Below are 281398 nucleotides of genomic sequence, written 5' to 3' on the forward strand. Positions count from 1 at the left end.
ATGTTTGCAAAAATAATATAATTTATTGATCACAGATACACATATGCTAAGAAAGAAGTGGGAATGTTAGATTCAAAGACACACAAAACAGGGACAGGTGTTTTGCAGCAAGGGTTAAGACGCTCTTTGGGACAACTGCATCCCATATCAGAGGCTGGTTCAAGTTCTGGTTCCTCGGCTTTCAGCCCAGCTTCCTGCTAATGCATCCTGGAAGGCAGCAGACGATGGCTCAGGAGCCTGGGCCCCTGCCACCCAGTGGGAGACCCAGATGGAGTTCCAGGCTGTGAGCTTCGTCTGGTTCAGCCCTTGCTGTTGCAGCCATTCAGGGGGGGAGGGGGGGAGTCAGTAGATGAAAGATCTCTCTCTCTCCCTCTCTCTCTCTCTCTGCTTTTCAAGTACCTGAAAGTAAGTAAATAAACATTTTTTAAAAGACACACAATTGAATGAGTAGATGCTTTTGGCAAGGAGAATAAATTGGTGATGGCAAAAAAATAAATAAATAAATAGAAAGGAAGGAATCGGCCAATTATTTAGTTTGCCACAAACTAAGGCAATCAATTATATAGCAGCTCAACTTTGTGAAGGCAAAAAATATTTTAAATTTAATTCAAATAAATTGTGGGTGAGCATTTGACACAGGGGTTAACTTGCCACTTGGGATGCCTGTATCTACTATTGCAGTACATCTCCACTTCTGATTAAGCTTCCTGTTAATGTGCACCTGGGAGGTCCTTGCCACCCATGTCAAAGACTGAGATTTTCGGCCGGCACCGCGGCTCACTAGGCTAATCCTCTGCCTAGCGGCGCCAGCACACCGGGTTCTAGTCCCGGTCGGGGCGCCGGATTCTGTCCCGGTTGCCCCTCTTCCAGTCCAGCCCTCTGCTGTGGCCAGGGAGTGCAGTGGAGGATGGCCCAGGTGCTTGGGCCCTGCACCCCATGGGAGACCAGGAAAAGCACCTGGCTCCTGCCATCAGATCAGCGCGGTGCGCCGGCCGCAGCGTGCAGGCCGCGGCGGCCATTGGAAGGTGAACCAATGGCAAAAGGAAGACCTTTCTCTCTGTCTCTCTCTCTCACTGTCCACTCTGCCTGTCGAAAAAAAAAAAAAAAGACTGAGATTTTCTTCCAACCTCCTGGCTTCAACGTAGCCCAACCCCAGCTATTGTGGAAATTTGGGGAGTGAACCAGCAAATAAAAAAAAATCTCTCTTTGTCTCTTTTTTTTTTTTTTTTTTTTTTGACAGGCAGAGTGGACAGTGAGAGAGAGAGACAGAGAGAAGGGTCTTCCTTTTGCTGTTGGTTCACCCTCCAATGGCCGCTGCGGCTGGTGCACCGCGCTGATCCGAAGGCAGGAGCCAGGTGCTTTTCCTGGTCTCCCATGGGGTGCAGGGCCCAAGCACTTGGGCCATCCTCCACTGCACTCCCGGGCCACAGCAGAGAGCTGGCCTGGAAGAGGGGCAACCGGGACAGAATCCGGCGCCCCGACCAGGACTAGAACCCGGTGTGCCGGTGCCGCTAGGTGGAGGATTAGCCTACTGAGCCACGGCGCCGGCCCTCTTTGTCTCTTTCTATGTGTATGTGGGTCTCCGCCTTCCAAATAAAGTGAAAATAAATATAAATTCAAAAAATAAATATATCTGAACTAAATTGACATTTTGAGATTTGATTATTGTTTACAGCTCTTCTCTCTACTGTTGAGGAACAGTGGTTTTTTTTCCTTTCTTACTGTTTGTTGAATTGTTTACTTAGTGGAAGGTTAAGCTTATTATTATAAAATAAATTGAAAGAATGTCATTGTAAAAATTATAAGAAAGGAAAGAGGAGGGAGGGTGGGGTAAGAAGTATCACTGTGCTCCTAAACCTGAAATACATGAAATTTATTCAGCTTATATAAATAAAAATTATTTTAAAAATAAATAAATCATATTTTTAAAACAAGAAAATTGCATACAGTTAAGTGGGGACATTGTGATGCAGAGGGTTAAACTGCTCCTTGCAATCTTGCAATGCCAGCATCCTGTATGGAAGTTTCAGTCTCAGCTGCTCCACTTCCAAGCCAACTTCCTGCAAATGTCTGGGAAAGCAGCGGATGCCTCTGCCTGGCACATGGGAGACCAAATTGGAGTTTCAGACTCCTGGCTTTGGCCAGGCCCAGACCTTGCTGTTGTGGCCATTTGGGGAGTGAATCAGCAGATGGAAGCACTCCCTTTCTCTTTCTCCCTGGTGTCTCTCTCTCTCTCTCTCTTGCTCTCGCTCTCTTCTCTCTGTTGCTCTGCCTTCCAAATAAATAAATATATCTTTCTTAAAAAAACTGAGCAATGGCCTATGGAAAAGGCCAAGGATACAAACAGCAATTCACGGATGAAATATGAACATCTAATAAGTATGAGAGTACTTCAGGAAGTTTGTGGGAAAGTGGAATTAAAAGATAAGTTTATTTTGGTGCAAAAAATGTAAAATACATACACAGTTTTTTCATAATATGCATGTCCCTGATCTTTTTTTTTTAAATATATACTTACTGGGGCTGGCACTTTGGTGTAGTGGGTAAAGCCGCTGCCTGCAGTGCTGGCGTTCCATATGGGCACCGGTTCAAAACCAGGCTGCTCCACTTCTGATCCAGCTCTCTGCTATTGCCTGGAAAAGCAGTAGAAGATGGCCCAAATCCTTCGTTCCCTGTACCCATGTGGGGGACCGGGAAGAAGCTCCTGTCTCCTGAGTTTCAAATAAATAAATAAATCTTTAAAATATTTTTTTAAAAAAGATTTATTTACTTATTTGAAAGTAGGAGTTGCACAGAGAGAGAAAGAGAGGCAGGGGGTGAGGGGAGAGAGAGGTCTTCCATCCGCTGGTTCACTCTCCAATTGGCCACAATGGCCGGAGCTGAGCTGATTCGAAGCCAGGAGCCAGGAGCTTCTTCTGGGTCTTCCACATGGATTCAGGGGCCCAAGGACTTGCTCTATCTTCTACTGCTTTCCCAGGCCATAGCAGAGAGCTGTATCGGGTGGAGAAGCTAGGACACGAACCGGCGCCCATATGGGATGCCGGCACTGCAGGCGGCGGCTTTACCTGCTATGCCACAAGCACGAGCCCCACCCATGATCTTTTTAAAGATCCCTTGCCTGTGGGGTTAATATCCATTATTCCATGATTAGGAGAAATGCAGATAATAGTGTGTATTAGTGTCCATAATAGTGTATATTAATAAGGTCTTTTTGGAGGGCAATTGGATCTATCAGAAGTCTAAATGTAGCTTCTCCTTAATCCAGCTATTACACTTCTAGGACTCTACCTTCAGAGAAGCTTCAAAGTTAGTGCTTGCAGAGGTGCACAACTACATACATGGAGTACAGCGTTGTCAATAATATGACTGACACCAACCCAAACATCCACCAGCAGAATGATGGCTTAATGAATTTTATTTTTTTAAAGACTTATTTATTTATTTGAAAGTCAGAGTTACACAGAGAGAGGAGAGGCAGAGAGAGAGAGAGAAAGAGGTCTTCCATCCGCTGGTTCACTACTCAATTGGCCATAATGGCTGGAGCTGCGCCGATCTGAATCCAGGAGCCAGGAGCTTCTTCTGGGTCTCCCATGCAGGTGCAGGGACCCAAGGACTTGGGCCATCTTCTACTGCTTTCCCAGGCCACAGCAGAGAGCTGGATGGGAAGTGGAGCAGCAGGGTCTCGAACTGGTGCCCCTGTGGGATGCTGGTGCTGCAGGCCAGGACATTATCCTGCTGTGCCACAGCGCCAGCCTGAAGGTTTAATGAATTTTAAACATGGGAGACCCAGAAGAAGCTCCTGGCTCCTGGCTTCAGATCGGCTCAGCGCTGGCCATTTTAGCCATTTGGGGAGTGAACCAACAATGGAAGACCTCTCTTCCTCTTTCCCTGTCTCTGTCTGTAATTACCTCTCAAATAAATAAATAAATCTTTAGAAGAAGGAGAAGAAGAAGAGGAAAGGAGGAAATAACATAAAAACTCATAGGAAATGTCAAATCCATCTTTTCGGGGTGAACATTACCAGACAAAAGTAGGGATGACTCAGCAACTTGAAGTAGGAAATGATGAAGCATTAGATGCAGACGGCATTGTGGCACAGCCTGCAAGGCCAGGATGAGTGCCAGTTTGAGTCCCAGCTGCTCCACTTTTGATCCAACTCCCTAACTCCCTGCTAGTGTGCCTGTGCAAGTAGTGGAGGATGGATCAAGCTGTTGGGCCCCTGCCAACCACATGAGAGACCTGGAAGGGATTCCTGGCTCCTGGCTTTGCCCTGGCCCATCCTGGCTGTCGTGGCTATTTGGGAAGTGAACCAGCAGATGGAAGATCTCTCTCTCTCTCTCTCTCTCTCTCTCTCTCTCTCTCTCTCTCCATCTCTCCCTCCTTTTCCATAACTCTTCATATCAAGTTAGTAAATAAATCTTTTAAAAAATAAATAAAAGCATTGAGTATCTTAATATAGGCACAATTTATTGGACTTTGATATGCACTGAGTTAAGGGCTTATCTGATAATGAGACAGATGCTCAGAGATTTTAAGTAACTCCTTGGGTTATGCTGCACCCTAGAAGTGGTGAGTAAACTTCAGTGTGATGACAGCAGTTATAGAGACACACAGAAAGACAAAGGAGCACACGAGGCCATGTTGTGGTGCAGTGGGGATGCATCGGAAGATGGCCCAAGTCCTTGGGCCCCTGCACCCATGTGGGAGACCTGGAAGAAGCTCCTGGCTCCTGGCTTCAGCCTGGCCCAGTCCCAGCCATTGCAGCCATTTGTGGCTCTCTCTCTCTCTCTCTCTCTCTCTCTCTCCATTTCAAATAAAAAAATAAATCTTTAAAAAGGGGGGGGTGGGTGGGAATTGTCTTTGATGTGACATTGTTAACCTGAACCTCCTGATGGCCTCTATGGAAAATCTATTCTTTTGACGAAGTTCCCATTTACTAGTTCACACCCCAGAAATATGCTTGCCACAGCTAACACTGGGCCAGAAAGGAGGCTAGGAATTCCATTCAGGTCTCCCACATGGATGGCAGGAGCCCCATCACCGGAGCCATCACTGCTGCCTCCCAGGATGTACACCAGCGGGAAACTGAGTCAGGAGCAGAGTGGGGAATCAAACCCAGACACTTCCATTTGAGACATGAGGATCTTAACTGTTAGGCCTAACAGCCCCCGGACTCTGAGAAGCTGGGATGATCGCCCCTGGCCTGGGACATGGTAGCCTGTACCCTCCAGTCATTGCACACAGACTACCCTGTGGGAGGGGGTTTTCTTCCTCCAGAGGCAATTCCTGGAGAGGAACTCAATTGCAAGTCAGCACCCACAGCTGGGGAAGTGGGTGCCTCTGGCCGGCGAAGGAGCGAGTCATGACGGCAGTGTCCACCTGTTACCTGCACGCACCTATTACCCTTCAAATGACAGCACAGATTTTACCAGTTCCCTCCCTAACCAGCACCCGCTCAAGGTTCATCACTCCCTCTCTTGCACTGCTTCTTTTTTAAAAAACAAAAAATATTTATTTATTTATTTGCAAGGCAGAGTTACCGGGTGGGGAGGAGGTCTTCCATCCGCTGGTTCACTCCCCAAATGGCCGCAATGGCCAGAACTGGGCCAATCCAAAGCCAGGACCCAGGAGCTTCTTCTGGGTTTCCCATGTAGGTGCAGGAGCCCGAGCACTTGGGCCATCTTCCACTGCTTTTTCCAGGTGCATTAGCAGGGAGCTGGATCGGAAGTGGAGCAGCCAGGACTCGAACCTTTGCCCATATGGGATGCCGGCACTGCAGCTGGCCCCTTGCACTGCTTCTGTTTGTAGGATGTGCTTGTCACCATCAGGAAATTGCTGTTTCTGTGTCTGTCTCCCCACATCCCCTCCTCAGTAGATGGTGGGGAGAGCCGGAGCCTCTATGCCAGAACTTGGAAGAGTGTCCAGTACACACTGGCTATTCAATCAATGTACACTGCCCTGAATAAAAGGGGACCCGTCCATGAAGGAGGCTGCTAGATGGCTACAGGAGGAGAAGGCTGGACTCTAATACCAGGAATGATAAAGAAGGAGGTGGTGGCATAGAGGATCTGATCTCAGGGTGCCCCCACCCCTCACTTCTAGTGAGGAGCCAGCTAGAGACCCTGCTTGGGGTCCTTGAGTCCCAGCTTAGAACAGAACAAGGCTCTGAGCTTGGAATGTCCAGGGTGGGGCAGCAGCCAGTAGAAGAACGTAATCTGAGATAGTCATGGGGAGGGGGGAGTGGAGTACGGGAGCTGGAGGAAACAGAGGGCTTCTATTTGAGAAGAAATGTAGCAGCTTCCAGCCCTCGCTGTCTCAGCTGCCGGCAGAAAGAAGGGCGCCCCCACTAAATGCCCACATGAAGAAAGCACTCCCAAAGAAGCAAGCAGGTGCAAAAGCACGGGAGCAGGTAAGACTCGCCAGACACAGAGCATGCCCATGCACAGACACGCAAGAAATGAGAGGCACACACAGGAAAAAATGGAGCTATCATAAACCACTAGCACATGTAAGTGAAGTACCTACGAGTTCCAGTCTCTGCTTATCCCTAGTTGGAGACAACCCTCCCTCACCTTCCAGAAACCTCTAACCAGAACAGAAGTCAGGATTGCAGGTCCCACCACATTTCCCTCCCGCTTTGTCCCTAGCCAGGAGGTTTCTGTTCCAGTTTCTCTGCAGCTCTGAACCAGAGAACGGTGAAAACCTCTTTGCCACCGGCCGGCAGGGGGCAGTGTTCAACAAGCAATAATCAGATCCAGCTCCCAGCTGCTTGCTCAATGTCAGATCACACCCCACGGCCCCACCCACCCACACACACTGACCCTCCCTCTTTTTCTGCTTCTCCCACTCCCTGCTTCTCCTCAGCTGCAGTTACTGCATCCTCCGTGTAGTTGATTTCATAGCGTGCCTGTTCCCAATGGGCCAGAGAAGACAGCTCCGAAATTTCTCCTCTCAGGTCTCCCAGGCTTCCACTTGCACTCCTGAGCAGCACTCGGGAAACCCCATGAGGGACTAGATCCCGGGGACACTGCTCCTGCTTAGTATGCATCCTCACTGGTGCCCAGCGGCTCTGGTGGAAGGGGCGCTGCAGGTCCAGCCCCTCCTTTGCCCTGACCTGGTGTCTCGTGCAGTGCACAAACTGTACCGTGGCTCGGGCTGACCCTGCTACTTGAGGTCTCCTTTGATGAGTGCTAAGCACCTTCACAATGATCTTGTTTAATCCTCAGGGCAGCCTGGAGAACTCTCATCATCTTACTGATTTTACAGATGAGGAAGCTGACACCCAGGGAGGAGGTGTGGCTCTCACTGAGGCTCAGGGTGAAGGTGAATATGGGGTGGGGACCCAAGTCCTCTGGCTGCCAGACATAGGCTTTCATTCTCTCCTCCCAGCACAACATAGCTGCCGCCGCCACCACCACCACCACCTCCCTCCCTGCTGCCCCTTAGTAACTGCTTGCTTCCTTCTCTACCTGCACAGCTCTGGGACTGTGACCCCACTCAGCTTCTTCCTTCTTTCTCAGTCCTCACCCTGTCAGGTTGCAAGAGCTCAGGAAAAAAACATACAAGCAAGAAGCAGAGAGATCCAGGCAGGCATGGTATAAGGAGCTTCCTAGATCGAAGAGGTGAAGAAGGCAGGCTTCGGGGCTGGAGGAGGAAGAGGGGTGGCTGAGACGAGGGAGAGAGGTGCCCCCACACTGTACCTACACTCAGAAAGGGGCACAGACCAGGCTTCCATTGTGTAGGCACAAAGGGACCATATGCCTGGCAGCCCACGGTGTACGTGTGTGTGTGTGTGTGTGTGTGTGTGTGTGTGCGTGTGCATGTGTAGGCGGGATGAGGGGGCGTGTCTTACAGCCCCTGCCCCAAACCCCTGGAGCCCTGCCTTCTGCTCTGTCACTGGGGGTGGGATTTGCCGAGACAGAGGGCAGAGGGAGCAGTTATGACAGGCTGGCTGGGTGGGGCCGGTGGTACACAGGGATGGAGGCAGGCAGGGGTTGGTGGAAGGGGCCATGGGATACTTGGAAGAGGGCAAGAGGAGTAAGGGCTGGCACGGAAGATTCCTCCTGCCTGGAGCCCCACATTGCCCTCCCCGCTCCCCTGGCCATGAGCTGGGCTTCAGCCAACTGGCCTCTTCCCACAACGCCTCTCCTCCTTCCCCCCTGCCCTGTGGCCCTGCAGCCCTCACTGCCTTCAGCCCGGAGACTTCCATCTCTAGCTCCCTTCCCCCTCCGGTTCCGCACCTCCGGGTCCTGCCCAGCAGAGCAGCGGCAGCCGAGGCCAATTGATTATCTGAAGAAATTCAGAGCTAGCAGTAGAACAGCTGCAGCTGCCCCCTCGCACCACCCCCAGGCCCAGAGGGATCCCTGCCGGGAGGGCTCCCCACACACACCTCCTGCTCTGAGCTGGGGAGAGCACTGTGGTTGCTGGGCACTGAGAGGCACAAAGCACTCAGGATGGCCCCGAGTGGAAGAGGGGGGTTCTAGTCCCAGTCCTGCATCATGGGGCGCTCACAGCATGTCTCCGGACAGGAGGTCCCCTGCCTTTGGGAATGGAGGATTTCGGTGGTTTCCCTCCCCTTTGCCAGGCTCTGGACGGGGCACTTTGCATTTAACTCATAGAGAGCGAGGTCCTTCCTAAGTCTAACTCAAATCCTTCTTGCTGCAGATGTTGCTGTTCGCTCACCAAAGACGAAAACCTCTCAGTGCTGGCAGATGCCTGCACACCTCTCACCCACTTTCGCCTTCAGAGGCCCCAGCCCATGCTGCTGCCCTGCTGCTGAGGTGGGAGTGCCCCCCCCAGGGTCTCCAGTCTGCTTGGGTCCCACCTCCTGAGGCAGGTGCACTGTGGCTGGACAGCGCCAGGTGTGTGAATCACAACTTCCCCTGGCCACTGGGAGTGCCTGCTTTTTTTCTCTCTTTGGGATTGGAAGATGGACAGCAGGCTACTCTAAGGCTGCTCTTACCAAGACGGAGCCTCAGTGGGCCCTAGGAGTGCTCTCCAGGCTGCTGGCCCTCTTGGCCACACAGCTCTGAAGCGTCCCCAGCTTAGCGGTGTTCCTGGTAGAAGGGAGAGTCGGAGAGCACCACCTGTCAACTGACTCACTTCAGGAAGGCAGAGGGAGTCGTAAAGGGCAGGAAGAGCCAGGGGGCTGAGCTTTAGCTGTGCCCCCAACTAGCTGTGTGACCTTGTGCCACGCCCTCCCCTCTGCGAGCAAGGAAGCGAGCGTCAGTTTCATCTATGAATCAAACCCCTTCCAGGGTTCCTCTGATATCCCTTCAGGTCCTTTTTTAAAAATCCCCTTCCCCACTCTCCTATCAGTCCCAGGTCCTCCACTGTGTTGCCCGCAGTACCCTACGGCTGGGGAACACAACACGGGCCCAGCCCTGACACTGCAAGGCCTGCTGACCCAGCGCAGAGACCATAACGGTGAAGCCAGTGTTGTAAGCTTAAGTCGCGGCTTTTGCCAGCAGCATGAAGCCACAGACACGTGTTTAACTTGGGTTCCGCTGGGACACTCCGCTCCGTCTCAGGCTGAAGCACACCACCAGAGAATTCAGAAATTGCCACTGCATGGTGTCAGGCTGGGACATAAGGGACTCCGGGTGGGGCTTGTGTGTTCCACTTGCCCCTGCACCTGCACCATGCGGCCTTTCTTTGCTCAGTCTTCATTTATCCAGCATCTTGAGCCTGCAGACCCCTTCCGGGGAGCCGTCAGAGCCTAGGACCCTGAGTGCCCACCCTTCCACAACCTACAGGCAGCTTCCCCACCCAATCAAAGGAACCACAGCCATATCTGGTGCTAGAACGAGGTCACTTTAATGTCTCTTTTTGTATGAAATTGGAAATGCCACAGGAGGGAATTACACACAGGACTTGGGGCCTGCTTTTGGGATATGAGGAAGAGGGAGGGCTAGAAAGAGAAAAGAGGCCAGAGTGGGATTGTCTGGGGATGTGCAGAGGGGCGCTAACTCAGAGGACTGGGGCGTCAGGACAGGCAGAGCGGAGGAAGGGACTGGGGTGTGGTGAGCCTAGGAGGTCCACACACAACTGGAGTTGGAGAAGGAGCAGCAAAAGGAGAAGAACTAGGGAGGTAGCAAGAGAGGCCCTGCCGAACCTGCCAGGAGCCTCCTCGCTCTACCCCAAAGTGCACAGCTCGGCAATAAATAGTAACATTTATAAATAAATAAATAAGTAAATAAATAGATGAATAAATAAATAAATAAATACATAAATAAATATCCTCGTAGCTACGAGTTTGGTGTGAGGGAGGAAAGAGCATAGAAATGGGTGAGTCATGCCTTCTGCACAGGTCCTGAAGCCTTTCTTCAGTTTTAGGCTGACCTGGGCTGGGGTGAGCAGGTGGGGCTCCATGACTTGTGGGAGGGGCACAGAAAGCCCCCAGGCCAAGAGGGGGTGTCCTTTCCTCTGCCAAAGGCTGCTTAAGGAAGAACACACACACACACATCATCAGCTGACCCTAGGGCCTGGAGGTGAGCATTCCCAGGGGATGATGCATAGGGCCCCACCCCCTGCATCTGGGTGGGGTGGAACCAGGATAGGTTTTGCACCTTCTCAGGGTGGGCTGAGATGCAGGAAGCAGGGGTGAGGTCCCGCCCGCTCATTGCCTGGCCCCCTTGCAGATAGTGTGGGTCTGTCGGATGCAAGTCAGCCCTTAGCCATGAGCTGGATTTTCCTTTCTCTAAGTGGCTCACAGGGAGGGAGGAAGCTGGAAGGAGAAGGGTGGGAGGGGCAGAGGGTGGCTGGATAGCTGAGAGAAGGCAAGGCACTCACTACCATACCGGCTCTGAGGTCTGCACCTGCTAAGCCCCACGAACAGGATGGACAAAAGAGAAACAGAATTTTCCACAATTCCCGACTGCTCAGAGTCCCCACCCACCCACGAGTCTTCCCACTCCCCGCCCCGCCCCGCTTCCCCGCCCAGCTGGCCAGACTTCGATGTGGGAGGAGGAAGCCCACAGCCCGATGCTGCCCCAGCCTTTCCCTTTTCCAGTGCAGAAGCCCTTGCCCCACCCTGGGCACAGGAAGATGGTGGACGTGAGACAGAGCTGGGGTCTGGGGTCACAGAAAATTGGGAACTGGGGGTAGAAGAGGCAGCAGCCCCTTGGAGAACTAGAGGGGGACTGAGTGTGCCTTGGCCCAGCAAGGGCTCCACGCTGACGGCTCTGGAGAGCCATTCTGCCCTGCTAGGCTCCCACAAGCCCCGCCGGGAGAACAGCCCCCGGGGTGCCCGGCTCAGTGAAACAAAGTCGCGATCACGTCGAGGCTGGGCGCGCCGCCTCTGGGCCTCGGTTCCAGGGTACAGGGGCTGGGGGGGAGGCGGCCGTTCCGAGCGAGCGGTGCGCGCAGTGCGCGGTGAGAAGGGACAGGGCCCGGCAGGAGGCGCGACTCCGGGGAGCGTTCAAACGTCCAGCACGTGGTTCAGGTAGGAGATGTAGCAGATAGCCAGGCGCAGGATTTCGATCTTGGAGAGCTTCTTGTCGGGCGGCAGCGTGGGCAGCAGCTTGCGCAGCTCGGCGAAGGCCAGGTTGAAGGCTTCCACGCGGATGCGCTCCCGCGTGGCGTGCGCCGTGCGGTACTTGGCTGTGGCGCGGCGCCGTCGCCGGCGCTCTTCCCGGCTCAGGTGCTGCAGGTCTTTCCGGCCAGGCTCCCCGGGCTCCGGGCCCCGGGCCTGGCCCCCTCCGGGACCCCCGGGCCCAGCACCCTCAGGGCCCGTCGCGCCCCCACAGTCGCTGAAGCACGACTCGGTCTCCGAGTGCGTGGGAGGCAGGTCCAGCTCCATGGTGTCTGAGTTGAGCATCATGATGGAAGACTCTGGGCTGGTGCGATCGGGATCCCCTCCCCACCCCTCCCTCCGGGGGCTTGAAAGCTGGTTGTGGGAGGGGCAGGAAGGGCCCGGGGTGGTGGGGTCTGCCACTGAGCCACTTCAGGGTTGCATGATCAGGGTTCCAGTCCCGAGCCTGGAAAAGAGACGGGAGAATTTATGGACAGCTCCGCGAGGTGCTTTGGAGGAAGGGGGCTTGAGGTGGGCTGGGAGGGGTATGGAACTGTGAGTGTAAGGAAGGACAGCAGAATTGTGGCACAGGGCTCAGGGCTGGGGAGACGAGCAGGTGGACAGCAGTGGGAAGGTAGCTGTTGAGAAGAGAAGAGATCCAGAAAGTAACAGGCAGAAGTGATAAGGACACACCAGGCCAGATAAAACCCAGTGCCAGGGTTGAAGGTTAGAACCAGAAAACATAGGGGAAAGCTTCATGACATTGGACTTGTCAATGATCTTATTGGCTATGACACCCCAAAGACAGTCAACAAAAGGGAAAATAAAGTGGGACAGCATGGGACTTGACTTTGGTACATAAAAGGATACAATCAATAAATAGGGTTAAAAAGAGAAAATATGTGTAAGTCATATATTTGATAAGGAGCTAATATCCAGAATATATAAAGAAGTCTTATAACTCAATAGCAAAAAAAAAAAAAAAATCAAGTAACCTGATTAAAAAGTGGGCGAAGGATTTGAATGGTGATTACTTCAGAGATGATCCGCAAATGGCCAACAAGTCTATGAAAAGACACTTGCATCACGAATCATTAGAAAGGCAAATCAAAACCACAACAAACTATCACTTCATACCCATCACGACGACTACTAAAATAAAATGAAAAATAAGCGACAGCAAGGATGTCGAGAAACGGGGATCCCCGGGCCCTGGCAGGGAGGTTGTAAAATGATGCAACCCCTATGGGAAACAGTTTGCATGCTCCTCACAATTAAAATCAGAACTACCTGTGATCCAGCAATCCCGCCTCTGGGTACATAACCAAGTAGAGAGACATTTGTCCACCCACGTTCATACATAGTCGCACTATTCACAAGAACCAAACAGTAGGAGCAGCCCAAGTGGCCATTAATGGGGGAACAGATGAACAAATGTGATATACACATACAATGGAATATTATTCAGCCTTAGAAAGGAAGGAAGTCTTGTCACAGGCTACCACGTGGATGGAAGCTTTAGGAGATAATGCTGGAGGTACACTAATCACAAAAGAACAAACACTCTATGATTCCCGTTATGTGAGAGCTAATTTATAGAAATAGAAAATAGAATCGAGGTTGCCGAGAGCTAGAGGGAGGAGCTGGACAAGGGAAGCTGCCCAAATGATACAGAATGACACACAGGCAAGATGAAAAAGTTCTGAAGAGCTGTTTCATAACCGTGGGAATACACTTAACACTATTGAGCAGCACAGTTAAAAACGGCCAAAACAGTAAGCCTTGTGTTATGTGTCTTTTGAATAAATAAACAAGTAGGAGGAAAAAGCTGAACAAGACTAGAGCCACAGTGCTGAGAAAGGTTGCCTGTGACTCTGGACCATTCCTAGTCGGCAGAGGGAGGGCAGGGGCAGGGCATGGCGGTGGGGGTGGGGGGGGAGGCAGAGCTGCAGGCTTGGATCTGCCTCCCTCCCCTTTCCGCCCCCCCCACCCTTGCTGCTTGAGGGTGGAGGGTGGGTAAACACGCAGATTGCCCATTGTAGAGTGGACTGGGACATATGGAGCTCAGCACAGCTGCCCCCTAGACCTCCCCAAGACTGGCCACTCAAACAGGGGGAGAGCTCTCTCACCACAAACCCCAGCCCAGGGCCAGCCCTTCCTCAGCTCTGTCCTCAACACCACCAGAACTTGCCATTCCCTGGCCCTTTTGGAAACTCTTCAAGGAAACGAGGGAAAGGGGATCATGATCAGCTTTCTGCCCCAACACTCACATTCTGACATAGCCGGTGGAGGGGGACACAGACAGCTCCTTGGGACCACCTTTACAGGGCTTGGGTAAGGTTCACTTGTCCTGAGAGGACGAAGCAAATCTTTGGCTTGCCCCCCGCCCCCTGGGGGTGGGGTATGGCAGGAACTTGACCTGGGAAAGGTCTTTGCATGGGAGGGCTTGTTGAGGGAAACAGTGGGACCCTCACCATGCACTCAGGCTGACTTAATGGTCAAAAACAGAAGCACTGAGCCTTCTTCATAGTCACCATCTCTCCTTCCTCCCCAGCGCTAGCTCTCCTGCCTGGAAGATGCCCCCACTCCCCCAAGCCTTTCTCCATCCTACCACATAGAAGACAAGTTCACGCCAAGTCCAGTCCATAGTTACTAAGCTGGGATGCAAGGTCATAGACAGCAGATGGTGGGGCAGACAAGTACATACACAGCTGTCACACAAAAGAGAAGGTGATCAGTGCTGAAATATGGAACACACTTCGTTTTCTGGGGTCCAGAGGAGCAAGAGGAGATGGCAATGGTATGGGAAGCCCCAAAGTCAGCATCTCCCAGTGTTTCGTGTCCCCAACACTCTGCCCCCAGGTTTGGTTTGGGACCAGGGGTTCAGGTGTGGGATTCTCAGAACACATCTATCTCAGCCCGATTGTCCCTCTGCCTGGTCTCCATGTCCCTTCACCCCTGATCACTTGGCCATGCCCTCCCTTCCCTCTCTCTGTTCCCTCTGTCCGGCCTCAGCCCATCTCCACCTGTTCCACTGACCTCCTCCACTTCCATGCCGGCAGCACAGTTTCTATTTACCTATCAAGTCCTCACTCCCAAATCCACTTCTGATAGCAAAGTTCCAGGCTCCAAGGATCAGGCAGCAGCAACTCCAAGCATCCAGAAAATGACTTCCCACCCCCACTTCTCACAGCCCCAACCCGGCTGAGGACAGATAGGCACAGGATCAAAGGAGCGATGTGGAACAGGAGAATCAGAGATGGAGTGAGACACAGCACACAAGAGAGAAACACCGGAGAGAGGTCTCTGGGAGGGGGTTTGAGCCAGAGAAAGGGAGGGTCACCGCCACCCCTCCCCTGCCCACGCAACCCTGTTTACCTAGGAGGACCCTGTCGGGGGGTCCAAGCTGGCAGGACAGGGGGCAGCGCTGACAGCCCCGGTCTCCTCTGGCTTCTCAGGGCTCATCCGTCTGCAAAGTTAGTGACCAGCTTTCTAGAGCTCTCGGGGGCAGCGTTTCATGGCTGTATAGGCTCCAGGGCAGAGGGGAGGGGTACACATGGTGGAGATGTGGGGCCCGGGTGGGAGGAGTGGGCCTGACGAGGCAATGGGACCACTCACCCTCACACACACTCTCACGCACTCATGCACACTCACAGACACATAACACACACCTGAGCTGGCCCAGCCCTGTGTATATATATGGGGATACACACACACACACCCCCAGCTCTTCATTGGCTGGCCAGGCACCCCCCCCCTCATCAATATTAAACAGCCAGGCCAGGCAGCCATTGGCAGAGGGATCTGGGAACCCCCCGGGAGCTGGGGGCGGGGGCTGGCCCTGGGGGGGCGGGGAGTGGGGGAGCAGGGACATCTGTTCTCCATGCATATTTCATAAGCAAGAAATGGAGAGCTGGGGAAGGGGTGGGGCTGGGGCGAGAGCCAGGGCAAGACCACAGATGAACCCCTGTCTCCCATACCAGAGGCAGCAGGGTGGAGGCCCCCAGGAAGCCAGGTTTAAGTGCCATTCTGAGTCCCAGCGTAACTTTGCCAGCCCCTTGCCCATGTCTCCTTTTCCCTGGGAAGAAGGCTCTCCAAGGTCCTTGCAAGGAAACCGGGAAAAGAGTGAGTGGACAGCAGCAAAACCCAGATAAGGATGTGAGAGTCCTGGCCCTTGCCCTCATCACCCCACCCTCTTATCCCAGCCCCACTCTCCCACCTGCCCAGTCACCAGGAGGGGACCGTGGTCAGGTTCTGGACACAGGCCCCACAAAGAGTTTTCCTAAGCTGCCCAGGCCAACCGGACTCACTGGGAATTAGGGGCTCTTAGGAAGGAAGAGATGTGGGCTGAAAAGAGGAGTGGAGGGAGTGCTGAGAGGCAGAAGCAAGATTGGAAGGATGCTGGGGAAGGCGCGAAGGGCAGTCAGGCAGGCTTGGAGTGCGCCACAGCATCAAACCAGCAATAAGAAAAGTAGATACAAGGTTATAATGCAAATGAGCATGGATGAAATCCCCACTAATAGCTCTGCCACCTCCAGCATGCATGCGCGCCGTGGGCATGTGTTCATGCATGTGTGTGTGTGTGCACATGTGTGTGTGCTGCAGGGTGGCGGCAGCAGCAGCAAAGGGGGTCACGGGTAGTACAGAGAGGCAGTGGTCTGGATTTCAGGACCTGAGTTTCCTCCCCTACTCAGTGGTGACTGTCATTGTTGAACCCTGATGACTATCTAACATGAACCGCGATGGCCGAGGACCCCAGAGGCAGTGTGCTACGGTGAAAGGGGCTCTGCCAGCTGTGTGAGCTTGGACAAGCAGCAACCTCCTGAGCCTCAACATATCTCTCTGTAAAATGGGATTCCCGAAGGTTGCCCCCTGCTTCTTAGGTTGCCGTGGAAATGAGGGAGATAATGCACCTAACGGCCTAGAACCTTAGCAGGAGCGCAGCTTGCCTTCAGGTTGTTGGAAGCATTTGCCATTTCCCTGTTGCCGATCAACCATTTTTGGGCTTTCTCCAGAGGCATTCCCTAAGGAGTCCCATAATTCCTCCCCAAGCTCCCCCACCTCTTTCCACCCCCAGGTCTGGGAGGTGCCAACTCCCACCTGGGCAGGCCCAGACAGGTGCCCAGGCGCCAGCAGATGGGCTGAGCTGGAGGGGAAAGGAGGCTTGAGGAGGGGGGTTGGGGGGGGGACAGGGGATCAGGTGGCATCTCAGTTCTTGCATCATCATTGCCATGGCGCTGATTAAAAACCAATCTCTACCTAATGAGCCCCCAGCAACAACAGTCCTACCTCCCCCATCCTTCTGCCCTCCACCCCATCCAAGAAATTGGGAGACAGAGGGACTCGGGAGAGAGTGCCATGAGAGAGAGGAGAAATGCAGAAAGAATAGGAGAGAGACAGGGGAAGCAGAAGGAAGAGCAGAGAGGCAGGGGGAGAGACAGACCCAGAGAAAGAGAAAGAACCTGGGAAACCCGAGTCATTGGGTCACAGACACAGGGGAGCCAGGGAGGAATGGGAAGACGCAGTCACGAAAGACAGAGACGCAGGGAGAGAGAGAAAACAACAACAAGAAGCAGAGGGTGGGAGCAGAACTGCTGCATTTTGCCAAAGCTTTGTGGAAGACTCAGAGATGCAAGATACGGGCAAGACAGAGCTGTGGGGAGAGACTTAAAGAGAAGAGGAGGACTGTTGGGGAGACACAGACCTGGGCGGATACCGACATGGAGAAAATACAGCTACCCAGGGATGGAGTAGTCCCAAGGGAGGCCCCAAGACAGGCGAAGACTAGAGACGGTGGGGGGGGGGGGTAGGCAGACAGCACATGGCAGTGAGGAAACAGAAAGTGCCAGAGACAAAGAGACAAGGTGGGGAGACTTAGTGGACAGAACGAGGAGGTGAAGGACTCCTACTGAGATGGGTTGGGGGACAGATCCCAAAGGGCAAGCATTGAGGAACACAGAAGCAGACCCCGGAAAGACCCTCAAAGCAGAAAGGAACCATGGGGCGGGGTGGGAGCACAGAGGTAGATGGGAGCCAAGCCCACCTCCCTCACTGTGGGCTTTTAATCAGACGCTCTAGCCCCACAACTTGCAGCCCTAAAGCAGCCAGGCTGAGCTGTCCCCAACGCAAGCTGAGGTTTGATGGGAGAGGAGAGTGAGCGTGCTCCGGGCACTACTTCCTCCTCCTTTGCACCTGTCAACCCCAGATCCAAGACTTGAAGGGGCCCACTCCAAGCCTTCACTTGGGGATTTGGTTTTGCTGTTTTGAGGAACAACAAGAAAGGATATGTGTTTGGCAAGTACTACTGCATCTACTGAACCTGGGGTTAGTTAGGCCTGGGTCCCAGCATAGGTGACCCTGGACAAGTCACTTAGACTGTCTTATTTCATCATCTGTGAAGTGGGGATGATGCTGTCTTCTTCACCAGGCTTTGGGATCCCTGGTGAAAGGTGGCTTGTGGCCATACTGGGTAAACCCAAGTGCCCTTCCAAACCTCCCACCAGTGCCATGACGAAGGTGGGAAGAAGCTTCCCGCACACCTGTATCTGAGGCACTATGGTTGAGGGCGGCTGGGGGAGCTCCAAGGCCAGCTCAGGTTGCTGCCGGCTCAGGAGCCCCAGGCTCCTGATAGGGAGGGAGGAACACCCAGGGAGGTGTGCATGGAGGTCTTTGCTGTACTGAGGAAGGGGGAGCAGGGTCTGGGGACAGGGCAGGCAAGTGTGGCTTTACAATTGATGGTGACATTTTATAGATGTTCACTTTTTCCAACTGTGATTCACAAATGTCTCTCCAGCTCCAGACAGTCCTCGAGGTAGGCTGGTGGGGGAGGGAGGTTGGTGGGCAGGGAAGACACAGGGGCTTGGGCCTAGTCCTTGAGAGGGGGGGAGGGCCTGGAGAAGCCGGGGAAGCAGTGGGTTTGGCATGAGAGGGGGTGACATATGTGGGGAGCCCTGGGGACCCAACCAGGCAAGCGGCTGGCAGGGAGAGCAGACGGAGTTAACCCTTGCTGTGCCGCACTGCTTGACCCTGGCTGGGAGTGGCCCGGGGTTGGAGGCTGATTTTGTCTGGCCAGCCGGCCCTGCCTGGGGTCCCAGGAGCCAGGCAGCAGGAGGAAGCTGGGCAGAGGCTGTGGCGTTTGTGGGCAGTGGCTGAGCGTCTTACAGCCTCTGCTTCCATGGGTCTCTCCCCTTGTCTGTCAGTCCGTCTTTTCTCTGCTTCCACCTCTCTGTGCCTCAAGAAGGTGACAGCGGGTCTCCACTCTGGCTAACGACACAATCTGTCACTCTCTCTGCTGCCAGCCCGGCGGGAAGCCCCCTTCTCCGCACCAGCCCCCGAGCCCTCTGGCCCTGGCCCCCTAGGCCTGATCGCCTTTGTCTCCTCGCCCCTTTCTTCTTCCCTCTCCACTCACCTCTCCTCAGCTCGGAGCCCATCTCCAATCTCATTAGGCCTCCAACCACTGCACCGCCCCCGCCCCCAGCCTCTTCTCCTCCCTCCCCCATCCATCTGTCTTCCCCGAAGCTCTCCTCTTTGTGTCCACCCATCTGTCACTACCAGCTCTGGGCCTACTCCCCTCCTGGCCACGCCCGCCTGGCCTTTCTCCCCTCGGGCTCAGCCTTCCCCTCCCTTCCCTCCTTCAGCCCTGCTAGGAATCCCTCCTTCCTGGTGTCCTCTCACTACCTTCTCTTCCCTGCATCCCCCAGTTTCTCTGACTTCTCAGTTGTGAGCTGGGGGAGTTGGGGACCCTGGGGTCCGAGCCCACAGGCCCCCGGGGCTGGCAATACTAGCTCACATTTGCATCATCTCAGACCAATGGCTGCTCCTCATGCCTCCTGAGAGGACCCCTGCGCCGGCTCCAATTTCCCTCCCTGTCGGGGACGGGGGCCATAGCTGCCATCCTCCACAACAGGAGCGTGGGAGTTCCTCTGCCTTCCCGGTTCAGGAAGGAGGAAAAATCCACCCTGAGGTCCGATCAGACCCCAACTTTCCAAGGGTCTCGTCTCTGCTGGCCCAAACTTCAGTAACTCCTGCCAGAGTGCGTTCAAGGCCAAGATGCTGAAGGTGGGACAGGATCTTCCGCAGGATGCTACACCACAATTTCCCCAAATCCTGCTGCCCCTGGGTTAGAGGGCAATGGCCCCTCTCAGGCCTCTCTTCCTAGAACTGATTCTTGGTCTACCTCTGAGTTCATGAATCCACCAGTCCTTTTCAAATCACGCCTGCCCTGAAGGGTCTCAGACGAGAGCGAGAAGAGGGAGGAGGCTACAACTCCAGCTCTCTACCTTCAGAGGCGAATTGACAGACAGCAGTGCCTGTCTGAGCCTCAAGGCCAGTGTTACAGATCAGGACCCTGGGGCTCAGAGAGAAAGCAAGCCCTTTCCAAGGTCACCCAGCATTAGTGAACTCCCCCTTACTGTCCCCACCTGCCCAAAGCAAACCCTCCCCCTGGTGACATTTGGGCAGAACCCACTTCAGGCGCCGATTTTGCATGGTGCACACTCGGCCTCACCAGGTCATTGATCTCGTGTCATGTCGCATCCTGCCATCTAGACCCTGGACCCCGAGTCTCTAAGGGAAGGCATCTATTGCTTATTCTTCCATGACGCTGGGACAGAAAGCTTGCTCAGGGCCTTACTCAACAACCGTTCGCTACTGCCGTGGCTGCCTATGCAGATGTCAGGCAGGTTCTAGCCCCAGCCCAGTCTCTTTTACTTACCTTAGGTAAGCCACATCAGTCCTCTAGGTTTCCGTGTCTCCCATCTATCAGATGAGTTAGATTTACACATAGGATTTCTAAGGTCTTCATGTTCCCTCGAAGAAAAGAGGTCCTACTGAATAAGATGGGATCCTGGCACAGAATGGCAGATGCCAGATGAAAAGCATCTCCAGGGAGTGCCTTTGTGAGCAGTGACCCAGAGGTGGGAAAGAGAAAAGAGCAAACCCCTTTACTCCAATAAGCTAAGGGACAGACAGACTCCAGCCTGTAGGAAAGGCTTCAGCGTTGAGTCTTAAGGGACGAAGCGCCACAGTAGGCGGAGACAGGCTGGGTCCTGGGAACAGGGGTGGTCAGTTACCCAACTCTCTGCATGGGTTGGAAGAGAGGGTGCAGTGTCCTCTAGCAGCTTGAAGCAGGGAAAGAAGGAAGCTCTCAGAAGGCACAGAAGTGAGCAGTCTCGATAAGAGGGGGAGGGGGAGGGGAGGGGATCCAGGAGTCTGTGGCTCTGAGATGCTGCCAGCCCACTCAACACACGGTCTTCAGGGCACAGGAGATACCTGGTGAGGAGCCAGAGCATGGTCCCCTGGGGTGGGGGAGCTGCTTGGGAGTCCCAATGGGGTCCCCTGGGGGGCTGTGCTCCTTCCACAAAGCAGGCTTTTCCAAGGGCCACGGAAGCAGCCCAGTTTCTCTGGGGAGGGGGAGAAGGAATGGGGGCATGGGAGGGCAGACAGTCTTCTTGTGTGTAAGAGTCCTCCCAAGGCATAGGAGGCTGCAGTATCCAAGTAAGTCCTAACTCCTGCGCTTCTCTTTCTTCCACAGCCCCTGATCCCTCGATTGTGCTCAAGCCTCTGCTCCCCAGTTCAGCCCCCTCACTGGGCGCCAGCCACTTCCCTGCTTCCCGAAGCTGCCAGCAGGATGAGGGAGTTTACTGCTCTGTCCGCTGGGAGACCTGTTGGCCGAGGGAGGCGCGGAGCCGGCCCAGGCGATGGTGGCAGCTGTGCTCAGCTCCCCGCCAGCACAGTGCAGCTTCTCGGGCTCCAACTGGGAGGGCGGGCTGGGGGGAGCAGCCGGGTGTTATTTCCCCATCTCAGAACCCCAAACACGTACCCTTGAGGGGATCTGCAGAGAAAAATCTCCCCTCAGCAGGGCTAGGTCAGGTCAGTTGCCCAGGTAGAGCTAAGAGGAAGGCAGGGGCCTGTGGGGACGGCCAGTCCTTCGTGGGGCTGAGGTTTGCAGGCCCGCGGCAGCGCCAGCCACTTGGCCGGCAACGCGGGGAAGGCTGGCTTCAGGCTTCCACTGCTGCTGCTGCTTCCCCCTCAGCTGACTCAGCCGCTGCCCACGATCTTTCAGCAGCTCCCCCCCAGTGCAGAGTTCTGCCTCCAAGAGGACCCCGGGAACCAGAGCTTCTCCACGGAGCCAAGTTCTTTCTGAAACAGTCCCAGACCACTCTTGATGTGGTCTACCAGAAGCCCACCACCAACATAAAGCCCACACTCCTGAGCAGGCCACCCAGGAGCCTCTGTGGCCTGGCTCCAGCCTCGCCGCCTGGCTGCTCGTGGCTCGGCCACACCAGGTAACTTGCCTTTTCAAATCACACAGCACTTGTACCTTGTCTTCATTCTGTGCTTCCACACTTGGTGAATGTCTTAAATCTCAACTCCAACACCACCCCCACTGTCTTAGATCCCTCTGTGCTACCAGAGTGCCCCGGATGAGCCACAGTGACTCCATCTATTGCACTGGACTGCACCCGGCTTGAGTGTATCTGGCCCTTCTCTCGCCCTGACGTGAGCTGCTCAGGGTGAAGTGGTGTCTTGGTGGCATTGAAACGCCATCCTTTCCAAGAGAAGGCATGTGCCAACGCTGGTCTTACAAGAGGGAGCCAGGGCTCTGCCAGGAGCTCTCCTTTCAGGACTGTGTCCGGCCCAGCCTTCCTCTTGGGTCCTCTGGAGACCAAGAAGCTGTCCGGGCTCACTGAATGAGGTTGTCTGGGCAGAGGGATGAGTCACAGCACAAGTCAGATGGGATAACCTATTTTAATGAAACCCCCTATTTATATATTTACAAAAAAAAAAAAAAAGAAAAAGAAAAAGAAAACAACAAAAATAGAAATTACAGCTTAATAAAAAGTACAACTGAGCAGTGTGTGCTGGAGGCGGGAATCTTCCCAGCAGCACACCCACCCTGAAGTGCCAGGTGAGGACCTGCAGAGGGGGGGACGGGAAGGAGCACGCTCAGTCCGGACGCCCCCGCCCCCAGTGTTCCTTCTCAGGGCTTCGAGGGGAGGGGTGGGGAGCAGAGGGAGGTCCGAGGCAGGGTGGAAAGAGAAGAGGGATCCTGAAGGGTGGCAAATGAGGGTGGGAGACCAGGAGTTCAACAGCAGCAAGAAGCTCCTGTTTGTAATTCCAGAATCTGGCAGGCGTAGGAGAGGAGGAAAGGACGGGGAAGGGGTTGGGGAAATGGTAGGGAATAGAGGCGACTTGTTCCTCTCTGTCTCTTTTGGACAGTTCCACTCCCTTCTGTTAATCCCAGTCTGAGGCAGACTCAGAGAGCTTCCAGTGACAAACTAGTGGTTTGTGTCCCAGTGGGACTGATGATCTTGGAAGTGCAGAGCTGGCGGGACACGCTGGGGTCCTCCTTAGTAAGACACAGATCCTGGCTCGCGGGGAGCAATGAAGAGGATGTCGGCCTTGGCATTGACGCAGTAGGTGACGATGAGCGAGAAGGCGAGGATGCCGAAGCCTACCATCAGGGTGAGGAACTGCAGGGTACGGGGGAGGAGAGGAGGATTCTTGGGGACGTGGCCGCAGTGGGCCACTGTTTGGGGCTGGCAGATATGGGGATCTGGGCTTCAAGCACCAAGTAGGGGAAAGTCACAGGCAACTTAAATCTCCCCATTGGAAAATGCCATGTCTCTGTCCTCGCATCTACCTTGTATTAGATTTTTTTTTTTTTTTTTTTTTTTTTTTTGACAGGCAGAGTGGACAGTGAGAGAGAGAGACAGAGAGAGAAAGGTCTTCCTTTTGCCGTTGGTTCACCCTCCAATGGCCGCTGCTGCAGCCGGGCGCACCGCGCTGATCCGATGGCAGGAGCCAGGATCCAGGATCCAGGTGCTTTTCCTGGTCTCCCATGGGGTGCAGGGCCCAAGCACCTGGGCCATCCTCCACTGCACTCCCTGGCCATAGCAGAGAGCTGGCCTGGAAGAGGGGCAACCGGGACAGAATCCGGCGCCCCGACCGGGACTAGAACCCGGTGTGCCGGCGCCGCAAGGTGGAGGATTAGCCTATTGAGCCACGGCGCCGGCCACCTTGTATTAGATTTTAAGCATCTTGAAAGTAGGACCCATGGCTTTGACCCTCTCCTGGCACTTACAGCACTGACTGACTTATGGCAGGGGCACAGTCATACTGGACTGGCTCATCCCAGCTGGGCCAGACGGGAATGGAGCTGTGGAAGAACTTCCCGGATCCACAGGGGCTCTCCAGAATGAACACAGACTCCAGCCGTCGGTGAGAAAGCCTTCCCCTGGGACACACTGGCTGACCAGGGACAGATTTGCCGCAGGTTTTTAACGCAAATCTGAGGCGAATGGACGTGGGCAGGAGCTAAGAGACGTAAAAAGGAGTGACAGAGATTTCTGCCACCTGCCTCCCCCAACCCCTCTCACCTCAAGCTCTTTGCTGGCGATGAGAAATATCCGGGCACGGATGTCCTTCCAGCGGCTCTCAGTCCATGTGGAGTATTCGGTGGAGCTCCACTGACTCAGTTCGAAGGCAGGGGACAAGGCCCTGGACAGCCGTGCCGTGGAACGCACACAGCGGGGCAGCCGGTCCGTCTTGTTGGAATTCAAGGGGCCCTGAACCCATGAGTACTCATAGAGCTGCAGAGGAGGAGAGGCCACACTGTGGGCTGAGGTGATCCTCTCACTCGGCCTCTCACCTCAGACCCACACCATGCTCCAACCAACCACGCCCACTGGCTGTCATCGTCCCACCCTTTAGACTCTGTTTCCACCCAGGCTACTACCTCTTCAACGCTCATGTTCCAAAGGCTGCATCCCCGACCTGTCCAGCCCACTCCCCAGGCCCACCTAGGCCCAGCAGATATGCCAGCCGTCCGCAGGGAAAGGGACCTGGGGCATCTCCGACACCCACCACCACTCACATCCTTGTTTTCACTCGGGACTTTACTTGGGTCTTGGCACTGCTCTCGGGTGAGGTTCATCACCGTGCCGGTCAAATTTGCCAAGGCATACTGCACCACGTAGGTGGTGTTGGTGGGGCTGGAGACGGCGATGTAATGCTGAAGAGGGCTGTCGCCTGATTGCAGACCCAGGGAAGGGGACGATGGTTGGTGGGAGGTGGGGCAAGGGCAGGCAGAAACAAGGAAAGTCCAAAATTGGCAGGAGCCAGAAGAGGGAAGGTTAAGTGAAAACAACCCAACAAACACAGGGAGAAAGAAAAGTAAAATGGGGAAGGGGGAACAGGGGCAAAAAAAAAAAAACACAAAAAACAAAAAAACAAAAAAACAAAACAACCAGTAAAGGTTAAACAGAGGTGATGACCTTTCCTCAGCTAAGGGTCCCGTCTGCACACCACACGCTTACCCAAGTAGGACCGGAGGTCGTGCCTGAGGATAGACTGGAACCAGGAGTTGTTGGCTCTGATCAGAAACCCATAGAGCAGGCGGGTGACCTAGGATTGGAACAGCGACAAGAGAAAACCCTGGGACTTGGAGCGGGCCTAGGGAAGGAATTCCAAGCGGAGATCCAGTCATGGGGCAGGAAGCGGGCTGGCCAGGAGGACTGGAGCTGGGGGATGGAGATGAGCCGTGAGGGTGTACACGGCTCCCATCCACGAGCTCTCTGGGGCACCAGGTGCACCAAGCGTTAAGGTTTGGGAAACGAGACAAGGGCCCTAAAGGACGGGGGCAATCTGTGCAAACTGAGGCGGAGAAGGGGCTGGGGCCCATGTGCTCCTACCGTTTGGGGATCAGCCTGGACTGTGTGTGTGAAGTTGGTTCCTCCTGCAAGCTCGTACAGTGCGCGTCCCAGCACCGTGGCCACATTCGCCAGGGCCTGCGGTAGGTGAGGAGTGGGGCTGAGTGACCGTCTCTTCCATCCTCAAGCACTGACCTCCTCGGCACCTTCACCGCGTTCCCTGTGCTCCCACCCAGCCGGGGTCAGTGCTACCTTGGCAGTGTCTGTCACTAAGTTCAGGTCCTCTTCAGGGCTCAGCCACTCTGGATAGACCACATTAATGTTCTCAGCGGTGTCATAAATGCTCTCGTAGTATCTGCCAGGAAAGTCGGCATGAGCCTTGGCTACACTGAGCCAACGCTCCGCCCCTTTGCTACTCAAATGGCTCTGATGCAGGAACGTAGCACCTTACTTTTCATCATCCAGAGGACAGGGGAAGAGAGAAAATCAGGACCCCACATTAAAGGAAATACAGAGAATAGCAGCAGTAAGGGTTGGGGGTCACTAGGGAAGCACACAGACTTTCCTAGCAGACAAGGTCAAGAAGGTAAATGGGCCGAGGTCTTTCAACACAGGATGATCTGGGCTGGCGATGCACGAGATCGGTCAACCTGATTTTCAGAGAACTCTGACATGCATCAGGACTACCGTACGACTGTGTGCTTCAACGTTTATATTGAGGGTAGCTGACAGTGGGGGAAGGGAGTGGGGTCAGGCAGGTGGTAGGATCAGGTCTGCTCACAGATATATAAGAATATACCAAGGCCAGTGCTATGGCGTAGCAGGTAAAGCCATCGCCTGCAGTGCTGACATCCCATATGGATGCCAGTTCGAGCCCCAGCTGCTCCACTTCCTATCCAGCTCTCTGCTATGGCCTGGAAAAACAACTAGATAGCCCAAGTCCTTGGGCCCCTGCACTTGCTTGGGAGACCCAGAAGAAGCTCCTGGCTCCTGGCTTCAGATTGGCACAGCTCTGGCCACTGTGGCCAATTGTGGAATGAACTAGCAGATGGAAGACCTCTCTCTCTGCCTCTCCTTTCTATCTATGTAACTCTTTCAAATAAATAACTAAATCTTAAAAAAAAAAAAAAAGGAACAAACCAGGAACCAACGCTGTGGCATAGTGGGATAAGCCATTGTCTACAGCGCCAGCATCCCACATGGGTGCTGGCTTGAGTCCCAGCTGCTCTACTTCTGATCCAGCTCCCTGCTAATGCACCTGGGAAAGCAGTGGAAGATGGCCCAAGTGCTTGGGTCCTTGCACCCGTGTAGGAGATTTGGAAGAAGCTCCTGGCTCCTGGCTTTGGTCTGGCCCAGCCTCAGCTGTTGTAGCCATTTGGGGAATGAGCCAGTGGATGAAGACCTCTCTTTATCTCTCTCTGTCTTTCCCTCTCTCAACTCTATCAAAATAAATAAAGTTTTTAAAAAAATTTTAAAAAAGGAATATACCAGATGGAGTCACCATCACAATCCTTGGGGGGCCCCAAGGAGGTAGGTCTTAAAAGAGGAGCTAAAAGAAAAGAACTCCCAGCCTCGACTGTCAGAGGACCCCTGTCCCTCAGTCAGCTCAGCCATAGGATCAAGTCCAAAGTGTGTTCAAACAAAATTATCCCTCATCCCAAAGTGGTGCAGAAGACACCTGACCCTAACTGCTGCAACCCTCACTCCCCTGAATGAATGAAAATGTGTTATTTCGCTGGGGTTGGAGAACTGAAGCTTAAGCATTTTTGCTTAGACACTCATTTGGCCCCAAGGAGGCTGAGGAACTCAGCAATCCAGCCTGAGTAGGAAGTGCCCTCCTGTCCCAGGACTCAAGGGTACCATGGAGCAGGAAAGCGAGGACTAACAGGGCCTCACTTCTTGTCTCTGGAGCACCCCCCCCTTAGGGTGCATTTCCATCCTTGTGCACCTACCACACGGCAAGAACAGGTGCATTAACAGTGTCTGTGGCACCCTAGGCAGGGCCACGGACAGGGACTGCTCTCTTTCCTCCAGCCAAAGGAACCCCAGCTTGCTTCCCCGGGCTCTTGTTTGAGATGATGCCCTCTGCTGGCAGCCCTGGGGAACTCAAGTCCCAGGAGAGCTTGAGAGAAGCAGAGCCAAGGCTGAGGATGGTGTTCTGAATCTAAGGAGGTGGCCAGGTCTGGCGTGAACAGGCCCCAGAGCCAAGAACACAGACTTACTAGAGGGTTTGGAGGGGGTTGATGTGGGGAGAGGAGAGAGTGTGAGCTTTCTCATAGTCTGCACAATACACTCTCTCTCAGAGAATGAGGGTGCAGAGCCTGACTCTTACTTGTTGTGGAAGGAACCAGAGTGGTCGGCCAGAACAACACCAGAGATGTTTCGAGCTCGAAGAAATCGCTGCAGAGAAGATGGTGGGAGGGCCTGGGACTCACTCAGCCTCCTGAGGACAACATCGGGGACATCAGCACCACTCCTCTCCAGTGTGGCCAGGAGTTCCTCCACCTGGGGAGACAGGGCAGATTAATGCATGGGAGGCTGGGGACAGGAGGCCAGCTTGGGGAGCTACCCTATGCTCTCCCAGATCTATATTCCCCAAGCCTTTTGGGAACAGAGCTCTCTGAAGTTCCTGTAGCTCTCACCATTCTTTTCAGAGCTACAAAATCAGGGCACAAAGTGGAGGCCTGTGTTTTTTTCACATTTATAGGTAAATCCCACTGTCCTCGGGCCACTGCCTTCCTCTCAGTGGCTGCTTCACTGATCACCTGCTGTACAGAACCGCAGGGAGCAAATAGTAAGGCAAAACTGTAAGCTGGATGCCAAACGGGTAACTGATTTTCTGAGTACTACAGGAGTCCAGAGCAGGGGCGACATGGAAGGCAAGAGTGGCAGGAAGAGGACTTCATGGTAGAAAGCAGGCTTAGAGCTGGACCTGGAGGGGAGGAAGGGTCTTGAACAAGCACTGAGGAAGTAGAAGACGACTGGGGTAGGGCATCTGACAGAGCCAGGACTGCACTTCTGGCAGGGCAGCCTTGACAACTGGATCTATGAGGCAGCAAGGAGAGAAAGGACACTGGTCACCACCTGTCCTTCCTGGGCAGTGGCAGTCTGCTATGCACCAAGTGATCAGAGAACTACCCATCCAGAAAGCCAACAGGAAGTCGCTCGGCTCAGGATTCTTCCCAGCAAGAAACAATGGCTGTGGTGTTCCTCCTTCACCCAACACCTAACCTGATCCCGTCTCACAGGCCCTGGGGGTTGGTGAGGACAGGGCAGGGGTTGGGGATGGGGCCCGTATACCGAGCTGCTGAAGCAGGAAATGAAGAGATGCTCTGGTTACCTCGGTCCTTACGGACTCATTTTTCTGAGACATGGGATCCGTGTGCATCCAAAGCTCTAGCGAGGTTCTCAAGGCCACCTTGGGGAGAAGATGAAGAAGCAGCAATCAGTCTCCTGTTCTGGCCCTTGTCTGGGGGAAGGCAGTCAAGGGAGAGGCGGTGGTACCAGAAGTGAGCACAACAGGACCACAGAGGGGCAAGCTGTGAGTAGGAAGGGGAGGGGAGAAAGACACGTGCTGCACACCTGTCCCAGCTCCACGAACGAGGCGATGTTCTCCAACGGCACAGGAAACTTGCCTTTCTCCATGTCGTACACCATTCTCGAGCTGCCAATGTAGTCAAAAGTTTCCTGAGGCGTGGGCATGGGTGAGAAAGGAAACAGACATTCCAGATGGTCAGAGCAGCCCCAAGAAAGGCCAGGGCATCAAAGCAGCAGGCAGGAAGGCTACTGTCTCGGGTCCTCTCAACTGTTAAGTCAGCTTCCAGGCACATGACTTCCCCTCCACCCACCACCCCCTGGCCTGTGACCACTCCTCACATGTATGCATCACAGGACTTCTTGTGCCCAGAAATGGGGAAAATGTACTTCGTAAATGCCCAAGGCAACCCACAGCTGCTTTGTGCCTGCTTCTCAACTCTCGCCCTCCTCCACCCACTCAGCCATGGCTGCTATGACCTTATTCTGAGGCCAGGCTGTGTGCCAGTGGGTTCCTGGGTGGAGGGAGCAGGAAAGGGATCCAGAGAATGAAAGTGAAAGGATGCCTCAAATAGATCTTTTCTCAGTAGGGAATCTAGGAGGGGGTTACATTAACTCAGGGCGTAGCAGGTTTAAAAAAAAAAAAAAAAAACAGGAACGCAAAGAGGACACACATGAGGGTGTATACAAAAGACAAAAGCTCTGTGCTGATCCACAACTTAGGTCCAGCGCTGAGGTCCTCCCCACACCCTCTCCTTCCCTGCCACCCCACCTCAAACAGCCCTACCCCTTGGAAGAAGGCAAACATGACGTTGCGGGGCAGGGTGTTCACATCCGGTGCCTTCTGCAAAGCTTCAGCTGCAGCCAGCTGGGTGACGAAGGAGGCAACAGCACTTTCCGCGCCCGGGGCCACGTTCCAGAAAAAGGAGCGACTGTCCAGCTGGGTACAACAGAAGAAAGGCAGAGGGAGTGCCCTTTAAAACCAGAAATTAGGTCCAGGCCTAAACGTTCCCCACAGTTTCAGCAGAGAGGACACATGTATCCTGGGGTGATGAGCACAGCCTAGGAGTCCCACAGCCTAGATCCTTCTCCATTTGAGACCCCCCCTGATGCCTGATGCAGCAACTCTGAAATCCGATATTCCCAAGAGCCAGGCCAGGTCTTTCTGTGCTAATCCTGCCCATCCCGATCAGGGGCCAACACTCACCCGGGTGGCAGCAATTACAACCCTGTCATCAGGCTCCAATGTTCCCGATGTATTTATAGGCTTCAGCATGCTCCATACGTTGTAGTCAGACAGGGGGTCACAGACGATTTCTGCATGGACACAGTGGGCCATCAACAGGACTAGGGGAAAGGGTAGCTGTACAGAAAGCCTCTGAGCCTCCTCTGACCGTGGCCCCTGACTCTGCATCACTTTCTCTACCTCCAGCTCTTCCAGGTTGGTTTCGCTGCCACCACCCACTTCAGCTACACGCTGTTGAAGCTGTCCAGAAGTGTTTCTACTTCTACCCAGCACTCTCTGCCTGCGCCCTCTCCTTCCCTACCAAGACCTCCTTTGGCCAGCTTCTCCTCCCCTACCCCGGTACACCCAGCACGGCCGGGATCTGCCCTACCTGGGTTGATGCTGAAGGAGCTCTGGATGGAGCTGCGCCGCATGCAGGTGGCAGTGCTGACGACAGCATGCATGTGTGAGAAGAGCTGCATGGCACACAGCGGGAAGGTGGGTGCTGAGCCGTTCTGACTCAGGTTGTGATCGTGGTAGCACTGGAAGGGGGAGATGGACCCCACTGAGACAGCTAGCTGTGGAGCCCTCCCTTACTTCCCAGAAAGAGGAGGGCCCAGCTCCATCCTTAAGCCACTCCCATTTGGGAGACATCAGTCCCTGAGCTATAGTTGTCCTAGTACAACCACAGGATCTACAAGGTCAAAGAGAAAAACTCATCAACAGGTGCAAGAGGACACAGACGCAATGGCTTGGCTTGGGCAGATGAAATTAACCCACCCCAAATGCCTGGTCTAATGTGGATCATCAGCCACTGCTCTTAATGTGACTTGATAAAAGAAACATTGAACTAGAGGTCAAAACTAAGATCCAAGATCGCTTAGACATCAACTCACCATGAAACTTTGAACATATCTCTTAACTGCTCTTTGTGTCAAGAATGAAGACACTAGACTAGAACTGGTCCATATCAGAGCTAAAAAGAACCTGAGAAATTCCCAAATTGAATGTCTCAATTCCTAGTCCAATGATCTTTTTACCTTATTCTTAACCAGTGCCGAATACCTTGCTTCAGATTATTCTTTCCTTTATTATTTTCTTCCAGTCTAAAAACCTTTAATGCTATGGTATCAGGCAGGAGAGAAACAGGAGAGGGGAAAACGAGAAAAAAATACTTCTTGGTTCTTTTTGTAGTGCATCTTTCATAGGTTGCATTAGAATGAGCAGTAGGATAGCCTATAAATGACGCTCTTTCTAGCCAGAACTGGCAAGAGCTGGCAAAATCCTTACCTGTTTGATGACCTTGGTTTCATTTTCATCTTCAAGAAGAAATATAGGGAAACTGAAGTCTTCATAAGCCAAGCCATTGCCCTCAGGGTTCCATGGCACACCTCTGCAGTGAGCAAACTCTGACCCGTAAGAGCTGGAATAAACACCTGATGGGGGGGGACGGGGGGGACAGGGTGAGGGACAAATGGGTCATTGATGCACCAAGCTCTTAGGGACCCAGTGAAGGATAAAGATGAGAATTTCACGGAGTTGGAACTGAGAGTTCAAAAGGAGGCAGTGGTGCAAAGGAGGCCTGACTCTACCATCACCCCTACTGAAATAGAGAGCTACTGGTATCAGGGAACCCGAGGTTGGCAAATTAGGGGTCTGAGCATGTGACAAGAAGGAATGATGGAAGGTCAGTGGAAGAGGGGAAGCAAGAGACAGAAGGGATGAGTGGCACAAAGAAACACTTCTGTCTGGGAGTCAGCTGCTCACAATCCACACAGACAGGCACACACACACACCCCCTTCACAAAGACATGACACTGAAGCAACAATGAGCCTTGTGTAACAATAGGTTTTGCTAGTTGGTTGAGGTTCTTACCAAACCCATCATTTGGGCACTGCACACTGGGAGAGAAGCCTGAGGTGGAATTGGGCTTGGCTATGGTCACTGCAAGTCCAGCAATGCGGCTGGTTCTCCCCTTCAGCTTCTCCATTGTCTCCCTGGAATAGGGAGGAATACCATGAAAGGACAGGAAAGCGTCAGACAGGTCATTGCCTACCCTCCAGATGGCAACAAATGGAGAATTAAGGGATGCAGAACTGTCGACTCATTTCTTCCTTTTGCCAGTCTCTAACTTCTGATTCCAGACTAAGGTCCAAGCTGAACTCAGGGCTCATCTCTCCTGCCCCTGAGTGACCCTGGTACTCCTGTCTTCCCTAGAATCTTTACTCACTACAGCTCTATTCTGATTTTTAAATTATTCTTTTTTTTTTTTTTTTTTTTTTTTTTGACAGGCAGAGTGGACAGTGAGAGAGAGACAGAGAGAGAAAGGTCTTCCTTTGCCGTTGGTTCACCCTCCAATGGCCGCCGCTGCAGCCGGCGCACCGCGCTGATCCTGGCAGGAGCCAGGAGCCAGGTGCTTTTTCCTGGTCTCCCATGGGGTGCAGGGCCCAAGCACCTGGGCCATCCTCCACTGCACTCCCTGGCCATAGCAGAGAGCTGGCCTGGAAGAGGGGCAACCGGGACAGAATCCGGCGCCCCAACCGGGACTAGAACCCGGTGTGCCGGCGCCGCAAGGTGGAGGATTAGCCTATTGAGCCACGGCGCCGGCTTTAAATTATTCTTTTTAAAAATTTTTTTGAAAGGCAGAGAAACAGAGATCTCCCATCTGCTGGCTCAATCCCCAAATGCCCACGACACCTGGGGCTGGGTCAGGCTGAAGCCAGGAGTTGGGAACTCAATCTGGGTTCCCCTTATAGGTGGCAGGGACCCAACCATCCCATTGTCTCCCAGGGTGCACATTAGTAGAAGCTGGAACAGGAAGCAAAGCTGGGACTTGAACCCATGCATTTCAATACAGGACGTGGGCATCTTGAGTGATGTCTTAACTGCTGTGCCCAACGCCCACCCCCAGCTCTTTTTTTAGGTCACGGAGATGACTGCCTCTGATGGTGCTCATTCCTTCCGAGAGCCACTCCTGCACCTCCCCCTGACCAGACCAGGGCAGCCAAGGGAAGCTTTTACTCACACTGGTGTCACTCAATGTTTCCCTCTGTAAAGGTATTTTCCTAGCAGGCACATCCAGGTCTTACCTGGTAAAGAGGTTGCCCTCCAGCAGAACCATGTAAGGAGGGTTGGGGCCATCGGTCAACACCCACTGCAGGTCCTCCATCTTCTCCACAACGTGGATAACTCCTGTGTCCCCACTAATTGAAGCTGCAGGGACAGAAAAGGTCCAATTAAAGCTCCTACGGTTGACATTTCTGACTTTGCCTTCACAGATTCTAACCCTAAAGATGAAACAACATTATCTGGATGAATACAGTCATCTTTGGACTTCAGCGCAAAGCTGAATTGTCCCAGCTCCATCAGGTTAATGGGAGGGAGTGGAGGACAAATAGGCCCCAGAGAACACATTACAACCCTTGTTCACGAAATACCACAGAGGCTCTGTGATCTTCATTTTCTTTCCCTTTTCTCTCAACCACATCAGTCACATACACAACATTGAGGAAATCGACACCAGGGCTGGCACCGTAGCACAGCAGGTTAAGCCACCGTCTACAGCGTCCAGTTCAAGTCGTGGCTGCTCCATTTCTGATCCAGCTCCCTGCTAATGTACCTGAGAAAGCAGCAGAGACGGCCCAAAGCCTTGGACCCCTGCACCCACGTGGAAGACCTGGAAGAAGCTCCAGCATCCTAGCTTCAGCCTGACCCGGCCCTGACCATTGTGGTCATTTGGGGAATGAACCAGCAGATGGAAGATCTCTCTGTCTCTCCTCTTCTCTAACTCTGCCTTTCAAATAAATAAAAAAAAACATAAAAATCTTAAAAAAAACTGACACCAAAGTTTTCCAACCTGTATTTCCCACTGGAGATGTGAGGCTGTATGTCTCTAGCTTGCAGTGCTAGTTTTGAATCTTCCTTTGTGAAAACCAATCCTTCATTTTAAACAGCCAGCCACGAGAACCGTGCTTCTAGACCACAGCACTGAAATACCTGCCATTGGGAATCTGCACACGGGAGAGCAAGGCCCCAACATTTAACTGTGGTCTAAACGCAGAGATACTTAAATTTACGTGGACGGTTCTAACAATAAAATTTTGAGGACTATCAGAGTCTGAAACAACTGTAGATAATATCCAGATACCACTGGATGTTCTGGGTAAAACAAAAAACATCAGTCCTTGTCATGGCATTTAAAACATGGGATATGGAAAAACTGGTATGCAAATAAAAAAATACCTAATTTCAGCTCCAGGAAGGAAGGAAGAATTTACAATATTAGACTGAAAAACCTGGGTTCCAGGTGGCGACTACGCAGTCTTCAGTTGTGCGTGCCTTCGCTGGGCCTTTCATGAGGCGCAGCTTTTCCGCCTCTACTCACATGGCACAGTGGGGAAGGAAGCAGGGAGCAAGGGAGTGGGGAAAAAGAAACACATACAGCTCCCTCTGAGCACTTTAAAGAGTCTGAAAGAAGCAGGTCATTACAACCAGAAAATCCAATCTGGGTCTCACTTTTTCTCCTTCGTTTTATCATGCTGTCAGGGTATAGTTTGCTCAGAACAGACAGATTTGACCAAATAAGACTTAGAAATAAAACATAAACAGGTTGGAAAGGAAACAAGAGCTTCATGAGGAAACGGCTAGAGTCCAGCCCCTCCCCTCTTGTCTCTCTGTATTGGTTCCTGGCTTTAGTCTCTAGAGGCTATTGCTTCACTTCCCACGGGGCTGTTCAAAGAACATGCAGCAGGATGACTCACTTCAACAGGGCCCTGCATGGAGTCCAGCTCCAAGAGCACGGGGCCTGGCCTTTGACGCGGATAGTGAGGTTCTAGCAAGACCAGCAATCTGACAGCACGCATTGGACGTGGATGACTTGGGTCTCCACCACCCTCAAACCCAGAGTAGAAACCTGGTCAAGTGCTTCCTATAGCAGGAAGATGGGACAATTAACATATTCATAACACAAACTACTCTCTACTGTTCATGAAAGAACAAAATATGACAACAGCAAGTTAAGCAACAGAAAAACTGGGATTTGGTCTTCAGATCATAACTTTTTCCTCACTGTGATTCTGATAGTTGTTTTAGAATCACAGTGTCATGGCAATCTATTTTGGAACACATTTACAAAGCACAAGATAAACTTGAATACTTCATTTTCAATGCTTATTCTTCAAATAGTTCATTGCTTTTTTTTTTTTTTATCGAATTCCTGATACCTGCCAACCATTCCAGACATTTTCTTTTCTTTTTTTTTTTTTTTTTTTTTTTTTTTTAAAGATATACTTATTTACCTGAAAGGCAGAGAGAGATGGATCTTCCTTCCACTGGTTCACTCCCCCAAATGCCTGCAACAGCCAGGGCTAGACCAGGACAAAGCCAGGAGCCAGGAACTCCATCCTGGTCTCCCACATGGGTGGCTGGGACTCCCAGTACTTTAGCCATCACCTGCTGCCTTCTTAGGCACAGTAACAGGGAGCTGGATTGGAAGTAGAGCAGCTTGGAACCAGCACTCAAATGTGGGATGCTGGAATTGCAAGCCGCAGCATAACATGCTGTGCCACAATGCCGGCCCCTAGTTTACTATTTCTAAGAAGCCCATTTTGGGGGCCGGCACTGTGGCGCAGGTTAATCCTCTGCCTGTGGCGCTGGCATTCCATAGTGTGCCGGTTCTAGTCCCAGCTGCTCCTCTTTCCCATCCAGCTCCCTGCTATGACCAAGGAAAGCAGTGGAGGATGGCCCAAGTCCATTGGCCCCTGGACCCCCGTGGGAGACCTGGAAGAAGCTCCTGGCTTCAGATTGGTGTAGCTCCGACGATTTATGGCCATTTGAGGGGTGAACCAGTGGAGAGAGGACCTTTCTGTCTCTTACTGTCTGTAACTCTACCTCTCAAATAATTAAATAAAATCTTTAAAAAAAGGGCTGCTTAAAAAAAAAGCCCATTTTGGTCCCAGAAAGATGTCAGAGTGCAGCTGATGACTAGACTTCATGGAATATAAGACTTCTTTCTCCTTGGAAAATAGTATAGTAGGGTAGTTAAAGAGTCTTGGCTTAGAACTTGGGATGCCAGGGTTCAAATCCTGATTTTACTCCAGAATAACCTTGGAACAATTACTGAACTTCTTTAAGTCTGGGTTTCAGAATTTGCAAAATGGTGCTCAGGTTCTCATGGTGGGTTGGTTGAAGTACATATCTAAAATGTTTGGTATACAGAATTTTCTTAAAACTTACTGTTTGTTAATTATCTTGCCTGGTTTGACGGATATTTCTTTATTATTATCTTCTACTCACATCTAATTTGAGTGCTTAGACTCCTAAGCAGGGCACAGACTGAAACACCAATGGCCACAAACACAAACCCCAACTCAACTCACACTGGCAGCCAATCTGATGAGTGGCATTGAGCAGACGGACACAGGGAGCTGTTTTATTTAAGGGGATGTAGATCTTCCTCTCCACTGAGTTTCCCCCACACAAACCTGATGAGAAGACAAAGTGTTAAAAGAAATTGAGAGACACTGGTACTAGCTTCTACCATGTCATATTCTTGATGTATGTATGAAATGGGTAAATCATTCAATGTCGTACTTTGAAACACAAAACTAGCATCCACTCTCACTTCTTGGGCACCCTGTTGGAGCACATAAATGCTCTACCAAGCATCCGGCTAACTGCTTCAGAAGATTACAACATATTCCGTGTAGAGGAAGTACTGGTGAAGCTAAAAGAGAGAAAACTTGATTTGTCAAAGGACGGGTATTTACCCTGTGATGTGCCAGCTTCTGGTTGTATGTGTGGGCACCCTTCCACTTTTCTATCCTGTATGCATATTACATGGGTGCTGGTCTAAGAGTACAGATTACAATAATGAAAAAAAATGAGATTTTTTTTTTCCCAGGAGTCAGAACAGAATTAGGAGACATCTATGTCACACACCTGTCAGTTAATCTAACATCAGTAGGTCATTTGCATGTGCCCACAGTGTAGGCTGCTGTAGCTTCTCCTTTAGGGATCTTAAAACACATGTGAATGCTGGGGAAGGCACAGTCCTGATTATATACAGCCATGTTTTCATTTTAGGGCTCAACCAACAAATAAGCCATATATCGGAAAGTAAGCACATTTACCCACACTATAAAGGCTTAAAGTTCCTCGAGTCAATACTTCGGACTCTCAACAGTTAAGAGTTCCCACACCCTACCCTAGCCTCCCTTCACTAATGAAAGAAACTGAGACAGGGGTTTATGGCGTAATCAACAGAGAAGAAATGATCTACCTTTTAAGCGTGCACAGCACCCACAGAACGAGGCTGTTTTCATCTTTAGAATAAAGTCTAAACGCAGGGAAGGAAGCTAAACTTTCACACCTGCACATTTTGGTTATGAGTGGGGTGGCTGGGCTGTAGGGAATTGAGGCACCGGACAAAGCGGGCTGGAAGTCCAGGAAGAGCCTGGAGCAGGTAATGAAGCGACACGACGTGCCGCAGTGGAGAAGGGACCTACAGGTTCAGGCAAAGGGGGAACTTCTGTCGTGGGAACGAAAGAGAAAGAGGATTTACAGGGTGGGGGGACAGAGGGGCAGAAGGGACCAAAAGGGAGACGCCGGCGCTCGCGTTTGGACAGGTCCGAAGGGTTCCCCTCACACGGCGGAGCTCAAGGGCGAGGGGGCCTCACCTGCCAGTAGGACGCAGAAAGACAACAGGAAAAGAAGACCCGTACTGCCCGGGCCAGGTCCAGAGCCGCCCCTATCCGTGGCCATCTTGCTTCTCCGCTGAGCGGAAGCCTCGGTTCCCCTCCTCTCGGGTAGTGGCCTCTCTAGGCTACCGGTGGCGCCGTCTCGGTGCCCCGGAGCTCCAGAAACCGGAAGTTCGTGTCTTGAGGAGCTTCCGGGAGCTGCTGCCTAGGGTCGCTGACGTGGAGGCGTCCTAAGGGCAGCGGGGAGTGGCAGGGCTCAGGGATCGGGCGCTGGAGCTGGAGGCCTGAAGGATGCTAACCAAATTCGAGACCAAGAGCGCGCGGGTCAAAGGTAGGGAAGAAGAAAAGGGGAGACGTGGAGGCTGGGTGTCAGAGGCGGCGCTGTTATAGGGGAAGAGAGAATGGGTGGACATGCCGGCTGCGTGGGGCCCACTGGACGAACCAGGGAAGACGGAGGGAGGGAGATTCGGCCTAGCGGGCAGTTCTCCAGACCTGCCTTCCTTGTGTCTCATCGGGCATTGATTTACCTGTAAAGCGTTTCCTGCACCGCGGAGGATCCATTTGTCCAGCTCCCTGGTCTTTCCCTTACCCTTTCCGCTTCCCGGTGGCTCCGCGCCCTATTAGTTTTCTTCTGCTCCAAGGCCCTGTGACCTGTTATTCGGAATGGCTCTGGGGATGCAGGCTGTCACTGGCTCCAAGTCAGTAACTTTTTCGGAGGGGAGTACTGGCCCCCTGACTTATGGAGGCTTTGCTTGCACCATCTTAACATCCAATGCCTGTATTGGGCTTTATTTCCTACCTGGAAATAGGGATTTGAGGTCTGTAGCCCCGGGAAAACCTGAGCTTGGTAAGGTTGCCAGATGAAATACAGGATGCCCAGTTACATTTGAATGTCACAGAGCAAATAATTTTTTAGTATTGTGGTTTATCTGAAATTCAAATGTAACTGAGCTTCTTGCATTTTTGTTAATTTGGCAACTCTAGAGCTTGAGTTGTGCTCACGGTGGTGGAAGACACCCCCATGATGATGTTGCACTAGCAGTCTCTCAGAGTGTTAAACTGGGAAAGGCAGGGACGGGAGGTCTACCGAGACCTGGAGAAAATGTGTCTGGAATAGATAGATGCAGCATAGCAAAGTAGTTAGGAACTTGGTGTTTGAAGTCAATTGGGCTTGCTTTGGAATCCTGAGACACTCAGCAAAAAGCTGTATGACCGTGGGTGACTTACTTAATGTCTTCAAATTTATTTCCTCATTTGTGAAATGTGAGTAATTAATGCTCGTTGTCAGTGTGAGACTGTATTCTGAGCAGGTTCTAAGTTTTATGGGAATGGTGAATTTCTGGGACGTGGGTGATTGGAATGGATTGTCACAATCCTTAAGTTTTCTCCTCTCCTAATTTCTTTTTGGGCAGTAGATGAGGGGGAAAAGGTGCCAGAATATTTGAAGGTTACTGTCCACTGAGTGTCACTACAATTGTTAAGGGGAGGAAACAAGCAACTTAAGGGGAAAATAGACAATTTAGAAGAATAAGTGTTCCACAAATAATGAAAATTGTTCTACCTCCACATAATGAAAGAAATGCAAAAAAAAGTATCTTTTTTGGTTTTGCATTAGTAAAACAAAAAACCAGCATAACATCTTGTGTTAACCAATGTGTACAAAATATGGATACCTTCCTAAACTTGATGAGACTGTATATTGGTAGTTTTTTCCAGTTAAACGATATCTACCAGAATGTTAGATGCATGTACTCTACTCCTGAGCCATCCCACTTTAATGTCTTCAGCCTAACTCAATAATACAGTAAATAGACAAGATTATGTGTAGAAGTATCTTCAATAAGTGCTTCTAATAGCCAGGAATTGGGGGAAAGAATTTAAAAGCCTATTACTAGGCTTACTTAAAACTGTGAGGCCCTTATTCCTTGCAGCTATAAAAAGAATGAGGTTATGTTTATATGTAGCTAAATGTGGTGATATCCATACCATAAGTAAGAAAAGAAGTTTGCAGAACATTATAATGTGACACTCATTCTCATAATATAATAAGGCTTGTGCTTATACAGAACTTTATTAAAGTGCAGAACAATATCCTCCAACCCATTAACAGTTGTTACCTCTGGGGACTTCTATTTCTAGTCATGATAAGAACCATGTTTTACCTTAAGTAACGACAAAACTGAACAAAATGTAGAAAGTGAAAAATTTCAGATGTTGGACATTAAGCAGTGCAGGAAAATGATTCTTGAGAGAAGGGAAGTAAACAAGGTGAGTCCTATAACTGTTTTAGTTTAGTGCTTAGACAGAGTTCCCAGGCTGCAGTGAAGGTAGGAGGAAGACTTCTGTGAGAAGTCTTCTTCCTGAGAAGACAGAGTGTAGAGTTCCTGGAAACAAGCATGGTTGGACTTTGCTGGGCAGAATACCAGAGAAGAGGAGGCGGCCCTGGAGCTCTGCAGGAGCTCCCCTCTGGCCTCTGAGTGCTGACCTGTACATGTATGTTAGAAAATTATCCAAAACTTAAGAAAAAAAAAAAAAACAATTGGTAGGGAGTAAGGCAGAATAATCCATGGCGCTCATGCAGGACTGGAAATAGTTTGTGTTCCTACTAACTGGGATAGAAAGATTAGCTGATGTTTCAGTGTAACATACAGAGCCCAAAGGATTAGTATTATCTTTGGAATGATTTCAAATTAGTCCCAGTCTAAAGGCTGTTGTGGACCCCTGTAACAAAACTTAAAAAAATGAGCCTCAAAAAGATCATCTGATTCCAGGTAACTTAACTGCATCGTAGAATAAAACTCAACAGTATTTGAAGGAATATTAACAAAAACCCAACATCTAACATTATAATTTTCACAGTGTTTAACATCTAATAAAAAGCACTGGCATATTAAATGAATGTATGGACCTGTGATTAGCTTAGCATTTCCTTTTTCTTATCAGAATTGACAGAAGGTGACATCATAGGGGTTATTAGCTTATTTTATTGTTTTCTGTTTTATTCCAGGGCTCAGTTTTCACCCCAAAAGACCCTGGATCCTGACAAGTTTACACAATGGGGTCATCCAATTATGGGACTACCGAATGTGCACCCTCATTGACAAGTTTGATGAACATGATGGTAAGATAATTTCTTTCTTTCTCTCTCCCTTCCTTCCTTCCTTCCTTCTTCCCTCCCTCCCTCCCTCTCTCTCTTCCTTCCTTCCTTCCTTTTTTTGGATTTATAGATTTATTTGAAAGGTGGAGTTACAGAGAGGGAGGGAGAGACAGAGAGAGAAAGAAATTTTCTATCCATTGGCTAACTCCCCAAATGGCCACAACAGCACATTAGCAGGGAACTAAATTGGAAGTGGAGCAGCAGGGACATGAATCATCACCCATATAGGATGCCGGCATCATAGGCAGCAGCTTAGCCCACTGTGCCACAACACCAGCCCTGATAATAAGATAGGAGAGAGTTAAGAGATACAAGAGAGTGGGCATTTGGTGCAGGGGCTGGTGCCGCAGCTCAATAGGCTAATCCTCCGCCTACGGCGCTGGCACCCCGGGTTCTAGTCCTGGTCAGGGCACCAGATTCTGTCCCGGTTGCTCCTCTTCCAGTCCAGCTCTCTGCTGTGGCCCAGGAGTACAGTGGAGGATGGCCCAAGTCCTTGGGCCCTGCACCCACATGGGAAACCAGGAGAAGCACCTGGCTCCTGGCTTCGGATCAGCGCGGTGCGCCGGCCGCAGCGACCATAGAGGGGTGAACCAATGGAAAAGGAAGACCTTTCTCTCTGTCTCTCTCTCTCTCTCACTGTCCACTCTGCCTGTCAAAAAAAAAAAAAAAAAAAAAAGAAAGAAAGAAAGAAAAAAGAAAAGAAAAAAAAAAAAGATGCTGCTTGAGACACCTGCAGCCCAAATCAGAATGTCTGGGTTTGAGTCCTGGCTATGCTTCCACTGCAGCTTCTGCGAATGCTTGCCCTGGGAGGCAGCAGGTGATGGCTCAAGTACTTGGATCCCTGCCACCCATATAGTAAACCAACAGATGAAAGATCTCTCTTTCTGTTTGTCTCCATCTCTGCCTGTCTGCCTTTCAAATAAATACAATTTTAAAAACGGGAGATTGAGTATTTATTGTCTCCTGTGGTTGTTTAATCCTTGTTTGATATGGGAATCCTTTGAGACTAAAGAATATGAAAGGAACAGAACAGAAAAATCCTGAACAGGAATTTGTTAGATGTTAGAAGGAATCTCTCTCTAACGTACACTGTTTGCCTTCTTCCCCAGGTCCCGTGCGAGGCATTGACTTCCACAAACAACAGCCCCTGTTCGTCTCTGGAGGAGATGATTATAAGATCAAGGTAAAGAGGGTCTCTGTAAGAAGAATGTGGGGAGATTTGAGAATTATGCAAGCAACTAGAAGACAAGGACAGCTGATTGATCCAGAGCTCAGACTTTATTATCCGGAGCACTTAACCCAGCAAACATGTGTTGAATGCTTATTGTGTACCAGATACTTTACTTTTCTGGGGAATTCAAAAATAAAGAAGAAATGGCTTCTATTCTCTTATCCTAATAGAGGAGATAAATATATGTCAAATAATAGCATGTACAGTTCGGGGAGTGATAATAGAGATATTTCAAGTGAAATAAGGAAGAACAGTCTAGATGCAAAGACAAAAGGTATGATATAACTGGATACATTTGAGATACTTTAATTAGTTTTGCAGGGATAAAACTTGTGAGAAAAAATGAGAGAAGAGGCGGAAGATGAGAGGAACAGATTATGGAGTACCTATTTGCAGTACTCAGGAGTTTGGATGTTATCATATACATAGCAAGGAGCCATTAGAGATAGGTGTTATGTGCAGTGAGTTAAGCAACTATGTAGGATGCCCACATCCCATATGAGAGTGCCTAGGATTGAGTCCTGCCTCCACTTATTTTTTTTTTAAAGATTTATTTATTTGAAAGTCAGAGTTACACAGAGAGAGAAGGAGAGGCAGAGAGAGAGAGAGGTCTTCCATTATTCCCCAATTGGCCGCAATGACCAGAGTTGTGCCCATGTGAAGCCAGGAGCCAGGAGCATCCTCAAGGTTTCCCACATGGGTACAGGGGCTCAAGGACTTGGGCCGTCTTCTTCTGCTTTCCCAGGCCATAGCAGAGAGCAGGATTTGAAGTAGAGCAGCTGGGACTCGAACCGGCGCCCATATGGGATACCAGCTGTGCAGGCAGTGGCTTTACCCGCTATGCCATAGCACTGGCCCCCTGCCTCCACTTCTAATCCAGCATTTCTGTTAAAGTGCACTCTGGGAGGCAGCAGATGACGACTCAAGTATGTGGGTTCCTGCCACCCATGTCGGACACCCAGATGGAGTTCCTGTCTCCTGGCTTTGGCCTGACTCAGCCTTGACCTTTAATGGGCATTTGGGGAGTAAACTGGTAGATAGGAGATATATCTCTGTCTCTCTGTCTCTCTTTTCATGTTGCTTTGCATTTCAAATAAAAATAAATAAATAAAGGGGTTTAAATATAAGAGTAACATCAGATTTACATGTCTTTTTAAAAATAGTACTCAGAGGGGGCTGGCACTATGGCACAGAGGGTTAAAGCCCTGGCCTGCAGTGTCAGCATCCTGTGTGGGCACCAGTGCGAGACCCCAGCTGCTCCACTTCCAATCCGGCTCCCTGTTAATGTACCTGGGAAAACAGCGGATAATGGCCCAGGTCCTTGGGCCTCTGCACCCATGTAAGAGACCCAAAAGATGCTCCTGGCTCCTGGCTTCAGATCGGCTCAGTTCCTGCTGTTGTGGCTTTTTGGGGAGTGAACCAGCAGATGGAAGATTTCTCTCTCTGTCTCTACCTCTTTCTGTAACTCTTTCAAATAAATAAAATAAATCTTTTTTTTTTTTTAAAGTAGTGCTCAGATGGTAGCATAAGATTAGACAGGATACCAGTTAAGGCAAACTGTTGTGTAAGACCTTATAAGATGAACAGAGCCTGAACTTAGGCAGTAATGGTTGAAATGGAGAGAAAGAGATGAATGTGAGAACTTAACGAATTGCTAAATATTGGGTGGATGTTGGAAGACTGATAAGGGAAATAAATGAGATGACCTTCAGGTCATCTTAGGTCACTGGCGGAAGAGGTGTCATTAGGGAAGGAAAATCAAGGAGGAGGTGCAGTTTCTGGAGCAGGGGAGAGGAAATGGGTAATGATTCCATCTTGACTCTGATGACTTTGAAGCACTTAAGGGATAGTTTAGTTGGAGCTGTATCTGCACTGAAGATATATTTAGGAGTTGTCATTAGGAAGGAAGGAACCAAAGCAGTAGTCATAGAAAGTAATGCTCAGAGGGGCCGGTGCTGTGGCACACTGGGTTAAAGCCCCAAGGCTGCCGTGCTGGCATCCCATATGGACGCCGGTTCGATTCTTGGCTGCTCCACTTCTAATCCAGCTCCCTGCTAATACACCTGGGAAAGCAGTGGAAGATCGCACAAGTGCTTGGGTCTCTATACCCATGTGGGAGACCTGGAAGAAGCTCCTAGCTCCCGGCTTTGGATCAGCTCAGCTCTGGCCGTTGTGGCTATCTGGGGAGTGAACCAGCTGATGGAAGACCTCTGTGTCTTGTTTCACTCTTCTCTGTCTCTCTGTCTTTCAAATAAATAAAGTAAATCTTTTTTATATAGATATAAAAAAAGATAACGCTGGGGCCGGTGCTTTGGCACAGCGGGTTAAGCTGCCGCCTGCAGTGCCGGCATCCCATATAGGCGCTGGTTTGAGACCTGGCTGCTCCGCTTCCGATCCAGCTCTCTGCTATGGCCTGGGAAAGCAGTAGATGATGGCCCAAGTCCTTGAGCCCCTGTACCCACATGGGAGACCCATAAGAAGCTCCTGGCTCCGGATCGGCGCGGCTCCAGCTGTTGCGGCTAATTGGGGAGTGAACCAGTGGATGGAAGACCTCTCTCTCTCTCCCCCTCTCTCTCTTTCTGCTTCTCCTCTCTCTGTGTAACTCTGACTTTCAAATAAATAAATCTTTTTTTTAAAAAAAGGATAATGCTCAGAGAGTAGGTTGAAAAAGGTCAAACCATTTAAGAAGGAGTTGGCATAGGAAAGAGTGATTTGAAAGATTAGAGATGAAACAAAAAGGAGAAACAGATGCCTCTTAGATGCAATGGAAGGACTGAATTTTGGGAAGAGGAGAAAGTGGTCAGAATAAGATAAGACTGAGAACTAACCTTTGGATCGCTTAAATAGGAGGGTATTAATGTGAAGTAAGGAAGCAGGTAGAATATATAGTTCTTTGAAGAAGATTGTGATAAAAGCAAAAGTTAGAGGGGCCAGCGCTGTGGCATAGTAGGTTAATCCTCCGCCAGCAGCAGTGCCGGCATCCCATATAGGCGCTGGTTCTAGTCCCGGCTGCTCCACTTCCAGTCCAGCTTTCTGCTATGGCCTGGGAAAGCAGTAAAGGATGGCCCAAGTCCTTGGGCCCCTGTACCCACGTGGGAGACCTGGAGGAAACTACTGGCTCCTGGCTTCGTATCGGCGCAGCTCTGGCCGTTGCAGCCATTTGGGGAGTGAACAAGCAGATGGAAGACCTTTCTCTCTGTCTCCCCCTCTCACTGTCTGTAAATCTACCTCTCAAATAAAATAAATAAAATCTTAACAACAACAACAAAAAAAAGCAAAAGTTAGTGCCAGCAATCTTGAATCTATAAAAATAAATCAAAATTTGCTCTGTGTACCTCTATAAATTGTTTTCTTCAATCAAACCAGTGAAATTTACTTAATAAAAAAAAGTCTTTTTTCATAAATTCCTTCAGGAAGTCACATATTGTAGATTATACAGCAGTACTTAGGTGGCAGGAGAGTGAAAAATGACACCTGCTTGTGGAGAAAAGAGAATGAAAGGAAGGATAGTTCCTTCTGTTATCTGGTTTTTAGATCCTGCATCCTGGGGCCAGTTAGTAAAAGTTCAATCCAACTTAAATCTTTTGAATCTCTTAAGGACATCACCTCATTGTTATATTTCTAGAAAGGTACTTAGCAAATACTTTATAATGATGAACATTTGAGTATCAAGAATGGTTAATTTTGGAGTATGCATTTGGCACAGCACTTAAGTCACTGCTTGGGGTGCCAAGTTTGAGTCCTGGCTGTGTTCCTGATTCCAGCTTCCTGCTGTTATGTACCCCTGGAAGGCAGCTCACTATATACAGATAGGTGTAGCATCAGTGGACTAATTGTCACTTCTAGAGAGTGAGACTGGAAGACCAACAAATGGCAAGACTGTTAGTCTAAAATCCTGTAGTTCTTCAAGGAGTCATAGTTCTGGAACTTGATAGAGGACATGAAAGGAGTCAAAACAGAAAAGACAGAAGATAGAAATGTGAAAGTTTAAAACACTGAACTCTATAAGGAAGAAAAAATGTCATAATATTTCTGTTATGATCTAATTTGTGTAGGAAGCTGTGCTATATAAGACAGTTCAGAATTTTCATGGAAAATTGAATTAAAACAGAGACCAGCATTGTGGCACAGTAGGTTAAGCTATAGCCCACAGTACCTCCCACATGGGCATCAGTTTGAGTCCCTGCTGCTCCACTTTCAAAAATCCAGCTCCTGTTAATGTGCCTGGGAAAGCAGTGCTTGGGCCCTGACACCCATGTGGGAAACCCAGATGAAACTCCTGGTTCCTAGCTGCAGCCTGGCTTAACCCTGGCCATTTGGGGAATGGCCATATGGAAAATCTTTTCTTTCTCTCCCTGTAACTGACATTCAAGTAAATAAAAAAAATTTTTTAAATCATATTGATACAAAAAGTTCATGGAGGGGCTGGTGCTATGGCATAGCTGGCAAATGCAATTATGAGAAAACTGCATTGATTTCAATTTCCTTTGCAACAATAAGTTATCTTTAAATTTAATTTCTCTCTTTTAGATTTATTTATTTATTTATTTATTTATTTGAAAGTCAGAGTTATAGAGAGGCAGAGACAGAGAAAGAGAAGTCTTCTATCCGCTGGTTCACTCCCCAAATGGCTGCAGTGGCTGGAGCTGAGCCTATCTGAAGCCAGGAGCCAGGAGCTGCTTTGTCTCCCACGTAGATCCAGGGGCCTAAGGTCTTAGGCCATCTTCTACTGCTTTCCCAGGCCATAGCAGAGAGCTGGATTGGAAGTGGAGCAGCCAGGACTCAAGCGGGCACCCATACGGGATGCCCATGCTGAAAATGGCAGCTTAACCTGCTGCACCACCAACCCCTTTTAATATAATTTCTTCAGGAGCAGAAGCCAGGAATAGAACACAGGTACTCCCATATGAAGTGCAGGTGTCTTGACCATTAGGCTAAACACTTGCTTCCTTTTTGTTTTGTTTTGTTTTGAATTGATTTAGGTGTGGAATAACTGTAATTATTAAAAAAGAATTGATGTTTATAAAATGTAAAATGTTAGCAATTTTTACATTGTCAAGTAAGTCAAAAGCTTTCAGAAAGATAACAGTAGAAATTATTTGAAAAAATAGCTTTTTTCTTTATTTGATACAGAATTGCAAGAATAATTTAAAGAATAATTAAACCAAGAAACCATGTTAAAGAATTTGTTGATCAAATATAATCTGATACTAATACCAGTTGAGAGAATAATAAAAATAGCAAGTGAAAAAAAATTATATAATTTCTATGAACTTTTTAGAGTATCCCCATACATGTGTATTTTTATATACATGACTGAAGAGATGATGGTAAAAATATTAGAATACTTTGACTTTGCATGCTGTATATCTTTCCTCATTCCTGTGCATTCTTACTGAGCACCTGCCAAGTGTCAACCACTGTGTTAGGTGCTAAGGGTATAGTGTGGAGCATAATGGACAAGGACCCTGCTTTTAAGGAGCTTGCATTCTTGTTTGGAAGATCATACTCAGCCTTTAGAACTGTCTGAATTTGTTAGAGGAAATGATACTACTTTTTGTGATTTACAGGAGAAAAATTTTTTAAATTATAAAGATTATAATAACAAACTGGCCCAGATAGATTATAAACAGATATTAAATGACATTGAAAAATGAAATTAAAAGAAAAAATCTGACCTCATTTTTAGTTTTAGGGAGTTTTCTGGATGAGGAGGATGAGTTATCTTATATATGATCCTACTTTTAATGCTTTGTTTGGAAAGATTTGTTTATTTATTTGAAAGGCAGAGTTACAGAGAGGCAGAGGCGGAGAGAGAGAGAAGGAGAGAGAGAGAGAGAGGTCTTCCATCCTCTGGACTACTCCCCAAATGGCCTCAGTAGCTATACTGGGCCAATCAGGAATCAGGAGCTTTTTCTGGGTCTTCCATGCAGGTGCAGGGGCCCAAGGACTTGGGCCATCTTCTACTGCTTTCCCAGGCCATAGCAGAGAGCTGGATTGGAAGTAGCACAGCTGTATCTCGAACTGGTGCCCATATGGGATGCTGGCACTGCAGGTGGCAGCTTTACCTGCTATGTCACAGCACTGGCCCCTTAATGCCTTCTTTAGTTGTATCCATTGATGCCAAGTTCTTTGGTACTTGATACAACTTTATTATTTGAATATGAATATGATATTGTTTCTCTGCTTAGCTCAGCCTAACTGAGCAATGTAGTATTTTCCATAGTAGTGACTTAACATCTGTTTACATGATAAATGACTACAGATAAATGACTACAGATGTCCGGGCACTGGGGCTGGCACTGTGGCACAGCAGGTTAAGCCATCTGTATCATTGGCATCCCATATGGGCTTCAGTTTGTGTACCTGCTGCTCCGCTTCTGATCCAGCTCTCTGCTAATGTACTTGGGAAAGCAGCAGAGGATGGACGAAGTGCTTGGGCCCCTGTACCCACGTGGAAGACCTGGAAGAAACTCCTGGCTCCTGACTTTGGCCTGGGCCAGCCCCAGCCATTTGGGGAGTGAACCAGTAGGTGGAAGATGGATCTCTCTGTCTCTCCCCTTCTCTCTGTAATTTTGACTTATAAATAAATAAAGAAATCTTAAAAAAAAATGTTTGAACATCTTTGGGAATCTAAGAAAATGATGCTATATGTTATTGTTCTCTTTGGAGTCATGGTATCTGTCCTACTTTTTAATGTGATAGCTGAACCATTAAAGGGTCTGTATTCAGAGCCAGTGCCGTGGTATAGTGGGTAAAGCTGCTACCTGCGGTGCCTGATCATATATGGGTGCCGGTTCGAGTCCTGGTTGCTGCACTTCCCATCCAGCTCTCTGCCATGGCCTAGGAAAGCAGTAGAATATGGCCCAAGTGCTTGGGCCCCTGCACCAGTGTGGGAAACCTAGAGGAAGCTCCTGGCTCCTGGCTTTGGATTGGCGCAGCTCCAACCATTTGGCCAACTACTGGGGAGTGAAACAGCAGATGGAAGACCTTCCTCTGTCTCTCTCTCTGTCTCTCCCTCTCTCTGTGTGTAACTCTGATTATCAAATAACTAAATAAATCTTAAAAAAAAAAAAGGGGGGGCGGCAGCGCTATGGCTCAGTAGGTTAATCCTCTGCCTGCGGTGCCGGCATCCCATATGGGCACCGGTTCTAGTCCTGGCTGCTCCTCTTCCAATCCAGCTCTCTGCTGCGGCCTGGGAAAGCGGTAGAAGATGACCCAAGTCCTTGGGCCCCTGCACCCAAGTGGGAGACCCGGAGGAAACACCTGGCTCCTGGGTTCGGATCAGCGCAGCTCTGACTGTTGCGGCCACTGGGGCGTGAACCAATGGACAGAAGACTATCTCTCTGTTTTTCCCTCTCACTGTCTGTAACTCTACCTCTCAAATAAATAAAATCTTTTAAAAAAAAAGGAAAAATTAAAAAAAAAGAAAAAGCATTTGTATTCAAGCCGAGAATACAGTTATTCAATCAAAAGGCAAGTTTCAAATTAAGCCCTGGATACAAGTCTTGTCTCTTCTTGTTAAAGAACGGTGATTTCTTCCCAAAGGGGGAATATAAAACCTTTCCATGATTTGATCTAAAAGCTTTCTCCCAGCCTTGTTTCCCACCGTTGTTGGTTTGCCTTGTGTTTCCATCTTTGATCTTTTCCCCTTGGATCTTAAGCAAGACTCCCTACCAGAGTTCCTATTTAGAAATGCTAAAGCATAAATCCATAATTGTTCATTGAAAAACCTGAGCATTTCAGAAACCAAAGTCCATTTGATCCTGATCCTTAGTTTGATTTCTGTCTTTGCAGGTTTGGAACTACAAGCTTCGGCGCTGTCTTTTTACATTGCTTGGACACTTAGATTATATCCGCACCACATTTTTTCATCATGTAAGTAACCACGGTGACTCTGGTTTTGGTGCACTCTTCAGCTTTCCTCTAGAAATCGCCTGCTTTTCCCTCCAGAACCCATGCTAGGATAACAGAATCACTAATGTGACTCTTCCAGGATCTGTGTGATATTAACCCTTCTCCTTTGTTTCCATCTCTACAAGGAAGCTCTTGATGGTATATTGAATTTAATTAGACTCAGTGGGAAGAGTAACTGTATCTGGAAGAAGGTCCAGCTAAGATGCTATTTGATAGGTTAATGAAGCATTTACAATTACATCCATCTCTCCTAGGAATAATGGGTTTTGGTGGAGCCCTGTCATTAGCCAGGCTGTTCACCTTCTTTGATCTGTCAAGTATCATAGTAGATTTAAATACTGAGTTACAGATTAGAAATTTACAAAATCTTAATGCAATCCCAACCTGTCTGAATCTCACGATAATTTTTTGTTATTTATTCTCAATAAGCTAAGTCTCTTGAATTGTTAGAACTTAATGACATAATAAGACTTGATTGAGAATATTTTATTTCCTTTTTTTTTAAATTTGGAAGTTTTAGAAGAGACTGAGAAAGTTACAACTGAAACATGTGAGAATGATAATTACTCAATAAGATGATCTATTAGATAGGAGCTGTTTGTCATTGCTATGAAGAACTTGCAGGAGATCCTTACCTAGAACAAGTTGCTATTTACCTAGAAAGTTACTGAACACCTTTCCCCACCCCGAGTTCAGTAAATGTATTTTTGCCTTGTACTTAAAATGCTCTCTGTTAAACACCAGATATACAATGTGAATAAGAAATATTTCATTTTCTCCGGTCTTACAACTTCAAAATGGTTTAGACATCTTCACATATTACTTTCTCCTTTGGTTACTGAGACTTGAGAAGTTTTGAAATTGGATGGTCTGACAGAGATAAATCAGAATATAAAACAAGGGCGAGCATTTAGCCTAGAAGTTAAGACACTGGTTGAGATGTCTGTGTCCCATATTGGAGTACTTAGGTTTGATACCTGGGTCTGGCTCCTGACTCTAGATTCCTGATAATGCATAACCTTGTGAGACAGCAGTGATAGCTCAAGTAATTAGGTTTCTGCTACCCATGTGAGAGATACTTGGATTGAGTCCCTAGCTCCTGGATTTTGCCTGGCATAGTTGCTATTTGGGAAGTAAACCAGTAACTGGGAGCTCTCTTTCTGTGTGTTGCTCTGCATCTCAAATAAATAAACAAAAGTTTAAATATACATATATTAAAAAAAACCATAAAATTTCCATACAATAGGTAAAGGAAGAAGAGCCTTTTATAGGATCTTAATTTACAAGATTAACTATATATAAATACAAATCATGTAAATATATGTAGAAGTAAATGTAAATATATTTGATACCTCTGGGAACCTATTAAGCCTTTGTCAGGCCTCTATTTTTTTTAATTCGTTATTAATTTCTCACATTTTATTACAAAATGTTTGTTACAAATAAATAATCTATTTGTGTTTTTTCTTTGTTTTGTTTTTTATTTGTTTTTACACCCTTGGCTTCAAGAATTCAGGATCTCCTTATCTTTCATCAAGTATTGGGAAACATTGATTATCGGAGTTGATAGGTTATAATTATCATTTTGCTATTTATTTTCTTCTCTCAAGCTCTGAACAAAATGTCCTTTATGTAAATTAACCAATAAACAATTTTGTAGATTCTATATCATTACCGTCAACAAAATTATAATAATGTATCTAAAATGTGTAGCCACAAAATATCAGGTATGTGTTTCAAAAAGAAAAAAAAATGACATTCTAGTCTTCTTAAAAAGATATGGTCCCATATTTTTATTAGCAGGTTAGCAAAATGAAATCCAATGGATTACAATATTTGCATTGCATTTGAAAAATAAAGTAATAAAAGCATGTCATAATTTTTTTTTCTTTTTCTTTCCTTTTTTCTTCTTTGTTTTTATTTATTTATTTATTTATTTTTGGATAACCATTTTAAACACCCAACCCAGGTATGGAACTTTTTAAGACATTTGAAATGAGGCCAGGACACAAAATGAATTCTGTCTAAATAATTCACACTTTTCCCATTTTACAGTTTCCACATCATGGCCTTCATCTCTTTAAAAATTAAAGCAAACATCCTACAAATAAAAATTATTAACAGCAAGAAAATAAAAGAGCATGCTTTTCAAGTAAGCACTTACTTCACAAATGCACTAAGGCTTCTCTTGTTAATACTTACAGGTGAAGTGCCAAAGTTGGGAAGATCTAGTGGAGTGATGGGAGAAAAGACAGCTAGTCTGATATCAGAAAGAGCAGCTAAGTGATAGGAAAATGGATACAGAAGTTTGACAGAACTAGTTTGCTTAAAGCCTTTGTCTGGACTATCTTTCAGGAATATCCTTGGATTCTGAGTGCCTCTGACGATCAGACCATCCGAGTGTGGAACTGGCAGTCGAGAACCTGTGTCTGGTAAAGCAGGGGCAGAGGCTGCAGAGAGCCTTTAATTCTCCATAGATTTTTATAATCAACTTCTCTTTAGAACAGTTGTTCTCCCTTTCCAAATGAGCCATGTCTGCTGATGAATTATTTATCATATTTGTAAAAATTATTGATTGCATTTGTGAAATCAAAAATGCTCCAAAACTAAAACTTCTTTTTTTCTTTTAAAGATTTATTTAGTTATTTACTTATTTATTTGCAAAGCAGAGTTACAGAGAGGCAGAGGCACAGACAGAGAGTCTTCCTTCCACTGGTTCACTCTCCAGATGGCTGCAATGGCCAGAGCTGTGCTGATCCAAAGCCAGAAGCCAGGGGCTTCTTCCCAGGTTCCTACACAAGCACAGGGACCCAAGCACTTGGGCCATTTTCTGCTGCTTTCCCAGGCTATAGCAGTGAGATGGATTGGAAGTGGAGCAGCCAAGTCTCAAACTGGTACCCATTTGGGATGCTGGCACTCCAAGTGGTGGCTTTACCCACTATGCCACAAATCCAGCCCCTAAAACTTCTTGAGTGTTGATATGACACTCAAAGTTTTGGATTTTAGAGCTATGATATTATAATATGTTTTCTTTTAATTAATTTATTTAAAAGGCAGAGTTAACAGAGAGGCAGAGAGAGAAAGGGAGAGAGAGAGAAAGTCTTCCATCTGCTGTTTCACTCCCCAGATGACCACAATGGCCAGAGATGTGCCAATCTTAAGCCAGAAGCCAGGGGCTTCTTCCAGGTCTCCCATGTGGGTACAGGGGCCCAAGGACTTGGGCCATCTTCTACTGCTTTCCCAGGCCATAGCAGAGAGCTGGATTGGAAGCGAAGCGGCCGGGACTTGAATCGGCACCCATATGGGATGGGATGCTGGCTCTGCGGGCGGCAGCTTTTACCTGCACTATGCCATAGTGCCAGCCCCCGATATATTGCTTTTCATCTATGGTTCCTGGCTCATAACTCCCTCCCCAAAGCAAGCCTTAGAAACTCAGGTTACTCAAGAGGATCCTGCCCCAAAACTTTGAGGAAGTAATGCTGAAGAATCTGGACAGACCTTGCTGGGTTTCCCTATGTAGCCTCTTAGCAATCATGCCTATGCAACAAAGTCTCCATAAAAACCCAAAAGGACAGGGTTAGAGAGCTTCTAGATGGCTGAACACATGGAGGTTTTCTGGAGGGTGACAGCCCAGAGAAGGCATGGAAGCTTTGTATCCCTCTCCCATTCCTCACCCTATCTGTTTCTATATCTGTATCCTTTATAATAGCCTTTCTAAAATCCTATAAACAAAAGTGTGTGTTTCCCTGAGTCCTGTGAGCCACACAAGCAAATTAAATCAAGCCCAAGGAAAGGATTGTGGGATGAGGGAATCCCCATTTACAGATGGTCATCAGAAACATGGAAAAAACAACCTGGGCAGGAGAGGTGGATATTTGGTGCTTGGGGCACCTACATCCCATATCAGTGTGCCTGGGGTCAAGTCCTAGCTCGGCTTCCATTCCTAGCTCTTTGTTAATGTACACCCTAAGAAGCAGCAGGTGATCACTGAAGTAACTGGGTCCCTGCCACCCTTGTATTGAATTATAGGCTTCTGGCTTCTGCATGGCCCAGCTTTGGCTGTTGCAGGCATTTAGGGAGTAAACCAGAGGAAGATCTCTCTGTCTGTCTCTCTGCCTTCCAAATTTTTAAAAAAAAGATTGATAATTCAGTGTTTTTAAAATATTATACATTGGGGCCAGCATTGTGGCATAGTGGTTTAAGCCATTGCTTGCAGTGCTGGCATCCTGTCTAGGCATTGGTTCAAGTCTTGACTGCTCCACTTCCCAACTAGCTCCCTGCTAATGCACCTGAGAAAGCAGCGAAACATAGCTCAAGTATTTGGGCTGCTGCCACCTGTGTGGGAGACCTGGATGGGCTCCTGGCTTTGGCCTAGTTCAGCCCTGGCCATGTGGCGATTTGGGGAGTGAACCAGCAGATGGAAGCTCAGTCTCTCTCTCTGTTTCCTTCTGTCTGTAACTCTGCCTTTCAAATAAGTAAATACATTTTTTTAAAATTATGTATTAAAAACACTGGGACATGGGGTCGGTGCTGTGGCATAGCAGGTAAAGCTGCCTCCTGCAGTGCTTGCCTTCCCTATGGGTGCCAGTTCAAGTCCTGGCTGCTGCATTTCCAATCTAGCTCTCTGCTGTGGCCTAGGAAAGCAGTACAAGGTGGCCCAAGTCTTTGGGCCCCAGCACTTGCATGGGAGACCCAGAAGAAGCTATAGGCTCCTGGCTTCAGGTCAGCCCAGCTCCAGCCATTGTGGCCATTTAGGGAGTGAATCAATGGATAGAAGACGTCTCTCTCTCTGTCTCTGCTTCTGCCTCTCTATAACTCTGCCTTTCAAATAAATAAATGAATCTTTAAAAAACAAACAAACAAACAAAAACCATGGAGCTTGCAGCTGGCATCTAAAGTGGAGGGGAACCACATTTGGAGAATGAGCCCCAACTTGTGAGTTCTGATGCCATCTCTAGGTAGTGTCCTACAGAATTGGAGGAGAGATCCAGCTGGTATCCATTGCTATAGAATTTGCTTACTTTCTGCTGGGAAGATTTCACCTCTGAGGTCACAGAAGTCTTCTGGGTTGATTGTGATGTGAGAGCAGAGAAGAAACTTTTTCTAATACCCAGGAACATTTCAGGTTTCAGATGTTTACACTTGGGAAGTTCAGCCTGTGATACATGAAAGTGGTATTCCTGCTAATTTCTTACCAGAGAAAAGAGGTCATATAGCTATGTTTTAGAACAAGAACTTTTAGCTGTTAATTCTTTTCTTATAAAACCTGAGTCAAGGTCTAGATCTCTCTTCCTCTTTGTGTTTGGGGCTGGTACTCTACACAGAACTTTATGTGAAGAGGTAAAGGCTATTTAAAATTTTATTCTTAAAGAAGAACAGCCTAGCCGGCGCCGCGGCTCACTAGGCTAATCCTCCGCCTAGCGGCGCCGGCACACCGGGTTCTAGTCCCGGTCAGGGCGCCGGATTCTGTCCCGGTTGCCCCTCTTCCAGGCCAGCCCTCTGCTGTGGCCCGGGAGTGCAGTGGAGGATGGCCCAGGTGCTTGGGCCCTGCACCCCATGGGAGACCAGGAAAAGCACCTGGCTCCTGGCTCCTGCCATCGGATCAGCGTGGTGCGCCGGCCGCAGCGCGCCGGCCACGGCGGCCATTGGAGGGTGAACCAACGGCAAAGGAAGACCTTTCTCTCTGTCTCTCTCACTGTCCACTCTGCCTGTCAAAAAAAAAAAAAAAAAAAGAACAGCCTACTAAAATCTAACATAATTTCCAGTGTGAATTACTAACATTCTGTTTATGTTGATATTTGAATCAGAAGAGCCAAGCAATCTCAATTATCCTGAAATTGTAATATTTACATACCAAAGCGTTAGAGACAGGAAGAGAGCAATTGTTAACACAGCTGTATTTACCATTGTTAGTTTGGAATTGTTAGGATGACCTACCTTTGCCTGTATAGAAGAATGACTGGAGAAGCATCTATTGAATATGGAAAAGGTATTTAACTTAGGAAGCTCTTGATTCCCACTTCTAATTTGGTATTTTTTTTTCCTTGCAGTGTGTTAACAGGGCACAACCATTATGTAATGTGTGCTCAGTTCCACCCCTCAGAAGACTTGGTTGTATCAGCCAGCCTGGACCAGACTGTGCGCGTTTGGGATATTTCTGGTGAGCTGCCTAAGTTCAGGGGACAACCTAGTCACGTCTGACGTAAAACTGCAATTGCTTAACATAGTGAGGGTAGTTGGCTTGAAATGGGAAATTTTAGGATAGTTCATTCTCATACAGTGGGGATTCAAAAAGCTCATGGGAAATTTGCATCATCTTTCAATGCCATTTTTCCATTAACTTTTGAAACCTCCCCTTGTATAATAGCATCTTTGTTTCTCAGAGTGTTGAATCTGCTTTGATGGTTCTTCATGTTACAGGGATTCTTCAAGAAAAATGGTTACTCTGTAAAGTTCATTTTATTTGAAGAAATTTTAGTTTTGTAGGCCAGTTTTTAGTAAAGTCTATATATACTATTGGGATTTTTGTTTAGGAAGCTTTCAACTCAAGTAAGAAAAATATATCTTTTACAGAAATTTTGAGAATAGGTTAATGCAGGGAAGCAGAACTCTTGGATCCTGTTGGCTTATTTAGAGAGAGGAAAAACTCTTAGATTTCTTCTGGTATAAGGAGCTTGGTGGGGAATGTTTATGTTAGTGATTTTTATGTACAGAATGCCTTTAAATGGGCAGACTTTTAATAAGTAGTCTTTGAGGGCTGTAAATTAAGCAATTTATAGATTGTGGATACTTGGGATAAGTCCTTTCAAAGTTTATATGTCGTGATTTTGACATAAGAATTTAAATGTTTAGTGTTATGTGGAGGAGCTCTAAAAAGTTGCTAACCATAGAGTTTAAATGCAGAGAAAGGACTGTAGCTGTATGACAGACGAAGTGCTGCGTGTTGGAATCAGAAATGAGACTGAGTGCCGTGGTCCTCTGTTTAGTCATGTTTCGTTAATGTTTGCTGAATTATCTCTTTCTATTTGTTGCCTTAGAAATTCTTGAGATATTGAGTTCTCTGAGAGAATAGTGGCTAGACTATTCTATAAGAGGAAGACCCTCTCATCCGGTCCTTATCTGGTTCTTTGTGGTGATAGAGGAATTATCTTTCTACATTGGGTAACTGAGGTGATACTCTGTCATGGTATGATGGGCTAGGGTAATATGGTACTGCTGTTCTTAAAAGCTAGCAGTGACTAGCAAGGGGAAAACTTAGGTCCCTAAACACACCACCTGGAATATTACAGTTGCAGTTGTTTAAGATTCTTGCAGTGCAGAAACAAGCCAAGGAGAGAGGGAGAGACAAGTGGGGAGTAGAACTTCTAGATCATGGTATCTTTGCAATTTTTAGAAGCTTAGAATTAAAGGAGACTGCTATAAACAAGACTGTATTGGAGGTGGGGCAGCTGTGCACTCTCCTTCTAGGGCTTTGCCATTGCGGTTTTTCGTCAGACTAACTAGGCTTTTTGAAGTACACCCAGATGTGACCAGCCATGCCGACAGGAGGAGTGCAGCACAGGCACTGCAAGCCTGTGCCCTCTCCTTACTGCCAGGGAGCTTAGCGTCCACTCTTGGAGCCTAGCTGTGGCTTCCTGTGGTCTTTCACCGTGCACACATTCAGAGCATCCTCTCTGTCTCAGAATATGGGAGCCCGCTAGGGTTGGATCCCAGCTCACGATGTTCAGTTTGATCAGAGGTAATTATTTAGTATAGCCTTTCCCAACCTGGATTCTCTGAGAAAATTAAGTGCTACAGAAATTACTTTGATGATTTTCTCATTTCTTCCACGAATGGTAGATTGCTAATGCCATTCTAGATCATGGAGCAGTTATTTATTACATCCTAAACTAATGCTTTCTGTTCTTTCCCGGAACACTGGATTGAGAAAGGCCTTACATGGCTCTACTCTAAGAGCGCTGTTTGGACCACCTGATGCTAGGACAGCCTATTGCCTGTGGTCTAGTCAAAGCAATTGCAGGCAGTCAGGTGGTGGATTCTCATTGGTGGCCATAAAATGCCCAAGGCAAGAAATACTAATCTTCACTTTTTGCAGGCAGAGGACATGTTTGCATCAAAATTAAGGTTCCTAGATTTGAGAAGAGAGAGAAAATATGGCTCCAATGGGGTTTAATACTTGCTCTTGAATGTGTGAAGTGCATGGATTAATATGTAATAACATTAAAATTGCGATAGTTGGCATATATGGCAGAAAGAGTTTTGTGCTGTTTTGCTGTACTAATGTTGATACTCTTTTTACCATTTCTAAGTGTTTTTCTCTACCTACAGCTCTCTTGACTTTCAGTAACCCCTTAACCAGAGTGGAAGGAGATGAGATGCTTTGGTATTTAACTGGGTGGAAGGAGGTTTGGGATTAGATTTTTGCACTAACTCATTTTTAGTTGGGTTCTTTTTGCTTGGGTTCAAATAAGTCAGAAAGTAGGAAGAGCAGTTAGCTTTCAAATCTATTAGGGACAGGGGCTAGTATTTCTAAGAGGGATAAATGTATTTAATGTAAGAGAAAAAATACTCCCTAATTTAGAGGACTGATAAAAATTCTAATTTTTTCCACTATCTCTCTTTGAAAGGGACGCTTTCAGAGCTAGGGAAACAGTAAGAAAATACAGAGATCTTTAAAGGAAAACCTGGCTCTTGATACCTCTTCCATGAGGATTGAGCCACATGGGGCTTAACCTGAATCTTTTGTATTAACCTGGTAAAACTCTTGCTTTGTACTGTATTTACAATCTAGATATAGGTAGATTACTTTTTTAGCTTGAGCTTCCAAGTAAACTGACAGTTAAATTATTTTAATATGCTTACACCTTTGCATGTCAAGCCCGTGTAATTCAGGCTCAGTATTTGAAATAACTACTAAAAAACTATTAATTTGCTGCCAAATCCTGTCCTCATCCCCTTCTCTTTACTGCTTCGCCTGGTCCCCACTGGGAGGAGTGCATCATACTGGTCTATTCTGAGAGTGTCCTCTTCTCCCTCTGGATTTGGGTAGCTGCTGTAGAAATTTTCCATCTGTCGTTCAGTCCTAGTGAGTGGCTTGTCAAAGGCTCAAGTATTTCTTCTCTAAGTATCTTTTCCCTGCCTGTCACTATTCATCAGTCTGTGTTTGCCCTTCCCCTTCTCCTAGATCATTACATGCAAGTGCAACAAAGGCTTTCATTCTGTCCTACAGCTTTTCTTTTAATGTGTTTGTTGAAGCTTATTGGATGTGAAGTTCCTCACAGCTGTCTGTCTTTGTATCTCCCTTTGAATCTGTTTCATACACTAGACTCATTAGAAAAAGTTGACAGATCCTATTAAAGGGACAAGCGAAATAAGTGAAAGGAGGCATCCCTGTGATAATGTATTTATGAAGCTCTGGAAGAGTGTATTTTTTTTTTGAAAGCGTTAGCTTTATATCTCTAGCTATTGGCTAAACGCTCATCTTAGGGGACAAGATTATTAAAACTTCCGTGGCCTTTTAAGCTCATGCTTCTTTAATGCTGATGTTTAGATGACACTGTAATAGAAGAGGTAATTGTAGTAGTTTTAAACCATAAGTATCAATATGTTCATTAAAGTTAAATTTTCATATTTTCCTTTGTTTACAGAATTTAGGCTTAAAACTACTTAGGTTTTATTCTCAATGTTAGGTTTTATTCCCTCTACTATAGATAATTATCTTTTGTTTTCTATTTTACAAGTGATAAATAATTTCATATTTACTTTACTCACAAAATACTTCAAAAGATACTATTTTAGACCCAGTTCTTTTTTCTCACCTGTAAACCAGAGTACTCACACCTGCTTGTCTATCTCAAAGGGTTATTATTAGAATGGAGCCATGGAATATGTAAGGGTGCTTTGAAAACCACAAAGTCCTTTCCAAATATAAGGTAGTAATATTGTTACCATAATTTCGGTTCTGACGTTAACACAGATAATTAGTTTTTAAAGATGAGTGTAGTTGAGCCATAAAACAAAATACTTTTTGTTTTTCCTATTGCTTTCAAGGTATCAGCTAATTCCTCCGAGGGAGACTAGCCTCCAAAGGTTTTAATGGCAAATATTTAGATTCAGATCTATAATCATGTTTTTTAAGCAAGAATTTAAAAGAACCTGCTAGTTTTAACGATTCTGTTCCTGTCCAAGGGTTAAGTAGAAAGTATGAATAAGCTTTTTGCATAGTTTATGATTTTATAGCATCTTTCACCAAATAGCTATTTTATTCTTAATAGGTCTCATTTTTATTTCCTGTTTGGAGCCTCCTCATGAGTGACCTCAGTTTAACAAATGCTGTGCTGGTACTTCCTAAAAGGCATTTATTTTAAAATTTTTTGAGATAATAGATAAAAAGTTGATGTAGATCGCAGGAAGTTGAAAGTATTGAATGTTTACCATTTGAGGCCACATTTCAAGAACAGTGAAAATGGAAAGTGGACGTACTCTGAAGTAGACAGTTCTTGAGGTGAGATTTGTTGAGGAAGAGGTTAGACATGTCAGAATTTGGGTTGACCTCTGGAAAGAAATCCAAGTTGTGGGTGAAGTATTGAGGTAGCAGAAGAGATAACAATGAATATACTTCAGTGTTTTGAACAATTTTAAGAAATAGGATCTTTGTGTCGTTTTTCTTTTTATTAGTCTAAATTTTTTTCCCTTTTCATTGGTTTTAGTCTATCACTGTACTGTACCTTTCTATTGTCCTTGATACTGTGTTCTTTTGATAACATTATGTTTATATCCTGTTCTTTACCCCATCAAAGGTCTAAGGAAAAAAAACTTGTCCCCTGGTGCAGTGGAGTCGGATGTGAGAGGAATAACTGGGGTTGATCTGTTTGGAACAACGGATGCAGTGGTGAAGCATGTACTAGAGGTACTTATGTCTACAGCCAGTGGCTTGATATGGGCTGTCTTTTCGGAAAAGTCATGTCGTGCCATCCATTTACACATCCTTTCAACATATATTTATGTGTTTATTAAGTGCCAGACCCTGAGGCCCTTGAAATAGTATTGTGAGTGACCCAACAGAGAAATAAAACTTACGTGCTGCCTGAGAATCTCTGTACTGGGGAGAAAGGAAGCAACTGGGCATGGGCTACATCACCAACCTAAAACAGAACCCATTCTCAAGCCTCCTGTAAGGGAGTGGCAGAAAGAAACTGAGTCAAAGTTACTGAGAACTAGCCGTGTGTAAATAAATTTTATACAGGGGAAGAAATAGAAGCATGAGAGAGACTAATTTTTCTTTAAAAAAAATAGATGTAAAAGTTGCTCATCATAGCCATCCACTGAAGGAAGTTTTATTGGCTTTTCTATGTAGATAAAAACATTGAAACTTAGAAAAATTGGGGCCAGCATTGTGTCACAGCAGGTTAAGCCAATGCCTTGCAATGCCAGCATCCCATAGAGGCACTGGTTCAAATACCGGCTGCTCCACTTCCTATGCAGCTTCCAGCTAATGTGCGTGGAAGGGCAGTGAAGGATGCCCCAAGTACTTGGACCCCTGCACCCATGTAGGAGACCCAGATGAAGCTCCTGGCTCCTAGCTTTGGCCGGCCTCAGCCTTGGCTGTTGCGGCCATTTGATGAGTGAGCCACTGGATGGAAGATCTCTCTCTGTCTCTATAACTGCCATTCAAATAAATAAATAAATACATTTTTTTAAAGAGGAAGAAAAAGAGAGATTAAGCAGTTAGCCAAAAATCCACATGTATCTGATGAGTGGAAGAACCAGAGTTTAACTTGGATCTAACTCCTAAGCCTAGCTTTTCACCACACACCGTGATACCTTAAAAAAAAAAAAAATTGCTAATTCAGAACTACTTTGTAATTTTTTTTCCTTTTAAAGATTTATTTATTTATTTGAATGGTAGAGTGACAGAGAGTGAGGGATAGACAGAGAAAGATACTTCTATCCATTGGTTCATAACCCAGATACCAACAACAGCTGGGGCTGGGCCAGTCCTAATCCAGGAACCTGGAATTCAATCCAGATCTCCCCATGTGGGTGGCAAAAATTCAAGTATTTGACTTACCTGTGATTGCATCACAATATAGAGTATATCAATTATATAGACAGGATATGGCATATCTTAAAGAAGTAGTTTTTTTGTTTGTTTGTTTTTTTAAGATTTATTTATTTGAAAGGCAGAGTTACAGAGAGGCAGGGGCAGAGAGAGAGAGAGAGAGAGAGGTCTTGCATTGCTGGTTCACTCCCCAGATGGCTATAATGGCCGGAGCTGTTCCAATCCGAAGCCAGGAGCCAGGAGCTTCCTCTGGGTCTCCCACGCAGGTGCAAGGGCCCAAGGACTTGGGTGATCTTCCATTGCTTTCCCAGGCTGTAGCAGAGAGCTGGATTGGAAGTAGAGCAGCTAGGATTTGAACGGCGCCTATATTTGATGCCAGCACTGCAGGTAGTGGCTTTACCCACCATGCCACAGTGCCAGCCCTAAGAAGTAGTTCTTAAACTCATTCATCTGAGCATCTCTCCTTTTTCCTTTTTTCTTTTTTTAAGATTTATTTATTTATTTGAAGAAGTTGCGTGCACGTGCACGCGCGCACACACAAACACACACACACACACAGATATTCCAGCTATTGGTTTACTTCCCAGATGGTTCAACTGCCAAGGCTGGGCCAGGGTGAAGCCAGGAGCCAGGAGTTTGTCCTAGGTCTCCCATGTGGGTGCAGGGGCCCAAAGACTTGGGCCATCTTCTACTGCTTTTCTCAAGCCATTAGGCAGGGATGCTGACAGTGCAGGCAGCAGCTTTACCTGTTATGCCACAGTGCCAGCCCCTGAGGATCGCTTTTTAAAAATTTTTACTTATTTTCATTTTATTTGAAAGGCAGAGAAACACACATACAGAGAGAAAAAGAGACAGAGATCTTCCGCCTGCTAGTTCACTCTCAAGATGCCCACAACAGCCAGAGCTGTGCCAGATTGAAGCCAGGAGCCAGAACACCATTCAGTATGTGGCAGAGAACCAATTATTTGAACCATCTATCATCGGCTTCCCAGGGTGCACATTAACAGGAAGTTGAATCAGAAAGCAGAGTAGCTGGCTCTTCAATCAGGCACTTTTGATATGGGATGTTGATGTCCCAACAGGCAACCTAGCCCCTGCACCAAATGACTGCCCCTGACGATCCCTTAATACTCTTAAATTTTATTGAGGGCCCTGAAGTGTTTTTAAATGGGTTATATCTGTTGATTTTACTGTTTTTGACATTAAAACTGAAAGCTAATTTTAAAACATGAAATATGTCAGCACATATTCCATTGGCTTTCTGAACAATGACATCATCATGCTTTTTTCTTAATATTTATTTATTCGAAAGTCAGTTACACAGAGAGAGAGGAGAGGCAGAGAGAGAGAGAGGTTTTCCATTCATCCATTGGTTCATTCCCTGATTGGCCGCAACGGCCGGAGCTGAGCTGATCTGAAGCCAGGAGCTTCTTCCGGGTCTCCTACGCGGGTGCAGGGGCCCAAGGACTTGGGTCATCTTCTGCTGCTTTCCCAGGCCATAGCAGAGAGCTGAATGGGAAGTGGAGCAGCCAGGTCTTGAACCAGCACCCATATGGGATGCCAGCACTTCAGGCCAGGGCGTTACCCACTGCACCACAGCACTGGCCCCGACATCATCATACTTAATGTAGCCTCTGGAAAATTGTGTTTATAATTTTTTTGAGAAACAAAATATAAGTAGACAAGTTAAAAACATGGCAATATCTATTTGAAATTTTTTATTTATTTGCAGAGAGACAGATCTTCTATCCACTGATTCACTCCCCAAATGCCTGTGACAGTCGGGGCTGAGCCAGTCTGAAGCCAGGAACCTGGATCTCCATCTAGGTCTCTCATATGAGTGTCAGAGACCCAAGTACTTGGGCTATCACTGCTAGAATTGGAGGCAGTGCTGATCCTTGAACCCACTTATTTGGGATGTGATGTCCTAAACAGCATCTTAAATCCCCTGCCAAATGCTTGCCCCAAGGCAATGTATCTTAAATGTAAATGAAGCTGATTTTAGGGGTAGGAATATTGGGAAATTCTCATGAAAATTTGAGGTAATATTGGATATAGTGACATGGTAATTCTGATGTTCTGATGTTCAAAATCTTTGATGCAGTGGTTAAGATGTCATTTAGGATGCCCACATCCCGTATCTGAGTACCTGGTTCAAGCCTCAGCTCAGCTTCCAATTCTAGCTTCCTGCTAATACCACCCTAGGAAGCAGCAGATGATGCTCAGGTACTTAGGTCCCTGCCACCCTCGTGGGAGACCCAAATTGAGTTCCTGGCTTCAACCCAGTCCTGGCTATTGTGGGCATTTAGAAAGTGAACTAGCAGATGGATGAGCTCTATATGTCTCTTTGTCTTATGAAACAATAAAAACAAATTTAAAAAATATTAGAGTCGGGGATGGCCATTTGGCTTAGTGGTCAGACATCAATTAGAATGCACGTATCTCATATGTAGCGTTCTTCTAATGTAGACCTAGAAGGCAGCAGTGATGATGGCTGAAGTAATTGGACTCCTCCCATTTAAATGGGAGACCTGGATTGAATTCTTGGCTCTTGACTTTGGACCTAGCCCAGTTGCAACATTTGGGATGTGAACCAGCAGATGGGAACTCTCTCTGCCTCTCAAATAAGTAAATAAATGAATAAATCTTAAAGTGGCATGTCTCCTGTGTCTTTTTAGACAAAGAGTAAATCAGAGACATCTTTTACAACCACCAGCATGGCTCACTGACTTGAATAGCAGTTTTAAAGCTGTTTTAGAAGAACCATTGCTTCTTTTCTACAGGGTCACGATCGTGGAGTAAACTGGGCTGCTTTCCACCCGACCATGCCCCTTATTGTTTCTGGGGCAGATGACCGCCAAGTGAAGATCTGGCGCATGAACGGTGAGTGAGTCAGTATCACCATATCTAAGAAACCGACTGATGACCAGAAAGGTGAAATTGCCAGGTCTCCGAGCTTTGACCTATTTTCCTATCTTAGGTTATTATCTTATGCTAATCCTGGGAGCATAGAAATTGCCGTGTTCCCTTTTTTTCTTTGGTAATATCCTGATTTGGGGGACTATGAACATAGTTAAGAGCAAGAATTCTTTTTTTTTTTTTTCCTAAGGTTTATTTCATTTATTTGAAAGGCAGAGTTACAGAGAGAGAGAAAGAGAAAGAGGGAGAGAGAGAGATCCTCCATCCACTGGTTCACACTTAAATAGCCAGGGCTGGGCCATGCCAAAGCCAGGAGCCAGGAGCCAGGAGCTTCATCTAGGACTCCCACATGGGAGCAGGGGCCCAAGGACTTGGGCAGTCTTCTACTGTTTTCCCAGGTATATTAGCAGGAAGCTGGATTAGAAGTGGAGCAGCCAGGACTCAACTAGGACCCATATGGGATTCTGGCAGTGTTGCTGGTGATAGCTTAATCTGTACACCACAATGCCAGCTCCAAGAATTCATTCATTTACAAATATTTATTGAGTGTCTATTATGAACTATATATTGTTCACAGCTCTGGAGATACAATGGTGACTAAAACAAATATAGCCCCTGTCTGGGGTGGGTGTTTGGAGTGGTGGTTAAGATGCTGTGTGGGGGACACTTGCATCCCAAATCAGAGTGCATTTTGTAGTAGTACCTATGCTAACACTTGTTTAGAAGGTTGTCTTACCTCCAATTCCCAAAGTTACAGTAGTAGAGAACTATGATGAGCTAATTCCTTTTGTCCTTTAGAATCAAAGGCATGGGAGGTTGATACCTGCCGGGGCCATTACAACAACGTATCTTGTGCCGTCTTCCATCCTCGCCAAGAGTTGATCCTCAGCAATTCTGAGGATAAGAGTATTCGAGTGTGGGATATGTCCAAGCGGTAAGGAAGTTCTTTGTGTTGGGTGACCCAACCCAGGGGAAGGCTTCTTGCTTCTTTCTCTCCCTTACTTGCTGTTTTTTTTTTTTTTTTTAATTAGAAATACTTCTTTTTCTCTCATCTTATGCATGTAGAAAAATTAAATCATGTATTATGAAAATGTGACAAGATCAGCCAATATCTGTTAATTTCAATCAAATAGAAATCACTAGGTATATTATTTTTCTCCTCTAAATTTAAACACTGGGGCCAGTGCAGTAGTACAGCGGGCTAAGCCTCTGCCTACAGTGCCAGCATCCTATATGGGCACCAGTTTGTGTCCTGGCTGCTCCTCTTCTGATCCAGCTCTCTGCCATGGCCTGGGAAAGCTGTAGAAGATGGCTGAAGAGCGTGGGCCCCCTCCCGCATGGGAGACCCAGAAGAAGCTCCTGGCTCCTGGCTTCAAATCGGCCCAGCTCTGCCCACCCATTGCAGCCATTTAGGGAGTGAACTAGCAAATGAAAGATCTTTCTGTCTCTCCCTCTCTTTATCTATAACTCTACCTCTCAAATAAATAAATAAATAAACCTTTAAAAAATTTAAACATTGGGGACAGTGCTGTGGCACAGTGGCTTAAGCTGCATCTGCAGTGCCATCATCCCATATGGATGCCAGTTTATGTCCCAGCTGCTCTACTTCTGATTCAGCTGCCTGATAATGTACCTGGGAAAGCAGTAGAAGATGGCCTAAGTGCTTGGCCCCTGTACCCATGTGGGAGACCCAGAAAAGGCTCCTGGCTTCAACCTAGCCCATCCCCGGCTGTTGTGGCCATTTGGGTAGTGAACCAGTGATTGGAAGACCTCTTTTTGTCTCTCTGTCTCTCCTTGCTCTGTAACTCTGACTTTCAAATAAATAAATAAATCTTTTAAAAAATATTTACACATCATCTTCTACCTCCACTTTCTACCAGTTTTGTGATAGAAAGGTGAAAAATACAAAATAAAAGCAGTGCAGTAGAAAGCTATGATAAATAGGAGGAAATATCAAAATAATTGAGTCAATCTGAAGCCTTTTTGTTCTTGATAACATTTATCATGACTTTACTCAGGATATGGAATTTACTGTCACTGATTTAGTATTTTTGGTTTGTTTTTGTTTTTAAAGATTTTTTTTATTTGTCTGAAAGAGTTATACAGAGAAAAAAGGAGAGGCAGAGTGAGCGAAGGGTCTTTAGATTGCTGATTCACTCCCCAGTAGACCACAAAAGCTGGAGCTGCGCTGATCCCAAGCCAGATGCCAGGAGCTTCCTCACGGTCTCCTACGTGGGTGCAGGAGCCCAAGGACTTGGGCCATCTTCTACTGCTTTCCCAGGCCATAGCAGAAAACTGGATCAGAAGTGGAGTAGCCAGGACTCGGACCCATGCCCGTATGGGATGCCGGCACTGCAGGTGGCAACTTTACCTGCTATGCTGCAACGCTGACCCCATGACTTAGTTTTTTGACCAGCTTGCTAACTTACCATTCAATATGCTTATATGTGATGGGCTGAAGAGTCCCAGACAATTGATAATGCTTTTCTTTGTGTACCTTTTGATTTCCTAGGACTGGAGTTCAGACCTTCCGCAGGGACCACGATCGTTTCTGGGTCCTAGCTGCTCACCCCAACCTTAACCTCTTTGCCGCAGGTAGGGGCCATTTCCTCACTTTTGTCCTCTTCACTTTTCAGAGTTTTTAAGACATGAAAGTGATTCTTCATTAGCTTTGTCTCCAGTAACTGCTTAATTATATGACAAGGAGAAGAATATTTCTCAGAACCATTTATTGAAGCTTTTTTACTGTGCCTTCTTGGAGGAGTACTCTATTAGTGCTCTCTCTACCAAGGTCCGTTTAACTGGAAAGCCCTTTCTCTTTCATTGGCTCCAGGAGCTCATAAGGCTAATACCAACACTTGGAGTTCGCAGTCTGAGAAGCTAGAAAACAGGTTTTATTTATTCATTTAGCAAATACATATTGGTGCCTGACTGCATTCTTGGTGCTGACATTTTATAGCAGTGCATAAAACAAATTCCCTACCTTTATAGATTTTTTATTTATAATGAAAGAAGGTAAACCATAAAATTAATGATTACATAAAATGGTGTATGGTGAAAAATGCTTTGAAGAAAAATCAAGCAAAAATAAAGGGGATAGAGAGAGATGATGGTGGGGACTACTACTTTATATTGGAGGAGAGCCAGGCAGTGGAACATCAGATGCAAAGACTGATTCAAGAAGTGCTTTGCATGTTCGAGGAGCATCAAGGACTCCTGGAGCACAGTGAGTAAGGCACTAAGTCATAGAAGGTGAGACCAGGCCAGACTGGGCTTTGTAGGCCATGTTTGGAACTTGAGAGTTTATTCTGAATGAGTAGAAAGCCACTTGGAAGTTTTGGGAAGGAAAATGACATGATCTGGTGTGTTTATGTGTGAAAACAGTAAGAGGACAAGAGTGGAAGGATTCTCTAAGGGAATGAGCAAAACATTTTCTTTTTTTTTTTTTTTTTAAGATTTATTTTATTAATTGGAAAGGCAGAGTTACAGAGAGAGAGGGATGGAGAGACACAAAGAGATCTTTTATCCACTGATTTACTCTCTAAATGACTGCAGCAGCCAGGGCTGGGCTAGGCTGAATACAGGAGCCAGGAGCTTTTTCAGTCTCCCATATGGATGCAGGAGCCTGAGCACTTGGACCAGCTTCCACTGCTTTCCCAGTGCGTTAGCAGGGAGCTGGATTGGAAGTGGAGCAGCCATGACTGGAACTGGCACCCATATGGAATGCAGGCACTGTAGGTGAGAGCTTAACTGGCTATGCCACAGTGCTGGCCCCCAGAACTTTCTTAAAATAGAACTCTTTGGGTGGGCTTTGGCCCAGTAGTTAAGATACCACTTGGGCAGCTGCATCCCTTATTGAAGTGCATAGGTTTGAGTCCCAGCTCTGCTTGGGATGCCAGTTTCCTGCTAATGCACATTCTTAGACACAAGTAGTTGGCCCCTGCCATCCACCTGGGAGACCCAAGTTGAGTTTTAGGGTCCTGGCTTCGCCTTGGCCCAGCCCCAGCTGTTGCAGGCGTTTGAGAGTGACCCAGTTTCCATTTGGGATGGAAGATTTGCTCTTTCTGTCTCTCTGCCTTTCAAATGAAATAAAAATGAAAATAGAATCATAAAGACTTTTTCAACTAGCATTTTTTTCAGCAAATTTTTTTTGTTCTAGGGACTGGAGAAAGATGGGACCTATTGTAATTTCTGCCTTCAGGGAACTCATGGTTTAGTGAGGGTGCTGGGCCTAAATAATTTCAGTGCAGGGTAATAAATACGATCATGGACAGAGTATTAGGGGAACCCAGAGAAAGGCATGTCTGAATGTGTCAGTAACGTAGAATGAGGGAAGGAGTCACAGAGATTTGCTTGAATAAAGATTGCAAGTATTGGGAGGATTAAGGTACATTTAGGAGTCTTGCCTTTGTGTGTGTGTGTGTATGTATATATTCCTCTTTCTTAAGTAGTTTCTTTTTCTTTTTTACCTATTGCTAATTCTTTCCTCTTTCTCCATCCCCCAGGCCATGATGGTGGCATGATTGTGTTTAAGTTGGAACGAGAACGGCCAGCTTATGCTGTCCATGGCAATATGCTGCATTATGTTAAGGACCGATTCTTACGACAGTTAGATTTCAACAGTTCCAAAGATGTAGCTGTGATGCAGTTGCGGAGGTAAAGTCTGACTTGTTTCTTCCCTCTAAATGCTCTTTATTTGTCACCATGATCCAGTGCCCACAAACAGAACTTGTTTCTTTTAAACAACATTTGGCTCTCATCTCCTGTCACAGATGGAATCCCCGTTGTATGAGCCTGCTCATACAGGTTAAGCCCTAGGAGTACGGTAGGCAAGGATGCGGCAGTGAATAGAACATTGTTTCCCTGTTGAGAATGCTAGTGACCCTGTGGTGAGGAAATGATGCTGCGACAGTTGCCAGGTCTCCTGCAACTTTTCCTTTCCTTTCCAACAAACTGCATACAACTCCATACCAGAATATATGTCTCCGGAAACTCTTAACTCTGAAGATTTGATAACCTCTGGGTTGCCTGGCAAAAAGAACTGTTCTTTGGAAAGCCAGCTGCATCAGCATGCTGAAACATTCATGGTGGCAAATTTGGGCATAATGGTTTTGATAACCACCCTCTAGCATCACTATAATAAAAAGATGGGTTTATGTGAACACTACAAGGGACTGGGAAAACCAGCCAGAGACAGAGCACATTATGCTACTCTGTGGTGTCCACTGCAGTTATGTGTAGGAATTTCTTTCCAAGTAGAACAAATTCCACTCAGTTGCAAAGCATGCTAACTGTACCTTGTGTTGAATGACTTGACTTGTACTAGGATTTGGTTTTTGGAATTGTTTGTTCAAAACTGAAATGGAAGTTCTTAAGCCTTAAAGGAAAGAAGAGAATGAACACAGTATTTATTTATTTTTATTTTTGATTTAAACAGTGATAAGTTTATATGTAAATATCTCAGATGAGAAGTATATAGTTAATTCCTTTCTCCTTTCTATTTTAATGCCTCCTTGTTTTCTGTTTTTTTTTTTTTTTTCTATATGTATCTCTAGTGGTTCAAAGTTCCCAGTATTCAATATGTCATACAATCCAGCAGAAAATGCCGTCCTACTGTGCACAGTAAGTAATGCAGTCCTAGTGTGTACCATAAGTAACCTAGAATGTCCTCCTAGGTTCTCCCTACATCTCTTTCTCATGCCTTTAGGGAACATCTAATTGCTTCTTAGAAGCCATGTACTGGTCATTTTGCAAAATCAAACAGTAAAATTCAATCTCAACTCAAGCAGGTTTCAGTTGTCATAAACATATTGAGGGTGTATGAACTTAGAAAGGGCAAACTTAATGGAACATCAAGGTGAATGCCCCAGGCCATTAAAATGTTTTGAGAGTGTCGATGAGTATACCCTGTGCCAAGGAGATGCTTATCTGGTTGCTGCCTTTCGGTGAAAATAGAAGAACTGTGATTTTGAGAGGGGGTTCTTTTCAGTGGAGTTGCCTTCAAAGTCATCAAGTAGCCCTCATTTCTTGCCACAAAATTTGCCCCAAAAAGAGGGCGGAAATGACATTCTAATTTAGTCCTAGTGGCCAAATTAAAGAGAATGAAAGCTTTTCTTTCCCCATGTAACTTCCAGTTTCTAATCTCAGTCCTTTAATATCTAGCAGCCCCATATTGTCCCGAAAATTTTGTTTAATGTCTTTTCTTTGGTATCTTTTTTTTTCTTTCAAGCAGAATGTTGATACATATACTCAGATAGGGGCACCTAGCACATTGGGGTCTTAGCTGTTAATTTGTGAGGTATAGAGCAGTCCTTGCTTTCATTCAAATAATATCTGCATCTTTGGAACATAAAGGAAATAAAATTACGTCAATGCTGATTTGTTTGGCAGAGGGCCCTGTAATTCTTAAATGTGGAAACATGCAAATGTCCTGTGGATGAAGGATGAGAAAAACACTGTTTCAGATGATTGTCTGTGTTATGAAACTGTTTTCACTGTCAGAATAAACTGGTATCTTGGTTGCTTCTCACTAACATTTTAATTTCCCCTTTTCCTCTACAGAGAGCCAGCAATTTAGAGAATAGTACCTATGACCTGTACACCATCCCCAAGGATGCTGATTCCCAAAATCCTGATGGTAGGCATTCTTTGTCCATTCCACTCTGCTTCCAGCTCTCTTCACCTACATCATCACTCCTATTAAAGTTATTCACATTCCGTCCCCAGGCCATGGCCACATCACTCATGACTGTTGGCAGGTGCTGCTGACAATTGCATCAGAGGCGACCATGATGTGAAATATTCATGTTCCTCCTCCATTTTATTACCCCAGCTAGATATATATATTTTATAATTTGGTTATTAGAAACTCTCCATTTTCCCTTTCAGCACAGCATGTTATTCTAGTTTATTGTCAGCTGATATGACTTTCACTCTGGTAGTTTCATTTATTTAAAAATGTGGTTCCAATCTTGCAATGTCTCATCCTGGGACTAGGGATTTATACTCTCCCATCCACATCCAGATCCGATTTGCTTCTTTTTGCATGTCAAAAGAGATGAGGCTGTTAACAGCCCCACACCCCACCTGGGATCTCAGGATCCAGCTGAGACCCCTGCCTACCTCTTCCATCACTACCATCCCTTGTTGATGTCCTTAGAATTAGAACTTGCTGACAATGGATTTGACTCTTTTCTGTTCCTTTAAGTGCACTTCCTCCCATGAGTTTATAGACATTACTAGGTCAAACGTGCATTCCACAGGTGCCCACTCACACTAGCATGCTTTCATGATATTTTAGACCCAATCAGTCAACTCACAAAAAATATTTTGTTAGCTCTGTCTCTTTTGGTGATGTCACCAGGTCATTATTGGTGCTTATAATTATATGATTCATTCTCTTAAATGTGATTATGATAAGAGAAAGAGAAAACCTGTAGTATTAAGTATCTATAAATCTTTCTCCCTTAGGAATTAGTCAATTAAGCCATTTCTAAATGAATCTTGTGGTCTGGTCTCTCCCAGTCCACCCCTTTGCTTTTTGCCTCAGATCTGTTTACAATTAATAGAGTTTAAAATGTCTTCATTTTGTTTTATTACCATTTTTATTTTTTCTTCTCCATCCTTTGAGGGAGATTATAATTAGTAAAAGTACAGCCTAATGACAGGCAATGGAGAGGAAGACGAGAACCAGCAAAAGCTTGAAGTGTGGTTGCCGGCCCGTGGAGAATGGGAGTGTTGGTTGTGATAATAATTAGCTTTGTAAATTGCCTGCTCTCTGGGTGCCAGAGAAGTATATGGCAGAGCCGACCAGCATGTTCTGTCCAGTTTTCTGCTGATCTGATAGATAACAGTATCTCATAATTTCCTTCTGTTTATCCTCCTACAAGTTTCCCAGAAAGTAGAGTGTACATTTCAAAATTCTAATCAGCCATAGAACTGAGGAACATTTTGTAATTCTTTGAGGTAATAAGAATGGTCAGTTGGCATTTACAGAGCAACAGCTTGGTGCTAAATACTGCCCGGCCCAGAGCTGGCCTGTCAAGATTTAGTGGGGAGTACTCTGTCCCACCCTGCCCTACTAGGAGATCTGTATTTGCATGTTAAAAGCAGCAGAGCAGCTGTGTCCTGGGGAGGGGCCTCTGTCTCTGCTCCAGCTTGTACAGAGAGGAGTTCTTACAATACTGACAGCATGCTTGCTGTGCCGCAGCTTGGCCAGGGAGGCCCTGCTCGTTAGCTTGATGGAGTGTGCTGTCTCCCAAGATGGGCGGCCCTTCTGCCAGTACATGGTGTTGGCTGAAACGCAGCCGCTTGGCCTAGAGAAAAGAAGCTTGGCAGGGATGGGGCTTGGAGTTTGGAGGGGAGACTGGTGGGGAAAAGTCACTTGACAATAGCCTCAGGTTATGGCTGAATTAGTTAGGAAGCAGCTGAACTGGCACAGCCAAGATGGCAACCAGCAAGATTGGAAGCTCCGTGGCACCTGACTCTGTCACCTGCCAGTGGCTCACCACACGCTCTCGCCCTTTGGTTTTGTTCTCAGCCCCTGAAGGGAAACGGTCCTCAGGCCTGACAGCCGTTTGGGTTGCCCGTAATCGGTTTGCTGTCCTAGATCGGATGCACTCGGTGAGTTGAGACTAGAAGCGGAAACCAATTTGGGGAGTTTGGTGGCAGGGTTCTGTGTATTGCAAAGTAAAGAGCATTGTTTTTCCTTATTCTCCCCTGGGCAGCTGTGAGCCTCACAAATTGACTCTCCCTCTATCCCTAGCCCTATACTGATCCTTATAGGGAAGAAAAGCTTTAAAATTCATTTGATTGGATTGATGATTACTGTGACTTTGGGCTTAAGAAACCAGCTAAAGTTGCCCTTGACTACAGGAGCCAGTAAAAGCATCAAGGTTGAAGTGGGTGGGCTAGATGAGTAGATCATCTCCTTCCTTGTCTTGTTGCCTCCATTAGTACCTGAAGTAGCTACAGCACAAGATAGGCAAAGTTCACTAAGAAAATATTTAACAAAAATGTAAGCCACAGAAGTGCTGTTTTCTGTCCAGTTGATTGAAGCACTCAGACTTTAGTTGAACTTCTCAGTGTGTTTCCAAAACAAACAAAAAAATGAGGCTGGAGTTTTAGTGCAATGCCGATATCCCAACATCCCATATAGGAGTGCTGGTTTGAGTCCCGGCTGCTCTGCTTCCAATCCAGTTTCCTGCTCATGCACCTGGAAAAGTGGTGGAAGATGGCCCAAGTACTTGGGCCCCTGATGCTCATATGAGAGATTGGGATGGAGTTCCTGGCCCCTGTTTTTGGCCTAGCCCAACCCTAGCTGTTGCTGCCATTTAGGGAATACACCAGTGGGTGGGAGATCTCTTTCTGTCTTTTCCCCCCTCTCTCTTTCACTCTGTCTTTTGAATAAATCTTTTAAAAAGCAAACAGACAAAAAAGAAGTATTAATGTCCTTGGAGAGAATATTGATTGGAGTAGTGGCTGACTTGGACAGAGAAGCGTACACCTAATTTATTGAGGATGAGGAATGGTTGCTGAGAAACATCGTCAGCTGTCACCTTACGTGCACACTTCTTCTCTTGACCCCACCTTTGATACTCGTTTCAGCTTCTGATCAAGAATCTGAAGAACGAGATCACCAAAAAGGTGCAAGTGCCCAACTGTGATGAGATCTTCTATGCTGGTACAGGCAACCTCCTACTTCGGGATGCAGACTCCATCACACTCTTTGATGTCCAGCAAAAACGGTAACTTGTCAGATACCATTGAGTAGTGAGGGAGAGTGTATATCGTTAGTATGAGCTTTTTTTCCCCCCAACTGGGTTTACCCATATGCTTGACCATTTCTTGGGCTCTGATTCCAAGATTCTTTATAGACACTTTTCCCCTTTCCTGATCCCTCTGTGTGCACATACACATTAATGTTATAGCAAGGAGCTTTTTTATTTAATTTTGCAGTACTTACCTGAATAAAGAATGAGCGGAAACACAGTGTTGAATTACACAGTTTCTGTACTAAAAGGAGCTTACGGGGCTGGAGGTTAAGGAAAAGGGAAGTATACGATGTGGGCCAAAGCAATAAAGAACCTAAGCTACCATGCAGATAATTTGTTATTTCACTGAGAAACTGGGATTTACATGAATTTGAGGATGAAGGGATGTAGGTCATAGTCTGAGATTAGGAAACCAGGTCCATTCATGTTTGCCCTTCGCTCTGTGCCTCAGGACTCTGGCATCTGTGAAGATTTCCAAGGTGAAATACGTTATTTGGTCAGCAGACATGTCCCATGTAGCACTACTGGCTAAACATGGTAAGTCTTCATTATATCCATCCTGATTTAGAGACCCGTTCCTCCCTCCCCCAATCTACTGCACTCACCCTATCCGACAGAGCACTCATGCCCTCTGCCTCTTACAGCCATTGTGATCTGTAACCGCAAACTGGATGCTCTGTGTAACATTCATGAGAACATTCGTGTCAAGAGTGGGGCCTGGGATGAGAGTGGGGTATTTATCTATACCACAAGCAACCACATCAAGTATGCTGTCACCACCGGGTAAGTTAATTATCTGCGATATGGAATGGGAAAGGCGGCTTCTTGAAATTATGAACCTGTGTCAGGTGCAACTGATGTCCTCCATGAGCTTTCTTCATGGAAAAGCCTTGTCTGCCATAGATGTGCCAGAGCATCAAGCATTAATTTCCCAACTCTTTTAAAATTGTGAAATACAACATAAATGTAGAGAATTACATAAGAGGTGTCTTTAAAAAGTTCATGGAAAAATGGAATTAAAAATAAATTTATTTTGGTGCAAAAATATTTTGAAATCCATACATATCGGGGAGATCTTCAAAAATTTCATGTAAAACATGTATTCTGAAAAAACTATGCGTGGATTTCAAAAAAATTTTCTGCACTGGGTGGGCATCGTGGTACAGTGCCGCTACTTGGGATGCCTACATCCTATTCAGAGTGCCAGATAAGTCCCCACTATTCCACTTCCAATCCGACTCCCTGTTAATGTGCTTGAGGGGCACAGATGATGGCTCAAGTACATGAGTCCCTGCCTCCCCTGTGGGAGACCAAGATGGAGTTCCTGGCTCCTGGCTTCAGCCTGGTCCAGCCTTGGCTTTTGTGGCCGTTTGGAAACCGAACCAGCAGATTGAGGATCGATTCTCTCTCTGTCTTTCTGTGTGTGTGTGTGTGTGTGTGTGTCTCTTCCTCTGTGTGTGTCTTCCTCTGTCTCTGTCACTCTGCCTTTTTTTTTTTTTTTTTTTTTTTTTCTTTTTGACAGGCAGTGTGGATAGTGAGAGAGACAGAGAGAAAGCTCTTCCTTTTGCCGTTGGTTCACCCTCCAATGGCCGCCATGGCCGGCACGCTGTGGCCAGTGCACCGCACTGATCCAATGGCAGGAGCCTGGTCTCCCATGGGGTGCAGGGCCCAAGCACTTGGGCCATCCTCCACTGCCTTCCCGGGCCACAGCAGAGAGCTGGCCTGGAAGAGGGGCAACCGGGAAAGAATCCGGCGCCCTGACCGGGACTAGAACCCGGTGTGCCGGCGCCGCTAGGTGGAAGATTAGCCTATTGAGCCGCGGCGCCGGCCACTCTGCCTTTCAAATAAATCTTTCTATTTTTTAAGATTTTATTTATTGGCCAGTGCCGTGGCTCACTAGGCTAATCCTCCACCTGCAGCGCCAGCACACTGGGTTCTAGTCCAGGTTGAGGCGCCGGATTCTTTCCCGGTTGCCCCTCTTCCAGGCCAGCTCTCTGCTGTGGCCTGGGAGTGCAGTGGAGGATGGCCCAAGTGCTTGGACCCTGCTCCCACATGAGAGACCAGGAGGAAGCACCTGGCTCCTGGCTTTGGATTAGCGCAGTGCGCCGGCTGCACACGCACTGGCTGTAGCGGCCACTTGGGGGGTGAACCAACAGAGAAAGGAAGACCTTTCTCTCTGTCTCTCTCTCACTGTCTAACTCTGCCTGTTTAAAAAAAAAAAAAAAAAAAAGATTTTATTTATTTATTTGAGAGGTAGAGTTACGGAGAGAGAGAGACGGAGAGAAAAGTCTTCCTTCCGTTAGTTCACTCCCCAAATGGCCGAAACTACCAGAGCTGCACTGATCCGAAGCCAAGAGCTAGGTGCTTCTTCCTGGTCTCCCATATGAGTGCAGGGGCCCAGGGGCCATATTCTACTGCTTTTCCAGGCCATAGCAGAGAGCCAGATTGGAAGAGGAGCAGCCAGGACTAGAACCGGAGCCCATATGGGATGCTGGCAACACAGGTGGAAGATTAACCTACTGCGCCATGACGCCCACCCCTCAAATAAATCTTTTTTTAAAAAAAAAATTTTGAGTCAAAATATTCCATTTTTCCATGAATTTTTGAAGTCCCCTCATAAATTATAAACAGAATAATGAATAAGTTACAGTGAACATCTGTGTAACTGCCCTCCAAGTCAAGAAATAGAACAGTTCTGACACCGTAGAAGCCCTTTGCCATGTGGTCTTTGTTGGTCACCCTTCTGTTCCCACCCTAAAGTAGCATTATCTTGATTTTTATGGTAATGTTTTCCTTACTTTTCTTGATAATTTTACCACCCAGTGTGTGTACTGTTATGATTTAGTTTTTTGAGTTTCATATAAATGAAATCGTACTAAATATATTTTAATTTTGTATTTGCTCAGGATTTTGTAAGATTCATCCATGTTGTAGCTCACATTTATTTTTATTGCTGTATAATATTACATTATGTGATTATACCAGAGTTTGTCGCTTAGTCTACTCTTGAGGACTATTGAGTGAATGCTGGTTTTGTAGTACTTTGAACAATGCTCTTTTGAACATTCTTTTGCATTTTTCTGGTACATATGTACATTTATTTCTCTGTAATGTGTACCCTGTGTAGAACCGTTATGCCACAGAGTATGCATCTTATCACTTACCGGGTGATAGGAAACTGTTCTCCATAGTGGCCGTACTAATTTACATGCCCACCGGCATCGTGTTAAAGTTTCTTTCCTTGTCTTCCTGACCAGCAGCACTTGGCTCTGTGAGACTTCTATTTGTGTCCATCTGGTTGCATGTGTAGTGGTGTCTCACTATAATTTTATTTATTTCTTTGCTGCTCTCTTTTCCCTAACAAAAGAAATGTACCTTTTATTTTAGCCATCTATAAGTATTTTTTTCTATGAAATTCTGTTCAGGTCTTTATTATGTTTTCTTTTTCTTGTTAATTTGGGTGAATTCTTTATATCTGTGGATATCAGTCCTTTGTCAGGGCTATGTGTTGTAAATATGTACTATCTTTTCTTCTATAACATGTCTTGGGATTCTCTTAATGACATTCTTTAATGAAAAGAAGCTCTTAATTTTAATATAACTGACCTTACAAATCTTATGTTTTACAGATATTGGATTTTGGGTCCTATTTTAAAAAGTTACTGACTCCCAAAATCATAAAGGCATTCTTCTATATTCTCTTAAAAAAACTTACAGTTTTGCCTTTTCCATCTAGGTCTATAATCTACCTGAAGTTAATTTTTGTGTGTGATATGTGTGGTGAGGGATCAAGTCTATATTTTCCCATAAGGACACTCAGAGATCTAGTACTAAACTTTTACTGAGAAGACACCATTTCCCCATTGTTGTGCAGTGCCATCTTTGTTTTACATAAAGCATACTTTTTTAAAAATCCAAGAATTTTTTTTGTAGTTTTTTCTATCTCTGCTTTAACTCCACACCATCCTAAATAGTTTAGTTTTATAATAAACCTTCATATTTGTTGAAGCAGATCCTCTAGTATTTTCTGTTTTATTTATTGTTCAAATGCTGTTAAACTCTTTTAAAATAAGCTTTGGCTCTTCACATAAACTTTTTAGTAAGCTTGTGAAAATTCACACAAGATAAAACAAGCCAACAAAAAACTTGTGATTTTGATACAGATTGCATTGACTCTTTAGATCAATTTAGGGATAACTGTCATTATTTGCAATGGTAAATTTCCTACTCTGTGAATGTGGTATTGCAGCTGTTCATTTATTGAGATATTCGGAAAGGTCTTTCAATAAAGTTTTATAGTTTTATCTATAAAAATCTTGCATGATGGGGGGCTAAATCTGTTGGGCATTTGATAGTTATTAATGCTATTTGTAAGTGGATAGCATCCATCACAATTTTTGGTTTTCTAATTTTTGCTAGTAGTTAGAAATGTAATTAAATTTTAATTGGTTTTTATTTGAGAAGTCTTGCTAGAATGATTTTACTTTACAAATAATTTTAGCATCTGTGGGTAGAAATTTTGTTTTCTCTTTTAAATAATTACACAATTATATATATTTTTTTCTTGCCTTTCTTCACTGATCTGGATCTCCAATACAATGCTGAATAAATGTGAAGATAGCAAACATTTTTGTCTTCTTCACAATTTAAAGAGTGTACATTCAGTGGTATTGGGATTATGTAAATTTACCATAGGTTTTTTGTTTGTTTGTTTTTTGCCAGGCAGAGTTAGCAGAGAGAAAGACAGAGAGAGAGTTATAGACAGTGAGAGAGAGAGACAGAGAGAAAGGTCTTCCTTCCGTTGGTTCACTCCCCTAATGGCCACTACAGCTGGCACTGTGCCAATCCGAAGCCAGGAGCTGGGTACTTCCTCCCAGTCTCCCATGCAGGTACAAGGGACCCAAGCACTTGGGCCATCCTCCGCTGCCCTCCCAGGCCACAGCAGAGAGCTGGACTGGAAGAGGAGCAACTAGGACTAGTACCTGGTGCCCCAACCAGGACTAGAACCCGGGGTGCCCATGGCACTAGCCATAGACTTTTTTTTTTAAGATGTATGTATTTATTTGAAAGACAGAGTTACAGAGAGGCAGAGAGAGAGAGAGAGATCTTCCATTCACTGGTTCACTCCTCAAATGGCTGCAACAGCCGGAGCTGGGCTGATCTGAAGCCAGGAGCCAGGAGCTTCTTCCAGGTCTCCCACGTGGGTGCAGGGGCCCAAGGACTTGAACCATCTTTGGCTGCTTTCCCAAGCACATTAGCAGGGAGCTGGATCAGAAAAGGAGCAGCCGGGACTTGAACCACCACCCACATGGGGGTACTGGCACTGCAGGTGGCAGCTTTATCTGCTATATCACAATGCCGACTCCTACGATAGTTTTTTTATGGGTATATTTTATATATTAAGGAATTTTCTTCCTTTTTTTTTTTGCTAAGAGTTTTTGTCTCAATATTCAAGTTTGTTAGATTCTTTTTCTGCATATATTGAGGTAGTCTTAAAATTTTTCTCCTTTCATCAATTAATACAGTGAATTTGATTGTCAAATTGTTTGAGAGATTTGAGAGATGCATATTTATTTTGTTAGATGCATATTAATTTGTAGCCTGTCCTAATATATACATATAGAGCATATTAATTTTCAGAATTTCTTCTAATACAGTATATGCATTTAAGGCTATTAATTATTGGTCAAGTATTGCATTGACTATACCAACAAGTTTTAATTTATAATGTTTTTATTATTCCATTAAAAATATTTCTTGCTTTCTGAGTCAGAACCCTTCAAATCTACTACTCTCTACTTTCACTCTCAGTTAACATTGTACGCTCTTCCCCCCTTATTCTCAGGGACCATGGGATCATCCGAACTCTGGATTTACCCATCTATGTCACGCGGGTGAAAGGCAACAATGTGTATTGCTTAGACAGGGAATGTCGTCCTCGGGTACTCACCATTGATCCCACTGAGTTCAAATTCAAGCTGGCCCTGATCAACAGAAAATATGATGAGGTATGAAGTGAGGAAGTGTACAAGGGGTATAAGGGGGGACAACAGTTATTATTTCCTGTAAGTGATCTTTGCTTCCTTCCCTACCCTGCCCCAAATGCACAGGTACTACACATGGTGAGGAATGCCAAACTGGTAGGCCAGTCTATCATTGCTTATCTCCAGAAGAAGGGCTATCCTGAAGTTGCACTTCATTTCGTCAAGGATGAGAAAACTCGCTTCAGTCTGGCATTGGAGTGTGGAAATATTGAGGTGAGAGAAATATATGGTCATTGGCCCCATAATGTTTTAGAAAAGGTGAGGGCTAGGGAAGCATTCGGAAAGCATTTTTCTTAATCTGCTTCTTCAGCTAGAATAATAAAATTTAGGACTTTTTAAAAATTATTTTTTTAAAAAAAGATTTGTTTTTATAGTTGAAAGGTAGAGATCCAGAGAGATCCATTGGTTCACTTCCCAAATGACCGCAATGGCTGTGGCTGGGCTAGGCCAAAGCCAGGAGCCAGGAGCTTCATCTGGGTCCCCCATGTGGGTGGCAGGGGCCCAAGGACTTGGGCCATCTTCACAGGGATATTAGCAGGGAGCTAGATGGGAAGCAGAGCAGCTGGGACTCGAACTGGCACCCATACGGGATGCCGGCACTGCAGATGGTGGCTTAACCTTCTATGCCACAGCAACAACCCCCAAAAAATTTATTTGAAAGGCAGAAAGAGAGAGAGAGAGAGCATGCACAACCTTCAATCCACTAGTTCATTCCCCAAATGCTTGCAGTAGCCAGTGCTGGGCCAGAAACTCAGTCCAGATCTCCTGTAGGGGTGGCAGGGACCCAAGTTCTTGAGGCATCACTGGCCTCCTTCCAGGGTGCACATTAGCAGGAAACTAGAATTGGAAATGGAGCTGAGATTCAAATTCAGGCACTCCTCCCATATAGGATACAGATGGCCCAAGTGACATCTTCCTGCTGTACAAAACCCTGGACTGGGATGTTTTTCACTGTTACATGGAGCCACCTTCCTGTTGCTATTTGCCCATCTCTACTTATTCCTGTGACTGCTTCTGCCACAACATTCCTACTGTTATTGCTGTTCTCATTGAAGTCTGAATTCAGTAATGTTAGGACAAAAGCAAGGTAGCTTGAAATTTGAAAACTCTAATTATATCCTCGATACTTCATCTTGCTTAGATGAAGGGATGGAGTTCTTATTAAATGTTGGGGCCCTGAGTATACAGGTATTGTTTTCAAAGGGAGAAAGGGCTAGGACAGTTTTCTGAACATCTTTTGTTATTTCCTCTGACTTTGCTCAAGCCCTTTTGGCTCTGCAAACTTGGAAGGTAGCTAAGCAAGAATTGGTGCTATGGAATCAACAATTGGTAGGTGATTCTTTGATAAAAGTAAAGTTCTGAAGAGGAGGAAAATTTAATGGGATTCTTCTCTCCATGGATCTGAAAGAATTCTGTTTGTTAATAGTATTTTTAGTAGAATTAGACTGAATGCTAGAATTAGGACTGATGGAAAGTATTGAGGGTTCCTTGGGAAATCTATTAAGAGGCATATGTTTGACTGCAGTCTGGAATTTTGAGTCACAGTATCCTTTAACCTGTTCGCACTGACCCTGGGGATTCTTTAGATTGCTCTGGAAGCAGCCAAAGCACTGGATGACAAGAACTGCTGGGAAAAGCTGGGAGAAGTGGCCCTGCTGCAGGGGAACCACCAGATTGTGGAAATGTGCTATCAGCGCACCAAAAACTTTGACAAACTTTCCTTCCTGTACCTTATAACTGGCAACTTGGAGAAACTTCGCAAGATGATGAAGATTGGTGAGGGCCCTAAGACTTGGCGGGCGGGGGGGGGGGGGGTGTTCTTGAGAAGGGGGAAGGCAAATGGTAGTGAGAGGGACTTTGGACTTTGAGAAGACCTAACCATCTCTTATTGACTTGGTACAGCTGAGATCCGAAAGGACATGAGTGGCCATTATCAGAACGCCCTATACCTGGGTGATGTGTCAGAGCGAGTGAGGATCCTAAAGAACTGTGGGCAGAGTAAGTATCTTTCCAGGACTCACTGCTGCTATGAGGTTTTTGGAAGTAATTTCTTACTGACTTACTCATGTACAGTGATGAAGGGTTTCCCTTTATTGTGCATTTTTTCAGATTACATGATCCTACCATGCTTAGGAAAATTTATTTAAAGCCAAATAGAAGAGCAGCTAGAATATTCCTTAAGAAAATAGTTAATTATAAGGAAAATAAAAGGTTTGTTTTTGTTTTAGTTTTAAGAGAGCTCTTCTATCTGCTGGTTGACTCACCAGATGGCTGCAGCAACTGGGACCAAGAGCTTTATCCAGGTCTTCCACATGGGTGACGGGGCCCAAGCAATTGGATCATCCTCCTCTGCTTTTCCCAGGCCATTTGGAGGGAACTGGGTTAGAAGTGGAGCAGCCAAGACACAAACTGGTGCCCATATGGGATACCAGCATCACAGGCAGCAGCTTAACCAACTGCGCCACAATGCTGGCCCCCAATAAGAGGTTTTAAAAGTTCTGAAGAAGGGGTTGGCATTGTGGCACAGCAGGTTTAGCCACCGCCTAAAATGCTGGCATTCCATGTGTGTGCCGTTCGAATCGTGGCTGCTCCTATTCCCATCCAGCTCCTAGCTAATGCACTGAGAACAGCAGAGAATGGCCCAAGTTCTTGGGCCCTGCCACCCACTTGGGAGTCCCAGATGAAGTTCTAGGCTCTAGGCTTTGGCTGAGCTCAACCCTGGCTGTTCAGCCATTTGGGTAGTGAACCAGGATGAAAAATTTCCATCTCTCCCTCTCTCTCTCTCTCTCTCTCTGCCTTTCAAATAAATAAATCTTCAAACAAACAAACAAAAATTCCTGGAGCAGTTAACCTAGTAGGTGCAGTTGGTTGGTTCACTCATTATTTGTTCATGTATATATTCAAGAGATGTTTTGTGAAAACTATATCCCAAACATATACTAGCATTTAGAATAGAGCAAGGAACAAGAAAAGTGAAAGATGTGATTGGAGTAAGGTGCTAGTTAGTAATGGATGCATGAGCAATGACTAAACCAAATGACTAGACGTGAGATATGATATGAAGGAGCTAGATGATTACAAAGTTCTCATTAACACTAATGATAGCCGGCGCCACGGCTCAATAGGCTAATCCTCCACCTGCGGCGCTGACACACCGGGTTCTAGTCCCGGTCGGGGCGCTGGATTCTGTCCCAGTTGCCCCTCTTCCAGGCCAGCTCTCTGCTGTGGCCTGGGTGTACAGTGGAGGATGGCCCAAGTCCTTGAGCCCTGCACCCACATGGGAGACCAGGATAAGTACCTGGCTTCTGGCTTCAGATCAGCACGGTGTGCCAGCCGCAGTGCGGCGGCCGTTGGAGGGTGAACCAACGGCAAAAGGAAGACCTTTCTCTATGTCTCTCTCTCTCACTGTCCACTCTGCCTGTCCAAAAAAAAAAAAAAAAAAAAAAAAAAAAAATTTAACACTAATGATAGATCTTAGAGGTAATCAGCTGCATTAGTTATCAATTTCTGTGTAACAAATTACTCCCAAATTCCGTACAGATCAAGCATCCTTAATTTGAAAATCCAACATCTGATATGCTTCAAAACCCACAAGTTAAAAAAATTAAAATTTATTTGTTTTCTTTATTTGAAAGGCAGACAGAATGAGATCTTTTATCTGCTGGTTCACTCTCCAAATGCCTGCAACAGCCAGGACATAGCCATGCTGGAGCTGGGATCCCCAAACCCAATCTTGGTCTCCAGTGTGGGTGGCAGGAACCCAAATACTTAAGCTATAACCTGCTGCCCCTGAGGGTATATGTTAGTAGGAAACGGAATCATACACAGAGCCAGAACTCAAACCTGGGCACTCTGATCCGAGATGCAAGTGGCCCAAGCAGCATCTTAACTACTGTTCCAAAAGCCTACCCTCTCCAGATTTTCTATATGCTATCAACACTTAACCAGTAGTCTATGCAAATATTCCAAAGTCCACAAAATTCTGAAATGTAAAAGACTTCTGGTCCCAACCATTCCAGGTAAAGGGTACTCAGCCTGTAATTTACAGCAGTGAACACTTGTCATCTCACAATTTGAGTATAGCTTGGTTCAGAGTCTCTCATGAGGCTTCAGTCAGAGTGTTGACCAGGGTTGAAGACTGGCATGGCTGTTGGAAGTCCTCAGGTCTTTGCATCCTGTGGTCTGGAAGATGACAATTTCTTGCCATAATGACTTCTTCATAGAACATTTCACAACATGACAGCTAGTTTCTCTCAGAGCATGTGAGCAAAAGCGAGCACCCAAGATAGAAGCTGCAATCTTCATAAGTAATCTTAGAAGTGACATCTCACTTGTTGTTATATTCTATCCATTAGTTAATGTGTCCAGCTCAGACTTAAGAATTGTGTGCTTTGCAAATGCTTGACTAACAGGAGGATAGATCACTGGAGGTCATCTCAGAGGCCGTCTGCCACATAACATCCACTTGGAACTGGACTTGTACTACAAAGCCTGTTCTCTCTACAGAGTCCCTGGCCTATCTCACAGCTGCTACCCATGGCTTAGATGAAGAAGCTGAGAGCCTAAAGGAGACATTTGACCCAGAGAAGGAAACAGTGAGTCTGTATTTCATGAGTGTCTCTTACTGCAGGGTCAGCATTAGATCTTGAGACAATGTAGAACTGTAAATGTCAGTCTTCCACTTGGTTACAGGGAGAATCTAAGAAGCAAATGAGAACAGAGGTGACTCCACAACCTTCCCTACATGATTTGTAAGAGCTGTTTCTGTTTATCTCTTTTCTTCTACTTTTTAGATCCCAGACATTGACCCTAATGCCAAGCTGCTTCAACCACCTGCACCTATCATGCCACTGGATACCAACTGGCCATTATTGACCGTGTCAAAAGGATTCTTTGAAGGCACCATTGCCAGCAAGGGTGAGCGCTCACTTCTCCCGCAGCATTTTTTGTTGCTTGTTTTGTGAAGAGCTGTTCTGGAGATTACCATTAGCATTTAATTTCCTTTGTCCTTTTATCTGTGTGCAGCTTCACAGAGCACTGAAATGACAGAGTTACGGTGCAGGCTTAAAAACTGAGTAAAAGCATTCTGAAATCTTTAAAGGAAAAAAGGAAGGATAAAAAAAGGAAAATACTCTACTACTACTCTCATAACTTCTGTTAGATTTCTCATGTGTTTCCTTAGGTTTTGCCATATATTTAGTCACGTTCTATTTTATCGTTCATGATCTAACAATATTAAGGTGCAAGTTCAGCTACCTCTAAGTCTGTCACATGGTTATATGCAGATGTGAGCTACTTCCCTCTACCACTCCCACTCTTACCTTTCTTTTGTTTTCTTGGATATGTCTACAAGTTCACTTCTCCTGAGTTAGACCCAAAACAGACCTTTGGGCAGTTTGTGATCAGCTCTGCTCTTTCTTCCATTTCTTCCACCTTCCTTACGTCCTTATGCCTTGCACACTCAGTTGTGGTGTTAACTTAGCAAAGATCTCAAGAAAAAATTCCAAGAGTTGGTAGCCAAAGGCTTATAAGTTAAAAAAAAAAAAAGATTTGGGGGGCTGACAGCTCGTGGGAGTCCACAGGCAGCCGGAGACTTGTCAAGGTTCTTGAGGAACCCCTGTGAGGAAGAAGCCTCCTTGAGAGCATGTGGGTTGTAGTTGCTTCTCTTCTCACATGTGCTGGTTGTCCCCTGGCTGGTCTATACACCTTGTGGGTTTAAGTTGAAAGCAGTTCTCACAGAGGCGCTTCCTTCTGGTTCTTTCTAGAATACTAGGCGACAGCTTTAACCCTTCGTGACGCTCAAAGGGCTGCTCTCGAAAGATTGAGTCTGTGCTGGTCCTTTCGAAGCTTCTGGCTGAGGTTCCCCTTCTCACATTTTAGTGCTTGGTCATAGTAAACCTATCTTTTTAAAGATTTATTAGATTTATTTATTTATTGGAGAGGCAGAGCGAGATCTTCCATTGGCTGGTTTACTCCCCAAATGGCTGAGCCCATGGGAAGCCAAGAGCTTCTTCCAGGTCTCCCACATGGGTGCAGGGGCCCAAGCACTTGGGCCATCTTCTACTGCTTTCCCAGGCCATAGCAGAGAGCTGGATCAGAAGTGGAGCGGCTGGGACTCCAACCTGTGCCCATATGGGATGCCAGCACTGCAGGTGGAGGTTTACCCTACTATGCCACAGCATTGGTCCCATGTAAATACATCTGTACAACCTTACAAATAAAGTATTTAAAAAAAAAAAAAGATTTAAAAAGTCAGTTTTTGAAACAGGAAGGCCGGTTGCTTCCATCTTTTCTTCTGTTCCCTCTCTGTGTGAAACCTACTGCAAATTGGCCTAACATATATACTATAAAAATAAATGACACCTAAAAAAGGTAGGGCAGAACCTTAGGCCCATCTTTGAAAAGCTCTGCTTGTCTGAAGAGAAGGCCCTATCTCAGCCTTGCTGGGCTCTCACCAGCTCCTTGTGTCCCTTCTCTGTAGGGAAAGGAGGAGCTCTGGCTGCCGACATTGATATTGACACTGTGGGCACTGAAGGCTGGGGAGAGGATGCAGAGCTGCAGCTGGATGAAGGTAAGAGTGCTGTTTTAGGGCTGTGCCACGGAGATGGAATGCAAATGGATGCTAGGGTCCTCTTGGGTGAGGACTAGGATGTGGAGCAAATAAGTTCCCAGTATTTAGCTTTTCTTTGGCTAAGGTTGTATCGTCACCAAAATCTCTTTTGGGCCTGGATTTTCCTTACAGATGGGTTTGTGGAGGCCACAGAAGGTTTGGGAGATGATGCTCTTGGCAAGGGACAGGAAGAAGGAGGTGGCTGGGATGTAGAAGAAGACCTGGAGCTCCCTCCTGAGCTGGTATGTGGAAGTCTTAACCTTGTGAGGTTCACTTCTTTTCTCCCTTGGGAGCTAGTAGCCTATAATTGCCATCCCTACCCCACTCCTATTCTGAGGTGTCCAGATGGAAGGACACCTAGACCATCTTTCTAATCTGATGCTTATCTCCCATTTGAGAGAAAGAAGGAGAGTCAGAGTTAGTGGCCATATCACTTCCATCTGCCCTGATGTACCCAAAGAGGAGGGGATGTAGGACTCTCCCTAAGCTTATGCTTATTGCCCACTTGAAACAAAGAAGAATGAAGTAATCAGGGTTGTGCCAGCAGTGTGAAAAGCAGCACACTTTTCCAGATGTAAATTGGAGCTTTGGATACGTTCTTTTGTTCCTGGTGAGGTGGCCCCTTCTTGGGGAGGTCTTCTCCCACAACCACCAGCCTTCTTCCCCAATAGGGGTAGAGAACAAGGTAAAGTATTGTGTTTTAGATTCATCAGAATGAAGTACATTGCTTGAATAACATTTTTTAAAGATTTATTTATTTATTTGAAAGGCAGAGGGAGAGACTGACAGAGATCTTCCATTTGCTGGTTTACTCCCTATGTGGCCGCAATGACCAGGGCTGCCAAAGCTGAAGCCAGGAGCCAGGAATTCCATCTGGGTCTCCTACTTGGGTGGCAAGGGCCCAAGCACTTGGAGCGTCATCCACTGCTTTCCAGGAGCATTAGCAGGGAGCTGGCTCAGAAATGGAGCAGCGGGGACTTGAACATGCACTCATCAGGGATGCTGGTGTCATGCAGGTGGTGGCTTAACCCACTGCACCACAACACCAGCCCCTTGAATGACTTCTTTAAAATATATATAGTTTATTTATAGTATATATAGTTTATTATATATATTATTATATATTATATAGTTTATTATTTATATAGTTTGTTTGAAAGAGGTACAGAGAGGGAGATAAATCTTCCATCTTCTCTTTCACTCCCCAGATGGCAGCAACAGCCAGGGCTGGACTGGGCTAAATCCAGGAGCCAGGAACTTCACCCGGTCTCCCACAGGGGTGGCAGAGGCCGAAACACTTGAGCCATCTTCCACTGCTTTTTCCCAGGCCCTTAGCGGGAAGCTGGATCGGGAGTGGAACTTCCGGGACATGAACTGGTGCCCATAAGGGATGCCTGTGTCACAGGCAGTAGCTTTATCAACTGCATCATAACACTTCCCCCTTGAATGACTTTTAAAATGACTCAGTTTTTGTTTTTCTTCTAGGATGTACCCCCTGGGGCAGCTGGTGGGGCTGAAGATGGATTCTTTGTGCCCCCGACAAAGGGAACAAGTCCTACTCAGGTAAGCAGGAAAACACAGCCCTGTGGCAGGCATACTTTCTGAGTGTGTAAATGTTATGTATTTTTCTACTGTAGATATGGGGGAGGACAGTTTGGGAAGAGAGCGGAGGAAATTTCACTTGGCTTAGGTGTTTTGTTTCTTCTTAGATCTGGTGCAATAACTCTCAGCTTCCAGTTGATCACATCCTGGCAGGTTCTTTTGAAACAGCCATGCGGGTGAGTCTTCTTAAAGTAACCTTGACATTTGCTCTGGACTGTTGGGGAATGGGTGATTCTTCTTAACTGCATGGAATTATCCCACCACAAGGGCAGAGGTGTGTGTGTTTATCATGGTCTCACTCGAGGATACTTGCCCTGGAGTCCTTCCTCTTACCTGCTGTCCAATGGCCACATAATTTCTTAAGGCAGATTCGTCAAGTCATCTCCCCTTTTATGGCCTGCTCTCTGGCCCTCATTATGAGACTGGCACTGAACAGGTACATATTTTGAACAGTAAGCCACATGCTATAGTAATGACAACTACAATCACTGTTAGCATTTATTCAGTGTCCGCTATACGCCAGGTGCTATCCTATATGCTGTATAGATATTATTAGATGAGGTAGGGCCTATAATTTAGTGTATTCACTGATGAGGAAGCAAGTACCAGAAGTTAAGTACCATACCCAAAGTTAACTTGTTTATAAGGGACAGGACCAAAACCCTTACACTTCTTTCTTCCTATGTTCTAGCTTCTTCACGACCAGGTAGGGGTAATCCAGTTTGGCCCCTACAAGCAACTGTTCCTACAGACATTTGCCCGAGGCCGTACCACGTATCAGGCTCTGCCCTGCCTGCCCTCCATGTATGGCTACCCTAATCGCAATTGGTAAGGCCCCTGCTGCTTGCTTCATCCATTTCAAATTGTGCTAGATACTACAGAGGACAGTCTGGGTGACACAGAATTGTCCCAGAGCTAGAGGGTTTTGTCTCAGGGAAAGTTCTTTGGCTTGTTGCTCTATGGGATGTGGTTTACACCTGCTGCCATCCTGTTCCCCGGCTACTTGCACGTTGGGATGACTGAATGTGCTTGCCAGAAAATGCAGTTCCTTCTGGTTGGCTGCTGACACCCTGTCTTCTTTCTACTTGTGCCTTTCTAGGAAGGATGCAGGGTTGAAAAATGGTGTACCAGCAGTGGGCCTGAAGCTTAATGACCTCATTCAGCGGTTGCAACTGTGCTACCAGCTCACCACGGTTGGGAAGTTTGAGGAAGCTGTGGAAAAATTCCGTTCTATCCTGCTCAGTGTGCCACTTCTTGTTGTGGACAATAAACAGGAGATTGCAGAGGTAGGAAAGGTCTGGCCACTTCTCCCTGTCCCAGGCCCTCTCATGTTCCTGTCTGTACCATGACCTTCCTCTGTCTCTTTTCCAGGCCCAGCAGCTCATTACCATTTGCCGTGAGTACATTGTGGGTTTGTCCATGGAGATAGAAAGAAAGAAGCTGCCCAAAGAGACCCTAGAACAGCAGAAGCGCATCTGTGAGGTAGGATTTCTTAGGACTTAGCACTGCAGAAGCATCCTCTCTTGCCCTCCCTTAGGTCTGAATTCTTTAGTTCCAGGTCCATTTCTGTGAGGAGGGGTTACGTTTCTCCACCCTTCTTCTTCATCTATCTGTCCTTCATACGTGGGCGCTGGAGTGCTGTCTGCCAGTCCTGCTTTTTGGTTTTAACACATGCGTAGCCGCTTATAGATGACTATCCTAGCAGTCATCCTGACACGTATTCCTCTTTCTCTCCACCAGATGGCAGCCTACTTCACCCACTCAAACCTGCAGCCTGTGCACATGATTTTGGTCCTGCGTACGGCTCTCAACCTCTTCTTCAAGCTCAAGAACTTCAAAACAGCTGCCACCTTTGCTCGGCGCCTGCTGGAACTTGGGCCCAAGCCTGAAGTGGCTCAGCAGGTAGATGAGAATTCCTTCAGAGACCATAAGGGAACCAGATTTGCATGGAGAGTGGCAGACCAAGGTTCTTGTCTCTGAAACAATGCCGTATATAAAAACAGTCAACAAAGAAGAGCCACTAGATTGCCACCCTCTGTTTACTTATGACCTGGCTGCTTTTTTTTAGTTCCTGGAACTGAAATTGATAGTTTATTCAGACATGGCACCAGTGTGAGAATAACTGATAACCTAAAATAGCTCCACTGCACCTGCAAATACCCTGTCCTGTCCTCAGAGTCTGGAAACCCTATCGCAACACCATCACCAGTCTTCACATACACATCCCATTGCTGTTAACATACAAAAGCACTTTCTTGGCCGGCGCCGCGGCTCACTAGGCTAATCCTCCGCCTTGCGGCGCCGGCACACCGGGTTCTAGTCCCGGTTGGGGCGCCGGATTCTGTCCCGGTTGCCCCTCTTCCAGGCCAGCCCTCTGCTGTGGCCAGGGAGTGCAGTGGAGGATGGCCCAGGTGCTTGGGCCCTGCACCCCATGGGAGACCAGGAAAAGCACCTGGCTCCTGGCTCCTGCCATCGGATCAGCGCGGTGCGCCGGCCGCAGCGCGCCGGCCGCGGCGGCCATTGGAGGGTGAACCAACGGCAAAAGGAAGACCTTTCTCTCTCTGTCTCTCTCTCTCTCACTGTCCACTCTGCCTGTCAAAAAAAAAAAAAAAAAAAAAAAAAAAAAAAAAAGAAAAAAAAAAAGAAAAAAAGCACTTTCTTAAGTGAAGAAAGCCTGTTTTAACCCTTCCAGGGCCTTGCCCTGATAGTCTCAGACTTGGTATAGGAGTATGGGTTTAAGTCCACTTTGGCACTGAGAAGAGGAAATCTCGATACAGCAGGAATGGCAGTTGTTAACCCTTCACGTACATTCTGTACAGAGAGGATGGGACCTGTTTACATGCAGTACGGTTGCATCATGTACCAAGCCCTCGTGATGGAATCACTTGAGTTATTGTGTGCCGCCTTCTGTCCTCTTAAATGAAATACTCCTTCCCTCCCCTAGACCCGAAAAATCCTGTCTGCCTGCGAGAAGAATCCCACAGACGCTTACCAGCTCAATTACGACATGCACAACCCCTTTGACATCTGTGCCGCATCTTACCGGCCCATCTACCGAGGAAAGCCAGTGGAGAAGTGTCCTCTCAGTGGGGCCTGCTATTCCCCAGAGTTCAAAAGTCAGATCTGCAGGGTCACTACAGTGAGTATTGTTCAGGAATGCATCTCGGATATTGAGGGAAGAGGAAAGAGAGAGAAGCGTGTGGTCCTTTTCTTCTTTTGTGTTTGTTCCTAGCTCATTGAGGCAGTGTTACTGAGAAAGCTAGAGCTTCTCCCCACTGCGCCATACCAACCAGTAACAAACCCCTGTCTACTGTGCTCATTGAGGGGTATGGGCAGAAAGTCTTCTAGGGTTCTCAGCCCCACAGGTCTTTAACTTATGCCTGTCTTTCCTCTTCCGCAGGTGACAGAGATTGGCAAAGATGTGATTGGTCTAAGAATCAGTCCTCTGCAGTTTCGCTAAGGCCGCCTTTGTATGGGTGGGTTAATCACCATATTTTGCCCCCAAAATTAGTCTGTATATCCTTCTAATAGTTCCCTCCCCACATACTGCTACCCTTCTGATTATTGATACTGGCTCTCCCTGTCCTGAAACTGAGTGTCCTGTTCCTCTTTGGCAAATCAGAATATCTGAACTTGACTCTCTTGCTTACAAGGCCCTTTTATCTTCTCAAGGTAATTACAATTGTGGCCACAGTTGTCTCTGTCTTTCTAGCATGGATCTTTCAAGGAAAAAAAAAACGAAAGCTCTGTATTGGACATTTATTTAGTAAATTCTTTTGATATCTGTGTCTCCGTTCTTCACCACCTTTCTTTCTTTTCTGCTAGAAAGGAGAGGGATATAATAAATAAGATGCCATCTTTTTAAACTCCATCACCCCCCCCCCCCATTTTCCTTGGAGGTTTACTCTAGTTACTCAGTTACCCAGTTACTCTCTGTACTCAGAAGTCTGATTTTTCAGAATGCATATTTGATTTGTCCCTTATTACCATTGTTCTCATATTTTGTTTCTCACACTAAATAAAGTAAATTTCTACAAGAGCTTCTTGGCTTGCCATTTATTTCCTGGACACCTTTGTTCCTGCTCACCCCCATGCAGCTGCCCCACCAAAGCAGATGTATTTCCTTTAATTTTTTGTAATGACAAAAGTAGTAAATACTCACTATTGAAGAAGAAAATTTTATGTTTTCAGTAGGCTGTATTTGAGGCATAGACCTAAACTGCTGTGAGGATGGTAGAAAACAAGTAGTTTCTCTATTCCAGTTTCAAATGCAGCCCTCCATCTACTATAATTACAGCCAGTATTTATGGGGCACCTATTATGTGCCTGTCACTGCTCTAGATATTTTACATGTAATATTTGTAAGATTAATTAGTGCATAGTACATATAGTGCTGGGATTACATTGGCAATACGGTATTTTGCTTATCATGTGCTAAGACTAATTGAATACAATGACTTGTTATACTTTTGGACTAAAATGTGTACTTTTCTTGCATTTAAAAATTATATTTTCAATTAACAGTGTAGTTATATAGTTCAAAAATCTGTAAACGTAAAAAATTATCCTGTGACAAGACTCCCCTTCCACCCCTTTCCTCAGCCACCTGGTTCCGAATACATTCCCCCAAACAGGTGACCACTGATACTAGCTTCCTTATTTTCTTCCAGAAAATTTTATATGTATATATAAGTAGCTATAAATACACTCTCCCCCACTCCTCCTCTTATCCATAAATGGAAGCATACTATTTGACATTTATGTATTGTTCTCACTTAACATATTTTAGAGCCTTCTGTATCAATGTACTTGTATCAGAGAATTCCATCCCCCACTCATTTTTTCTCTGCATAGTGTACAGTGAGTGGTTTGCTGTAACTTAGGAAGTTACCTCTTATTGATGGATATTTGGGTTAGTTCAGATCTTTTTCAATTATAAACAATGCTGCCGTGAGTAACTTGAACATACAGTACATGGATGGGGCAAGTATGTCTGGAAGACAAATTCCTATAACTGGAATTCCTTCAAAGAGCACAGGCCATGTATCTTTTTAGCTTTATTTTACTTTAAGAGTCACTTCCAAGGTTGGTGTGGCATAGGAGGTTCAGCCACTGCCTGTGACACTGGCATCCCATATGGGTACCTGTTTGTGTCCCTGATGCTGCACTTCCAATCCAGCTCCCTGCTAATGTGCCTGGGAAGGCAGCAGGCAATGGCCCAAGTACTTGTACCCACCCCTGCCACCCACATGGAAGACCAGGATGGAGTTCCTGGCTCCTGACTTTGGCCTGGTGAAAATTGTGATCATTTGGGGAGTGAAGTAGCAGATGGAAAAATCTCTCTCTGTCTCTGCCTTTCAAATAAACAAAGAAATCTTAAAAAAAAAAAGAAAAAGAAAAAAGCCGGGGCCAGCGCCGTGATGCACTAGGTTAATCCTCTGCCTGCAGCGCCGGCATCCAATATGGGCGCCAGGTTCTAGTCCTGGTTGCTCCTCTTCCAGTCCAGCTCTCTGCCGTGGCCTGGGATAGCAGCAGAGGATGGCCAAAGTGCTTGGGCCCTTGCACCTGCATGGGAGACCAGGAGGGAACTCCTGGCTCCTGGCCTCGGATCAGCGCAGCTCCAGCCATTGTGGCCATTTGGAGAGTGAACCAATGGAAAGAAGCCCTTTCTGTCTCTCTCACTGTCTGTAACTCTACCTGTCAAAGAAAGAAAGAAAGAAAAGCACAAAGAAGTTTAAAATGTAATACAAAGAATCAAACTATGCTCTTTTTTACTCCATCTTAATATTCTTAATTACTATCCAGTATTTTTCTTATTAGCATTCTTGTATTACTACATTAATGTAAAACCAGTAGAACTACCAATAAATAGACGTTTTATAATTTTAATGTGTTTAATATAACCATAGACACATTAGATATATGTGAGCAGTTTGGGATTGAGTGAGAAAATCAGGAATAATTATGTTTTAGGTGTGGGAGAGAAAGAAGTTAATCAGGGAAAGATTCCATTACAGAAGATTAGAAATGAAAAGAACCTTGGAACTGGTGTTGTGCAGCAGATTAAGTCACAGCCTGCATTGCTAACATCCCATATGAGCGCTGGTTGGAGGCCTGGTGGCTCTACTTCCACTCTAGCTCCCTGCTGCTACGCCTGGGAAAGCAGTGGACGATCCAAGTATATGGGCTCCTGCCACACATGTAGGAGACCAGGATGGAGTTCTAGGCTCCTGGATTGAGCCTGGCTTAGCCCTGGCCATTGCAGTTAATTGGGGAGTGAGCCAGCCGATGGAGGGTATCTGTCCCTTTCCCTGTAACTTTGCCTTTCAAATAAATTAATCTTTAAAAAAAAAAAAAAAAAAAAAAAAGAATGTGATTTAGGGACAGAGATGGGACTAGAACTTAGGTTTTAGGATTCTCATTTCAGCAATTTCCTACCAAAATGCACCATTTGTGCTTGGACAAAAACAGTTTTACATGGGTATGATTTTATAATTCTGCGCCCTATCCATGAAGTAAAGCATACCTGATCTGGTGCTTGAACACAATATTTATTTAAATTTTTTTTTTTTAAAGATTTATTTGAAAGAGTTACAGAGAAAGAATCTTGCATCCACTGACTCCCAAAAGATTCCAAGGGCCTGGGACTAGGCCAGGCTGAAGCTAAGAGCCAGGAGCTTCATCCAGGTCTTCCATGTGGGTGCAGAGGCCCAAGCACTTGGGCCATCTTCTGTTGCTTTCCCTGGTGTGTTAGAGAGCTGGATCAGAAGTGGAGTAGCCACAACTCAAACCATCCCCATAAGGGATGCTGGTGTCATAGACTTAACCTGCTGGGTCACAATGCTGCCCCCCCAACAGTATGTATGTATGTGTGTATATGTTTATGCTTAAAAACTGATTTATTTGACAGGCAGAGTTAGGGAGAGACAGAGATCCTCCATCCACTACTGACATCCCCCACCACCACCCCCAGATGACTGCAAAAGCCAGGGCTGTGCCAAGCCAAAGCCAGGAGCCAGGAGCCTCCTCCAGGTCTCCTGTGTGGGTCGCAGGGGCCTAAGCATTCAGGCCATCATTTGCTGCTTTCCCAGGTATACCAGCAGTGAGCTGTATTGGAAGTGGAGCAGTCAAGATTCATGGAATCCCCATGGGATGCCAGCACCACAGAACACAGCGATCCAACTCCCTAATGCCACAATGCTGGTCCTCCGACATAGTAATTAAATGTATGTTTAAGAAGCTCAGTATGAGGGTGATGAAGCAACTTGGAAGATATTTTCATTTAGATCTGATTTCTCTTATCTAACCTTTATAACACTTTTCTTCACCTCTTTTAGGACATACTTAATGGGGCCAGTGCTGTGACATAGTAAGCTAAGCCTTATTCTGTGTTGCTGGCATCCCATTTGGGTGCTGATTTGAGTCCCAGATGCTCCACTTCCAGTCCAGCTTCCTACTAGTGGCCTAGGAAAGCAGTGGAAGATGGCCCCTTCACCTACATGGGAGACTGGGAAGAAACTGTTGGCTTCTGCCTCCTAGCTTCAGATCTGCCCAGCTCTGGTGTTGTGGCCATTAGGGTAGTGAACCAGCGGAGAGAATACTTTGTCTCTCCCGCCCTGTGTCTGTAACTCTTCCTCTCAAATAAATATTTTTTTAAAAAAAGAGAGACATACTTAACTGTTTATATCTATTTGTACCTCCAGCAGACTGCCAGTCAACTACCTTACAACAGGGGCTGGTCTTGATTTCTGTATTCTCCGCTGTGTTCAGCACAAGACTTTAATGAAAGATGCACTCTTTAAGTGCCAAAGCAGATTTAAACAGTTGCTATATTCTGACATCTGAGTAGAGCAATTCAAAAAGAGGAAAGTGGCGTCTAGAATGTTCTCAATCTGAGCCTCTCCTACCTTCATTCCCTCAGAGACTGGGTTCTGTGTAAAGAGAGTAAGTCAGTCAGGGAAGGCAGGCTCATCACTACTACATTTGGATTTCCCTCTTGCTCACCCTAAGGTCCCAGAGTTGTTTTCTCTAACTTGGGTTAGAAGTTCCTGACCCTGCGTCCTTTAATTTGACAAGGTTTTGTATTAAAAATTTATCTGTTTGGGGCAGGCGTTGTGGTGCAGTGGGTTAAACCACTGCCTCCTCTGCTAGCATTCCATATGGGAGCTGGTTTGAGTCCCAGTTGCTTCACTCCTGATCCAACTCTCTGCTAATTGCCTGGGCAAGCAACAGAAGATGGCCCAAGTGGTTGGGCCCCTGCCACCCACAATAGAGACTTGGAAGAAGTTCCTGGTTCCCTTGTGGCCATCTGAGGAGTGAACCATCAGATGGAAGATCTCTCTCCTCACTCTGTAACTCTGCCTTTCAAATAAATCTTATTTTTTAAAAATTATTTATTTGAAGGGCAGAGAGACAGAATGATGAGGATCTTCCATCTGCTGGTTCACTCCTGAAATGCCCACAACAGCTCAGAGCTGGGTGTGGCCAAAGCTGGGAATTCAGTCCGGGTCTGCCACGTGGTTGGCAGGGACTCAAGTACCTGAGCCATCACCTGCTCCCTCCCAAAGTGTGTATTAGTAGGAATCTGGAGCATAGCTGGCCTTGAACCCTGGCACGCCAATCGGTGTAGAATGTGGGCATCCCAACTGACATGTTAACCGCTATGCTCAACACCTGACCCGTAGAACTACAGTTTTCTAATAGGGCCTGAGAGATACCCACTAGATTCAGCAGAGAACTGTGCTTGACTAGGATCTGGAAGAACAAAAAGTGACCAATGAGTGCTGACCAAATTGTAAGCCCTGGGGCAGGAGCTGGGGATATAACAGTGAAGACAATAGAAGAAAACCTTTGTCTTTATTCTGCTTATACTCTACAGGATTGGGGATTAATAATAATAATAATAATAAACCAGAATAAATAAGGAAAATACATAGTATATCAGATAGTGTTTGATGTCAGAAAAGAGAGGGGAATTAGAAATTTGGGGGGTGCAATTTTATTTGGTGAAAAGCATTGCAGAGATGACATTTGAATGAAATACTAGAGGAAGTGAGGGGGAAAATATTACGTTATGCGCTGTAAGAGTCTTTTTTTTTTTTTTTTTGGTCATATATGCAGATTCTGGTTATTCCTAAGCAGTTTGTCCCAAACTGGCCTACCCACAGCTCTGGAAGAAATAATGAAAGACTCATTTAGGTAAAGTGGGAACCTGAAGGCAGAGCACAACACTAAGCTCCCATTCTCCATGGTTCAACGGTCCTAGGCAAGAGAGAAAACAACAAAAACAATTCCAAACCTTCCTGTCCCTTTAAAGAGGGCGGTTCTGCACTGGCCAATAATACCCGCGGCTGCCGGGAAGGGGCGGGGCGAGGGCGGGGCTCGCGGCGCCGGTGTCCTCCTCCTACGGCAAGCCGGAGGTAGCAAGATGGCGGCCGCAGAGGAAGGTTGTGGTGCCGCGGCCGAAGCGGACCGGGAATTGGAGGAGCTTCTGGAAAGTAAGAGCCCGTAATGGGAATGGCTCGAAGGGGGCGAGAATGAGGGACCCATTCAGAGGGTAAAGTGAACCTGAGATATTTGGGGCTGAGCGGGAGAGACTCTGCCAAGGTTGGGCGGGGGCGGAGTTCTGACTGCGACCCCTGATTCGATCTCTGGGTCACCGGGCCGCTCCCGGGTGGCGGCAGCAGGGGAGCTCGCCTAGTGGTAACCGGCCTTGTCAGGGCTGTGCTTCCTGATCCTCCTCTAACCTGCCTTTGCTTTTGATTAGTACCAAGTTCTTGAAGTCGAACTTGTTCCCTGCCCCCAGCAGTTTTGGCCCTTGGTGGGCGGGCGGCTGAGTGAACCTTCACGGATTGCCTGCGTTAACTCTTATTGTGTCCTTCTGTTATCTGTAACACAAAAATTTTGTCTCCTCCCAAACCTTTCTCCTTTCCCGGCCCCTGCTGCAGTTCTTTGGTCATGTTAGTTCAAGCAAACCCCTTTCCTATTTGAGAAACAGGATGCAGTAGTCCCCCGGGGGAAGAGAGTGCACTCTTCTGAAAGAGCACGGAGATTCTTTTCTCCCTTAGCCTTGTCCTTCGCTTCTCTGTCGCTTTCCTGCCCTGAGTGGGGCTTGGCCCTTTCCTAGGCTTGGCAGGCAGAGTGGTGGTGACAACACAGGCTCTTCAGGGCAGAGGTGATTTTACTGCTATCTCTTACCCAATCACGGAGATGTGGGCAGGCAGAAGAATGAACAGAACAGTGAGGTGTGCCAAGTGCCAAGTAAATGGGCAGATGGTTATCTGCAGAGGGAGAAACCAAAGGGAGAACTCAGTTGGAGAGTAAGAAAGTTGAATTCCCCGCCATAGAGCACAGAGGGAGATCCTCAGTCTGTGCTAGCACCAAGTCCAACAGGACGCAGGTGGGACATCTGGTGCTTTCCTGCCAGAGATTATCCCCTTTAGCGTTCCAGAGTGCATTCAGGGGAGTAAGGACACCTAGGTCTCTGCTCTTGTGGGAAATTTGTATGGAATTTCTCAGGAATCAGAGTATGTGCGTGCAGATGGCTGTGCAGAACTGTAACCCTGTAATCCTCGCAGCTCTGAGGGGATGCTTTTCCCACCTTAAGGAATTTCTTCCTGTTTGAGCTCAGTAAATTAGGTAATCTAAGTGGGATGCTTATTGATGGGTTGGCTGGGTGGGGGAGACAAAACTGAGGAAAGTTGGCAATATGAACGATCGTTTTCCTAATGCTTTGCCCAGAAACCAGCCAGCCTTACAGCCTCATCTGTCCCCAACACACACACCGTGTCTCTTGTCTCTGAAGGTGCTCTTGATGATTTCGATAAAGCCAAACCTTCCCCAGCACCCCTTCCTACCACCACGGCCCCCGATGCATCGGGGCCCCAGAAGAAATCGCCAGGAGACACTGCCAAAGTACACATTCTAGTCCCTTAAGGGAGGGGGCGGGGATGGGCATGCAGCTCTGAGCAGAGGTGGGGCAGGCCCCTGTGGGCCAGAGGGGAGGCGGGGAAGGGTGCCTTGGCCTCAGATCGCTGAGTGCTGTTGCAGGCCTCAGCCCTTGTGAAACAGGGACTTGAGGCTGAGTGGAAGAATCTCAAGAAACCTCCTTGGGAAAAAAGTAGGTTTAAATGGTTGGATTGGTATGCTCCCCTGTACCCCTCCCTCACTGGCCAGATGCCTTACTGGGATAGGTGGTTAGAATGTCCTGTGGAGGTGGGTAGGAGGGAGGCGCTGCATTTCCAAGAGCTACTACCTGTGGCTTCTGTGAGAGGCCAGGCCAAAGTGCAGTGCTGTAAAAGGTACTGTGGTTGCCCCTCCTCTGCAGGATGCCCTTTTCGCCTCCCAAGAGAAGTTTTTCCAGGAGCTGTTTGACAGTGAGCTGGCTTCCCAAGCCACTGCAGAGTTTGAGAAAGCAATGAAGGAGTTGGCTGAGGAAGAGCCCCACCTGGTGGAGCAGTTCCAGAAGCTCTCAGAAGCTGCCGGGAGAGTGGGTAAGGAGAGTGGGTAAAGACCCCAGAAAATGGGACTGTCTAAGCAGACCTCTTAAGTCTGTTGCTCGAAGACACCAGAATTCTTAGCAAAATTGATAGCTATCATGATGTCATAGCCGTGAGGTGGTGGGGTGAGCCATGGGTGAAGGGATGAGAATCCTGCTTAATGGAAGAGATGAGATAGGTTGGGAAGTAATAGAAAAGATTTTTCAAAACTGTTTCCATTACAGAGACTAAAGTGATAAGGAGTCATGTAAAACTGTGAACTGATCGTGAAAATAACTGTAGAGTATTCAAAGATTTCACTAGTTGGTGCTTCATGTCCTTGGTATCCAAGCTGGAAACCAGGTCAGTCCAGGCAAGGGAATGGTTAAAATCCTAAGTGGTCTTGGCCCTTTTGATCTTTCTTAGGCAGTGATGCAACCTCCCAACAAGAATTTACTTCTTGCCTGAAGGAGACACTCAGTGGACTGGCCAAAAACGCCACTGACCTTCAGGTGAGGGCTTGTGGTCCACACACTTCACCAGCTGCGTCAGCAGAATGCTGGCTCCTGTGTGTATCATCCTCAGTCTGGCCCTTCCTCACTGTTTTGTAATCGACAATTTTAGATGGTTCTTTACCACCTGAGACGGTGGCGAGGATCCCGAGAAGACAGTATACCTACTCATCTCTCTCTTGTCCTATCTAGAACTCAGGCATGTCAGAAGAGGAGCTGACCAAGGCCATGGAAGGGCTGGGCATGGATGAAGGGGATGGAGAAGGGAACATTCTCCCCATCATGCAGAGTATTATGCAGAACCTGTTATCCAAGGATGTACTATATCCATCACTGAAGGAGATCACAGAAAAGGTTTGTGAACTTCCAAACTCTGCTTTTTCCCCTTGCTCTGTATCATAGCAACTCATATGGGCTACTTTGTCTACTAGAGCCTGTGGGGAAAGAGTAAATCAAGTGCACAAGTCCCTCTGTTTTTTTCTCCTTTATTTATTTGGCGTGGGAAGGATTGGAGAGTGGGGAAGTTGTGTCTGTGTGAGAGCACAAATACCACACTGAGAATGGCTGGGGAAGATGGGGAAATCCTAGGGCCACTGTTGTGAACAGTGGGTTAAACTGCTGCTTGTGATCCGGGCATCCCATATCAGAAAGCTAGTTCAAGTCCCAAATACTCCACTTCCTATCCAGCAATCTGCTAATTCTCCTGGGAAGTACTTGGGTCCTGGGGTTCTGGGCTCCTGGCTTTGGGCTGGCCAAGCCCTAGATGTTGTGGCCATTTGGGGAGTAAATCAGTGGATGGAAGATCTCTGTTTCTCCTCCCTCTGTCACTCTGCCTTTCAAATAAATAAATCTTTTATTTTTAAGAAGGCTGTAGGGTATGGCGGGAATCCTTTTAGTTCGAGTTTTCTGTAAACTGGTTCAAGACTCTGGGATTGTCTGATCAATCTCTTTTTTTAAATTAAAAAAATATATTTATTTGAAAGGTAGAATGACAGAGAAGGAGAGACGGAGAGCTCCTCCATTTGACTCCCTAGATAGCCAAGGTGACTAGTGCCAGACAGTCTGAACACAAGGAGCCAGGAACTCTATCCTGGTCTCCTGTGTGGGTGTTAGGAGTCCAAGTATTTGAACCATAACCTGCTGTCTTCCCAGGCATGTTAGCAGAGAACTGCATCAGAAGTGGAGCAGCCAGGACTTGAACTGGCATCCTAATGTACAATGCCAGCATCACAAGCTTTTCCTGCTGTACCACAGGGCTGGCCTCCTTTTTTTTTTTTTTTTTTTTTTAAGAATTATTTATTTATTTTAAAGAGTTAAACAGAAGGAGAGAGAGAGAGAGAAAGGTTTTCCATCCGCTGGTTAACTCCCCAATTGGCTACAAAGGCCGGAGCTGTGCTGATCCCAAGCCAGGAGCCTGGAGCTTCTTCCGGGTCTCCCACGTGGGTGCAGGGGCCTAAGGCCTTGGGCCATCTTCTACTGCTTTCCCAGGCCAAAGCAGAGAGCTGGATCAGAAGTGGAGCAGCCAGGTCTTGAACTGGTGTCCATATGGGATGCCGGCACTACAGGCGGCAGCTTTACCCGCTACACCACAGCACCGGCCCCTGGCCACCTTCTTATACTTCTGTCTTCATTGGTTTCTCCAACAATGATTCACTGAAGATTCTTTGGCTTTATATCATGAATAATTTAAGAGTAATTTAAATGACAGTCCCATCAAAGAGCTGACAGTTTTACTGAAGCAGTAAAATGTAGAAGTGACACAAAGCAGTTGTGATTAAGCTCCTCATGGCTGTGAATCCGGGAGGAATGTATGTTGAGATATTTGCTATCTGTCCCTGCACAGAAATATTTTGCCAGTCTCTGGTGACCATAAATGCTAATATAGGCAAATGATCTGGCTGGAGTCCATCCTACTTCTTGTGATGCATTGCTTATTTCTGTGTCTCCCCTCCTTTTTACAAATATAAAATTTGTAAATGTAAAATTGAAAATTTACAAATGTAAAATGTAAAATGCATATTGTTCTTGTTATCTTTTCCTGTCAGTTGTTCACTTAATTTTTTCCCCACATGTTCTGTCTTTCATTAGTATCCAGAATGGTTACAGAGTCACCGGGAATCTCTACCCCCAGAGCAGTATGAAAAATACCAGGAGCAGCACAGTGTCATGGGCAAAATATGTGAACAGTTTGAGGCAGAGACACCTACAGACAATGAGGCCACCCAGAAGGCTCGTTTTGAGATGGTGCTGGATCTTATGCAGCAGGTAGGGCCCCCTCTTGCCATCTGCCCGTCAGTGCTGACCACATGAGTGTCCACTGGAGGAGGTATCTGGGAATGATGCTGTGCTACTAAGCCCAGCTGGAAGAAGGAGCACCAGCAAGGCCTTGTGACCAGAGACCACGTGATCAGAGAGAGCGCTAATCAGATTCCTGTCCTTTCTGAGATTTTCCTCTGGTTCATGTTCCTCTTTCCTCATTTTCCAGCTACAGGATTTGGGCCATCCTCCAAAAGAACTGGCTGGGGAGATGGTGAGTATGTTTTCTCCTAAGCACTAATCTCAGCCCAGTTTCCAAAATTCTGTAACCTCTGGTGATTCTACCTAAGATGATGATTGTGGCTACTGGGGATGGACCTGCAGAAGTTCTGACCTGAAATATGAGTTATCTGAATCCCTTCATCTCTTCTCCAGCCTCCTGGCCTCAACTTTGACCTGGATGCCCTCAATCTGTCGGGCCCACCAGGTGCCAGTGGTGAACAGTGTCTGATCATGTGAAACACAACACGTGTTCCTCCCTGAGTCCCAGCCATGGGGAACATCTGGAGTCAGCAGAACCATTGGGAACTGAGGCAGTAATGTCATCTGCTGGAGCAGTCTGCCCACTGGCCTCTCATCCCATCCAAGACTGTGCCATACCACCTGAGGCTTTTCCTATTCCTAGGAATAGGATCTGCTCTGCAGGCCATTTCTGTGAGCCCTACTCCCTTGTGGTTTTTGCTGCTAACAAAGGCCCAGCTGCCAGGTGAAGGAAGGCATCTCTTTGAGGACATGTGTCTTCCTCTCACTCCAAAATGTTGTATGTGGCCACACTGATGCCCAGGGTCTTTGTGCCTTGTCTCTACTCCCTCTTCTATCTAGGGAGTAGGGGCAGAGTCCTGAGATTCTGTATTTCTACAGTTTTCTCAGGCAGAATGAAAATGGGGAGAGACTTAGCCTGGGCTGGGGCTGTAAGTCTGTCACTATGTCCTCTAACTTTTAGACAGACTATTGTGAATTCCCTGAAGAGAAAGGGCTTTTGCGTGTAATCAGAATGGAGTTAGAAGAGAAGCCTGGGATTCTCCTCTCTCTAGGTGCTGAGCCCTCAACTCCCTATTCCAACCCGAGAACTGAAGTTATTACCCTGGTCTTTCCTACTATGCTGTTTGGTCTGGGTGAGCCCAGCCTTGACTGCCTTCTTTTGCCTGTCCTCTTACCACCCACTGTAAGATACTTGTTTATTCCAACCCTGCTGAGTCCAAGCTATTACAAAGAAGGGCCCATCCTTTTTTCTCATTATCTAGTTCATCCACCTCTCACTGACTCCCTCTGTCCCTGGAAAACTTGATGGTAGTATCAGATTGGAGAAATGAAAAGACCATTCTTCCCAAATACATTCTGACTTATTTAATACACCCAATCCCCTTAGAATCCTTGGTTCAGGAAGGGAAAGGGGGAGGGATGTAGCCTGGGTCCCTTTTCCTGCAGGCCCCGTGGGGCAGTGTCTAATAAATATTGTGAGTGAGAGTGTGGCCTATTTTTCATCTAGGTCTTTTTCTGATCTTCCTCAGCTCTGTAAGATGCACAGTGAGAAATGTTAGGAGACTAGTTTTCTGTAACATTTGGCTCCAGGATCCACTACCACCTGCCTGCAGAGCTCAGTCTGCCCCTGAGTTGGCAAAGGAGACTGGACAGCCATATTTCAGTCTGGAAAGCCCTTCACTTGGCATTGTATTTCAACATTTCACACTAGTGTTAGCAATATATTTTGACTTGTATTGTAAATTATTTCTCTTTGAGCTGATCTTGCCCTTTCTGAGGCTCCCAGTGGATCTACGGACCTTGGTTGCCATATGTTGGGTGAGGCTCTGTTCTGCTCAATGTATGAATGACCAGTTATTGTTATTCAAAAAATGACTCTTGTCAGAGCAGCTTGGTATTCTGACATGCCCCTTTCCTGTGGGTTCAGACCTCCCACCCCACCCCTGCCCCCTGCAGTGATCCCACACCTTCTGTGATATTGGCAAAGAAGGAAATGATCTTGAGGCCCCAGGTTGTTTGAGAAGGTCCACTTTCTGTAAGTTACCAAAGCATGGGAGAGCCCAGGTCTGAATGTGAACTCCTGTACTCTGTGAGAGATTGGAAAAATACAGACTTGTGATGCTGGCCATGGGGTCTAAATTCCAAAATTCTCTCCTTAAAGCTACAGCCAAAAACTAGACAAGGATAGAGAGGAGGAAGGAAGAACAAATGGATCCTGTTCCTTGTGCTCATTGTCCTAGTTAAAATTCTCACTTTTGCTGACCTGGCCGGAGCTTACTCCAGGAATCTAAGTAGATGCCCTGATCCATGTTAGCTGTGTTCTCAGTGCATTTATTTTCATTGTTACTTTGATTGAACAAGAGCAAATTGACCTCAAGATGGCTCTGTTCCAGAATAACTATTTGAATGATTCTAGGACTTGTAGTGGAATGGAGCTTGGTACTGTAGAGCAATCCTTTTCAAACAGTGTGGTAGAGGACTAGGTTTTTTGTTTCTGAAACAGCTAATCCTTCGTATCAATATGCATTTCCATTGCCCATGATATACAGTTTACATGTGGTATACAATTTACACTCTGTGCTTTCCTACTGTCTAAGTTTGGCAACACCTAAGACTATCCAGACTCTTTTCAGCAGGGTAAGTCCACTGGTCATGTAGTTGGATACATACAACGTCAAATGCTAAAAAGTTTCTTGATTTCTAAATCCTCATGTCACAGACTGGTAAAAAACTGTTTCAGACCAACAAAAGTCTACAAACCATCAATGTATGAATAGCACTGCTCTAGGGCCCTTCTTAGAGTATCTCCATAGATCGTAATCAAAGGGATAACATTTCTGTACTTCTGTACAAGAGTTGTTTTGAGAGAACTTGTTCTTCAGCAAGAATGTATCACTGTAAGGACATCTCTGGCATTCTTACAGCCTTCTTTGCTGCTTAAAAATAACCGTTAGAGGCCGGCGCCGCGGCTCACTAGGCTAATCCTCCGCCTAGCGGCGCCGGCACACCGGGTTCTAGTCCCGGTCGGGGCGCCGGATTCTGTCCCGGTTGCCCCTCTTCCAGGCCAGCCCTCTGCTGTGGCCAGGGAGTGCAGTGGAGGATGGCCCAGGTGCTTGGGCCCTGCACCCCATGGGAGACCAGGAAAAGCACCTGGCTCCTGGCTCCTGCCATTGGATCAGCGCGGTGCGCCGGCCGCAGCGTGCCAGCTGCGGCGGCCATTGGAGGGTGAACCAACGGCAAAAGGAAGACCTTTCTCTCTGTCTCTCTCTCTCACTGTCCACTCTGCCTGTCAAAAAAAAAAAAAAAAAAAAATAACCGTTACAAAGCTTAGAATTTAAGTTGCATATGAAATATTTTTGCTGCTTTCAAAGGAAGTGTTCATTTGCTAAAAAATTGTGTATGTTAGGTAGAAAACATATGGTTGTTTGGATGTCTTAATGAATTAACACTTGAATTCATGCAGAAATTGTGATAGTGGGGACATTTTTCTGTGATTCTGAAGCATGTTGTAAAAGCCCCACAAGGCAGTTTTATACTGTTGGCTTTGGGGAGCCTGGGAAAAATGGTGGCCCACGTTAAAGAAAGTGGAGATGGCAGAACATACAGAAAAGGAAAAGAAGGCTTTGAGGAAATGGGCAGGTAAGACCGAATGTTATGTAACACTGGAAAAGCTATCAGTTGACCAGATTCTTCAGAAGGGCCTGAGGAATTTTTTTAAAATAAAGGCACTAGGAAAGACACTGATGAAGGAGTATTAGCATCCTTGAAAGTTTAGAAGTGGCCATTTTTGTAGATTGAAGCTAATGGAGATGTTCAAGAACTGATTGCCCTGAAAGCAATGGACCTAAAAAGATCATGCCTGACAGCAAAGGCCAGAGTGGCAAGACTTAACCCCTGGGAGCAAGGTAGGTGAATTTCTCTAAGGGTAAAAGGTCAAAATGGAGATGACTAGTAGAATGTGGGGGTCCTAGAAGCCAGATAGGCAGCCAAGGAGAGAAGGTTTGAGATAATAATTTCAGTGAAAAAAAATCACAATTTCTTGCCCAGTTGCTAAGCATGAGACTGTTCTTAGATTCACAAGCTAAAATTTTTTTTCTTTTTTTAGATACATTTATTTGAAAGGTAGAGTTACAGAGAGAAGCGGAGAGACAGGGAGGGAAAGACAAATCTTCCATCCTCTGGTTCATTCCTCAAATGGTTGCAACGGCCAGGGCTGAGCCAGGCTGAAGCCCAGAATCTGGAACTCCATCCAGGGCTCTTCCCACCTGGATGACAGGGGCCCAAGTACTTGGGCCATCTTCTGCTCTTTTCTCAGGCATATTAGTAGGGAGCTGCGTTGGAAGTGGAATAGCTGGGACTCAAACCAGTGCTCATATTGGTATGCTCATGTTGCAGGTCGTGGCTTAACCTGCTGTATCACCATGCCAGCCTCACAAACTATCAATTTAAAGAGAACCATTTACTCTGTTAATCCTACAGTGGGGAAAGAAGAATACCCAGATTTTGAGTTAGGAAACAGAGATATAGGATCTGAGTTGCCACTGATGCTCAGGGACCCAAAACACCACCTCAGTGCCTATACTCAACAATACTCCCAGCCCTGCTCTCATTAAGAAATATGGGGCCAGATAATCAGTACTGACCCAAGTATGTCTCAGTGGATCCTGAAGCTCACTTTCGGGTCATTTTCCAGTTTCCAGATGTGTAATCAAAATGAACATATTTAGCAGTTGGCAAAAAGACCTAGAAGCAGCTCCTGAAACATTGCCACATCTGCCAAGGTAATAAATATTAAAAATGGTACTGTGTGAGAAGTGGCAGAGATTGCTTCTACCCTTAAAGATCTAAAGGATCATACACTTCATTTGTTTCACCTGTTGGGCCTTTGCAACAACTACATGGCTTATGGTGGATGACAATGGACTATTGGCAAACAGCCAGAAGTAATCTTAATTTCAGTGTTCTTCAACATGGTTTCTTTACTGGACTGAGTAACACAGCCTCTGGTATAGGTATGTGGCTGTTAGCACATGGATCAGCAAACTATATCCCACAAGTCAAATCTGGTCCACTGCCTATTTTTGTAAATAAAATTTTATTGACACAGTCATTTACATGTTGTCTGTGGATGTTTTTGTGCTACAATAGCAAAATGGAGTAGTTATGACAGACCACATAGCCTGTAAAACCTGAACTATTTACTATCTGATTTAAGGGTGCCAGCGTCTTTGAGAAGTTTGGAATTAGCTATTTCTGTAGATTGAGCCAAGTGGAAGATGTTAAAGAACTTAGTTCCCTAGTAGTGATGAGGTGATAGGATCCTGACATAGCAAAGGTCTAATGGGAATGCTTAACTCTCGAAAGCAAGGTATGTGAAACCCTAATCTAGTGAATATTATTACTGATCTGAACACTATCAGAAAGGAGTATCAGAAGCATTCTGGTATTTGCAAGGATGTACAGCAATATGAGAAACCTTCAAAAAAGTTCATGGTAAAAATAGAATTGAAAGATAATGTAGGGGCAGGCATTGTGGCACAGCAGGTTTAAGCTACTGCTTAGAATGCCACAGTAACAGAGTGCTGGATCAATCCTGGCTACTCTGCTTCCAATCTAGCTTCCTGCTAATGTATCCTGAGAGGTAACAGGTGATGATTCAAGTGCTTGGGCCTCTGCCATCCTTGGGGAGACCAGGATAGAGTTCCAGACTCTTGGGCTTCAGCCTGGCTCAGCCCTGGCCGTTGCAACCATTTGAGGAATGAACCAGAGGATGGAAGAATTGTCTTTCCCTCCCTGTCTCTCCCCTAGCATGGCTGTTGTGGGCATTTAAGGAGTGATCTGACTCAGTGTTGTTCTGCCTTTCAAATGGTAGATGAAAACGAGTAGATATTTTTTTAAAACAATGTGAATTTTCCAAGACTTTCGGAAGTACCTATGCAAGGGGACTTCGGAAAATTCAGGATAAATAGAAATCTAAGCAGTTTTTTCCTAATACACATTTTTCATGAAGTTTGAAGACATGGAAATGCATGGATTTCAAAAATTTTTGCACCAAAATGAACTTACCTTTCAACCCCATTTCCATGAAGTTTTTGGAGTACCATTGTATTTTCACAGTCTTGACCTAGAGCTATGTTAATACTCCCCTTGTCATAGTATAGGATAAAGGGACCTGGGCATTCCACAGAATATCACATTTGGTGTATTAAGGTTTTGGGGTTTTTAAAAATTTAAGATATTTGTTTTTGTTTTGCTCTAATGTTTAGGAGCTATTTCATCTTTTTTAATTTTTCAATTAAGTTTTTAAAAAAATTTGTTTGAAAGGTAGACAGATCTCTTCCATTTGCTGATTCACTCCCCTAATCCCACAACAGCTGGGGGCTGGGCCAGGCCAAAACCAGGAGGCCCAAATTCAGTTCAGGTCTCTCAGTTGAGGGGCAAGGACCTGAGTACTTGAATCATTGTCTACTGCCTCCCAGAATGTGTATTAGCAGGAAGCTGGAATCAGAAGTGGATCCAGCAGTCAAACCAGGCACCCCAGTGTGGGATGCCAGCCTCTTAACTAGTGCAACAAACACCCACCTCAGTGGTTATGTTAATCAGGTATGAAGGATATGTTAATCAATCCTATCCTGACGACCAAGAAGTGTTAATGGTTGCCTCTGTTAGCACCATGTGCATGCTGACTGCTAACCAGTTGCACGATTGGAGTTTCAGCAGTGTCAGAACTCTGGAATCCTTGGTGGGAAATGTGTTCTCAAGACAGTGGGAGATAAAACTATAGAAATGGCAGGGACCTGCCCCGTTGGTGAAATTTGAGTCCAGTGGTGTTGGAGCATTCTGGCATATGCCATCTGAAGTAAAGGACGGGTTATTGCAGGCCTGTTAGTTTTTGGAGGCATATATTCTGCACTTGGGATGCAAGAAAAGATTCTGCAGTAGGTCCAGGAAGCCATATAACTTGAAAAATTCCATGGTACTAGAGGTCTCTGTTGCAGGAAGAGATGCAGTGTGGTTTCCCTGGCAATCTCCAGTTGGAGTTCCAGCCCAGACCTTCAGGATTCTGAAGTAAATGATGGTGTCTTCAGCAAAGAAAATTTTACCATTTGAAAAGTATCTCCTGGCATGCTGTCAGGCCCTGATAGTTGCCTATATAATTAGTTATCATCAGCTCAGCCAAATGATAAAGTTGTGTGGACAACAGTAGCTGTCCATCTTAAAAATGGAAATGGTACATTCAAGAAGCAGCCCAAGCAAATTTGGTGGCAGAGGTAACAAGGAACCTCAGGATTAGCTCTGTTACCACCTTTCTGTCAGCTCATATCTAATGGCCACATGAACTATCTGATAGAAGAGGAGGGGAAAAAATCATGTTTAGTTGATGAATAGGTTCGTTGGTTTAATATGCTGGGGCAAGCCGGATACCGACAGCTTTTCACTGTAGCCCCACTCAAGAGTGGCCCTGAAAGACAATAAGAGAAGAAATCTTTTCAGTGTATGGGGCTTCAGGCAGTATACTTGAGTATCTACTTTGGAGGAAAAGGTGGCTGGAGATAAGGCTATATATGAACCCACACTGCTGGTGAGTTGGTTGGTCAAGGTTCTCAAAGGTCAACAAAGTTTAATGAAGAGCATTTGGATGGATCAGTGACTGGCACCTATTCAAGTATTCACCAGCCAAGCAAGTGGTTAGGATGATTTGGTCAGGAGTACCTCAGCTATCTGGTGCTTGCACAGAAAGCTCATATATTTGTAGTCACCATAGTGACAGATGGAGACTCATTGGCTTATTAACATGGACTCTTCTGTTAACAGAGGCTGATTTAGCTGCTGCCAAAGCTAAACATCCAAAACTGTGCGCCCCCAATTCAGTAATACTCAAGGAGAATAATCAGCTACTTAGTGGTGAGTTGATTACACTGAGACTTTCTTGTTTGAAAGAGGCAAACATTTACCCTCACCAGGATTGAAACATTTTGTTTGCCTATCCTGTCTACAGTACCTTAATCAGTGTTACCATCCAAGGACTTAATATAAATATCTGATCTACTGCTATGAGGTCCAACATAATGCCATGGAATAAGGCAAAGCAGGCATGCAGTGGGCACATTACTATAGTCAAGTGGGTTGTAGGGTCCACTGATCCTACCAGATTCATTCAGGATGTACTGGCCTGGTGGAGCAGTGGGATGACATTTTGAAGGGGCAGTTGTGTAAGCAAGGCATGTCTTTCACAATACAGAATAAACTTTCTTTATAGGGTGCTTTATCACCAGTAGGCTCTGGAACCAAGGAGTGGAAATAAGAGTGATCCTGTTTGGCACTATTCCTAGCAGTCTGCTTGAGGAATTTGTGGTTCCTGTCCATGCAACTTGAAGCTCTGTAGGTCTAGAGGTACTAGTTCCCAAAATGGATAGGCTTCCATAAGGTACTACAGAAGAATCTCAGTAAACTTAAAGATGTGGTTGCCATCTGATCACTCTGGGTTCAGCAAACTTAGCAGGCAAAGAAAAGAACCATACCGCCACAGTATAATTGACTTGTAATTTCTAAGGAGATAATACTGCTGCTATAAAATGGGAAAAGAAGAAAGTATGATGCAAAGTGTTCCCTATGATATCTCTTGGTTCTCCCATACCTAGTTTTAAGTGTAAGTGGGGGGGCCAGCGCCATGGCTCACTTGGTTAATCCACCTGTGGCGCTGCCATCCCATATAGGCTCCAAGCTCTAGTCCCGACTGCTTCTCTTCCAGTCCAGCTCTCTGCTGTGGCCCGGGAGGGCAGTGGAGGATGGCCCAAGTGCTTGGGAGACCAGGAGGAAGCACCTGGCTCCTGTCTTCGGATCAGCACAGCGCCGGCCATAGCAGCCATTTGGGGAGTGAACCAACGGAAGGAAGACCTTTCTCTTTCTCTCTCACTAACTCTAGCTGTCAAAAAAAAAAAAAAAAAAAAAAAAAAAAGTAAATGGGCATGGTCACCAGGGCTGAGAATCTTCAGGGATCAGGATCTGAGTCACTCTACCAGGTCAGCCACCTAGGTCAGCATAAAACTTAGTCTAGAGGGAGCTGAAACTAGAATGGGTGGTCAAGAAGGAGGATGATGAATATCATTTATAGCTTCAGAACCAAGTGCAGCAACTCCTCTTTTAAGTGTTCACAGAAATTGTGACTAACTGGAATGCAGGAGAAAGTGCCTGACTAGATGGGGTGAACTTAATGTATAAGCAAATGGATATGAGCAGTGCCACATGTAGAGTATACCAGGGCATAGTTGGTATCCTGCCCAGATCCCCTTAAGCCTGCAAGTGAGGGCTGCTGGATCCTTAAGAACTACTCTGTGTCAACAGAAGCCACTTCTGGACATTCTTGGAAAGTGTGTCAATTTCCACAAAGAAGTCAGGATTCTGGTAGGTATTGCTTTGACAGTAATGACAGACAATCAGAAATTGCTCTATCAGCAAATGATACTGAGGTACAAGATCTGCCCCCCCCCCCTTTCTTCAGAGTGGGGCAAATGTGCCATTTATGTTCTAGAGTTCACGCCTTAGCACCTTAACCTATATATTTGCCTAACTTTCTCTTCTTTCCTATCTTGCTTCCCTCATTTAATTATAGTTTTTACTTGAGAGCACTACTTCTATAAACCATTTGCACAGAATCCTTGCTTAGACTCTGCCTCTAGGAAATCCAACCTAAAACTGGTAAATACTGGTACCAACTAAGAGATAACAAGAATGGGAGCACTTTGGGTTTGTCAGCAGATAAAGATGAGTTTAGTTTTAAAATTCTGAAGTACCATTGACAGAATCGAAAGCAACCTCAACTTGATAGAATGCAACTATGAAAAACTTAGAGTTGAAATATTTATTGGTGGAAGACTAGATGCTTTTCCCCTAAGATCAAGAACAAGACAAGATATCCAGTATCATTACTTTTAGTCAACATTATACCGAAAGTTCTAATCTGGGCAATTAGGCAAGAAAAATAAGTAAAAGGCATCCAGATTGGAAAGGAAAAAATAAAACTGTATTCACAGATAGCATTATCTTATATATAGAAAAACCTAAGGAATCTACTAAACTTATTAGGACTAAAGGGTTCAGCAAGATTGCAAGATACCAAATCGGTATACAAAAAACAGTTGTGCTCTGTTTGCAATGAGCATACAAAAAGAAAGTCAAGAAAATAGTCCCATTCACAATAGCATTGAAAAAGCTCAGGTTTTAACAAGAAACACAAAACTTAATACTGTGAAAACTATAAAACATAGTTGTAAGAAAAAGTTCTAGAATGGGAAAACATCCACGTTCATGGATCAGAAGACTTAACATTGTTAAGATGGCAACACTGCCCAAACAATATCCACATTTAATGCAGTCTTTATCGGAATCCCTAAATGACTTCTTTGTAGAAACTGGCAAGTTGATTCTAAAATTCACAAGAAATTGGAATGGACTTGAAATAAATCGATCTTGAAAATAAGATAGGACAATTCACCACTCAATTTCAGAAATTACTACAAGTAATGATATGTGGTATTGGCACAAAACAGGCATAGAAATCAATGGAATTGAATTAAGAGTGCAGAAAAAAAGCATCTGTGATCAACTGACTTTTCAAAAGAGTGCCAAGACCATCCAGTGTGGAAAAATAGTCTTTCCAAAAGTGGTACTGGGTTAACCAGGTAGCCATATCCAAAAGAATGGTGTTTGATCCTTATACCATTTATGAAAATTAAAAGAAAAAAAAGAGAGAGAAGGATCAGAGGCCCATAAGAACTAAAACTAAAGCCCTTAGAAGAAAATACAGGAGTAAACCTTCATGACTTTGGATTCTGCAAAGAATCCTTAGATATAACGCCAAAAGTATGAGTAGCAACAACAAAAAATAAATAAATTGGATTTCATCAAAATGTAAACATTTTGTGATTTCAAAAGATAACCATCAAGAAAGTGAAAAGACAACCCAACAGAAGGAGAAAATATCACAAATCTGATAAGGGACTTGTACCTAAAATATATGCTCAATAATAAAAATAACCCTGCTTAAAAATGGGCAAAGGATCCGAATAGACCAGAGAATATATAAAAGTGATCAATAAGCACATGAAAAGATGCTGGATATCATTAATCTTTAGAGAACTACAAATCAGAAACCACAGAAAAATATCACTTCATATCAACTACAGTGACTGGAATAAGAAAAGTATTGGCAAGAATGAGGAACAATCGGAATCTTCGTATGTTGCTGCTGTGGATGTAAAGTGGTGTAACTGCTTGAGAAAACATCCTGGCAGTTCATCAGATGGTTAAATATAGAATTAACCATATGACTCAGCAATTCCATTCTTTGGTATGTATCCAAGAAAATGAAAACAGGTCTGTCTGCACAGAAGCTTGTATAGAAATGTTTATAGAAATGATTATTCATAATAAAAGGTGGAAACAATCCAAGTGTCCATCAACCGGTGAATACATAAAGCACTTTGTCTATAGAATGGAATATTTGGCCATAAGAAGAAATGTACTAACAAGTGCTACCATATTCATGGACTTTGACAACATTGTGCTAAGGCAAAGAACCCAGTCATAAAAGACCACATATTTTATCATTCTATACATAGCAAAGTCCAGAGTATGGAAGTCCATAAGACAAAAAATAGATTAATGGTTTCTTAGTGCTGGGTGGAAAGATAGGAAGATGGGGAGATGATAACTAAAGGGTGTTGGGTTCCTTTTTTAAAGTTTATTTTTATTTGAAAGAGCAATACAGAAAGAACTTCTATCTGCTTGTTCACTTCCCAAATGGTCATAGTAACCAGAGCTAGGACAGACGGAAGCCATGGGCCAGAAACTCCATCTGGGTTTCCCACATAGGTGGCAGGGACCCAAGTACTTGAGCCATCATCTGCTGCCTTCCAGCATGTACAATAGGCTGGATCTGAAGCAGAGGAGGGACTGAATCTTAGGCACTCTGAACTGGTATGTGGGCAGCCCAAGAAGCTCTTAACCTGCTGTGCCACAACTCCTGCCCTTGGGTTTCTTTTTTAAGCTGATGAAAATGTTTTAATATTGACTGGTGGTAGTTGTATATGTCTGAATAAATTTAATGCCATTGAATTGTACACTATGAATTGTATGTGAATTATATCTGAATGAATCTGTTTTAAAAAGTTAAAAAAAAAAAACAAAAAACAAAAAACAAAAAACAAGTGCTACTGACCACCAGGTGTGTGAGTGCAAAGTTTGAAAAGAAAACCTGGGTTAAAAATAAAGACATGGGAGCCATCATTATGTGGATGTAGTTTAAACTGTGAGAATGGATATGACCACTTTGAAAGAACATGTGGAATGAAGAGGAAGGAGTGGCCATTTGGCCTAGTGGTTATGATGACCACATCCCATTTCAGAGTGCTGGCTTTGGTATCTAACTCCAGCTTCCTGCTAACACAGACCCTGAGAGGCAGCAGTGACGACTAAGTGATGAGTTTGTGCCACCTGTGTGGGAAATCTGAGTTGAATTCCTGACTCTAGGCTTCAGGGCCATCATGAGCATTTGGAGAGTGAACTAGTGGATGTGAGCTCTGTGTCTCAAATGGAGAAAAAGGGAGGAAAGAAAGAAGAGGAGTGGGAGCGGAAGAAGAGACACTAATGAAGTAGATGGCCAGAGACACATAAATAGATCCATGGAATACAATGTCACAGAAATCAGTGGGACTGGATATCTTGAAGGGATAATGATCATACAACCTCAAATTGAATAGGGAAGCTCAAATAAGAAAGGGAAAATTTCATGCTAATTGCAGTTGATTTTTTTGGTAACAGAAATGTGTCCACAAACCTTGGGTACAAACACCAGAACATGGATGGGGAGGGAAGTGCTTTTATCCCTATAGCTCTGTTAAAATTGCTAATGTCAAAGTCTTAACCTCCATGTTTTCAAATCCATTGGTCAGTTTTCAGTCAGCTTAACCTCAGTTTCTTGAGCAGGAATGACAGTGTATAGTATCTTTGTTCAGACTTTTTTTTTTTTAATTTGCAATATAAGACTTAACTCTTGCTTTCTATTGTTGACTGCTCTTTTTACATTTGGCTGGATATTCCTCCTCTCTAACCTCTACTAATTGCAATGCCTCAGGACCAGAGGTGTCAGTCTTTAGATTGCATGCCTTCCACAGTAACTGAGCTCTCTACACCCCATGGCTATCTATATTATTTACATGGCTATCTATATTATTTACAACTTATTGACTCAATTTGTTTAATCATTTATTTTGAAGGCAGAGTTACAGAGAAAGAAGGAGAGACAGAAAAAGATCTTCCATCTGCTAGTTCACTCTCCAAATGGCTACAAAGGCTGGGGCTGATCCAGGCCAAAGTCAGGAGCCTGGGTCTCCCACATAGATGGCAGGGGTCCAAGTACTTGGGCCATCTTTTGCTGCTTTCCCAGGTACACTAGTAGGGAGCTGGATCAGAAGTGGAACAGGTGGAACTCAGATCAGTGCCCAGGCAGGTGTTGCAGGAGGTAGCTTACCCTGCTCTGCCACAATGCTGACCCTTGATTCTCCAGGTTATACCACCATTGCCCCCTTTGGTGAGCTCCAGACTCACATTTCCAATTATCACTCAGTAGTTCTGAAAATCTAATAGACCTCTCCAGTCTAACATGTCTAAAATAGAGCTGGGGATGGGAATTTGGCCTAACATTAAGCTTCTGGTCAGGATGCCCACGTGCCATGTCAGTGGATTGATTGAAGTCTCAGCTCATGCACAGCTGGGAGACAGCAGGTGCTAGCACAGGTGGTTGGTTCCCTGCCACCAGATGGGAGACCTGCATTGAGTTCCTGGCTGCAAGCACTTGGGGAATGAACCAGCAGATGGAAGTGCTCGCTTGCACTCTCTCTCTGATAAACAGACAAATTAGAGCTGGGTGTTTCCCCCTAAAGCCCTGCTCCTGTCCCCAATATGTGTTGCTATCTCAGAAAGTGGCATTACTAATTATCTAGTACAAGTCAAAAAACTTGATTCTTCTTTATCTTACACCTCACATTCAATCTATAGCAAGTCACCTCTATGCTATTTTCAAAGTACATCCTGAGTCTACCCACTTCCTGCCATTTCTGTGCAATAGTACTAGTTTTGCAGATCTTTTGTCATAGCTTCCTAGCTGCTCTTTTGGCTTTATTTTGCCTTCCTGCAGGCAGTTCTTAAAGAATCAACCAGAGTGAGCCTCTTCAATTATAAATCAAATCATGTCACTCTTGCTCAGAGCCCTCCCTCCATAGCTTGCCTGCACCCTTATGATAAAATCCTGAGTCTGTGAGTGATCTGGCTCCCATGTTTCTCCAAACCAATTTCCTACCTGCTCTTTTTCCATGCTGGCTTCCTTGCCATGCACATTCAAACTTCAGGGTCATTACTTTGCTATTCCCTCTGCCTAGATTGTTCTTTACCAGTTGTGTATGGCTCACTGTCTTCATGTTGTATCTTTATTCAAACATCATCTCAATCAAGGAGCCTTTCCCAAACTTCCTTTGTAAAAGAGCATACCCACCATGGTCACCCACTTTTACCCCACTATATTTTCCTTTACAGTACTTTTTTGTTACTTTATATTATTGTCTGTGTCCGTGGGTCTCTCCTCCCCCTAACTTCCAACCCCTGCACTAATGGAGTTTCATTCACTGCTTTCTGCTTTACTTTCTTCTACAGTACTTTTTATAACTTAATGTGATTGTCTTACTACAATCCTAGCCCCTATGTTAATAAATTCCATGAATGCAAGAATCAATCTTGGTTTGTTTTATTCACTGCTGCAGCCCCAGCACCCACAACAGGGCTGTCATGTAATGGGAATTCGATGCGGAGTTGTTGACAGAGTAAAGAAAAGAATGTATAAGATGACAGGGCATTAAATAACAACTGGTGCTCTAGTCCTTTTCTAAAGGTATTGAGATTACAAAGATAAAAAAGACCAAGTCCTTGCCCTTAACACCTCATAGCTAGATTACAAACAAAATCATGGGTTAAATATTATAGGTAAAACATGGTATGAAAAAAATGAGAATAAGACAACAGAGAATGATGGTGTGTGTTTCCAGTTTCCATTTTAGTTGGAATAGTCAAGAGCTGCCTCCCTCAGGAAGTAGCATTCCAACAGAGACCTGATTAAGTGGAGAGATCGTCTAATAAAAATGTAACAGGTGGACATTTAAAAAAAAAAAAAGCGGGGGGGGGTTTGAAGCATACTTTGGTCGGAGTGACAGTGAGACTAGAGCAAAAAGTTAGAGAGATGAAATCAGAGATGGTGTCAGATTTAGGTAGAGCCTTCAAAGGAAGCCACTATGAGAATTTTTTAAAAATTGTGATGGGAAGCAATTAGAGGTTTTGAGCAGGGGAATAATATTACGTTACATTTTAGAAAGGCACTCTGGCTGCCCCTATACACTGTACCAGAGTAGGTGTCTGTGGGATAGGACGGTAGCGGTAGAGGCGGTGAAAGGGACACCGGGGCCTCTGGTAATCAAATCCGCTAGCCTGGCACCAGGAATAAGCCTGGGCACCCTTTCTTTAGGTGTCAGAACCACGCAGAGTGCATAACGTCACCCTACACCACCTTGGGAACCCTCGCCACCCCACCGATTTAGGAAAGAGCCTCCTGCATAGCTTAGCTGCACTTCAAGCTTCCGAGCTCCCCTTTAAATATGGATAAATGGAGGTTTTAAGGGAGAGGCGGGTCTCATTAGTATAGAAACCATATAAGGAAGTACAGTCTTAAATCTGGCGTGCACTGCTCGTTTCCAGGGCTTAAAAACGGCGAGACTGGAAGGCACCCAGGAAGTACCCTGCCAATCCCTTGGAAGTGAAGCTTACGTCCACTACACTTCTGGGAAGCCCCTAACCCGCATTTGTTTTGGCTATCACGCTAGGAAAACAACTTTGGTTCCACGGTAATGCGCACGCGCCCCTTGCTGTGTTTTCCGTTGGCCGTAAGCCCCGCCCCTTCTGCGTCCTTCGAGGAGGGTTGGGAGCCGTGAGCTCGCGCGACCACTCTTCCCTCAGTCTTCTTGAGCACATCGTCGCAAACGAGGCCGGAAAGCGTGGCAGCGCAGGCGCAAGCGCAGAGAACGGAGGCGGTGGTGGTGGCGGCCGCTGGCCAGCGTAAGATGGCGGCGGCGTTGGTGGCGGCAGTGGACGGGGCGGCAGGGCCTGGAACGGTCGGAGCAGCCGCTGGCAGAAGGATGACCCAAGACGGGAAGCAGGCTGCTGAGCCTCGCCGGCTCCCGTGCTTGTAACTGCCCCAGCCGGATACCCCCTCCCCCCTTGACCTACCCGGTCTGTGTCTCGTTCCGGCTCGGCCTGCCCCCCTCTCCGTGGCCGATTTCCCCTTAGGATGGGTCTGATTCCTTTCCCAAGCTCCTAGGCTCAGGTGTTCTCCTTCCCTTGGCCTGAATGACTGCCGGGAGAACTGGTTGCCCTTTGCTCAGGTCAGCCTTGGGATTGTCCCCAAGAGCCAGCCCCACAGTTCACAGGGACGTCTTGCTTCGTCGGGTGACCCATTTGTGCGTTCCCATTTCCCCCCCTTAGATTGGGGGACGCGGCTCACCTGCGTCTCGCTGTCACTTCAGGGCCCCCGCGCACTGCGTCCCCCTCCCCCAGCCTAAGTTCTCTGGCCCAGCACCTTGTACGGAAGGCCGAGGTCCAAGAATCTGAGAGTCAGTTGTTGCCGTCTGGTCTTTAGCGTATAATTCTGTTAGATTACCCCCTCTCACCTCCAAATCTTTTGGGACACCTTCGGACGGCCCCGTTTGGTTCCTGTTAGTTGGAAAGCATCTGGTGGCTTGAATTTCTGACTCATATGATTGTTGCTGGAGTCTGTAAACAAACCGGCACTAGCGCTATCACATTCTCTGCGGGATTTACCCCCCTGCTCTGTGGCTTCTTGCTGAGAGGTTGTTTGGTTATGGTTTAGCGTTGCAAAGATTCACGTTTTCCTTTTAAGTGACTTTTAGTTTTAATGGAGCTGGGAGATAAATTGCCTGGCTTCTAATTCTCGGGTTGGTTCATTTTATTTCCGTGGGGGGGTGGGGGGTGGGGGGTGGTGATTTGTTCACTAGTCGGATTAGATAAATTATTCTGGTTTTAGATAGTTCTTAGGCGGTCTAAAAAATACTAAAATGTGATCGTAAATATTTTTATTATGTTTAGTAGAAGAGACACCTTTTCCATGTAAACTTAACTGTTCTCAGCCCTTCAGTGAATCTCCAGACCTATTTTCTCAGGAGCTCAGCCTGGCCTTACTTCCGCGATAAAAGGAGGAAAGGTGAGTGGGAGTTGAAGGCATTTAAATTCCTAAGTTCTAGACAGACCCTGCCCTGATGCTCAAGTGCTGACCACTGAAGTTGTAAAATTCCTTCTACAGTTTTCCAAAGAGATTGGGTATTGTTCTTGACTGTGTTCCAGTTCTGGTTAAATTACTTTTACAAGCTTAATTGACTGTGGGCATCTTGACTTTGTGTGCTAAACTATTGCTGTCTGTCTTCAAATGACTTGAGTTAGACCTAGAAGTGAATGAGTATCCCTACCCCATTGCCTTTGTGTGGATCATACTTCTCAAAGTGTTCAGACCTGAGAGTGAGTTTGCCTGAGTTCTGGTCAGCCTTTTGTAAAATCAGGTCTCTTCCCATTTGAGGCTTTGCTGCTTGTCACTTAGCTGAAGGGTTATGAGTGATGCTGCCCTTAGTTGGTGCCTGAGGCCAATCTAGCACAGAGTTCCAACTTTTCAGGACATAATGGGAAATTTTTGGTAAGAAAATGATGGATACTAGCTGGGCTGAGGAATTGATGGGTAGCAGAAGAATCATGCTGTGCATTCAGCATGGGCTACTTTCGAAATGAGAACATACTTAGAGATGTAATTTTTTAAATTTCTGATTATTTTCTTCTTCCTTCTTTTTTTTTTTTTTTTTTTTTTTTAATTTGTTTATTTGAAAGGTAAAGTGACACAGAGAGAGGTCAGTCTTCCATCTGCTGGTTCACTCCAAAAATACATGTAACAGCCAGGGCTGGGCCAGGTCAAAGCCAGGCGCCTGTAACTCCATCTGGGTCTCCTGGTAGGAACACCTAGGCTGTCATCTGCTGCCTCCCAGGTTCATTGGCAGATCCAAAGCAGAGTAGTCAAGATTAGAACCAGGCACTGTAATGTGGGATATGGGTGTCCTGAGCTATGGCTTAATGTCTGCCCCTAAGTGTAGGTTTTTGTTTTTTTTTTTTTAAAGTCTGTTTAGGTTACTGGTAACAGAATATGGTGCTGTGGACAGAACAGCTGAATGTCTCTGGAAGAGCAAACCTGACTGATTGTTAATATCTTTATGATTTACAGTAGAAAAAGTTTGAGAGTGACATTGGTATGAATTTTAATTCTATGTGGTAACCTGGAGTTATGCTCATTATGGACTGGAATACAGTTAGTGATTGTGTGCATGTGTGTGCATGTGTGTGTATGTATGTAGTATGTCAGAGATCAAAGAAAAAGTACAATTTTTTAGAGATTGACAGACTACAGTTTAAATAACTGCTAAGATTTATTAGCCTTGTGACTTTGAATAAATTATCTAAACTTTTTTGATTCTGACATCTTTTTAAAAAGATTTATTTATTTATTTGTTTGTTTGAAAGGCAGAGTAACAGAGAGGGAGAGACATTAAGAGTGAGTAAACTTTTCTGCTTGCTGGTTTACTTCTCAAATGGCTGCAACTGCCAGGGCTGGGCCTGGCCAAAGGCAGGAGCCAGGAGCTGAAACCTTCATCCTGGTGTCCCACAGGGGAGGCAGGAGCCCAAGTACTTGGGCCATCTTCCATTGCCTTCCCAAGCGCATTAGTAGGGAGTTGGGTCAGAAGCAGAGCAGTTGGGACTCAAACCAGCACATCAGTGTGGGATATAGATGTCTCAAGCAATGGCCTAACCCACAGCACCACAGCACTGTCCCCTCACATCTTTAAAAGTGGGATAATACCATTTCCTCACATGCTTATTGTTAGTATTACATGAGGTAACCCAGGTAAAGCTCTTAGATTATGCTTCATGCATGGAAGACACGTAAACACTTTCTGTTCTCTTTACACATCATATAACTTAGAATGAGTGATATATTAATTTACACTTCTTTGCATTTTGCTTTGGAACACATTTTTCTGGTTAGTTTTTCAAATTCACTTTTTATTGGTGAGTTTGTGTGTGTGTGTGTGTGTGTGTATAAGATTTATTTATTTGAAAGAGTTACAGAGAGAGGTAGAGCTAGAGAGAGAGGTCTTCCATTCCTCTGGTTCCGCAGTGGTCAGAGCTGAGCTGATCTGAAGTCAGGAGCCAGGAGCTTCTTTCGGGTCTTCTATGTGGATGCAGGGGCCCAAGCACTTGGGCCATCTTCTACTGCTTTCCCAGGCCAGAGCAGAGAGCTGGATTGGAAATGGAGCAGACGGGACATATGAATTGCCGGCGCTGCAGGCTGGAGCTTTAGCCTGCTATTCCACAGCACCAGCCCCTCAATGTGTGTTTTATGAGTGCTCACCAAGGGTTGTCTTCTGAACATGGCTCAAAGCAGTGTGGTTCATGATCAGAGGTCACAGAGAATGTTAAATGTGTGTATATATGTATTTCTAAGTGTATTCTTTTTATTTTTTTTTATTTTTTGACAGAGTGGACAGTGAGAGAGAGAAACAGAAAGGTCTTCCTTTGCCGTTGGTTCACCCTCCAATGGCCGCTGCGGCCGGTGTGCTGCGGCTGGCGCACTGCGCTGCCGATGGCAGGAGCCAGGTACTTATCCTGGTCTCCCATGGGGTGTAGGGCCCAAGTACTTGGGCCATCCTCCACTGCACTCCCTGGCCACAGCAGAGGGCTGGCCTGGAAGAGGGGCAACTGGGACAGAATCCAGTGCCCCGACCGGGATTAGAACCCGGTGTGCCGGCGCCGCAAGGTGGAGGATTAGCTTAGTGAGCCATGGCGCCGGCCCTAAGTGTATTCTTAAACTGACCATCAGTAAGTTCCTTTATTTATTGCTTCCTTCATTTTAGTCTCTGTGTTACCACACCTGAGCGGTATGCTACAACATTTTTCACCTTTAACCTTTCTCTATTTTTAAGTTTTATCTGTTATTTGGAAGGTAGAGTGACAGGGAGAGATACACACACACACACACACATAACACAGAGAGATCCTCCATCTACTGATATATTCCACAAATGACTGCTACAGCCAGGTCTTAGCCAGGCTGATGTCAGGAACCTTGAACTCTATCTGAATCTCACATGGGTGGCAGGGACCAAAATTCTTAGGGGCCCTTACCTGCTGCCATCTCAGGTGTGTTATCAGGAAGCTGAATCAGAAGTAGAGTAGCCAGGACTGGACCCAGCATCCCAATATGGTATGTGGGCATCCCAGTCAGCAGCTTATTAAACTACTGGGCCATGTCAACCACCTCTTATAACTTTCCTTTAAAAAAAAAAAAAAGATTCATTTATTATTTATTTTATTTGAAGGAGTTAGAGGGAGAGACATACAGAGATCAACCATGTGCTGGAACACTCTCCAAATGGCCACAGTGTCCAGAGTTGTTCTGGTCCGAAGCTAGGAGCATCTTCTGGGTCTCCCATGTGGATGTAGGGGCCCAAGCACTTGGGCCATCCTCTGCTGCTTTCCTAGGTACATTAGCAGGGAGCTGGAGTGGAAGTGGAGCAGCCCTGGGGCTGGTGCTGTGGTGCAGTGGGTTCACGCCCTGGCCTGAAACGCCGGCATCCCATATGGGCATCAGTTCTAAGTGCAGTTGCTCCACTTCCAATCCAGCTCTCTGCTATGGCCTGGGAAAGCAGTAGAAGATGGTCCAAGTCCTTGGGCCCCTGCACCCACGTGGGAGACCCAGAAGAAGCTCCTGGCTCCTGGCTCCTGGCTTCGGATCAGTACAGCTCTGACTGTTGCGGCCAATTGGGGAGTGAACCAGCGGATGGAAGACCTCGCTTTCTCTCTCTCTCTCTGCCTCTCCTCTCTCTTTGACTTTCAAATAAAATAAATAAATCTTTAAAAAAAAAGGGGGGGGGGGAGTAGAGGACTTGAACTGGTATGCATATGGGATGCTGGTGCCCCAGGCAGCAATTTTAGCACTTTTTCCAAGATGCCGATCTCCACAGTGATCAAAAAAAATTATGAAAATGTCTCATTTTTTTATTTAATAAATTTTTTTTTTCTTTTAAAAGAGTTACAGGGAAAAGAGGGAGAGAGAGCTTCCATCTGCAGATTCATTCCCAAGATGGTCACAACGGCCAGGCCAAAGCCAGGAGCCAAGATTTTCTTCCAGGTCTCTCACACGAATAGCTGGGGCCCAAACACTTGGGCCATCTTCCACTGTTTTCCCAGGAGCATTAGCAGGGAACCAAATAAGAAGTGCGGCAGCCGGGACACAAACTGACACCTATATGGGATGCCAGCGTTGGAGGTGGCAGCTTAACCTGCTGCATTACAGTGCAGCCACTAATTTCTTTCTACATTGAATCAGGACTAGGAAGTTAGGAATGTAGAGTTTTTTTTTTTTTTTTTTTTTGATTTCTGTACCTAGTCCCTCATAATAGTATGACAGCACAGATACAGAAATTTAAAGCTTCTTTTGATAACTTTTCTTCACATCTTTTTAGGAGAGGCAGGGACGCATGAAAAATATTAATATCACTACAATTAATGCAACTTTATCCATTTAGACTAGAGATCATTTTAGGGTCTAAACTTCCATTACCACTATCCAGTTTCTAAGTTCTCTTTTGTAAGATAAAGATTCTTGGAGATGGTTGTGAAATGGGCTGATTCCATTTGTATCATTTGTGTTTTTATGAGATCTGGAAATCTTGTTGGGTGGGGAGGAAGATAGCAGAAAAGGAACTAAATTAAAGAATAACTTTGGTTCTTATTGTCTTATGTGCTGGGTAAGAATCCCCCACACCATCACATGCCACTTCCCACACAAACTTTGGAAGGATTTCATATTTTATGTTCCAGGTGTTATCTATTTATACAGTGGATTCTTAGTCTGTGGATTGCAACTGTAAAATTCTTTCTAAAGATAGCATTTTGTGTATTTTGTGGCAATTCATATTACCTAACAATTATATTTAGAAGAATTTTCTAGGATGGCTGGGGTGAGAAGTGAGGTGTGCTGGTGACTTCTTAGTTACTACCACCAATCTGGCATGGCATTTTATAACATAGTCTGTTAAATGTGTAAGACTCAGTCTCCGTGCCATCCATAGCCCTTAGTGTTGACTAAGACCAACTGAGCAGTTTGTTTACAGAGCTAAAAAAAAAAAAAAACATGCTAAGTCCTGTATTCTATCAGGTGAGTTTCAGGCTTTTAGAAGCATGGAAGTGGCTAGTTAAATTCTGCTTTCAGTGGATAGATTAATTATTGAATAGTTTTCGCTATAGAAAAGTTGCTCTAAACAGGTTTAGGAAATGTCCGAAGTATAAAAGAGAAACAGAGGTATCCAAACAAAGCTTTTGACTTTATAACATTGCTGTTACACCTAGTTTATGTCTCTGAGATTGGATTAGCTTTTTTTAAGCAGATTAGCAGTGAGCCAAAATAATCTACTGTTTACCCTAACCTATTTGGAACCTTAGAAGCTGAATTAATTGAATTTGCATAAGGCACAGAGGTAGTGACTATACCTTAGCACTCCTTTGTCTGTGGTTTTGCTTTCCACAGTTTGATCCCTGTGGTCAACTGTGATCTGAAAATATTAAATGGAAAATGCCATAAATAAAGCAATTCATATATTCTGCTTAACTTATTTTTAAATTTATTTATTTAGGGGGTTGGCACTGTGGCACAGTGGGTTAAAGTCCTGGCTTGAAGCGCCGGCATCCCATATGGGCTCTGGTTCTAGTCCTAGCTGCTCCTCTTTCAGTCCTGCTCTCTGCTATGGCCTGGGAAAGCAGTGGAGAATGGCCCAGGTCCTTAGGCCCCTACACTCATGTGGGAGACCCAGAGGAGGCTCCTGGCTCCTGGCTTCAGATCGGCAGCTCTGGCTGTTGCAGTCATCTGGGTAGTGAGCCAGTGGATGGAAGACCTCTCTCTCTGTCTCTCTCTGTAACTCTGTCTTTCAAATAAATAAATCTTAAAAAAAAAAAAAACTTTAATTAAAAAAAATAATTTATTTAGTTGAGAGGCAGAGACAGAGCTTCCATCTGCTGATTCGCTCTCCAAATGCCAGCAATGGCCTGGGCCAAAGCTGGGAGCTGGGAACTCAGTCCTGGTCACCATGTGAATAGTGGAAACTCAGTTACTTGAGCTGTCACACTGTCTCCCAGGATCTGCATTAGCAGGATGCTGAAATTGGGAGCCAGAGCCAGAAATTGTGTGCCTGTATTCAGATGTGAGGCTGCTGGTGTGTTAACTGCTAGTCTAGATACCTGCTCTCATAAATTTTAAATTGTAAGTAGTACTGAGTAGCATGATGAACTCTGTCTCCTGTTCCATCTCGCTTAGGAAGAGATCTCTTTGTCCAACATACATATGTATATGCTACCTGTCTGGTAGTCACTTAGTAACTGTCTTAGTTATCAAATTGAATGTGGTATTACTGCAGTGCTCATGTTCAATTAATTTTACTTACTAATTTTTTTTTAAATTTTTTGCCAGGCAGAGTTAGTGAGATAGAGAGAGAGAGAGAGAGACAGAGAGAGAGTTATAGACAGTGAGAGAGAGACAGAGAGAAAGGTCTTCCTTCCATTGGTTCACTCCACTAATGACCGCTACGGCTGGTGCTGCGCCAATCTGAAGCCAGGAGCTGGGTACTTCCTCCTGGTCTCCCAATCAGGTGCAGAGACCCGAGCACCTGGGCCATCCGCTGCCCTCCCAGGCCACATCAGAGAGCTGGACTAGAAGAGGACAACCGGGACTAGTACCCACCACCCCAACCAGGGCTAGAACCCGGGGTGCTGGCGCCACAGGCGGAGAATTAGCTAAGTGAGCCACAGTGCTGGCTTATTAATGATTTAAAAGTACACGAGTAGTATTGCTCAGTGTTTGAATATACCAAAGAGAGACTGTAAAGTGCTCGTCTAAGTGAAAAGGTGAAAGTTCTTTACTTATTAAGGGTGAAAAAAAGTCTTACACAGAGGTTGCTGACATCTCTAGTAAAGTGGGATATTTTGAGAGAAATCACATTCGCTTAAGTTTTTTTTTTTTTATAAAGATTTATTTATTTATTTGAAAGTCAGAGTTACACAGAGAGGAGAGGCAGAGAGAGGTCTTCCATCCGCTGGTTCACTCCTCATATGGCCGCAACAGCCGGAGCTGCGCTGATCTGAAGCCAGGAGCCAGGAGCTTCTTCCAGATCTCCCATGTGGGTGCAGGCACCCATATGGGATGCTGGCGCTTCAGGCCAGGGCGTTAACCCTCTGAGCCACAGCGCCAGCCCCAATACTTAATTTTTATGGCAATATATTAATATAACTTAATAATCTCCTACTATGCCTGGCTTATAAATTAAACATAATATGTTGTCTGAGAAAAAATAGAGTTGGTACTATGCATGGCTTCAGGCACGCTTTGGGGAGCTTAAAGTATGTCTCCCATCACTATATTCCTAAAGTTGTACTTATGAAATGCATAAAGTTTGTATTCCTTAAATAAAAATTTCTTTGGGAAAAAAATTTAAATAAAGAATATCATATAAAAGAAATATGAGTAAGGAGGTACTACTGAAGCTTCATTTCAGAGCCACAAGCCAGTAAGTTTTAGATTAACTTTACAATAGTAATGAAAACTTTTGCTTTCTTGAATGTGCCCAAGAAACTTCATTGCTGTTAAAACTGATCAGAAAAACAGGTAACCTATTCTTGCTTACTAATGCAGATATTCCTTTGGAATGAGAATAAAGTTCTGGAAAGATCTTTAAAAATTAGTGTGGGTTGTTTTATGAATTGCTCACTTCTCTGTGGCAGCCTCTGTATCTACATGATGTCATTTCTGGGCCAGAAGCCCAACTTTACCCAAGTAATATGTTAATGATATAAATAAATGAATCAACTGTGCCTGTCCAGAGTTTGCCAGTAGGGCATTGGGAACTGATTAATATGATAAAGATGTCACTTTATAAATGAAATGCGGTATGTCTAATGGACTGGGTCATTGCAAAAATTTTCATAATTTTACCTGAGAAGTTAGATACTTGATTTTATCTCCTAAGGATGCTGTTTAAGGAAGTTTGGCTGAGTTCGAATGTGAAGCATTACGCTTGCCTCACATATCATCTTTTTGTTCTTCCTGATTTTTCTTAGCCATCTGGAAAACTACTCAAGTTTACCTCTGGTGGTAGCCAAGAGACTGTATTCTTCTGGTGCATTGTAATCAATGCCACATATTATCAGGTAGGTTTTATTGACTTGACTTAGGATCCAGCATTAGACTCTGCCCTGTAACTTAATGTGAGTAGGAGGGCGCTCCTTGATGTTCTAAGCCTTTCTCAATTTATTGTTACTTGTACCTTTGGAATATCATCCTTTTGTCTCCATTGTACTTTCTGGCAATTTAAGAAAAATTTTGAGATGTGAATGGCAAAAACTGATAATGAGGACCAAATTCTATGTAAAGGTAAATCATGGTAGAAACACAATGAAAAATAGATTTCCCATAGAATCATTTAAATTGAGGTAAATGGGCTTAAAGATTAGTTAAAAAAAATCCTTAGCTCTCTGCTAGAGGTCAGTACTTAGGGTTAGAGTGCACTCCTGACATGCTCTGAAATATGTGGTTAAAATTAATAACTATAAACACCAACAGGTTGTATAGGTATTAATCCAAAGAAGGCACAAGATTTCTTATCAGAGTTTGGTGGCAGACTTCCTTATCTTCCTTATCATTATTGTAATGCAGTTGTCCATTGTGAAATATACTCTCAATCTTCAAATGGAAGAAAAAAGAGACAGGAGGAAGCTCTTATTATGGGTTCCTGGTTTGATTACTTTACTCCCAGTTCTTAAAATATGGATGTACTTAAAAAAAAATTAACAGTGCTCTCTGAATTCTTTAAAAGACCATTGGTGAGCAGATTTCATAGACTTGAAGCTTTGTGCTAAGTTGTATACAATGTTTGGATGATCATTGCTGAGTGGCAAAACCCAATCTTCTCCCGGGAAATACAGTTAGGTATGAGACAGGAAGGTCCGCTATGCATAGACTCATTCTTTATGTGTTGCTTTAATGTTCTAACCCAGCTTTTTCACAGTCAGTTTCTACATTCTACAAAAGTGGATGGTAGCAGTAGAACTCAAACCCTGGACTCTGACACCAGCCCTTTTGTTTCTGTTATACCATATGTTGCCTTTGAGGGACGTTATGGGGGGGAAGCCATTGTAATCAATATTCTGTACTTTGGAAATTTATATTCATTAAATAAAAGTTAAAAAAAAAAAACAGGTCTGTTTAGTTCCAAGAGATGAAGCAAATGAGCTGAGGGGTGGCATCTTCTAAAATATTGAAATGACTACAGAAATAAAAAGTTTTAAAATTGGTTAGGTGTGAGTCTCAGGTTATGGGAAGTTGGTCGGCTAATGAGTTTTTTAAGGAAATAATTTTTATAGACTTAAGAGGTAGTTAAATCCTAGTGTTTTGACAGTCCATTTGGCATTCCACTCAATCCCTGAGGAGATTTCATGGGAAAAGCTGTTCTGATTCTTACAGCCTTTTCTCAGTATACATCTTTTATACATCTTTTTGTACCTCTCTGTAGCATTGGAAACATGAACCGTGTTAAAACTTTTATCCTTTTTTAACCAAGATAACCAAGATAAAACTTTTATCCTTGTTTTCCAAGGTATTTAATTCTTTGATTATTCTTTCTACTTCCCTGCTTCTGTGTGTCTACTCGTTTCCTTAAAGATAGGTATTCTCTAAGATTCTTTCCTTGGATTTCTTCATTCAGAACTTTGTTAGGTACTTAATTTGTGTGTGTGTGTGTGTGTGTGTGTGGTTAGGAAGGTATAATTTATAAGACATTTGGTTTTGGGGTCAGCACTGCGGCTCAGCAGATTAAAGCCGCAGCCTGCAGTGCCGGCATCCCATATGGGCGCCAGTTTGAATCCTGGCTGCTCCACTTCTGATCCTGCTCCCTGCTAATGCACTTGAGAAAGCGGCAGAGGGTGGCCCAAATCCTTGGGCCCCTACACCCACATGGGAGACCCAGAAGAAGCTCCTGGTTCCTGGCTTTACCTTGCCCAGCCCTGGTTTTTGCAGCCATTTGGGGGAGTGAACCAGCAGATGGAATATCGCTCTTTAAAAAAATTTTTTGGTTCTAAAGTTGCTCTGTAGTTTGTTCACAAGTCTGTCCTTCTGACCCTAATTTAAGTTCCAGACATACATTGGTTTCTCACTACCTTTCTTTCAACTTTTTAATATTTTTAATTTTTGTTTTCATTTTTTATTTGAGAGACAGGGGTCAGAGAGGCCATCTGTGTGTTGGTTCACTTCCCAAATGCCCACAGCATCCAGGGGCAGGCCAGCCTACGATGAAACCAGGAGCCAGGAAGTCAGTCTGGACTCCTAGATGAGTGATAAGGGTCCAGCTACTTGAGCCTGCTGCCTCCCAGGTGTACATTAGCAAGAAGCTGGAATGGGAATTGGAAGCAGAGCAAGGACTCCAACGCAGGCACTCTGATTTGGGATGTGGGCATCCCAAGTGGTGTCTTAGTGATGCACCAAATACTCACCTCTCAACTTGGATTTTAAACATACTCAAAATCAAATAATGTGCTAGCTTCTCATTTGTGACATTGGATTTCCTCTGGATACCCAGATTCAACACTTGTCTTTTTTACTCTTTAGCTCCATAACTGCTTTTTGAGCCAAATATTGTCTATTTTTATAGTGTTTCTTGTATCACTTACTTCAGTCCAAGACAGGCCTCTTGTGCTGGTAGTTAAATTATTTTTAAACTTGTTTCTCCTTCCTTTCCTGTCTACTTTAGTCCATCTTATCATCTCACAAAATAATCTTCCTGATACCTAACACACATGGGCATGTGCACTCATATACCCCAGCATATACTTAGCTTATTAGCTAGAGTTACCACTCAACCAAACCAAACTACTCATCTATTTTCTTGAGCATGTCAGGTTTTTTAACTTTCATATCTTTCTCATTCTGGACCTATAGAATGAATGTCTTTATTTCTGTACTCTGAAATCGTATTCTTCCTTCAGAGCTTGTCTCAGAAGCTAATTTTCCAGGGAAGCTTTCCCTTTTTCTTGAAACTTTAGTCTTTCTTCTGTTCAACTGAAACAACATCCTATTTATCTTTGTTGTGATACTGATATTTGTATCATAGTATACTAATTTTCCTAATTGACTAATTGGCTACAAAAGGGATTGTGACTACTTTGTTTTTATTTGTAGTTCCTATATTGCCTGGTACATTGTTGCATACCAGCATATTTGTGTACAGCTAGCCACTGGGTGGTGCCAGTGGCCTATGATTGGGGTAAAACTGTGTAACCTAAAGCCTCTGTATGGTTGGATTGTCTCCTACTAGCAAATCTGCACAGTAGGAAGACATTCATTTCCCTGGACCAGAAACATTCAGGATTTCTTTCTGCTCCTCTATCCAGCCAACCAAAGGGTACAATGTCATAGATACAGCACCTCCAAATACTTAACAGAAAGTAGCTCCGAACTGGAGTCCTATTCCACATAAGTATAGATAATATGAGTTTCAAGCTTTTGGAGGGTTGTCCTTTGAATTTTAATACCTGAGGTTCTCTGTCTGATTAATAAACACTGTAAGAGGTGGGTGGCAGCAGGAGTCAGGAAAGTAGGCTTGGAGGAATATTCTTGTAAAGTAGAAAAATTTAAAATGAATCATTTTAGACTACATTATGGCATAGCAGATTAAGCCACTGCTTGTAATGCTGGCATCCCACATGGCCACCAGGTCAAGTCCTAGCTGCTCCACTTCCAATTCTGGTCCCTGCTAATGCACTTGGGGAAGCAGTGGACGATGGCCCAAGTCCTTGGGCACCTGCACCCATGTGGGAGTCCCAGATGAAATGCGGGGCTCTGGCTTTGGCCTGTCCCAGTCCCAGCCCCAGCCATTGCAGCCATTTGGGGAGTGTCCCAGTGGATGGAAGATCTCTCTCACTCTCTAACTTTGCCTTTCAAATGAATCTTAAAAAAAAAAAAAAAAATGGCATTTCAACTTGGAAACAAAAACTGGAGTTGGAGAAGGTAGAGCCATTTTATACCAGATGGACTGTGGGACCTAGAAAAGCAAATTTGTACTTTGGATGGAGATCAGCGCTAAACAGCTGTTCAGTTATATGCGGTATGAGACTTCTGTCCTCCTGAGTGGAACTAGGGACTACATGGCTCATAAATACCTATATGACTAATAATTGAAATACTTTTCTACCATCACCTTTCAGCTTCAGAGTAAATCTAAGACCTTGTCTCATTTAAATGTGGGTGTTTATGTAGGAGAGTTGGGCACTTGAGCAGCAGAGTGAGGCAAGGGCTGGCGTAAGAGAATGTAGAGATTATGTAAGTCGTGAGAACTGACTGAGACTGAGTTAGTACAGTTCTCTTGAGATGTTGATATTTCCCTCAGGCCCAAGGTAGAGTAGAGTTTTCTCAGACCCTAGACACTGAAGAGTTTCAAATGAACTTGAGACATTTTAAAAAATACAAAACATAAGCATGCAAATTAACAGTACAGTTGGCAAGAACTACTTTGAGCTACTTTAAGCTGCTGCAAGTTACCATCAAGACAGTAGAATTGGAGATTTTTTATGTATTTAGGATTCATTCAGTGTTTTTATTTGTTGGATATTATCTGTCAATTTAACAGTTTGTGTGGTTTCTTTTTGTCCCCAACATTCTCCTCCCAGTTTCTCATTTTTTAGGCCACACTTACTGCGATGTAATTTGCAACAGTAAAATTTTATCAGGTTTTTTGTTGTTGTTGTTGTTGTTGTTTTTTGCAACCCATTCTTAGAATTCTGATAATCATGTGCCTCAGTAGGATTTTATTTTCCGACCTTCAGCATCTGGCAACCACTGATCTGCTTTTCATCTACCTCTAATTTTATCTTTTCAAGAAAGTATTACTTGGCTGTTCGAGTCTGAACTTAGCATAACTCATATGAGATCTATCCATGTTACTGCTCCTATCAATAGTTCATTCCTTTTTATTGTTCAGTAATAGTCATTGTGTGGAAGGACCACAATATGCTTATCCATGAGGAACATTTGATTGTTTACATTTTTTGATGAGTCTAAATAAAACTAGTATTTACCTATAGATTTTTAAAAAATTTAGTGGGTGTATTATTTCATTTTTCTTGAGTTTCCTACATTGTATGCTAAATATATGGTTAACTTAATAAGAAATAGCTATTTTCCAAATTGATCATACTGTTTTATAGTACATGAAAGTTCTAGTTGCTCTACTACTTGTTAGTACTTGATAAAGTAAGTTTTTGTTATTAGAACAATTAAGATTTTGTTTTAATAGATGTATAATATATTCTCATTGTGATTTTAATTTATATTTCTATAATTATTTAATAATGCTGAGTATCTTTTCACGTGATTATTATTTAGTTACAAAAATTTTAAATACGTTCTAGAAGCAGGTGTTTGGCCTAACCATTAAGATGGCCCATATCCATGTGGAATGTCTGAATTCAATACCTAGCACTGACTCCAGCTTCCTGCTAATGCAGACCTTGAGAGGCAGGGGTGATGGCTCAGGTGAGTGAGTATCTGCCACCATGTGGGAGACCTGGATTGAGTTTCTGGCTCCCTACCTCAGCTTCAGTCCAACGCTGGCCATTGTGGACACTGGAGCAGTGAACCAGTGGATAGGAACTCTCTCTGCCTCTCAAATAAGTAAAAATTAAAACATGTATTTTTCTGGTTATAGTCCTTTTCATACATGTATTTTGCAGATATTTTCTCCCAGTCCATAGCTTCTCTTTTGTTGACAGTGTCTCCTGAAGTGATTTTTTAAAGTTTTTATTTATTTATTTATTTATTTGAAAGGCAGAGTTACAGAGAGGCAGAGAGAGAGAGAGAGAGAGAGAGAGAGAGAGAGAGATCTTCCACCCACTGGTTCACTTCCCAGATGGCTGCGATAGCCAGAGCTGCACTGATCTGGAGCCAGGAGCTTCTTCCAGGTCTTCCACGTGGATGCAGGGGCCCAAAGACTTGGGCCATCTTCCACTGCTTTTCCAGGCCATAGCAGAGAGCTAGATTGGAAGTGGAGAAGCCGGGACTTGAACCAGCACCCACATGGGATGCCAGCATAGTAGACATTGGCTTTTACCTGCTGTGCCACAGTGTCGGCCCCTTGAAGCGATTTTAATTTTGATGAATCTAGTTTCTTTTTTTAATGACTTGCACGTTTTGTGTCTGATTCTAATAAATAGTTGCCTAACTCAGGATCACAATGATTATCTCCTTTGTTTTCTTCTGGAAGTTGTATTGTTTTAATACGTTTAAGTCTATGGTATGTTTTGGGTAAGTTTTTGTTTTGTTTTTTGTTGGTGGCTTTTTTTGTTCTAGTTGGATGTCCAATTTTTCTAGTATGCATGGTCTCTTAGATCTTTCCTCGTATTAGGGAGGAAAAAATAGCACCAATTTTTTTTTTAAGATTCAATTTTATTTATTTGAAAGGCAGATTTACAGAGAGAAGGAGAAAGAAAGAACTTTCATCTGCTGGTTTACTTCACAAGTTGCTGCAATGGCCTAGCTGGGCCAGACTGAAGCCAGGAGCTTCTTCCTGGTCTCCCACACAGGTGCAGGGATCTAAGGAGTTTGCCATATTCAGCTGCTTTCCCAGGCACATTATCAGGGAGCTGGATTGGAAATGGAGCAGCCAGGACTTGAACGGCACCTGTGTGGGATGCCAGCATCACAGGTGGTGGCTTTACCTACTACACCATAATGCTGGCACCAGCCTCCGTGATTTTAGAGAAGAGACAGTTGGTACTTCTTCTACAAAGTGCCCTTATCCAGTATACTAACTCCTCTGCATGATTTTTAGTTAATAAGTGGTTGGTTAAAAATTTAGGGCTTTATTCTTACTAAGAAGAGAGATCTAGATTGCTTAGCATTTCTTAATGAAATTAAAATGATACTTGGGTGTTACTCCCGCTTCCATCCATGCCCCTCCTCCAGTAGTTTTAGTCTTTAACCCTCAATTTGGTGGGGTTAGCTTATTTTTAGAATATAGGCAGCTCTGTTAATCTAATCAAATTCTTCCAGCTACCTTGGATGGTGAGCTCATCAGCTTTCCAAGCTCAACATGAGCTCCTATTATAAAATAAGGTTTTATTTTTTTATTTATAGTTTATTTTAATAGATTATTATTATGTATGTATTCACTTTTTTTTTTTTTTTTTTTTTTTTTTTTGACAGGCAGAGTTAGAGAGAAAGAGAGAGAGACAGAGAGAAAGGTCTTCCTTTTTCCGTTGGTTCACTCCCCGAGTGGCTGCTATGGCCGGCATGTTGCCACCGGTGCGTTGCGCCAATCCGAAGCCAGGAGCCAGGTACTTCTCCTGGTCTCCCATGCAGGCACAGGGCCCAAGGACCTGAGCCATCCTCCACTACACTCCCAGGCCACAGCAGAGAGCTGGAGTGGAAAAGGAACAACCGGGACATGTATTCACTTATTTTTAAAGAAGCTATTATAGAGATAAACAACTTCTGAAAAAATCAGCACTGTTGAACACGGTTTGCATAACATGAAGTCTTCTCTGTATGTAAATTTAGGCAAATATCAACTCCATGAGGAAATTTTTTTCTGACACTTCCCTTCCTCTGTACCTCCTTTTCAGTGATGATTTGTATTTGTGATTTGCTAAAAGGTTGAGGTGACTTTATGACAAATTGCAAACATGACCACCATGACCAAACATTGATGGAATCAAGGAGTTATTGAGTTGGATGGGATCTCATATATCATAGCCTGTCCCATTGATTTGGACGCTGCCCTAGTCAGCTCTGGCTGCTATAACAAAACACCATGGGCTGGGTCCCTTAAACAACAGTTTCTCATAGTTCTAGAGGCTGACAAGTCTTGGGCTTGTAGACGGCTGTTGTCTTGCTTTGTCCTTACAAGGTGGAAAGGGTGTGTACAGAGGGGGAAAAGGAGATAGAGTTCTCTGGTCTATTCTCTAGGCTCTAATCCTACTATGAGGTTTCCACTTTTTTTTTTTTTTTTTTTTTTTTTTTTTTTAAGATTCATTTTATTTATTTGAAAGGCAGCATTACACAGAGGGAGAGACAGAGAGAATCTTCTATCCATTGGTTCACTCCCCAAATGGGTTGGGCCAGACTGAAGCTGGAGCCAGGGGCTTCTTACAGTTTCCCCACATGGGTGCAGGGGCCCAACCATTTGGGCCATCCTCCACTGCTTTTCCCAGGCACATTAGCAGGAAGCTGGATTGGAAGTGGAACAGCTGGGACTCAAACCAGTGCCTGTATGGGATGGGAGCACTGCAGGCAGCAGCTTATCCCACTGTACCACAGTGGTAACCCAAGGCTTACATTCTTAAGACCTTATCTAAACCCAGTTATCTCTCAAAGGCACAGTCTCAAAATATCACATTGGGATCTATGCCTTCATCCTATGAATTTGGTAGGGGGAACAGTTCAGTCTGCAGCAGGCAGTAAGACTTAATTTCTGCCCTGGAGTTGGATTGGTTGTAAATTTCTTCATTTTGCTTGAAATTTAAATTATAAGAATGACAACTCATCCCCAAACTTCTTGTATCTCACTGTCATCATTTCTTGGCTTTCTAGAGAAGTTGTCTCCTACAATGGGAATGTATGCACTCAAAGAGATATACAAGATGAACAAGAGGTACATAGAAAAAAGATGTTGAAATATCTGGGTTTTTTGTTTAGTTCTTGTTTTTTATTTATTTGAAAGGCAGAGTTAGAGCAGGAAGAGACAGAGAGGGGGAGAGAGAGAGAGAGAGAGATCTTCAGTCCGCTGGTTCACTCCCCATATGGCTGCAGTGGCACGGATTGGGCCAGCAGGAACTGAGAGCCTGGAGTTTTTTTCTGTGTGGAGCTTTCCTGTGTGGGTACAGGGGCTCAAGTACTTGGACCATCTTCGGCTGTTTTCCTAGACACATTATCAAGGAGCTGAATCGAAAGTGGAGCAGCCAAGACTCAAACCAGCATGCATATAGACTGCTGGTGTCACAGGTGGAGGCTTAGCCTACAACACCACAACGCCAGCCCCCACAAATTTTTTTTTTCCAAGAAAAATGAAGCTTGCTTACTTTTTTTTTTTTTTTTTTTTTTTGACAGAGTGGACAGAGAGAGAGAAAGACAGAGAGAAAGGTCTTCCTTTTGCCGTTGGTTCACCCTGCAATGGCCGCCGTGGCTGGTGTGCTGTGGCCAGCGCACTGCGCTGATCCGAAGCCAGGAGCCAGGTGCTTATCCTGGTCTCCCATGGGGTGCAGGGCCCAAGCATTTGGGCTATCCTCCACTGCGTTCCTGGGCCACAGCAGAGAGCTGGCCTGGAAGAGGGGCAACCGGGACAGAATCCGGCGCCCTGATCAGGACTAGAACCCGGGGTGCCGGCGCCGCAGGCAGAGGATTAGCCTATTGAGCTACGGCAGCACCGGCCTGCTTAGTTACTATGAATTGAGTGTGCACGTGTGTGTGTATACATTAAGGCTTCATGCTGAACTTTTTTTTTTTTTTTAAGATTTATTTATTTGAAAGGCAGAGTTATACAGAGAGAGAAGGAGAGGCAGAGAGAGATCTTCCATCTGCTGGTTCACTCCCCAGTTGGCCACAATGGTTGGAGCTGCGTGATCCGGAGCCAGGAGCCAGGAACTTCTTCCGGGTCTCCCATGTGGGTGCAGGGGCCCAAGGACTTGCCATCTTCCTGCTGCTTTCCCAGGCCATAGCAAACAGCTGGATCAGAAGTGGAGCAGCCAGAACTCGAACCGGCACCCTTATGGGATGCCGGCACTGCAGGCAGCTGCTTTACCTGCTCTGCCGCAGTGCCAGCCCGTGAACATAGAGGATCATAGTTTTGAGACCATTGTTCTAGAGCACCTTTTGCAGAAATTTTATCATATAATTCTACTCATTTGTATCATCTCTGGAATGACTACTGGTTGTGTATCCCTTGACACATTCTGGTCCCTTGCTTGGGACCAGAAGCATTTCAGATTTCAGACTTCAGAATATTTGAATTGATTTTAGCAGTTGAGCATCCCTAATCAAAAAAATAAGAAATCTAGGGGCCAGCACTGTGGCAGAGTAGGCTGAACCTCCACCATATGGGTGCCAGTTGCTCTTCCAATCTAGCTCTCTGCTATGGCCCTGGGAAAGCGGTAGAAGATGGCACAAGTGCTTGGGCTCCTGCACCCACACAGCAGACAGTGACCTAAATTGGGTTGAAATAAAACATTCAGAGTTTGATTTTGTTAATAAATTTAGCCATAAATTCTGTCAACTCTTCTTCCCCCAACTCTTCTGGGGGATGGCACTGTGGCGCAGCAGTTTAAAGGCCTGGCCTGAAGCACTGGCATCCTATATGGGCGCCGGTTCTAGTCCCGGCTGCTCCTCTAACGATTCAGCTCTCTGCTGTGGCCTGGGAAAGCAGTGGAGGATGGCCCAAGTCCTTGGGCCCCTGCACCCGTGTGAAAGACGTGGAAGAAGTGTCTGGCTCCTGGCCTCGGATCAGCACAGCTCTGGTTGTTGCGACCATTTGGGGAGTGAACCAGTGGATGGAAGACCTCGCTCTCTGTCTCTGCCTCTCTCTGTAACTCTGTATTTCAAATAAATAAATTAAATCTTCTATAAAAAAATCACTTCTTGGAAGACCCTTAATCTGAACTACTCTGCAAACTCAGGTTTTTTGGTTTTTTGTTTCAAAGATTTATTTATTTGAAAGAGTTACAGAGAGAGAAGAGAAGGCATGGCCGGCACTGTGGCCCACTAGGCTAATCCTCTGCCTGCGGCACTGGCACCCCGGGTTCTAGTCCCAGTTGGGGCGTCAGATTTTGTCCCGGTTGCTCCTCTTGCAGGCCAGCTCTCTGCTGTGACCCGGGAGTGCAGTGGAGGATGGCTCAGGTCCTTGGGCCCTGCACCCGCATGGGAGACCAGGAGAAGCACCTGGCTCCTGGCTTCAGATCAGCGCAGCACGTTGGCCGCAACGCAACTGCCATTGCGGCCACTTTGGGGGTGAACCAATGGAAAAAGGAAGACCTTTCTCTCTCCCTCTCTCTCTCACTGTCTAACTCTGCCTGTCAAAAAAAAAAAAAAAAAAAAAAAAAAAAAAAAAAAAAAAGGGAAGAAGAAGAAGAGGCAGAGAAAGAGAGAGGTCTTCCATCCATTGGTCCTCTCCCCAATTGGCCATTGTGGCTGGAGCTGCGCCAATCAGAAGCCAGTTGCTTCTTCCAGGTCTCCCACATGGGTACAGAGGCCCAAGGACTTGGGCCATCTTCTATTGCTTTCCCAGGCTACAGCAGAGAGCTGGATCGGAAGTAGAGCAGCCAGGACTCAAACCAATGCCCATATTGGATACTGGCACTGCAGGGGGCAATTTTACCTGCTATACCACAGCGCTGGCCCCTAAACTCAGGTTTTGAAATGATTCTTGTGGCTTCTTTTTTCCCCACTTTGCAATGCTGGATGGAAGTTTAGACTTTGATTCCTCCTGGTTGTTGAGGCTGGGAAAGCAAATGTATTGGCTAGAGCAGTTATAAGTCTATGAGACAGAAAGAGGTCTTCCATGCACTGATTCATTCTCCCAAATGCTGCAATGGCCAGAGCTGAGCCAAACCAAAGCCAAGAGCCTGGAACTCCATCTAGGTATCCCACGTGGGTGGCAGGGGCCTGTATTTGGGCCATCTTCTGCTGCTTTCCCAGGCTCTTTACGAGAGATCCTGATCTGAACTAGAGCAGCTGGGACTCACGTCATCACTCCAGTGTAGGATGCCAGTGTCACAGGCATAACCCACTGTGAAACAGTGGCAGCCCCTTGACCTTGGTTTTTAATCTTAAAAAAAGTGGTGCAGTCATTTTCTGTCACTTCATAGGAGTTTTGCAATTAATGGAGTCAATTTTAAATCCTAGAAAAAGATATTGCCAAGATGCTAAAGAAGATAAACAGAAACTATTGGAAAGGAGAAGTGGGGCTGGCACTGTGACATAGTAGGTTAAGCCTCCCCCTGTGACACCAACATCCCATATGGGTGTCAATTTGTGTTCTGACTGCTCTTCTTCCGAGCCTCTGGTAATGGCCTGGGAAAGCAGTGGAAGATGGCCCAAGTCCTTAGGACCCTGCACCCACGTGAGAGACCCAGAAGTTCCTGGCTCCTAGCTTTGCATAGGCCCAGCTCCTGCTGTTGCGGGCATTTGTGGGGTGGACCAGCAAATGGAAGACTCCTCTCTCTGTCTCTCCCTCTCTCTCTAACTCTGCCTCTCAAATAAATAAATCTTCAACAACAACAACAACAACAACAAAAGAAAGAAATGGAGAAGCAAGTGCTTTGTGAGTAATGCTCTGTGTGTGTGTTTGTGTGTGTGTACGTATGTAACAAAATAAGAGGGAAAAACAGCCTGCTCTTCAATAACTCCTCATTGTTTTTCTTTATGTAGTTTCACAAATCTCTGTTGTGTTTGTATTGTTTTTCATCATCACCCCACTACATGTCCTTTCTTCAAATTCAGCCTCAGTCTTGCTCTTGAGTATTTCTACTCCCCCATCTTGATCTACTGTGAGCAATTTTTGAACAGCTGTCTCTTGGCAGAGGAGACACCTTATATGAATCAGCTTGGGTTTTTGTAGGGGAGAGTAAGGGATAAGGAAAAAGATGGGGCTGCTTTGAGATTATTGTTAGGGAATGAAAGAGCTGTTGAAAGATTAGAGGCCTGCGTGCTTGGGTAAGGACTGGGGTCATATCATACTTTGTCTTTTACCAGTGTCTTTTGTCCAAGGCACTGAAAGGGCTTACAAAATTCTGGTCTGAATAATAATGTTTTTGCTTTTTGGAATTGCTGGAGGTGGCAAGTGAAGCCCAGGGGGAAGGGGAGAGTGAATGTGTTACCATCCCATGGGCTTTGCCAAAAAGATTGTTCTAATGAAAGTTGATGGGATTAGGTGAAATAATGTTTGCCACTGTATGAAATGGTTTAATGGAAATGTGCTTTCCCTTCTCACCTTTACACTTGATGGTTGGCTGCTAGTTCTAAGAGGGAGGAAGAAAATAAACAACCAGTGCATACCCCCATGACTTGAATGTTCTTTCTTAGGAGTAGCGTGCTCCTGTATTCTAATTATTGATCTGCTTTTTAATCCTTAGTGTCTGTACCTGTAAGTTAGAAGCTAGGTGTCTCAGTGAACTTAAAGTCCAAGCTCATACCTCAGAAGCTTGATTTCTTCTATCTCTGTTGATTTTTAAGTAAAGTGATACTCTGTGATATACCTCTTTATGTTATTAAAACAAAACTAAACAGAGTTTATGGGTACATATGACTGTTGTTTAAAATAGAAGGTTCTTGCATAGAAGGCAGTACTGAAGTGAGGCCTTTATACTGAGTTGAGGCTCTTTGCTTGGTAGTACCTTGATAATTGGTATGTGCCTACTGTTTCAGATTTTATTTCAGTTCTCTCTTTCCTATCTGAAAAAAAACACTACCAGCTACTCAGTGAATAAGGTAAAGAGATGGCAGTGACCTCCCCAAAATATGCCCCTTTATGGAATTTAGAAATGGAGGGGGGAAATCTGGTGGTTTGCTTTTCAGTAGCTGAGAAACCTTGTTAAGTATAAATAAAAAATCATTTTTGTAAAAGTGATAAAGCCTGTTAAATCTTCTTGACCCATTTCATGTCTTTCCCAAGTTAATTGTTTCCTAATTGTTTCCTTTTCTTCCTCTCCCAAATCTAGGCTGGCTACAGCAAACATCATTCAAGATGTCCAGCAAAGGGAGCAGCACAGATGGGAAAACAGACTTAGCTAATGGTAAGAAGGCAAATTGAAGGCAAAGCTATTTGTTACTATCAATTGAGGTTCTGCTTTTGTACCAAGACAAATTGGAACCTATATTTTAATAGAGGGAAGGAAACCACAGAGGAAACATCTTGAACTATCTGGCACTTTTGTTCCTTCAAATGTCATGATTGTTTTGAGAAGACTGATAACATAGCTGTACTTCTAAGATGTCAAGTGATTGGAATTCTGAAAGACTATAAGGATGCACAGAACCTGGGATATGCTGTTAATAGAGGAGAAAAATAAGATACAGTTGGCAGTGGGACGAGGGAGTTTTGTGGAAGATGAAGTTCTCAGGTTATATTGAGAAATCCCTTTTCTTGATAGAATATAGTTTTATAGAGATAATAGGTGAGACATGAAGGTGTGACCTAAATCACCTAGAACTGGGCCCATGTGCTCCCATCACTCTCCCTCTTTTCTTCCCTTTCCCTCATTCTCTTCTCTCCCCTAATGTCTTCTATACTTCTCCTTCTCTTCCTTCCCTCCCTTTCCTTTCCACTGGATTTAATTGAAAGGCTTGGGATTCTGGAGGGATTAGATGTATACTATTTATTATATATATTATATATATTTATTATATATATTATAACAGATTGGCTGTTAGCTAAATCAGGAATCAGCAAACTATAGCCTACAGACCAAATCTAGCCTGCCATTTATTTTGAAAAGTTTTATTGGAATAGTCATGTCCATTCATTTATGTAGTGTTTTGGGATTGCTTGTATGCTAGTGGAGTTGAGTAGATATGACATGCGGAGCTCTAGAAAGCCTAAATTTTACTCTCTGACTCTTAACAGAAAAAAACAAATTGCCAATTCTTGAGTTTTATCATTGACTATTGAGACCCTCTTGATGAGATTGTGATATATTATATTGATGTGACCCTTATATTAACATGGTAGGACCCTCAGAGTCTAAATTTGTTCATCCTAATTTTTATAAATTCTAGGAGTTTTGATATTTTCTTTTTTCTCCATAGACTTGTACAGTGTGGTAATTTTATACTTTCTCACTACTCCCAAGCTCAAGCCCAGTTGCATTTCAGAAAATCACAACTTTCTCAGAATATGTGTCTCAGCAGTATGGCTTCTAGATTCAGATTTCTGTGCTTTTTCTCTTCCTCTGCCAGCTCTTAGCCCAGTTGTGTTCACACCAGGCCCTTAATCATGCTTTTTGACGAGTTGTTCCAACTGTCTGAACCAAAGCACTTGTATTTTCTATAGTGGATTTTGCCTAACAGTTCATTGATAAAGGGTTCCATTGTTTCAAAGATGTTCACAAATAACTGCTCTAATGCAGATGACTAGACAGTAAGGTGCTCGAACTTTGAATCCTTAAACATCAGAGTGGTGGTGGAGTTGAATAGTTTACACTGGAATCACAAACAGGTCTGTGTTTCCTTATAGCTTTTACTTGTGGCAGATTAAAATTTGTAGTCATCTGAGAAAAGGGGACCATGAACAGTGTTCCAAACCCTCATTCTCTCCTTCCTTTTGTCACACCTTGACTTAAGGTTGGAAGTTGTGATTATATTGGCTATAGGACATAGCCCATGTACTCACTGATCTGGCTATTGTTAGATATGGGGATGTAGTATCTAGTTGTAGGTGGTTAGATTGCTCAAAGTCACCTATTTATTTACCAGAATAGGAGACCTAGAAAACTGTTTTTTTCCCCCCTCAGGCACCTGTATTGTGATATCTATCAGGTTTTTTGCTTTTGTTTTTTTTGTTTTTTTGTTTTGTTTTGTTTTTTAGTGAGAGAGACAGAGAAGGGTCTTCCTTCCGTTGGTTCATCCTCCAAATGGCCACTACGGCCGGCACGCTGTGCCGATCCAAAGCCAGGAGCCAGGTGCTTCCTCCTGGTTTCCCATGTGGGTGCAGGACCCAAGCACTTGGGCCATCCTGCACTGCCTTCCCGGGCCACAGCAGAGAGCTGGACTGGAAGAGGATCAACCGGGACTAGAACCCAGAGTGCTGGCACTGCAAGCAGTAGCTTTACCCGCTGTGCCACAGCGCTAACCCCAAGAGAACTTAAATATAATCTTAAATTATCTTGAGGTTCTTCTTTTTTGTTGAAATAGTTTTATTTGGCTGTGACTTTGTTAACCTTTTCAGTTTTTTTGTCTTTACAAAATTTTCTATCAGAAGGTAATCTTTTTTTTTTCTTTAAAGATTTTATTTATTTATTTGAGAGGTAGAGTTACAGAGAGAGAGAGAGAGAAAGTCTTCCATCTGCTGGTTCACTCCCCAGAGGGCCTCAACGGCTGGAGCTGAGCCAATCCAAAGCCAGGATCCAGGAGCTTCTTTTGGGTCTCCCACATGGGTGCAGGGGCCCAAGCACTTAGGCCATCTTTCACTGCTTCCCCGGGCCATAGCAGGGAGCTGGATTGGAAGAGGAGCAGCTGGGTCTAGAACCGGCACCCATAAGGGATTCTGGTGCCTCAGGTAGAGGCTTAGCCCACGACGCCACAGCTCTGACCCAGAGATAATTTTTATAAGCATTTGTAATGGATACACTTTAAAATTTGTTTCTTGGTCTTTTGATATGATAATTTCTTAGATTAAAGTGGGAGAGCCTCCTGATCACTCTCCTGTTTCTTTACTTTTCTCTCACCTGCCCATTTCTTGGTTACATACAGGAAGCCTATCCAGCAGTCCAGAGGAGATGTCTGGAGCTGAAGAGGGGAGGGAGACATCCTCAGGCATTGAAGTGGAGGCCTCAGACCTAAGTTTGAGCTTGACTGGGGATGATGGTGGCCCTAATCGCACCAGCACAGAAAGTCGAGGTACAGACACAGAGAGCTCAGGTGAAGACAAGGACTCTGACAGCATGGAGGACACTGGGCATTACTCCATCAATGATGAGAACCGAGTACATGACCGCTCAGAGGAAGAAGATGAGGAAGAGCAACCTCGGCGCCGTGTACAGCGCAAACGGGCCAACCGTGACCAGGACTCATCAGATGATGAGCGGGCCCTGGAAGACTGGGTGTCTTCAGAGACAACAGCCCTTCCCAGACCTCGCTGGCAAGCTCTTCCTGCTCTTCGGGAGCGGGAGCTGGGTTCCAGTGCCCGCTTTGTATATGAGGCCTGTGGGGCAAGAGTGTTTGTGCAGCGTTTCCGCCTGCAGCATGGGCTTGAGGGCCATACTGGTTGTGTAAATACCCTGCACTTTAATCAACGTGGCACCTGGCTGGCGAGTGGCAGTGATGACCTGAAGGTGGTGGTATGGGATTGGGTACGGCGACAGCCGGTTCTGGACTTTGAGAGTGGCCACAAAAGTAATGTCTTCCAGGTGAGACAAGGGACCCTACCTAATAGCAACTAAGAGAATCACATGAGTGAGACAAATCTGAGCTGCTGCCTGAAGTGGGAGCTGGCAGTGAGCTGTGGTGGGCATTAGACAGCTGTGATTCCCATAATTACTTAGGGCAGTTTTTTGTTTCTTTGAGCATCAGTACTGTTTGAATCCTCATTTTTAGGTAGTGGGGCTTGGACTCAAAAAGAACGTATTAAAGGGGGTGGGTAGGAGACAATATAATGTTAAAAGCACAAGCTCCTTAACCAAATTCCGTGGGTTCAAATCCTGGCTATTGGACTTACCAACTATGTGAGTTTAGACAAGTTATTTAACCTTTGTCCTCAGTTAATTTATCTGTAAAATGGAGCTAACAACAAAAAGGGTTGTGAGGATTAAGTAACAGTGGAAGTTCAGCATTTATCACTGTGGCTGGTACTTAATAAACATGTGGTAAATATTAGCTAGTATTGTTGATAGTCCATGGAGATTTTTCTCAGCCCCATATACCATATTGGTACTAACCATTTATCTAAGCATGTTCTCTTTCATCCCCCCCCCCCCCAAGTTCCTTTTTATTTATGGCAGATTTATGTTTGCTTCCTAAGTCAAGGTAGATTTTTCTTCTTTATGCCTTATTTTTCTCCCTGACTAAATACAGTCCTAGTTCACCTGGACACATAATTATGCACCATTTTAATCTTCCAGAGATGACAGAAATGCTGTCTTACATCAGAGGAGGTTTTTTCTCTCCCTTTCCTTTAACTCCTGGAAGAAATTGAGCTTGCCAACTAAACAAGAGTAGGAAGACTAAGTTTCCAACTGTCACACAAGAAAAGGGAGTGAATTGAGATCATTGTCACATTTTTCCTTGTCAAATTCACTTCTTCAAGTTCTTCTGTGTGTTCCTTTTTTAATTCTTAACACCACAGGCCAAGTTCCTGCCCAACAGTGGTGATTCCACCCTGGCCATGTGTGCCCGTGATGGGCAGGTTCGGGTAGCAGAACTGTCTGCCACACAATGCTGCAAGAATACAAAGCGTGTAGCCCAGCACAAGGGAGCATCCCACAAGGTAAGTAAACACTTGCCCCCATTCTGTCGTTTGAGGGTCCCCTATGAATCTCAGCCACCACTCTCCCTTTTGTCTGTCCATTGTATCCCCCTTGTTGTGATTACCCACTCCTACCTCTTTGGAGTTCTACAATTTGTGATTAAGGGATCAAAAGCAGCCACTCTAAACTTCCTGGATGAATATTCTGAGAGTTCTTTAGGTCATACACTTGTGGCATTCAGTTGATCATCTCACCCTTAAGCTGAGTCATGGTTGGTTTGGAGATCCTTGAGGATCTTTTATGCCTACCAAACCTCTGGAGATTACTGATTTTAGAACATTTTAACAGTTTCAAGGTGCCAGTAGTTAGTTCCTCATATGTGAGAGCTCCAACTTTCCTGCTCACAACTTTCAGCTCGCAGATAGTACTATTTCTGGAAGGCCTATTTAGAGCTGAGAATATAGGCCAGATAGTCATGGTAGCAGCCAGTGAGGACCTAAGAGCTGCCTGGACTGAGGGTAGGCATAGTGTTCTTCCATGCCATGGTAAGAGGATGGTACCGTTTTCTTTAAAAACCCTAAGCAAATACATAGGTGAATCTGGAATATCCTTTTGTAGCTCAGTCTTCAACCCACTAGATCACTAATTTGTAGAAATGAGATGTAAGGAATAAAACTTGGACATCATTTCTCTGTACATCTGAGGGTATGGAATTGTTTTATATCACAATGAACTCCTAACAGCTGATAGTTTCTTTTGGCATCTCTGTTCAGATCCCTTGGTGTGTGAGTTGGAATAGCAAATCTCCTATCCTTTTGACTTACCTCCCTTCCTGGAGCTTTACAGCAAGATAGATATTTCTCTTGCTGAGACATTTTAAATGCAGCCCGTCTTAGAATGAACTAGATTATCTCTAATTGTAATCTCTAGAAACATCCTTTTCCCTTTTATATCCCTTAGTTGGCCCTGGAACCAGACTCTCCCTGTACGTTCCTGTCTGCAGGTGAAGATGCAGTTGTCTTCACCATTGACCTGAGACAAGACCGGCCAGCTTCGTAAGTATAGCAGTATTATCTTCAGGGAACTGGATCCTTTGGTCTTAAAAATATTTCCTGTATCCTAGTAATGCTCAACTCTCTGGTCCATCAGAATAGTACCTTTGTGCCTCTGATATGAGGTAGTTTAAGGTTTATAGGAATTCTTTACTTCCTCTTTCTCCTTGTCAGCAGTGAAAGACCTTCAATTCTCAAACAAGGTTCAGTTATCTTACTATATGTGGGTTTTAATAACTTGATGATCTTCTGCTCTCCATTCACATAGATGCCATCCAATTTACCCACAAGAAGCACGTTACTCTACAAACTAGCTTAGAGATATGATCCTGTAAGTTTTCAATTCAATTCCATATGGAGACATGCAAACAATTGATAAATCTTGAACAAAAATATTGGTAGCCATAGTAGAGTTCTGTCATGTCACAGCTCATTTGAATTTGAGACTCATGAATAGATTATACCCATTTTAAGCTGTGTGACATAGAAAGAACATAGGATCTTATTTGGGTCCAGGCAGACCTAGCTAGGTCAAATCTCAACTCACATAATTGTGACTTGTATAGCCTTCAGAACCTTGGTTTCTTCAGCCTTACTGTGGGTATAAAATCTTCCTTTTCCTGTCTTTTATCCTTCTATCTCTAGGGATTTCTGTTGTTTCTTGTTTTGTTTCTATTTGTTTGAAAGAGGGGAGAGAGAGAGAGAACTTCTATCTGCTGTTCACTCCCCGCATGTCTACAACAGCTGCTGCTGATGGACCAGGCCGAAGCCAGGAGCCTGCAATTCATTCAGAGTCTCTCACACAGGTGGTGGAGCCCCAAGCACTTGAGTCATCACCTGCTGTTTCCCAAGGTTTACATTAGCAGGAAGCTGGATCAGAAGCTGAGGAGTTGGGCCTTGAACCAGGTTCTCCAATGCGGGATACAAGGTTCTAATTGCTATGTCAAATGCCCTCTCCTGTAGGGCTGGCGCTGCCGCTCAATAGGCTAATCCTCTGCCTGCGGTGCTGGCACCCCGGGTTCTAGTCCCGGTCAGGGTGCCGGATTCTGTCCCAGTTGCTCCTTTTCCAGTCCACAGCTCTCTGCTGTGGCCTGAGATTGCAGTGGAGGATGGCCCAAGTCATTGGGCCCTGCACCTGCATGGGAGACCAGGAGAAGCACCTGGCTCCTGGCTTCGGATCAGCGTGGTGCACCAGCTGCAGCGGCCATTGGGGTGTGAACCAACAGAAAAGGAAGACCTTTCTCTCTCTCTCTCTCACTGTCTACTCTGCCTGTCCAAAAAAAAAAAAAAAAAAAAAAAAAAAAGCCCTCCCCTGTATTATTAGCATTTTTTTTAAGATTTATTTATTTCTATTTGAAAGGCAGAGTTTCAGAAGGGCTGAGGCAGAGAGAGAGAGAAAGAGGCCTCCCATCCACTGGTTTACTCCCCAGATGGCCACAATGACCAGAGCTGCACCAATCTGAAGCCAGGAGCCAAGAGCTTCTTCCTGGTCTCCCATGTGGTCCAGGGGCCTAAGGAATTGGGCCATCTTCCACTGCTTTCCCAGACCATAGCAGAGAGCTGAATCAGAAGTGGAGCATCCGGGACACAAACTGGCACCCATATAGGCATGCCAGTACTGTAGGCCACAGCTTTACCTGCTATGTCACAGCCCCAGCCCCTCCCCTGTATTACTGATGTATTTTATTTGATGCCCCAACATAGACTCTAGCACCATGGCTGGAATTAAGATGTAGCTAATTTATAATTATTTTCTTTTCTATTTTTCGTTTCTATTGTTCTTACAAAAACAAATACATCTTAAAGTGTTCCAATAAAGTACATGGACAAAATGTAAATGCTCTGTGATGGCCCCACCTGTCTATTTTTCCAGCTATTAATTACCATTGTTAGTAATTTTGCACACCTTTCCATTCCCTTTTGTATGCATTTATGTACCTATACATATATTTTTCACCATAAATAGGATAATTTATGTATATTGAAATATATGTATGTATGTTTCTGCAGTTCACTTTTTTGTGTTATATTGTATATTCCAAGATCTTTCTACTTTAGACCATAAACTCTACTCAGTTCTTTTTCTAAAAACATTTATTGATTTGAAAGAGTTACAGAGAGAGAAAGAGGTCTTAAATCTCCAGATATCAGCACCTTCTGGGGCTGGGCCAGGCCAAATCCAGGAGCATCTTCCAGGTCCCCCATGTGGGTAGCAGGGGCCCAAGCACCTGGGCTATCCTCCACTGCTTTTCCAGGCCATTACCAGGGAGCTGGATTAGAAGTGGAGCAGCCGGGACACAAACTAGCTCCCATATAGGATGTCAGCACTGCAGGCAGCAGCTTTACCAGCTATGCCACAATACCAGCCCAACCCTACCCATTTTTAAACATGATACATATGTCAAAACATTGCTGTACCATAGTTTATTTACCTGCTGCTTTGTTAATGGATATCTAGATTATTTATTGTCCCATTAGTCTTAAAAATTATTGAAACATCTTGTAGGTCAGTATTGAATAAGGGATGTCAATCATTTATATAGCATGCAGATAGAAGTAAATTATTTTCAGGAATATAATGTGAATGCCAGTTATTATTAGACTTTTATTTTTAGAAAGTTAAGTCTAGAAAAAGTATACTAGAAAGTAGAGAAACTTCAACAACTCTTTTATTTTTTAAAATTTTATTTATTTATTTGAGAGGTAGAATTACAGACAGTGGGAGGGAGAGACAGAGAGAAAGGATCTTCCATCTGCTGGTTTACTGTCCAAATGGCTGTAAAGGCCAGAGCTGGGCCGATCCAAGCCAGGAACCAGGAGCTTCTTCTGGGTCTCCCACATAGGTACAAGGGCCCAAGCTCATGGGCCTTAATCTACTGCTTTCCCAGGCCATAGCAAGAGCTGGCTCAAGTGGAGCAGCGGGATGTGAACTGATGCCTATTTGGGATGCCAGTGCCACACATGGAGGCTTAGCTGACAACGCCACAGTGCCAGCCCTTCAACAACTCATAAATGATGGAAATGTGTTAAGCCTGGAGAAAGTAAATACTGGTTATTTATATAATCATCAAGAGGAGAAAGTTTGGGAAATGATGGGTTTATACTGGAAAGGGAACAAGCCTAAATGACAAGGTCACTGCCTTCTGGTACAGATGGTCTCCTACTTATAATGGTTCAGCTTGAGATTTTTCAAATTTACAATGATGTGAAAATCATATATATTCATTTAGTAGGAACCATATTTCAGGTATTACATTTGGAATTTTCCTTCTGCTAGTGATATGTGGTATGGTACTTTATCCTGATGTGGGCAGCAGCAACAAGCTGCAGCTCCCAGGCTGCCATACAGTCACGAAGGTAAACAACTGATACTCAGTAGTGTTCTGTGTTGCCAGGCTATGATGTTCATTTTTGACTTAGAATATTTTCAGCTTCCTGTGGGTTTTAAGTCAGGGAGCATCTGTACTAGCTCTGCAGTTATCTAGCTTTGAGAAAATCACTTAATCTCTTCTTTTTTTAAAAAAAATTTATTTGAAAGGCAGAGTTACAGAGAGGGAGGGAAGGAAGGAGGGAGAGAGAGAAAGGTCTTAGAGAGAGAGAGGTCCTCCATCCACAGGTTCACTCTTCAAACGGCCACAATGGCCAGAGCTGAGCCCATCCGAAGCCAGGAGCCTGGAGCTTCTGGTTCTCCTACATGGGTACAGGGGCCCAAGGATTTGGGCCATATTCTGCTGCTTTCCCAGGCCATAGCAGAGAGCTGGATTGGAAGTGGAGCAGCTGGGACTCAAACTGGTGCCCATATGGGATGCCAGTACTGCAGGCAGTGGCTTTATCTGCTAAGCCACAGCGCTGGGCCCCTCACTTAATCTCTAGAACTGGTTTCCAGTTATAAGGTTTTGTGATTCAGGGATTATAATAGAATATTAGTAGGTTTTTAATAGGGAAAGAGAAAGTCAAGGGTACAAGAAATGGTAGTGAATTTGTTTGATCTGCTGAGTCAGAGAGTTGTGAACCAGAATGAGATCTTATCCTGTGAATTGGATTCTGAGGGAAACTGCCGGTTAGCCACAATGAGCTGGGAGGCTGATTCAGGTAATAGGTGGAGCAAGTGACTTTGGCAGACTTATCAGGTTTGGAATGAAATGATACAGGTGAAAATTTGGCTGAGATTCGATCATAGATCTAGACACAAGAATGATAGGTGGGATAGAAACCAAAGGAATGAACACTGAGTAGAAAGAATCCCAAGTTCTAGATGTGAGGAAAAAGAGACAGTGAGTCTTTTAGAAGGCTAAAATTTGTTTTAAAAACAATTTTTATTACTATAAAGAGAACAGATTTTATACATTCCATAGGTACTCTTCCAAGAAGACAACTGCACTTCCCCTACTTCCCTGCTCCCCCCATCCCTTTTCCTCTCTCTGCTCTCTTTATCAGTTCTTGCAAAGACATATAATTTTAATATACGCTATATTAACAGGCTTAATTGTCCACCAATCAATTTTCCACAAGTAAAAAGTAGGAAGACGATAGTTTCACAGGAGTACAAACAAGGGCCAAAAACAGCAATCATATCCCAAAATAATAATAATAATTATTATTATTATTATTAGGATTTGTTTATTTATTTAAAAGGAAGAGTTAGGGCCAATGCTGTGGCGTAGCGGGTAAAGCCGCCACCTGTAATGCCGGCATACCATATGGGCACCAATTCGAGAACTGGCTGCTCCACTTCCAATCCAGCTCTGCTGTGGCCTGGGAAAGCAGTACAAGATAGCCCAAGTCCTTGGGCCCTTGCTCCTGCATGGGAGGCCTGGAAGAAGCTCCTGGCTCCTGGCTTCGGATTGATGCAGCTCCAGCCGCTGCAGTCAAATGGGGAGTGAACCAGCAGATGGAAGACCTCTCTCTCTCTCTGTCTCTCCTTCTCTCTCTGTGTAACTCTGACTTCCTTATAAATAAATAAATCTTTGAAAAAGAAAAGAAGAGTTACAGTGAGGCAGGGAGAGAGAGATCTTCCATTTGCTAGTTCACTCCCAAGATGGCCACGACAGCCAGGGCTGGACCTGGCAGAAGCTGGGAGCCAGGAGCTTCTTGCAGATCTCCCACATAGGTATCAGGGGCCCAGGCACTTGGGCCATCTTCCAGTGCTTTCTTCAGGCCATTAGCGGGGAGCTGTATTGGAAGTGGATATTTACATATATAGTATCTGAGTCTCTGGGAACTAGTGAAATTGGTTAACATGTTAGGAAAATAGTTTGATTTGTAACTGCGCCAAGATATTCTCTCAGCTAGTGGAAGCCAGTTTGAGAGAGTCTTCAAAGGAATCCTTTGGTCTACCTAATCTGTAATTATTTTTCCCTTTTTGCTGGGATATAATTTGTCATTAATTTTAAAGCAAAATTTAATGAATTTGTTTCATATGGTTTCACTTGCTACCTTCCTCTAATGTTAAAATGTTTTTCCCCCATTAACACGACTGACCAGCATCTCTGTATGTTTCCCAGAGAGCTCAAGGCACTCTGTATTTATCCATTGTGAGAGAGAATTATTTGTTTTAGGGGAAATGATTTGGACACAGAAAGATTGAGTTCTTTTTTAGAATCATGTAACAGTGGAGCCAATACTTTATTATATATCTATTATATATCAGTTTGTTAATTTTGCTTTGATGTGCTTTTATATTTGACCTTGAAAATTTTAATTACTTAGGAAATGAGATGGTCCGAGAAAAAGGAGCAGCATCAGTTCCTACTCCCTTTCCCCTGTCTAAAACCCACATTAGAGATGCGTCCTCTTAGGTAGTGTTCCTGAAACTATTACTCTTTTGACATGTCTTCTGCCTTGTTTCTGAGTTGTGTGTTTGTTGGGGGCAGGGGAGACACAGTTTCCCCAATGACACTTTCAGTGACCTCTGTGCTCTCTTTTCTTAATGGAAAACTCCAAAGATTTTAAAATCAAAATACCTTCTATTTTGCCTAGAATAATTCTTGCCTCTATTGACTTTGACTTGCAGAGGCAATGTTAAAATTGTTTATTTTTTGCTTTTTTTTGGTTTTTGTTGTTGTAGTTTTTTTTTTTTTTTTTTTTTTTTGACAGGCAGAGTGGACAGTGAGAGAGAGAGACAGAGAGAAAGGTCTTCCTTTGCCATTGGTTCACTCTCCAATGGCCGCCGCGGCCGGCCGGCGCACCGCGCTGATCTGAAAGCAGGAGCCAGGTGCTTCTCCTGGTCTCCCATGGGGTGCAGGGCCCAAGCACTTGGGCCATCCTCCACTGCACTCCCTGGCCACAGGCAAGAGAGCTGGCCTGGAAGAGGGGCAACCGGGACAGAATCCGGCGCCCCGACCGGGACTAGAACCCGGTGTGCCGGTGCCGCAAGGCGGAGGATTAGCCTAGTGAGCCGTGGTGCAGGCCTAAAATTGTTTATTTACCAAGAAGCCCACTGCCATGGGAATGTGGTTTTCTGTTTCCATAGCATCAAAAATGAATAAAATGTTAGAATTAAAAGCTAAAGCCAAGCCTCTTTTTATATAGTTCCTTGTTTCTTTTCTTTCCTATAAATTTATTAATTTTCTTGATGTAAAATTTGACTAGTCAGACACTAAAATCTGGGGAGAGTATTCATGGTGCCATCCTTAAGCTGGGCTTTTTTTTTTTTTTTAAAGATTTATTTATTTATTTGAAAGTCAGAGTTACACAGAGAGAGGAGAGGCAGAGAGAGAGAGAATGAGAGGTCTTCCATCCACTGGTTCACTCTCCAGTTGGTCACAATGGCTGGAGCTGCGTTGATCTGAAGCCAGGAGCCAGCATGTTCCTCCGGGTCTCCCACATGGGTGCAGGGTCCCAAGGATTTGGGCTATCTTATACCACAGCAGAGAGCTGGATTGGGAGTGGAGCAGCCAGGGCTTGAACCGGCGCCCATATGGAGTGCTGGCACTATGCCACAGCGCCAGCCCCTGGGCTAACTTCTGAAGTTTCTTCAGAGTTCCCTACCCTTCTAAGAGTCATCTCTCGTGTTATAAGAATAAATTAGAAATGCTTCTTCAGCCTTCTAAAGAGCATTATTCCTAAGAATCCTCTCTTCTGATTTGCTTTAGATCAGGGAATCACAGTGCTGTTTTCTTTTATGCTAGCAAACTATGGCTTGTTGTTCTAAGTGAAGTTTTTTTTTTTTTTTAATCATCCATTTATTTGAAAGAATTAAAGAGTGAGAGAGAGAGAGAGAGTGTGTGTGTGTGTGTGTGAGAGAGAGAGAGAAAGAGAGAGAGATCTTCCATCTGCTTGTTCACTCCTAGATGGCCACAACGGCCGGAGCTGGGCCAGTCTGAAGGCAGGAGCCAGGAGTTTCCTCTGGGTCTTCCACATGGGTGCAGGGGCCCAAGCACTGGGGCCATCTTCCGCTGCTTTCCCAGACACATTAGCAGGGAGCTAGATCATAAGTGGAACAGCCAGGACTTAAACCAGCATGCATATGGGTTGCCATCAGTGCAGGTGTCATGTTTACCCAGTGTGCCAGTGTGCCAGAGCGCCAGCCCCCAAAGTTAATTTGTGAGTGACATTTTTCTGGTATCTAGGAAATGGACTCCAACTTTAAGGTCTTTTTTAGCCCACTGTTTATATGATTGTTCTTCCACCCCACTCCTTGTTCCCAGGTTAATTGGGAAGATGTACAGTAATTTAAAAGGATGGGTCAACGTGAGTAGTATTTTCCATTTAATGATGATTGTTACTGTGCTGGACTGCAACTAAATTAAGGCTTCCTGAAGAGCATACATTCCTTACCTTAGTTTATACTTCTTTAAGAATGCTAGAGGGGGTCGCTGGCGGTGTGACGAAGTAGGTTAATCTTCCGCCTGCAGCGCCAGCATGCCATATGGGCGCCGGTTCTAGTATCAGCTGCTCCACTTCCAATCCAGCTCTCTGCTATGGCCTGGGAAAGCAGTTGGCCCAGGTCCTTGGGCCTCTGCACCTGTGTGGGAGGCAGGGAAGAAATACCTGGCTCCTGGCTTTGGATTGGTACAGCTCCGACCATTGCAGCCATTGGGGAGTGAACCAATGGACAGAAGACCTTTCTCTCTGTCTCTCCCTCTCACTGTCTTTAACTCTACCTCTCAAATAAATAAATGAAATCTGGAAGAAAAAAAAAGAAAGCTAGAGGGGCTGGCACTGTGGTGAAGCTGGTAAAGCTGCCACCTGCAGTGCCAGCATCTCATATGGACGCTGGTTCTAGTCCTGGCTGCTCCACTTCCAGTCCAGCTCTCTGCTATAGCCTGGGAAAGCATTTGAAGATGACCCAAATCCTTGGGCCACTGAACCTGCATGGGAGATCTGGCTTCAGATCGGCACAGCTCCAGCCGTTGCGGCCAATTGGGGAATGAACCAGCAGATGGAAGAACTAACTAACTAACTAACTCTCTCTCTCTCTCTCTCTCTCTCTCCCTCCCCTCCTCCTCCTCTCATTCTCTCTGTGTAACTCTTTCAAATAAATAAATAAATCTTTAAAAAAATGCTAGAAAATTACTTCACTACATGTTTTTTTTTCCCAATTGCCTAATGTAGGTTATAGTAAGTATGTGATTTTTTTTTTTTTTTTTTTGACAGGCTGAGTGGACAGTGAGAGAGAGACAGAGAGAAAGGTCTTCCTTTTTTTTCTGTTGGTTCACCCCCCCAATGGCCTCTATGGCCAGAGTACCGCGCTGATCCAAAGCCAGGAGCCAGGTGCTTCTCCTGGTCTCCTATGCGGGTGCAGGGCCCAAGGACTTGGGCCATCCTCCACTGCACTACCAGGCCATAACAGAGAGCTAGACAGGAAGAGGAGCGACTGAGACAGAATCTGGCGCCCCAACCGGGACTAGAACCCAGTGTGCTGGCGCCGCAGGCAGAGGATTAGCCTATTGAGCCGCGGCGCCAGCCAGTATGTGATTTTCTTATTCCATTGATCAAAATAGACAAAAACCACTTTTTTTCTTTCTTTCCAAATGTGAATGTTTGATTTTTCATTAGCCCACATCTGTACTACTCTCCTGGCTGTCACTTGCCATGCCTATCTGAATTTTTTGGAGAATATAACTTTGTATCCTTTTCTACTCTTAAAGGAAACTGGTGGTGACAAAGGAAAAAGAGAAGAAAGTGGGGCTCTATACAATCTATGTGAATCCTGCCAATACCCACCAGTTTGCAGTGGGTGGACGAGATCAGTTTGTAAGGTGAGTCTGTGGCTCCTTTGTGTCTGAGATTTTGAGATATCTTTGAAATAGCTTAAGTGCCTTCTGAAGCTAATGTAGCTATCTCTGAGGGGGAAGGCTTTGTATATTACAGAGATTGTGTTTTTAAAAAGTTTGAAGTATTGTCCATGTTTCTCACATAGCAACTAAAGGCATAAAACAAGTGCTGTGTTGTAAGTATCTTCCACTGTTTTCATTTATAAATTAACATTGTATTAGAAAATTTGTTTTAAAGATTTATTTTATTTATTTGAAAGGCAGAGTGACAGAGAGGAAGAGACAGACAGAGGTCTTCTATCTGCTGGTTAGCCCTCCAAATAGCCACAGTGGTCAGGGCTGAGCCAGGAGCTTCTGAGTCTCCCATGTGGGTGCAGGGGCCCAAGTACTTGGGCCACCCTCTGCCATTTTCCCAGCTGCATTATCAGGGAGCTGAATGAGAAATGGAGCATCTGGGACTCACTCTAGCTCCTGCTTGGGATTCCAGCATCTCAGGCAGCGGAGTTAACTGCTATGCCATAATACCAACCCCTGAATTAGAAATTTTGAATACTGGTTTTGGATTATAAAATAATTTCACCTGGGAACACTCAGTGTGAACTGAGAATTTTTGACTTCCACTCTCCTGAGCCATTTTTCTTTATCCATTGTGATTCTTTGTTACTGTGAACATCTATTGTAACACTCATTATTGAGGCATGTCCTAAAGAAAATAGGCATGATAGATTACATCCCCATATGTACCAGTTAATTTCCTTCTGACCCATAGCCATAAATGGTCTCTATCTAGTTGGTCTTTTCTAAGTGTATTTCTTTGGAATCAGTAGTTTGAAGGAGAGGAAGGGCAGAATCACTAGAAAGGTAAATTACTTTCGTGGGTTAAAAAATCATTTTCTTTTTTTTTCTTGAAGATTTATTTATTTATTTGAAAGGCAGAGTTAGAGAGAGAGAGGGAGAGACAGTCTGTCCATTGGTTCACTCCCCAAATGGGTGCAACAGCCAGGGCTGGCCTGATCTGAGCTGGGAGCACCTCCTCCAGATCCCCAACGTGGGTGCAGGGGCCATCTTCCACTGCTTTCCTAGGTGCAATAGCAGGGAGCTGGACTGAAAGTAGAGCAGCGGAGACTTGTACTATCTCTTAATGGGATGCCAGCACTATAGGTGGTGGCGTTACCTGCTGCACCTCAGTGCTGTCCCCATCATCTTCATTTTCCTCCTGGTCTCCCATGCGGGTGCAGGGCCCAAGCACCTGGGCCATCCTCCACTGCCTTCCCGGGCCACAGCAGAGAGCTGGACTGGAAGAGGGGCAACCGAGACTAGAACCCGGTGCCCGTACAGCATGCTGGCACCACAGGTGGAGGATTAACCAAGTGAGCCACGGCGCCAGCCCCCATCATCTTCATTTTCAAATAAACATTTTTATAACCATATTTGGAAATTAATTTTATTACTAAGAATCATGGGATAGGATAAGTTTTTTAAAAAGCACATGAGAGGTGACTCTACCTTGTTAAAGAATCCTGGATGACCTTGTTACTCTGTTCTTCCTGATTCTCTTGCCTTCACACTCCCTTCTGGTCACCAGTTCTTAGATATCCTATCTGTTATTAGCCTCAGTATTAGCATCTCCTTTTGTACATCCCAAATTCTCAACACATAACAAACTATTTAGTTGGTAGAGGCAAATGCACATTTTCAAACACATTGATCCAGTGTTAACAAATAACCTCTTTTTTTTTTTTTTGTAAGATTTATTTATTTTAAAGGAAGAGTTATATATAGAGAAAGAGAGCTCTTCCATCTACTATTTGACTCCCCAAATGGCCGCAGTGTCTGAGGCTGGTCCAGGCTGAAACCAACAGCTCTAGCCAGGCCCAAGTACCTGGGCCCTTCTCCACTGCTATCCCAAGCATGGGTAGCAGGGAGCTGGATAGCAGCTGAGACACTAACTTGTGCTTTGATATGAGATAGCAGCTTTGTAGTAGCAGTTTAGCGTACTGTGCTGCAGTGCCAGACCCCATACCATTAGCTTTTAATTCTAATCTAAAGGAATTCTTTCAAAGGAATACAGAGAAACAGCTTTCCTATTCCCCAAGGCTTTTATATTCATTCTGCAGATCAGTTTAAGGTTATGAAAGAGCATTTAAAAGGAAGCCTTTTGGACCTCTGACCAAAACAACAGGAACAACAACAATGGACAAGTAGAGGAGATTAATTAAGTCTCTACTACTGACTCCTGCTTATGTTAGTATAAATACTTACATTAGTGAAAAAATTAAGAAGGTAGCACATTAATCCTGTGGTGGTAGATTTGGCAATGTGGCTGGTTGACATGAAAAATCTATTGCTAAATAAATAGCACTGGTTCAGAAAGCATCATTCTTAATTTGATTTAAAATTTCAGGGGCCTATTGAACACTGAGAAAATGGGGACAAATTTGTATTTTTTTCTCTCACAGAGGAAGCTCTAGTACAGGAGTTGGCAAATTGAACTGCCTGATTTTGTAGTTTTACTGAATAGATGTGTGGCCATTTGTTTACATGTTGTCCATGGCTACTTTCATGTTGCAATGTCAGAGCTCAGTAATTGCAACGAAGACTAGGTGGTCTGCCAACTTGAAGTATTTATTATCTTTCCCTTTAAGAAAAAGTTTACCAATCTCTGGTATAGTTAGCATTTTATGTAGAATGTAGTATGTACCTACTTCTCATGGGAGAAAGGGGAAGGAAGGTAAGAATGTCTTTATGAAGTAGAAGGGCAAAAAGCATTAGGTTCTGAGGAACATAGAATGGTACATATACTGAAAAACTTCCTGTGGATCTTGAGTACTTAAATATATTTTCCTAATTTCCTGACTTGTTAGTGTTTATGATGGCATAGTGATATTTGAGATTTGTGATTTTAGACTTAGTTGAGAAAAAATGTGATCATCAGCTGATAAATTTGCTGAAGCTTAGTGATTGGTAGTATAGTGATCACCTTTTTCTTTTTTCTTTTGTTGGTTCATTTAGACCCCTCATGTATGAATTTCAAAAATTTTACACTGAAATAAACTTACCTTTTAATTTCATTTTTCATAAACTTTTTTAAATATATAGGTATAAAGAGTAAAGATGTTAAATAACTTACCCAGTATTACTGAATGACTGTGCTGCAGAGTTAGTATTTGAAGTTAGATTAGATTGCTTAAATGCAGTAGGGGCCATTTCAGTATGCTGTTTTTTCTTACAGAGGAAAGAAAATGGGAAATTAGTGCCATGGGCTCTTCAGAAGGTTCTTGGAGAATGTATATTATGAAGAACTGCAAGATTTCAGAGTTTTCTTGCTGCAAAATGTGTCTTTTAATTCTGTTTTTCAATGAGTTTTTTGAAGTACTCTCATGTTTCAAATAGAAGGAGTAAAATTTGTAGAGGAAGGGTATTAAGTGGTGCAGTATGTTCAAGGAAATGTAGTAGGTTTTGTTTTTTTTTTTGGTATTATGTATAGAATCTTGGAGAAGTAGTGATAGGCAGCCATAAAGGAGTTTGAACTTTATAGTAAGAATCACTGAAGAGATTTAAGCAAGGAATTTACATAAAATCTTGCATTTTAGATTTAATTCTGGTTATCAGGGAAATCAGAAAGCTACAACAGGTATAATTAAAAAATACACAAGTGAGTAGACAAGGAAGAATTGGTTATACAGAAGAGAAAGGACCTGATTTATGGTTTGGCCACTGGAATTTGTCACACTGCCATTAACAGAAATTCAGGGGGAAGAGTTAGGTTTTAAATGAGCTTACTTTTGGATATCCCATCGTATCTTTTTTTTTTTTTTTTTTTTTTTTTTTAAGATCTGCTTATTTATTTGAAAGGCAGAGTTACAGAGAGAGAAAGAGAAAGAGAATGCAGGCAAGACCTTCCATCCACCAGTTTAATCCCCAAAAGGCCACAATAGTCAGGCCAAAGCCAGGAACCAGAAACTCCCAGGGACTTGGATAATTTTCCACTGTTATCTCAGGCCGATAGCAGGGAGTTGGATGAGAAGTGGAGGATCCAGGACTTGAACTGGTGCCCGTATGAGATGCCAACATTGCAAGTGGTAGATTTCACACTATGTCACCACACTGCCCCTCAAATCCCATACGCATATGCACACGCACGTGCACACACACTTACACACACATTATATCTTATATCAAGAAACTATAAGTCTACGGGTGGGCGCTATGGTGTAGTGGGTAAAGCCACTGCCTGCAGTGCCGGTATCCCATATGGTCACTGGTTTGAGTCCCAGTCCCAGCTGCTCCACTTTTTTTTTTTTTTTTTTTTTTTTTTACAGGCAGAGTGGACAGTGAGAGAGAGAGACAGAGAGAAAGGTCTTCCTTTGCTGTTGGTTCACCCTCCAATGGCCGCTGCAGCCGGCGCGCTGCGGCCGGCGCACTGTGGCCAGCGCACCGCACTGATCCGATGGCAGGAGCCAGGTGCTTCTCCTGGTCTCCCATGGAGTGCAGGGCCCAAGCACTTGGGCCATCCTCCACTGTACTCCTGGTCCACAGCAGAGAGCTGGCCTGGAAGAGGGGCAACCGGGACAGAATCCGGCGCCCCGACCGGGACTAGAACCCGGTGTGCCGGCGCCGCAAGGTGGAGGATTAGCCTAGTGAGCCGCGGTGCCGGCCTCCACTTTTGATCCAGCTCTCTGCTATGGCCTGAGAAAGCAATAGTAGATGGCCCAAGTCCTTGGGCCCCTGCACCCACATGGGAGACCTGGAAGAAGCTCCTGACTCCTGGCTTCATATCAGCGCAGCTCTGGCCTTTGCGGCCAATTGGGGAGTGAACCAGCAGATGGAAGACCTCTCTCTCTCTCTCTCTCTCTCACTCTCACTCTCACTCTCACTCTCTGCCTCTCCTCTCTCTGTGTAACTCTGACTTTCAAGTAAGTAAATATATCTTTAAAGAAAAAAAAAAGAAACTATAAGTCTAGAGCTCAGGATAAGTATGGCCTGAAGACATAGATTTATGCCATATATCCACATACAGGTAATATATTTAAAGCATTGATAATGGAGTTGGATCACCAAAGGAAATACAGTAGTCCTCCCCATCCATGGGGATACATTCCGAGACCCACAATAGGTGCCTAAAACTGCAGGTAATCCCGAACCTTATGTATGCTAAATTTTCCTATACATACATACATACTATGACAGAGTTTAAATTAGCTGCAGTAAGAAATTAACAATAACTAATAATAAGACAGTTACAAAAATATGCTATGATGAATGTAATTTAAAACTTGTGAATTTTTTGTTTCTGTACTTTTAATATTTTTGAACTGCAGTTTATAGCTGAAACCATGGAAAGCAAAAATAGGGAAAAGATGGGGGACTGTATAGGTCAGGAATTTTCCTCCTTTTGAGTCTGACATCAATTGAAAATATGAAAACAGTGATCCCTTCTCTCCAGGAAAAATACCCATAAGCACAGTGTCTGGAGGTGCACATAGGTGAGAGGTTGAGAGTAACCCCTGCAGAATATCAGCACTTAAGGATGGACAAAGAGAGCCAAGCCCATCATCAGTATTGTGGAGTGATTAGCTTTCAGGGAAGAAGTAATGAACAGTGTGAGAGGAAGACTGGAAAATATCTTGGTTTTGGCAGTGAGGTTACTGATGACCTCAGCCCAAGAAGTTGGAGTGGTAAGTTGTGAGCCAAAGCCACATTGGGATGGATTGAGAAGTGAACAGGAAGTAAGGAAATGAAAATAGTAAGTGCAGACTGTTCTTTACAGTAATTTGACTATAAGGGGAAGGTGACAAAAGAAAACAATAATAGGAAAGGACAGTCAGTAGAAGAATTTCTAGAAAATGGGCCAACAGTAATGAGAAAGAGGTTGAGGGATAGACTTATCAGTGAAGTTCCCTGGAAGGATGAGATTAAGGAGAGCTGTGGAGAGACAGACTGAGACTGGAGAAGACTAATGGGTGAGGATAGGGACCAGGTCTGTCTTGTTCTTATTCCTCACTGTATTTCCAGGACCTGGCATTCTACTTGACAGATAATGTATGTGTCACAAATACTTGAATTTATTAAAGCTTAGATTGGAGTAGGGAAGTTGAAGGTAGTTTGCTTGATGACAATGAAGAAAAGAGAAGGGAGTCCAAAATGTGTGGTGGTTTTATAATCATTGTAAGGTGTGAGAGAGAACTGGCCAAAAAGGCTTTCGAGGGTTTGAAGGAAGACCCACTAACTTACATGAAGTTTGGTCTCTGCACTTTGGGTAGATAACATACACATAAAGAGCTCTATAATAATAGCATTTTCAGTAAAAATAAAGAGTAAGTGATACAAAAGTTGAGAGGAAAGGTAAGCCACTTCAAACAGATAAAATTGAAAATTGTCACTTAAAATAGGAAGACCTAAATGAAAGAGTTAGGATTGTTAGGATTTGGAAGCAAATTGAAGGAGGGAGGACCTTTTAGGAAGAACACTGGGAAATCAAGCATTCAGCTGGCTGTTTCCTTTCACTACATTGAATTGCAACAGCTTAAGGTCTCAGTTTATTTTTTTTTATTTTTATTTTAAGTTTTTTTTTTTTATTTGACAGAGTTACAGTGAGAGGGAGAGACACAGAGAAAGGTCTTCCATCTGTTGGTTCACTCCCCAAATGGCTTTAGTGGCCGGAGCTGAGTCAATCTGAAGCCCGGAGCTTCTTCCGGGTCTCCCATGTGGGTACAGGGGCCCAAGGATTTGAGCCATCTTCTACTGCTCTCCCAGGTCATAGCAGAGAGCTGGATTGGAAGAGGAGCAGCCAGGACTAGCCCATATGGGATGCTGGCACTGCAGGCAGAGGATTAACTTACTGTGCCACAGCGCTGGCCCCAGATTGGTTTGTTTTGTTTTTAATATTTTCATTGCTTCTTTCACTATAGGATTTATGACCAGAGGAAAATTGATGAGAATGAGAACAATGGAGTACTCAAGAAATTCTGTCCTCATCACCTGGTAAGATTCATTAAGGGCAAGCGACTCCTGGCTTCCCTGACACAACCCTAGAGCTGCCCCCAAACTTGCTGGTATGGTGGGAAAAGATTGGTCTTCGGAATCATACACCTGGATGTGAATCATGATTTTAGCAGTTACCAGCTTTGTGAGGTTGGGCACTTCACCTCTGTTAGTCTCAATTTTCTTTTATATAAAATAGAAAACAGTAATTTCATGTACCATCATAGGGAGGCCCAATGAGACAGTGTATATAAAATGGCTAGCATACAGAAGATAACCAAGAGAAGGCCCCAAGTCTCTTCCCCCCCTCAGGTGGACACGTTTCATCAGTTATATTCCTGTCTCTGTGTGTCTTTCTCTCTCAATCTCTGGGAGAAGATTTAGGGGAGTTTTGAAAGAAAACCTGTTTCCTGAAGGTGGTATAATAAATGGGGGGGTGGGGCATCAGTCAGTATCTGCTCCTTATTGCAGGTGAACAGTGAGTCCAAAGCAAACATCACCTGTCTTGTGTACAGCCACGACGGCACAGGTACGTGAGCAGGGCCCAGCTCCTAGGCTGGCATGCCCCCTCTGTCTAGGGAGCTGCTGAGCCAGTGAGGCATGTGCCCTCCAGTGCTCACCTCTGTGCTACAGCTCCAAGTGGAGCAGCTGGGGAGTAGTTGCTGATGGTGAGCACGTAGCGGGAGGATGCTGGAGATGCCAGGCACCATTTGCAGAATGCTGCAGGTGATTATTGGCTGGGCCTGTCCTAAAGCCGAGGCTACTTGCCTGAGCAGGTTCTTATGCCTTTGACTCATTCCTGAATTAATGAGTATGATCTTCCAGAGCATTCTGCTACCCCTGGGTTGGCAGTATGTTCCTAGTCTACCCTATACAATCTGACTTGCCTGCTGTTCCAACTAAGTAAGATGGGTGCTGTACCTGGGTATTAGGAGGGGGCACTACTGGCAAGAAGCCCCATCCCAACCCCTAACTCCTGTTCCCTGCTTTTTTCAGCCTTTGCCTTCACTGGTATGTTCTTGTTCTTGGCAGAACTCCTGGCCAGTTACAATGATGAAGACATTTACCTCTTCAACTCCTCTCACAGTGATGGGGCTCAGTATATTAAGAGATATAAGGGCCACAGAAATAATGCCACAGGTGAGATATCTTTCTAGGTTCTGATGACCCAAGTCCGTTAGCTTGGAGAAGCACACTATCTTATTTAGTTTGTGTAAATGGAAACTCTAGTCCTAGAGAGTGGCTGGGCTGCCTGTGACACCGGGAGAAGTTTTCCCCAATTAGGCCAGATTTACCTTGTTTTCTCCATTATAGTAGAGAACAGAGGGCTCAAAAGTATCTCTCACCCCTGCAGTGATGTTGCTTCTAATTGCTTTAGATATAAGGAAACTAGTCTGACTTTGGGGTTTTTTTTTGTTTGTTTGTATTTATTTATTCAACTTTTGTGTGTGTGTATGTGATGATTTCAGGTAACTTTGCAGTAGTCATAAAGGGCTTGTTAGGTAAACAGGAAAATTCCTCTTTAGTCAGTGGTACTGAATTGTCTAAAATGGGGAGTGTACTTGTACCACATGGGAAAGAGGAAGAAGTGATCTTTTTGAGAAGGAGGAAGAGGAATCATGGGTAGTACCTAGCCAGAGCTTGCAATGAAGACTGACCTTTTTTGTTCACTGTCTGTGCTCAAACTTTGGGACCCACTGGAGTCATTTCACAATCTTTTAAAAATCCTGATGTCTAGTTCTCACCCTCATACATTCTGATTTAATTGTTAAGAGTTTCAACTTGAGCATTGGGATATCTTTAAAGCTCCCCATGTGTTCTAATGTACTGAAGTTGGGGAATCAAAACTCTTTGTTGTTGCCACTCCTAACATACCTGTCAAAATTTTGACTTAGAGACAGCAGTTTTCCATTTCCTCAGCTGGTAAGAAGGGAAGGGAAAATCTGTACTTGGATCTCAGTATACAGGTAGACAAAAGGAAGGATGCTGGTCTCATGGCCAATGTAGACATGCTGACTTTTACTAATTCCAGAGAGTGGAGCTCTATTATTCAGAGTCCTGGGAGCAAGCTCAGTTCAGATGTTACTTAAAGACAATTGTGGCATGTACTTTCATCAATCTCAGGTTAACCAGTGACCCAAGCAGTATTGACAAGGTACTGATGAAGTACACATACCAAGGACAATCCTAGGACATAGGACAGTGCTGCCTAGGCATGGGCAGAGCTGAGGCAATTTATGTTGGGACAGGTAAAGACTTACTAGGTCTGCTGCTGCCTAATAAGGTACAGACTGAGACAGGCTGTTGCTGGGGGCTGCAGCCTCCTCTGCCTCTGCCTCTGCCTATGGAGCTCTTAGGGAGACTATAAATAGTCTCTAGGACTGTTGTGATTCTTGTAACTATCTATTATCCATGCATAATATCTTGATTTGTTTTGCGAAAATGAAAGGAATTCTTTGCCTCTTGGCTGATTTAGAGTTTGTGAATAACTAAATTTCCTGTGAGGTAAATATGTATAGGCCTGATGCCAACCCTCATGTGGTTTATTCCCTCATTTATCATTTCAGTAAAAGGTGTCAATTTCTATGGCCCCAAGAGTGAGTTTGTGGTGAGCGGTAGTGACTGCGGGCACATCTTCCTCTGGGAGAAATCATCCTGCCAGATCGTTCAGTTCATGGAGGGGGACAAGGGAGGCGTGGTGAGTATGGTGTGGTGGGCTGGCTGCCTCCATAATATCTCCAGTCATTAAGGTAGGTTTTAGCAAGGCTACTGACTTGTCTCTGTAACCAGCAGCTGGGTAAATTGGTAGTATAGCCTGGAGGGTGTTGAGGTTTGATGGAATATTTCCTTTGTTTTCCTGCCTCCTGCCTTTTTAAGTCATGGTTTACTGAGAAGAGAAAGGGATCTTGGGCAACAGCCTCTGGCCTGAGTGAGATAACTTATCTCTAGACATATACCTTTTCCAAAACAAAAAGCATTACAAAGTTCAGGGCAAACCCTCCACACAGTGTTAAATAAAGTGTCTCTGTCTCATTCCTTAAACAGTGATCTTGGCTAGTCCCAGATCTGCAGAGAAGAACTTTTTTTAGATTGTTGGGAAAATCATTATGTGATTTATAAATGAGATAATGTGTTATTCGGTATTGAAGCTTTGATGTGAAAATATTCTGTTTATTTAGGAGAACAGAATATTTTTCTACTTAGGAGAGACATGTTGAAGTATTTAGGGGTAAAGCATCATACTTACATCCAAACGGATCCATACATACCTAGCACGTGTGTGTGTGTGTGTGTGTGTGTGTGTATGTATATGTATGTATATATGGGGAATGTAAATGTGGCAAAGTTTATTTTTTCCAGTGGCTGAGCAGCCTGCTATAGAACCCATGATTGTATCACAGTCTGCCTGTCTTTTGAGTTCTGCAGACACCGCTATAGAGAAGATAGGGCGCAAAAAGGAAGAGGACTGAGTTAGAGAATGAAGAGTGATCAGCCGCTAAGATGTATCTGAGTTAACCATTGGTTATTGTTTTTATTTTTGAGATTCAGAGTTAAACAGTTCCATAGCTTTCTATTGTAAGGTTTTTAGACTGCAGAAAATATGGAAGAAACAGTTTGGATAACTAGATGGTACTGATTACTCAAGACAATCTGGTAACCCTAGGCCTCTAAAGAATGACCGAGAAGGCTTGGTTTCTCTTCCTTTTTATTCCTTCTAAGTTGTGGGGAACTTCACGGAGCCCAGCCATCTCTTGATGGGGTTTACCAGAGAGTGGTTTTAGAATTTACAGTGGTTCCTTGCTATCAGGATCCCATTCCTTCTTGTGTTTTTCTTGCCCTGGTATGAGGGTATTTCACATTTTCTTCTGGTTTCCTCTAAATTTGTGGGACCTGAGACCTGTGTAGATTCAGAGCTTCTGTGGCCTGAATACAGAATGAAAGGAATCTAGAAATTCAACGTGTGTGTCACTCTTTGCTTCATTTCCTACTCTTCTATAGGAAGAGTCCATCTGCAGTGAACAGACCCAAAACACTGGAGTCTTAATGAGAATTCTGCAATAGGCAGGTAATCAGAAGGAAGTCAAAAGGGGCCAGTGAATCCTTTCTTGATCATAAACTATTGTCTTGCATTCTGTTCCAGAGAGATGCAGGGCTGAATGCCCTCTCCCAGGCCAGCACTTGTCCGTTCTTCAAAAGCACTCTGCAGGCCAGTTTGCTTTCAGCTCAGCCAATACCAGGGTTTGATGATTAATCCAGGTGCTCAGGGTGGGGAGGGCATCTACTTGGGATGGGTGGGTCCCAGGCCTGAGTTTTAGTGGTCCTATGAATGAGAGACTAGAACAAGAGATAAGTGATTTTTCTTACTTGTTCTTGCCGCTGTGTGAGCTGAAAGATCCATGTGGTGCTCATCTGGCTCCCTGTTGTTTTTGTCCTAATCTTCCAGCGCTGGAGGTCCCCAGGCACCAGCTTCAGTGTAGCCTATGCAGCGGTTCTATATCATAGAGTGTTAGAACCAGAAGGAATCTCAGCAGTTATGTCCACCTTGCCCAGGTCTCCTGACTCTTACTGTGGGGTCTGTCCTTTGTTCCCATTCAGCTTCACAGGGACAAGGGTGGGGGATGACGTCAAAGGACAACTCCTTATTCTCCCAAGAGCACTTTGATACGTCGTCCCATTCCCTATATTCCTCCAGCCCCAGTCATCTAAGGCCAGAGCTCTTTTCTCTGCTCAGGCATATTGACAGGATAAGTCCTGGCATTCAGACAGGTCTGGTGAAGTGACCAGGTACCCTGGCCCGGAAGTTCTCTGTCGGCTTCCCCTGCAGGCTCCAACTCAGGTACTGTATGTAATTTATTCTCTTGCTCCTCTTGCCATTGGCTTTGTCCTTAGTCTTAAATCCTAAGGAATTGTTCCCCTGTACTTTATTTTGCTAACTTGTTCACACAGAGCTAGCTCAGAGTACAGGTCTATAGCAAGGGCTTATCAGGAGATGGATTAGTATGTTCAGGGTTTTTTGTGTATGTTTTCATGTATCTTTTGATAATATTTTCAGGCAATGGAGTTTCTTTCTACTGCCTAATCACGCTCCAAAAGCACTGCCTAAAAAGCCCAAATGCAATGAGCTTTGCAATGAGCTGAAATAGGAATTGGGGGAAGAAGTAAAAGAATGGGATTTCAACTTTATTCTTGGGCTCAGACTTAGATTCAGTCTTTGCTGACCTTTGTTTGTTCATTTGTAAAATAAAAATTAAAGAAGTTTACAGGTCTGTAGGTCAGCTTTATTTTTCATGCCTGCCCCCTTGCAGAGGAGGTTGGTTCAGAGAGAACCAAAGGAAGCTTCTTGTCAGGGGCTGTTTTCTTGAACTGCAGGGCAGCTGTAAGGCAGAGTGCCTTTCCTATCTTCCTCATCTGGCTAAAAGCCGAAAATACTTTAGCAGCTAGGCTGGGACTAGATCTTCCCGTGGGATAGGAATTGCCCTGCCCTATTGGAGAAGCTCATGTTTCCAAGTCAGACAGCAGGGGGCATATGTGCTTTCAGACGTGAGGAAGTTGCTTAAGCCAGAAGGCCTGCCTGCGATAGTTCTTTCTCCTATTGAGGGAATGTAATCAGAAGATAGCTGAAACTGATGCTGTGAGGGTGCCCAGGAAGCCCCCTTGGTATATTGTGCTGCCCTATAGCTGAGATATATATTGTGCTTTGAGAGCAGGTCGCAAAATGCTGTCCTCTGGGACATGCAGGTTTTTCAAGCAAACATGAGCCTTCATCAATGCCTTAACCCACAAGCTCAGCCTCCTCTTACCAACCTGTGCCTTCCTGCAGTTCTAGTAAACAGTGCCAAGTGAATGTAATTGTTGTCTGACTGTTCTGGGGGCTCAGTGGCAACTGCTGCTTTCTTCATTTTTAAAAATGTATTTGCCACTCAGTGAAAGCCACTGAGATGGGTTTTTTTTTCCAGCGTTGGGCTAGTTGGAGCTTTGGAATCTGGAGATAGTGAGGTCATCTGAACTTCATTGCCTTCTTGTGAAGCTAGCAGTAAGCTTTGGCCAGTCACTCACCTATATCTAGGCCTGTGTCTGGGGATAAAGCCATCCTAACCTATACATAGGAAATGATAGAAGGGCCTAATCTATTCAGTCTGTGTGCAGTATTTCCTCTGTCCACAGGGCCATTTGGCCCAGGCTTAGGACAAGCGGGCCTGCCTTTACAGCAGCTGCCTCAGCCCTGATCAAGGGCAATTGTTTGACTCAAGGTGAGTAGTGATTGTAAAGCTCTATTCCCCTACCCCTGACCCTTTTTTTTTTTCTTTTCTTTTCTTTTCTTTTCTTCTGACTAGGTAAACTGTCTTGAGCCCCACCCTCACCTTCCTGTGCTGGCTACCAGTGGCCTAGATCATGATGTGAAGATCTGGGCACCCACCGCTGAAGCCTCCACTGAGCTGACAGGGTTAAAGGATGTAAGTGGTGGATTACAAATGCTCTTTTCTTCCTGCTTACCCACATACGGTTACTCTTCATGGTCATGGGAAGGAATAGCTCGGCTCCCAGTTGTTTAAAGGCATTGCTCTAACATCCTCCCCTACATTCCTGTCATTGCATCTGTAAGAATGCTCCTGCTCCAGGGGGCAGCTCTGCAGTGCCTCTGGTTGGCAGTAGGAATGGGGGTAGGGAACCTCTTCTGGAAGAATTACTCAATTTTAAGGCTTTACCTCAGTAGCTGAACTGAGGGCATCCTTTCCTAATCTAATCTAGCTCAAGCTCAGCTTAATGACACCTCAGGGAAACTTTTAAAGGAATAGACCATCAGCTTCCTTAATCAAGTCCAGGGTTCCTGTTCATTGTTGGTTCCTTCCCCTAACCCATTTGGGTCTAGGTGATTAAGAAGAACAAGCGAGAGCGGGATGAAGATAGCTTGCACCACACTGACTTGTTCGATAGCCACATGCTCTGGTTCCTCATGCATCACCTGAGACAGAGACGTCATCACCGGGTAAGCCGGGGTTGGAAGTGAGCTCCTAAGGCAGTTGCCTTCTCAAGAGACCTAAAAAGTGCCAGTACACACCTCCTCACCACTTAAAGGAGGAATCAGGTGGTCTTAGTTAGGTTCCCTATCCATTGTCCCTATCCCCATCAGATCCCTAATAGAGCCTTCAAGGAGCCACAGCGGAAAGGGGTGGAGTCTGCTCATATTCTTCATTGCCATACATGCATAGTGCTGTATGCATAAAGGCAAAGTCAGGAGGGTGGGAGGGGAGTTGAGAAGAAATAAATTTCAGAGTGACCCTTCTTTTTTTCATACCATGCCAGAAGAGGCCTTGGGCAGTGGTCAACATGTTGGTGGTTGGCCTGCTGGTTTTGTAAATAAAATTTTATTGGAATGTAGCCACACTCATTGTATGTATACCTGTGGCTGCTTTCACAGCACAGTGGCAGAGTTGAATAGTTGAAACAGAGAATATATGTCCTAGAAATCTAAAATATTTATTTTCTTGCCCTTTAAGAAAAATTCTGCTGAGCCCTGGCCTAGGTAAGATCTGATAGGCTTGTGCTTATTCCATCCAGAGGTGTTACTAACAAGCCTTTCCCATCCCACAGCGCTGGCGAGAACCTGGGGTTGGGGCCACAGACGCGGACTCTGATGAGTCTCCCAGCTCCTCAGACACATCGGACGAGGAGGAGGGCCCCGACCGGGTGCAGTGTATGCCATCCTGAGGCCTCATTCCTAGGAGGGGTGGGCTGGGACTGCCAACCCAAACCTGCCTGGACAACCCTTTCCTGTCCCAGGCCCCTACCTTCAGCAGAAGCGCACTTTGGACTTTTTGCTTTAGAAAAAAGAAAGACATCCCAGGAAAAGGTCAAACCAGAGGGGAATGAACCAACAGAGAACTTAGAAATGGGAGTTGAGCCCTGGAATGGAGTTTCATGGAAAGGTGCATAGGACTCAGCAGAAATGGCCTCTACCCAGAGCCTTTTTTGAGGGGTGGGGGGGTTGGGGGTCCTATTTTGTTAACTGGTTTAGGATAGGGAAATGGGACTTTGTCTTTAATCTCCCTTGTTTCTTGGGCAGGGGGTGGGGGGAAACAACTGGCTATTCAGTCCCAAGGGGTCAGAGTGGGCGGCAGGAGCACCACTCTCTCTTTGGGTTAGGTTTTTGACCTTTTTTCCTTTGTTTTTAAAACGTCTGTAACAGTTTGTTTCTTTCCCCCTGGGCAATCCCATCCCAGGTTCCTGTTTTTCAAGGAAGTCCTAGAGCCCCTAACCATCCCACTCTTCACTTTCCACACTTCATTCATTTTCTGTACTTACCACAGTGTTTTGCACTTGATTATGTATCCTTCACTCTCTTCTCTTCATCCCATCACCCCCTAAATAGATCTAGTGAGGGAGGTTGGGGAGAGGTGGGAGGACGGGCCAGTGGTGGAGGACAACTAGGAAGGATGTTACCTCTTCTGTTATTTTGTTTTTTTAAGTTGTTTGGTGGCAGCAGTCTCCCTGTCCCTATCACTGTTAGAGGCCTACTTTTCTATCTATAAATATATTAAAAAGCAAGTCAAACTTGGATGTATCAAGTTAACATTATTGTCAAAGTTTAAATACCTATATATTCTTTATGAATGCAATAAAGGGACTTAAAGGAAGAGTGAGCGAGAGTAATGATGTGGAGGTGACACATGGGGTCAGCTTACCCTAATATATGGCCATTAGAGCTTGGGGCTTGCCCCTTATGTTTTAGGAGGCTCAAAGATGGAAGGATCCTCAGTTCTGCCCTTCCCTGCTTACCTGCCTTGTGGTAAGGGTTGGGAAAAAAACAGTAAATTCCTCCCAACTCTTTGCCTCAGATCTCCTACCTCTCTAAGTCTCTTGGGGGTTCCCAGGATGGCTCTTCTAACCAGAGGCTGGCCTGTCTTTAAAACTTGACTGAACTATGACTTCAGGAAGGGCACCGCCACTGCAGACTCTGTCCTGAGACCACATATCTCTCACACACACACACACACACACACACACACACACACACTTTCCTATAGCTGCTTGATTCTTTAAGCCATTCAATTAGAACCGGCTCCCCTCCTAATGGAACAGTGAAGGGAAAGATTTCCTGGGTTTGACTTTATACCTTGTCCACCTCTTGATATCTTGGGAATGAGGGGAAAGTCAGTTAATCTAAGGATTGATAGTGGTGGCTAGGGCTTAGACACTTGTGTTATCACTGGTCACTGAGTATGAAAGTCCCAGTAGAATTCTTGGCCCTTTAAATGCTTTTGCTGCTATTTCTTTGCCCCCAGTTTCCACAAGATTCCATGAGGAACTCTACATCCTAGCAGATTCTATTGAACCAGGTCAAGAAGGTGAGGGGATTGAGAGGATCATATTCCCAGAGACTCCTTCCTTCTGCCCCCTTTCCTAGCAGCTCTCAAACTAGATACTAGCTGCTACACTTCCTCCCTGAGACAGGAAATGTGTGGTGACCGAGTGGTCTGTGTTCCTACTGCTAGCAGGGTGGTGGGGTGGGCTGAAAACCATGCACTCTGGAATTTGTTGTATTTTCTCTCAGTAAAGCTTTTTTTTTTCCTGACTGTTTCTCTGTGTGATATGTCCATGAATTCATGGTGGGACTGTTTTTGTTCTTCCCAATGTAGGAACCTGGCCCTGCCTTCTCAGTCTGTCTCCAATTTTATGAAGTCTAATCTGGGGTAACCATGTTTCCAGTGATGGGCACCAACTGGGGCCTTGTTCCATTGATACTTAGGACATGGGGAACAGGGGCAAATATTTGTGAGTATTTCCAGGCCCTTCCCAGTCATTCAAAGACTCCAAAATCCTGACACTCACAGAAATTCTAGAATCAATCAGGTACAGTACAGTCACCTTTATTCCAGGGTTAGAACAAGGCCGTGCACACTGCAGACAGAGGAGCACAGGATAGGGTCAATCTCACAGCAGTACAAAGGGTTGGAGGGCAGGTTAGTCTTTTTAGATTATTTTGCCTTATGGAGAAACTATTAGACTCTGCTAAAAATAACCCTGTCTCCCTTCTCTTGTTTCTTTCATAAGGTAGTCTCCTCTCTCTTTCTCTCTTTCTCTCTTTCTCTCTCACTTTCACTCTCACATAGCATATCCAGAATGAAAGGATAGTTCATGTTCACTTTCCCCCTCTTCAGTTCTACAACTGTCTCTCTCTTCTTAAAGGAGAAGCCAGACAGGGCTGGGGAGACTTCAAAAGAAACTTTAAGGCAAAACCGTGGAGTCCTCAAGGTGTGTGTTAAGGCAGGTGTCCATAGCAGTGGCCAGAGGGGATGGGCAGACTGGGCTGGGCTGGGCTAGTAGTTGAGGATGCTCTGTAACTAGTCTGGCTTCTTCCCTTTTCAACAACCAGCCCAACCCCCACCCAACTGAAGTTTTTCTCCCACATCCTAAAAGCTCTTAACTTCAACTTTCTCCAAATAGCCTCTGAGACTGCTTGTAAGTTTAATGTTTTTTAAAGCAAAAAAGCTTTCTTTTTTGTTTGGACTGTGTAGCCGTTTGACTCTGCCACTCCCTTCACTGTGGCATTCCCCTCCCACCCTTGCTCTGGCCTAGACAATAAGTTAATGCTAGACACCACAAAATAGGGCAGACATGGCAGTGCGGGTTTAATATACATATATGTAGAATATATATGTACACACAGTTAGCACGGTCAGGGTGAGGAAGAGCATCTTGGAACAGGCAGGAGGCTGGGGTCACTCACTGTACTCTAGTGATTCGGCTACAAGGCATCCACAGGCCCAAGGGGCCAGGATATCGAGTGAGAATGGTGATTACCAAGTTCCCTCCTGGATTGAATTGGGTGGGGATCAGTGCAAAGGAAAACACTGTTAACTTTTTTTTCTGGCTTCGGGTGTTCTAGACCAAGTAGAGCAAGGAAAGGTTGCCTGTAATTGTTTGAACCCTGGAAGTGGGGGCAGGATTGGAGTTAAAACCTAAGGATCTCATTCTCCACAACCTCTTCCCTAAGCTCAGGGTCAGTATATCCAACCATCTGAGTAGAAATAAAGGAGTGGACAAGTGGTTCCCTCTCTGCCCCCAGTCCCATCTTAGGCTCAGTGGTGCATGTTCCCAGCAGAGCCTCTCCAGAGCAAAAGTGGGCAGGTGTATCTAACGCCAGCTGCTCGTGGGGTTTGATCCTTGGGACCAGGAAAGGATCTGGTGGTCTTCTCTCATTAGATTCCTGGCTCAGACCCATCTAGGCCCATGGGAAGGATGCCAAAAAAGGACCTGCTGGCACCTAGGCCTGTAGTCTGAGGAACAGCAGAAAGCCAAACTCTTCAGTCTAGCATGGGGATTACAAACACTGAACTCCAGCTTTGCTTTGCCCCTTCCAGAAGGGGGTTGGTGGCCTCTTCACCTTCCTTCCCCACTGCTTTTCCTTAGCTCCACCCACCTCTCATCTCACCCCCACCTCAGCTCCTCAACATAGGAAAATGCAGGTAACTTTCTGCTTCCACAGTTTAAAGATGGGGGGGGGGGGGGGGTGTGAAAGGTAAGGAGGAGGAATGTGCCAATTTCTATTTGCATAGAAATAGCCCCCCTCTCCCTAGAGTGGGGAAACCAAGCCCCACCCCACCCCCCCGCAAGCCCCTGACCCCCATCCCCTCACAAGGAGGAGGAACTAGATGAGCTAGACATAAAGACAGACAGCCAGAGCGTGCGCACACGCACACACACGCGCACGGTAAGGGGGTTAAGGACCAGGTTAGTAAGTGGGTAGATGGGGGGGGTTGTCCTTGCCCCCTCCCATGGAGGATGGGGGAAGGGACTGGTCCGATGAAGGTCCAACCTCTTCTTCTTCCTCCCCCTTGCTCAGGCCTTCTTCGGTGGGGGAGCCAATTTGATGATCTCTTCTTCAGAGGGCTGCCGGATAATGTCTGGGGGTGGAAAAAGGATGTGTCCAGGAAGGAAGTTGTAGGAGATTCCAAGCAGGCCCAATGAGCATCAGCCTGCACTCCCAAAATTCACATATTCCAAGGATAACCAATGGAAGGGGGCAGAAGCTCAACTATAAATGGCCTCTTACCTTTGTATTTCTTGGCACTGGGGATACGGGTTAGCTTGGTGTCCAGCTCATCTTCCTCAGAGATCTTCAACACACGGGTTCTGTAGTCAACCACCATAGTGAGTAAGTCAGGACGGCGAGAGATCTCAAAGATGTGCTCAATGTAGGAGAGGTTGTCTGGAGAAAAGCAGAGAATGTGGGTCAGAACAGAGCTACAGAGGTCAGTTTCCCCTTCTCTTCAGAGCAGTGTTCCCGATCCAATGCTCAGTTGCTCAAATTGGTTATCAGAGGGGCAACACTAACAGGAGAGGAACTACTAAGTCAGGGAAAGAAAGGTAAGGTACCCAAATGACAATACAGGGATTTGTTCTAGGCAGGGCAGATAACTGGTCAGTGAAGTTTCCAGATTATGGATTTAGAATGAGGTATTTAGATATCAAGTACCTTACCGGGGAGAGGGGTCGACAGAAAAATTAACATGTGTTCCAATAGCTCACACCCACCCTGTCCTTTTTCTACTTTCCTTCCAAGTAAGTAAGCATCAGGAAGAACTTTGCAACAGCATCTGTGGCCTAGAGGAATAGTGTCCATAGACAACCCAGAGGGATTCTGGGTCTAGTGAGAAAGGTTACTCCAAATGAGAGAAGGCAGATTACTAAAGATGCTCATGTGCCTTCACCCCTCCCTCTGATAACTGCAACAGTCCAGCTGTCATGGGTCCTTGCCTTCCTGCCGGCTATCCACACTACAGGCAGACTAGTATATCTGAAGGGCCCTGAGGTCACTCTCCTATCAACTACCCTGTCATTCAAGGCCCTCCACAATAGTCTTGACTTACCTGTCCAGCCACTTCTAAATATGCTTTTCCAAATGCACCAAAAGCTCTCCCACGTCTGCAACTGTGCTCCTCTGCCTAGCATGTCCTCTTTAGGATCCTGCCTTAGAAATCCCACTTGGCCTTTCACCAATTCCTCTCCAGAGTCCCTCACTGTGTAGGAGTCTAATCCACAGACCTCCCCCTACAGTAGTAGTCTCTAAAAGTGCGTAAGAAAATGTTAGTAATGTGGTTTTCTTTTAGATTTTACTACTTTTCACTTTTATGTTCCATGATATATATGTGATAATAGCCACAGAGTATCTGAATAACATTTTTTCTTACTGACAAGAGGCATAATGAAAAATGTCTAAAGACCACTGCTCTAGAGCCCCTTTTACTGTCTTTGAGCATCTGTTATTCTGCCTTGTCATGAAGTGGTATGCCTTGTGTCGATAACTTTGAGTTCTTCTCTGTATGCTGAATGAATGGAGCCTGACTTGCTGATGACTGGCCCTGTGTGCCCCCCTCCCCCACCTTTGTCCAGCTTGTTGTGACTCTCCAGGAAGCTAAACCAGGCACTGCCAGTAGTGATCTCCTCACTCTTCTCACTGGGGATGTCCTCCTTGCAGGCTGATTTGAGCTGTTCCAGATCTTCAAGGGTGATGTTGTTGGTCAGGTCCTGGAGGAGCGTCCCGTACTCGGCCATGACTGGGGTTGGGAGACAAGAAAGGGAACAGAGGAGGCTGAGCTTAAGGTACAGGGTTTGGTTCACTCCCTTGTACTCCCCACTTTCCAGTAGAGACCAGGCATGTGCCTAGAACAGGAGGTAGAGGGGGAATGGGGCTGGAGGGGAGGTGGTGGGAGTAGCAGGAAGAAACTTAGAAGCTAGGAGCCAGGCTGAAATCTAGAGTGACAAGTCATACCTCTTTTCCTCCACCATCTTTTTCTTCTATTTCCCCCTCTAACAGTAACCCTGGCAACTGCTCCCCTGACTGAGGAGGCGGTTACCATGGCAGCCTGCTCCCGACTTTCTCGCTGCTGTCTCCAAGCCCCCCCCCCAGAATCGCCCCACCCACTTGCAACCCCTCCCCCTCATCAGAAAAGAAAGCCAAAACATTCAAAAACAAGGACTAGTGAGAAGCTTGCTGTGGCAGTGAGGGGCTGGAAGGGAGCTGGAAGGTTTGGTTGAAGCTCATGTGTTCTCATTCTTTCCCAGAAGCAAAGGGGTCCCTCACTTCAACTCCCCACCACCCCACTAATGACTCATTTTGGATGGATGCCTCATTGCCTGGTCTGACAGTTCTTGGACCCTCCCATGCTTAGCCTTGTATTCAGTCATTAGGGCCAGGGCAGCGGAGAGAAGCAAAGGGCCACCCCCACCTTTATGCAGTTCATTTTCTGCCTTGACGGTTACTGAGTCCCCCCACTCAGCGCTCTCTCCTAGTCTTTGTGCTGTGCCTGCAGCCCCCGCGCCCAAGAATACCAAGCGGCTGGCTCTGGCCCCCTGCCCAGTTCCCAGGATGGCTGGTGGCAGGGGGAGGGGAGTTTAGATGTGGCTTTGGGAGTCTGGCAGGAAGGGGTTGCTACCCCTTCTTGCAACAACATCCTCCTGGCACTACCTTCAGCATGACCTCCCAGAGGGGGGCTAGACAAGGCCAGAGCTCATCTAGGCCTTTACTCTATCCCTCTTTCTTGATCCTAGGTGAGAAAGTACAGAACATTCAACCTTCCTTTTAGGAACTGTAGCTAAAACAGGAAGAAGGGTGGACCCCAGAGTGAACTTTCTGGATTTGATAAAATATAAAACTAGTAGCAAACTCAAAAAGGGCCTTAATGTCTCCAGTTAGTATATATTTCTTTTATAATTAGAAAATAAAGCATTAAAAAAATCAGACCATGCCACAAACAGTCCGTGGCTAGACCAAGGGGTAGGTACAAGGTAAATGACCTTACCACACTGAAGCTGCCCACAAATCATCCCAGCATTGGGCTGGGAAGGTGGCAGATCAAAGTGGGCTGGTTGATAGCCCCCCAACCCCCCTCATTTTCATCATTCTAGCCTCTACTTGCAGGAGAACAGAGGCAGAGAGGCATGGCTATCACACAATAAGAGGTGTGGACCCAGAAGTCCCCATTCCCAGCCCCCTGCCTGGACCAGAATAAACAAACCTCCCTTGGTGGCAGGCACCGTAACACAAACAGACAATAAGCTAGACAGCAGGGCTGGCAAAACCCTCACAAGAAACAGGCAGTCATAGGCACGCTCACTTGCACACCCAGGTGCAGCCAGACAGAAGGGCCCAGCGGTGGCCCTGCCCTGCCAGGCCGGGCCAGGAACAATGCTCTCTGACTGTCAGCACCAGGAACCATCTCCGCCTTGAAATCTAGGTCACAGCGGCAGGCGCTGGAGCCCAACCCCCCTCCTGATAATCCGAGAGCAGAAAAAGGGGTTGTAAGGGAGGGGGGTAGGGAAAGGGGTCTAGCAATGCCTATCAGGCTGGGGGATAGAGAGAGCTGAAAGAGAAAGGGTGGCATGGGAAGGCAACAAGAAGACCCTGCCCTGGTGGAGGAGACGCAGGGACTAAGCTGTCTAGAAAGAAAGGGCAGAATTTAGGGTCACACTGCTCTCTTCTCACATGGAAGAGGAGTTTGTAAATATGAGAGATCCTGTGGGAGGAGAGAGTGAGAGAGAGTGTGTGTGTGTGTGTGTATGTGAGAATCTCTTGGGAGGAGTTAAAATGTAGGGCTCTGAATCTAAAAGATCTACAAGGGAGGTGGGCGGGAAGGGATCAGTGTGTGTAACACACCTACCCACAAAGGCTGGGGGCAGTAGGTAAGAGCTTTCTAAGAGTGAGGCAGGTACAAGGAGGTCCCCAAGAGAGGTGGGGAGTGGAAATGTTAAAAGTGGCAGGGGAGAACTGTGTGCCAGGATCCCATGTATGGGTGCTGATCCCCGGGTGTGGGTCCAGGAGCAGGGAGGAGGCTGTGGGTGTGTTTGGATGTTCTGGTTAAGGGAGGCGTATGTGTCGGCACTGCATGTGTGGCTGTGAGTGTACGTGGGATGTGTTTGTGTGTGAACCAGAGGAGAGTATGTGTAAGAAGGTATATAACCATAGGCTTACATCCAGAGGGATGCGGGCAGAGCCTACAGAATGGAGGAAGGGAGCTGGGGTTGAGAGAGGTAGAGACTGAGGCTGCAAATACTTGGGGGGGGGGGGTTGGGGGGCAGAGCGAGGGGATGAAGAGAGGGAGCACACAGAGTCCGCAGCAAGAAGGCTGCAGCCTCAGCTCAGCTGTTACTATAGCAACGTCAGTTCTGGATGCCCCCCCCCCCCCCCCCCGCAGTCATCAGGACAATAACACCACTGGATGGGAGGGGTATGGGGAGTGGTGAGTAAGAAGGGACAGAAAGGATAGAAATAGGGCCCCCTGAGGGAGCAAGGAAAAGCATTCTGGTTACTTCCTTCTCTGGAGAGATTCCATTTGTCCAGGCCTGGGTGTGGTAGCAGGGATAAGAGCAGAAGAGTTTAGGGGGAATTTTGGGGATATGGACAGGTGGAATATCCTTCCCTGGCTCTCAAGTCTCACGGATCAACTACTGTCCCTGGACTGGGCTGGCCATGGTGGGACTTGGCAGAACTTGGCTCCCCCAGCCTCCATGTCACGCTCCTCACCAGAGATTCAGAAGACTTCAGGGCCTGTGAGGAAGCCTTCTGCCTCCCCAGCTCTGAAAAGCCACCCTGATCTCTGAAGCAGCACAGAGGGCTGCCCAGAAAACACCAGGCAGACTGGGCGGAGGCCATTCTCAGGACAGGATACCAGGGCAGGGACCGGGAACCGGAGCTAGAGCTGCAGGAAGTCAGTCCCCTTCCCTCCCAGCTCATTCTGTGCTCTGCTCACTGCTTCCTCACACCTTCCTTCCCCCATTTCCTTCCTCCCCTTCCTTCCAAGCTGACTCCAGGAGGAGCCCTGACAAAGGTGGAGCAGACTGATGATGCTGGGGAAAGGGGGCAGGGAGTGTTGGGAGGACGACAGGTGGGTGCTCTTTGAGCCCCGGAGCAGGAACAGGCAGGCCCTAGGGGTGCTTTGAGAAGCTGGGCAAAACTAGGAAAACTACCTGTGGAGGAGGTGTCAGCACCAAAGGAATTTCTGTGCATTTTGACATTAATTCATGGTAGATGATCATCTCTTCCTAGCATTTAGTTCCAAATCCTCAGTAAATTTAACAAGTGCGAAGGAAGCCTGAGGATTAGGAGGTGCTGCATCCCCTTCCTGCACATCTGCTGCAGCTGCCTAAGGCTGAGGGGCGGGGCCATACCACACAGCTGCGAGGACCTGGAGGTCCCTATAATGGGCAGGAAGGGACTCCCCAGCATTCAAGTCTGTCCGTCTTGTTGCCTGAAGTTGGGAGAAGTAATGAAGGAGAGGCAGAGGCATGGGGAAGGGAGGGAGAGTAGGGTTCCAGCTAAGTGACGTCTGGACCACAAATTCAAGCAATTCCATAGTTTATTTCCTTTAATATACTCGACTGACTTTGTCCCTAAGCTTCTATCTAGCGTGGAGCTTAGGGGAAGGATCATCTTTATTCCTGTAAGGAATGAAGAAGAGGGCTCTGAAGCTTCAGGGTCAGTCAGAGTGGGGGAAGGCAGGACATCTGGGCCCCAAAATGTTCACGAAGCAAAATGGGTTACCCCTGGGCATGCGGACAAGAGCTTTCGGGGGCACCAGGAGACAGCTGATGATGGATCAGGCAGGGAGAGGGGGCTGCCTGAGGAGGAGGAGGCGGGTAGGGCCTGCGACTGCCTCGTCCATCTATCTACACTCCCTGCTCCTATTTCTGTCTCCTCTCTCTGGCTCTTCTTTCTCATCTATTTCTTCCCCTTATGCTTTCAACCTCTCTTTTCCTAGTTTCCCTTCAATGGGCTTTCATCCCCTCAAGCTTTTCTTACCCATCCCACTTGATGGTGGCCATGAATCCTTAGGACTCCTGGCTTCTGTTACTCGGGGTCCCCATGGGACTACTTAGAGCCACTGTTAGGAAGGGGTTTGAGTCCCTGCTGTGTGTGGTAGAAGGGGCCTGCAGATGCAGTGGTGGACTGCCTACTGGCTGGTGGAAGTGCTCACCGTGACATGCGTGAGAGAGAGGCACTGTGCGATTCTGTGTGACCCACTTCTTCATGCATGACAGTACATGCACACGTGTTGGGCACAGGTGCCGCCAAAGTGAGAAAGCAGACAACCAGGGAAGCCAGCAGCCTAAGGCATTGCTGGCAATCTCTTCAACAGAGTGTTTAACCACAAAGGGAAGAGCAATTAAAGCAAATCGCTCTGACAGCCTGGGGGCCAGACACACACCAAACAAGACATACATATTCAGCATGTTCCTCCTAACCCTCTGTTTCCTCCTCCCCAGTTTCTGAGCCTCTTTACCCCACTCTCCAACACTCTTTGCACACCTCTGACCATCTCTCTTTCCCTGGTTCCATGCCTGTATCTCTGTCCCTTTCTCCATATTTGTCTCCTCATAGACATTCCTCTCATTCTCTCTCTCCATCCTTGGCTGACTCATTCTTTTTTTCCTCTCCCTTTCTCCCACTCCCTCCCCCATCTCTTGGCCACTATGAAACCTAGAAACTAGCCACTTCCAGCCCCCTGAGCTCTAACTGTACCCAGCAAGAGGGACAGCCAGACGCCCCTACCCTCCCTCCCACCCAGCCAAGAGCACTGGACCATTAGCCTTCAAGATCCTGTCTCCTTGTCCTAGAGGTGAGAGACCAGGGTTTTCCCTCATCTCTTCTGTTTAAAGAGTAGTAGTCTAAAATCCAGGGCTGGGTTGGGGCCAGTGGCCCCCTCCATCCACTACTCAGCTGTCCTGTCATACTGGCATCTTGGGGCCCACAGTCCAGAAGGCTCCACATGGGAGCGAGTGGGGTTGTGGATGTGTGTGATTTGGCGTGTGTGAGGCGATGTGTGTAAGAGTCACATGGGTGTGTGTCACTGTGTGTGCTGGCTGTCTCTTGTAGGTGTGCGTGTGCCCCTGTCAGTTTCGACACGAACTGTAGGGAATTAATTAGGGGTTTTACGTTAGAGACATCACTCCTCTACACCCCCAGCTCCTTCCTCCTTCCCTCGGGACAACCTTTGCCAATCCCACCTCTTCCCCAGGTGCGGAGAGCCGGCGGTGAGGGCACACGCGGCCGGCGGCCGGCTGCCCGCGGAACTGAGGCGGGGCCGGGCCAGGAGGCGGCCGGCCGGCGGGGGCGAGTCCGGCCGGGGCCGCGAGGGAGGGGCGGGAGCTGGCCCGGCCGAGCCGGCTGGGCGGGAAGCAGGCTGCATCCTAGTTCCCAGGCCCGGGTCCGACTCCAGACTGCCGCTCAGTGGGGAAAGGGTGGCCCAAGCCACGCTGCCCGCAGCACACGCTCGGCGCTCGGGACGCACCGATTGAGAGGACCCGTCCGGGGTCCCCACGCTCCCCTGCCTGTCCGCCAGCGTCCCAGATGGTCATCCCTTCAAACCCAGACCCAAATCTGCTCCCTCCCCGCGACACGTCTCCTCTCCGCCCCTCTCACCGCCTCCAGAGCTGAGCGCTCAGGGAGCGGGCGCTCCGGGGTCCCCGGTTCCTGAGCAGCGTCCGGAGCCTCCTCCTCGGCTGCTGCCGCTGCTGCCGCTGCCGCCGCCGCCGCCGCCTCTTCCGCCCGCGGAGCCGGAGCCCGAGCCCAGCGCCGCCTCACCCCACCCGGCTGGCCGGTGATGTCAGAGCCGGGGAGGGGCGGGGGGCGGGAGCGGCGGAGGAGGGGGCGGGGAGGGGAGGCCGGAGGGGCGGGGGACCGAGGGGCCGGGGTTCTGGAAGGCTCCTAGGACTGGGGACGGCATTGGGCGGAGGGCCGGAGTAGGGACAGCTCCTGTTCTGCCTAAACAATTCTCAGGCTTCATTCTTTCACAGTGGGATCCCCCTCCTCCCCTTGTGACCGTTAGGTGACCACCTTGGCTGGGACCCTGGGAGGTTTAGGAATTTGGAAGGCCTTTGACCTCTGCTTGCTTTGGTATTTGAAAAAAGGTCTTTCCCCAAGCCTGGCGGTGAGGCACTGGTAGTAAACGATCAGATTTACTCGCATTGGGTGTGGGGGATGGGTGAACGGTAGCATGGGGCCCTCCTTGACTTGACCTGGAAGCCCCAGGCCATTGACGGCAGCGGCCCCCTTGTTTTCCTCTCACCTTTCCCCAATATGCACCCCCCTCCTGCCATCCCCCACCATGATGTAATTTTATTTTCTGGGGAGAAAAAGAACAGCAGTGAGCTCAGCATGCAAATATAGACAACTTACAAAGCCGCACTTAGCTTGCCTCCTCGCTCTGTCCCTCTACCCAGGCCTAGCCTGGTAGCTCTCACTTCCCTTTCATCTCAGGGACTTTCCTCCCCCAAATTCTCAGCCATACTGAAAGAGGGAAGGGAGAATTGGGGAAGCAGCTGTTTTCACCCCCAAGGCCAACTCTGATATGGTCTAGTTCTTGGAGGAGGCCCAAGCACCCCCAGTGTTGGTACCACCTCTGGGGACACCCCCATCTTGCCTCATTTCCAGCCTGGCAGAGACCCTTAGGTCTCCACCCCCCTGGGAGAGGCTCAGGCTCCTGCTGCCTTGAGTTTCCCAGCTCTTTGCTCTTCCTCTCTCCCAGGTTGCCCAGTCAGGGACCCTTTGATAGTAAGGCACCCTCCTAAATGTGTCTGTCAATGTTGATCTCCCTTGCTGTCTGTCGTAGGGCCATGCTGTTTCGTTGACCCATCTTTGGAGGCTCAGATACTAGATGACTTCCCCATAGACACGTAGTGTGCAAGTGCAGGGCTCAGTTCTCCTGAGGGCAACAACGGGCATGAGGGCTCCGTGCTGGCTGCACTCCTTCTTTGGACAAGTTATGCCCCAAGCCTCCAGGTCTTTACCAGTATGGTGGGGATGCCAGTGCCTTCTAAGAGTTAATGCTGAGAGCGAGACAGAAATACCCCATCCTGCACTTCATACCCCAGGTGCCCACCGTAGCTGAGGCTGGGCTAGACTGAAGCCAGGAATTCAACCCAGGTCTCCCACGTGGGTTGCAGGAACTCAGTCACCTGCTGCCTCCCAGAGTGAGCATTGGCAGGAAACAAATTGGGGGCAGAGCTAGGACTTGAACCCAGACACTTCAGTATGGGATGTGGGTGTTGCAAGCAGCGTCTTAAACACTGTGACAAATACCTGTCCCACCACCAAGCCTATCTTACAGGGTTCTTCTGAGATTCAGAAATAGTAAGTCTCTAGGGGCTGACACAGATGACTGCTTAAAAAACAGGAGTTGGGCCCGCGCTGGGGCGTAGATGGTAAAGCCACCACCTGCAGTGCTGGCATCCCATATGGACACTGGTTCAAATCCCAACTGCTCCATTTCTGATCCAGCTCTCTGCTCTGGCCTGGGAAAGCAGTAGAAGATGGTCCAAGTCCTTGGGCCCCTGCACCCAAGCTCCTAGCTCCTGGCTTCAGATGGGTGCAGCTCCAGCTGTTGCAGTCATCTGGGGAGTGAACTAGCAGATGGGAAAGATCTCTCTGTTTCTACCCCCCCTCTAGGTTACTCTGCCTTTCAAGTAAAATAACTAAATCTTTAAAAATAACAATAAATGGGTACCACCAGTTGGATGAGTGCATTGTTTCTATTCTGTCCACTCCTGCCACCTCCTCTAGGAGCACTTCCTGGATTTGTCTGTGGTGAGTGAAAACTTTTCTAACCTCAGGCTCTGTTTTTTCCATGCTTACAAATCCTCTAAGTTCCCCAGCAACACCTCTACTCCTGATCCATGAAAAATGTAGTGTCCATTATTTATGAATTTGTTCAGCTGCTTGGTTCTCCCTCCCCCTTTGCAAGAGAGACTGGCTCGTTCCTGCAGGCCCAGGTCTGGGGGTACCACTGTGCAAAACTCACTCTGTGTCCGTTCCTGTCACCATGGTGACAGGTTCTCATGACTTAAGTCTGATTATTGTAACAGTCTCTGAGTATGAGTTGGACCCCTTGCCTCTGGCATCTCCATCATCTCCCCTCATATCCATCCTTGCCATCGCTACCACATTCAATGTTTCCTGTCCTTCCCAACTTGCAAGATTAAATTCAGATACCACTACAATATTCAAATACCACCACAAATACCAACCCCATTATGCCACCACAAATACCAACCTCATGGCCACAACTTCCATTTCTCTTCTTGTCTCTGATCTCTGCGCCCCCAATCTGACAAGGACATCCTGCCCATGCTTTTGATGTTTCCACTGACTGACATGTTCCCTCCTCAGCTCTTTTTGCCTCCAACCAAATCCCACTCTTGAACATAAGGCCTAGAAGGTGCTCACTTCCTTCGTGAAGCCTTCAGGCCTGCTCTGATCTCTCTCTTCTAAGTCTATCCTGTTCTCTCACTTATTCCTCCTTCTTTTTCTCCTTTAATTTACTTATTTGAAAGTCAGAGTTATAGAAAGAGGGAGGGAGAGACAGAGAGATCCATCTGCTGCTTAACCCCCCAAATGGCCACAACAGCCAGGGCTGGGCCAGGCCGAAGCCAGGAGCCTGGAGCTTCTCCTGGTTTCCCACATGGGTGGCAGTAGCCTAAGCACCTGGGCCACCACCATTGCTTTTCCCAGGCCATCAGCAGGGAGCTGGGCTGGAAGTGAAGCAGCTGGGACTCGAACAAGCACCCATATGGAATGCGGGCAATGCAAGTGGTAGCTTTAATCCCTAGACCACCACACTAGCCCCCCCCCCTTTATTTTAACATTTATTACAGGTGAATTGTTGAGTGGTTGGCCCTATGGACACAAAAAAGACCTGGGTTTCTGCCTTCCAGAGGCTCACGGCTTCCTGGGGAAGACAGGTGTGTACATGAAGGCCGACCACAGGATGTTTTCAGTGCTGGAGCGGTGGTGTACGTGGAAAGGGCAGTAGGGACTCCGAGCAGGGACCCTCAGGGAGGGCCACATCGGGAAAGGCCTCACCGAGGAGGAACAATTGGGACTCAGTCTTCATGTTCAAATCAAAGTTACAGGGAGGATGCTATCGAGCAGCACGTAATCACTTAATTACATACTGCTTTGTATTTTTCTGCAGTTGTTTAGTTTGCTTGTCTTGACTTCTCAGTGAGACTAATCAGCTCAAGAGCAGGGACAGGCCCAGCACTCCCCGTTCTCCCAGAGCCTAACAGCAGCCTTGGACGTGGACAAGGACCATGTGTGCAGAAGAGGCTTGTTGACTCAAAGCAGATACATAATCCAGGCTTTCCTGGGATAACTCCCTGCAGGGAGCCCTACCCCCCTAACTCATTCCTACAAGGCACCTGTACCTCAAGCCCCTGTCCTCGGGCCACTTTCCTCCTGCCAAAGGGGTGAGACTTTATTAACAGACACTTGCTCATGCTGCCCCAGATCTTTTTATTAAGGCCTTGCATTTGACCCAAATACATTAACGAGAGATTACTGTGCTACAGCCCCAAACACAGTGCCCTCCCTTCCTCCTGGCCAGGGTCAGGGCACTGAGAGGATATAGGATTGGAGAGAGGAGGAGAAGGCTGTGCATTGATGAAGGGGAAAGAAGGGGGGAAGGGCCCATAGCTATGCTAAGAGGAGCATCATGAGGGAGAGTGTGGGGAGCAATGGAAGACACAGATAATAGCGACAGGTAAGTTATGGAATAAGAATCAAGGGTGAGAGCTCGGCTGGGATCTAGGGAAAAGTCGCTCCTTTCCTCATCAGCTGAGGGGGATCAAGGTCTCAGCACCCAGCCTAAGGACCCCAGTTGGCCCAATGGCAGAGAATGACCAAGTGTCCCTCGAGGAGCTCAGGGAAGGACAGGAAGGTAGGAAGGAGTTGAGGATAACAGGTGGGGCTGGAAGGCAGCTGCCACAGCAACTAGTCATCGTCATCGTCGTCATCGTCTTCGTCGTCGTCGTCCTCTGTGTTGATCTCACCCTCCAGCACGTCCTCCAGCCAGTCCTCCAGCTCCTCCGCGGAAGGCAGGTCCTCCTCATCGTCCATCTCCATCCACACACTATCCGCCTGGAGGTGGCAGCGTGGGGGACAGAAGCTAAGCCGACCCAGGGCTTTGGGGCTGCCCTTCCACTCCCTGTGCTCTGTACCTCCTTCCTTACATCCTCTGTCCCTTCCTTTCATCTGTCAGTGGCCAAGAAAACTGTCCCAGGGGAGGTCTAGGTTAGCGAAGTGACAGGTGGGAACAGAAAGAAAAGCTGGATCAGCCAATGGGCCTTCTCCCTTCCTTCTGTCTCCCCTGCTCCTGCGATACCCAGCTTCCTAAAACAGAACTCTCCATCATGCCCTTGGTGCACAACCATTCATGGCTCTTCATAGGCAAAAGAAGAAAGTCAGCAATTTGTCAGCATGCAAGGCTTTTTATAACTGCCTCTGCCACCTTCAATGATCTCTAGACTCCCAAGCCATAAAAAGCTACTTTCCTTTTCCTGAACCTGATACTCATTTTCCTACTTTTGGCCTTTTGATCTTGCTTTTTCCTCAGCTTGAAATGACTTCCCCTAATCACCACTTGTTGAAATCCTGCACACTGTATAATCTGCATCTCAAATGCCACTTTCTCAAACTCTTCTCTGATTATCTCAAGCATAAATCACTTCGATTTCTGTGCCTTCTTGGAATTTTTCAAAAAAATTTATCAGATTCAGTCCTGTTAATAGAATACCCTCTCCCATCATTGGAATATAATGAAAGCAAAGATTGTAGCCTATTCAGTTAAACTCAGAGGACAGTTTTGAAACACCTACTGAGTGGGCTTGAGAAGATTTCTGACCTCAAGGAACTCAAAGTCTACTGAGAGAGATAGGATACATAAAGAGTCACATAAAAGTCATGTTCTCAATGCCAAATGAGCTTTGGGAGTGTCATGGAGGGAATGGTTTCAAATGGCAGATCTGAAAGACTTCACAGAGGAAAAGGATTGAACTGGGCCTCAGAGGATGGGCAACCGATTCCAAGAGGTGTGGCCGGCCACGTTCAGATTCAAAATCTTCCCCTCCACCCCCACCGGCCATTAGACGGGGCATTGCTGGTTAGCAGAGGGGAGGGGAGTGGATAAGGTGGGAAGCGGAGTTGGGAGTCCAGCAGGGATGAGGGAGGGAAACTCACATCAGTAACATTGACGACTCCTATTTGTGGAGCTGACAGATCGATGTCAAATGTCTTCTCCCAATATGGGACCAGCTGCAGAGAGACCCAAATACGGCAATTTAATGGAGTCTGGGTGCGCGTGAGTCCAGGAGGGTGTGTGTGAGGGCCAGCCTCAGGACAAGGAAGGGGGATAACCTGGATTGGCAGTGGCTGGGGACGGGTCAGCTGTAGGGCTTTTAGGCAAAGAGTAGAGGCCAGCAGTGAAAGCAGAAATCCCCAAGGGAAAGCATCAGGAGGGGCCAAGTGGGCGCACTTGCTGAGAACAGGCAGGAGAGCCCTGTGCTGACCCTGGGCCTGTTGCTGACTGGCCTTGTGATCTGGGGCAAGGCACCTCTCCCTGGCGCTCAGCTCTTCCATCCCTAGGTTGAAGTAGTTTTCCCTGGTAATCACCAGTGCTCCTCACAGTTCTGTTCTTTCATTTACTCACTGGACAGCGAGTGCGAGAGGTTGGGGATGCTGCTGAGAATAAACTGTCCCCTGACACATGGAATCTTTCTGCTGTGATAACCTGAGCACAGGGTTATTGTGCCCAGCTCCTCACTAGAACTCTGGTGAGTCCTGGCACATGAGCTACCTGCCAAGCCTGTGCTCCGGGAGTTGTGTTATGTCAAATGCAACTCACTTTTCATCCTATTTTCTATCGCTCAGGAAGTCCTCTATGCCCTGGAGGGTGCAACAGGCATGGCCCCGCAAGGTCCCCAAACTGGGACATGGGGATAGGGCTTCTGAAAGAAAGCTCCCTGCTCAGAAGGTCCCTCTGGCTAAGCCCCGGCTTTGGGATGGCGATGCCTGAGCCACGCCTCTTACCAGAGGGAAGTCATCAGGGTCAATCCAGATGATGCTCAGGTCGGGGTTGTCAGTGTTATCTTGGGCCACAGACTTGAGAATCTCTAAGAATTCGTAGCCATCTTGGAGGGAGCACAAGAGGTGTGTGGTGAGGCAGAGGGGAAGGAGACAGAGGAAATGGGAGCCCAGATCTACTTCCCTGCCTCCCACAACTCCACAGGTCCAGCACAAGACTGTTTGCAAACTCCGGGGAAAGCCAGGCAATCGAGGCCCATGCTCCAACAAACACACCTGCCTCCCCGCTGCCCTCCCCCCAGCCCCATCCGGCACTGCTCTCTCACCAGGATCAGCTTCCTCTGCAAAGGCCACAATGTGGATTCCGTCCATATCGTCCTCCTGATGGGGGTAGGAGGGAGAACTGGGTGGGGGAGGAGACCTTACCACAGCCCTGGAAGTTAGGAGAGCTCAGACAGAGCCTAGGTGTCCCTGGAACCTGGGCTGTGAGGAGACCCAGCTTTCTGGGCCAGGTTTATTCTTGTGGAGGTGACCCTTTTCCAAGTGACCCTGTCCCTGTCAGTTCCAGAGCCCCACACCTCCTCTGGCGGCCCCTTTAATCCCCGAGCTTGGGGCTCCTCCCTCGTCATCTTCATCCACTTAGGTCAGTCTCCCAGTTCCCGACACAGTCCTCAGAACAGAAAACCTCCTGCTTTGGCTGGTGCACTGTTTGTTCTACAAGTGGGCCTGGATGTTTCTAGGGCTTGAGTCTTCAGCAACCCGTTCCCCTGAGGGCCTGGCCCTGGCCAGGGGCACTCACCCAAGTCTCATACATACTCTCAGGCTTCAGCTTCCTCAGGGTAGACCTAGAAGAGACAGAGGGTCATTACCTGGCCTATGAGAAGGACACCCGCTCCAGAGGGTCCCCATAGCGCAGGCTGCCTCTGGGTCAGGCCCAGGGCACAGACAGCTTGTAGCCCAGAACAAAGCCATCTGACAAAGTCTAAGCTCTGGGCACTAGGCCCAGATCAGTGCACGGTTGCAGCAGTGGGAGAGGGGAGGGTGGGCAACGGGACTGGAAGAGAGACCGGGTGGGTGTGTGTGGGGGAGAAATGGGCATCTGGAAATTCATTCATTTATTCGTTCACTCATTCCATAAAATTGAATTGGATGTTCTAGCACTGTGCTAAGGTGCTGGCTAGAGTTGAACCAGGCAAACGTGTCCCTGCCTTGCAGAAGGGGGCCATAATCTAGTGGGAGACAGTAAGTAGTATTTACACTGATGAATGGGTATTTTCAGTTGTGGAGTATGGTGAAGGAAAGAGAATTATAAGAGCTTAGGGCAGAGTTTTCTCTACCTCAGCGTTTTTGACATTTGGGGCCAGATAATTCTTTGTTGTGTGTGTGGGATGTGGGGGTGGGGCACTGCCCTGTGCACTGTCAGATATTTGGCAGGGTCTCTGGCCTCTGGCCCCTGGATATCAGTAGCACTCTCCATAACCAGCAATATCTCTTGACTTTGCCAAGTGTCCCCTGGAGGGCAAAATCCTTCCTACACCTCACCACCTCCTCCACCACCTTGGTGAGAACCACTGGTGAGTGGTGATAGGTTAGAAAGAACATGGGGCAGACCAGGTCCAAAAGTCCCAGTTCCGACACCACCTGTGGAGCCTCTCCAGCTGAGGCTGTTAGAAGGATGAACTATAATAAGGCAGCAAGCACCTTGCAGTTCCTGGCCGGCCACAGGCACTCACTTGTTGACAGATTGCTTTACAGTTCCGTCAATATCACAATCAAGTGTACACAGTTTTTGGAGGCTCTTCTCTGTCAGACCCAGAGTGTGCAAAGTTGCCAGTGTATCAGTGAGCACCTGGGCCCAGAAGCATCTTCACTCCCAGGTGAGCACGGCTCCCTGGCTGGCCAAGCTTCCCTGGCCCATCTCACGGGCCAGGTGTTCTAGCCTAGCCCACTTGGAGGGGCGTATCCAGTCCCTACCTCCTGTGCTCCTCCACGAAGTTGACAATCTCCTCCTCGCTGTTGGGCTTGTCTGGGATGGTCACAGGCTCTTCCATGAAGGCCTCGTAGAAATCGATCTCGTTCAGCTTCAGGGTCAGCTTCTTCGCCACCTTTGGAGCAGGGAGGAGGAGGGAGGAGGATCAGGGGTATCATGGGGGGAACAAATATTGGGAAAGGAGTCATTTAACCTGGATCCCCATCACTGCCGGGCGTCTTAACTTCTCTGGGCTTGGCTTAACAAGAGAGGGGTGGGTTAGATCGTCTAAAGCCCCTCTTTAGCTCTCAAATCTGTAGGGGCAGGAGGAGCTGGGGTAAGGCGGGGAGCGTGGGGACCAGATGCCCCATGGGTTTTGGGGACACGGAGCTGGAGGGCAGCTTAGGGGCAGGAGGGAAACCCATTCCAGCCACGAGGAGACGAACCTTGCTGTCGAAGGTGGCGAAGAAGGGGATGTAGGGGTGAAACTCCTCAGCCGCTTCCTCGTAAGCTTTGTAATCTGAGGGGGGAATGTGGAGTCAGTCTCTGGAAATCCAGGGTCCCCTGGTTGTCACTCCCTCTGCCTCTCTTCTGTTCACTCTGAGACCAGCCCCCCGCAAGTCCTCCGAGAGCGGGTGAAATCCAGCAGGGCTGTACCAGGGGCAGGGGGAGTGCTCTGGGGCGCAGGGAGGTTAGGGCAGGTGATGGAGCGGACCACAGCGGGGGCGGGGGGGGAGGTGCAGGGAGTTTGGTACAGTGCAGGTGAAGCAGGGAGGCAGAAAGACGGGTGAGGTGGGACCCTGGGAGGTCAAAGGCGGAGTCGGAGGGTTACCCACGCTCTGAGTCTTTGTTCTTGAAGTAGCCAATGAGTTTGATCTCATCCTCAATGTTCTCAAATGCCTGCAGCTCCCGTTCACCCTCAATCAGTTCCACGGGGTCCTCTAGGACCTGGAAGGGCAGAGGACTTGATTTGAGCTTCTGAACTGGGACAGGGGGCAGCGGGGATCAAGGAGGAGGCGGCTGGGGAACTGGACGAAAGACTAGATGTTGACTCTGTGTGTGTGTGTGTGTGTGTGTGTGATGTATGCTGTAAGGCTGGGATTGGCGGGGACCAGTGGACAGTGGGATTCTGAGGCAAGGTAGTTAGGTCCCGGGAATCTCACATCAAGGAGAAACTCCACCAAGGTGTCAGCAGAAAACTCGCCATCGTACTCAATGACTTCATCTTCTTTGAACACATAAATGCTGTCTTCTTCGGTTAGTCCTAGGGAGCAAGCAGGAGCTGAGCCAGGATCCTAACCTTCCCATCTGAAAATCCCACTGGACCCCACATCTCCTGTCTCTCCTGCCCCTGCCCCACCCATGGCCACTGCCCCTTAGTCCTGCTCCCTGGTATCCATGTCTGGGTTTAGCCCAGGCGGCTAGTCAGGGCCTCTCTAGGGAGAAGCTAAGGGTCTATATCAGGGGAGGAAATCAGAAGACAAACTTTTAGCAGTATTTCTTCTACTCTGCCTGTCGTGACTAGAGACGAACATTCAAGCTGTCTCCTCTGAGGACTGCAGTAGCTGATTCTCAGACCAGCCCTTTAACTCTGCTATTACTGACCAGATGACTTCATTATTACTAAGCACACCTCCCCCATCCATATCCGGAGTCCTGGCCCACAGCCGTGCTGCCCCCTGGTGGCTGGGTGCTGTAACACCTGGCCACCGTTGTAGGGTGGGGGTGGAGGCGTTGGAAGAGGCGTTTGCCTTTAACACTGCCTCTGTGCCTGATTCTCCCTTCCCTACTACACCATCCGTGGTTCTTTAGGTAAGAGTAAAGAAGGCTGCCCCACCTCTTTCTAGCTCGGGTCTCTTAAAAGGAATAAAGGAGAGGCCGGGCCCCCAGCAGTAACCCTTTCAGTCCCAGTACAGATTGGAAAGACACTTGGGGGGAGAGTTCCAGAGCCCCTCAGATGGCACGGCCTGTGTGGCCAAGTCCTCCCACGTGCCACTGTCCCCTTCCTGCTCCTCCCTCCCTTCTCTTACCTAGTTTCTTGGCCACAGCTGCATCCTTCTCAGAGTCCACAAGCCCAAAGCCGACACCCTTGTCTTCCAGGACTTGGGCTGCTAACTGGAGGGAGGAGGAAGGGTTAAAATGAACCCTTGGAATCCTCATTAACCCCTATTCCCCATCTCATGCTCTCAACTCAGGCTAATGGGGGTGGAGGAAATAGAAGTTGACCTTGATCCTTTGCTAAGACCGGGGTTATTCCAAAACTTACAACCCTTGAGATCACCTTACAACAACCATTTATGGTTCAACATTTATTTAGTTCATGAATATTTATTGCACATTTGCAATGTTCTCCTTATGTTGAACTTTAAGGCACTACACTGACACCTCCCAGGTCTTGGGGGGTGCTGGGGAGTCTGGCTTAAGAGTGATTGAGGGTGTCTCCCCTCCCCTTCCATCCTGAACCAAGGCCAAGTCAGGGTGGGGTGAGGGTAGAAGTCTGTGGGATTCTTCTGAGTGACTCCCAACGGCAAGAATCCTGGAGGGCGAGGGGCAGGGACTCTGGTTGTTAGGCTGAGGAGTGGGTACGGCCACAGAGCTGAGACTAAAGGATGCCACTCATCACCTTCACAGGGAGAGACACTGACAGGACTGAGAGGCCCTCGCCTCACCCACTTGCCCCCCAGGCCTCCCAGCTGTGTGCTCCACCCTGGTTCACTGCCCAGCTTTCCCTACCCGGCACAGACTCAGGCGCCATCATTCTCAGGGGGATGGGCAAGGGAGGGAGGCACTTGGCAGGTGGATGGCTGGGGATACTAAGCACTCTGGATAAAAATACCCAGCTCATTAATCAGATGGCAGGTTCCAGCGCCCGGCAGGGGCACACAAAAATGAGAGCCCTAAAATGTTCCAAGCTCTGGGCAAGCTGGGGCCTAACTGCACCACCAAGCCAGGGAGGGGCTGCAGAAACTTAAACAAGGAAAGTCAAATACATGCTGGCTCCTGGAGGGGAGTGTGCGACCGCATCTCCCAGTCCTCCAGGCTTCATCCTTCCTCTCCCTCTCTCTCTCCCCAAAACCCCTCCTCCTCTCCTTTGTGTCTGAAGTCAGACTCAGGGAGCGGAGATGCTTCCCACTAGAAGAAGGGGAAGAATTCCAGAGCCTTCCTCGTCTGTAAGAATTTTCCCATCAAGGTGTCCAGCGTAATGGGACAGAGACAGACAAGGAATTGCAGAGGGGGGAGGGAAAGAGAGGGCACTGGGGCCGGCGGGAGGCAGGATTGTCTCCAGGAGATATTTAAACATTTAGCCATTAAATAAATGACACTCAAATAAGATAGCAGTGGTATTTAATTTGGATATCTGTGGGGAGCAGCCTCTGAAGTGTGTGGAGAAGGGGTGTGTGCTGACTTGGAGAGTACACAGGGTGTGCAGGGGCTGTGATACCCTACAGGGCAGTTTTCCTCTTGCCCCCAACTGCCTCCCTTTTCCTTGTTTGCCCCCTGTCCTAGTCAAACCTGGTCCTACCAGCCTCCCATGGCATGGGGGGCAGGTGCCCTGCAGCCTCCCCTCTGCAATGACCTGACCATGCTGGGTCTTTTGTGTTCCTGAGTCCATGTCACAGTTGGTTAAGGCCACACACAGACCACCTGTGTCCCGTTTCTCAAGACAGGGGTCCTGCCGCATGGCCCCCGGGCCCTCAGATGCCACCCTCGACTGGACACAGGGTTTCAGGAGAGGGGCTGGCCTCCGCAGGCCTGCAGACCCCCACTCACCTCCAGGATCAGCTCCTCCATCTCAAACTGTCTCTGCGAGGCCTTGTCGTCCTCGGGGGGCTCGTGGTAGAGGAGCGCCAGCACCTCATACTTCTTGAACACGTTCTTGTAGTTCTTTGCGTTGACATTGATCACACGGTCCACGCCATCGTACTCGGGGAAGTCCAGCCCTTCCTCCCCATGCACCCCTGACTGGGGCGAGCCTAGCACCAGCAGTAGCAGCAGCGCCGCCCTGGCCCCCATCCTGTCTGCGGCGTTCATGGAGGTAGTGGGATCTGGGTCGGCGCTCCTGGTCCAGAGGAGGTTAACTGGGGGTACAGAGAGGCCCCTGGATCCCAAATCCTGAGTTCGGGGCTCAGGGTGGGGGTGGGGTGGGGAGTGGCCCAGAGCAGGGGACAGAGGACACTGCTGGGTCTTAGAGAAAGTGCCGACAGAGCCAAGAGAAGAAGGGTCAGGAGGAGGGACAGGAGCAGGGGGCGGGGAGGGAACCGGAGCTGCCCCCTGAAATTGGCACCCCTCGGGCCCCACCTGGTCCTGTCTAAATATGTCTCCGTGGTTGGCAGGAGAGACAGATAACCTTCTGAGGCCAGGACGGCTCCACGAGGGCCGAGGGCCGGAATCCTCCCACCTCCTGCACCTCTCCCCCAGGCCCCCACGGCTCCTTCCCTCCCCCTCCCCCAGTGTCCAGGGCTCCTCAGCCCCTGTCCCCACACAGAGCTCATCACCATATTAAGAAAGGAAAGGGAGAGACGCCCGCCGCCGCTAAAAATAAGATCAGATGAGTCGGAGGTAAATGAAGCTGGCGCAGGGGGTTGGGGTGCAGAGGTGATCAGCGGAGCCAGGGCAGGGCAAGGGTAATTAGAGAGAGGCACGGGCAGGTGGAGAGGTGGTGTTGGCGGGTCGGGGCGACAAAAGTGACACCGATTCTGCGTCCTAAAGCCCGGAGGTCTTCTAGAAGGGAGTCTGTTTCTTTGGTCCTATGGGGAGAGGGAGCTGCAGTCCGGGCTGCAGGAAAGAGACCCCCTGCGCCTCACGTTAAAGAACCAGGACCAAGGATGAGGTCATTCTCTGAATAAAAGACCGAGCCCCGTCCAAGACTGGCGACCTGGCCCGCCTCCAGCCAGTTTCCTTTGCTTCACTCAACACTCCTAACTCGGGAATGCAGGGTAGGGCTGGGTTGGCTGGGATCCCACCCAGTAGGGATGCAGATTTGGGGTTTCTCTGCAACGGCCCACCGCTGCACCCCCCCCCACCCCCCCCCACCCCCCGCCCCGTGAGAAGGAGAATGCCATTTGTCTGCCTCCTCCTGTATGCACTCTCTGCCCTGATCCCGCGGGACTCGGTTTTCTAGGACAGTGGGGAGGGAGATTCCCCAGGCTGCGGGATTCCAAGGAGAGCGAATAGCTACTACTTACTCTGGTGTACCTGACATTGAGACAAAAAGAATCATGTATAAGTATTGTGGGGGAATTAATACCAAGACAGCAGGAAGAGGTGGGCCCTGCGCCCTGAACCAAGAATGTCGATTAATTCTGTGCACCTGAGACCACAGCCGAGTCGGAGGTAGGGGCTGTAATTCCTGGACCCCAGCCTGGAGGGGAGGGCAGCATGGTTGAGTTCAGCTTTGGGCACCTGGGAAGGAAGGATCCTCTCCAAGGCCCTTCAGAGCTGTCACCATACAGAAGTAAACTGAGGCACAAAGGAAACCAGACCAAAGCCAGACATTCAACCCCTGCCCTCCGGAAGTATCTCTGATGCTGGGGCCCGATGGGGGCAGTATCTATTTTGCATATCAAGGCAGAGCTGTGGAAAACGTTAGCAGAATAGCTTTTCCACACTCTGTTGGAGCAGACCTTACGCAGTTCAGCAAGGACAGCCCCACAGATCTCAAGAACATGGCAGGAGTGAGTCCAAGAGGGACAGCTGTCGCTGTAGCAAGAGAGGCCAAAGCTGGCTCAAGCCCAGCCCTTTAGAGCTAGAGACCTCAGGATCCCGTGTCCTGGCCTCCAGACCCCCAACCAGGATAGATTCGGCTGGGAGAGGCAGGCAGGCCTGCCCAGAAGTAGGTGACCTACATGACAGCCAGCTCCAGTTTCTCACTTGGGTGGCATTCTGGGGAGGAGGAAACATCTGGACAGAAACTCTGGAACATCAGACTTGTCCCGTGGTCGGTTTGAGCTCTTGCATTGCCAAGCTTGGGAGACGGGGCTGCAAGGTGACGCTGGCCTGCTCTGTCCCTCACCCTCTCACCGGTTGGGCCAGCTTGCTCCCTCGTCTCCCTGCCCCCTCTGGCCCAGTGCCATCTGCACCCCCTCCTCTCTCTGATGCCTTCCTGTCTGTATTCCACTCCGGCCCCTTCCCTCTAGGCCCCTGTCTTCAGGCCTTTGGATTTAACATGCCTCAGCCATTGGGATCAAATGACCCTGAGTTGGGGCCTCTGTATTTTTAACCCAAAGCTCCAGCTACTGAAACCTGAGGCGCTGGCCCCTTGGCGCTCCCCCTCCCCACCTCACTCACTGGCACCCCTGCCCCTCCATCTTCCGGGGTCTGGTTCAGCTGCGGAAAGACCCCAGACTGGGATAGCCCTGACCCTGGGAGACCTTGTGTTGAAGGGGGAGGGGGACCTCTGAGGAGGGCCTGAGGTAGTCGCCTCCATTGGTGCAGCCAGCTGTGCCTCTGCTCCAGGCAGCAGCCTGCCTTCCACCAGCCTGGAGCCTGAACTCCAGACCCAGCCACGGCCCTTCCTGGTCCCAGCGCCAAGCGTAGGAGGCAGTCACAATGCGCTTCTGTGTGTTTTGTTTTTGGTGACAGCTGACAATTTTTTTTCCCTCAGCTTCCTTTTTTTGTTTGTTTGTTCTTTTTTTAAGATTTATTTATTTATTAAAAAGCCTGAGTAACAGAGAGGCTAGGAGCCTCTTTCTGGGTCTCCCATGTGGGTGCAGAGGCCCAAGCACCTGGGCCATCATCTGCTGTTTTTCCCAGGCCATTAGCAGGGAGCTGGATCAGAAGTGGAGCAGCTGGGACTTGAACTGGGGCCCATATGGGATGCCGGCACTGCAGGCAGCGGCTTTATCCACTGTGCCACAGCTCCAGCCTCCTCCCCCAGCACTTCTCTCACTCTGAGCCTATGGGTACTTAAAAAATTTATGGAGAATGGAATGAAGTGTATTTTAAAGCAAAATGTTTTGTAATCTCTGCGTAGCCTTTTCTATGAATTTTTCAAAAATCTTTTGCACTTTTGGACAGAGCCAGTCCTCTCACTCGGAAAGGGGCCTGAGAATGAGCTGGCCTCCTAGGCAGAAAGGGTACTCCCATAGCCAGAGGACGCCGGAAGAGGCAAGGGAGAGGGGCTCCCCGGGACTCCTGGCAGAGGTGGTCCCAGATGCAGCGGTGCACCTGCCCCTGAGCCTCAAAGGAAAGCTCTGGGGATTCAGGAGTGCTGTGACAGCCTCTCATTCAAGGCTCCGCCCAGGAAAGCAGGCTGGGGGGGTGGGATGAGGTCACCCCCTACCCACCTGGCTCCTGCACAGAGGGTCACTGCTCCCCAGGCTGACCTCTCGGGCCTGCAGGTTCTTTGCTGATGAAAGGTCTCTTCTAGCACTGTGACTCTGCTCTGTAAGCTGGTCCAAGGGCCTCCAAGGAGCACGAGTGACCCTGCCAGCCCCCAGGTGGGTGAGGCCACTGCTCCTCTCTCACCTATCTCCTGTCCCTGACCCCAGCTGGACCTTGTGGGCAGTCCTTCATCGAGTCCTTTCCCACCAAGGGATTGGAGGTGACGTCAAAGTGGGGCAAGGATGTTTGATTCTGATTCCCTCCCAGCATCCACAGAGGCTCCTGGGAGACTCCCCACGCCCCCTACCCCCACCTCTGATCACCACGAAGCCCTCGGGGAGCCTCGCAGGAATTCCCCAAATCAGATAGGGCACATCCAGCCAGGTGAGAGCTGCTCCAAGTGTTTACTCTCTAGACTGGCCACTGGATGCCACAAGACCCTGCCCCTCCCCACCCCATGTCCCACCCATGGTGCCCTCAACCCAGCCCCAGGATCGCCTGTTTCTCTCATCCAAGGAAATTCACCCTAGTATCTCTTGGCCCCCAACCCATATGTTATCTCTGATGCTGTGGCAAACATGTCGTCCTGGCTCCTACGATGCCCAGAGCCGTGTGGAGCTCTCCTCTGCCGAGTTTAGTAGTAAGTCTCCCTCTCCAGCCAGCCTGCAGAAGAAAAGACATCAGCATAGAAGGGGCGAGGGCAGAGGGAGGGGAGCAAGGGGAGCGAGGTGGGAGGGAAACACCAAAGACTGGAAGGAGGCCTGGGGTCTGGAATCCAGCAGTGGACCTGGCACAGAGGAGTGGAAGGAGCAAGGTACTGGCGCTGAGGACTCCAGGCCTGGGATCAGGCAAGGAGGTGGGAAGAGAGGCGGTGGGTCTGGAGGAACCAAGCAAGAGGGGAGGGCCCATTAGGAGTCTGGAGACCAGTCAGTCAGAGCAGGGCCCAGGAGACTCACCGCCAGGCCGCTGACGGATGATGAGTTTTCTGATTTCATCGTAGATGAAGATAAGAATGCTGTAGGGAACAGCACAGAACCACCAGGCTATCCTGCAGAGAACAAGAGTCAGTCGGTATGGCTGGAGACCTCAGGGGCCGGAGAAAAGCAGGCGCACTAAACAGTGCACAGGAGTTGGGTGTGTCCACCACTGTGCCCACTCTGTGCCTGAGATAGAGCTGGGGGCTGGAGACAGTGAGGTAAGTAAGACACTGTCCAGCTCTAGCTTAAGGAGGTCAGAGCCTGGGGGGGGGGGAGTGGGGGTAGAGAGGAGAGGAGGGGCTCAAGACAGAAAGAAGCACACAAAGGTGATGATAATATCATACGGTGGAGGTGGAGATTACTGACTGCCTTTTGTGCAGTTGCCGAGGGAGACCTCTGTTTTCTACACACTCCAGGCCTTGCACCTGCAAAGGATGAGTCTATCCGAGACACTCCCCAGACAGCTAGGGTGGAGATATTCTGCCAGGAAATATATATGTAAATGTACACTTTTCCATATTGCAAAAAAAAAAAAAGGGGGACTTTTTTTTTCTTCCTGAACCTCTTCTATAATTAGTGACCAGGATGACGAGCACTGAAGTGGGCTTGAATGACAGACAGAGGCCTAAACCAATAGCCCTGTCCAACACATGTGAAATCTAAAGTTTTCTACTAGCCACACTAGGATGTGTAAAAAGAAGCAAATGAAATTAATTTTAATAATTTTATATAACCCAATATATCCAAAATAACCATTTTTCAACATGTGCTCAATATAGACCTTGCTAACAATTTAGTTTCCATCCTAAGTCTTAGAAATCTTGATGGCATCATCTCAACTCACATACTAAACCCTCAATGGTTAAAATGAGATAGTCCAACCAAAACAAGAGTTGTGTTTAATGGAAATACGTTTTACACTGCTCTAGTTTTAAATTTTAAATAAATTTAAATGAAATTCAATTCCTCAGTCTCTCTAGACATATTTCAAGAGCTCAACAGTCACATACAGACAGTGGCTACTCTATTGGGCAGTACAGGGCCTAAGCCATGCTTCCTTCTGCACACAGGCACACAGCAACTATAAATGTTTATGTACAGATAGTCACTCATTCATTCAGCAGTAATCATATGTCTACCCTGTGTCTGTGTTCTGTATTCGGGAAACAAAAATGTAACCATGTTATCATATAACCATTTTGATCTTTGACATCAAGGAATTCGGGGGCTGGAGAAAAAAAGGTTGAACACAAAATAGGGAATCACAATATTAGGTGCCAGATTCTATGATCTTGATATATACAGAGTATTTGGAAGCACAGGTAACACTCAAATGCATTTGATAATAGCGACGAGAACAAAGCTGCTGTTAAGAAAGCATCTACCATGGCCCGAGTGTGCTCTGTGTTCTATACCTATTTCTATACGTAGGATCCTCACAACTCTCTGAGCTTGTGCAGGTGAAGCTGAGGCACAGAATGGTGCTATACTTGTCCAAGGTCATAGAATAATACATAGTGGAGTTGAGTTTCAAAGCTGGGATTGTTAGTGTCTGATGCCAGCACCAGGGTGTATTAAACATTCATTGCATTGTGTTAAGCATTAAGTAAAACACTTCAGGGGATGGAAAAGTGAAGGAAGTATGCAAATGCATGGCAAACGCATTGGAAGGATACACACTGAGTCATTAACAGAGACTACCCATGCAAGGCTGTGTAGTGGAGATGGAAGTGAAATGGGACTTCTGCTTTTTTCTCCGTAAATTTTTAAGTGCAATTTTTTTTTTCACAAAAGCATAACTAATGTTAAAACAAACCGAAGACCAGGCAGTTGAACAAGGCAAAGTATCAGACAGTAAGCATTCCAGTATGCCCACTCACATATATAGATGCATTAAAACATCTCTGCATAACTACAACAGAACTAGCTAAGCATAAATTAGTCTATTTTTATGGCTACTTCAGCTCCAAGCAGTATGTATTGCACAGCTATACCACACATCTCACAAAAACGCTTTCGTTCTCTGAAAACACCAGTAAGTCTGCTGCATTCGCGTGGCTAGTGGGTTGTGCTCGCTTGCAGAATGCCTAATCCCTTCCTAAGTAAGACCTGATTGTCAGCGCCGTGACAACGTTCTCCCAGAGTCACTGAGTGCAGCCCCACTTATCCAGGCAGGCCCCCTAGCTCACACGCTCTTCCGTGCCCAGAGACTCCCCGACTCGCATCCCCCTTGCCTTACTCACCTGAGTGGGTACATTCGCAGGGCTAGGTCCATGCCTGGAGTGTAGGACAGAAGGGCAGCCAGAAATGTCTCCTCCAGTATCCCAAATATTAGGACCTTGTTTCTGGGAAGAAGCATTTGTGGTTGTGTTGGAGATGAGGAGGAAAGGGCCGGGGGAATGGCTCGTCTCTGTATGTGGGACTGGGAGAATATTGGGGCCACTTGGTGGGTGCTCACTTCATGCCCTGCTGGAAGACCGAGTTGCGCCGGGTCTTGCAGATGATGAGGTCAGCCCACTGCACAACCACGATGCTGATGAAGAAGGCCGTGTGGCAGGTGAACTCTACCACCTTCCGCTGCTCGTAGGTCTGGGGGAGGGCGGGTGGAGAGGAGGCAACGTTGTCAGAAGAGATGTAGACACCTGACCCCCAGGCTGAGTGGGCTCCTCTGCCCACTCCCGCAGCACTTCACACATGTCTGCCTTAGCATCTTCCTGCTGTGTTATGATTTGTGTGTGTCTCCCTTTCCTGAGTGAGAGCCTTCCAGGACAAGGACTTTGTCTTACTCGTCCTAGTGCTCTCCTCCCCATGCTTAGTTCAGTGAATGGCATGAAGCACACGGCTCAGTGGATGCCCAGTCTGTAAGAAGGACAGCGTAGGAGAAGGAAGACAGAGTGGAAGGCGTAGTAAGAATGAGAGGCAGGGCCAGAGGGCCTTGTGAACGCAGAGGGGAAAGGAATGCTGAAAGAGGTGATAGGTGGGAGACATCCATCCATCCATTCATTCATTCACACTTTCCTTATAAGCAACTTAGAGTCTGAGGGGAAGATAAATATGCCAGCAATATCAGAATAATAGGTTACGAAATAGAGATCACATAAGGCCAAGGGATACCAAAGAAGTCCATCTAAATTAGACTCGGAGGGAAAAGCTTATGTTTTAAAAAATGAAGCAGGATGTTTATAAATAACTCATAGAGCAAATGCAAAGTTTGAAAATATGCAGAACTGCATAATAATGAGATAGATATCCAACCTCAGGGGATGTGGTCAAAGTTGGACTTGGAGAGAGCTATGGAGCCTTACGGGATTAGAAAACAAAGGCTGAAAATCAATGAGCCAAGCGTGGAACATGGACCAAGACCAGTCAGCATCTTTATGTGCATCAGATCACACCACTATCTTGCCTTGCAGTCAGCTGCCCTCACCTGCACCTCTCCCTAGCATCCCTATTACTCTTCTCCTGCTCCTGTCCTCATTTTTATCCCCTCTACTACTTGTGATTTCTCTGCAATCTTAATTTCAAGTACCCCTTCCTCTCTTTCTTTCTCTTTAACCACCATCTTCATCTTTGTATCACACTCAAATATCTCAATTGGAACATTTCTTGAATTCCCTGGAACTTAAACTCCATTGCCCCAGTATGTTATATTTCTGCTTATCATCAGTCTCCCCTCCTCTTGTCCACCCCGTAATAGAAATAAGCTCCATGAGAGCAGTGACATAGTCATGACTGTTTGCTACCATACGCCCAGGGCCTAGAACTGTACTTGGTATGTAGGAGATGCTCAACAAGTATTTGCCGAATGAATGAATAAAAGGGTCATCCGTGGAATTGCTAATGAGAGATTTAGAAGGGAAGGTACAATCATGCTTCCAGCAGTGTTGGGTGTACTCCTCGGGTGGGCAGCCCACACTAGGTGATCTGAAAACTACAATAGTGGAAGAGACAGGGACTCACTCTGCTTTTATTGAGTTCATTCCTCAAAGCAACTGTTCTCATGCATTTTTGTAACACCTCATGATCTCTTCAGTGTGCAAGGAGAATTCTTGTTACCTCAAATTACTTTGAAATTATGTTTAGTTTATTATAAATACATACATGTCTCAGTGTGTCTGGCAGCAGGGAGGAGGTGTCATGCCATAAAATGAACAAGGGCCAGGGGCCTGCACTGTGGTACAGTGGGTTAAGCTGCTGCCTTGGACAATGTTATCCTATATCAGAATGCTGGTTCAAGTCTCAGCTACTCTGCTTAGCCACTAGGAAGGCAACAAAAGGTGGCCCATTTTCTTGGGCCCCTGCCACCCATGTGTAAGACTTGCATAGAGTTCCTGGCTCCTGGCTGTACTGTTGCAGCCTTTTGGAGTAAATCAGTAGGTAGAAGATTATCTCTGTCTCTCTTGCCCTGCCTTTGGGTCTCCCATGTGGATGCAGGGGCCCAAGCACTTAGGCCATCCTCTGCTGCTTTCCCAGGTGCATCAGCAGGAAGCTGGATCAGAAATGGAGAAGCTGCAGATGGTGGCTTAGCCCATTATGCCACAGCACCATCCCAGCCCTGACTTTCAAGTAAATAAACAAATCTTAAAAACAAACAAAAACTAAAAGGCTACAGTTGAGGATTGAAGATACATTGGCAGGGTGCACAGCAATGGGGACTTTGGGCATCTTCAGAGCCTGGAACAGCTGGAAATATCGACTTCTGATGGCCTCATGAGACAGGTCACAGAAGTCAAGTGTGCATATGGGCATGCTCCCAAAACCTCAGAAGACATGTTTCAGAAACCTGCAATTAGCTTGGTGTGGAGGCATCTGGTGAAGCAGAGAAGACCTGGGCACGGAATCACAAGTTTAGACTTCCAGTCCAGCTCTTCTACGGATGCGCTGTGGTACTCTCAGTGAGTCACTAAATGTTCGAGATGTAGTCTCCTCAGTTACAGAAGGTTGGGTTCTATGGCAATAGACCAAGTGTCCGCTATAGTTCAAGTATGACTTGGTGTCACATCTCCCAGTGTCTTAGATGGGGATGTGAGTGCTCACAGACACACAGAAAGCACACTCACTAAAGTTCTTGAACACACATGGTTGGGGAGAAGGTTCAGTTTGAGCCTTGCTCATCTTGGATGTCAACAAAGACTGCTACAGAGGCATCCTCTAGATTTACAAGGCTTAGAGTGATGAGATCAAGAGTAAACAAAAGTTTCAGATTTTAAATCCTATTGTTTGAATAGGAAGGGAAGGAGATGTAAAAGAGGACCCAGCATTCATTTCTGGGACAACCATGGTTCAAACCTGAAAAACAGAAATCAGCCTGGAGAAGTTGATGTGACAAAGAACACCTCCATGTCCAAGGAAGTTGATGGATCTAGCAGGATAAAGACATTTGACCAATGGTAGAAGCAAATAAAAATGAGGGTATTGGAAGCAGGAGACTATTTGCAGATATGATTGGAGATTGAGGGCAAACATTAGAATGCTCATATAGGACTGAAGATGAGGTATCAACTCTTATGTCTCCACCCTCAACTCTTCCAAAATTTGCCAACCCCACTCATTCATCACCATCTATTCCCCTGCCCTGTCTACTCACCCACTGCTGCCCATAGCTGTCTTCCAAGTCATTTAAGAATCGATCATCCCAGTCTAAGCGGATACCCAGTAGGTCGAAAGGCTTAAAACCATTTTCAGCCAGGATCACAAAGTAGGTGAAGAATCCAGCCAGAGCCTGGATCATCCCTGTGAGTGAGAGTTGCAGGACAGTGGAACCTAGTTCAGACAAGGGCCCCAAAGGCAGATCACAGAGGCTGCTAACTGGCTAGGTGTGCATCTGAGCTGTGGGCATGTGTCTGGTTGAAGGGTTTTTCCATCAACAAACAGTCTGATCTTCCTCTTTCTGTTTCCAAGCCCTGACAGTTTCCTCTAAATTCTAACACAGAGTCATCTTTGAATTATGTAATCTTAAAAACCCATGCCCTTTCCAAATTGAGTGACAGCTGGGCTCTGCATTTTCCATTTTCTCTGCCATTTGGACACTTAGTTGGTGCTGTCCTCTCCTCATGTCTTCTGTCTGCCTCTTACCTCTCCCTTGGTCAAACCTCTGTCCCCCATGCCTGGACCAGAGCAATAGCTGATGTGAGGGTTTGGCTACCAACTACAGGGCTATGCACTGTACAGATGCTGTGTGGACATAGATATTCACAACAGCTCCAAACTATTATTTATATTCTAACTGAAACATAAAAAGATTTAGTCATTGTCCACAGTGTATGGGTAATAAGTGGTAATAATGACGAGTCCAACCCCTAAATCTGTACTTTTTCTAGGTGTCCCCTTCCCCTAAATATTAGGATGCTCTCTCTCTCTCTCTCTCTCTCTCTTTTAAATTTATTTATTTACTTATTTGAAAGAGTTACACGGAGAAAGAAGGAGAGGCAGAGAGAGAGAAAGAGAGGGCTTCCATCTGCTGGTTCACTCCCTAATTGGCTGCAATGTCCAGAGCTGCACCAGGAGCCAGGAGCTTCTTCTGGGTCTCCCACGTGGGTGCAGGGGCCCAAGGACTTGAGCCATCTTCTACTGCTTTCCCAGGCCATAGCAGAGAGCTGGATCGGAAGTGGAACAGCCGGGGCTCAAATCAAGGATCCTGTCTCTTGTGCCTCATCTTTTCCCAGTCCGTCCCTCACCCTACTCCCTGGAACACTTCTCTGTACTTGGCAGCTCAAGTACAAAAACCTCTACTGGCTCTCAAATATCTTTCGAGGCTGGCCGCGATATGGACTATGCCTAAATGTACAGCCTTATTCCACTACTCTTTTGATCAAGACTAGGGGCATCACAAGACTGGTTTCTTCCCTCTTCTCTAATCAGGCCATGAGAATCTCCTCTCTCCACTGGTCTCGCACACCTGACCACACACAAAAATTTAAGTCCTATTTTCACCATAAAGCCTCTCTCATCTCATTCCCCTAATTGTGTTGTGCTCCTGGTATGTTAGGAGTCTAAACTTATTATTGAGGACTTGGAAAGATATTGTTACATATATTGCTTCTTTTTTTATATTGGACTGTAAAATCAAGAACGGATCAGAGATCATGGGGTTCTTTGTGTTCCTAGGGCCTAACACAGCCTATAGAGAAAGTGTCTCCCTGACTTCCAAGCTGAGATGGCTCCAAGGACAGGCAGGGGCCACCATGCCCCTCTCCCTCACCCCCTCACGCCTCTGGCCGCACCGATCTGTCCGTAGGCCATGCCGATGAGTCGGTTGTTCACGAGATTTTCAGTCTTTGGGTTCCGTGGAAGCCTCTTCATGATGTCACTCTCGGCTGATTCATAAGCCAGGGAGATAGCAGGGACCTGAAGGGTGGAGGGAGGGAACGACAGGGCCACAAACTCAGAAGGACACTCACAAACAACCCCAGTTCTGCCCTCTCCTTTGACGCTGATTTTTCCTTGTCCTCCGTCCATCCCAGGAGTTCTGAGAGCCAGGTCCCAGGTTGGGCCTCACCATGTCGGTGCCCAGGTCGATGCAGAGGATGGTCACGGTGCCCAGGGGCAGGGGGATGCTGAGGACGACAAACATCAGGAAGGGCGTGATCTCGGGGATGTTGCTGGTCAGGGTGTAGGCGATGGATTTCTTCAGGTTGTCAAAGATCAGGCGACCTGGGGGCGGGGGACCAGCCTTCCATGAGAAGCATGGAGAGGACACTCCTCCCAAAACTCAGCTCCTGGACAGAGAGACCACTAGGGAGAAGTGTCACAGTTCACCGGAGGGTCTGGGGATCCTAGACCCTGGAGGTCCCAGTTTTCTTTCTAGATTGTGTGACTATAAACGAGAGTGATAATTCAGTAGCAGGCCCTGTCTGTGTACTCTTTGTTTTTGGAGTCAACAAGGCTATGGTTATCTGAGCTCTGAAAATTAAGCAGGGCTGGGCCTGGATAATCCGGAGATGTCCGAGAATGCCAGCATAAAAGCCTTTGTAAAATGAAGGCTGAGGTGGAAAGAGCTGGATCTTGGGACAGGCTTGGGTTCAAATCCCATCTTCTACCATAACTAGCATGTGACCTTGGGCTCTGCTTATCTCCCTGACTTTCACTCCTGCCTTGCAAAATTGCTGAGTCCTTCTCTGATGGCCCTATAGGTGACGTGCTCCTCCCCTGCACGCCCAGCCTTTATTTTTTCCTACAGGACTTCCCTCCATCTAATTTACTATGCAATTTACTTATGTTATTGTACCCCCACCCCCAAAGTTCAAGTTCTAAGAGAGCAAGGATTTGTATCCTTTTTATGCCTACTGTTATATCCATAGCATCCAGAATAGTGCCCAGGACATAATCTGAGCTCAAAAGCTCAGATTATGAATTGAATTGATTGGACATAAAATATTGAGCAAATTGGCAGGATCATAGCAAGTTTCAACAAAGTGGTAACCATTATTATTATGTGGATGTGATATGTTTTAGTAGGATAGCTATAGGCACAAGGCAGGGAGCCTGGGCTACAAATCTCCTGTTTGCCTATGGGCATGCTGTTCAGAGGTCTCTGGGAAAGAGGCTGCTTAGTGGGGCTCCTGCAATCAGTTCATAGATCAGGCTCTGGCTGATCTGGAGGGGTTATCATCCTTCAGGTAGCACGTTCCTTGAGTGTATCCTGAAGACTGCAGATCGCAGAGGTGTGGTTACATGGCTACATCTTGGAATTTGCCATTAGACCCACATGAATCCCAGTGGAAGATGACGCTATACTGTACCAGAGCCCCAGTCTCCCTGGCAAAACTGGACTTCTCATGATCTCAAAAGAAAGGACACCAGATAGTGATGTTCTTAGGACTAGCTGAATTTACTTTGCAAAACTGTGTCTTACAGTGATATTTGTCTATATAGGGTCATGGAGATTGGATTGACAGGCAAATATACACTACACACAAGATATGATAGGAAAATGTACAGCAACTCCCACGTGAGTCCAGAGGTCAAGTCCCAACCCTGGGTACCCTGCTTCCTCACCCTCCTCCACGCCCGTGACGATGGAGGCAAAGTTGTCATCTAGCAGGATCATGTCCGCTGCCTGCTTCGAGACATCAGAGCCAGTGATGCCCATGGCAATGCCGATGTCCGCCTTCTTCAGCGCGGGGGAGTCGTTCACCCCATCACCCGTCACCGCCACAATGGCTCCCTGGGGGAAATCCAGGCCACAGGCGTGAAATAATTAGTGTGTCAGATTCAAGACCTGTTTCAAAGATCAGCTGGATTTCAGCTTCCCTTACTTGTTGATGCAAACCTGCTTGATCTTGGAAGGACCCTGGCCATTCCCTAGAGCCTCAGAGAGCTGCCAAGATGAAGGCCACCACGCACGTTCCAGGTGGGATGCTCTCTGGAATCTCTTCCAGCCCAGCCCCCACGTTCCCCTGCCTGAAATGGGGCTGGTGCTGCCAGGTTCCCCGGGCCCCTTTGCCTCCCTTACCAGCCTCTGACATCCCTCTACGATGATGAGCTTCTGCTGCGGGGAGGTCCGAGCAAACACAATCTCGGTGTGGTTTTTAAGGATGTGGTCAAGCTGCTGTGAGTTCATGTCCTTTAGTTCTGAGCCGTGCACCACGATGGCTTTGACAGCCCTGAGGGAAGAGAATTTCGAAAGCCTGGTTGTGAGAGTTGAGAATTCACCAGGGACTGCAGGGCCCTCCAACTGGCTTCTGCAACTTCCTGTTTTCTTCTTTCAACCCAGCGTCCCCCGATGTCCCCAGGCATCCACTGTGCCCACACAGACACATTCCATTCTCTCTCCTCTTTGGCCAAATGCTCCTCCCTGGCAGATTGAGGTGGTTATCTCCCTGGTATGTTTTACTTTGTAGCGTATAAACCCCACACATCCTACCTACTGAAGAAGACTCAAGAACTTCAGTGCATGGGGTCTGGGTGGAGAGAGGGAAAAGTGGCAAATCTGTGTTCTCTTGGGGTCTCACCTGGTATCCACTTGTGTGACAGGAATCCTGAGCCGGGCAGCAATGTCCTCTGCTGTCTCAGAGCCTTCAGAGATGATGCCCACACCCTTGGCAATGGCCTTGGCTGTAATGGGATGGTCACCTGTCACCATGATCACCTGGAGTGGCAAGGGGAGAAGAGGAGCAGAATCATTTTCTGAGAAGCCTTGGTTGCTTCATCTTTCTCCTCTAAGAACGAATAGATTAATGCTTTCATTCAACCAAGTTTTGGTAGCTCATTCCCAAGAACTTGTGGTATAGACCAAAAACCTTGGTACTGTGGCTTCAACACTGAGAGAGGGTCAGGACCATCAGACCACAAAATATAGGATGGTTTCAGTTCCTGGAAATAAGTCAGAGATTTGGCGGATGGGGGGTTACTGTATTCACAATTTCATTTCATTGTTTCCAAGACTATTCTGCTTCCTGAAGCACAAAGACAGAAACATCTACAGATAAAACATCTACAGATAGAACGTCTGGGACACCGATCTACTTGCAAAGTTCATTCAGATCCTCACTCTACCTCTGTTTTCTTCGTGGTCTCACTCTGCCTCTCAGTTCCAACTCATTTTCAGACACCTGATACCTGGTCTTGTCCCATTCCCACACAAAGACCAAGTGCCCAAGTTCTGTGCTTGCAGAGGATCCTGCTCTTTGGACGTCAGCATCCATCGTTTTCTGTTTGGTGATTGCTTGCTTGTCCTTCCCCACTGAACTGGAGAGCTCTGCAAGGGTGGGGTCTTTGTCAAGTTTCCTGCCCGCAACATCACATCCAGCACACAGGAAGCCATCAAGAGATAACTGTCAAATGGAGGAACAGATGCTAACAGGATCCACGCCCCTGGTTCCCAAGTGCTCTGCAGGCACATCACTTTTCCAGCTCTGATTGGAGGGAAAAGGAAACCAACTGTGGCCAAATTATCTGCCTGCCTTCAGAACACAAGTCCTGGAAAGGTCAGTCTGTTTGCTTAGCATAAAGCATAAAATTCAGCCTTGAAAAAGTCTCTCCCGAAGTATCAACTAAGGAGTTTCATGAACCCTGGTCATTCTACACTGACTAACCTGACAGTAGAAGGAGATAGTGAAGGGCTAACGAAACCGTGGTTACGAGAGACATAGTAAAATGGCACTGAGCTGTTTCAACCACTGCTTTTGAGTGTTCTGGCTGGGTAGGGCACTGGATCCTCACAAGCATAGCGGGGGGTGCCCAGTAAGTGGCGAGGATTCAGCAGGGACCTGCCTAGAAGGTTGCCTTCCAGGTACAGTTCCCATTGGGCCCTTAGCGATGCTGCTCAGGCTTCCAGGGCCCTGACAACTTCTCAGCGGCTCATCAGTGGTGACCTAGGACCTGTTAGACAAGGCACGGTGGCATCCTCACTGACCATTCAAAATGGACTGGACCACATTCATTCTGACCACTCAAAATGGACTGTTCTAGGGTAGCTTTCAGCAGCATCACCTCCATGCCAAGCCAGCCAAATCAAAACATGAAGTCCATCACCCCCAGGAGCGAGTTCCGAGGGCACAGTTTCCCCAGGCACTGAGATGCACCCATACAATAGAAGCGCACTTACACAGAGAATGCGTCCTTTGAGATAAAGGGCATCTAGCAGTTTCTCGCATTCATCCAGCACTAAAGGAATTTCACTTGCAGCTTCTCGGTGCTGACTGCACCTCTGCCACTCCCACGCAGCCTTGGAAACTGCCCTCTTGTTCCCTGCTACCCTCTTCCCCCAGATTGGACTCATCTGAAAGAAACTGCAGTGTTGATAAAGAAACCACAGGCTCTCCCGACAGCACTCAAAGCCTGGCTGCAGTTCTTAGAGGGAAGCCAGATTCAGAGCAAGAGCCAAATACCTTCCTGCTACCGAGAGTCTCAGTGACAACGATAATGGGGTCATTAAAAATTTTTTTAAATCACATTTGCTCCAAAGTACTGAGCACACGGCTGCCTGGGAACTCCCAGTCCCCCAGTGACTTCTTTGGGAAACTTTGGCTGCCAGGGACCTGTTATGCAACCTCTTTCACTCAGCAGCCTTGTAGCATGTGTCAGCTCTGTGCCAATGCCGTTGCAGAGACGGCCCTGGGAGGGCCCACCCCACCCCACCCTACGGGAAAGCTCCTGTGAGTCTGTTCTAGACTGTCCTCTTGCAAGGATGGTGCCGTGTGTGCGTCTTCCACTTCCCAGTTCCCCACCAAGTGCAGCAAGCTCCTGTCCTTTAAGTGTGCAGAGGGTAAACTTGTGCAAACTTGTGCTGGGAGCAGGGATGGACCAGAAGGCACTGAGGCCTCCCACTGCAGCTCCTGGCCTGTGGCCTCCTCAGAGTCCTCTTCAGACCATCACGAGCCGGCTCTGCCTCAGCCTGTGGTACCCTCTTGCCCTATAGTTACCCTGAATGAAACCAACCCCTCGGGTATGGTGCTGTGACACAGTGGGTTAAAGCCCTGGCCTGCAGCGCTGGCATCCTGTATGGGCACTGATTTCAGTTCTGGCTGCTCCACTTCTGATCCAGCTCCCTGCTAATGCACTGGGAAAGCAGCAGAAGATGGTCCAAGCGCTTGGGCCCCTGCACCCAGTGGGACACCCGGAAGAAGCTCCTGGTTCCTGGCTTTGGATCGGCTCAGCTCTGACCATTGCGGCCATTTGGGGAGTGAACCAGTGGATGGAAGGTCTCTCTCTCTTTCTCTCTCTCTCCCTTTCTCACTCTCTTGCTCTCCCCCTCTCTCTGTAACTCTTTCAAATAAGTGAAAATAAAATATATATAAAAAAAACTGCAAAATACCCACAAAAAACCCAACCCTTCTCACTGCTGTTAGGGCCTCCCCCACTGTCCCTACAGTCGTGACCCTCTTGCCCAGCTCCCAGCTGTGATCCATGTAAACCCCTCCCTCGAGTTTTTCCTCATTCCACCTGCTTACTCAGAGCTCAGAACACTGATGTGAGCCCCTTCTCACAGCACAGCATGGTAGTTTATGAACTGTGGGGGACCAGGAAGATAACTTGGCTTCCCCGAGCTGATGAGGTATGGTTCTGCTGTCTCTGAGAAGAGCTGGGCTATGGCGTGAATATGAAACTCACTCGTCACAATCTCCTACATCCAGGCCCTGGTTCCCTCTCGGTGGTCCGTCCTTGAACCTGGACGGATCCCGTGACAAACTGCCAGCGCCACAAGTCTACTCGAAAGCTGGCTACAACAGGGAACCATCCATTGGTTCACTTTCCAAATGCCTATGTCAGACAGGGCTCCATCAGGCCGAAGCCAGGAGCCAGGAATGCCATCTGGGTCTCCACATGGGTGTTAGGAACCCAAGGACTTGGGCCATCATCTGCTGTCTCCCAGGTGCATCAGCAGCAAGCTGGCTCAGGAGCAGACAGGACTCCAGAGTGAAGGCTTTCCAAGCAGTGGCTTAGCCTGATGCACTGCAATGGCCACACCTCCAGCAAAGCTTTAAAATACAGAGGCCTGGCGCCAGTGCTGTGGCGAGTGGGTAAAGCCTCCACCTGCAGTGCTGGCATCCCATGTGGGTGCCGGTTCAAGTCCTGGATGCTCCATTTCTGATCCAGCTCTCTGCTATGGCCTGGGAAAGCAGTAGAATATGGCTCAAGTCCTTGGGCCCCTGCGTTCAAATGGGAGACCCAGAAGAAGCTCCTGGCTCCTGGCTTTGGATTGGCACAGCTCCCACCATTGCGGCCATTTGGGGAGTGAACCAGCAGATGGAAGATTTCTCTCTCTCTCGCTCTCTCTCTCTCTCTGCCTCTGCCTCTTGGCAACTCTCTGCCTTTCAAATAAGTAAACAGGCCTGGGACCTATACAAAGAGTTTCTAATTTAATAAGTCTCAGTTGTGGCCTGGATACCAAATTTGCAAAACTTCCCTGCTGGCTCTAATGTTCAGTGCAGGATAGGATTCTAACCACTGAAGGAAGTTAATATTAGATGTCTCTTAAGACTAACAATCATGGGCTCAAGGAGGCAGAAGTCATTTCAGCTAAATCAAGATTTTTAAGCACCTACTCCTCCCTTCAAGTCTTTCTGTTTGCTGCTCCACCTCGTGACAGGCGATGGCTTCTGGGGTGGGCAGGTGTTTACCTTAATCCCCGCACTGCGACACTTGCTCACAGCATCAGGCACTGCAGCTCGGGGAGGGTCAATCATGGATATGAGGCCCACGAAACACAGGTGATCCATGGAAAAATTAATTTCATCTGTATTGAAGGGGAATCCCTTTGCGTACATGCTGGGCAGATTCAAGAAGCAGAACCCTGGAGAGACAGAGGGACAGTAGTCACACGGCTCTCCCGGGCTCCTCACCCCACCGATGGCAACCATCGCCATGTCATTCTCTCCAGGCTCCTCACCTAGCACGCGCTCCCCCAGGCCCCCCAGTTCTAAGTAGGCGTTTTGGAAGGCAGCCGCCATTTCCTCATCCATTGGGTACTCCTGCCCATTCAGAAGGAAGGTAGAGCAGAACTCCAAGATCCTCTCGGGAGCGCCCTTCATCATCAGGACGTGGGTCTGCGAGCTGTCCTCCCGAAGGTGGATGGACACCTAGGGAGGAGAGGGAGCAACGATGGGACAGGAGGAGAGCACCGGGTCACGGGCACAAGGCAAGGGCAGGCAGGCAGCCAGCTTCCTACCACCCATTTCCTTCGTCTTCCCCTGCCCCAGTCAAATCCGACATTGAGCCCAGCCCTTCCTTCTGTCTTTCCAGGAAACCCCAGCCTGGTAGTGTTTGCAGGGGGAATCTCTACTATCTTTGCAGCCAGACTGAGGGCAGAACCAAGCAGTCCTGCTCTCTTCCTGCAGCCTTGCTGCCTGGCGGGCTGGAAAGCAGTAGTGTGGCGGAGCAGCCGGCAGAGCAGGCAGGTCTGTGTCCCAGGGCCAGGAGAATGCTTCATTAGCTTTGTGACCTCAGGCCAATCCCATTAACCTTGCAAGACTTTAGTTCCTTTAATAAAATGTCAAAGGTTCTGCCTTGCCTACTTCATTGGGTTTTTATGAGAGAGCTGTAAAAAAAAACTTTGAAAGCTGTGAAGCACCATCCAAAAATAAGTCAGCCGTTCCAGGGCCCTAAAAGCGAGGGAAGGCCCGAGACGAGCTGGCTGGTCCGCTTGCAGGGGTCAGGGTAGGTGTGGGGTGGGGAGGGGTGCATTCATCAAGTGAACCTGAAGAGACCACAAGCAACAAGGAAAGCAATACGACTGGTTGAGGTTTTGTGTTTTCTCTTGATCTCTGATCTCTGAAAAGGCCCTCTCTCTGGGATTCCTCCTGGGACTGATAGGAAACGCAGGACGGCAACCAATTTCCATGGAGAGGACGTGGGAGGGCTGGGGAGGCCAGACCTCACTGTCCGAAGGGTCGGCAGAGTGGGAATTTGGTGCATCAGCCGTGGATACAAGTGTTTCACCAGAAACTATGCAGTTTCGTCCAGAGTATGCGTAAGCGGTTAAGAGGCTAACCTGAGCTCCTTTATGCAGAAAGCTGTAAAAAGCTTAAACAGTTCAGCTTTCTGAGTGCTCAATAAATATTTGCTGAATGAGTGGAAGACCTGGAAGTGATGGCAAGACCTATTTAAGCTGGTAACTTGGTCCCAGAAACATCACATCGCGATGGAAAATTACGTTAAAAAAAAAAAAAAGGTGAAAGTACACATCTGGAAATGCCAGAACAAAGAATCTTCTTTGCCCCATTTTGATTTGAGAGAAGGAATGAGACAGCTTTGCAAACGACCAGCAGCTAAGATGTCCCTAGCGAAGCCTGGAGTCCCTACCCTGGAGCAATGCCTGCCAGAGCCAGGGGCCGTGGGCTGGCCTGTCACCCTTGGTGTACCACAGGGGACAATTCTGCCATTTGAGCTCGGTATTCAATAGCTCCGAACAAGCACTAACATAGTCATTTTGGGGAATGTTGCTATTTGTTGGTCGTCTCCGCAGATGCTGCGATTATGTTTTGCTTTTATTTTGAACCATGTGGAGGGAGAGGTACCTAGCTCTTTCCAAAGGTTTACTAGAGCCCTGCCAAGCCACAAAATTCCTGTCTGGTTAGAGAGGCCACTAAATGTCAGAAAAAATGGAAATAAATTTACAGTTTGGGCTTTGGAGGTTTACTTTATTACACTGGCTAAAAACCAGTCGAGACAGAAAAGTATGAACTGATTTGACTGTTACTCAGCGTTTAATATGAAAATATAGATAACTGAGGTTTCAAGAAATCTATGTAGAATGTGTTTTTTCTTAAGAGCTCTTCAGACAGAAAAGCAAAACTCAGCGACTTGGGAGCCTCCTCTGCTCGCAGTAGCGCACAGAGCCGCAGGATCCACTCCCAGAGTGAGCCACGAGTGCCCACAAGGACTCAGACCTTACCTGATAGGGCTCCAGCCACCCCAAAGCTGCTGTTCCCTCCTTTCTACCATAGTCCTCACCTCAGAGTCTGCCAGGAGTCCCACTCGGGAGGGAAGTACCGTCTTTGCTGTCTCTCTGTGCATGTTATTGTTAGCGCCACCACTGTCCCTTACCCAGCATTCCCCATTCTCTGGCCTACTCCCCACCTGGATAATGGGTCAAAATGTCCCTGAGAAAGAAAACATTCCACAGACATGCTGGAGACCCCTGATCGCCACCTGCTGAACAGCTGCTGGAATTGCAGGCATGGAACCGCAGGACGTAATTGTGATTGAAATAAGATGTCTTGCAAATGGAACCTTACTCAAATCTCACTGTAGAGATGGCGGTGCCTCCTAATAGCTTACATCACTCTGCCACGGCCTGCACCAACCAGCCTTAGACATCCCCGTACGACTTGCCATCTCCATGAGCGTGCGGGCTCAGAGCTCTGCTTAGGACTGAACGCCTCTCCCTTCTTCACCTCTTCGCTCTCCCTTGGGGTGAGCCTTCCTCCTAATTGGGCCCCTAGTTCACTGTGCTGTTTTACTGCTCAGAGATGCAGTTGGAGGCGTCTTTGTGGGGTTTGTACCTGGTACTTATTGGTAGAATTAAAGGGAATCTCCGCCACCTTGGGGCTTTTCTCTCTCATCTCCGTCACAGAGCTGTACGTCTGCTCGATGAACTTGAGCAGGGCCGACTCAGAAGCATCACCTGTCGTTGACCGCTGCCCAGGTGGGGTTTGCATAGTAAGTCCCGGGGCACATTACCTGGGCCTGGAGTTTACCTGTGTTGACAAGGGTGGGGCAGAATGGGGAGGGGAGGCCCCTGGGGGGAAATTGCTGAGCATAAACAAAGAGATTTTTGGGGGAGAGGGAGGGTTACACCCTGGACACTGAGGTCCCCTCGCCTCCCTTTAGTCCCAACACCTTAGCTATGGGCAGGTGCTCCTGGTTGGTTTTAAAGTCAGCCCGGTTGCAGAGGCCAGCAATTCGGGCCAGGACAGACCAGGTATCAGAGCCCTTGGCAAAAGTTTTCCCTAGGGAGAAAGAGCAGAAGAATTATGAGCAGCGGCTGGGGGTTATCCTTGTCCTGTTTTGTGTGGAGGTGACATTTTCTTCCCTCCATACCTCCCCTCTCTCCACTCCACTTTTCAGTTCTTGTCTCTTTGTGGGGACTCACTATCCTATCAGCTCAGTCATCACAGCCCCAAATCCTTCCACTCTGGCCCAAGACCAAGACCAAGACCAAGACCACTAATCACCGATCTGTTCTTCGCTGGTATCTGCTTCATACACGGTCTTATCAAACCACAAGTGGGCGACGGTCATGCGGTTCTGGGTAAGGGTGCCCGTCTTGTCCGAGCAGATGGTGGAGGTGGAGCCCAGCGTCTCCACAGCCTCCAGGTTCTTCACCAAGCAGTTCTTCCGCGCCATGCGCTTGGCTGTCAGGGTCAGGCACACCTAAACCCATGAAGGAGACAGATACGAAGGAGATGCACTACTCAGGCCATTGGGCATTTTGGAAATTTTTTTTTTTTTTTTGACAGGCAGAGTGGACAGTGAGAGAGAGAGAGACAGAGAGAAAGGTCTCCCTTTTGCCGTTGGTTCACCCTCCAATGGCCGCCACGGCTGGCGCTCTGCGGCCGGCACATTGCGCTGATCTGAAGCCAGGAGCCAGGTGCTTCTCCTGGTCTCCCATGTGGGTGCAGGGCCCAAGGACTTGGGCCATCCTCCACTGCACTCCCTGGCCACAGCAGAGAGCTGGCCTGGAAGAGGGCAACCAGGACAGAATCTGGCGCCCTGACCAGGACTAGAACCCGGTGTGCCGGCACCGCAAGGTGGAGGATTAGTCTAGTCAGCCGCGGCGCCGGCCAGGAAATGTGGTTTTTTATTGCCATTTAATATTTTTTGTACTTATTTCCCTTATGTCCACATCTATGCTTTAGAACCCATGGCTGTGGTAAAGGAAAATAGGGAAGAGATGTTGCTTTGTGCTTTATAGCAAGAGTTTTTGTTTTATTTTTAGTGTATCCCCCTCCCGGGGTGTCACAGACCCTCCTTATCCTCCTGGAATATTCCTCTCCCTGGGATTGTCTGCTATCCAGCAGCCTCTGTTTCAGTGAAGGTCAGGCCCTGCCTTGTTCTAAAGTCCAGTGTTTCTGGGGACCATGTAGGCAGCTCTTTGTTGGCTGTGGTTGACAATGCGAGAGATACAGGACGGGCTGTACCAAGAGCTTTTTAAAAATGGGGAGAATGATGACACTGGGAAGGATTATCAAGACATTGGAGATGACTCAAGAAATCATTAAAATCAAATTCATAAATTCAGTGTAAGGGATAAGATTGTTTTCAAAACTAAGAAATTTTAAGGTTATGCCTTATGCATGTACAGAATTCTAATCATAGGATTATAACATTCTTACAAAATATCATTAGGCCTGAATTTTTTAGGCCATTGGTTCACCCTCCAATGTCCTCCGCGGCCGGCGCGCTGCGGCCGGTGCATCGCGCTGATCTGAAGCCAAGAGCCAGGTGCTTCTCCTGGTCTCCCATGGGGTGCAGGGCCCAAGCACTTGGGCCATCCTCCACTGCACTCCCGGGCCAAAGCAGAGAGCTGGCCTGGAAGAGGGGCAACTGGGACAGAATCCGGCGCCCCAACTGGGTCTAGAACCCGGTGTGCCGGCGCCACAGGAGAAGCCTATTGAGCCGCGGTGCCAGGAGGCCTGATTTTTTATACTAGTCCAAAGCCATCCTGAGTAGTATTTTCATTTCCACCTTTTTTTTTTTTTTTAAGATTTATTTTGGGGCCGGTGTTGTGGCATAGTGGGTAAAGCCACCACCTGTGATGCTGACATCCCATATGGGCAGCCAGTTCGAGTCCCGGCTGCTCTACTTCCAATCCAGCTCCCTGCTAATGTGCCTGGGAAAGCAGCAGAAGATGGCCCAAGTTCTTGGGCTCCTGTACCCATGTGGGAGACCTGGAAGTAGCTCTTGGCTCCTGGCTCCTGGCTTTGGATTTAAAAATAAAAAAAATATTTATTTATTTGAAAAGCAGAGTAGCAGAGAGAGAACTCGTCCATCCACTGGTTTACTCCCCAGATGGTTGCAATGGTCAGGGCTTGTGGCACAGTGGGTTACTCCGTGACCTGCAACATTGGCATCCCATATCCCAGTCCCCGTTCAAGTCCTGGCTGTTCTGCTTCCAACCTAGCTCCCTGCTAATACTCTTGGGAAAGAGCAGAAGATGGCCCAGGTACTTGGAAACTTGCACCATGTGGGAGATCTGGATGGAGATCCAATTTCCTAACTTCAGGCTGACCCAGCCCTGGCTGTTAGAGTCATTAGGGGACTGAACCAGTGGATGAAAGATCCCTCTTTCTGTTTCTCTGTGCCATCCTGCCTTTCAAATAAATAAATAAATCTCAACTAGAGCAATCAAACAATGAAATGAGCCAAGACTAATTATTTTCCATGGCTTTTATAGAAGATACTCAGCTTGAATTGAAAGGTTGAATTTATATGGTCTTTGAAGTCTTTTCCAATAAGATTCTGCAATTCTAAATTAATCTCCCTCTATAAACGGCTGAATAAATTGAGACCTGGAAATGGTAAGTGATTTGGCCAGGTTTACCAGTCGGTACCCTCAGGGCCCGAACTCCGTCCTAATGACTTAGAGCCCAGTGCTTTCTCCACTCTGAGTTGATTCCTCTCCTGCTGAGGAAGAAGAAAAGGCACTAGAAAAAAATGGGTGGAAGGAGCCAGGGTGCTATTTGGAGCCACGTTATTTCTGACTCCAATCCACATGTCAGGAATACTCTGGGCTTTAGGAGGTTCAACAACAAAAGAAAACCAGTGACTTCATTTCCCTGAAGCCACCCTCCACCCTTTCTACTCACTGTGACAGTGGCCAATAGCCCCTCAGGCACATTGGCCACAATGATGCCAATAAGGAAAATGACAGCCTCCAGCCAGCCATAACCCAGGATGAGTGAGAGCCCGAAAAAAGTGACACCAAAGAAGAGGGCCATCATGGTGATCAGACGGATGAAGTGTTCAATCTCGGCAGCTATGGGGGTCTGGCCAACTGCCAGGCCTGATGTCAGTGAGGCGATCCTGCCCATCACCGTGGAGTCTCCTGTAGCAATCACAATGCCCCGGGCTGTCCCTGGGGAAGAACGGGGAAAGGGCAGATGTGATATAGTGAGAAATACATACACTAATCTCTGGCCTCAGTTCCTAGCACGGAGCTCCTAAGATCTTTGTGATTCCTGAGCGATGGCGGTATCTGACCCAGGGCTCCTAAATCCCTGGAATTTCCTGTGGCATAGGAGGATCTTTGGTCTAATGAGGTGACACTGGGTGGGCTCCTGGATAGCTGCGTGGTGGGGGCTGGTTGCCAGGGAAACCAACCATGTGATTAGAGGGTTGGAACTTTCAGCTCCCCATCAACCTCTGGGGAGGTGCAAAGGGCTGAAGGTTGAGCTGATTACCAAATGGCCAGTAATTTAATCAATCAAGCTTGCATAATAAACCTTCCATTAAAAATCCAAAAGGACTGGGTTGGTTCGAGAGCTTCAGGATTGCTGACCCATGGGTCAGAAGCTCCATACCCCTCCCCACCCACCTTGCCCTGGGCGTCTCGCCTTCTGGCTCTTCGTCTGTGCCCTTTGAAATATCTTTTAAAATAAATGAATTAATGTAAATAAAACAGGTCCCCAGTTCTGTGAGCTATGCTAGCAAACTAATCAAACCTAAAGAAGGAGTCGTGAGAACCTTGATGTATAGCCCATCAGTCAGAAGTAGAGGTGACAACCTAGTGGTTGCAATTGGTGTCTGAAGTGGAGGCAGTCACTTGTGGCTCTGATGGTGTTGGACCTGGGACACACTCAGTTGCTGTCCTGGAGAGTTGGTGGGTGGGGAAGAAAATCCCCTCACATGTTGGATACAGAAGTGTTCTGTGTTCAACAAAAAACTAAGTGTTTTGGTTTGTTGTCAGATGTGGTCACTCAAGACATGCCAAGCCTGAATCGGGAAAGCTGTTGGGCTTGGTTTCCATAAACAGAATGCCGAAGATGGTCAGAGATGAGGTGGAATGAAAGGCCCTCTGAGAGGCCACGAGGTCCCATTCACCTCATATCTAATTCATGCACATAAAAAGCTCTGAAGGGATCTCACAGTTCTCCAGAGGTACCCAATTTTATTGCCTTCACTGTCAAGGTCTTCATTACACTTGATCTAAATATCGTGCATTCCCTATGTATTGCTTGTTTGGCCCTCAGTAGCAGAATCATTTCTGGATTCTCAGGAGTAGTGGTTACCCTTCTGCTGAGTCCTGGGTTCCAACAACCCCTTAGCCTGTAACCTGTTGTTCTCAGCTGGGGGCATGTGGTACTATCTGGAGACAGTTTTGGTTATCTCAGGTAGGGTGGGAGGGGCTGCTGCAGGCATCTAGTGGGTAGAGACCAGAGGCAGTGCTAAATGCCCATAGTGCACAGAGCAGCCCTCCTCTCCCCCTACCACAACAAAGAATGATCCCGCCCCCAGTGTCAGTTGAGAAACCCTGATCCAAGCTGAGCCCCTCCCTGCTGTGCCAGCTGGAGCCAGTCTGACCTCTGCTGGGTAGCACGGGCCATGACAGCTGGGCTTCCGTGCGTACATGTCCTTTGCTCTCCACCAGCATGGCCCTGAATCAGAAGGACAGCCTGGACATCATTTTTGGCTTTACACACACATGATGCTGGTCACTCACCCACAAGGCTCAAAATGACGGGCATGACAAGGTCCTTGGCTTGTTATCATTCTTCCTGTTTTACCATAACCACCGAATTGCCTACCATTGAAGTCAGAGTCTGAGTTACTCAGACAAGCGACGTATTATAGCAACAGCACTTCTTTTAGAAGCAGAGAGACTCCACACTGGAAGTACAACTTTCCCAGTTACAAACTCTTTTCCCTAGGGCATGTTACTCAACCTCTCTTGAGACTGAGGCTTCCTCGTCTTTAAGAGGGGAAGCGAATTCTTACAAATTGTGAGAATTAAGCACTTTTTAAGACTATAACAATGTTGGGCACATCGTAGGCTTAACTCAAACATTTGCTCCTTTTTTTCCCTCTTCATTTAGATGAATTTAGGTCCCCATAAGACTGATAGAAAATTATGCATGTGAAGTAGTAGGGGTATCTCTCATCTAGCAGCTTCCACAAACATTGTAGCATAGAGAGCCATGGTCCTCATTTCTAAGGTGACCTTCAGCTCTATGGGCTGACAGGAGGATGCTACTCATACAGCAGATGGGTCAGGCCAGTGCTCATGCAAGCAAGGAATTCTGGATTGGTTAACATTAGGAAGCACTCTGTAGATGAGCTTCAAACTGGTTGACAGGTAATCACGGAGAAAGAAGATACTAAAATACATGAGAAGTGCTGAAATGGTTTCTTCTTTTTGATGAAGTGGAGGATGGAATATGCTATATCTATTTTGTGCCAAAGTTCAGTCTGATTCTTGTTTTTTATTCTTTCTGCTATTGTTTCCCCATGCTTGGGAATACAAGATTTAATAACTAATCCTATGGGAACTGGCACTATGGCATAGTGGGTAAAGCCCCCGCCTGCAGTGCTGGCATCCCATATGGGCACTGGTTCAAGTCTCGGCTGCTCCACTTTTGATCTAGCTCTCTGCTATGGCCTGGGAAAACAGTAGAAGATGACCCAAGTCCTTGGGCCCCTACATTCATGGGAGACTCAAAGGAAGCTCCTGGCTTCAGATCTGCATGGCTCCAGCCATTGCGGCCAATTGGGGAGTGAACCAGTGGATGGAAGACCTCTCTCTCTTTCTCTTTCTCTCTGCCTCTCCTTCTCTCTCTCCATAACTCTGACTTTCAAATAAATAAATAAATAAATCTTAAAAAAAAGAAAATAATTCATCCTGGTGTGTCTTGGGACAGGGTGAGTTGACATCAACATCGGGCCAATCTTCCTTCATTTACCTTCTGTATATTATCAGAGAGTTAGCTTAGGTGCTCTAGAATATGCATGAGACCCTAGAGCCATGTTTGTCCCACCGCCACATCCAAGGCCTAGTCATGGGGACCCCAGTGACGGCATTGGTGTCCGTAAAGGAAGAGGAGAACAGGGCCTCCTCTCCGCGCTGTGCAGGGACGCAGGGAGAAGGCAGCTGTCTGCCAGCCAGGAAGTGAGCTCTCACCAGGAACTGAATCACCAGCATCTTAATCTTGGACTTCCCAATCTCCAGAATGGTGACAAACAAATTCCTTTCAAAAACAAAATAAATCCATAGCGATGGGGTTTGGATGGCAAAGACAAACGTTAAAATTGTACTACTAGTTTGCAAATCCATCTCTGGTAAAGGTTAATGTGCAAGCTGGTTAAGGCTAAATGCTATGGGATTCCACAATGTAATGAGCCCCTTCACTGTAGCTCTGCCCTCTGGGCCACGTCTCACGTGTACCAGTCTCCTCCAGGCAGACCCTGGTTTCCCAGATGGGCCTGCACCACATCCACCTTCCCCATCCTTCTTCTCTGCAGTACAGGCTTAGCTGATGAGAAACCTACTTTAGGAAGGACACAGCTGAGCAAATGTCTTCCTAAAATCCAATAAGAATCTAGTGGCTTTAGGGAAATCTTGCTAACTTACATTTTTCTGTCTGATCGATATTTTTAAAATTTAATTTTTTCTTATATGTATGTTTTTAAAGATTTATTTATTCATTTGAAAGACTGAGTTCTAGAATGACAGGGGCAGAGAGAGTCACAGAGAGATTTCATCCGCTGGTTCACTCTCCAGATGGCTGCAATGGCCGGAGATGCACCAATCCATAGCCAGGAGCCAGGAGCTTCCTCCAGGTCTCCCATGTGGATGCAGGGGCCCAAGGACTTGGGCCATCTTTTACTGCTTTCCCAGGCCACAGCAGAGAGCTGGATCAGAAGTGAAGCAGCTGGGACTCAAACTGGCGCCCATAAGGGATGCTGGCGCTGCAGGCGGTGGTTTTACCCGCTATGCCACAGCGTCGGCCCCTAATTTTATTTTCTAGTGGAGTCTTCCTCAGGCTCTATTTAGTCATTACATTACCCTTTTTTTTTTTTTAAAGATTTACACAGAGAGAGGAGAGGCAGAGAGGTCTTCCATCGATGGTTCACTCCCCAGTTGGCCTCAATGGCCGGAGCTGTGCCCATCTGAAGCCAGGAGCCAGGAGCTTCTTCCAGGTCTCCCATGTGGGTGCAGGGGCCCAAGGGCTTGGGCCATCTTCTTACTGCTTTCCAGGCCATAGCAGAGAGCTAGATTGGAAGTGGAGCAGCTGGGTCTCGAACCGACACCCATGTCGGATGCTGGCGCTTCAGGCCAGGGCGTTAACCTACTACACCACAGCACCGGCCCATCTTTACATTACTCTTACCCTGCAAGGTCTTTTAAAATTAAATAATTTGGGACCAATGCTTTGGCTCAGTAGGTAAAGCCGCCACCTGCGGTGCTGGCATCCCATATGGGCACCAGTTCTAGTTTTGCCTGCTCTACTTCTGATCAAACTCTGTGCTAAGGCCTGGGAAAACAGTTGAAGATGGGCCAACTGTTTGGGCCTCTGCACCCATGTGGGAGACCTGGAAGAAGCTCCTGACTCCTGGCTTCGATCTGGCCCAGCTCTGGCCATTGTGGCCATTTGGGGAATGAATCAGCAGATGGAAGATCTCTCTTTCTCTCTCTTTGTCTCTCTCTTGTCTCTCTGTAACTCTACCTTTCAAGTAAATAAATAAATCTTTTAAAAATTAAATAATCCGGTTAGTGGTAAGAATACGAGTGGTTGTTGAGTGCAGAGCAGGGTCTGTGGAAAGGACGTGGGCTTTGGAGCCAGAGCTCCACTGGAGTCCCAGGTCTTCCTCTTTGCTGATGGGTTGTGCTCTTGGACAGCGTGCTTCATTTCTTTGAAGCTTGGTCTTTTATGTGTGAAATGGGGATAATGCCTGTTTCATTGCATGGAATCAGAAGTGATATCTACAGTACTGGATACGTGCCAAAGGCTGAAGGGAAGGTTAATGCAATCACATGGAGTCCCTTGTTACCACTTTGGCCAGAAGCAGATCAAGGATGTCCTAGACTTTAGGAGCAAAGTGAAAATCAGAGTGGCAAGGTCTGGGTGGCCTCTCTGGTAACTCACGTTTTCAATGCCAATATCTCTCCGCTCTTAGAGAGGGGAATAGTGAGGAGACAGTAGTGCTTACCTTAGTAAAATAATGGCCCAGAAAAATGAATGAATTCCCTCCCTTTGGTGCCATTTTCAGCACATAGAACAGTCTATTCACTAGCTAGAGGGAGAGCTAATAATTATGGGATACTTACAATGTACAGGCCTGTGCTAAGCATTTTATATTGCTCATCTCATTTAATCTACACAAAAATCTATGGGGTAATAACTTTGGGTACTACTATTGTGCGGCTTTGACCTTTCACTAAAGATCGCGTAGCCTGCGGGTGATGGAAAACTAGGCTGTTAACTAGTTTCCCGACACCAACATCCTTAGAGGAGAGAGCTCTTGATGTCTTTCTGTTTGGGTTTGTGCTTTGGAATCTGTGCCACTGGGATGTGATATTCACCTTCTACACAATTGGTGGAGAAGAAGCAGATGTTGCGGGTCTCCAGGGGATTCTCGTGGGTGAAGTCAGGAGAGCGGGACTGGGGCTCCGACTCCCCGGTCAGGGACGAGTTGTCCACCTGGGATGGGGGGAGGATAGGTCATAAGGGCAGAGGTCCAGAGCATGGGACAAAAGGCAAATTCACTGATAAAGACAACTTTATCTGTGGCTAACAGCATCACCACTGACAAGGAGTCCAGAGACCAGTGCCTCATGGTCTCTAACTCGAATTGCACTTGTACCTCCTCAAGGTTCTGAATAATAAGATCACACTTCCTCTAACTGAGCCCACGTCCCTACTGGCTCTGAAGACCTGCGTGGCCCCTGTCCCAAGGCTTTCCACAACCCCTCACCTTACATCCTTGTGAAGAGATGAGCCGCAGGTCGGCAGGGATTCGGTCTCCCCCTTTCACCTCTACCAGATCTCCCAACACCACATCCTTTACAAGAATCTGCATCTTCTCCCCACCTCGGATGACCAGAGCTCGCTATGGAAAGATAATGCAGGGTGGTTTTCACAGCCTTCTGCTGGGGCTGGCATTGTGGTGCAGTGGGTTAAACCACCACTTATGGTGCCGGATCCTATATGGACGCCGGTTCGAGTCCCGGATGCTCCACTTCCAATCCAGCTCTCTGCTAATGGCCTTGGAAAAAGCAGTAGAGGATGGCCCAAGTGTTTGGACACTTTGAGGGTGACCCAAATGAAACTCCTGGCTTTGGCCTGGCCAAGCCCAAGCTATTGGCAGTTGTTTGGGAAGTGAACAAGTGGATGGAGGATCTCTCTCTCTCTCTGTCTCTCTCCCTCCTTCTCTGTAACTCAGACTTTCAAATAAATAAAATATTTTTAAAAATCTTTCTGCTTCCCCTACTCTGCCCCTTATCCTACAACTTCCCATTCCTGGTCTCCTTCCTTCTGATTCCCCTCCTTTCTTACTGTGCCACCAGTGATAATACCATTTTTTTTTTTTTTGACAGGCAGAATGGACATTGAGAGAGAGAGACAGAGAGAAAGGTCTTCCTTTGCCATTGGTTCACCCTCCAATGGCCGCCACGGCCGGTGCACTGCGGCTGGTGCACTGCGCTGATCCAATGGCAGGAGCCAGGTACTTATCCTGGTCTCCCATGGGGTGCAGGGCCCAAGTACTTGGGCCATCCTCCACTGCACTCCCGGGCCACAGCAGAGAGCTGGCCTGGAAGAGGGGCAACCGGGACAGAATCCGGTGCCCCGATCCGGACTAGAACCCAGTGTGCCGGCGCAGCAAGGTGGAGGATTAGCCTAGTGAGCCATGGCGCCGGCCAATATCATTTTTTTTTAAATTAGTTTTTAATTTATTTGAAAAGTTACAGAGAGAGGAGGAATCACACACACACACACACACACAGAGAGAGAGAGAGAGAGAGAGAGAGAGAGAGAGACAGAGAGACAGAAACAGAGAGAGAGAGATCTTCCATCTGCTGGTTCACTCCCCAAATGGCCCCTTCAGCTGGAGCTGGGCCAGGCTGAAGTTGGGAGCCTAGAGCTTCTTTCAGGTCTCCCACATGGGTGCAGGGGCCCAAGCACTTGGGCCATCCTCCACTGCTTTTTTAGGCACAAAAGCAGGGAGCTGGATTGGAAGTAGAGCAGCCGGGACTTGAACCAACACCCATGTGGGATGCTGGTATCACAGGCAGAAGCTTAACCCACTGTGCCACAGCGCCAGCCCCCATAATATCATTCTTAAAGATTTTCTGATAGATTGTAATTTCCACCATTGCTGTCTCCATGGCGTTTTGCAAAGTGACTTTGATGCTCCTCCCACTACAAGATGGCACCCATCTCTCCACCCCTAAACCTAGGCTTGACCCACAGCATGTTAGCAACTGTGAGACAAGCAGAGGTTTAAAAAGAGTGTCATGTTGGAGCTTGTCCTATGTTACAGAGAGCCCCTCATGCTCAAGCATGAGCTGGCCTCCCAGCAGATGGGGCATCGTGAGAAGAAAGGCCCAGTTGTCCCAGTCATCCCAGCTGAGGCCCTACACATGTGAATGAGGTCATCGTAGACCATCCAGCACCAGCGGAGGTCAGCTCAGACCGGAACGTCCAGCCATGATAGCTGAGACATCGCATGCTTGGTGTTTTTGTCCCCTCAGTGTCGGGATGATTTATTGGGTAGCAAATGCTAACTGCTCATCTCTGAGGTCCTAGTTCAACACTACCACTACCATAACACTTTTCCTAGAACCTATGCTTGGAAGAACTAAGGTATGCTGATACAAAATTGAGAGGAAGATTTTGAGCTCCAATGCTAGAACAGGATCTGGTTGTTGGGAAATTTTTGAGTGAATTTCTTTACAAGTTTCCAGCCCTGGGCTGAGGCCTCCCAGTCTGCTATCATATTATTTCCAGGTGTCTTTAAAAAACGTTTTGTTTGAAAATAATCTAAAAAGTTCAGAAAAGTTGCAGGAAGGAAAATATTTAGATAGCCTATCCAGATTCACCCATCCACATTTCACCACATTTGTTTTGTTGTTTGTTCTCTATCTCAATGTGTGTGTGTGTGTTTAATTTTCCCCTTTAGCTATATTAGGGCAAGTTATATATATCATGATCTTTTATCCTAAATACTTCAGGATACTTGCATTTCCCAAGAATTAGGATATTCTCTAATATAATAAATTTATTATAACAAAATTATAGATTTCGGTTAAGTCTCACATTGATATATTTTATGTATTTATTTGAGAGGTAGAGATACAGACAGAGAGAGGGAGAGGCAGAGAGAGAGGTCTTCCACCCGATGGTTCTCTCTTCAAATGGCTGTAATGGCCGGAGCTGCGCTGATCCAAAGCCAGGAGGCAAGAGCTTCCTCTGAGTCTCCCATGTGGGTGCAGGGGCCCAAGGACTTGGGCCATCTTCCACTGCTTTCCCAGGCCATAGCAGAGAGCTGGATCAAAAGAGGAGCAGCTGGAACTAGAACCGGCGCCCATATGGGATGCTGGTGCCGCAGGCAGAGGCTTAACCTACTGTGCCGTAGCACTGGTCCAGAAACAATACTTTATTGCTTGTATTCCCATTTTGTCAATTGACTAAAAATATCTTTTAAAGCATTATTTTTCTCTCTGGCAGGGAGTCAGGTGTGGAGGGTGAGCACTGCATTTAGTTGCTGTGTCTCATTTCCACAGCTGCTGCCTTTAATATCATCGACATTGGAAATTCAGGCTCCCGACCAGCCCCTGCCTTGTTTCTTTTTTTAAAAATATATATATAGGGGTCGGCACTGTGGCATAGGGGTAAAGCCACCACCTGCCGTTCCGGCATCCTATATGGGCGGCAGTTCGAGTCCCTGCTGCTCCACTCCTGATCCAGCTCCCTGCTAATGCACCTGGGAAAAACAGCAGAAGGTGACCTAGGTGCTTGGGCCCCTGCACCTATGTGGGAGACTGGGAAGAAGTTCTTGGCTCCTGACTTTGGACTGGCTCAGCTCCAGCCATTGGGCCATTTGGGGATTGAACCAGCAGATGGAAGATATCTCTCGCTTGCTCGCTCTAACTCTGCCTCTCAAATAAATAAATAAATAAATATATCTTTTTAAAAAATCAGAATGTTGCCGGCGCCGCGGCTCACTAGGCTAATCCTCCGCCTTGCGGCGCCGGCACACCGGGTTCTAGTCCCGGTCGGGGCACCGGCTTCTGTCCCGGTTGCCCCTCTTCCAGGCCAGCTCTCTGCTGTGGCCAGGGAGTGCAGTGGAGGATGGCCCAAGTACTTGGGCCCTGCATCCCATGGGAGACCAGGATAAGTACCTGGCTCCTGCCATCGGATTAGCACGGTGCGCCAGCCGCGGCAGCCATTGGAGGGTGAACCAATGGCAAAGGAAGACCTTTCTCTCTGTCTCTCTCTCTCACTGTCCACTCTGCCTGTCAAAATAAAAATAAAAAAATAAATAAATAAATAAAAATAAAAAAAATAAAAACCAGAATGTTGTCATCTGGGGTTTATATGGTGCTTTATAGACTGGACTGCTGCATAGATGGTACTTCCTCAGGTCTTCAGTTTTCCAGGTACTCTGGGGCCTGATACAGTATCCTGGCCCTCTCATCACCAGCTCCACTCAGCTCACTTGTCATAGGATATAATTCTCCAAGGGACTTAATAATTGTGTGTCTGGCCACCTTCTACATCTCTTCTCTCTAGATCCTCACACATCAGGCCTACCTGCGGCACCATGTTCTTAAAAGACTCCATGATCTTGGAACTCTTGGCCTCCTGATAGTAGGAGAAGCAACCAGTGATGATGACCACGGCGGCCAGCACAATGCCCAGGTACAGCTGGGTGTGAAGAGACAAGGCATTGCTCAGTGGGTGCCTCTCCTCTGCTGCAGGCTCAGACATCAGCTTGCAAGGGTGACCGTCATTTCTCCGGGTGACAGAAACCACGGGACTGAGTTGCAGAGCAGAGGGGCTGTGAAGAATGGGTGGTGGTGGTGCTAATGTGTGGGGAGGAGAAGAAGAGGTTAAAATGCTGGGAAAAGACAGGGACTGCAGGGGCTGGCGTTGTGGTGCAGCAGGTTAAGCTTTTGCCTGCAATACCGGCACACCATTTCAGATTGCCGGTTCAAGTCCTAGCTGCTCTTCTTCAGATCCAGCTCCCTGCTAATGTACCTGGGAAAGCAGCAAAGATGGCCCAACTGCTTGGGTCCCTGTACCCATGTGGAAGACCCTGATGGCTCCTGGCTTCAGAAGCTTGGCCCAGCCCTGGCCATTGCGGCCATTCGAGGAGTGAACCACTGGACTGAAGACTTCTGTTTCTCTCTCTCTGTCAGAGACTCTGCCTTTTGAATAAATAAATCTTTTAATCTTCATTCAAAAAAAATGGGCTACAAAGCACTTTGATGATCAGTTGGGAGGATTATCAGAGGGGAACACATTTCTGGGAAAAATTACGCATTTTGGGTGTGCTCAATCAGTAACTTTCTAGATCAAAGGTTAAGGGGAACAGGCTGGACCAAGGCCTCCCTAGAAATTGCTGCGAGTGTGGGGGATTTGGGTCAGAGGACTCCAGAGTGCCAGGCTGCTGAGCCCGAGGGGGAGCGGGGGCTGGGCACTGACTGGACAGACTCACGTTATCTTTGCTGGGGTCCTCATTGAAGTACAGCTGAATGCCATAGGCCACGAAGCAGAGAATGGCACCTGTCCACAGCAGGAGGGAGAAGCCACCGAAGAGCTGTTTACAGAATTTGACCCATTCTGGAGTGGTGGGGGGTGGGGTAAGCACATTGGGTCCATTTTGTATCAGAAGTCCTTTTGCCCTTTCAGGAGTGTGGCCCTGTGTGGAGAAGGAAAAGGAGTGGCTGCTGTGCTGTGAAGAGCGCAGTGGAGGGGAACCTGCCATTCATAGCCCCTTTGATGGGGACAGAGAAGCTCCCTGGAGGCCAGTCTGGAAGTTCTTCTTAGGTAAGGTGGGACTTAGAAACTTGCATTTTTGAAGGGCTTGCGGTTACTGTGCTTACATAGGAAGGGTTTTTGGTTTATGGATTGATTCACAAACCTTTTAGAACTTGACCTGCTGTTAAATGGCCTCATTCCACAGGTGCTAAGGATGACAATGGCCCCTATTCTTAAGGAGGTCAAGTGAGAAACACATACAGATAATCATGATATCATGCGCAGTGTAACCGTGAGATAGAATATGCAATGTTGGGGCTAGCACTGTGGTGCAGCAGGTTAAAGCCCTAGCCTGCAGTGCAGGCAGCCCATTTGGGCACCAGTTCGAGTCCCAGCTGCTCCACTTCCAATCCAGCTCCCTGCTAATGCACCTGGGAAAGCAGTAGAGGATGACCCAAGTCCTTGGGCCCCTGCACCCACGTGAGAGACTCAGGAGAAGCTCCTGGTTCCTGGCTTCAGATCAGCTCAGCTCAAGCCGTTGCGGCCATTTGGGGAGTGAACCAGCAAATGGAAGACCTCTCTTTCTCTGCCTCTGCCTCTCTGTAACTCTTTCAGATAAATAAAATAAATATTTTTTAAAAAAGAATATGCAGTGTTGATAACACAGGAGTATTGACACCCACGTGTTGACTCTACACCTTAGAAAGAGGCAAAAACACCCATTTAAGACCTAACTGCCTAGATTGTCATTCTAGTCTTGTGCATAAGCTTATTTGCTTTTTCCTCTCAATGAAAATGATAATAGAAACCACAAATCCCTACCAACCATTCCAAACTTCCCACTGAAAATGTGGGTGGGTGGGTAGGGTCCCAAGGCCCTTTTGGGGCAGGACGGTGTCCCAAGGCCCTTTTGGGGCGGGGCGTCCACAAGATCAATTTTTCCCAACAATACTGAATCATGCTGGCCTTTCACATGCTCATCCTAAGAGTGTGCAGTGGAATTTCCAAAGGCTCCATGGCATAGGATGTCATGACAGATCCAGTACAGCAAAGATATGAGAAACCAACTGTTTTCTATTTCAAAGAGTTTTACAGAGATGTAAGCTGTCTTGAAAAATACAATTATCGGTCACAAATTATGCTAACATATACTGGGCTTACTCCTGTTATTTTTAAATAAGCTTAGAAGTACTTTTTAAACTTCTTGATTTTAAAATGTAGATAGATACAGCCCACATAAGCAAAATATCTTAGTGTCTTTGACAAATTATAGGCATGACCCAGGGTCCTGCATACAACAAATTGGAAGGGACCGCCCTAAACTGTTGGCATTCACTTCTCTAACCCTAAACTTTCTTTTGGGTTGTTGGCACCATCATATTCTTCCAAGTGGTGTGGCACTTGGCCAGCTTGGGGGTGAGTGAGAGATCAGAACGTTGGACTTGAACTTAGGAGCTTGATTTCTGGTTCTGCCTTTGTCTAGGTACCCCCAGAGTTGGCGTGGGGATCGCTGCCTCCTTTAGGGAGTTCCTCACTCACCCTTGACAGGTCCACGGAATACTTGGCACTCAGTTGTTCCAGGGTTAATCTGTGGTCATCCTGTGGGGACAGGAGCATTGGTGAAGGAGATACAGTGAGTGGGGGTCATTTCCTCAGAGGTGGGGAAGAAGAACTGGGAAAAAGAGGCAGCTCTGGCCTGGGAGCAGGGTAGTGCTAGTTCTCCAGGAAAGACGTCTAAAGGCTGAAGGCGGGGCAGGGTCTTCAGAGGGCGGTCTGTTGGCAGGTTCTCACCAGCACCACCTCCTGCTTCAGTTCCTCCACATTTTTCCGCTTCAACTTCCTTTTCTGAATAGGTTTTGGCCTCCTTTTAGGTCTTGGGCTTGGATTCCTCTCAGAAGGACTCACCGTCCCTTTCTTCCCCCCAAATCCCATAGCTATCTCTAGATACAGCTGACCCAGCTCAGCTGATGGGAAGAAAGCAAAGAGGGCGAGGGGAGAGAGAGAGAGAGCAAGGAGGGCACACGGGAGAAGGGGGGTGAGGACGACGGGGCAGCGAGAGGAAAGTGGGGGGTGGATGAAGAGGGAGCAAAAGGAAACGGAGTCTGCAGGAGGGGCCTGGGCAGGGGGCAGGAAGGCGCAGAGGACAGCAACAAAGGCAGGAGGAAGCGGCGGGAGTGAAGTTCGGTTAAGGCGGCGACAGGGTGAAGAGGTGGAGTTGAGGGAATGAAGAGTGATAGCCTTGGGAGACAAGTGGAGGATGGCGAGGTGCCCGAGTGATGAGGGTGCTCCGGGTGCTCCACAAGTAGGAAATGCAGAGGTGCGGAGAGGCCACCACGAGTCCCCAGCCCCAGCCCCCGTGGGTGCCGCAGCAACGGCCCAGGTCTGGCATCACAAAGGGCCCAGGAAGGTTCTAACCGAGAATCCAGAAGTCTCAGTCTGCTGGAGGGTGCCGGGGGCAGGTTCTGCCACAGGGAGAAGTTCAGTGAGGGTGCAACTAGAATAATGCTCCCGTGTGGTCCTGCGGACTTCTGACGCTTAGAGGGATCCCAGGTGGCTGAATAAAGAATAAAGCACGTACTCTGTGTGTGTGTGCCTCCGTCAGTATTTTTTTTTAAAGATTTATTAACCTGAAAGTCAGAGTTACACAGAGAAAGAAGGAGAGGCAGAGAGAGAGAGAGAGAGAGAGAGAGAGAGAGAGGTCCTCCATCCGCTGGTTCACTCCCCAATTAGTCACAATGGCTGGAGATGCGCTGATCCAGGAGCCTCTTCCGGGTCTCCCATGTGGGTGAGGGGCCCAAGGACTCGGGCCGTTCTGTACTGCTTTCCCAGGCCATAGCAGAGAGCTAGATTGGAAGTAGAGCAGCCGGGACTCGAACCAGGGCCCATATAGGATGTCTGCACTGCAGGCGGCAGCTCCACCCTCTATGCCATAGTGCCGGCCCCATCCATCAGTATTGAGCTTGATCTTTTTTTTTTTTTAATTAAGATTTATTTTAAAGGCAGAATTAGAGAGATAGAGATAGAGATAGAGATAGAGAGAGAGAGAGAGAGAGAGAGAGAGAGCAATGAATGAATCTTCCATTTGCTCGTTCATTCTCCAAATGGCCACAATGGACAGGGCTGGACCAGGCCAAAGCCAGGAGCCAGGAGCGTCTTCCAGGTTTCCGACGTGGGTGCAGGGGCCCAAGCACTTGGGGCATCTCCTACTGCTTTCCCAGGTCATTAGCAGAGAGCCGGATTGGAAGTGGAACAGCTGGGACTCCAACTGGTGCCCACATGGGATGCCGGCCTTGCAAGTGGCAGTTTTACCCTACATGCCACAACACTGGCCCCGAGTTTCATCTTCTAATTTTAGGAGCTCATCCAGCAGAATAGATGATACTGGGCTTTTGGAATCAGTGCTGGGTTTGAATCTTGGTTTTTCTACTTACCAGTCGTCTGGCTTTAGGCAAGTTGCCTAACCTTTCTGTGCCTCTCTTATCTAAGGGAGCTGTCATCTACTTTGTAAGGTGAGAAGAGTGAGGATTGAAGTGAGGGCACAAGGACTCACACTTGAGTATGTAGTAGGTGCTTAATAAATAGCTTGAATTCAGTAGGGGTAATTTGATTAGTAGTTTAATGTGCACTTTTCTCAGTGAGAGTAAAAATACACCTTTTCTCGTGATAACACTGTATTTCCCCACTAAAAGTGACATATTTATCTCTTCTGTTCTCTTCCTCCGGCATCCCAGTGAGTGCTTTCATGGTATTGACTTTGTATGTGTTTTACATGCAAATTATATTCCACCTTCTTCCAGGAAGGCTCTGAAGCCTCTCTCTATTTCTTTCAATTGTTTATTGATTTTTTTTGTCAGTTATGCACATCACACACATTTTCCCTTTCAGTCATTGGATATCTGTGCGATTGCATTTTGGTCTTATAAAAATGTGACTATTTCTGAACCCATCCATCTTGGTGTTCATGCAATCCTCCTTCAATATTCAGAAATAGAAATGTTCCCTTCTCAACCAGGATAAATGAATCTATTTCTTTAATGCATTGGATTTTTCTCCTCTATTAAAAATGTATACAATAAAAGTGAAAGTCCTGCTCCCTCTCCCTGCAGATTCCCTCTGCTGAAGTTACTGCTGCTAATGTGCTGTGTGTCCTTCCAGTCTTTCTTCTACGCGGATACAAATAGATCTCTAAAAGGAGGTATACCCTTTGCTCTTATGCAATCATTCCACTCTCACTTGTCACCTGTCATGGACACAAAGCTTATTTGTTCAGTACTTGCAAGGCGTCTCACTTTCTGTATTGACCATGTTCTGTTCAAGCATTCTGACCAGCAATGGATTTATAGGATATTTTTCCATTTATTTTTTTCATCACTGAGAACACTGCCACAGTGGTATCCTTGCCTATAGGTATGTTCAGGCCTTTGAGCTTCTATTTATGTAGAATCAATTTCCATTGCTGAATCACAGGGTACACTCATTTAAAATCTTAAAATATTCTGCTAGTTGCTCTTTAAAAGGGCCTCACCTATCTATGTCCCAGCAACAAGACGCAAGACTATTCCCACCCCTCACCTTTGATTCACTGGATGACCTTGATCATTTATTTTCTTTATACTTGGTGAGGTTCAGTATCTTATAGTTTTACCTTACATTTCAGTATTATCTATGTGAGCATTTTCTCTTATGTTTATGGGCTTTCTGCATTTCATTTTCTTTTTGTAAATTGTCATTCTTATCATTTGTCCAACTTCCCATTTTTTTTCCTTACTGATTTGTGCAATCCCTTACATATTACAAATATTTTCTCCCAATCTCTGTGTTTAATGTAGATAAGAAAATCCTTAAAAAGTAATGTTGTGGATAAAATTAAGATTGCTAAATTCACCCATGCATCATTTATGTGACAATTACACTTGGTCCAGCCTTGCACATGGAAGGTCTCCAAAAACAACTTTATGGAAATATCATCAACGGAAGTTATTTCTGGAAACCCATTCTGTTTCACAGATCTTAGTTCAAAAGTCCACCTTTTTAAAGAAGACTTCTCTGATGGCAAAATCCCAAGTAGTTGCTCCCAGCCTCGCCTCTCTTTTCATGATTTTGCAACGTTTCTCACCCTTGAGATTACCCTGCCCATTTGTCTGTTGACTTTGCTACCTGGGTCTCCAGGACCTTTGCTGGCTTGGTCGTGGCTCTGTCCCTAGCCCCTGGAACGGTGCCTGCACAGGCACCCACAATTCCTGAACTCGTGTCAAATGAGTGAAGAGTTTTCAGTTTCTATCTTTACATTTTTTTAAAAAAAGAGTATTTCTTCTTCTTCTTCTTTTAATTAATTTATTTGAAAGTCAGAGTTACACAGAGAGAGGAGAGGCAGAGAGAGAGAGGAAAGAGAGATTGAGAGGAAAGAGAGAGAGAGGTCTTTTATCCAGTGGTTCACTCCCCAATATGCCACAACAGCCAGAGCTGTGCTAATCCAAAGCCAGGAGTCATGAGCTTCTTCCAGGTCTCCCACATGGGTGCAGGGGCCCAAGGACTTGGGCCATCTTCTGTGGTGGATTGAGAAGGCCATGTCAAGATGGCCGCTGGCAATGGAGCCTGCCTGGCGCTGTGACTGGATGGCTTCGGAAACCACATGGCAACAGGCTGTGATTGGTTAGGGCATAAACCACCCCTTGACCACATTGGCTGCCTCGGCTATATAAGCTGCTGTACCAACTGAAATAAACTGTAATGTGGGCTGCTCGCTTCTGGCCCCCTTTCACCCGGCTCCCAGGGTCTGTGTGGCGACTCCGTGCCTCTTGCGCCCACCACGTTCCTCCTCTCAAAACGAATCCACAGCAACAATCTTCTACTGCTTTCCCAGGCCACAGCAGAGAGTTGGATCAGAAGAGGAGCAGCTGGGACTCAAACAGGTGCCCCCATAAGATGCCGGCGCTTCAGGCCAGGGCGTTAACCCACTGCGCCACAGTGCAGACCCCTCTATCTTAACATTTTGAAAATCATCGCTTTGGGGCCAGCGCAGTGGTGTAGCAGGTAAAACCTCTGCCTGCAGTTCTGGCATCCCATTTGGGAGCCGGTTGGAGTCCTGGCTTCGAATTGGCCCAGCTCCAGCCATTGTGGCCATATGGGGAGTGAACCAGCAGATAAAAGACTTCTCTCTCTCTTTACCTCTGCTTCTCTGTAACTCTGTCTTTCAAATAAATGAATACATTAAAAAATAATAAAATCATCACTTTTATCTGATGTGTTTTAAAATCCATTGGAAGAAATATAATAGTATCTTCTCTTCACTTGCTTCATAATTACTTATTAAAAAGCACTGATAATCTTTTTTTAAAAAAAGGATTTATTTATTTGAAAGCCAGAGTTACAGAAAGAGAGAGAGAGAGAGAGAGAGAGGGAGAGAGAGAGAGATACCTTTCATTTGCTGGTTTATTCCTCAAATGACCAGGGCTGGGCTAAGCTGAAGCCAAGAGCCAGGAGCTTAATTCAGGTCTCCTATGGGGTGGCAGCAGCTCAAATCCTTTGGTCATCTTGTGCTGCTTTTCCTAGGCCATTAGATGGGAAGTGGGGCAGCTGGGACACAAACCCGTGCCCATGTGGGATGCCAGCATTGCAGGCAGCGGCTTTACCTGCTAAGCTACTGATACTCTTGCCTGGGTACTCCTGCAGCTGAATGTCACATCCGTTATGTCATCTTCCATAAAAATATAGACCATAACTGATACTGGATTGACTCTTTTATAGAAACTTATTTTTATCTGTACTACATTCTGCCTTCCCAAACAGCATTTATGTTTAGCTTTCCATGTATACATGTTTCTCTTTATTTCTTTGTGCTGTCAAATTTTTAAAAATAATTGCTATATGCTGCACATATTAAATCTTGAGTGTATTTTGTTTTGGTTCTGGGGTAAATAGTAACTCTTTGTGTTTTTTTTTTTTTTTTTACTTTTATTTATTTTTATTTGTTTATCCATTTTTGGCAGTAAAACTTTTTTCCATTAAAATTCTTTTAATAGAAAGCTTTTATTTAATAAATATAAATTTCATAAGTATAACTTTTGGATTATAGCTGTTCTTCTCCCATACCCGCCCTCCCACCCCCAAATCATCCCACCTCCTACTCCCTCTCCCATCCCATTCTTCATTAAGATTCATTTTTAATTATCTTTATATACAGAAGATCAACTCTATACTAAGTAAAGATTTTAACAGTTTGCACCCACACAGACACACAAAGTATAAAGTACTGTTTGAAGACTAGTTTTACCGTTAATTCTCATAGTCCCTGTGCTATTTTTTCTATTTTTTTAATATGTAGGTATACATTTGATTTAAAAAAGTAAAAAGCAGAAACAGACAAACAAACAAACAAAAATAGCCCCAAAACAAAGCATAGTGCTGGTGCTGTGGTGAGTCAGGTTAAGCCACCACCTGCAATACCAGCATCCCGTATGGGAGCCAATTTGAGCCCTGACTGCTCCACTTCTGATCCAGCTCCCTGCTAACGCACCCGGGAAAGCAGCAGAAGATGGCCCAAGTCTCTGCACCCCTGCACCCATATGGGAGAGTTGGATGGAGTTCTGGACTCCTGGCTTTGGCCTGGTCCAGTTCCAGCCATTGCAGCCATTTAGGGAGTGAATCAATCAGTGGATCAAAGATCTATCTCTGTTTGTCTCTCTTTTTCTCTTTGTAACTCTGTCTTTCCAATCAACGATCTTTTAAACAATGATTTAAAAGATTAACACCTGTACTCTGTGTACTCTGTCACTTTGAAGTCATTGCTTCTAGGATTTTTTGTTGTTGTTTTTTGTTGCTGTTGTTGCTTTGGTTGGCTTTCTTGGATTTTTTAGGTAGTCATGTAGTTTACCCAGAAATATGTTTGTATTTCTTCTAGTTTGTCTCTCTTTTTTAGACATTTATATACAAACACATTTTCCGGAATTCTAAAACTGTTGCTGTTTTTGTTATAGTTGTTACTATTATTAGTTGTCTGGACTTCATCTCCTGTCTTCTCTGAACATGATGACATTTTCTGATACGCTTTTCCCTCCAGTGTTTTAATCAAGAATAGACACTGATAGCTTTTCCAGCATCACTTCACGTAGTCATTTAATCATTGTTCTAGTTAATGTTAGCTGTTATTGACATTTTCTTTATAATATGTTAACTTTGCATTCTACTGTCTGATGTATTATATTTGTACATAGAAGCTCATGGATAATGGAGTTTAAAAAGACCCTGCATAATAATGGAATTAAAAGATAAGTTTATTTTGATGCAAAAAAACCTGAAAACCATGCATATGAGAGGCTCTTCAATCAGTTTGTGGAAAATGTGTAGTATGAAAAAATCATGCGTGGATTTTGAAATCTTTGCACCAAAATAAGTTTATCTTTTAAATTCACTTTCCATTGACTTTTAAGTTGCATTTGGATCTAAAATTTATCAAAATGGTACTTATCTCACAACATAGGCTGGGTAGCAGCCTATTTTATACAAAAATTCTTTTGTATATTCTAGTCCAGTTAAAATAATATGAGGATATTCTTTGATGAATTTTCCATTGAATTCACTGGAGCCAAGGATATTTTTGAAAAACTCATTTTGTATTAAATGTCTTCCTTTGATATTGATCTAATCACATTCTTCCTTTTTTTGCTGCATTCTTAACGTTATGAATATTTAGCTTGTCATCTGTCTCTGATGAATTAGCACATTTCCTATTCTGTAGATATAAAGGAAATGCCAGGGAAAGCCTTCCTGCCTGGGTTAGAGGTTGGCTTTGACTTTGACTATTACACACAGTCAGATTCTCTCCTCTATTCGCTAAATCCTCCAGCAAATAGTTGAATCTCTTTGTATTTCTTTCCCTTTCTTCTCTTTTTCTTTTTTCTCCTTCCTCCCTCCCTTCCTCCCTCCTTCCCTCCTTCCCTCCCCCTCTCCCTCCCTCCCTCATTCCCTCCTTCTCTCCCTCCCTTCCATCTTCTTTCCTTCCTCCCTATTTCTTTATGTATTTGAAAGTATTACAGAGCAAGAGGGAGAGACAGAAATATCTTCCATCTGCTCATTCACTCCCCAAATGGCCACAAAGGCTGGAGCTGGGCCAATCCAAAGCCAGGAGCCAGGAGCTTCTCCCAGGTCTCCCACGTGGGTGCAGGGGCCCAAGCACTTGGACCATCCTCCACTGCTTTCCTAGGTGCATTAGCAGGGAACTGGATCAAAAGTCGAGCAGCTGGGACTCAAATTGTCTTTCTTAACCCCTGTTGCATCTTTAAGATCTTGCCTTCTCCCATTCTCTGGTTCTTCAAGCATGGATCTGCCCAGCCCCTACTAGTCAAATGTTCGTTATCCACAAATTCCTGGCTCCCTTTCAGTCTCCCCAGTTCACAAAGCCTTTGCCTAGCAAGCTCCCTGGGTCTCACTGGCTTTCTGTTCCTGCAGGTGCAGACAAGTGTGGCTCGGTGCTTCAGAGGGCTGCCCGCAGGAGCCACACTGACCTAGGCTTGCTTCGGATGCTCACGGCCTTTGAAACTTTCAGCCAAAATTTACTATTTCCGAGCTTCAGTTTTCTCATGTGCAAAGTGGAAATACTAATCATCTCCATATTACTGGATTGTCCCGAGGATTCTCTCAGTCGTCCAAGGAATATTTTCATTGCATAATGTGTGTCAGACATTTTTTAGATCCTAAAGAACAGAATTTCTGTTCTCATGGAACTTATCCTAGAAGAGTCAAACAAAAGTATAAATAAGGGGCCAGTGCTGGCGCAGTGGTTAAGCTGTTGCCTGCAGCAGCAGTATCCCATGTGAATTTGAGTCCTGGCTGCTCCACTTCCCATCCAGTTCCCTGCTAATGGCCTGGGAAATCAGTTGAAGACAGCCCAAGTCCTTGGGCCCCTGCACCCACGTAGCAGATGCTGAAGAAGCTCTGGCTCTTGGTCAGCCCAGTTCTGGCCACTGCAGCCATTTGAGGAGTGACCCAGTGGATAGAAGTGCTAAGTACTTTCTCTCTCTCCCTCTCTCTCTCTGTGTGTGTGTCTGTGTGTGTGTGTTGATCTGCCTTTGAAATAATAAGCCTTAAAAAAAAAAAAAGAACACAGTTCTTGAGTTGGGATTAAAGGAATCTTTAATGAAGTTCCTCTGGTCAGATCTCTCTCTGAAACTTTGCGGTTGTTAGGGCACAAAGCAAGCTGCAGTTGACGTTCTTAGAACCACGGCTACTACACGTGCCATCACCGCCACAGAGTTAGAATAAAAGCACCACAACGTGACTTGGTCCAGAACTGACTTGTGACTGTTATTCTGAGAGCCTGGTGGAGGCTGTCAGAGCCAGAGTCTGCCTCTCGCCCATTCCTGGGGGCCCCTAGGAGAATCACCTTTCCCATCCACGCCTGCATCTCCAGCACACACGCGTCCCTCCTGACTGCCTCACATCCAGCTTATGAAGCTCGCCGATGCCTGCTACTCAAGGGAATTCCAAGGCTTTTGTCCGTGTTACCCTCATCCCCTAAGGACAGCTCTCAGAACTGTGGGGCCCTCACTGCCTGCTACCCTCACTCCATCAGGTTCACAATGGCCTGACTTTGGTTTGGAACAGAAAAGGAACACCCCAAGGATCTGGGCCCTCAAAGACTCACAAGCTCTTCTCTGTCCTGGGCTAAGCCTCTGTGGCTCTTGGGGTAAGATCAGCCATGAGGAAAGAGGCCCCTGCTACATGAGAAGGCTTCAAAAATGCATGAAGCATTGAGTTTAAAGATTTTGGCACAAAAAAATGTTGAAATCCACACATATGAGGCGTCTTCAAAAAGTTTATTAAAATATGTGTTGTGCAGAAACTATGCATGGATTTAAAACTTCTTTGGCACCAGAATAATAAGCATTTTTGCATCCCATTTTCCCACAGCCTTCCGAAGTGTGTTTGCTTCCAGGTTATTTTGCAAGCTCACTGCAAGCTCACTTCATTCCCTCTGGCCTCTGCACCATCCTCTGTTCCCACATCGTGTCCCTTCCAGCCCTGTCATTCACCCTCTCTCAGTGCTTCTGCTACAAGCCACAGCCTGCCACAGCACACATTTCAACACCACAATTTGGGAGGGAGGCCTGTGTGAAGTATAGAAATTTGAATTATGGAAGACCTTTTTTGCCCACAAAGAAATGTAACTTTATTATTTTCAAGTACATACGTAGTGTCTCAAACTAACGTCTTACAAAGATCAGCAGTGAAGATGCTGTAGATGGATGTCTCTTAACAGATACACAGGGATTGAGGATAATTAGCCCATGCATTTGCTACATCTAAATGAGTATTGCTAAAGTGCCTAAAAAGTACTGTCTTAGGCAGACTAAATATGCCACCCCTAGCAATAGTGCGTATGCTCTTAATTTATCAGACAAATGCCATTTTATTGTATGTACAAATATAAAATTTTGTCCACAGTCAATGAACTCAAATTAATTGGGCCCAAACTCATATGGTTTCCTATTTAGAGCCTATTCAGAGCCGAAAGCAATGATGCACTCACTTCAAGTTACTCTGATAAAGCAAAAATTCCAGTGCAATGAATTAACAGGGGCTGGGAGGCTGTTTGTAGGTCCGACCTGCTGTTTGTCCTCTGTGCTCTCTTCCTCTCTGCCCAGGTCTTGCACTGTCCTTAGCTGTCTCCCTCACTTGCTTGGTTCACCTAGGGGGTCTCTGTACAGGACATTCCCAGAGTCCTCTAAGCCAGGCTCAGAGAACAGACAGAACTGCCTGCAAAGCAAAACTGTCGGGTGTGGAGAGGGTAAAGGAAAGGGAAGTATCCCCGCAGACACCTGAGACCAACTCCCATCTCAGGGGAAGCAGGAGCAGTGACCATCCCCGTGAAGGACACTTGCTGAGAGGTCAAAGGCAGGTGCTCCTGGTACTGTGCCTCTTGTTGTCCAGAGGCTCTGACCGTGCTCATGACCTAAGCTGAGTCCATGGGTCCCTGGGAAGACAGGCTGGCTCTGGGAACTTCTCCACCCCGATTCTAGCCAATGGCCAGGGAACGCCTTTTCCAGGGCTGGCTTGGCAGCGTCCTGGAATGACGCAGGCTAGGCAGGACGGGCACAAGGCGGCTGGGAGTGGGAGGGGCCGGGGAGGAGCTGGCAGCTGTCCCTCTCTGCACAGCACAGAACCTGCTACAATGGGGTGTTACCGAGCACATGCGATTGAGAGAGCTGGGGTTCTTGTGGCCCAAGAGGACCTCGGGGGAGCTCTGTGGCCTCTCTGTGGAGCTCCCTGAATTGCCTTCTGCTCCTGCCTTGCTGCTACTCTGCTGAGATCTGAATTTGGTCTGCTTGTGGGGGATTCTAAAAGGGCAGGACATGGAGCTGGAGCCATGCCTATCCGGAGAGTCAAGACACATCTCATGTCTTTTCAAAAGCACCCCATATCCTCTCCTGTGTCTCTTTCTTTGCTATTTCCATGCCCCAACCTCCCAACTTCTGCCCAGCTCTCTTCTCCAGTCCCTCTCTCAAGCTTGACCAGGAGACAGGCCTGGCTCTCCAACCAGCTGCCCCTTCTAGCCTCACGGGGAGAGCCTTTTGTGATCTCAAGTTCCAGGGAGTGGGGACACTGAGGGGGACAGAATCAGGGAGAGGCTAGGGAGCCGTCAAAGTGAGAAGCAGAGGGAGGGCAGAGAGATAAAGGGGCACATGGTGACCTGAGAGGGCCGCCTCCTCCCAGATAAGACAGGTCCCTGCCCTTGGATGTTGATCTGTTCAAGGAGGAGGTGGGAGTATAGGGCTAGGGCAAGGGTGGGGCTGGGTAACCCTTCATTCCTCAGGACAAACAGACAACATGGTGGAGCAGGCTGGAAGAGGATGTGGGGAGGGATGCTCACAGTCAGGTCTACGGGCGGTCACCACAGGCATACTCCTCACCCCCAAACGCCTGCAGAGTGGCCTTGTTCTCTCTTCCCAAACCCCACCCCACTTTTTTCCATTCCTCCCCATCCCCATCCCTGCAACACCTCCAGAGCACCCCATCTTTCCGTGCCTGGTTCTTCTTCCAGTGGGCTCAGTAGTACGTCTCCTTCTCCACCCAGCCTGTTGGAGAGATGGCAAAGGTTGGTGGGGGGAGAGTTGGGGTTGCAATGTGATCTTGAAAAGGAAGCAAGAGATCCATGTCCCCAGGGCTTGGGACACTGAGGCCAGGTGGCAGAGATGCCTGCTGAAGGAGGCAGAGGGAAGCAGCTGTGGGAGGGTGGGTAGGAAGGGGAGCCAGGGCCTGGGGCCACAGATTCCAGGGGACGAGGGGCCAAGCCTGCCTTTAGAGAAGACTTGGATTCAGCACAGGTGAGGGTGGGCTAGCACAGGGCAGGTGAGAATGCAGGTGCCTACAGCTGTCCAGGTAGTTAGTGCGTGACTGAGGGAGCAGCTGCCCATGGCTGGTGTGCAGCAATGTGACCCTGACTTTTCAGAAGTCACATTGGGCCAGCTAAAACACCACCAAGCCAGAACATATTGGGCAGACCACATCCCACAGTATCTATGCACCGTATCTGGTTTGTAGGCCAGCCATTGGCAACCTCCTGCAAGTGCTCAAAAACGTTTGCTGGGAAAACGATAACAATTTGTCGGTTGACGCCTAGGAAGGAGGTGTGGTTCCGGTGCCAGTTCTGCTATTCCTTGCTTTTGACACTGAGCAAATAAATCCACCTCGGTGCCTCCTCTCCTTATCTGTCAAATGTGGGGGTCATGACCAGAGGGCCCTGAAGGGCCCAAATCTGATGTTCGGTGACTCCAGGTGGAAGGGGGAGGCTTCGGAGATCAATTGTTGAAGTACGTGGGACTTAGAACCAGAGAGGAAGAGGTGCCACAGATTCAGGCTCCTGGGACCTGCACCCTAGGGTCTGAGGGTGCCGAGGAGCAGGAGCAGGGAGGCTGGGGGGGGGGTCAGACTTTGCTGGGGGTTGGGTGGGGTGCACAGGTGCTCACCACCAGGATATCGGCGCAGGATGAGCTTTCGGACCTCATCATAGATGAAGATGAGGAGGCTGTAGGGGAAGGCACAGAACCACCACGTGACCCTGAAAGCAGCAGAGGAGAGTGTCAGGAGTATCAGAGGCCGGCACAGGGGTCACAGGAAGTAGCACTCAAATGTGAGAGAACGTGGACCGCAGAGGGGCTTGAGGCCCTGCTGCGCCTCTTCCTGGGGCCACCCAAAGACACTCACTTGAGGGGGTACATGCGGAGGGCCACACCCATGCCCGGGCAGTAAGACAGAAAGGCAGCCAATGCCGTCTCCTCCAGGAGCCCAAAAATCAGGATCTTGTTCCTGGAAAGGCAAAGACAGGAAGGTGGGTAGCATTTTTTTTTTTTTTTTTTTTTGACAGGCAGAGTGGACAGTGAGAGAGAGAGACAGAGAGAAAGGTCTTCCTTTGCCGTTGGTTCACCCTCCAATGGCCGCCGCGGTCGGCGCACTGCGGCCGGCGCACCGCGCTGATCCAATGGCAGGAGCCAGGAGCCAGGTGCTTTTCCTGGTCTCCCATGGGGTGCAGGGCCCAAGCACCTGGGCCATCCTCCACTGCACTCCCTGGCCACAGCAGAGGGCTGGCCTGGAAGAGGGACAACTGGGACAGAATCCGGCGCCCCGACCGGGACTAGAACCCGGTGTGCCGGCGCCGCTAGGCGGAGGATTAGCCTAGTGAGCCGCGGCGCCGGCCAGGTGGGTAGCATTTAAGGGGGTGGTGGTTGCAGAAAGAGATCCAGAGACGCTCCTGGGGCTGGAAGGAAAAGAGCAGGCAGGAAACGAAGGACCATGAATGACGTCTTCCTATGTTTTCTTCAAACACCCTATTTTCTTTTATTTTTTTATTTTTTTGACAGGCAGAGTGGACAGTGAGAGAGAGAGACAGAGAGAAAGGTCTTCCTTTGCCATTGGTTCACCCTCCAATGGCCGCCGCGGCCGGCGCACCGCGCTGATCCGATGGCAGGAGTCAGGTGCTTCTCCTGGTCTCCCATGGGGTGCAGGGCCCAAGCACTTGGGCCATCCTCCACTGCACTCCCTGGCCACAGCAGAGAGCTGGCCTGGAAGAGGGGCAACCGGGACAGAATCCGGCGCCCCGACTGGGACTAGAACCTGGTGTGCTGGCGCCGCAAGGCAGAGGATTAGCCTAGTGAGCTGTGGCGCCGGCTCAAACACCCTATTTTCATGCTTTGCATGACTAGGACCTTTTTTCCTGCTTACCCAGTTTACCTCTGATTGCTGTCTGTCACACAGTAAATGTTTCTCAAGCATGGGGGGACCATGCTCTGTCCTGAGATTGGCTGGTCAGCACCAGCCTGCCTTCTGGCCAGGGCCTGAGAGGGGTCCTCCCCCAGCAAAGCGATTTGACAGTTCCTTCAATGCAGAGCCCAGGCCCACGCAGACCCTGCACATCCCCAGCCTGTCCCGCAGTTGCTGGTGGTGTTCCACCGTCGACAGTCGCCGAGGAGGAGGCCGTGTGGAAAGCACCTTAGCCCCTGCACGGTGCGTGGTTGGTGTGCCTTAGCTGTGTCAGTGTCGAAAAGCAAGATGGAACAAGGTTCTGAGGGCATTTCCTGGAGCTGGAGGGGCGGGCTCTGTGCCCAGCGCTGCTGCTTCCTAGCTTTGGGAGGTAAGCAACCTGTGACCTCCCCGAGCCTCAGACTCCTTCCCTGTAAACGCAGGTTTTACCTTTCCACCATCATGCCGCTGGGGAAATGGTGGAAATGTTGGAAAGCTCTAGAAAGGGCCATGTGCCCCGTCCTGGCCATGCTCAGCCTCCCATCCCCCTGTGCATGGCTCCCCCTCAGGCTGACGCCAGGGGTGCCCACATTTCCACTCTCTGAGGACCCCTCTTATTATTTTTTTTCTATGAAGACCACATTCTAACTGACTTCTGTTTCTCAAGCTGTGTTTGTTAAGGGATACTGTTCCTCGTTGGAAATGAATCAGAAACATCCATGCCTTTCAAACAGAGCTGTGAGTTAGCACGCAGGTACTTCCTTCACTTCATGGTTTGTTCTCTGGGTTTTTGCCCAAGGACCACAGGTTAGCCAGCCTGGGAGCTTCTCCTAGGCAAGAGCTTGACTCCAGAGAGCTTTGTGAAATGATGCAAACAGCAACTCTGCAGACCCCCGGAGGCCCAGGGCTCGAAGGGGCGACCGGAGGCACTCTGAGGCCAGGTGACTTGTCCCAGGCCTGACTTTGTCTTGCTTCTCTCGCCTTTGCCTCTCAGATGGGCTGGGCTGAGCCCGTTTGGCTGCATTCCCACCTTCCTGCCACACATGCCCTGTATGGTAAGTCCCAGGCCCCAGAACTGTGCCCAAGTCTTTGGAGTCTGGATTCTACGGATATACAGATGGAGACAGAGAGAAAGAGAAAAAAAAATCTGTCATCTACTGGTTTGCTCCTTAAATGCCTATAGCAGCCAGGGCTGGGTCAGGCTGAAGCCAGGAGTGGCAGGGAGGCAGTGCATTGACAGGAAGCTGAGATCTGGAGCAGAGCCGAGACAAACCCAGGCCCTCTGACGTGGGAGCCGGTATCCCAAGCTCCGCCTTAACCACTAGGCCAAATGTGCCCCTGTCCCACCCCATATCCTTCGTGTTACCTTTATTTATCCAGCAGACTTCTCACGTTGCTCTCCTTAGGTTCTTAACTGGTACTGATTCAGAATTTTAGCCTCTTTTTTTTCTTCCGCAAACTAAGAGATCATGACAAAACTCATTTGGGGAAGTGTGGCCATTGGAGGAAAAATAGGGAAGCAGCCCGATGCCTTTGGCCTCACCACCACCTGTGCTAGAATCACCGCTTGAGTGTTGAGGACCTTGCAGGTGCCAGGCTGTGTGACAGCAGAGTCACTACTTGTAGGGGAGGATCCCAGGGCTTGGGCTTCAGAGACCCAGGCAAACTCTTAGCAGCTTGGTGATGCTGGCTCATTGTTTAACCTTTTAAGGGCCTCTTATCCACTAAACATATGTAGCACTACCCAGCTCAGAGGGCCATTGTGAGGTTCAAGAGTGAGTATAAGGGGCAGGCACTGTGGGATAGTAGGTTAAGCCTCCACCAGCATCCCATACAGGCATCGGTTCAAGTCCCGGCTGCTCCATTTCTGATCCAGCTCCCTGCTAATGTCCTGGGAAAGCAGAAGATGGCTCAAGTGCTTGGGCCACTGCCCCTGCACCTATGTGAGAAACCTGGAGGAAGCTCCTGGCTCCTGGCTCTGGATCGGCCCAGCTCTGGCTATTGCGGCCATTTGGGGAGTGAATCGGCAGATGGAAAACCTCTCTGCCCGTTTCTCCCTCTCTCTGTCTGCGACTCTGCCTCTCAAATAAATAAATCTTAAAAAAAACACAGATTATAGGAAATAAACCAAAAACAGTGAGCACAAGGCACTCAGTGAGGTGCCTGGCACGGGGTAGCTCACTGCAGGAAGGCCTGAGCCGACCCTGGGCACTGCCAGTACCCAGGCAGACAGACCTCGGAGTGGGGAGCACAGGACACCCGGGTTTAGGGCTGGGGAAGTCCGACAGCGGAGTACTCAAGGAAGAGACAGGAAAGGAAGGGAAGGAGGCAGGGAGGAGCACATTATAAAACACATTTTAGGAGCAAAATGGGAACCCGTCGGAAAGTCCCGTCACTCTCATCCGTTGCAAATCTGGCTACGGATTCACAGTTGGAGAGTTACAGTCTGAAGCCAGCTCAGCAGACCTGGACCCAGTGGGCGGAGGCAACCTGCGTGGGAGCCTGGCATGTATGTCTTGGTGGCTCTGCCCGGGTGGGTGGGTGGGCCCTGGATGGGGGCAGAGCCGGGTACTCACTTCATGCCCTGCTGGAAGACCGAGTTGCGCCGGGTCTTGCAGATGATGAGGTCGGCCCACTGTACAACCACGATGCTGGCGAAGAAGGCCGTGTGACAGGTGAATTCTACCACTTTCCGCTGCTCATAGGTCTGGAGAGAGGTGAGCGTGTCAAGAGGAAGGCGCAGGACCGGGACGCAGCACGGTGCCAGGGCTGTTGTCCAACCCCAGCCACCTACCTGGCTCTTTGCCCTCAGTGTCACGTGGCCACTCCTGGCCACTCCCACCGGGCGTTCGTCCTCGCCCCTCTGTGCATCTCAGTTTCACACGGCACCACTCACCCACTCCTGTCCGTAGCTGTCCTCCAGGTCATTCATGGTCCGGTCATCCCAGTCGAGGCGGATTCCCAGCAGCCGTGATGGCAGGAAGCCATTCTCTGCCAGGATCACGAAGTAGGTGAAGAAGCCACCCAGCGCCTGGATCATCCCTGTGGGTGGTGGGCAACGGGCAGGGTCTGAGTCAGAGGAGGAAGCACAAGGGGCCGGCCTCTCACAGCTAGGTGGAAGTCCCTGACCCCTGGGAGCTGGGCCCTGTCCTGGAATGATGCCTAGGGCTCAGCCCTCCACAATCTGGGACAGGAAGCCTCTGGCGGGGGTGGGAGGGGGGTCGGGGGGTCCTCCTTGGCAGGGGCCTGGCGCACCGATCTGTCCGTAGGCCATGCTGATGAGGCGCTCATTCACCAGCTTGTCAGTCTGGGGGTTTCGTGGCTGCCGCTTCATGATGTCACTCTCAGCCGCCTCGTAGGCCAAGGAGATGGCAGGGACCTGTGTGGGGTGGGTGTGGGGGAGGGGAGGGCGTTCGAGGGGTGTAGGAGATGACAGGCAGCCCAACAGTCAGGCTGAAGGTCTCTGACACAACTGCACAGCTGGGTGTTAAGAGCCTGTTACCCTCCAGGCCCCCGGGGTTTGTCTTTACGTTTGCAGGTTCGTCTGCTGCCCCGGGGTGGTGCTCCTCCATCCGCTGCCCACCCCGCACGCTGCGGCCACCTCGCCTGCCCCCTAGCCCACCCTGGCCTCACCATGTCGGTGCCCAGGTCGATGCAGAGGATGGTCACGGTGCCCAGGGGCAGGGGGATGTTGGCGATGATGAACAGCAGGAAGGGCGTGATCTCGGGGATGTTGCTGGTCAGGGTGTAGGCGATGGATTTCTTCAGGTTGTCAAAGATCAGGCGACCTGGGGGGAGGTTCTGAGGGCATCAGGGAGATCAGGGGGACCGCCCCCACCCCCAGCCCCGAGGCCGGCTGCCCATGGTGCCTGAGGGAGCTAAAGCAGGCCGGGCGGCCCAGAAGCCCAGGGTTGAGTCTTTTGGAGAGAGATGCAGGAAGCATCAGAAACGCTGGACGCCCGCCACGCCCAAGCAGCCCCTCACCCTCCTCCACGCCGGTGACAATGGAGGCGAAGTTGTCATCTAGCAAGATCATGTCCGCTGCCTGCTTCGAGACGTCAGAGCCAGAGATGCCCATGGCGATGCCGATGTCCGCCTTCTTCAGCGCGGGGGAGTCATTCACCCCATCACCCGTCACCGCCACGATGGCTCCCTGGGGAGAAGATCCGAGACAGCCAGCCCTGGAGGATGAGGCTACGGCCAGCGCTTGTTCCCTGCCCTGTCCCCTTAGCCATTCCCTCCTGGCCGCCTTGCTCACCTGTCTCTGACAGCCCTCCACGATGATGAGCTTCTGCTGGGGAGATGTGCGGGCGAAGACGATCTCTGTGTGGTTCCTCAAGATCTCGTCCAGCTGCTCCGATGTCATGTCCTTGAGGTCAGAGCCGTGCACCACACATGCCTTGGCTTCTCTGGGGAGCGGGGGCAGAGACAGCTGACTCCCTGTGTTGTGCCGGCCCCTGCTGCCTCTCCCAGCCCTCTAGACCTCAGTCTGCCTGCTGAGGTGGCTCCCCATTGCTGCAATTCTCCCTCTTGGTGCTCCTTCTCTCTGAGGAAGCCGTGCACATCTTTCCTATCATAGTCATAAGTGGGGTTTGCAAGGCAAAGCCCTGTCCCTCTGTCCCCTATGCCTTCCTACAGCCGCCTTGCAGTGTAGACAGCATCCTGATTGTATAGTTGAGAGAATAGAGATCAGGAAGGTAACACGACACCCCCAAGGTCGCTCACAGCCTGGACACACACTCAGAACAGAGGAAGCAGTCACAGAAATGTCAGAAGGTTCCGGAGAGGCTGCTCAAATCCTCCCAGGGGACCCTCAAGCCTTGAGTGGCAGAGGAGGTGTTGATGAGGGGTGGGGGAGGGTACCTGCAAAGGCCTCACCTGGGGTTGACTTGACTCACTGGAATGTTGAGCCGGGCTGCAATGTCCTCCACTGTCTCGTTGCCCTCTGAGATGATGCCCACGCCTTTGGCAATGGCCTTGGCCGTGATCGGGTGATCCCCAGTCACCATGATCACCTTATGGGAAGGAGAAGAGAGAAGGGGACCAGAATGAAGGGGTTTCCCCCTCCCAACCCTCTCCCAACGTCAGAAAAAGCTAGATCACTAGGTGTTGGGCTGGTAGAACCCAGCCCAGATAATGGAACTCATGTGTGTGAGTGCATGTATTTGTGTGTGTTTGTCTGTGTGTGCACGTGCACGTGTGTATTGATTGGGTGATTGAAGGGGAGAGACAAAGACAAGTTGTGCCATATTCAGGGGACCAACAGTTTTCAGTTCTTCAGGTTCTTTAGATGTTTTAGGAGTCTGCATTTTGTGGGCTGCAAGGCAGTCAGAGCTGGGGGATGCTTTAACAGCTCCCTCAAACAGAAAAGAAAGCCAGCTCCCAGAGGGGGCCCACGTGTTACTCAGGGTCACAGGGATCCAGAACTAGGGGCTGATTTTCATAGTGCCTAATGTGACAGCTGCAGCAGTCTCACTGGACAGAGAGGGAGAAGATGGACACAGTGTCCCTGCCTCCCCCACGCTGTTCCCTTGCCTGTGACATCCCTCCCCCAGCTTGCCCTAACTGTGAGAGCACTCACCGCTGTTGCTGCAGAATGTGTGGAGTTGGGGTAGGGGGAAGGGCCTCACCTGGCAGACTGGTTAGGAGGCTCCTAAGAGCGCAGGGGGATCAGAGCCGGCTTGGGAGAGCATTTGCAGGGCAAAGTGCACGAGGCCTGAGAATTAAGTGTCTTTGGGCCCCACTGCCTTCTCTCCCAATGCCACTGAAACTGCCCTCATGAAGGCCACAGGGACTCCCCATGGAAAAACAAAAACATCTTTGCAGTCCTCATCCCCCTTGATCCTCCAAGGCGTTCGGCACTGTAGAGCACCCTTTCTGGAAAACCTACCCTCCCATGGCTCCCAGGCTCCACCATTCCTGCCTCCACTACCTCTCTGCAGCCTCCTAGGGCAGCAGCCTAGTGGAAAGGAGCACTGGCCCTGGAGTTGGGCAGCAGATCTAAGTCCGAACATGACCTTCTCCAGCCACAGGACCTGAGACAAGTCGGTTTGCCCACTCTCAGCAGGAGCGGGGAAGTCAGCCCTACATTCCCAGGGACTCAGGAAGAGTAAGGAGCCTCAGGTGGGCACTCAGTGGATGGGAGCCTGGGTCTCACCTCCCTCTGCCCTCCTCCCTGGCTCGTCTTCCTCCACCTGCCCCTAAATGCAGGTGAGGCCCAGGGTTTCATTCTCTCCCCTTTTCTTCACCCACATTCCCTTCCTGGACAACACAGTATTCATCAGCGAGCCTTTAATTCAGATCTCCAGTTCTGACCACATCCAAACCTTCCCCGGGACATCTCGCCCTGGCTGTCTTACATATTCTGAAGGTCAGAACCAAAGTCACTTTGACGACTCCCGCCACACCTCCGCCTCTGCTCCCTTCTTACCTAAGACACCACCCTCTTTCCATTCTGACCCTTTGTCCTGTGTTTTCTGTAACTTCCGCATGCAGTGTGGTCACCAGGTTCTCAGACACGACTCTTCCTCCTGCTCCCATTGTTGCCGGTCTCCTTCAGGTCATCAGCTCTTGCCTGAACTACTGCAACAGCCTTTTGAGCTGTCTTCCCAACTGCAGGTCAGCCCCAAATCCAGACCCTTTTCTATCCAGGTAGTCTCCAAAAAGCTAGGCCTGCCCTGCGATGCCTCTGTGGCTGCAGGATGGAGTCCAGGCCTGGCATTTAAGTCAAGCCCTTACAACTGGGTCTGACGTAATAAACATCAGCTTGTCTCACGCACCCCGTACAGTGTAGCCCCACATAGGGTACACGCTGTTCCCTGGTCCTGACACACCCTTCCCTTCCTCACTGCCCAATAGAATACTCTTCAGCCTTCAAGGCACAGAGGCACAGATCAAATATCATCCCCCCGTCAAACACCATCCAGTTCCTCGAGGCAGAGTTAGCTGCTCCCTGCTCTGTCTTCCCATGGAGGTACTGCCCAGCTGCTGTGAGGGCTCTGGTCCTGGCGGGAGCACTGACCCAGCAGGAGGAGCCTGGGCTTTCCAGGTAAGCAGAGCACACTGCACATTCCCAGTCTATCCCTTACTGGAAGCTCTATGTTGGGAAAGCTGCTTCCCCACTCCGAGTTCCAGTTTGTTTGATCACTAAATAGGAACAATGATGCCCACCACGGAGGCAGCCGGGTGGGAAGGGTTCAGAAATCTCATACAGACACAGCACCGAGTCCTGCAGACTGTCTTGCTTCAAATCCTGCCTCTATGGCTTGCTAGCTGTGTGGCCTTGGACTCGTAATTTCACGCCTCAGTGTCCCTCTCTGTAACAAAGGGAAAATACTAGTTTGCGTTCACTCACAGCATGGTGAAGATTGAGATCACAAGGATTAGTGCTTAGAACAGTGCCTGATTTATATAAAAGCTTAAAAACTGCCTTTTTCTTATAAGAGTATCTAACTTATAGCAGATATTCAATGACCAATAGATCTGTGATTAACTGCAAGCGTGTCTGCTTCCTCTGAGAGATCAGGAGGCATGGAGTCCAGGCCCTATGCCTTATTCCCCTTTGTTTCCCTGGTGTCTAGCCTAGTACTTGGCCCTCAGTGGACAGTCTGAGTTGCATTGGTTTCATAATAGGTGAGAAGTCAAAAAAAAAAAAAAAAAAAAAAAAAAGGAGAGCAAGTGATAGCATCAGAATTGGTGATCAGGAAAGGGGGATGGTGGCAAGCTGTTAACTCCAAGATGGAAGAGATCTTTGCTTAACACCAGCACTTGCACAGTGCCTGATACACAGTTGGTAAATTATAAATTCTTATTGAATGAAGAACAAAAGGAGCACCATGCGAGGTAACTGTGGTTGGAAAGAGAAGCCAGAGAGGTGCCTGAGCAGGAGGGGGTGGGGTTACAGGATAAGGAATGGGAACAGACAAACGTCTGCCACCTCCAGCCCCAGTGGTTAGAGAGAGTGGGCAGGAGTTGGGGATGGTAGGGCCGCTTGGTCTCTGAGACAGGGATGCCAGCTGCTGCTCGAAACGAGAAGGAAGATGCACTGGATGCTGGGACAGTGAGCTGGACCAGGGAGGGGAGGATGGGCATGAGAAAGTGAGCCCTAAGCAACAGGGTGAGGGTGAGAGCTCCAGGAAGGGCCGACCTTTCCTTGCAGGTGGACAGTCAGTGGGTAGCAGGCCAGTGTGGCCTGAGTGTACCAGGGCATCAGCTGCTGCAGGCCCACGGCACGGGGAGGGCAGGACGGAGGGTCGGAAGGGAGGGGTACCTTGATGCCTGCGCTCCGGCACTTGCCCACAGCATCTGGCACAGCAGCCCGGGGCGGGTCGATCATGGACATGAGTCCCACAAAGCAGAGCTTCTCCGTGGGAAAGTTCAGTTCATCCGTGTCAAATTTGAAGCCCCGAGGAAACTTCCCAGAGGGCAGGTTCAGGTGACAGAAGCCTGAAGCGGGGCAGAGCGGGAGAAGTGAGAGTTTTGGAGGGGCTGCCCGGATTCCCTTCTCAGTCCTGCTCCCTGCTTCCAGCCCTCACCCAGCACACGCTCGCCAAGGCCTCCCAGCTCCATGTAGGCGTTTTGAAAGGCATCTTGCATCTCCTTGTCAAGAGGGATCTCCTTGCCCTGCACCAGGATGGTGGAGCACCGGTCCAGGATACGCTCTGGGGCTCCCTTCATCACCAGCACGTGGCTCTGGGGGCTGTCTTCTCGCTCGTGGATGGACAACTGGGGAACAGACAGGCGGTTATAGATGGGGCTGTGCCGATCTCAGGAGCTCCAGGGCCCAGCACAGAGCCTGGTACAGAGCTGTGGCTGGTACGGAGCCCTCACCCTTAAACAATAGCCCAGCTCACTAACGACTGCCAGCAAAGGGAGAACCTCTGTGCAGAGGGGTGTCGAGTCCTGAAAGTCCCAACTCATGTGATCTGACAGTCACCTCCGTAGGACACTCATTCATTCCACAGTCATTAAGATCACTAAGACAGGACCTGTGCCAGGGGCTGGGTGCCGCTCACCAGCGCCCCCTACCCAACGCTGGCCACAGGGGCTCTACTTGTATGCTGATTCAGAACTTGGTGGAGACTGCATTCCTGGCATTTAACAGGTGCCTCAAAGCTGAGGGACTCCACAGAAGTGTGGCTCCCTTGAATGGGATGTAAAAGTTACAGGAATGTGGCTGGTGGACAGGGAGTTGTGAGAAGAAGAGCTGAGAGGGTGCTGGTTTCTAGAAAGGAGTGCAATAAGGGTTAGGAGTTAATTGCAAGCAGACATGTTGTCATATAAGTTGTTATGTGGGCTGAGGCAACAGCCAGAGAACTTTATCCTCAGATGCCTCCTCCTCCTCCTCTGACTAATGGTTTCCCTTTGGCTTTGTCCCCTGCCCCATTTCTGTCCCTCTCTCCCTCTGTCCAGACCTGATACTTATTGGTGGAGTTGAACGGAATCTCTGCCACCTTGGGGTTTCTGTCCCTCATCTTCCTCACTGAGCCACAGGAGAGCTCAATGCACTTGAGCAGTGCTGACTCGGAAGCGTCGCCTGCCGTGTCCCGCTGCCGGGAGAGAAGAGAATCCAGCGTCACAGAAGGGAGTGGAGGACTGGGTGAGAAGGGCCCTGAGGCCCACTAGGTAGCCACGGACTGTGAAAGGGAAAGGGAACGGCCACCTCCTACCTTAGACACAGAGATGTTCTCCTGCCCAGCCTTGAAGACAGCACGGTTGCAAAGCCCAGCAATCCGAGACAGGGCCGTCCAGGTTGGGGATCGCTTGTCAAAAGTGGCCCCTGGGAGCAGAGGAGGGAGAATCAGGATTGTGGCTCCCCTTGGGCACACTCATGGCACCCCAGCTGTCCTGCCACGCCGGCTCCCTTAGTGTCCGCCCTCCACTCCCGCCCTGCCTCAGGAGTGCCCGGTCACCAGACTGGTCTTCGGTGGTGTCAGCCTCATGGATCTGGTTGTCAAACCACATGTGGGCGACGGTCATGCGGTTCTGGGTGAGGGTGCCCGTCTTGTCCGAGCAGATGGTAGAGGTGGAGCCCAGTGTCTCCACAGCCTCCAGGTTCTTTACCAGGCAGTTCTTCCGCGCCATGCGCTTGGCTGTCAGGGTCAGGCACACCTGGTAGAGAGAGAATAAAGGACAGGTAAGCCTGGAGCCTCAGCTGTCTATGATCTCACCCTAGACCATGGCTCTCCTCCTCTGGATCCTCCTCCACAAACAGGAATGGGTGGAATATAGTTGTAAAAGTGAGTGTGTTTGATTTTAACCACGTTGACTTGAGATCATGGGGTATATTCATGTGCAAGACACAGCAGAGAGATGAGGATATTTGACTTAGAGCTTGAGAAAGAGAGAGAGAGAGAAGCGATGTGAAAGCCACTTACACAGAAGGGGCTCTAGGGACTGTGGGAGGAGAGGGGCTCACTCCAGGGGCAAAAATTGATGAGCAGAGAGCTGAGGTCTGAGAGTCAGGGTGGGAGAGGAAGGAGGGGACAGAGGAGAAGACAGCCAGGGCCTGGCACATCACAGCCATGAACAAAGGACAGAACTCCAGGACGGCGCACAGCAGTATCCATTTCACAGCAGGGAGGTGAGAAAGGTCACTGGATTTGCTGGTCAGTCACTGGTGACCTTTGAGAGAGCCTCTGTAGGACAGCTGGCTGGGACAGGCCCAAGTGCAGGCAGGAGACAGGCACACGGGTGATGAGCAAACGCCACAGTGGACCTGAGGTTTTCAGACTCAAATTCTGAGCTATGTGTTCAATGACCGCTGGGTTCAGCATCTGACCTGTGACTTCAGGGAACAGAAGAGGAACACTGCTGGCAAGCAACAAGCCCCTGTGCCTCTGTCATTACAAGGAAGGGGTAGCAAGACCTCCCCCCTGGTGACACTTCAGCCTGAGCCACTCACGGTGACGGTGGCCAGGAGCCCCTCTGGCACGTTGGCCACAATGATGCCGATGAGGAAGATGACTGCTTCCAGCCAGCTGTAGCCCAGGATGAGAGAAAGCACGAAGAAGGAGACCCCCAGGAACACGGCCACTCCCGTGATCAGCTGGATGAAATGTTCAATCTCCATGGCTATGGGCGTCCGTCCGACCTCGAGGCCCGAGGCGAGAGTGGCTATGCGGCCCATCACTGTCCGGTCCCCAGTGGCAATCACAATGCCCCTGGCAGTGCCTACAACATACACAGGGACAGCAGGTTAGGTGCGTTGAGGCTCCTAGGGACTAAAGTCCCAGCCTACACCCTGAGCAGGGGAAACCTTGCTCATCACAGAGAGAATGAGTCAAAGACTCAGCCCCTGGAGGCCACTTCCAGGAGACTGTGCCTCACACAGGCTTGTCCTTCCTGCACAGGACAGCAACCCCAGCTCCTACAACAGCAAATTATTTCCCCTTGCACTTGGGCCTGGAGAGAAGTCATGTGATTAAGGTCCAAGTTCAAATGGAAGAGATTGAAGAAGTAAAATAAAAAGTGCCTGCAGCATTTCAGTGAAATCAATCTTGTATTTGATATCATCCAAAAGTGTATTATGAGCACGAAGTAAAGCACTCATTATGGATTTTCTATTTACCATACTCTCCAGATTTTCTTTGTCAACACTAAGCATGAATCTATGTGAGAAGCTGGGCAATTGCCAGCCCTTGTATGGCACTGCAGGGGTCTTCAGGGAAGGAAGTGTGGTGTAGTGGATAGAGTATGTATGTTGCAGCCAATCAAATCTGGGGTTCAACCCTTGCTGAATTCCTACCTAGGGGTTGTCTTAATAATTAAACACTATGGCACATAGTAGGCATTTGACAAATGTTAGTTCCATTCGTTTCCTCTCCTCTCTTCAAAGCCAATTGCAAAGTGAGCAATGGGAATATCTAACCAGGCATTTGTGCATAAATCAATTGTGGGAAATGTACAGGAAGCTTCAGAATCTCAGCACATTAAATATTCAGGAAATTTAATGTGTGGTGGGTTTCAGTGTAATTCCAACCCTGGAGAAACACAGTATGCTGAGAAACAGGTAGTGGGAAGGGAAAGGTATGGAATTGGGGTACAGGCCTCCTTCGCCCCACTTTCAGAGGCTTGTGGTCCAGGTCTGTCTCCCACCACCGCTCACCCACTGCTCCTTATTCAGTCAGTCCTGACTCGGCCCACTCACTTCAACACACAGGGCAAGGGTTCCAGTTGTGCTCAGACCCCTGCCTTTTTTTTTTTTGACAGGTAGAGTTATAGACAGTGAGAGAGAGACAGAGAGAAAGGCCTTCCTTCCGTTGGTTCACTCCCCAAATGAGCGCTATGGCCGGCACTGCACCAATCCGAAGCCAGGAGCCAGGTGCTTCTTCCTGGTCTCCCATGCGGGTGCAGGGCCCAAGCACTTAGACCATCCTCCACTGCCCTCCCGGGCCACAGCAGAGAGCTGGACTGGAAGAGGAGCAACTGAGACTAGAACCCGGTGCCCATATGGGATGCCGGTGCTGCAGGCGAAGGATTAACCAAGTGAGCCACGGCGCCGGCCCCGCGAACCCCTGCCTTTCAGTGACGGTGGCTCCGGAAGCTCTTCCTGACCCTTCTTGTTTGGCTCTAGAACCCAGAACAGGGATGGGGGCACACTGGACAGCCTGTGCAAGGTGGGGACTTTCACTGGGCGTGGCATTGACCTCACTGCAACCTGAGGGAGGGTTCAGGTGTGCATCTGACTTAAAAGCTTTCCTGATCCTTTGCCAGCCTGAGGATCTGGCTAGAGAAAGGGTGGGAGGAAGGAAGCAGTTAAATACAGAACCACAAGCCATAGGACGCATAGGAAACCAGGGACTCCTAGCAATCAAGGTTGGTTCAGGGCATCTGGGTGTGTGTGGGTGTGTGAGTGCGTGTGCACGCACGCACAGAAGTCTTGACCCAGTGTCTGAAGGCTTTGGGGCCCACTCTAGGAGTGGACACAACCCTTGCTGACTGTTCCATTGAGTTACGCTGACCCTGACCAAAGGCCTGCTTTCCAAAGGGGGCTGTGTGTGTAGCACTCAGGGTCTCCTGACCGCCCCAGCTGCCCGCTCTGCACCACTATGGACTCCAGCGCTGACCAGGGCCTCAGTCCTCAGAGCCCTCCCTCCCTCGTGCAGGGTGGGGAGCTCCCTGGGCAGCCCGGCTGCTCACCTTCCACACAGTTGGTGGAGAAGAAACAGATGTTGCGGGTCTCCAGGGGGTTCTCGTGTGTGAACTCGGGGGAGCGGGTCTGGGGCTCCGACTCGCCCGTTAGGGATGAGTTGTCCACCTGAGGAGGGGGGAATGCAGTCATCAGACTGGCACAAGCACTTGTGCACACAGAGCTGTCTCCTGAGCCAGTTCCAAGCACACTCCATCTTCATGACTTGAGGGACAAAATTACATTTGTCCTCATCGCATATTTATGGCATTACTCAGCAACTGCCCCTGCTCTGGTTTGCAGCCCTGGCTCATACTGGCTTTGCATGGAACCTTGGGTTATTTCTTTAACCAACAGGGCCTTTATTTTCTCATCTGTAAAGTGGGGAATGTAAACAGCCTTTGCACTGCACCACTACCAGGGGAGCCTATAGCAGTGGAGTCTATGAAAATGGCACCTCCTGGTGCTGCTCAGGGCTCAACCAGTGTGGCCACATGCAGCAGCCCTGCCTGACTGTTCTTTCAGAGCGGAATTAGATAGTGAATGTGAGCATGCAGACAGCAACTGACACGTTTTCTGGCCCCAGCACATGGTAGTTATAAAGTGGATATCAAAGGCATAGAGCGTTCATAACACAGAGATGTTGGGAGACAGGACGAAGCACTGCATGCTAAGAGAAGGTTCGGGAGGGCTACTGACATTTGGACCCAGGTATCCTAGACTTTAAACCATGACCTGGGCCCCTGCCACCTCTATCTGCCCAACCACTAGCTGTGGCGGAGCCTCTCACCTTGCAGCCGTGAGAAGAGATGATGCGGAGGTCGGCGGGCACGCGGTCTCCACCCTTCACCTCCACCAGGTCTCCTACCACCACCTCCTCTGCATTGATCTGCATCTTCTCTCCCTCCCGGACCACAAGGGCTTGCTGTGGGGAGGCCACGGGCAGCTCATGAAAAGCTTGTCTCTACCCTGCCCTCCTCTCACCCTCCACCAACCCCCTGTTCTGTGAGCAACACAATTAGGTCCTCGGGTGGGGAGCTAGAGGCTCTTTTTGTAAGCCCCGGCCCAGAGCCCAGGCCTGCCGTCTACCTGAGGCACCATGTTCTTGAAGGAATCCATGATCTTGGAGCTCTTGGCTTCCTGGTAGTAAGAGAAGCAGCCGGTGACGATGACCACAGCGGCCAGCACCACACCTAGATAGAGCTGGGAAAGAGAGTGTGTGAGGCACCTGCCCTTCCCCATGCCAGAGGGGCAGCTGCCATTTATGGTGGGCAATCAGTGCCATCCAGGATGACAGCACAGACCTTTGTATGTGACTGGGAGTGAGCATGGATCGGGAGAGTGCTTGCTCCCAACCTCCAGTGTCCTAAGACAGAAGGGGCAGGGGAAGCCTTAGGGAGTCCCCCAGGACTAGAACTTCCCAAGGGGTGAAGGCCCAGGATGTACTGGGAAGGAGCAGGGAGGGGCCATCTCATTCTGTACAAAGTGTGTGGGTTTTGAGGGGTGCATTTTCCATGTGTATACCCTCAGCCTTCTTTTAGCCTGAAGTCTAGGGTTGGGTGTGGCTGTGGGACTGTGATGTGAGTATCTTATTCCATGCGCCTTCCTTGACCCCATCATGCTGGGGGCTCAGGGCTGAAGGATGGAGCCATAAGCTGGTCCAGGGGTCACGTGTGCCGACTCACATTGTCATTGGATGGTTCATCCTCCATGGCGGCCTGGATGCCAAAGGCCAGGAAGCAGAGGATGGCCCCAATCCACAGCAGGATGGAGAAGCCCCCGAAAAGCTGGCGACAGAACTTGACCCACTCAGGAGTTGTCGGGGGTGGAGTGAGGGCGTTGGGTCCGTCCCGAGCCAGTATGTCCTGAGCCCGCTGGTTGGTGAGGCCCTGAGGAGGCAAGCATGCATTCAGATCCAACTCAGCCCTGACCACACCCCAGCAGCTCACTGGCCGAGGAATAACATCCAGGTGAAGAGTAAAAATCCCTCCTGGTTGGAAGGGGTAGGGCACCATCAAGCGGGACCACATGGAGGAGGTGGCCTTTGTGATGGGATTTGGAGGCCTTGAAGGCTCGGGAGGATTTTGACTGTGGTTCCAGTTGTTTCCAGGGCCACAGCATCTCTCCTGGAAGCAGCCTGGCTAAGCTCCCTGGAAACAGACCTCAACTGGTCCTCACTGCATTTCTCTTTCTTCAGATTCCTCCTTTCCCCAAGGCTTCAAAGAGCAGCCTACATCACGAACTGTCACTGTCACATGGCTTTGGCAGTCACCTGTCACTGTCCATGGAGGGCCTCCCCCAGCCCTGTGCCCTTAGCTGCAGGCTGGTTCAGATGCCCTTTTCTGGATCTGCCTGGCATCCCGTGCTTGCTTCTACAGACACACTCACTGTATTGCCTTGGGATTCTATGTTTGCATTTCTTTCTTATGCTAGACCCTGAGCTCCTTGAAAGCAAGGAGTATTTCTTATTCATCTTTGCCCCATTCATTCATCTATGCATTGAGTGTACAGTGAGCACCTACTGCCTGCCAGGTATGGTAATCAAGTCTGGGGATCCAGAAATGGACAAGAACAACAAAGTCAGAGCTGCCATTGTGGCTCAGCGGGTTAAGCCAACGCCTGGGATGCCAGCATCAAATATGAGCACTGGTTTGAGTCCCAGGGGCTCCACTTCCAATCCAGCTCATTGCTATTGCACTTAGGAAAATAGCAGAAGATGGACCCAGTCTCCCTATCCATGTGGGAGACCCAGGCTCCTGATTTCAGCCTGGCCATGCCCTGGCCATGCGGCTATTCTGGGGTGTGAACTAGAGGATGGAAGACTTTTTTTCTGTCTCTCCTTCTCTGTCTATAACTCTTTCAAATAAATAAGTAAGTCATTTTATATATTTAAAAAAGGAACAACAAGGCCCATGCTTCGTGGATCTTGGGTCCTCACAATAGGTGCATGCAGTAAACAAATGCATAGTAATGCCAGACAGTGAAAAGTGTTAAGGAAAATAAAGAACAGGGGCATAGAATTTACATAGGGCAGGGGCCAGTGTTGTGGCACAGTGGGTGAAGCTGCCTCCTGTGATGCCAGTCAGCATCACATATGGGTGCTGGTTCGAGTCCCAGCTGCTCCATTGTTAATGCACCTGGAAAAGTAGTGGAGGATAACCCAAGTCCTTGGGTCCCTGCCACTCACATGGGAGACCCAGATGAAGCTCCTGGTGCTGGCTTGAACTTGGCCCAGTGCCAGTCTTTGTAGTCATCTGGGGAGTGAACCAGTGGATGGAAGCTTTCTCCCTCTCTCTTTCTCTCTGTAACTCTTTAAAGTAAATGAACAAATCTTTTTTTTTTTTTTTTTTACAGGCAGAGTGGACAGTGAGAGAGAGAGACAGAGAGAAAGGTCTTCCTTTGCCATTGGTTCACCCTCCAATGACCGCCGCGGCTGGCGCGCTGCGGCCGGCACACCGTGCTGATCCAAAGGCAGGAGCCAGGTGCCTCTCCTGGTCTCCCATGGGGTGCAGGGCCCAAGCACTTGGGCCATCCTCCACTGCACTCCCTGGCCACAGCAGAGAGCTGGACTGGAAGAGGAGCAACCGGGACAGAATCCGGCGCCCCGACCGGGACTAGAACCTGGTGTGCCGGCGCCGCTAGGTAGAGGATTAGCCTAGTGAGCCGTGGCGCCGGCCGTAAATGAATAAATCTTAAAAAAAAAAAAAGAATTTAGATAGGGGAGTCAGGCCCACAGGAAGCCTTCAGGAAGGGGTAGGGACCCACTACATCTTAAGAATTTTTTTAGATTTATTTGTTTATTTTAAAGTCAGAGTTATAGAAAGAGGGGGAGAAACTGAGAGACAGCAATCTTCCATCTACTGATTCACTCCCCAGATGGCCACAATAGCAGGGCTGGGCCAGGCCAAGGCCAGGAGCTCCATCCAGATTTCCGACGTGGGTGGCAGAGGCCCAAACACTTGGGCCATCTTCTGCTGCTTTTCCCAGACCATTAACAGGGAGCTGTATCGGAAGCGAAGCAGCTGGGACTTGAACCGGCACCCATATGGGATGCTGGCATCACAGGAGGCAGCTTTACCCACTATGCTACAATGCCAGCACCTCCCACTACATTTTTGATTAATGTTTTCTTTTTTCATTTCAAAACACTGGGCTTGGCAAGGTTGACTGTGCCACTTACTGTTCTGTGATTTGGGGAAGTTTTGGTCACAGACTGAGTCTCTGCTTTAACAATTAGGTCTATAAGATCTATTTCACAGGTTGCTGGAAAGAGAAATGGACATAAATGATGTACACTGCAAGGGAAGAGCAAACGACCAAACAAGTGGACTCGTTCCCTATTTCACGTGTGTCGGCTCCACGAGAGGCCATGTGTCACTGAAGTCAGGCCCTGCTCACACCTGCTCTGGGGCCTGGTCCTGAGGAGTTCTGGCTTCCAGGGTACACAAGGAAACAGCTCTGGATGCGGAAGCAGGGGGTCCTGATTCTAATTCTGGCTCTGTCATCACTAGCCGTGTGACCTTGGGCAAGTCGGAGCTGTGTGCGCCTGGGTTTCTTCACCTGAAAAGCAGGTAGCATTCTGGTTCTGCAACCTGCATGATTCTCTCACCTCTTGAGTTCCGTCCTTAGAAGCCTCGTGCCCACACCCACTCACCTTGGACAAGTCCACTTGGTATTTTCGGCCCAGCTCATCCAAAGACAGCTTGTGGTCATCCTGGGGAGGGGAAGCTGGTTACTTTGGGGAAGGAGGTTGTTGTAGGTGTGTAGGATGCATGCGAGGGCACAGGGACAAAGGGGTGAAGCTAGGGGCATGGGGCCGCCCGGCTTACAGGGCTCTGGGCCTCACCATGGCCACTTCCTTCTTCAGCTCATCCAGTTCCTTCTCTTTCTGCTTCTTCTTGCCACCCCCATTCTCCGCGGTGGTGGCGGCAGGTGAGTACTCGCGGCCGGCCTGGAGGAGTAAGGAGTGTGCAGAGATCAGAGAGGACGGGCTGGAGACTCTGCCCACACCAGGTGGCCAGGGAGCCCAGGCACTGGGAGGTGGACTTAAAGGCAATGACCATCCTGGAGGAGGTGGGGAGGGGCTCCAGGCTCTGTGGGTGTGGATGAGTGGCAGAGCCATGGGCCCCACGTCTGAACTTCAGGAACTGTTTAAGTCTGCAGCAGTTTCACACTTGGCCTTCTGCTGTGATTTCTTTTGTGGAAAGGACCCTGCTGGTGCTCAGCACAAAACAAACCACATGCACATTTTGAAAGCCACTATCCCCCACTATTTAGGAGACTTCTGGAAAGGAGTGAATGCGGGGTAGGGAGGTGAGAGGGAAGCAGCACCCTGAAGCAGTGTCTTTGCCCAACACGATGGCTCTTGTACTTGGGGCAGAGGCATCTGGAGGATGGAGATTCTTTGGGCAGAAAAGGGATTAGGGCAGGGCAGGGTCAGGTGGTGAGTGGCAGAAATGGAACAAGCAGCGCTGCAGACTGGGAGAAGTCGCTGCTTGGAGGTCAGAGCACGTCCAGGAAAGGGGAGCGTGTGTGTGCTGGGAGCATCTCCCTCCTGCCTGGAAGGCCTGCCTGTGATTCGTGGAAGGCAGCTCACCGGGCTTGGGGCCCCCAAGCAGCACTGGGTCAGAAGGTGGGTGAGGCGGTAGGAGGGATCCTTGTGTGTCTGGAAACACAAGGAAGTGTATCTGGGAGTAGATCTGAAGCTACAGCCTGTGTGAGTCTTAGGCCCAGGCATTCAGGTGGCCGGGGGAGATCCCGTGGGCATTTCGACTGCAGCCTACGAGGCCCCTTTCTCTCCAGGGCCCACGATCTCCTCACGGCCAGCCTGCCCGGGGCCCCACAGGAAACTTCTGGGGAAAGGAAGGGAAATGTCCCCTTCCAAGGGGTGGCTGTCCTGGGGTGACAGGATAGGAGGGGACAAGGAGTTCTGGACAGCGTGATTAGAGAGCAAGCAAGGTGCCTTCTCATGGCCCTCCCCCTCCTGTTGCCTCCCCTTCCTCTTCCCCCAGGACACAGGCTTTGTCACAGAGGAGCCACTCAGTGCCCCACCATGCCTGTTCTCCACGGACCTAGAGGCATGCTGAGTTTTTCTCTATCACACTGTAGCTTGATTTTCTTCCCCATAAAGAGTAGACACCTGGGTAATATCAACAGCCACTTTTGTCTTTTTGTTTTTTTTTTTTGCAAGATAATATGTTTAGGGAGATTTGTTTGTTTAAAATAGATTTTTTGGGGGGAATTTTTTGTTGTGGTTGTTCACAGCAAAAACAAATGGAAATTAGAGAAAGTTCTCTTCCATCTCTTGCTCCCACACACAGGGAAGTCTCCACCACTACCAACATCTTGCACCCACCCCAGAGGGGACATTTGTTATAACCGATGAGCCATTGACACACGGTTACTGCCCAAGGTCGGTGGTTTACCCTGGGATTCACTCTCGTACAATCTGTGGGTTTGGATGAGTGCTTGTGGATCTATATCCACCACTGTGGTGTCACATGGAATAGTGTGGGCTCCCGGATAATGCTTTTTTAAAAAAAAAAAAAACCACCACAATGTCAGGGGCAATCCCTGGGCTGTGGCAGCTGCCCTGATCCCAAGAGCTCACACCTCTCCCACCTACAGGGTGGAAATCTGAGCAAGGGTGGGGGTGGGAGAGGTAGTGGGCGGTGGATCTGAGATCCTCGACCCTAGAAGGTAAAGGCTCTTGGAAGCTGTTACTCAGAAGCGCCCTTCTCAGAAAAGGCCACCAACCATGAATTTGTCCTTCTCAGAAGCATCTGCGTCCAATCTATTTTTGGCTTCCTAAAGGCTGACGATCTTGGGGAGACAGAAGCAGCCCAGCTTGGGAGTGCTCCCGCCTCTGCCTTCCCCAGGTGACTTAAGAGGGTCCACTTCACTGAATGAGTTGAAAGGCCCCACTCTGTCCTTGGCAGCACGGGACTGAGACACGGTAGAAAAGCAAAAAAAGGGACCAGAGGCAAGAGATCAAGCTGGACAAGCTTCAGGGCCCGGGGCCTGCAGACAGGAGGGGGCTGGGCTGGGGGCAGAGGAGCAGGGCCCCGAGGAATTTCTGTACCTCCAGACGTGAAATCAAGTATATGGACATTAGACTCAAACACGTGCTTTGGAAAAACTCGCTGGCCCAAGCACTCCAGGCTGCTGGGTTAAGGCCGAGCCACATAGATCATGCAGTGCCTCCTTTCACCAAGCTCCCACCCTGTTCTCCCCAGGGCTCAAGGCTTGGGACACTGCCCCTTCCCCCTCCTCCTGTCCTGGCAAGGACCTGAGGCTCTGCAGCCAGGAGCCTGTGGAGATTTGGGGCCAGCGGCTGCCCAGGCGAGAAAGAAAGAGAGGAAGCAAGGACCGCCCCCCCCCCCCACTACTACGCCCTCCCCCAACCACAGTCTCCGTCGCTGGATCGTGAATGCTGAAGGAGAACAGAGAGTTCTTTCTGAGGAAGCCAGAGGCTGGGACAGAGTGGGGGCAGCTGGAAACCAGCCAGGGCCCCCCACCCCCCGCCACCAGCCTCTTGGTGGCAGCTGGAGCAGGCCGGGCTCCCTCCCACCAGTGTTGTCCCTTCCCCCAACTCCCACGCTGCCCTTCATGGCCACCGGGTGCTTGGGGGACAGTTAATTCTTGCTCCAACACAGAAAGGCAGGGAGGAAGGAACAGGAGGCAACCCTAGAAGAGGACGTGGATAGTGAGTGCCTTCCTCTTCAGGGGTCTCCTGTGGTTGGACTCTAAGGTCCAGGCGCTAGGTCCCTATATTCATTTGGCCTCTCATGCCAGGCAGACCAAATCTGCCCTGCGTCTTGCTATTGCTTCACCCACAACCAGTGGGGGTGGAGGTTTAGGGTCTGCAGGTGCTAGGGCAGAAAGATAGACTGAGACAGCAAGGTCAAGTCACTTCCCAAGAAGGACCTCCTGAGCTGGGTCCATAGGTGAAATAGGGAAGGGGCTACATCCCCTCCTCTGCCTCCATTTAGTGGGAGAGTAGGGGCTTGTCTGATCCCCCGCCCCCCCCCCCCAAGCCTGCTTCTCTTCAACAGGGGACTCCCTTTCTGCCGGCAGCAAGAGATGTTGAGATGCAGTGGAAGGTCCCAGTATCTTCCCACAGTAGTGCCTCTTCTGGCCAGAAACCCACACCTCACAGGCTGGCTGCTAAGGGCAGGCTCACAGCCGCTCACACACCTGCCCAGGGGCATCTATGTCTGCACCCTACATCCGCACATCTGCCTGCACAGACGCCAGGCAGGTGTTCATCCGTGCACATCTGTGGGGCTTGCAGTCTTGGGAGAAGAACCTGTGCTCACCAGGGGACACGCACCAGGCACTCGGGGTCTATTCAGAGCTCCCACCCCAGATCAGGAACCCTGATGTCCAGGCTTGGAGCTTCCCCAGCTGCTCAGCTCAGTGCAAGAACACGTCCTTGCACCCTCCCCCTTGCACCCTCCCATGGCTCATGGTGCCTTTTCGCTCCACGCCTCTTTTGCCAGCATTCCGCAGAAGGAAAGCGGCCAGGCACAGGATGGTACAGGATTGGGTCACTTTTCTCTCCATATGGGAATTTCATTTCCAAGAACTCTGAGCCCAGTCCCTGCCCGCCCCATGTGGCTGTTAATCTTCCCCCTTGGCAGCCACGGGCAGGGGTGGGCTGGGAGGGGATGCACTTCTCACCAGTCTCTGGGAAAGTCCTCAAAGCCGTGGCCTGGAGCCCGGGACAACACTGCCGGGGACATCCGGAGGGGTGCCGAGGTGGGGGCTGGCGGCTCCTCATTCTCCCTCCCGCACCCCTCCCAGCTGTCCCTGGCACTCAGGCTCCTGGAGCTGCTGTCCGGAACTCCTGGGTGACCTGGGAGAGGGAAGCTTCCCTGCCCCTGTCCAGTCTCACATAGACCCCATCCTCTCGGGCTGGCCTTCCCTGAGGAGTGGGTGTTTTCTAGGGGCACCCCCCTCCCAAGCAAAGGCGGAAGAACACGGCTTCCCCAGGGGAGGCCAGGGGATGCGGCGAGAGAGGAGGGACTGCCCAGGCGAAGAGTGAGCAGTGCGGAGACCAGAGAGAAGCGGGCGTGGGAGCAGCAGAGCCGGTGGGGGCGTGGGTGGGAGGCTCTGGCTGAGGGCTGAGAATAGGAGGGCACTTGAGCCTGCCAGGGCCCCCATGGGACCCGCACACGCGTTTGTCGCTCAGACACTCAGGTCCAAGTTCAGACTCCCACTCGCTCGGCTTCTCTCTGGCCTCCCCTCCACATCTCATTCCCACCTCATCCTTTCTCTATCCCCTCCCTCACCCCCCAGAGACAGCAACGCTGCTCTTTGGGGATACTCACCCCGCGACCCATCTTGGGGCAGAGTGGCTGAGGGGACCTAGGCTGCAGAGGGTCCCAAGCCCACACCGGCCCGTCTGGGGCAGCCGGAGACCCTGGCAGGCAGACAGAGACAGCCCAAGCCACTGGGTAGCTTTAAATAGGTCCCTCTCCCCCTCGCCCCCGCCTTCCCCTTCTCGGGAAAGAAACAGTTTGTTGAAACAGGATCCCCGAGGGCTCCTCCCCTCCCGCCCCTTTAGCAACTGGCCTGTTGATGGCCCTTTTCGTCCTGCAGTGCCCCCCCTCCTTTCAGCCCCCCCCTGGGCTGGGACAGCCACAACTGAGGGAGGCCAGGGGAGGGGGCCCTCGGAGGGGAGGGAGCAGTCACTCTGGATCCCAGGGTGCCAGTGGCCTTGGTGTCTAAGCGTTCTCTTGTTTTCCAGGAGGGGAAACTGAGGCTCAGAGGGATTGCACAGTTGGAGCTCAGAACTCAGAGCTGGAACTCAGGTCTCTCACCTCCAACCTCTTGGGGACAGAGGTTCCTATGCTCCCCCTGCCTTGGAGGCCGCAGGCACCCTGCAGCCCAGGAAAGGGAGGACTTGAACCCGGAGCGGCCCATCCATTTGAGGCCTTTGGACGGTGACAGGGTCCCAGCAGAGAGTCAAGACTGCTGGTGTGGGAGGCAGGCAGGGAGGAGGGTGTGGCCTGGAGCCCAGGGAAAGCAGCCCTGAGGGGCAGCACAACAGCCCTTGAAGGCATCCCTGGGTTTTGTATGTCCCTTCCTTACCGAGGGGACCTGCCTCTCCTTTCGGGTGTTGAGCTGTGAGCTGAATCTGGGGTTTGTGGGTGGTGGGAGGAGAGGTCAAAACAGGAAAGTACGGCGCTTCCCAGAAGCACCTGGAGGTCTGTGTCCTAAGGAAAACCAGAACCGTGAGCTAGACAAGGAGGGCCGCTGCCTCCTCCTCCCCGGGGAAGGGAAGGCAGGTCGGACCGTGCAGGCGGGGGGCCAGAGAGGAGGCCTGGGAGACACTGGGAGGGGGCCTTATACCAGCTAAAGACGGGGTGCAGGAGGTGGCCCAGGCTGGGAGGCGACAGGGCCAGCTACCCTAGACGTGTTGTTGCTGCTCATTTGATGAAAGAGCTGAAGAATGAGAGGCCGAGAGAGGCAGGGGAAAGCAGAAGAGGGCAGACAGAGAAGAAAAAATCCTGCCCCGGCTTCTGCCCAGAGCAGTCGGAGGACAGGATCTTTCTGAAGTGTCCCCATTTCTCTGGGCACGGAGATGGGGTGCAGGGAAGCCAGCCGTGCTGGGACAGGTCTGAAGGCCTTGTGTGCAGCGGAAGCAAGGGGTGAGGGAGGGGGTGCTTTGGCGAGAGCCCCGTGGTGCCTGCCTGCTGGGCCGGGTCCCACTCCCTGCAGAGGGACTATCAACCTCTCCTCCAGCAAATCCACTCTCAGGGCACAGGTCTCGCATCTGAATTCCCTAAATAACCCACCCCATCCGGGCCTGCTGTTGAGATTTTCCATTACAGATCTGTAAGGTCACATCCCACTTCCACCCTCCTTCTTCCTCCTGGGGTACAGGAAGGGAGGCTAGCAAGGGGGCAGTCATGGCCTTCCCATGTCTCCTCATGGCTCCCTCCACTGATCTTGGATTTGGGCCTGGGGTAGAACCGGCGAAGGAGGAAACCATGAGCGGAAAACAGACACCAGTTCAGGCTCCTGGGTGCAGAGGAGAGACAAGTGGGAAAGAGGCTGCTGGCAGGGATGGCTGGGGCAACCTTGCCCTGGGGTCGGGGTGCACGACATGGGAACTCGGGGTTTAGCAAGCACCTATTCTTAGGTTCTCTTCTGCACAGCCCCCCCTCCCAGGACACAAGGTAAGATAGAAAACTCCATTCCCAGAGCCTGAAGATGTGCAAACCCCAGACGCTGGGCCTGCCTGGCTTTCATCCCCCCACCTTCGCCCCTGCTGGCACCTTCCAGTGGTGCCCAGTACTTCCAAGGGCCCTGGCTCTGGGCCCCGAGGCCAGGCTCAACACCGGAAAGCACTTTGCCCTTCCTCTGCCCATACAGCCTGTTGGGGCACCCTGCCATGTCCTGTACTTGGGCTGCAGCTCAGCCCGAAGGGCACTGCAGCTCATACAGCAAAGGAAAGGGTGGCCAGGACACCCAGGGCCCGTGCTTGACCCAGGCCTCTGTCAACAGCCCCCTGCCGGATGAGAGCCGTGGCTGTAGAAATCTATCTCCTTCTCCCTCACTGTGGACTTCAGACTCCAGCACATAGGCCAGTGTAGACGTCTGGTCCTTTGATGGGGGATGCCTGGGTTGGGCTGCTGCTTCCCGTAAGCATAGCCAGTGGTCCTGTTTATATCCAGACCCTGGAGTAAGAGGAGGAAAGGAGAGAGAGAAAGAAAACAACTTGACGACATGAGGTAGGAAGGCTAGGATGACTGGGCTGAACAGGGGTGGAATGGGGGGGGGGGTTGGGGGTGGCTTGATAAAATTCTAGATCAGAAAGGGGGTTAATCAGTGGTACATGGGTGAGCCCTGATTCCTGTGTGGTTGTGGCAGGATCTGGGAAGCAGGTGTGTGTGTGTGTGTGTGTGTGTGTGTGGTCAGAGACAGGGACAGAGGATGTATGCTTTCCTGTGTGTGTGCGGCACACATCAGTTACCGATGCCAGCAGACTGGCTGTGTGGGTGTGAGGCAGTGTGAATGTACCAGACTGCAATGCCGAAGGAGAAGCTCCCCTAGGGAGGAGAGCAGGACACTCGCCTGGCTGCGTGATCAGTGGACTTGGATGCAGGCGCATGTCTGTTACACAGGTGTGCGCAGGCGTGCGTGCGTGCGTGCGTGTAGTGCGTGTGAAGCCGGGCGTGCGTGTACGTGAGAGGCCATGGGAGAATGTGCATGTGCACAGGCAGGCAGGGGGATGGGGCTGCAGCTCAGCTGCAGATGGGCTTGCAAGGTCTCCAAGAAACAGTTTTGTTTCCTAAGTGACTGGCCTCCTGGGGCCTCCAGCCCAGACTTGAAGGTTGTTTCAAGATCATGAAAGGGGGGTGGGGGGAGAGTGGGAGGGAAGGAAGCGCCAGGAGGCTCCATCACCCCACTGTCCCTCCTCCCGCCCCCTCACCCCACTTCTCTGCCCCTCCCCAGCTCTCCCCTGCTGCCAGCGCTCCCTGGGCCAACTCTTCTCTGCTCCCCTCTTCCCTTCCTTCTGACTCTCCTTCTCCTTCCCTCTTCAGATCCTGCTGTCTTAACACCTGCCACGCCCCCAGGGCCTTCCTGGGTTGTGGGTGGAGCTTTCCTGCTTTCCAGGGGAGGTCGTCTTGGGGTGCCCGGATATGCAAGAGCCCACGATGGCCAGGTGGGGCATGCCTAGTGTCTAAGAAAGATGCCTTCTCACTCTCCCTTGTGCTGTAGCCTCTGCTCCTTCTAGCCCCTCTGACCTCAGGGACACCCGGGGGAAGGCTGGGCCAAAGTAGCTGCTGCCTCAGTTTCCCCACAGGATCATAAGGACTATACTAGCTTTTCTCTCTTCCTGTATTTTCTTTCTGATCTTTCTTTTTGTTCTACTCAAAGCAGATCCTAAGACTCTTCCGGGCCAGCGCTGTGGCGTAGTAGGCTAAGCCTCCACCTGCAGTGCTGGCATCCCACATGGGCGCCGATTTGTGTCTTGGATGCTCTTCTTCCTATCCAGCTCTCTGCTATGGCCTGGGAAAGCAGTGAAAGATGGCCCAAATGCTTAGGTCTCGGCACCCATGTGAGGGACCCAGAAGAAGCTCCTGGCTCCTGGCTTCGGATCGGCTCAGCTCCAGCCATTGTGTCCATTTAGGGAGAGAACCGGCAGATAGAAGACCTCCCTCTTTCTCTCTGCCTCTGCCTCTCTGTAACTCTGCCTTTCAAATAAATAAATAACTCTTTAAAAAATAAATAAATAAACTACGTTATGTAGAACTCAGGAAAATAAGAAGAGAAAAGCACCCAGAGGTAATTTCTTCCGTTTCTTTGCTGCTGCCTCTCCCCATCTCTTTTGCCCTCCTGTCTGTTCCTGGACTTGGATAGCTCCATGTTGGGAGCCTACCTAGACACACAGATGCAAGGCCCTGGGAGAACAAGGAAAGGAGCCAGTGTGACCCAGAAGGCCCGAGTCAACCCCGTCCCCTAGTTGGACGGCTCAAAGTGTTCTGACCCTCCGTATTCCTGCCACCCCTCGCCCATCATGCAGTCTGTGGTTGCCTGCAAATCAGGTGGGCTGAGGTTCGTGCTGTTGGGACCACTCATCACCTGTATCACCTTGGACAAGCCGCTTTTCTACCCTGGCTCGGCATCTTCATCTGAGTGACGAGGAGCAGGTCTAGAAAATCTCTGAGGTCTCTCTCCTGCTCTGACAATCGCAATTTCCATGCTACTTCCTCCTCTGCTCACGGCTCAGCTCAAGTGAGCAGCAGAAGTCACCTGCAGTCGCACCTGTGTGAGAGCTCCCAGTTGGAGAGCTGAGTTCAGGAGTAGAGTCGAGGGGTGGGTGCTCTCGCCTTGTTTCTTAGTGTGACCAGAGAGAGGAAGCTGGTCCCCTGCAACCCCAGGTATGGGAACAGGAAGAGCTTTGTTTTCGGGCAAAGACTACCTTGGTTTCTTATCGAGAGCCAGATAAGATGTGGGACAGGGTTTTGGTATCTTTTGGGCAGAAAGGCAGGGCTAGGGGTGAAGCTGGGGAAATCTGACGTCTCTCGGCTGGTGTTTGATAAGTAAATATCAGATGAATTTGTATTTCTTTCCAGAGATTCTTTGGGCTGAGAAAACTATGTTAAGAGCTATGGGGAGGATGAGGTTAATGGTCCTTGCTGAGTATGGGGGCAAGGGTCACAGCTGGACCCTGTAGGGTTCCTGTTTGCCTTTGATCCCATCTGAGTAGAGAGGGAGCTGGCCAACCTTCCCAGCCCCCAGAGGGAGGTTTGCTTTGGCAGGAGATCTGACCCAACCACTGGCCCAGAGCACCCCACCTCCCTGCTCCCCCTATCAAGAGGCAGCAGGGCTGGCCCCCAGGCTCCTCCTTCTGGCCTCCTTCCTCTCTTACGGGGGCCCCCTCCACTTGGCTCAGGATATAGCTCTGTTTGTCTGCCTGTCTCCTTTGGTGTTCTGGACATCCAGTGAGGACTGGATGCCCAGCAAACATCTGGCACACAGGGCCACGGCCTCCCTTCCACGTGGGGACCCCCCCTTGGAACTTCGGGAAGCTGGCCTCTTCTGTGCTTTGGTTCCTCTGCAGCGTGGGGACCGTTCTCTCTCATGTTCCTGCCCACACGCCCTCACCACCATCCCTGGGGAGACGTGGGTGCCGCTAAGCAACTTGATCATTAGTGCATGCTCTTTTGGGTGCTACTGCTTCATTCAGACATTCCACGAGCATTTGCTGAGCACTTACTGTATGCCCTGTTCAGTGCAAGGTACTGCAGACACAATGACAATCAAGGCAAACAACGTTCCCACGCTCTGGTCCTTGTGTTCAGGATCTCATGCCATTGCGTTACTAAATCCCTCTGCCCAGTCCCTTCACCTGTCCTCCCAAGATAAGCACCTAAGCCCTCTGGGGCTCCTGACCCCCCCCCCCACACACACACACTTCACTACCTCCGTTTCTGCTGAGTGAGGTGTGTGGGCCTGGACTCTCTGGATCTGGTGATTCTCTTTCCATTGTCAGAGCAAAAGCTAGATGCTGGCATAGTGGTGACCACTCTGAAATGGACTGGAGGGAGGGCAGAGACTTACAGGGCAAGACTTGCCCTGCCATTAACTAGCTTTGTGCCCTGGAGTAAGTCCTTTACCTTCTCATCAACCAAGTGTGGGCATTGGCAGGGCCAGGGGTCCCCTCCGCAACTGCACGGTTACATCATTCCCAACTCCCGGGGGTCATGTTTTAATTGGTTTGAAGTGGACCCAGGCATCAGCAGTTTTCAAAAGCTGCCCCGATGGGCCTGGCACTGTGGCTCAGAAGGTTAAGCCTCTGCCTGCAGTGCTGGCATCCCATGTGGGTGCTAGTTCAAGTCCTGGCTGCTCCAGCTCCCTGCCAATGCACCTGGGAATGCAGTGGAAGCTGGCCTAAGTGCTTGAGCCCCTGCACCCATGTGGGAGACCTGGATGAAACTCCTGGGTCCTGGCTTCAGCATGGATCAGCCCCGGCCATTACGGCCAATTGGGGAGTGAACCAGTGGGTGGAAGATCTCTCTCCTTCTCTGTATTTTTGCCTTTGGAAAAAAAAGAAAAGAAAAAAGCTTCCTAGATGGCTGAATGGGCAGACAGGTCTGAGAGGCACTGAGTTAGACTATCCTGAACACCTCAAACTCAGCAGAGGTAGCAGCTTGTGAGCACCTGTGGACTGCATGTTTGTGTCCCCCCAAAACTCTAATGTTGAAACCTTAAGCTCTGATGTGGTGGGGGCTTGGGAGGCAACTAGGTCATGAGTGAGATTGGTGCCCTTACAGAAGAGACACAAGAGAACGCACTTCCTCTTTCTCTGTGCTCTCTGCAGCAAGAAGACGGCCATGTGCAACTCAGCAAGTGGGCCTTCACTAGGTCCTAGCTCCATCGGCACCTTAACCTTGGACTCCACAGCCTCTAGACTGAGGAAGACACTGTGCATTACTTAATTTAATCCTTGTAGCAACTGTTTTACAGATGGGTCACAGATAGGCTGGGCCGGTGCTGTGGCGTAATGGATAAAGTTACTGCTGGCATAGCTGGCATCCCATATGGGTGCCGGTTCAAGTCCAGCTGCTCCATTTCTGATCCAACTCTTTGCTATGGCCTGGGAAAGCAGTAGAAGATGGCCTAAACATAGGGCCCCTGCACCCGTGTGGGAGACCCAGAAGAAGCTCCTGATTCCTGGCTTCAGATTGGTGCAGCTCTGGCTGTTGTGGCCATCTGGGGAGTGAACCAGCAGATGGAAGACCTCTCTCTCTCTCTCACTCTCTCTCTCTCTCTGCCTCTGTAACTCTGCCTTTCAAATAAATAAAATAAAATAATCATAAAAAGAGAAACAGAAAAGCACACAGACCCTAGATAACTAAGCTAAGTAGGGGAGCTGGGATTCAAACCTGGTCAGTTTGTTTGCAGGGTCTGCACAGTTAGCTTCTGAGCCATAAGGATTCAGAGAAGGATTTTCTCTGAGTTCTTGTCTCCAGGAACGCATGAGCAGAAACTCCAGACTGCCAAGGTGACAGTGAGATATGCTCTTGAAAGATAATGAAGGGGCTGGCGCTGTGGCACAGCGAGTTAATGCCCTGGCCTGAAGTGCTGGCATCCCATATGGGTGTTGGTTCGAGTCCTGGCTGCTCCACTTCTGATCCAGCTCTTTGCTGTGGCCTGGGAAAGCAGTAGAAGATGGCCCAAGTCCTTGGGCCCCTGCACCCAGGTGGGAGACCCAGAAGAAACTCCTGGCTCCTCTTGGCTTCGGATCGGTACAGCTCTGGCCATTGCAGCCAACTGGGGAGTGAATCAGCAGATGGAAGATCTCTCTTTCTCTGTCTCTACCTCTCCTCTCTCTTTGTAACTCTGACTTTCAAATAAATGAATACATCTTTAAAAAAAAGAAAAAGAATGAAGAAGGAAACTTGCTGACATGGAGCATCTGTGTTGACCTGGGCACTGCTGGCTGCTGGTTGCCTGCCACTGGGTCAGTTCTCAGCTGGAAGAATCGGGAAGGTTTTCGCGGAGCAGGTGTCTAAGTTGGGCCTTGACAGATAGGATGTGGCTTAGGGAGATGGAGGAGAGAGACCAGTGTGAGCGCTGACACAGGGGCTGGAACTCTCAGTGCACAAAGTGATAGGAGCCAGCTGGAAACGGGCGGGCAGAGGGCTTTGTACGGCATGCCAAGCGCCATTCTAAAAGCAAGTGTTCCTAAAAGGCTCTCCTGATAAGCAACCACCTGGGTGCTTGTTAAAACTATGGAGCAGCAGGCACTTCTCTTAGATACTGATTCACGAGGGTGAGGGTGGGGAGTGGGAGTCTGTATTTTTACCACCAGGCTAGTTGGAGAAATATTGCTAGAAACAATTTGGAGCCATTTGAAGTTTGTGAGCAGAGGAGTAAGCTCACTCAAATCATGTTCTAGGAGAGCTCATCTCAAATCGGGGTGTGCACGCAGACATGGGCTGCAGGGGAGACAGCTAGGGGTCACAGGCGAGGGTCTGGCGTGAGACAGTGGCGACGACAGAGAGAAGGGAGATGGGTGGGTGACGGAGATCTTTGGGAGGTGGGATTTCAGGGTATGGCAGCTGATGGGATGGCAGGGTAAGCCGGGAGAGGGCAAGGTAATAAGAGGCTAGAAACAAGTAGTCCCAGATTTCAGATGCCAGGGGACACTTCGCTGTCCACTCAGAGGTCCCTGATGTGAACTTTGAGAAAACTGTTTCCACAATGGGTTGAGTTTTGGAAATAAAATCATGAAGGCTTGAGGAGTGTGAGGTGAGCAGGCTGAGGGACGGGTTAGGTGACCCTGATTCAAGAGAGAAGAAACAAGAAGGTTGAGAGACAGAAAGAGAGCGCGCTCGGAGGGGCCACCTCTACCCTCTGTGGCTAGTGGTCCCCTCTGTGTCTTTTTTTTTTTTTAAATTTTTTGACAGGCAGAGTGGACAGTGTGAGAGAGAGACAGAGAGAAAGGTCTTCCTTTGCCGTTAGTTCACCCTCCAATGGCCGCCGCGGCCGGCGCACCGCGCTGATCCGATGGCAGGAGCCAGGTACTTATCCTGGTCTCCCATGGGGTGCAGGGCCCAAGCACTTGGGCCATCCTCCACTGCACTCCCTGGCCACAGCAGAGAGCTGGCCTGGAAGAGGGGCAACCGGGACAGAATCCGGCGCCCCGACCGGGACTAGAACCCAGTGTGCCGGTGCTGCAAGGCGGAGGATTAGCCTAGTGAGCCGCGGTGCCGGCCCCCCTCTGTGTCTTGTGATCCCTACATTCTCAGTTCATCTGCACAGACTGTGAGGTCAGAACCATCGCAATGCTGGAGAAGCTCAGCAACGGGGCGAGGCTACACAGCTGGTGAAACGCAACCTTGTCCAACGCTGAAATCCCAGCCCAAGGGGTTGCACCGAGCTGGGAACAAAGAAGCCTTGCTTCCTCTGCCTGAGCACCGGTCTGGTAACCAGTTTCTTTCTTTCTTTTTTTTTAATATTTATTTTATTTATTTGAAAGAGTTACAGAGAGAGGTAGAGCCAGAGAGAGAGAGAGGGAGAGAGAAATCCTCCATTCTGCTGGTTCACTACCCCAATGATCACAACAGCCAGAGCTGAGCCAATCTGAAGCCAGGAACCAGGAGCTTTTTCCAGGTCTCCCATATGGGTGCAGGGGCCTTAGTGCTTAGGCCATCTTCTACTGCTTCCCCAGGCCATAGTAGAGAGCTGGATTGGAAGAGGAGCAGCCAGGACTCGAACCAGTGCCCATTTGGGATGCTGGTGCTGCAAGCTGAGGCTTTAACCCACTGCGTCACAGCACCAGTCCCAGTAACCAGTTTCGTCCACTGATTCAGAGGTTTGTTCCAACTGGCCAGTCCCCTGTCCCAGGGACGCCTGGTTCAGGAGCTGGGATCCTCCATGCCAGTGTATGGTGTCTCCGTGCCCCCTGGAGTGGTCTGTCCTCCTTTACTGGTATCTCTGTTGCCCCTCCCTGCTAGCCGGTGGGACCTCCAACCCCCACTTTTTCTGCAGATGAGGGTCTGCCCCAGACAGATGTAGCTGGCCTAGTGAGTCAGAGCCTGTGCTGTGGAGTTAGAAGCCCTGGGTCTACCTCTGATTGGACGGAAGTTTCAGCTTCTAACTCCGGGTTCCTTGAAGCTCTATCTCATGGGCTGTTTTGAGCATTGCAATGCTCAGTGAATGCCAGCTGTTATCTTCTGCCCTGAATTTCCACAATCCTGGCCTTCAGACTGCAGCTCCCTTCTCAGCTGGATCTGATCTCTAGCACAGGAGAGAGCTCAGCCCTTCCGGGGCACCCAGGAAGTCCACTGTGTTGTTTTCAGAGGGATGGAACATTCTGGTTCTGAAACAGGAGGAGGAGCCGTCTATCAGCTGTGGAAGGAAGTGACCTGCGCAAGATGGACGCGGGAGAAATAACAGCCACATGGCCTCGGGAGAGACAGGCCCCACGTCCCCTCTCTTGTCACCCACTCACGCTTACTCACTGGCTCCGGCATGCTGCAAACGGCTGCTGAGCGCCTGCTCCTGCTAGGCCACCGTGCTAGGTGTGGAGCAGAGCGTAAGAGAGCTCGCGGAGGCCTCTCAAAGCTCACAGCCAAGACTTGGAGGCACAGCTCCCTCCACCAGCCCTGCAGTCACAACACAGAGTGGGAAATGCCATCCAAACGCTGAGGACAGGGGGCTGTGTGAGCAGGGACTGCAGCGTGTCGGCAGCGGGACTCACGTTGGCTCCCAAGGCCAGCACATCCACCCCTGGAGCTCCATCTGTTTCTTTGTTTTCACAGCCTTTATTTCTGGCCAGGTTTCCTCTTTACTTTCCTAACAGAAAGCCTTTGGAAAAATCCCATCCTTGTTTCACTTGGACCAGGGAAAAAGGGAACTGTCCACTCTTTAGTTGGAATGGCCAAGGGGTGCCCGGTTCCTGCAGAGTCCAGGTGGTCAAGTGGAGGAGGCAGGGAGCGGTAGGATGCAGAGCAGAGAAGAGCCTGCAGCCTCAGGGCAGGGAGAGGTGGAGCCACGGGAGGAAGCCAGCTGGGCTGAGAAGGCTGTGTGCGGGCCCACTCTCCCCAGAGCTCTCCACAGGCCCCGGCCCTCTGCACTCCCACCTCAGAGCAGCCCATGAAGACCGAGTCCATTGTTCTTCCCATCCCCAAGGCCTCCAAGGGCACGGGCCTCAGAGCTCAAAGTGTCTTTGACATGATTTGCAGCAGAGGGTGCTGTGTGTGTGCATGCTATCTCCAACCTCCTATGACCCTCTCGCCCCACCCCCAACACACACACACACACACACACACACACACACCACTGTTTCCTTTTCTCCTGGGCCCTCAATACTGCATTCATTCATTCATTCAACGAGTATTTCTTGAACACCTACTATGTTCTAGAAGCTAGAGCTACGTTAGTGGAAAAAGACACTTATTTCAAGTTTGTGCATGTGTGTGTGTGTGTGCCACACGTGGCCACATGAATACATGTGTGCAGGTTAGGGACGCAGAAGGAAGAAGCGTGGGAGTCAGTTTGCATTTGCATCTGGGTGCTGCCACGGCTGGCTGTGTGACCCTGGGTGAACGGTGTTGTAGGACCTGTCTCACACAGTAGAGACAGCCACGGGACGCACCCTCGGGGGTGGTCAAGAGGACGACGTGACTGGTCCTGTGCAGAGAGTGTGCAACGGTGCTCACCCAGCACAAATGCTCGTGATGTGTGTTAGCAATCGGTGCTGCCTCCTGCTCACCTCACCCACCAGAGCCGGGTGCCAACCAAGCCGGCAACGACCTCTCTCCAGATCCGACTGTTGCTCAACCTCAGTGACTCAGAGGCAACCACCTGGTGCTGCCGCCTCCTGGCCCCAAGGCTGACACAACCATGAGCCCACAGACTTTTGTCTAACCACACCGCTGCCAGCTCCTGCCCCGGGTTGACCTCCACCCAGCCCCAGGCTGCTCAGGTCGGGGAGCAGTGATGTCACACAGCCAGGGTAGCCGCAGCCCTGCACCACCCCTCAGGACATGGGGCTGCACTGTCAGCACCCTCCCGGGAGCGGAGGAATGGGGAGCATCTGGGCTGGAGCCCAGGCGCCCACCCTAGGGGACCAGGGAAACAAAGGACGGGCTGGGCGGGAGGCCGAGGGGATTCCGGCTCAAAGGGATCCACGCATTCCAGAGTGGGCGGCAGCTGGCACTAATCCTGGGTACAGAAATGCAGGCCCCCCAGGAGGCAGGGGCAGCTCGTGCCAAGGCCTTGGTGGCACTGTGGCTCCCCTGCTCTTGAGCAGCTGTTGTCACCCCCTTGCGGCAGGAGTGTGGGCTCAGCCAGGGCAAGGGGAGGGCTTGGGGAGTAGGTGCCCACACACAAGCGTGAGAGTGCACAGAGAGCCCACCCTGAGAGAGGAGAGAGGGGGACGTGTGAGCGCCATTCTTGTCTGCGTGAGTGGTGGTCAGGGTGAGGGTGTTTGCTCCACCTCTGGCCCTGCCCCTCAGCACCTGGTGGAGAGAATCTTCCCTTGGGGAGGGTGGGAACACAGAACGCCACAGGGCAAGATGGGGTCAAGGCTTCGCAAACACATACACATCTCAGGTCGTTCTTGTATGTGAGAGTCTGAGCTCCCCGCAAAACTGGGGCTTGTACAGATTTTGGAGAGAGGGAGCTG

The 281398-nt window shown here is 47.8% G+C and overlaps 9 protein-coding genes and 1 long non-coding RNA gene across 56 annotated transcripts; 4 read left to right on the top strand and 6 right to left on the bottom strand.

Annotated features, from left to right (window-relative positions):
• Window positions 1-9794: 9794 nt before the first annotated feature.
• On the bottom strand, window positions 9795-15191 carry NHLH1 (nescient helix-loop-helix 1). The gene is made up of 2 exons (XM_008264221.5): window positions 14891-15191; window positions 9795-11978 (listed from the first exon to the last, which is right to left on the bottom strand). The coding sequence occupies exon 2, from the start codon at window positions 11819-11821 to the stop codon at window positions 11420-11422; it is 402 nt and encodes a 133-aa protein (XP_008262443.1). The 5' UTR covers window positions 11822-11978; window positions 14891-15191; the 3' UTR covers window positions 9795-11419.
• Window positions 15192-22242: 7051 nt separating this feature from the next.
• Window positions 22243-37699, bottom strand: NCSTN (nicastrin). Of its 2 annotated transcripts, XM_089299714.1 has the most exons (18): window positions 37601-37699; window positions 36302-36406; window positions 33544-33713; window positions 33014-33137; window positions 31800-31921; window positions 31214-31359; window positions 30315-30465; window positions 29906-30015; window positions 29486-29638; window positions 28747-28851; window positions 28505-28582; window positions 27497-27669; window positions 25417-25519; window positions 25207-25302; window positions 24832-24919; window positions 24390-24544; window positions 23893-24105; window positions 22243-22986 (listed from the first exon to the last, which is right to left on the bottom strand). In XM_089299714.1, exons 3-18 carry the CDS (start codon window positions 33617-33619, stop codon window positions 22864-22866), a joined length of 2016 nt encoding a protein of 671 aa, XP_089155840.1. In that variant the 5' UTR covers window positions 33620-33713; window positions 36302-36406; window positions 37601-37699; the 3' UTR covers window positions 22243-22863. The 2 variants fall into 2 exon arrangements, with proteins under 2 accessions (XP_089155840.1, XP_069933580.1); XM_070077479.2 differs by lacking the exon at window positions 33544-33713.
• A 106-nt stretch (window positions 37700-37805) lies between these two features.
• On the top strand, window positions 37806-92974 carry COPA (coat protein complex I subunit alpha). Its single transcript, XM_002715236.6, has 33 exons — window positions 37806-37952; window positions 40629-40742; window positions 41888-41961; window positions 49807-49887; window positions 52282-52358; window positions 55977-56086; window positions 60726-60835; window positions 64771-64870; window positions 65705-65840; window positions 67419-67501; window positions 69412-69562; window positions 70462-70528; window positions 71468-71543; window positions 73446-73528; window positions 74513-74652; window positions 75131-75216; window positions 75324-75462; window positions 80525-80687; window positions 80790-80936; window positions 82310-82499; window positions 82626-82721; window positions 85230-85318; window positions 85517-85640; window positions 87205-87294; window positions 87466-87575; window positions 88819-88896; window positions 89043-89111; window positions 89627-89763; window positions 90035-90221; window positions 90307-90417; window positions 90676-90837; window positions 91880-92074; window positions 92336-92974. The coding sequence occupies exons 1-33, from the start codon at window positions 37913-37915 to the stop codon at window positions 92393-92395; spliced, it is 3675 nt and encodes a 1224-aa protein (XP_002715282.1). The 5' UTR covers window positions 37806-37912; the 3' UTR covers window positions 92396-92974.
• Window positions 92975-98353: 5379 nt separating this feature from the next.
• Window positions 98354-114668, top strand: PEX19 (peroxisomal biogenesis factor 19). Of its 4 annotated transcripts, XM_089299723.1 has the most exons (9): window positions 98354-98432; window positions 99740-99849; window positions 100262-100427; window positions 100839-100924; window positions 101117-101278; window positions 103013-103189; window positions 103410-103454; window positions 107016-107127; window positions 111038-114668. In XM_089299723.1, exons 1-9 carry the CDS (start codon window positions 98363-98365, stop codon window positions 111190-111192), a joined length of 1083 nt encoding a protein of 360 aa, XP_089155849.1. In that variant the 5' UTR covers window positions 98354-98362; the 3' UTR covers window positions 111193-114668. The 4 variants fall into 4 exon arrangements, with proteins under 4 accessions (XP_089155849.1, XP_089155852.1, XP_008262457.1 ...); XM_089299726.1 differs by lacking the exons at window positions 107016-107127; window positions 111038-114668 and adding an exon at window positions 103587-104707; XM_008264235.5 differs by lacking the exons at window positions 107016-107127; window positions 111038-114668 and adding an exon at window positions 103616-104707.
• Window positions 114669-119023: 4355 nt separating this feature from the next.
• On the top strand, window positions 119024-173471 carry DCAF8 (DDB1 and CUL4 associated factor 8). 34 transcript variants are annotated; one of them, XM_089299718.1, is made up of 15 exons: window positions 119227-119706; window positions 120431-120542; window positions 128543-128632; window positions 142178-142252; window positions 144927-145582; window positions 146518-146658; window positions 147599-147693; window positions 156783-156893; window positions 163820-163892; window positions 164364-164421; window positions 164925-165032; window positions 166460-166590; window positions 170228-170347; window positions 170764-170880; window positions 171486-173471. In XM_089299718.1, the coding sequence occupies exons 4-15, from the start codon at window positions 142204-142206 to the stop codon at window positions 171600-171602; spliced, it is 1776 nt and encodes a 591-aa protein (XP_089155844.1). In that variant the 5' UTR covers window positions 119227-119706; window positions 120431-120542; window positions 128543-128632; window positions 142178-142203; the 3' UTR covers window positions 171603-173471. The 34 variants fall into 34 exon arrangements, 23 of the variants coding, with proteins under 23 accessions (XP_008262454.1, XP_069933585.1, XP_008262455.1 ...); XM_051858477.3 differs by having other exon boundaries at window positions 119229-119380; window positions 120428-120542; XM_051858476.3 differs by having other exon boundaries at window positions 119229-119380; window positions 120469-120542.
• Window positions 173472-173745: 274 nt separating this feature from the next.
• On the bottom strand, window positions 173746-183448 carry PEA15 (proliferation and apoptosis adaptor protein 15). Of its 2 annotated transcripts, none has more exons than XM_008264237.5 (4): window positions 183313-183448; window positions 177344-177451; window positions 175948-176103; window positions 173746-175798 (listed from the first exon to the last, which is right to left on the bottom strand). In XM_008264237.5, the coding sequence occupies exons 2-4, from the start codon at window positions 177447-177449 to the stop codon at window positions 175734-175736; spliced, it is 327 nt and encodes a 108-aa protein (XP_008262459.1). In that variant the 5' UTR covers window positions 177450-177451; window positions 183313-183448; the 3' UTR covers window positions 173746-175733. The 2 variants fall into 2 exon arrangements, with proteins under 2 accessions (XP_008262459.1, XP_008262458.1); XM_008264236.5 differs by having other exon boundaries at window positions 177278-177451.
• A 3718-nt stretch (window positions 183449-187166) lies between these two features.
• Window positions 187167-195918, bottom strand: CASQ1 (calsequestrin 1). The gene is given in 11 exon segments (NM_001082268.1): window positions 187167-187806; window positions 188905-188979; window positions 189754-189854; window positions 190074-190128; window positions 190547-190592; window positions 191722-191852; window positions 192163-192236; window positions 192553-192664; window positions 192880-192980; window positions 193747-193831; window positions 195488-195918. Coding segments are annotated over 11 exon segments (1188 nt in total). The 5' UTR covers window positions 195749-195918; the 3' UTR covers window positions 187167-187659.
• Window positions 195919-199424: 3506 nt separating this feature from the next.
• Window positions 199425-233312, bottom strand: ATP1A4 (ATPase Na+/K+ transporting subunit alpha 4). 6 transcript variants are annotated; one of them, XM_002715242.6, is made up of 22 exons: window positions 233172-233312; window positions 232920-232979; window positions 231118-231321; window positions 230211-230324; window positions 226372-226506; window positions 225980-226097; window positions 220269-220537; window positions 217635-217833; window positions 217300-217409; window positions 216963-217097; window positions 214349-214538; window positions 214080-214252; window positions 209970-210106; window positions 209471-209621; window positions 209014-209182; window positions 207515-207669; window positions 207240-207363; window positions 205604-205749; window positions 202475-202605; window positions 202260-202361; window positions 199996-200087; window positions 199425-199702 (listed from the first exon to the last, which is right to left on the bottom strand). In XM_002715242.6, the coding sequence occupies exons 1-22, from the start codon at window positions 233310-233312 to the stop codon at window positions 199674-199676; spliced, it is 3084 nt and encodes a 1027-aa protein (XP_002715288.3). In that variant the 3' UTR covers window positions 199425-199673. The 6 variants fall into 6 exon arrangements, with proteins under 6 accessions (XP_002715288.3, XP_089155853.1, XP_089155855.1 ...); XM_089299727.1 differs by lacking the exons at window positions 231118-231321; window positions 232920-232979; window positions 233172-233312 and having other exon boundaries at window positions 220269-220531; window positions 230211-230255; XM_089299729.1 differs by lacking the exons at window positions 231118-231321; window positions 232920-232979; window positions 233172-233312 and having other exon boundaries at window positions 217300-217417; window positions 217640-217833; window positions 230211-230255.
• Window positions 233313-242521: 9209 nt separating this feature from the next.
• Window positions 242522-269283, bottom strand: ATP1A2 (ATPase Na+/K+ transporting subunit alpha 2). The gene is made up of 23 exons (XM_051858472.3): window positions 269076-269283; window positions 264590-264694; window positions 264398-264457; window positions 261429-261632; window positions 260833-260946; window positions 260534-260668; window positions 259755-259872; window positions 257518-257786; window positions 256526-256724; window positions 256283-256392; window positions 256028-256162; window positions 255149-255338; window positions 254884-255059; window positions 251493-251629; window positions 250873-251023; window positions 250599-250767; window positions 250248-250402; window positions 249870-249993; window positions 249511-249656; window positions 249191-249321; window positions 245583-245684; window positions 245345-245436; window positions 242522-244453 (listed from the first exon to the last, which is right to left on the bottom strand). Exons 1-23 carry the CDS (start codon window positions 269085-269087, stop codon window positions 244425-244427), a joined length of 3063 nt encoding a protein of 1020 aa, XP_051714432.1. The 5' UTR covers window positions 269088-269283; the 3' UTR covers window positions 242522-244424.
• A 1838-nt stretch (window positions 269284-271121) lies between these two features.
• Window positions 271122-272994, top strand: LOC138850516 (uncharacterized). 4 transcript variants are annotated; one of them, XR_016210492.1, is made up of 3 exons: window positions 271122-271484; window positions 272298-272419; window positions 272753-272994. It is a non-coding gene; the product is annotated as an uncharacterized LOC138850516 (long non-coding RNA). The 4 variants fall into 4 exon arrangements; XR_011390343.2 differs by having other exon boundaries at window positions 271178-271484; window positions 272638-272994; XR_016210493.1 differs by lacking the exon at window positions 272298-272419 and having other exon boundaries at window positions 271132-271484; window positions 272635-272994.
• The last annotated feature ends 8404 nt before the right edge of the window (window positions 272995-281398 follow it).

Source organism: Oryctolagus cuniculus, chromosome 7 (genome assembly GCF_051225735.1).
Source record: "Oryctolagus cuniculus isolate XC-2025 breed Fujian yellow rabbit chromosome 7, ASM5122573v1, whole genome shotgun sequence".
Taxonomy (NCBI): domain Eukaryota; kingdom Metazoa; phylum Chordata; class Mammalia; order Lagomorpha; family Leporidae; genus Oryctolagus; species Oryctolagus cuniculus.

Bases quoted from the DNA above. Each gene is read 5' to 3' on its own strand.
- ATP1A4 (XM_002715242.6), bottom strand. From the start codon at position 233,312: ATGGGATTTGGGGGGAAGAAAGGGACGGTGAGTCCTTCTGAGAGGAAT. The intron at 232,980-233,171 runs GTGAGAACCTGC...CTGTCCCCACAG, and splicing joins TGAAGCAGGAGGTGGTGCTG to GATGACCACAGATTAACCCT. The intron at 202,362-202,474 runs GTGAGCACCCAC...GCTTCTTCCCAG, and splicing joins GTCTTCCAGCAGGGCATGAA to AAACAAGGTCCTAATATTTG.
- NHLH1 (XM_008264221.5), bottom strand. From the start codon at position 11,821: ATGATGCTCAACTCAGACACCATGGAGCTGGACCTGCCTCCCACGCAC.
- COPA (XM_002715236.6), top strand. From the start codon at position 37,913: ATGCTAACCAAATTCGAGACCAAGAGCGCGCGGGTCAAAG. The intron at 90,222-90,306 runs GTAGGAAAGGTC...TCTCTTTTCCAG, and splicing joins ATAAACAGGAGATTGCAGAG to GCCCAGCAGCTCATTACCAT. The intron at 90,418-90,675 runs GTAGGATTTCTT...TCTCTCCACCAG, and splicing joins AGCAGAAGCGCATCTGTGAG to ATGGCAGCCTACTTCACCCA.
- NCSTN (XM_070077479.2), bottom strand. From the start codon at position 37,685: ATGGCCACGGATAGGGGCGGCTCTGGACCTGGCCCGGGCAGTACGGGT. The intron at 33,138-36,301 runs GTGAGTTGAGTT...CTGTCCCTGCAG, and splicing joins TCATCAGATTGGCTGCCAGT to CTTCAATTAGTGGGGACACA. The intron at 30,466-31,213 runs GTAAGGATTTTG...TCCCCCTTCCAG, and splicing joins AAACCAAGGTCATCAAACAG to TGCTACCACGATCACAACCT.
- DCAF8 (XM_008264226.4), top strand. From the start codon at position 119,672: ATGACTGCCGGGAGAACTGGTTGCCCTTTGCTCAG. The intron at 146,659-147,598 runs GTAAGTAAACAC...TATATCCCTTAG, and splicing joins ACAAGGGAGCATCCCACAAG to TTGGCCCTGGAACCAGACTC. The intron at 164,422-164,924 runs GTACGTGAGCAG...TGTTCTTGGCAG, and splicing joins GTACAGCCACGACGGCACAG to AACTCCTGGCCAGTTACAAT.
- PEX19 (XM_089299723.1), top strand. From the start codon at position 98,363: ATGGCGGCCGCAGAGGAAGGTTGTGGTGCCGCGGCCGAAGCGGACCGG. The intron at 99,850-100,261 runs GTACACATTCTA...CCTCCTCTGCAG, and splicing joins CGCCAGGAGACACTGCCAAA to GATGCCCTTTTCGCCTCCCA. The intron at 100,925-101,116 runs GTGAGGGCTTGT...TGTCCTATCTAG, and splicing joins AAAACGCCACTGACCTTCAG to AACTCAGGCATGTCAGAAGA.
- ATP1A2 (XM_051858472.3), bottom strand. The intron at 264,458-264,589 runs GTGAGGCCCAGA...TCCCCTCCCCAG, and splicing joins TGAAGAAGGAAGTGGCCATG to GATGACCACAAGCTGTCTTT. The intron at 256,725-257,517 runs GTGAGTGGCTCA...TCTCTCTACCAG, and splicing joins GGCTCCTGGCCACCGTCACC to GTGTGCCTGACCCTGACAGC.
- PEA15 (XM_008264236.5), bottom strand. From the start codon at position 177,449: ATGGCCGAGTACGGGACGCTCCTCCAGGACCTGACCAACAACATCACC. The intron at 176,104-177,277 runs GTGGGGGAGGGG...GCTTTTCTCCAG, and splicing joins TCACAACAAGCTGGACAAAG to ACAACCTCTCCTACATTGAG. The intron at 175,799-175,947 runs GTAAGAGGCCAT...TTCCACCCCCAG, and splicing joins CAGTGCCAAGAAATACAAAG to ACATTATCCGGCAGCCCTCT.